The sequence below is a fragment of the Ornithodoros turicata genome, chromosome 1, assembly GCF_037126465.1.
Source record: "Ornithodoros turicata isolate Travis chromosome 1, ASM3712646v1, whole genome shotgun sequence".
NCBI lineage: Eukaryota > Metazoa > Arthropoda > Arachnida > Ixodida > Argasidae > Ornithodoros > Ornithodoros turicata.
The window spans coordinates 24851121-25139478 of record NC_088201.1 but is presented as its reverse complement, the minus strand read 5'-3'; the positions used below and the strand labels follow the sequence as shown (position 1 = coordinate 25139478).

Below are 288358 nucleotides of genomic sequence, written 5' to 3'. Positions count from 1 at the left end.
TCTACAAGATCTTGACGACTTTCAGCGACATCATAAAGGCAGGTCACAATGTGATCCTTAATTCCCTCACACTGTGGCATCCCAAGTAGTGTAATAGCTGACAAGATGGCCAAAGAAGCGCTCGACAAAACAATGTTTAGCGCCATACCCTACACAAAAGCCGACGCAAATTCCTGTCTCAAGAGGCGAACAGGGCAACGATCCAGGGACCAGTGGAAAAGCAACCTCCGACAGTCAGACAACCTTTACCCTCATTGATCCGGACTTAAAAGGCGCTATACCAAAAATTCGTGAAAGACTTCCGCAAACTGTGATCCACAGAATCCGCCCGGGGAAAACTCTACCCACGAAAAACCCTATACCAAATGAGGCTCGCGCAATCTCCGCTATGCTCAACATGCAAGACTCCAGAGGACACACCCTGTAATCGTTCAGTGCCCGGCCTACAGAGCACACAGAGAGAGACTTGTGACAGCAGTACAAAAGCTCGACTCCCGCCCATTCAGCTTTTGTAAGCTATTTGGATCTTGGCCCTGCCCACAGTCAACGCCTGAAGCGGTCGATGGCGCGGTGGTAAGGGACCAACGATGTCGAGGTGCACGCGGTCGAAGCTGTTATCAGGCAGGGCAAACCGGCCAAGGGGTGAGAATGTGTGCCAGTTGATCTTGGACCGCTGGCATGCTGAGCAGGCTGAAACTCAGGCACGAATATTCGTGTTCATTTTCGGCAAAAACGTGCACTGACGAGTCTTTGGGTGATACGGACTCCAGAATGAAACAGATTGTGAAGAAGAATTCAGCAAAGAACGGCAATTGCCTAATCTCAGGTGGAGAATAATGATATCTTGGGGACGCGAAGGCGTATGTGAGCGGCTTGTGATTGGTGAGGGTGGTGAATTCATGGCCTTCAAGAAAGTGTTGGAAATGCTTTACAACGAAGTATGACACCAGAAGTTCCCTGCCGGACGTGCTATACCTTGTCTCAGCGGGCTTGAGGGCTTTAGAAAAGAAAGCGAGTGGGCGCCAGCCTTCACGGAGCTCTTCGTGAAGAACTGCGCCAACAGTAGTGCCATATGAGTCTACCATGAGGGTATAGCTTGTGTGCCAGGGCTTGGGTGGGCGAGAAAAGTGATCGAAGCGAGTAGAGACTTAATGGAGGTGAAAGCTTGGAATGCATCGCTCGTCCAGATGAGTGCTGCAGACGATGCTTTGCTCTGATGCAAGAGAGCTTCAAGGGGACGTAAGGTACAGTGTGGAAGGAAACGGCGGTAAAAGTTGACCAGGCCCAGGAAACGGCGTAGTTGGCGCAGAGTTTGCGGCTGCGGAATGTTGACGATGGCATCGGCTTTCTGCTCGACCGGGGCAATGCCTTCAGGGGTGACGATGTGGCCGAGGAATTCCAAAGAGGAAACTCCCAATTCGCATTTTGCGACATTCACGACGACGTCGTGTTCAGCCAGGCGAGCAAAATGGAGCTGAGGATGTTCGAGTGCTCGGCGTGGCTGGAGCTCGCTACTAGAATGTCGTCTATGTACGCAAAGACAAAAATTCAGTGGCGATTTAGCGGTAAATGCGAGAGAAATGCATTAGCATTAAACACCTTTTCCGGTCCATACTTGACTTCCGGGAATCCACTTCAGATCTAACCTGACTTTCGGTTGTCAACCTCCGGTCAATACTTGACTTCCGATTCGACACTTTCAATTACTATATATAAGTCAATTTAATTAACCCTTAATTTGCATCAATTACTGTTACTTATTATTACGTCTACTTGCTTTGATTACATCTAATTACCTCTGGTAACCTGCGGTTACCTTGGGTAATCTTTAATTTCATTTAATCGTTTTCTTAATTACATATACATTCATTACCTTGAAACTCAACTTTCTTGCTCTACACACGCACACACACATATATATACAGTTTTTTCCACTTTGACACTCCTAATGCTAACGCATGAAAAGAAGCCCGCGAGTGACAGTGTCGACGAAACGCGGGAACTTGTAGGCGGTGTTTCGAAGACCAAATGGCATGCGCAAGAAATCAAAAAGGTTGAACGGGGTGGTAATGGCAGTCTTCTGCACGTCACTTGGAGCAACAGGAATCTGATGATATGCCTCTATCAAATCCATCTTCGAGAACGTCGTCATGCCGTAGGGGTTGGCAGCGAAGTCTTGAAGACGAGGCAGAGGGTAAGGGTCCGGGATGGCAACAAGGTTAAGGGCGCGATAGCCGCCAGAAGGCCTCTAGTTCCCGGTCTTCTTGGGGACCATGTGTATTGTGTAGTGCCGATGTCCAACATGTGCTGCAATTCCGCATTGGCACATCTCTTGGGGGACATAAAAACGCGATTCAAGGAATGGGCGCCGCCATTAGTGGTGCCACCCCGTGGTAGTCGCAGGAACTGTGCACGTGTGGACTGCCGTTTGCAGAGTTCCTTCATTTTTCCATATGTGTTTTGGTCAATTTTCGTCTGCGTTCGTGTTCATGTCGTGCCCGTTTTTTTTTCCCGCTCGGGAACCGGTGTAGAAAAGATGTAGCGACATCGGCCACCACTATTCTCGTGAACAACTGTGCATATCACATGCTGAAGCAAGCAATCTTTTTCCTTGATCTTTCGAACGTTGATACGCTACTCAAATGTTTACCGGATGACAATGTTACGTTATCGTCAGTCATACTCATTAAAGACTGCGAACACCAGTATTCATCCCAATGGGAAAAGCGATTTTCGCAGTCCACCCCTGTTATGTCGTCGCTGAGAACGAGGCTGAAGAGCGCACGGAGATTGGTGGATGGGTGGTTCTGAAGACTCCGCCAGACGCCAAGTTAGAGACTGATCACCAAGCTCTACAAACTTTCTTGTCTATTCAGGGAACTGGATATCGCCCACTCAGAATTTCAAGATGGCAGCGCGATTATTGAACTACAACTTTACCGTGGAATACAAGAAGGGTAAGGATAACAAAATCGCAGATGCGTTGTCACGACTTCCCCTTCCCACTTCTGGATGCGCAACATCCGAGGACGACGTCGTTTGCTTAGTTACTGAATGTACTCCAAGGGGGAATTACAGCAAGAAACTGTTGCAGTCCACTGATCCAGTCATACAGGACATGATGCGTTACGCCTGCATAGAATGGCCATAAAAAAGGACACCATCAGACGCCTTGCTGCCATTTTTCAAGGTTCGCGCAGAACCTTCTGAAGTGGATGATCTTCACCTCCGTGGCGAAAGGATTGTCGTACCATCCTCGACGATTCAAGGGTAATTGCACTTGCACACGAGGCAGACGCTGGAATTGTACGCTAGCCTTCAATGGACGACAGCGTCGAAAGTGCAATGCGGCGTATGCCAGACAGCGGACACTTATCGTCGGCTCCACTTATTCCGGTACCGCTTCCAAACGCACCTTGGGGAAAAGTGGGAATGGACATAGTAGGACCCTACGAGGAGGCCCACGATTGTCGGTTCATGGTTACTTTGATCGGCTATATACTACAGCCGGTGGCCGGAAGTATGCTTTTCAGGGACTGTAGCGACAAAAAACTGTCGTAGTATTTTTGCGACAAGTCTTCAGTCGGGAAGGTTATCCCGTTGAAATCGTCACAGACAACGGTCCTCAATTCAACTCACACGAATTCGAAGATTTTATACAGGAACAGGGAATACGACACACCCGCTCATCGGTTTATCACCCACAAGCGAACGGGATGGTGGAAAGATTTAATCAGGTGTTTCGTTCAAGAGGCAGATTCAAGGCAATTTCGTTCAAGATTCAATCAGGCAAGAGTTTCGTTCAAGTAGCAAACCTGGAGCACCGCCCCCTCAAGGAAGCCGTCATGGAATACTTAGGCGTCTACCGCGCTACACCTCATGCTTCAACGGGTCTCGCCCAAGCTTACCTACTTCGTGGACGAAACATCAGGACGAAGTTGGATATAATCGGTTTCCCTTCAGCAAAGCTTTTTTCGGGATCCAGCTTCCGACATCAAACGACTGAGGGAGAAAATAGAAAAATAAGAAAAAGTTAAGCCGTATGTTGAACACAAAAGAGGCGCGAGGATGAACGACTTTCTACCCGGGGATTATGTCTGTATAAAGCTCCCTCAACACCGAATGAAAGGTCAGCCTTAAGTATTTCGCGCCAAAGAAAATAATTGAGAAGAAACGACATAGCTCACTCCTTCTGGATGACAACAGAAGTCTGGAATTTCAGCAGACTGTCTAAAGTCCCCAAGGAAATCGTACCCAAGTTACTTCAACGAGCGGACTCGGGAACCGATGCAACACCCATCGCTTTATACTAGGAGCCACAGCAAAACTATGGGCGGGACACTGCAACGCTTTTACCCTTTGGTCTGCGCACTGGAGGCCAGAGCTGCGAACCAGCCACTAGCATGGATCGCGAAACACATCGGCGACAAAAACACGGTCAGTCCCGCTCCCGAAGTTCGAAGTACTCGAAAGGACAATTCCGGAGCACCTCAAGAATTAAGTTTCGCGATTTTTTTTTTTTAGTCTTACATGTTAGTTTGCGTGCTCTACTATGATATTTTTGTTTCGTTGGCATACCGTCGACATTTCGGGAATGTGGTGTCGCCACTGGACATTGACGATGATGGTCGTACGACCATTGCTATCAATAAGGATTCTAAAACGGCATGTGGTCGGAGCAGGATATAACAGGCTGGTAGAGCGGCGATGTATGTGCGTGTTTCTTTTCTCTCTCTCTTTTTTCGTTTTCTTTCTTTTTCTTCGTTTTCTTTTTATGAAAGGAATAGTAAGTCGGTCTATGCCTGACTAACCTTTTCTCGTTTTTTTTTCAATAAACATATCCCCACCCCCCACCCACATCTTCTGGATTGCAATCCAGAAGATGTGGGTTTGAGTCCTACAGCTGGCTAACCTTTTCAGTGACTTTCATCTTTCATCGCTAATTTCTTAGGCAAATTGAGGCTTTGTATGTATTTGTCCCTTGTATGTTGTTCCAGCCTGAGAACATCAGTTCATTCATGTTCAACAGTTGCCGCCTGCGTCGTTCCCGTCGAATGAATGTGTGCATGAGTGAGCAAAAATGTAAGAGTGAAAGGAGGATGAGAAAGAGAGAGTGGCTGGTTTGTCCCTTCAGATGACGCACCCTTGGAAGTCACTGAGAAGGTGTGTTAGCTTAGCTCAATTGGTAGAGCCCTGGACCGGCAATCCAGAAGATGTGGGTTCGAGTCCTACAGCTGGCTAACCTTTTCAGTGACTTTCATCGTTAATTTCTTAGGCAAATTGAGGCTTTGTATGTATTTGTCCCTTGTATGTTGTTCCAGCCTCAGAACATCAGTTCATTCATGTTCAACAGTTGCCGCCTGCGTCGTTCCCGTCGAATGAATGTGTGTATGAGTGAGCAAAAATGTAAGAGTGAAAGGAGGAGGATGAGAGAGAGAGAGTGGCTGGTTTGTCCCTTCAGATGACGCACCCTTGGAAGTCGCTGAGAAGGTGTGTTAGCTTAGCTCAATTGGTAGAGCCCCAGAAGATGTGGGTTCGAGTCCTACAGCTGGCTAACCTTTTCAGTGACTTTCATCTTTCATCGTTAATTTCTTAGGCAAATTGAGGTTTTGTTTGTATTTGTCCCTTGTATGTTGTTCCATCCTCAGAACATCAGTTCTTTCATATTCTCGGCATGTTGGGGAAGGTCGGAGAGGTTCAATCCTGCAGCCGTCGCGAGGACCATCTGTACGGTAGGTGAAGTCTTTGCAGAGATAGCTCTCGAAGCAAGGCTTCATCGAACGTGGTAGCTCGATCTGTTAGCCAGGAGGGCTTGCATGGCACGCAGTATATAACCGGGAAGGGCAGCGATCGCCAAGCTCCTCTGGTGTCAATAGCTGTTGAAGCCGCTTGCGCTTCGACAGCATAGTGATTTGCAGGATAGCGATCTTCAAGCCGTCGTATAGGGCTCGTTCGCAGGAGGGCTCGAAATGACATCGGCGACGTCCATGACGATCTCAGGCTGTACGGAAGCAACGATATGCCGGAGCCGAGCTGAGCCGAGCCATATGCCGAGCTGGGAGCTGATGCCCGCAAGAAGGAACTGGGCTTCGACTTGTGGAAACAAACCAGATGGTGGGGTTTCTGAGCCAGAACGAAGGTAGCCGAACGGCGACGAGGCTTAGTGCATGCTGACCAATGTGTGGGACAGGCGGGTTGAGGGGCCCGCAAGAGGGATCCATGCAGAACAGAAGGGTGGGTCACCCTTTCAAGCAGGCATGGTCAGCAGGCAGGTCAGGCATTTTCAAGCTGGCGGCTCGGCTACGTGTGACCAGCTCTCGTGGCAGCGCAGCGAACGCTGAGGCGGCGCCGCTTTTTGAAACGCATGTGTGAACTCCGGACTAAATCTCGTGTCTTCAGAATCCTACCAAAGTTATGTTACTGAAACCTCCTTGTTTCACTTTACATTCCTGCAAAATATTTTGGCTCTGCGTGGCGCGAAAGCTAGAGAAAATTAATTTTTATTTTTGAGAATTGTGACGTCACGCTGTGCTCCGACGGGGCGCCCGGCTCTCATCTGCCAACGTTGTTGCCCTTCGCGTCTTCCGGGGGGGGGCTCACTGTTTGCACTCCGTTAGCGGAGCTCTACGTGACATGCCATCCGACCGCTCCGACCTCGGAGGAGCAAAAAGGAGAAAAAAGACATCTCTCCCACTTTTCCCTCTTTCGATGAGCCTCACATGACTTCTCCACCGCGTGACCCTCCCCAGACGCCGGCGTCTTGCTAGGAGACGAGTGCCCTCTCCATCATTATAATTTGAGGGCTTATGATTACGTCGCTTGCTCGTTGTGTCATCGAAACGTGTGGAGGCTCAGCAGATCTTCAAAAATTGACAGAAATGCACAGCGTTCGTAAAGAGGATTGAAATTTCGCCTATAGAGTCCTTGAGGCACCTTTTCATGGATTAAATAAAATAAACGCTGTTTTCTGAGTCCGGAGTGGCCTAGTTCCCACTTGTGGAAAAGCTGCCGCACAGGCGCCCGCGACGGCGTGAAGGGCGTCCTAGACCTCGCCGCTACAGAGCCCGCTAGGGAGTATCTCTCTCCCGCCGGCGCGGACGGCGGGTAACCAATGAGGATACAGGCCCAGCGTTGCGGCGGCGCTGTGTGGGCACGGTATATATAGCCTGCAGCCATAGCCGATGTTGGATGACGTCCCGCCAATTCGCGTTTCATAACGGGAACGTGGGTCGGCTGAAGAACGGGAACCATTACAGTAGCCAATGTTTTAGTGCTGTAGCCAAGTTGGGATAACAGACTACAGAGGGCGTCACGGTGCAGAAGGTGCAACGAGGAGTAAAGCGGTAGCAATCGTTGAACTGCTAAGAAAATGCGGGGATAATTTTAAATGGCGCTTAATAGTTTGCAGATATGGATCAAATGTTGGAGCAAGACTGCTATGAGAGAGGAACGCGCTAGGAAAATGCTAGAGAGGAGAACGCGCTGTGGGAATTGGCGTGAAGATGTAAGATCCACGATTTAGTGGATAACTTTTTTACTCAAGCCGATCTTGTTTTTTCTTCTTCGCTGTGTACACGGGTTTAACATATGCATGGTAACGGGGGTGGGGGGATATGTTTATTTAAAAAAAAAAATCACAGGACGGTTACGACTCGTGTAACGCGAAATTCAGGGGCACAGCGTCAGCTGTGCGTGTGGTGAAATGAGGCCGGATGAAAGTGTGTAGACAAATTTATTTAAGCGTGATGAGTATTGATTTGTGGTCGCTGAAATGGTTGGCGAAGTGAGTGGTGTCCTGAATGAGGGCGGCTGTTCTCGAACACCAAGTCTATGCATGAGCCATGTCTAGTTGTGGGTTGGCGGATGTCGGTGCGCAGCGGAAGGTCGAGTTGTTCGGACATATCACTTAGGAAAGTGGTGTTCTTAGCCAGTGAAATATCCACGTTGAAGTTTCCGACGACGAAAAGCTTGTGCGTGCGGTAAGGAGCGAGTACATACACGATAAAGTCGCCGATGCGTTCCGGCGCGGCGCGAGGCTCGCCGGTGAAGGGTAAGGAGGAACACCGCACCGGTTTACGACCGCTATCGGTGGTGTCGCCGTATTTATCGCACTTTCCTTCGATTGTAAACTGGCGGGATTCTCCTCCTTACTCCCAGCGCTGAGCGCACATGCGATAAGAGTTTTGTGCGGACATGCGAATGCTGACGACGCCGACGCGATCCCTGGAAAGTCTCCACTATTCGCTGCGAGATCGACCTACAGGGAACGATACCGTTATCTTTCTAGGGTGAGTAACACGCCGGCCGATGTACGGATGTGCTGGTTCTTTCCCGTAATTCTTGTGTCTAGCCTATTCGCCGGAAGATCACTTGTGCCGCGATGGTACGATACTGTTCGGTTCCCCAGTGCTCCACCCACTGCACTGAACGCGGAATAAACGTGGCAAAAGCAGACGACGCGAGGAAGCTATCCACACTACGCTAGTTCATCGTTTCTCCGCAACGCGCCGACACCGTTCAATCTCGGAGCGAATACAGCTGACGCTGTAAAAGAACCGGAAAGGTACAGCCAGGCAAAGAGCCGGCTAAACGTCAACACTACTACATCAATGACGATGGAATGAGGTGTCTCACTGCAGCAATTGCGATACCATACCGTGCATGTGGGTTAATATATGAGTGGGATGGCGATGAAAAAGATGACATACACACACACAAACACATGACAGAACACATAGTAAATGAAAGACTATACACAGAAGGGGGCGTCGAACTGTCGATGTTAGCGGTTCATGCTGTTGGTTGCATGTGATGTAGTGCGATGAGGTTAAAGGAGATCCAGCAGGCCGGTAGACGTCAATAAGTTATGAAATAAGAGCAGGCATTGACGGTGCTGCGCAGGGTTAGAGCACGGGCCCAAGATAGCGGCAACGTTGAACGGCCTGCTGTGGATGCGAGTCAGTTGGGACTGAAACAATAGATTTGCCACCACGCCGCAGTTGGAACAGCTAGTTGAGGCGTACCCTAATCGGTGTCTGAATTGTGAAGTGAAAGCCACATTCAGGTGAAGCCTGTGCAGAAGGGAGGAGAAACAGCGGAACAGACGGCCTGGCGTGAGAACGACAAAGTTGCATCCACGATGTACAACGCGAACCTATGTCAGTAATGTCCCAAGAGACTGTTAGTAACGGCATATGAGTGCTGAAATACGTTATAATTCGTGCACTTCGGCGTTTTCAGTCCTCTTGCAAACAGAATCGGTACGTTTCAACGTGTCAGTTTCACAATCAAACTCAAGTCGATTGTCGTGCCGTTGCCGATGGTGGGCACCTCGAATGAATGATGCACAAATCAGACTAATTCTTTTTTGCTGCGTATTTCGAGACCCATTGATTTTAAAGATCTGAGGCATTCATATGACACTCGTGGGGTTGACGACAGGTCTAACTGGATTTACTGCAACGGGTAGACAACGGCCACAAACATGGGAAGACCGAGAACGACAGTTTGTTCATGTCGGAAGGCCTATGCAACGACGAAGCAAGACAGCGCTTTCCTGCCTTATTAGCCTCGCTTGCAAGATGTAATATAACGTAGCATTCAAATACCCGCAGCTGCCTCGTGATAACCTCACCTAGCAAACTCACCTAGCTTAACTATAGGCACTCCTCGTCTCGCAGTCACATGATCTGAAATTGTACGGGGTGCCGGAAGGCAGCCATCAGCAGGTTCTCAAGCGACCCTCCGCACGCCGAGCTGTATACGGGAGAAGGGGAGGAGTCACGTTGAATAGCCTGCCATAAATGCTTCTGCGCCCATGCAGAGCCGTATATTAAAAGGGAGTTCAGACATTGGGAGGAGTCACAAGAAGAAGCTCGACCTGTCAATCACAGTTTTGCTTCTTTGATTGGTTTGCTTTTTACCAAGGGGGTCGCCATGACACCTTACTGCCACAAAAAATGGCGACGAAAACAAACACAGTGAAGTGGGGATTTCGTGACAAAAAATGTTCACAGACAACTCTGATTTTACGCTGCAAATGTACATCTTCATATACGTCTCTCGGAAATCAGTTTCAACTGATGATCACCCACCGATATTTAACCGAAAATAATGCATTTTGTCGCTGGTGTTAGTGCTAGTGAACACGGGTATCGCGGTGATCACAACTAAATCATAACAAAAAACGGCACTGTGCTGTACAATCTTATATTTAATTACTGTATTTCATGAATATAAGCATTCTTGACTTTTATATTCCAACAATTCATGTAGATTTGTTTAAAACTCATAGCGACGACAGAATGTGTCCCAGCACGTGAAGCGGCACAACGACGACAACGACGGAAACAAACGACAATTCCCAACGTGCCCCACGTACCTTTGGTGGCGCTCATCAAATTTGCACAAAAAATCCACTAGTTTTTGCAGATTGAGAGAGGTAACCATTTCAATCCCATCCAATCCACATGCCACCCAAAATGGCCCTGGCCATGTTGGATAGGGGGACAAATAGTGAGGATAGGTTGATTGGTAGCGCCCCATATTTCAAGACTCCATTGGTCAGAAAGCTGAAAAAGTGGGTGGAGCTTCAGGTATAGGCATGACCCATTAATGGCCAGACTCCCTTTTAATATACGGTTCTGTGCCCATGGTTCCCGTAGCGTCATCTATCGTCCGAGCAGAGGCAACATTAACTGAAGAGATGGGGTGGTCCACTATGCCCACAGGGAAGCCAGGTCCAAGCTAGAGTACCTTGGATGGCTGGCCTTCTTGCCAAAACATAACTACGCTGTCAGATTGTACCGATTCATTAGATACAAAAAAAACTGAAGACAAATTGGATCATGCAAATAACGGCGCTGGATTCCAAATTTAGCAAAGACACGATACGACACAAAGCCAAGACAAAAATAGAGTGAAAAAAAAACGTGAAAAACGAAGTCGCCAAAGTAGACTTGGAAATGTGGCACCAACATGGAGCAGCGGCCAAGCTTGCGCACGTACAGATCGCTCAAAGAAAAACCCTCCCCAGTCCAGCTCTACAGAGGTGATGAAGGCAGCTCCCTATTGTTTCAAGCAAGAACGGGCTCCCTCTTAACCCAGAAGAGGAAGCAGGATCTCTTTGAGGAAAACGATGTTAAGTGTACCGTTTGCGGCAACCACATTGAGGACATTGAACATGTCGTACAGTGCACGAAACCACCGGGAGGAACCAGACAGTGCGACGTAGCCCAGGCCCTCTGCTTCATCTGAAATACCGTGAGCTCAAGTTAACCCCACACGCAAGACTTGCGAACAGGTTACGCAAACCAAAACCCGACGGATGCATCTGCGGAGCACCGCGCCAACCGCTCGGAGTTTGAAACATCGGGAGCGGAAACCACCAAACGCCGCCTGGTGGAATGGAAACGCCGCAAACAAGAAATGAGAGTGACGCTGCGAACTTAGAACTTTTCATTTTCATTTTGGTCCCAGCAGCTCGCGAACCCCCTATTGGAGGCGGGCGTAGTCCACCCTGTCACAAAAGGGATAGGACAAGTCTGCTACTACTACTATTTGGCGCAGATCACAGGAGTTTCTGAGGGGGTAGCCCAATAATGCTAACGCATTAAAATTATGACCAGCAATGAAATAATCAGACCTCGTACTACAAACGAACAGGACGACATAGTCCTTGACTGTGGCAGGTGCAAATGCAGATTAGCGTTCGCTCTGTGTGCTGCTCTAGATATGACAAGGATATGTACATATTCGGAACCATCGAAGGTTCTTGCCGTGCATGACGGAGCTAGAATATGCTACGAGTTCGCACAACTCGTCGAAACATACATAATTGCATTCACACTTACAACGCCATTACTTCGACGAATGACGTGGTCTTGATGAGCAGTTTATAAAGTCAAGGAGTCCACTATTAACTAGCAAAGTTTATGGAAAACTACTAAGTGAACAATAATCAGGAAGAGGAACAATAAATATTCTTGCTAGCTGCCTCTAACATTATTTCAGTGACCTCACTCGGAGAAAAGTCGCAGGGAGAGCTGAAAGTATGCGAAGTAAACGAAGCATGTCTAAGCATACTAGAAATGCATCCCACAAGACGCTCCCAAATGCCCAAAAACGCAAAGCTTGCGTCGCATCTATTAGACCTTAGAGCGCTCTGGCACTTCCCGTGACAACAGATAACGTTGCAGCGGGTGCATTCCCACTTTTAGTGAAGTTCAATATCCACGAAGCTATTTACTTAATGAGAAACGGTGAAGCCACCGGTGGTGTGCTGACGGCGTGTGACATCACTTTGCGTTATCGATTAGCTTGGTAAACCGTACAAGCAAGCTCCATTGTCACGTGCATATAGGTTGAGTGGCTTAATGAGAGAGAGCGTTTCTCTAGCAGGGCCGTCCTGCAGAGCATATACTATTCTGGAAGTGACGCATGAGCGAAGAGTGAACGCGTACGATACAAGCACGTGATGTGCCGGTGTTGCGTCATAGATAGGTCTATGTCTTCTAGAACTGCATCTAGGTTACAGCGATTTGAAATTTTGCTCTCAGCTCACTGTAGTGTGACTGATTTCTGGGGAGTTTGTGTCCACTCTCTCTTTTTTCATTCTTTTATTCATGTCCTCTTCCAATTACTGGAGGAGCCGGCCCGTTTTTCATGCGCGCCACTCTCCATTTTATCTGTGCTTCCACCAAACCAGCCAAGCAGCTACGCTACTGGTTAGAAAGCGCACAGAACGTTTTTAACATATCCGTTTATCGTGCTGCCGTCATGCAAATATTGATGAAGTGGCCGTGGAAGATTACAGCGAAGTGTTCGTTTACGACAGTTTATGCTTTTTCCGCTCACCGGTTCCACAGAGGCAGATTGCTTTGTTCTACGATCACTCTGAAATACTCTCTGCAAAGTGTTGACATGCATCGTTGCCGAATTTGTGTGCGGAAAGCAATCTGTAAGGGTACATGTTTGACTTTTCATTATGCCTAATGCCTCGAATAAACCTTCAGGTGTTCGCAAATATAGCGTATTAGTTACGTAACGAGTTAAGTTCCTTCACAATAAGAATAGCCTTATCGAAATTAGTCTTTGTCGTAGACCTCCAGTCCAAAACGCAGTAAGTCAATTGGCATTAAAACAAGGTGACATATAAATGTGTTGCTTGATTCTTTTAAAGAAAGACATCGTGCAATGATGCTCCTTCATGATTCCAACATAGAACATGAAATGATTAATATGAATGTTCCAAATCATGTCAGAAAAATAAACACCTAATACCTTAAATGAACGTAGAATTTCAACTGAACTATTATCTAACCTAGGACACATATGAGCCTCGTCGCTTTTATTTTTGGAGCGAAATATAACTGCCTCGGTGTTATTGTAGTTGATATGTAATCCATTCGCATGACTCCAAATAGTCTAAGCCCAGAGGGGGGGGGGGGGTTCCTTTAACCCCTATTGGATTCCTCATGCATTTTTAAAATTATAACTCGCCGTGAGAAATTGTTCAGTTTGCGTGGAGTACGTCTTAGCTGGTAGATTTCGATGATTTCTAGTGCTTAATGAAGCTAGATTTTCGGTGTGGGCCTTATAAACTTTTCTACAGAGCCCCACGTGCGATGAGGTATGGAACCGCAACTGTCGCGGTGAAACACCTCATCCCATTCTCATTCACGTAGTTGTTTCTACGGCACTCGGAAGATTAAAAAAAAAAACAATATTTAGTCTACTGTACCTCCAGCAACTTTTTTTGGTCGGAGGGGGAAGGGGGGGGGGGTTGATATATGTTTAGTATAAAAAAAGGGGGGGGAAGGTTAGCCTGCTTTTGGTCAGCTATGATTATATAGCCCAAACGACTCGACAATATTTCAGATTCAAGCTACGTGTAAGGTGTAACACAGTCAATTTATCTTGAAGCAGCAAAAAGGATTTGAACAATGGCTACACAGGAGGACGGCTTTACTGTACAGCTCATAGAAGAGCACAACATGACATGATTTTTACACACTCACTTGCACTTCGCCCACGGGTCCCTAGATAAACCCTGTCCTTAGCAAGCCGGCATTAGCCTGGCTGACATTTCCATTTTTTTTCTTTTCATTCTATCAAACATCTCTCTCGTCATCTCCTCTTCACCTCCCCCACATGGCTCCTGTCCTCGGCCGGGTTTGAACCCGCGATCTTCAGCTCCAGCAAGTCCATCTACCGTGCTGTCACATCCCTTTTAAGCTGATAATCCGCTTAAGGGACATCCTCAGACCGACTACGAAATCAAAAGATAACTCGTGGCTTTGGTAATGAAACGGGAGTGAATGAAAACAGCCTTTCGAAAGCGACACTCAAAAGCCCTTCAAAATAGTTTTGATAAGATGGTTCCGTTTAGTGCAGATGATAGTAGAACTGGGCAGTAACAAAACAGTTTCAATTACTGACAAATTTCACTCCAGCAGGTCCGCATGTTGAAAATTGTTGACATGAGCCTTTCGCATTACATATATATTGTAACTGACGGCAATTTCGGCGCGCGTAGCGCCAGTGCGCTTTATGGGGCGAAACAAACTCCGGAGTTTGCTTGGTTACCCTGTATGAATACGGGTGCACATACGAGTATGCTGCTACGTGGTAACCACTTGTGGAACTACAGTATTTTTCAGGGTATACAGCGCGCCGTTATTGTAAAATGTATCCCGAAGAGGCAGTGCTCGTTATCTAATGGTATACACGTAATACAGCGAAGTTTCTCTGCTTTGGCGTCTTGCTTTGATCCACCCGCGTGTCACGGGCGTAAATTGTTCAATTATATAGGCTGCACGTGCGGCGAAAATTGTTTGGGAAAAATGTATGATAGACGAGGAGTAGAATACGACGAGCGGACAAAGGCGACGGGTATGGGCGGGGGGGGGGGGGGGGGGTGTAGAGTTCCCGTGCGCTAATGGCGTCGGTATTTTTCTTGTGGCGCGCTGTACATCCATGCGTGTTATACATAGGACACTTCAAATTCCTAAAATTTTCGGGGCGCACGCTATACAACGGAAAATATGGTATTACACACACAGGAAAGGCAAAGTGAAACTAAAATGTAACGTCTTATTATTATTTCTTGGGATGGGCCAACCGAATCCCCGAACACGCGAATCCTAGACCGGAATTCGAGATTGGGAATCTGAATCCCAGTGTCGAAAACTGCGAACCGAATTTTTCGAATCCACCAAATACGTTCGTTTCTTTAGTTTTAAAATTGCTGCCTCCAGAGTACGCCGAAAGCGAATTGGCCTAAAACGTTTCTGATCACAGCCCCATCGACAGTGATGTCAGAAGGACTCTTCAGCACATCGTAGCTGATAAAAATGCAGTAGGCTACACCCTGATCGGGTGAGAATGCTGGTGTTTTTGAACAAGAATCTGCATTAATTTAAAACTTTGAGCTGTGTTTCCTTGTTTGTTTGTTTACATTGCTCTGGGCTGAAAGAGTTGAGGCAGGAACTCTTACATTGCAAGTTTAAAAGTAACATGGTTTTGCTTTTGGGTGTTGCTTAGTTTTATGGAAATAATTCAGACTCGAGAGTTTATGTATTTCCTGTAGCCGATGAACACCATGTTAAATAAATTACATTTAAGAAGTACGAGCATATGGGTATGTTTTCTCCTGAAAGTGAACTATTATTTAATTTGTTTTGCATTTAACAAATATATTAAATCCAGCTTCAAAGCACTTTTCAGTAGAAGTGTTTTTCCCCTGGCCTTTTATAAACTCATTTTTAAGAAAGAATCCGAAAGATTCATGGATTCGGTCAGCTTTCGCTGGATAGGATTTGACGGTATCTCACACAGCAGGCATGGATATCTCAGCTGAAAAAACAGCAGACTCGCTACACTCCTTGGCCCCGTGCAGCGAGCTAGCCAGTGGAGTGTCACAAAAGCGGTACTCCGCTTTCTGCGTGATACGGGCCTCCTGGGCTCCCGTGAACCGGGTTTCTTTTTCATTTTTTTCTTCTTTTTTATTTATTTATTTATGTTTTTTTATGTTTCATTTCTTTTTTTTTTGTTTGTGTAGGGAATAGCAAGCCGGCGTGCTGCATGGCTGACCTTTCCCCTTTTATCTTTCCTTTTCTTTTTTTTTCTGCCAATAAATTCCCCCCCTCCTTGTCTTACCGATTTTAATCGATGATGATTAACCAACCAGCTCGCATTTTAACGTTCTTTCACATACTTTGGGAACTTTGCCACGCGAGATAGTATACAACAGCGCTCTTCTGCACATACTGCGGTATGTGTACTCCACACTTTGCCAGAGCAGAGCGTCGCAGGTATTATGTATATCGCTAGGCACTCTAAATAATTCCTGGATGCTACACTTATAACTATAACTCATAACAATGATACCTGCTATTTCATTCATGCTGACGCCATTGCATTACAAATGTAGCGCAAAGGGTATCCACGTTCAGGGCCCGTTTTACGATTCTCATTCGCTTAGCTTTCCATATGGTTTCCTTGCCTTCTTAAATAAACCAGGTAATCGTAGACAGTCTAAGCAACTGAGCTAAAAAATATTCCACTGGTAAAGGCACGACATCTAGCCTGTGGCGCTTGCGGGGACAAGGCGGGGCAATAAAATGTGTCACGCACATTCACTCATCCACCGTGCTGCTTCATCCATCGCCGTAAGTCATCCGCAGAGTTGCATCCACAGTCCAACCCGTGATTGCAGTCACCGATTATTGCAGTCATCCACATCCAACCCGTGCCACGTCATTTAATGCCAATTAATTACTGGAAGGAGCACCAAGTGTCGACGCGAGTTTTTTTCTTTCAATATTTTTTCGCTGAAGGTCCCAACACGTAAAACAGAAGTTCAGAAGGCGTCCGAAGTAAAACTTAAAAGTTAGGATTTTTATTTTAATTAATGAGCGCATGCTAATGAGCAAGGTGAAGGTCAGTTCCTGCCCCATGTGTTAATGTTGCTTACCGGAAAAAAGAAAAAAAATTGTGCGATAGCGTAAGCCGTCGCTGAATTATTCAGGCGGGGGATTTATGTGAATCACCGGGTATAAAATGTTAAATAAAAGAGGCCCTGTTATAAGTCTCCTTGCGGCACACCAGAACGTAGCATCGAAGGACAAGATAAATGATCTTCAATTATTACGGACTGATATCGTTTCGGGAGGTACGCTGCTAAAACTGGAAGACATGCACCGCGGAAACCATTGTGATAGAGCTTATACGCAAAAGTATGTAATGGAGCAAGAAATAGAAAGCCTTCGAAAAATGCACGTATAAAGAAAGTGTGGGCGGTTTGCTTTCTAAATTGCGAATACGTGTGTCTGCTCAACAAGCGCAGCTTCAATTGATTTCTCTTTGCAATACCGAGTAAGAAAATTATGTTTAGACAGACAATCATTTAAGCGGGTCTCTGTGATCTTTTCTAGGCCACTGGAAAACACGGGCAATACCGATATCGGTGTGTAATTTATTCGTTTGTCCTCCTTTGAAAATTACCGACTAGTTGCCAACCTGTGAACGTTTCATTTCTTGCGCAAACTTTCCTTGCAATAGCGACATATTGAAAATCAATTACACGCACAGGACAAGGATATCAAGGCGGATTTAATTGGCCTTATGTTCATATCATTGATATCCCTACACTTCTAATTTGGTAGACCTACAAATGCATCGAATCTATATTGGGGGGGCGTGTCGTATACACAGAAAAAAGACGGTCGGCATTAAGAAGATCCGTTGCGCGTGACATTCAATTTTTGTTTAGTCGGAGACAACAACAATAAATGATAGAAAAGTGATAGTGACATGGGGTGTTTCCCCGTGGTAGCCACAGGACCATACCCCACTTCAAAAAGGTTAGTATGAGAGGATGAATTAATGGTGAGCGCCAATCGACGAGAGGTCGAAGTTCTGCTTAGAGCTTTTCGACGAGGCCACTAGCTTGCATGAAAGCAAAAAAGGGAGCGTAGTCGGAGATCGTGATATGGCAGCAATGCTAAAGCAATGTTAAACCTGAGTGCTCAGCGACCTCTTCAGATTGCATTGCAGGAGAAATGAAGAAAATGTATAACGTGAAGGAGTTGTTCTCTCCGACTCCATCTAGAGGCACTTACGGCAGTCAAGTCAGCTTTCTTTTCATTTTTTTTTTTCAAATAAATCTCCATATGAGCCTTCAGTCGGTAACTTGTTGGCTTGCTGAGTTCAAGATCCCGGGTTCAATCTCAGCCGAGGCCGGTAGCAATGTGGGGGAGGTAAAACATGGCTTCCAGCACCATGTGTCGGAGGTTTCCTGCGCACGTCAAAAGAACCCCAGGAGGTTGAAATTACCCGAAGTCCTACCATGCGGCACGTACAGAATGTCGCCACACAAATGCAGCCGGACTCGCCTTACGTGTAAATCTACTCCCAATTATTATTATTGGTCGACCGACCCCGCTGGTTAGAACGTATCGTTGTTTACGCCTTGCGTTAGTTGGCTCTGGTTATTTTTGCGGTTCCCAGAACGTGTTTTTAACCCAGATGAAGGCGAAATTTGCTGGTCAGAACTTCATAAGATATCAGGACGAGAAGCCAAATTCAACTAAGTAGTGACTATACCCATTTCCACCAACCCAATCCTCCTTTCAAATCATAAAGAAAAAGAAAGAAAGAAAAAGACTGGGAGTGCATGAGCATCGGAACGACGATATGATAGCGTAAGCACTCTTGCACTGCTGCATATACTGTAATATATAGCGCACACAGTAATGGTGCGTCCTTAAATTTCTACAAGAGGCGTGCACTCTATTACATAAAGAGGCATTGTAAAGGCGACATGGTCGATCTCGGCAGTGTGAGAACCGCTGTGAACCACGTATCTTCATCACAGCTGACGTGATGAACGTGTTCTTCAACAGCTGATTTTTGAATCGCTACGTATGGTAAGTAAGCTTGCTGACGGCTACGAGATGACGGCCTACTTAGTTACGTATATTGCTTACGTACACAAAGACAGATGAAGCTAGCACACCAAACAAAGCTGAATTATTCTTGGCAATATGTCTGCAAACACGCGATGTGCAAAGCCGTGAGAGAGATGGACCGAAAATTTTGCTCACGCTCGCTTACTGCTTGCTTGGGTATTTCCGGGTCAGCGGCTAAATGATGGACTGCGTACCGCTGATGCCATTTTTCCTGTCGATCCTCCAGCTCACGCTAACAAACTCGCATGTTTGCCAGTGCAGCATTGTTTGTGGCCTAAATATAACAGCTTTGGTTTTGCTAAGTTCCTTACTTATAAGAGGTATCTGAGTTAGTTATCAATCCCTCGCCAGTAAAGACCATTGAATCTCAGCCAGAATAGCCATGTAATGAAGAGTATACTTGAACTACCTTCCCAATTACTGTGAGACTCACAGAAATATAACAGTGTTATAACAGTGTTATAACATAGTATACACGCATGGATGAGGTTCAATTGTGCAAAACTTGGCATCTGCGCTTATGCTGCGTTTTCCATGTTGAGTGTATGACATGAAAGAGAAAGATTACGTGGCATCGACAGTCACTTTTTCGGAACATGACTGACTTCGGGATGACCGTCATCACATTGTTAATACAACAGCTTCGGTCTCTTTTTCATAGAGTGCTCCGACGTAACTCGCTATTATCGCCATATGTGCCATCATGAACGTGATGAAGATGAAATGCAAAACAGTTTCGAATGTGCGAATGAAATCCGAACGTAATTGGAAATAGTAAAAAGTAGAGATGGGGAGATGGGACGAATCCAGAATTTCCCGAATCCGAATCCGGATCCGAATTCATGGAAGGTTCTGCGAATCCTCGAAGCTTACGAATCTCGAATCTTTCGAATCCTTTCTTTAAAAAAAAGTTTAAAGACCCAGGGGCAAAAAACACTTCTACCGAAAAGTGTTTTCAAGCAGAATTTGACATATATGTTTAATGAAAAAAAAAAAAAAGAAAAAAAGAAATATCCATAACTTAAAAACCCGAGACTAGGGGACAAAAAAACGACAACACAGACAAGGTCCTTGAGACCTTCTCTGTGTTGTTTTTTTGTCCCCTAGTCTCTGGTTTTCAAGTTATGGATCTATACCACCAGCTCGCTTGCTACCTCGCTATCCTCTCGTTAAAATAAATAGTTCACTTTCGGAAGAAAACGTACCCATATACTTCTTAAATGTAATTTGTGTAACATGTTATTCATCGACTACAGGAATTACACAAACTCTCGTGTATGAGTACTTCCCATAGAACTAAGAAACAATCAAAACCAGAACGATGTTACTCTGAAACTTGTAATGTCGGAGCTTTATGCTGTAGTTCTGGCGCGTCCCATGTCAGGCTAAACATGGCGTTCTGCGGACTCCCGATCGAGGCTCCAGTTTTAAAAAGAAACAAACTAACTTTTTTTTGGTGGATTTGAAAGATTCGATTCGCCATTTTGGGCACTGGGATTCGGATTCGCGAATCTCGAATCCCTGCCTAGGATTCTAGGATTCGGTTGGCCCATCCCTAGTAAAAAGGTCACAATTATCTTGTATCGTTCACTGATTGGTTGAGTTACGAAAAAGTATCGAGTTACAATTGCCTAATTACGAGTATTCAAATTCATGTATCGAGTAACTTCGACTCCAGCTTGTGTTGTAAGAGCTACGAAATATGTGCACGATATATCGTGTCGTTGCGGGAATTGTTTTCAAGTTCGAGGCACCGGGGAACTTTCCGAATGTGACGCAGACGTATCACGATAACGCGACGTAGTTTGCCGAGGAGCACTTGGTTTCTCGTCTCGCGTGCATTATCTCTAGTTTATCGTCGGTCGCTACCAGTGCGTATTGCATGACCTTCCGCGAGTGTTTCCACTGCCGATGTCCCAAACGTCAGTCTGCAGGACCGACCGGTCGACATCGGAATTGGCAAAGTGTTTCTAAGATTGTTGTATTTAAGTTCGTTGGCAGCAGAGGAAAATGGTGAGGCTCGTTCTTCGCGTACCAACATCGGTGGGCAACTTTGCGAACGAATTTTTGTCATGCGCAGCGCAATTCGGGCAAACTTTTAAGGGCAACATTAGAACGGATTACTACATTTCCTCAATAAATACTCACAAAATAAATACTTTTACGCAATGAATCATCAATTACGATACCAAATTCAGTTCGGAGAGAGCAAACTCTCCCCACTCCAGTCCCAACTGATCCGCATCAATAGTAAACCGTTCAGCCTTGCCGCAATCTTGGGCCCTTGCTGTAACCCTGCGCAGCACCGTCAATGCCGCACTTATTGCATCAGTTCTTGACGTCTACCGGTCTGCTTGAACTCCTCTAACCTCAGAGTCCTTTGCATGAGTGCGGAGATGTGATATATGGGAGTTCATCGCACTACGTCACATGTGGTCGACTGGATGAACATATCAACCCCGACCGCTGCGACGCCCCCGTATGTGCAGTATCTCATTTGCCAAGGGTTCTGTCGTGTGTGTGTGTGCTTGTGTGTATGTCTCATCTTTTCATCACTATTCCACTCATATTAACCCACATGCGCTGAGGTATACGGCATCGCAATTATTGCGGTGAAACATCTCATCCCATCGCCATTCATGTATAGTTGTCAATGTTGTTGTTGCGGTCAGCACACATGTTTGCTAATTTTTATATTTTTGTGTACTCCTTCAGAGAACCTCATCTGACTGAGTACGGTTGACGTCACACTGACAACGAGGGTTGTGATTGATTGGTATAAAGAAGAAAAATATAGAGATGTTTTTTTTTTTTTTTAATGGCACTAAGGGCGACTATTGGCCAAAGATATGGAGATGTTGGCCCAACTGTACATTCTTTAGGGCATACTCTACAGGGTGTGGGTGATGGGACTACTTGCCGTAACTAACCTACATTTATGCTGTTTTATCATATGGCCAGTATCGCGTCGTGCCTGTTGACAACGAATTTTCAGTAACAAATGAGAGCTCACCTTCCCTCGACATCACGGTATAGTAGTATCGCGCTTCCACGGTTTCGCGCAGTGCATGCTCATTAGCGAGTTTTAGTTACATCAGAAAGTGTTCACGATAACAGCCCCGAAAAGATGATAAGCCAATCGCCCTGTTTCTTTGAAGTGGGTGACATCACCATTGCAAAGCTTCGATTTGATCACTTCACTTATCGTTTTGAGTCCCTCCTGATGTACTCCCAAGCAGCACAATGTACTGAGAGTCGAGTGCAATGGGTGTGGACGGGTAGGTGAAAGGCCTTGAACAGACTCATCAAACTAAAGAACATTGATAACATACCGTCTACCTCCTTGCACTCGACTTTCAGTACATTGTGCTGCTTGCGCTAAACCCCCCCTACTATACCGGGCATTTCTGTAAATTGAATTTCGCAGTGATAAGACTCCGTTCTCCGAAAATTTCGTATCCGTCACCATACACTGCTTGATGAACTAAGCAGTTTTTCGAGCGACCATAAACGTCATTTCCTTGCTCTTTTAAGAACGGCGCGTGGTAAATGCGGATTGTTAAAATTCAATCTGAAGTTTTTTTAGGCGACGCTTTATAGGGTGAGTGAATTGATGCTTTATGACGCATAAGCAACTATCCATGCTTCATGGGGACCCCCCAACGTCGACGGCCGTGTAGGTCCGTACGAAACAGTTGTGGAGAGAGAGAGAGGGGCAATGGAAGAAAGAATAAGTTACAATGGCACAGACACGAGTGCGGGCCCGCTTGCACGGATGTTGAGGAGATCCCTCAGTGGTGTCCTCAGTAGTCTCGCTAGTGTTTCGGGCACGCGTTACAGTCCTTAATGCTGTTCGTGTGTAGAGCACTACCAAAGCTACTGAAGACGGCGCCGAGAAATTTCCTGAACGTTCGTACAAGCGGACCCAAGATGGTGCAAAGGGTTGCCCCATAAAGCTGCCGCATTTAACAGCGTCTGGCAGAATGCCCAAAGAGGCAGCCATTTTTTTCTAACGAATGAATATTACTCATTTGCGTGACGTTCAACGGGCTCATCTATTTAACTCCGACACCTGGAACATTTCATATCGCCCACACTTCTTTCTTCCTTTTTTTTATTTAAAGGAAGGAACTTTGTCACGCGTTTCCTGCCACCCAAAGCTTTGTTTGTCCTTCGGGATATCCTCCGCGACATTTGTCACAGGAAGTCTTCAGATATGAAAAGAGGAAAGAAATAGTGTTGATTAGCAACCGCTAGCAACAAAGCCTTCCTGAGCGGAAGTTCAATATTGAGAGAACGAACCTTCCGTTTATTTTGGTGCAAGAGTGTCCCGCTCACCATACTGTTCTCGCACAAAAAGCAGTAGTCTAAGAACAACAACAAATGTACCTGGCAGCTTGCAAGGGAAATAGGGTTCGTTAACGGTTCAAGAGCTTGAATACTTAATAAGAATAATAATAATTGAAAAGAACTTAGTAAGAATACTTAACAAGAGCTTTTTGTGTTTGAAGATCGTCACCATTCCTTGCGCCTCCTGCTTGCGCTAAAAGGAGACCACACTGCAGTTGGGACATTCCACCCTCGAGTTTCACTGAATGAATGTTTTGCATACCCACCCACGTGAAGTTTGCCTGTAAAATATGTTTTAAAATGGTCATAGTGTGAATTCTTTTCTTCGCAACGTGAAGCGACTATATGACTAGTGTGCTGATGTGCAAAATGAAAAGCAAACATTAAGGAAGCGGTGAGAGATACAGGCCTACATAGTGTGTGTCTTGGTCCAAGATCGAATGGGATGGGACATTCGGGAGTCCGCCAGGAAACTCAGCGAAAACTAGCTGACTCAGCCTCGAACTCCCAGTTTTAGCGTGAACGACAGAGCATATACTTATCCACTGAACCACGCCGCCTCCTGTATCACCTTTCGCAGTGAAATATGCCACGGAGTAGCGGCACTTACTGGCATACATTCGCTGGTAGCGTGCGGAAAAAAGAAGGAAAACAACGAGTTTAAACAATTATAAAAAAAGCCTTGACGAATTCAATATCTTCCGGGAAGATATTGAATTCGTCACCTGACGAATTCTGCCACCCCCTCAAAGATCCCCTAAATGAACCCCATAGAAAGGAAGAAGAAAAATGAAAAGATAAAAATAGAGAAACATCACCCCCTCCCTGTTACCGAACTGTCCGAACCGAACCGAACCGAACGAGAAATTGTCCTATTTGCTCTGCAGTAACGGAACTACACCACAAGTCATACATGCTATCATTATATATGTCATACCCTGTTATATCTTTGTTATACATATGTACTACCGCTGTCTTGGAGTGCTATTTAATGACCCCAGACGGGTAGAAATCCAGCGAACCGGTAAGGAAGTATGAAGGGAATTGCCTGAGGACGAGGGCCGCCGATATTTCGAACAGAGACTGTTCTTCTGGGCCCAGAAGAAAAACGGTCTCTCTTCGAAATATCGGCGGTTTTCGTCCTGAGACAATTGTCTTCATATTTAATGACCTTGCTCCACGTGTGAAACATAAGCTTTGCTAAGGGGGTAAAAAAAGTGCGCAAACGTAGAAGCCATAGAACGCATAACTGTTGATGTTATAAGATGTTGATGTTGATGTTTTCTTTCTTTCAATCAATCATCAATCGATGTTATAAGATGTTGGGAAAGACGTCCAACTGCAACGAATCCCCGGGTACGGTGGCATTGACACTGACGGTGGCAATGAGGCAGCATAAGTCGTAGCGCACTGTATTCATTTCCTCACGCCATATCCAAATATGCACCATTTACATGACGAAGCAACTAGTATGCTCAGTTGGAGACCAGCTTGGCCTTTTAGATATCCAGCGAACCGGTAAGGAAGTGTTCAGGGAAGGGCCTGAGGACGAGAGCCATCGATATTTCGTGCAGGGGCTGTCCTTCTGTCCCAGAAGAACAGTCTGTCAGAAGAACTGTCTCTGTTCGAAATATCGGTGTCTCTCGCCCTGATGTGCTTCCCTTAACAGCTGGGCCGCAGGTTATACGAGACGCACTCTTGAGCTCGACTTCAGAGCGCCTTTTGCTTTGTCGTGGTTAACTGAGACACTTTTGCATCGTGGGAAAAGGAACGATCCCAAGAGCGCAATGCGTGTTGTGTAAGCCGTGGGGATCCCACTGCACAGTTCAAGGTGTGAGGGCAGTTATGGCATTCTTAAGTGTGACATGGCGTTAAGGTACTGTTGGGTCACATAACAACAGGTTTGAACACTACAGACTCTGGTGTTGGTTCGTTAAATTATGGCCAATGAAACATGTGGGCAAACAAAAGTGAAACTGCGGACCATGACCCAGAGAGTGATGGCGATGTTATTGTTTATGACATGGATGTAATTGTAGTAGCATGTCGCCAATTTCCTGTAATATCTACAAAAGTTACATGAGGCAGATGTTCGTTGAGAGTAGTAGTAGTACACACAGCAACGAAATAACGTGTGTAAGTTTAGGGGTGTACCTCGAAATAAAGTGATCGAAATCCCCGTTGCAAAAGAAACTATACTGTAGACGTATTTTTATTTGCGGTGTATTAATTTTCGCGAATCGCGCAGATATTTGCGAAGTTACTCGGGAGTGTTTAATTTCGCGATTCCAGAGCTGTTTCCTTTCGCGGGATAAACGTCAAGCCGTGTTCGCGAGTACAGTTTTTCGCGATTTTTTAGCGGTCGCGAAATTCGCGAAAATTAGTACATCGCGAATAAAAATACGTTTACAGTACACTGTAAATAAATGTTATCTGACTGTGAAATGCACAGCATTTTCCTTCGATTTTCCTTGTTTCGAGAACGTGAATTTCGAGATCGGGGACTTCGCAACAGGGAATATCAAGATCCTCTCTAAATTTAGTTGTTATTCGCGATGGAAGAGCTGCATGCAACTGAACAGACGACATAAGACGAAGCGACGCATACATCAGATCATGCTGTCGCTTCGTCTTGTGTCCTCTGTTTAGTTGCAGCTCCTCCATCATGAACAAGTACTACCCCAAATGTCCCATTCAGGTTATAATACATTATTGGAAGTCACGATAAGTTACCTATCTTTTAAAAGTACCAGGGCACTCAACAGCAACACCCGGTGAAATGGCAAGAAATCCCTACAAAGCACACGAGAAATGTTGACCATTTTCGTAGAGCGGGAAGACGATGAGGATATATGCATCACTGAAAGCTACGTTCTGTGTCCTGTGTCATTTGTCCGTTTGTTAGTCACCTTTTTTTTTGGTCATCTTTGTCTTTAATCTATCTCCCCTTTCTTTCACCGTTTGTTAGTTTATCCTTTATTTCCTAATTCTTTTCTTTTCATTTTTTATATATTTTATTCTTCTTTCATTTATTTCCTTTCTTTGCGGAATAGCAAGCCGAGGTCCCGTTTGGCTGACCTTTCCCCCGTTTTTTTTCTCCTTTCGTCTAATAAATATATCCCCCCCATACCCTGTGTCATTGTGATGTTATTGTATGGGGCGGTCGGTCAAAGCGACCACCACTGAAGGTTGGGGCGAAGTACTAGTGTGGCACAACCACGAATTGCGACACAGAAACAATTCGTAAATGAGTTTAATGCTAGTGAGTTGTGAAAGATGTTAATGTAGATGAACCCGGGCCAAGCGGACTCCGGGCATTGCGGTGATGATCGACAGAAACCAAGATGGAAACAGCAAGACTTCACAACTCATGACAGTCATTCATGAGGTCCCTTTCTGCGAAGCAAAATCTTGTGCTTCAGGAGGGTGTGACCCGTTCTCAAGCGAGAAGATAATACCTCTTGTAGCACATTTGGAGAACGGTATGTGCTTTCTCTTTCGTTAAGCTTAACCTGGTGTAGTATTTGCTGGCGTTCATCCCACAGGAGTCCTGGTACTTAGTACTAAGGGTTGAGTGGTACATAATAGGAGTGAGCTTAAACCTTGCTGGGAATCTCCAATAGAGTGACGTCAACTGCAAAGATTGCTACGGCGGGTCAGCTTCCACGTCTGTGGTAAGTACCGACATTACAGGGCACTCGGCAATATCTAATATCCTTTGTCAAAGTCTCTCCTAGTTAAGCACAGTAATCGTCGCATAAGATGACTTTTTATTGCTCTGGGATCACACACAGCCTGTACAAACTCAGAGCTCAAAGCAACGGTGTGGGCGAGTTGGTACATACTGACACAAAAAACAGCGCAGAGACAGGACGTAAGTAGACAAACGAAGCGCTGACTAACAACTGCGGTTCATTGGGAAGGAATGAAAACAATGACATACCGGATATCGTGGGAAAGGAGGTTAATGGAAGGCATGCTCACACTATTATCACCTACTCACGTCCTGTCTCTGCGCTGTTTTTTGTGTCAAACTCAGAGCTGGCCATGTTACACATATGCGAATATTATTTTGACCCTTATCATTTAGCGCCGAAACCATTGTAGCAACTTCAGCACTAAAATTGTTCATGTTGTGGACATGGTTCTGATTAACAATTGGGTGCCCTGTAGCACCCTCTGTGAGCATAGCTCAGGATACACTCGTATTATCCTTGGGAACGACCGCGTGAAGCACTATACAAGGGTATACCAAAGACTAATATGCCGGATGAAACATGAATCTCTGTAAGGAAAAATACGGCTTGTAGTTAAGTCACATCGGTGTTTAAACGTCAGGGTGCACAGCGTTCACTCATCACCTTCGTTAAGAGAATAGCAGAGCTCTCGTCTTTTTCGACTTTCGATCTGGAGTAGTTTGTCCCGCTCACATCTCCATATTTTTTCTTCTACCATCATCATCATCACATCAGTGTTTAAATTTGTTAGTTTTGTAATCCCCCATTAATATTTACGCGTACGGATTTTCATATGGGAATAGTATACATATAGGCTTCGTTTATAGGAACTATCCACAGCTTTCCCCTTATAAGTCCATCTAGCTGTCTTTCCCAACGCTTTTTAGTTTAAGAACGTACTTGAACAGCACTTCAGAGACGTTTGGCAACATTGTTATGACATATTTTCATTAGAGTTAGGGCAAAAGACTGTTTCAGAGGGCTTTCAGCATCGTTTACATGGTTTTAGGTGCGCGAGAAGATTGCGTCGAACCATCTCCCAGCAAATGATACTTTTTTTCCCCGTCCTCGATGCGCCTGTATTGCGAAGATACCATAGACAAAATTATCTCCAACCTCACCATATGGGATTAAAAGTACCAGTCCCCGGCCGATTTAGAAATTACAGAAAGCTTCTTAAACTTTTCGGCCAGTTTCATTTTTGATCACGAGCTTCGCTGGCCGCCAACCTGCTTTTATCGTTTGGCTTCGCAAGGATTACTGCATCGCAGCGGGGGACATCTTTTGAAGAGCTTTCGTTTATACTGGGAGCTTCTGCTTTTCGACCTACGTTCAAATCCCGTCTTGCTATGGAGATAACACTGGAATGTATGCGTGCGATATGGTTTGTGCAGGTTGAGGCTTCGCTTGCTTTAGGAATTAATGGGAGACGATAGCAGTCGTCGTAGGGTTCGGTATGTAAACGTTTTGTCGAATGCAGTTGCCCAGCATGTCAAGTGGTGGCGGGAGAGGTGGTGGAATGGGGTGAGACTGGTCGGTGCATATTATGTCTTCTGCCATGTTATCATTCTTTATTACGTTCAGTATTACAGAGTAGTATTGGGGTAGCTAGTTCAACCCTTTCGTGACTCATATCCATTTTTTTTTCTACACGTGATCATCATCATCATCGTCGTCGTCGTGTAGGATTCATTTTGGAGGTCTCAGCGCACGCTATCGAACTTTACCGGAAAAATGTCGCAAGACGCCATTTTTCTTTTGCGAGATGCTAGGCGCTTGGGGGCGGAGGAATATACAGGGTGTCCCACCGAAAAAGGGCCAGGGGCTAAAGAAAAAAACGAAGTGCTCTGCACAAATGGAACCAACTGTACGTGCTTGGCAGTTGTGTGGTCTATCCAAAAATATTTTTTCATCGCCCCTTGTCAATTAATTAGCGGCAATTAATTACGCTTACCGGTTACCTCACGGTTACGGTTTTACGGTTATTACGGTTTTCCTCACTACACTTCGTGTGGTGAGGAAAACCAAGCTCTATGGCTGATGCGTAGGAGTACCACAAATGATACCCGTCGAGATCTAGTGCTTTCATTGTGCATTCTTGGCAACGAGCGAGAGGGAACAGGCGAAAAGCATGCTGGAAAGAGTGCGAGGTGTGCGTAGGTTATCGTAGGTAAACAATGGGCGCATGGAGATGACATGGTCGCCGCTGCCGAAACTTACCGCTAAAACCGCTAATTGTTCCATTTGTGTAGAGCACTCAGTTTTTTCTTTAGCCCCTGGCCCTTTTTCGGTGGGACACCCTCTATGTTTACTCCATGAAAAAGAGGAAAGGCCAGTCCCTCAGGAACATTGGTGGTGCAGCTTTCTCTTTTCAAGCTGAGCTCCTTTAAAACCACAATAACACCCGTTATCGGTGTATTCTAACACGGCTTACTTGCTTCGTAAAGGTTCAGGCAGATTGGTCACCACATTCCTCTATACTGGCTAATTTCTAAGTTTAAGGCTAATTTCACAGTTAATGACTTATTAATCTTCATGAATTACCTGTCAACTTAATGGTCTCCATGATCACAAAAAAAACAAAAAAAAAACGCATTACAACAGCAGTTATTTGCTTGTGTCAAAATGAAAACACAACGGTTTGGAGAAATCCTCTGCGGGTGATGTGATAGAAGAAGAAAAAAATGGGGATATAAGTCACGACAGTCAGACTGACTACCCCAGACCACTGAGCCGCAGTTAGTTGAAATAAATATAAAAAAACGGGAGAAAACCCAGTAGGTTGGGGGGTGGGAGAACATCCCATAACTAGTGGGAATACGTATTATAGTTTTCCGACGATCTTCGGAAATAATTCTTGCCTGCCCCATTCACATGTAATGGAGCACGCAGGAGCGTTTAGAGGTAGTGCGGACGACGGGCGATCCTCCCTCACTACGATCACTGCAAAGTGAATTGCAGCACAACGTGTGCGTAATGTCAATAATGGTTAATTCCAATGAGATAATTAGGGCAGTCAGCTAGGCGCATGAAATAAGCTCCTTTAACGGGACCCAGAAAAATTATATTGACACTTTTAATTTTTGTAACACGCTGCTTGTTTTCAGCTTTGCTGTGATACGTTCAGAAGTGTTGTGGCTTCCCACCTTGCTAGGAACTGAAATGGGCATATATTTGGCATATATTTACATCGGCATGAATGGAATAGGACGCCACACATATGCTCCAAGTTAGCGTATACATAACAACTGCGGACATATGTTCACAAGCAGCGGGGCCACAAACTTACAGGTAGTTGTATCGATACCGAATTCATGTCGATGATTGATGTGTTGCATGTTATGACATTTTTGTTGCTGTGTGCGTGATCGGTATCTATTACTCATTTGGAATTTATTTTTAGCCAAGAGTAATGCACTTAGCGAGTGCGGACGAATCTTCACCCTGTGTATAGAAGTGATCTGCATTGGGCAGTCGCCATGGTGGGCGACAGAAAGTCGCAGGTGTAAAATGCTATTCAGGGGGAGGATATAGAAAAAGATTATGTATATAGTTCATGAGAAAAAAAAAGAAAAGAAAATTAGGACTTAATACTCTGCGTTCGTGGGTTGCGGGCTGTTAGCAAACGATCCATGTGCTATACTCAAATGAGAGCAGGGGTGCCCAGTCTGTGTGATACACCCAAATGCAGCGCACCAGCGTTGAAACGATATGACACTGTTAAAAATGAGAGGCCAGTCCTGTATCCCGCAAGGAAATGTCAAGAACTTCGGTAGTCAAACGCTGCAACGATGAGTTTGCCCAAGGACCAAGTTGCACTCTCAAACTCAAAGGGCCTACTGTACTCTTGCCCATAGACAAAAACAAACAGGACTGTCGTCGTTCGTGGGCAGCACAGTGGAGGGGAACCTGCTCCTTATCCTCAAGCTTGTCACAGGTGGGACAATTCGGGGAGTGTATCCTAACCTTATAATCTGAAACGGATTATTAATAACACTCAGTCGTAGCTGATGTATAGTGAAGATGCTCGTGACCTGCTCACACCACGAGGGATGGAAAACTCCACAGCGGGGTCTATGGCTCTAAGGTAGTCATTTCCAGCTGCCACAGATCGACGATACTGAGACAACTGATCTGAAGCGTATGCCCATAGTAACAAGTTCGGACTAGCAGTATACGCGATATACAGTCATATCCGTGGGTATCTACAGCAGCAGCATCCGCTGTCTCATTTCCTGCGATACCACTGTGCCCAGAAACCCATTGGAAGATAATATCATGCCAGGTCAGCAACAAAGAGTGATGCATGTTTCTAGAAGGCTGACAATTCGGCGATCGGAACGTTCGAATGTAGTTAGGAGATAACCTCACTTGTGCCTCTGTTTATACAACAGTATACTATTTTATTCTGTAAGGCCAGGAAGACGTATAAAATTGTGAAGCAGGCGCTCTCACGCACGAGAGTACCACCGTTTATATATAGCGTGATGGCAGTGATTAATGTTTTCCCATTTCTTCTTTTTTCGTTTTGATGCCACTCGCAGGTCCACCATTCGATAACACGATACACTGGTGTTTTTCTAGAACATCTCGCCATCATGTTCCCTACACCTTAGTGTATTTTCCGAGAGTGCGGATGCTTCCCTCACTATAGAGTAGCTGAACCGTTATGGACCCGTATGAACCGGTTCGAACGGGTCCGAACCGTTATACTTTGCGCTCCAGAGCTGAACCGGAACCGAACCGAAACGTCTGGACCTGAACCTAAACCGAACCCGTATTTTTTTTCGGTTCGACACCCTGCTTCAAACTACATATAAACAATCATACCTCATGTGAAATATACACTATAACTGAAGTCCGAAGCTGCCGCTATTTCTGGAGGATCAGCACCAGCACAGCAACTGAAGTAGAGATCAAACAAGATTATGGCCATCTAACGTATGTATGGTATACTTCAGCAATTCACAACTTGCATGTGTATCGTTCACAACACACTAGGCGACGCCGTCACTCGTCGCATAAGCTTGTCTTTGTGAGTTTCTGCATTTACTCATCTCCTCGTGCATCTCAAGCGCCGCGTATCTCAGTTGGGAGTCAGCATCGTCAATTTAAGTATTATGCGACCCAGAGCGGAACAAACAAAATTTGGAAACAAGAAAGAAGAAATCTGAGCTGAGAAGAAATCTATCTATCTCTGGCTACTACTTTAAGATGGTGGCGAGGACGACTCCAAGCAGAACAACGTACAGAAAATAAGAGGGCAGGTGTGGGCTGGTAGCTGAAGCCGTGTGCGGTACTGGGAAATGAAAAGTTCCGCTGATAACATACTTTCCAACCAGCCCTATGCACCAGGGCTTTCAGTGCACTGCACAGCTTGGGTCAGGTTCGTTTCTAAATTATTCCGGTTTTGGATTAAGGTTCGGTCAGACTCCCTGAGCACATTATAGAATCGGCTATTCATGAGCCGCTACCTAAAGCAGGAGAGCATTATTCTTACTGAAAGTTAGGCAAGCTGCGAACGTGACATAATCGTTTCAACCGTATGCATATCTATCCCTTTGAAAGTCGACATCTGAGTCATAATCTTGGCAGCGTTATCTCCGTAGCTTTACGGAGGAGTCATATATTCTGTCTAAAGTGCAATATGTTTTCGCTCGCAAGCCGAAGATCGTGCTTTCTTCTTGGAAACTGTTGCTGACACCGATACGGATAGCCTTGAATTTCAAAAGCCGGAGGTAGCCCCGACAAAACGAGTAGCAAGGGTCACGTGGGAGCGACGCCAATTAGATACGCGACCGCTACTCGAGAGACATTTGGTGACTTGGTTCTTGACGCAATCAGAAGGGAAAGGAGGACGACCTGTTACGTAAACGGACGCAGCACGCTTAACGCATATGCCTTTATAAGAGCCAGAACAAGCTCGTCAACCGGAAAAGAGTGTGCTGCAGCATAGTTCGCCTTGGTAAGTGATCTGTTGTTGAGCTTCTACGTGGTGTGCCATAGGCTGAGTTTACACCATAATAATTCGGAATGTTCACATATTGATGCTACGAATTCTGTACGCAGCAAAGAGCTGGTGGAGTTCGTGAGGCGTTTGAATATGTGTAGCGTGAACGCTTGTGAATATCTAGCACAGTTGAGTTTTGATAATCTAGGGTGTGCATGCAAAATATATCTCCATACTCCATAAGATGGTGATGATGTTGCTCAGTGTTATGTACCTTAAGTTCAAAGTTCCTACAGCAAATCGATAATGAACTTACGTGTCACTGTTTTTTTATTTTTTTTTGCTCACTTTCGTTTCACTTTTTGTTTCTAATTCACTTCGTTTTTCGTTCTGTTGCACAGCGTTCGCTTTTGGTCATTGGGCAATATGACCTATATGACAAAAGCAAATGCTGTCGCCTCCACACAAGGCGCTCTTGGTCCAAAGTTAGGAGAAATGAAGACGCAGAAATTTATGACCACAGCTTTCTAGTCGGATCACCTGAAGTATATCGCTACGATTCTGTATGTGCATGAACGTGTGCAGCTGTTCTATGCAACTTGAAGGAGGTTTTACTATTGAAAGCGTGGGCGGGATCACAGATTTCCGAGCTCTCAATTTACAACTGAGCTAAATTGACCGATGTTTTCTTCGTCTTTCAGATTCAACACTCGTGACGCCATGAACAAGCTTGTAATTGCCTTTGCGGTAAGCACTTTGCTGCATCTCGATTCACACTCAGCAGGCGAAACGTCTACCAATTAGATGACTGCGGGACGATTGTGAAAGGGTTATGAAGGTTTCGAGCATGCGCATTCAGTCCGCGCGTGCAAACGGCGTGAGACAGCAGGATATTTCCATATGCATGTCACCTCTAGGGCAAGGAAAATTGCCAACAGCCTAGTTTGGCTTATTGCCTGTACGTGAGTTGAATAGTCTTAGTTCGGTACTGGAAAAAAGTTCATTAGCTTGAAAGGTCAAATACATTGACAGCTACTTGCTTCTGCACGTTCCCGGAAAGTCAAATACTTTAGTATTAGTAAGTTCAACATCAATTTTAAATGGCCTGACTTTGAAGCAATGCGATGAAGGAGTCCAACAGGAAATTTGATACTGCCGATGCGATAGTGAGGTTCGATGAGCGTTCCAGGAAAATTACATAAACCAGACGTAAACAATGTCACCTATTTGTTCCGTCAAGTTAGATTTAAGTTCGAGTTTGATTTGCAATTTTCTGGCGCAAAGATATCTGGGATCATGCTGCGCCGCACTAATTATGTTGGTTTGCATCAAGTTAGATTAATGGATCGTGTAGACATACACAGAGTCTCGAGACACCAGGTATCTGGACTACCGACTACAGACATCTGGAATACGGCATAGCAAATTATATCTTGCAATATAGCGATATGTTCCATGTGCAGCAATGTTGCAGTGCTGCAATACGTGCAAACATAGAGTTTTATGTTCTTCAGTCTTATGTTCAGCGGCGTTGCCACTGAGTGAGAATCTATGCAAACCTTGATGCGCAGTCAGTGATTATTTGCTCCGATAAATATGCTAGGGTGAACGAGAAGAAAACGTCGCCACACAATGCTACAATTAGATTTCACCGCAGCGTTCACATTCAACAGGAAAGTAGCGAAATTTCAACTTTAAATGCTTCATACGATGCACATTCTCGTAGAGCTTTACAGGCCGAATTGGGTCGTAATTTCTGCGGTGAAATAAATAGATCATGTGCGAACATTATGTCGCGAGACAACTATGATCATGAGCGACGCCACAGTGATAAACGTAGTTTGTGCAGTTGCACCAAATTGCTGGCATCCTTGGCCAGGTTCGAACCCGCAACCTGGGAACAATTAGGCAGAAACATTACAAATTGATCCACCGAGGTGTTTTCTTTTTCTTTCTTTCTTTTTTTTTTCAATAACCACAAGGTGTTTATTACACGTGTATCCACGATTCCGGAAACATATTCACGTTTCCACACTACCCACATATTTCATGTAAGAATACAATTACATTGCTTACTTATCATGCAGCAAAGAAGACCACACACAGTGCAGTTTGCAATGCATAAGCACGATACGTACCATACAAGGTCATTATGTCGGATAGGCATCAAGAAAGAAAAAAAAAAAGAAGAAGAAAGAAAAGAGTCGGCAGCTCTTTTGCCATCAATCCAAACGCCGTTTCGAATGCAGGGTGCGTCTAAGGGGTTCTTAAGAAAGTTTGAAAACAATGCAACAAAGGGATGATTTGGTTATAAAATGTTTTAGTACATGTACATTATGACTTATTATGCAAAGGTTGTCTATCAAATATCGATTGGAGCATCATTCTGACGCACACTATGAAGTTAAATATTAGCAAATGAGGAAGAAATTTCACAATGACAAACTTCACTTCAATCAGTTCGAGTGACTTTTGAGTTAATTGAGTTAATTCGATGCTACGTTGTCTTCATAATAGAAGGAAGCACCGAAACGAAAATAATGAAACGAAGAAACGAAAATAATCCTATACTATATGTTCTTTCTTTCAGGTGATCGCTCTTGCAGCCGTCTGTCATGGTAGGTATCTCGGACCGGGGTATCTCCTTCTGAAATGGTGGTGTTCAATTTGAAAGCAAGTTGGTTTTTTTTGTGAGCATCATGCCCCATTGCTGACTTCGTCCCGTCAGCTGTGCTTAATGATTTACCAATGAGCTTTCTTTTTTTTGTCTTCGGGAAGTTTACAGAAAAAGAATAACAACGGAAGTTGTTTTGGCATATCAACTACAAGGCAGTATCCTGTGACATTTCTGCATGAGTCCCTTGATTCACTTTAAATAGGAGCTGCGTCTGGAAGCCGCCAGACTGACTGTCAGCGGCGAGCTGAGCAAGAACGCAGAGTGACTGCCCTGCCCGGTCATATTGTTCCCGAATGTGATGCAAATGGAGAGTACAAAGCCAAGCAGTGCTTTGGAGCACGCAGGAAGGGAAATCCTTTCTGCTCCTGCTACACCCGCGATTACGTTCAGATCAAGGGCCCATCCACCAAAATCACCGACTGCGAATGTGTCCGCGAACGCCACGAAATCCTCCAGCAGCAGCGCCGAGCCGGCAACCGTGCCGGAAGTAAGTATGCAATCTTTCGCCAGCATCCTTTCGTTCGTCGTAGGTATGCGAAACAATGAAATCTTGTTTTATCAATCGATGCGGACATTTACACGGCATGCGCACGTCCTGCAGTGCGTTTCGACAAACAAGGAACAAACTTCATTTCGTTATCCTTTTCAACCCCCCTGCACATGCCCTCGCATGGCGCTGCAATACAATCGTTTGAGACCACAAGGAATTGCATAAAGAACTGAAGAACTGTCAACCTTCAGTACTCTCAAACACGTTAGTTGAAACTTTTGCCTGCGAATCGTTCGTTGTTTGTCCACTTATTTCACTGGATCCCTTTCCATAACTCTAATAAGCGTCGTAGATCGGCCATTTACCTCGAGCGCGTTAATCAGCAAGTGCTACATGATGGGGAATTTGTGCAGGGATACAAACTGACTTCTCTTCACTCCAGAGCTATTAGGTCAGTCTCGAATAACACTACGGATATTTGGCTTTTCGTTATCACTGTCTATCACAAACGCGTATCGCCAACACGTATCTCCCACTTCTCCCGACACAGCGTACAATCCTTGAGTAAAAGGAGAAAGAACAGCGAGTTACACCATCCACTCTGTGCCAGGACCCCATTCATACACAAAATTCAGTTCACAATTTACACTATATGTATTGTGGTACGTACAGCATGGTTTACAATGTATGACAGCAGCGAACATTTCTTTCAACAGATGTTCCCACTTGCAATGAGGAAACTGGAGAGTACGTCAGGGGATAAAGGTCTGAACTCCGTTAACACAAAGAGCCAACAGGAGATGGTCACCTATTCTTGAAATGCCTCCTGCAACCGTTCGACTTTATTTTGATTTCTATTGTCTCTTAAACACCGTTGGCGTAACGAATCATGTTCACCCTTCAAGAAGAATCGAGAGACACATTCTGTCGTATTTTGATGCACAGTCCGGTATCATAAACCTGAATAAAGTTTAATATTTTGTTTCCTGGGGGATCTTTAATGTGTGCCGATATTTAATTGAGCTGACACGTTCACAACCGATCAAACGAGACAATCTGACGCCTTCCTCCAAGGCACTCTTGAACTTGGAAACAACAAATGCTACAATGAAATAAGTTTAAAAGAACAGCTTTTACCATGCAATATATCTTGTGCATTCTGTGAAAGTAGTTCATATGGACGCATCAGCGAAGGAAACCCAATCAACATCGCAATACTCCACTTTCGACACAAATAGAGAGTTCTATACTAGGGGGCGTAGTTTTAGCGCATCCAACAAATGGGCCATACGGCAGAACGCGAGTGAGTATTTTTTTTTTTTCGGCTCAATTTCTTCAAGATCCTGTCCTGAACGTCACATCGCCGAAAACACAACGCGCGCCGTTGCTGCTTCTCTCTCTTGGCACGAGATGATGAAGCCAGGGAACGAGAAAAGGGCGCGAGATGCAGACTGGTCACTTCGGAGAGTCACGTTGGCTGTGACGTTGGCGTAGCAGTGGCAGCGGCGATTACCGCTTCCGGCTCCACATGTCAGGGTATGCGAAGAGTTGCGCAGCGCGAGTGCCGGTACGGTAGACGGTATTACGTGTGTGCGGAGGTGAATAGCAGCATTATGGGCCGTCCTATAGGAAGTGTACGTACGGAAGAATATCTTGCTGCGGACCACAATCCACAGGGCGAACCATGCACGTAGCGACAGGCGAGCTCAAATAAACAGCTCTGTCGCTGACGTTGATGTGATGTCACTGTAATTTGCATCATATCTGCCAGTTTTTGATCTCGTGTTAGCGCCGCGAAGCAACTGTGGCTATGACCGTCGTACAGACGGAGAGAGGACAGCAGGAAGGTGTGAGAGACAGGGAGAGTTCTTATGCATCCTGGGCCAACTCCAGGGGGAACTGTACCGACATCAGTCTAGAAAGTCTGCCGGAAAACTTCAGACAGCACAGCCCGTGTCAAGGTTCGAACCCACCACCTCCCAGTCTTCAACACGACCTTGGCTACCAGCAACGACCCAGTAAACCACAAACGGATGTTAGATGTACCTGAAATATCCAAACATCTAAGACAGAAGGGGGCTTCTAATCAATATCCGTTATACGTACAGTTAGTACGTTGTAAACGGTGGAGGTCTATGGCACGTTCATTGTACCCATGTTCTAGACGTCCTCTGTACATCCATTTAGCAGGTGCGATGAACGTATGATGGATTGGGCAAACTTGTGAGACGTTTACGAAACGTTGTTTCGACAATCAATTTAATAGTAATTTTTGCGTAGTGCTAGAAGCAAGCGAATCTATATTGTGAGAACATGAGAAATTGGAGAACAAGTAAAAGCAAGTTTTTCCATTGTACGCGTGCTGCTCTCTGCAAAGTATTTACGTAGCACTCTTGCACCAACACAGGAAACCTATCAGTTTGACAGCTCCACTCAGTAGGTAACCTCATCATAGACGACAGCCTGAATTACAAACACAATATTTGTCAGGAAGGAATGTCAGAAATGTTAGCGGGTAGTTCGACTCATTGCAGACGTACATAATAATTGCAGGACCTCATCCTCCTCACCGTTCGAAACGCCTTCTGCACCCACTACACTTAACAAACATCCCGCAACTATTCGTATTTTAGTATATGTTCTATCCAGTGCGCCAATAAATGCCCAAGCTGCGCCGGGTGGGGTACGGCCAAGGGTACGGCATTTGCGCTGGTCACACAAAGTAGCCGAAAAACTAGATTTGCAGTCCGGTCTATATTGTAGTACGTTAATCCGATAGGAACATCTATAGGACGTAGACTGGACGTCGCAATGCCAAACACGTCCACTGGATGTGACAAATGTCCAGCAGGTACATCCAGAGGACATGCATTTATACAGTTATGGACGAGCTTCCGACGATCCATAGTACATCCACGGAATATAATATGGACATATCTGGATATCAACTAGACATCCAAAATGTCCACTGTGTACCATCCTCTCGATGTCCATTAGATGTTTTTGGTTTACTGGGGAGCGGATGCTTTTATCCACTCGATCATAGCGCTGGGAGAGAGTTCTAGAATATGGCTTCCCCACCGCAGCCCAAAACGCAAGCACCTTGCGCTTGCAGCACCATCAAGCGGTAGCCACTTTGTACGAACTTCACTCAGTTCGAAAAATACAAGCTTTGGTCCGAAATATCGTTGTTCAATTGACTAGATGAAATTGCACAAACGAACACTAAACGAAACACTAAACGAAAAGTGTGTGTTTGTGTGTTTGTTTTGTTTACTTTCTTTCCCGTGGTTATAGCCCTATAGCAACATCTCGCGTCGCGCAAGGGCGACGCGAATCAACCTTACGGCGAGTTTAGGTACCCACGCGCTTTGTGGCCCCGAAACCCAAACCACAGCTTGGGGGCTCTGGCCGTGCGCAGTGATGACTCCCAACTTTCATTGGGGCCCCTATTCGAAAACTCTCTAATGACAATGAGCCCCCGCATGCCACGTTGTCTGCTCGTCTGGACTTGTTTGGCTGGAAGGCAACTACGACGGAACTATCTTCTTCGCTTTGTAGCATCCAGTTTTGTTTTCTTTAGAGATGAACGTGATAGTCTTATCACTAAGCGCAGTAAAAAGTGTGCAGACAGACACACCTCGAAACACCCCGCGAATAGACAGCGGTTCGCCTGAGTTAACGCGATGTTTTTAACATGTGGCACGACCCATCATTGACCGGTGCCAATATACTACTCCACTTCATTTGCTTTAATGTTCGCGCTTTATTTCGCGCGATTTCGTCACAAGAGCATGAGGACAGCGCGAAAGTTCAGAAGGAGGGCAATCTCCGCTATCGCAGACTGCGGCATTACAATAATACCCCCCATTCATCTGCGCCGAAGGGACAGAAAAAGAAGGAAAGACGTATTTTTTGTTGTCCCCGTTACGAAACAAGGGAACGCAATAACAGCTGGCCGTTACAGATAGTCTGGACTCTGGTGGGACACAGGAAAGAGCGGAGAGCGTCAGATAAAGCTCGACATTACGCGTTAGATGAACCTGCAGGTTGGCGCAGTAAGGAAGAAAAAGTAAACCGAAAACCAGTGGCAGTACTCGCCAACTCCAGATGCCACGCACTTCAGTATCGGAGAATCCGTTGGTATCAATATTACGTTGATCACTGACGCAACCAGGACGGCGTGCATCAGGCGCAACTGCATCATAACGAGATCATAGACCATAACGAATTAAAATGTAGACACAACATCTAAGATACGATGTCAAGAGCAATTCGGGTTCGGAGTTCGCAGCCACTAATGATGTTTAACTATAGGTCGTATACTTGAACTGCTCTTACCTGTAGAACTACGAGGGATCACATTCCCATGCTCTTCGGCCGTACTCACCTCAAGCTCCCTCCCTTGCTATTGCTCACACATCCAGAATTCATACAGCTTCCTCGGAAGGTCATTACGACCAACCGCTGAAAGGCTCGAAGCCCCTTTATGCACTTCCCATGAAGATATTGAAGATGAAGTGTCCCGTTTGCAGTCGTCTATCTGAAAGTCCACTTTCACGATGGAGACTGAACAATGTGTACAACCTGGCAGTCGGTACAAATTCATGTTGAATGAGAGCCTCCAAAAGGCAATGACTGAGATGAACACAGTAGCCAAATAAACACACCACCTACCCACAACCGAAAGATTCACTAGGCAGTTTTAGCAAACGGTTGGTAAAGTTATCGTGCCTATCGGAACCAATTGCAATAGTGCGTGACTCAAAATCTTATCCACTGGTTGGTTCCGGTTGATACGATTCGACGCAAACCACGCTATCAACGGTTCGTTAAACCTCTGTACTGACAAGACAAACTTATAGGCAGACAAGTGTAACATCACAGCACCATTATTAATATATTACGAGATAAACAAGGAAATTGTTCCAAGTGGAAGGGCCCAGATGCTACAGATTACAGATACAATCACATTTTAGGTAAGCAAAACGAGAAGGAATGGGGTTATCAACAACGCACGTGGGTATCTACTTTTCCCTCAGACGGCCTGTAAAGGATTGAGTTGTGTTTGCATGACCATTATGAGAATTTGTATGAGAGAAGTATGTTATATTTGCCCAAATTGTAACATCTGGCATCATCCGCCCACGTCTGGTGTTGTTGGGGGATGTTTGCCCATTTTCCTAACGAGCCTGCGACGGAGGTTGACCCGACTGGTAATGTCAGTGGGGAAAGGGAAAGGGAATGGCATCGTTGCAGGTGCAGGGGAGCTGGGGTCCTCCAGGCAACTCGATCCGTCGCGACGGCCATAAATCTGGGTTCTGGCGCCGGAGGCATGCGCTGACCGAAATTAGGTCGTGCACGGGTTGACACCTCGAAACGTTGGTCGTAAATCGCGTGGAGAGAGTGTGCAATCGGGCGGTTCTGGCCTGGACAAGTATTTAAACTGGGCCAACCATGAGCTGTAACCCTTTGAACCCAGGCCGCCCGATTGGAAGCCTTCAGCGGGGGTTGTGGCCCTATCTGTCACCCTTTTAAGCGGCCGCAGCGACGGGGAGAGGTCTGGGAGCCGGACTTCGGAACATGTAACATCGAGTCCAGTGTGTAAATCTTGTAAATATCCCTATGTACCATAGTCTCCAGTGAATAAAGCCCGTATCACCGTCATCTGAGTCGGGCTTCAATCAGTGCCTATCGAGCAGATTCCGAATCATCCCTTCATCGAACTCGGAGCGGCGGAGAAGGATTTGGACACTTCGTGCACATCATCATCGCCCATCCGTCCCCCGCCACTCGGGACGAGAAGAACGGACAACAACAACATCGAGTTCGAGTTTTTACTACACGCGAACCACCTCAGGCAATATCACGCCCGCCTGGGACACGTGGGGGTGGTGTTGCAGAGCGACGAGGATTTTGGCGTTGTTGAGCATGCACCTGCGCTTGCGGACGACGTGAGTGACGCCTTGCCTGAGGCTGCAGTCCAGCACCTGACTAGAGGCCAGGCCCGGGAAATCCGCGGCATCATTGAATCTTTTCGAACGCTTTTCGTGGCAACTCCTGGTATAGCCAAGGTGGGAGAGCATCAAATAGTTCTCAAAGAGGGGCACGCGCCGACAAAACGGCACGCCTATTGCGTGCTGGAGATGTTGCGGGGGGAAGTAGAGAAGCAAGTGAGTGGGCTACTTGAACAGGGCTTAATATATCCCACGAACAGTCCTTTTGCTCACCCCGTCGTGTGCGTAGCAAAAAAGGACGGCGCAATTCGATTATGCGTAGATTACCGTCAGTTAAACGCAGGAACCGTTGACGACGGCTTTCCCATGGCACATCAGCAGGAGCTGATATTCAGAGTAGGCCGCGCGAGATTCATAGCCCTCGTAGACCTCAAACGGGGTTATTGGCAGATACCGATGGCACCTAACAGCCAGGAAATGACAGCTTTCGTGACACATTTCGGTCAGTTTGCTTGGCGGGTTATGCCCTTTGGACTGAAAAATGCGGCGGCAACGTTTCAAAGGGTAATGAACACGCTCCTAACGTCGCACCAGGACTACGCGTGCGCGTATTTGGACGATATCGCCATATTCTCGAGCACATGGCCGGAGCACCTGGAGCACCTGAGGACGGTTCTCGGCGTTTTGCGAAGTGCGGGTTTGACGGCTAACCTGGGGAAGTGTCAAATAGCGCAAAGTAGCATTAAGTACTTGGGACACGTGGTCGGATCTGGAGTGCACGCGCCGGATCCAGACAAAATTGCGGCTATTCAACAGTTGAAGCGACCCGAGACAAACCGTCAACTTCGAAGCGTACTGGGGCTCTGCGGCTATTACAGGGCATACGTGCCGAACTACGCGGCGATAGCAGAACCACTCACAAAACTGACCGGGAAAAAGGTGCCGACTCGTGTCCCGTGGTCGGAGGAAGCGGAAAGGGCATTCCAAACTCTAAAACAGCGGTTGTGCGACGCCGTAGGGCTGGCCACGCCTTCTCCCAGCAAGCCTTAGGGTACATTTATGCTGCAGCATCGCTGCTGGCACATGGCACATCGCTGTTTGGCGATGACGAAACAAACACATGTATCTCTGTGGGCGCGTTCATGCTGCAGCATCGCTGCTTGCCAAAGATGCACGCCATGATCATCGCCACAACAATGCTGCCAAACATGTTTGAACATGCCCGGGGACTACCTGACTTCTGGCGATGACAGGTCAAACACAGAGCTTTCTGTTGGTGCATTTACCCTGCAGCCTGGCTGCTCGCTTATCCTCGCCGCTGCTTGCCGCTCTGCTCGCTGCACCTAGGAATGTAAACATGTTTGTCTTCCTGGTATCATTGATGACTGGCGTCTTGAAATCCGACCTGCGATTGGTTGTGATGAAGTCGGTTTCCTCCTTCCCACTTTTCCTCGTTTCCATCCTTCCACAGTGAACGCTGCTAGGCGACTGATATAGCGAAAGCGAGCAGCATCTTGAGCAATCTGCAGGGTAAACGCACCCTAGCGGTTATGCGAGCAGCGATGTGCTTGAAGCTGCAGCGAGCAGCGATGCTGCAGCATAAATGTACCCTTACTGGCTGTTTACGGATGCATCGGCTGTAGCAGCCGGTGCCTGCCTTTCGCAGATGGGTGACGACGGCGAGGAACGACCTGTCGCATTTGCCAGCCATCGTTTCACGGAAACACAATCGAGGTGGGCAACCATCGAAAGAGAGGCTTTTGCCGTCATCTGGAGCCTAGGGAAGTTTGACCATTGGCTCTTTGGGGCTAGGGTGCATGTGGTGTCAGACCACAACCCACTCGCATACCTAACGACGAGGACCCCGCATGGTGCGAAACTCACCAGGTGGGCTCTTGCGCTCCAACGATACAACGTTACCGTTGTTCACAGAGAGGGAGGCAAGCACGCTAATGCAGACGCACTTTCCAGGTTAGCGTAGGGTGGAAATTCACGTACACCATTTGGGCCCTGAGTTGATGCGAATGATCTCCTCAGTTGCGCCTGGTTTTCTTTGGTTTCTGTTTGTTTGTTGTTTTTATGGTTTAGTGCAATGCTATACGATACATAGTGCGATGTATGTGTTGTTAGTGCATATGTGGCTGTATGTACGGGCAATCCTTTTGCGAGCGGACTGTGACACGAAGCGCCCTGTCACATTCTTGAGATGGGAGGTGTAAAGGATTGAGTTGTGTTTGCATGACCATTATGAGAATTTGTATGAGAGAAGTATGTTATATTTGCCCAAATTGTAACATCTGGCATCATCCGCCCACGTCTGGTGTTGTTGGGGGATGTTTGCCCATTTTCCTAACGAGCCTGCGACGGAGGTTGACCCGACTGGTAATGTCAGTGGGGAAAGGGAAAGGGAATGGCATCGTTGCAGGTGCAGGGGAGCTGGGGTCCTCCAGGCAACTCGATCCGTCGCGACGGCCATAAATCTGGGTTCTGGCGCCGGAGGCATGCACTGACCGAAGTTAGGTCGTGCACGGGTTGACACCTCGAAACGTTGGTCGTAAATCGCGTGGAGAGAGTGCGCAATCGGGCGGTTCTGGCCTGGACAAGTATTTAAACTGGGCCAACCATGAGCTGTAACCCTTTGAACCCAGGCCGCCCGATTGGAAGCCTTCAGCGGGGGTTGTGGCCCTATCTGTCACCCTTTTAAGCGGCCGCAGCGACGGGGAGAGGTCTGGGAGCCGGACTTCGGAACATGTAACATCGAGTCCAGTGTGTAAATCTTGTAAATATCCCTATGTACCATAGTCTCCAGTGAATAAAGCCCGTATCACCGTCATCTGAGTCGGGCTTCAATCAGTGCCTATCGAGCAGATTCCGAATCATCCCTTCATCGAACTCGGAGCGGCGGAGAAGGATTTGGACATTTCGTGCACATCATCATCGCCCATCCGTCCCCCGCCACTCGGGACGAGAAGAACGGACAACAACAACATCGAGTTCGAGTTTTTACTCGGCCACCATCTACAATTGATGCCCTTAGGCCTGTTTCACACGAACGTTTTTGTCGTCTGTGTTTTTAACGGAGGCAAAACGAACACATTCGGACCTACGGGGCTCGATTGCACTTCGCTTCTATTTTTGAAGCAAACGGACGACAAAAACGGACGTGCGCCCTTACTCGTTCTTTAAAAACTGAAGTCTAGACAACAGATGGTTCAAAGAGGGGAAGCTTACATAATGTTTCTCATGCATACGAAATGCTTAAACATCTTCTTGATATTCATGTATTCATGTGTTGCGAAAACCGACGTCTTCTTTAATGAATGTGCACGTCCAAAACTTTACCATGCACAGAAAGGTTGCCCGAAAGAGTGGCTTCTAGTGGATAGTGTTGGCTTAGATTGGAAAATAAAAACAGGGAGAACAACTACAACAATTATAATAATAATAATTGGGGGTTTACGTCGCGAGACAACTGAGATCACAACAATTATATTCTGACGATGAAATGGGGAGGTTTTCCACTCTAGGAGTGGAACGCTACCCCATAGCTAGGGGGTCTAATATGAGTGATGACAATGATGAGTGGTGACGATGATGAGAGATGACGGTGATGATCGGAGCGGCGATGGCGATCCTGATCGTGATGGAGGGAATGTCCGAGAGCGCTGCGGGGTCACAATGAGTCCTTTAGGCCAGTCGCCTAAAAAAACCAACTACATGATGTAAGGCCGCCCTGGAGTGGGCCGCGGTGTCCCAAGGGCCGAGGACGCACGACAAGTTGAAGGGGCGGCAAGTCGTGATTGCAGTGTACACCTCTCGTTGATATAAGTGCGACAGCGGAGGAAGTATGCGCTACGTTGGCAAGTATACCACACTCGTTGCAAATAGGGCTAGCCTCACAGCCTAGCTGGTAGCGATAGAACGGAGTGAAGGCCACGTTCAGACGTAGCCTGTGGGTGAGAGACTTCAGGGGACGAGGAAGCTTTGCAGGCAGGCGGTATGGCAGCGTTGGGTCTACACTTCGCAAAGGGGACCTGGTTGGAATGTCGTGTTGCCACTGTAGGGTAGACCAGGAATCAGACAAATGCCTGAAGAGGTATCTTCTGTCTCCTCTCGAAAGTATAATGGGCATAGAAGGCCGTTATTCATGTGCAGCGGCAGCGTCGGCCTCGTGATTCCCAGTTATTCCACAATGCCCTGGAACCCACTGAAAGGGAACGGAGTGAGAGCGATCTTGTAGAGACTTCAGGGCGCACAGGATATCTATCACCACTGAGGATAGGGAACCGCGGATGCCCACGTTTTTAATGCACAGGAGAGCTGCTTTGGAGTCGGCATAAGTTACCCATTGCCGCAGTTCACAGTCTGCCGCATATGTCAAGAATAGCAGGATAGCATAAAGTTCAGCGGATGTCGATGAGGTGCGGTGAGACAGACGACATCCACGTGTCACGAACTCTGATGGAATGGCAAAGGCTGAAGATGAAGTGTCCCTGGTCGACGATCCAGTCAAGACGAAGTCAAGGGTAAGTTGCCTAAGGTTAACATCAGGATAGCACTTTTTGTTGTTGTTGAGGCCGGGTATGGAGACAGTGACAAGCGGCGATGGCAACGTCCATGGAGGAACTTTGGGTGCCGTCAGATCGACTATGAATTTGGGAATATCAGGTCTGAATGATGTTATAGAAGCATAAACCGTCGCGTTCCGTCTAGCGTAAAGCTTGCGAATCAGAGGGTGACGTTTATGATGGGCACGTAGACGCAGATAGTGGCGTGAAGTTTCCCGAGTACGGAGAACCTCAATGGGGACGTCCCTGGCCTCAGCCACTACTAGACGGGTTTCGGCGCCTCGCGGGACCCCGAGACATACCCGAAGACTACGCGCGAGCAGGGCTCGAATCCTTTGGATCAGTGTCTGAGGAAGTCCGTGCAGGACGGGAAGGATGTACATCACTGAGCCACGAACCAGGGCAATGTGCAGCATGAGGAGATCCTTCTAGTCTCGTCCCCATCTCTGCGAAGTGACGAACGACGTTGACCCAGCGTTGGACTTTCTTTTCAATAACGTCTATGTGGCGCTTCCACGACAAATTCCATGATAGAGTTACGCCGAGAAACTTGTGATGTGTGTCACCTGCTCCAGTGAGCTTCTACCAATATGCAGGCGATATCTATGCATGTATTTGCGCGTGAAGGCTAGAACTGCGCTTTTCTCGACGGATATCTCCATTCCTGCCTGGAGTAAATAGAGACGAATGGCATCTAACGTGCGCTGAAGACGCTGACGGAGTGCTGGACGGGAAGTGCCTGTAGCCCAAATACAAATGTCATCGGCATACAGGGACACGTTGACTTTCCGCTGAATGCAGGTTCTAATGCCCGCCATAACGGAATTAAAGAGGAGCGGACCTAGGACGCTTCCTTATGGTACCCCCTGAGAGATGGGGAATTGCTCTGTGTCGCCTTGTCTTGTCCGGACGAAAATACACCGTTGACTGAGGGAATCAGCGATCCAAAGCAACGTTATACGTGAGAGCGCAGCGCTGTATAAAGCATGTAAGATTGATGGATGACTGACGGTGTCATAAGCTCTCTTAACGTCAAGAAATACCGCGGCCGAGATCTTCCCTCCTCGTCGTGACTCTTCCACCGACGTGACCAAGTCGAGGACAGAATCTATCGAACTGTCGACAGGGAGAGGTTTATACGTTACCTCAGGAATTCTGCTACATGTTCACAGTGTGACATTTACGCGGCGGCCCATGTGACCAACACAGTATCTGCCATAATTCAGCGGAATACGGCACACAACTCCAATTCAGAATTCTACAAATTGGTCCCTATGGCAGACGCCATGTTTTTTCTCTCTCTCTCTTTTTTTTCGCTTTGGGACCATATTATCGGGGAGAATAATCTCTCAAGCTTCCCGGAGGCCACCTGTCGATATAATAATAGCCTACTGATGAAAGCCTACTGATAGCCTACTGCCATTAAAACGACATCGATAGAAAGGGCAATGTACGCATGTGGACAGGGATATCGAGGGAAAATTCAAACGGCGTTGAAAGCTTAGAGCTGCATTCAGGGAGCTTCTTTAAACGCATTTTACACCGTCAGCTGTATTGTGGAGACTTTCCCGAGATCGCGTTGGCGTCCTCGGCATTCGCATGTCTGCACAAAACTCTTCTCGCATGTACGCTTAGCGCTGAGAGTATGGAGGAGGATCCCACTGCGCAGACAAACCTTACGTGTAACATCATGGTACCTTTACCATTATTACGAGGAGGATCCCGCTAGTTTACAACCGCTATCGATGGAAAGTGAGATAAGCACAAAACTCTTCTCGCATGTACGCTTAGCGCTGAGAGTATGGAGGAGGATCCCACTGCGCAGACACACCTTACGTGTAACATCATGGTACCTTTACCATTATTACGAGGAGGATCCCGCTAGTTTACAACCGCTATCGATGGAAAGTGAGATAAGCACAAAACTCTTCTCGCATGTACGCTTAGCGCTGAGAGTATGGAGGAGGATCCCACTGCGCAGACAAACCTTACGTGTAACATCATGGTACCTTTACCATTATTAAGAGGAGGATCCCGCTAGTTTACAACCGCTATCGATGGAAAGTGAGATAAGCACAAAACTCTTCTCGCATGTACGCTTAGCGCTGAGAGTATGGAGGAGGATCCCACTGCGCAGACAAACCTTACGTGTAACATCATGGTACCTTTACCATTATTACGAGGAGGATCCCGCTAGTTTACAACCGCTATCGATGGAAAGTGAGATAAGCACAAAACTCTTCTCGCATGTACGCTTAGCGCTGAGAGTATGGAGGAGGATCCCACTGCGCAGACAAACCTTACGTGTAACATCATGGTACCTTTACCATTATTACGAGGAGGATCCCGCTAGTTTACAACCGCTATCGATGGAAAGTGAGATAAGCACAAAACTCTTCTCGCATGTACGCTTAGCGCTGAGAGTATGGAGGAGGATCCCACTGCGCAGACAAACCTTACGTGTAACATCATGGTACCTTTACCATTATTACGAGGACGATGAGGACGATCCCGCTAGTTTACAACCGCTATCGATGGAAAGTGAGATAAGCACAAAACTCTTATCGCATGCGCGCTCAGCGCTAAGAGTAAGGAGGAGAATCCCGCCAGTTTACAACCGCTATCGATGGAAAGTGAGATAAAAACCAAAGTACGTCAGTTTTACAGTGTCAGCTGTGCCGTGCAGCTTCGCACAGGGCTCGTGGTGGCTGTGTGCTACTTCTCGCCGCGCCGGAACGCATCCGCGACTTTATCGTGTATGTACTTGCACCTTACCGCACGCACAAGCTTCTTGTCGTCGGAGACTTCAACGTGGACGTTTCACTGGACAAGAACACCACTTTCCTAGGTGATATGTTCGAACAACTGGACCTTACGCTGTGCACCGACATCCGCCAACCCACAACTAGACATGGCTAATGGCTCATGCTAGACTTGGTGTTCCAGAACAGCCCCCTCGTTCAGGACACCACTCACTCAGCAACCACAAATCTTTACTCATCACGCTTAAATAAATTTGTGTACACACTTTCATCCGGCCTCATTTCAACACACGCACACTTGACGCTGAATTTCGGGTTACACGAGTCGTAACCGTCCTGTAATTTTTGTTTTTTCTTTCTGATTTTTTTTTTTTGGGGGGGGGACTGTTTGAAGGGGTAATGAGACATGTCAATGGAAGTGTGTCCTTTACATCCATTTTACACATACAACTGTATCGATGATGACGATATTACATATACGTTGCCTGGGTGACATGATTCCAGTCGCGTTTAGTGTAATCGATGGGCATTACTTGGATGTGACCATGTTGATGGGCTCGATCTGCAGCAGCATCCGCAGTCTCATTTCACGCTATGCCGCGGTGGGCAGAGATCCATTGAAATTGGGTGGCATGCACCACTGCAGACTGCAGTGGTGCATGCTGACTGCAGAATTATTCGTGTGAAGTGTGTCTTGTACCACTGCTGAGAGAGATTCCGTTCTTAGCGTCGACTCCAAGGCTTCTATGCCACTTCTTGGTGACATTTCCAGTGAAAATTTGTAGGCCACGAATCGACTAAGGTTCGCGCCCCTCTGATATTGTTTATTGATGTTTATGATGCTGCGAGGTGATACAGTTTAAGTTTGTGCTGGATATTTCTCGCTTTCAATACTGGCACTATATACCTGCGGCGTCTTCCATACTGCGAGTAAGATGTCGTTTCTCCAAAAATATTTTATAAGTGCCTTGAGCAGAGTGCGTGACAGCGATCCAAACAATGTTATCTCCTTGTAGAGATCCCTTCAGGTTCAGGGGCTGATCGTTTCGCGGATAGATGCATGTCAGACTCCTGTTTCGGGGAGCCGAAGCTTGTGCCCATATGCGAAGTCACGAAGCATTTATTGTGCTGGGTTCCTTAGAGCGGCTGTAAAGGATCAGCTTGAGCGCAGCGCAATGTCCATGGCCACCCTCGCTGGTCCCGTCCTTCGACCTATCCAGTGGACCGTCACCACAGCCCTGCTCCGCTTCCTGCAAGACTATGGCCTTGCGTCCACCCTCTGACCGGGCTTTCTCGCGCTATATTGCGCTCTGACCGTTTGCCCTAATCATACGAAGTTTGTCGTTGCTCTGATTGTCTGATTTGTATTGCTAGCCCGAATCAGCCTGGAACTGACCATTCCCCTTTTCTCTTCTTTTTCCTAATAAACATATCCCCTCTCCCGCCCTGTAAAGGATGCCTTCCATGACTTGGTAAATAACCTACAAAACTCTTCCCCCGCAGACACTTCTAATGTGGTTTGATGGGCTGCCAACTGCATCTGTCTTTCGACCTTTAAAAACTCTTTCTTTCTGAGGACAATTCGGCAATACAGAATACTTCTCCATTCAGCACGCCAATATCAACAAAGTCAAATAACGTTGAAACAGTATCAGTACAGCGCATAGAAAATGCACTTATAGGTATTGGTAACTCAGTGCAGCAGTTAATTATTCTAATTTGCCTAATTATAGCTAAATGACGTGCCGGCGGGAAGTGGATGCTAAGTAGGATCAGCGTAAAAGCTTATCGGATTAACGAACGAAAGTCATCCCATTTATTTTTTCCTGACAGACGACATTTAGGATCACTAACGTACTGTCATAATTAAATTTCCATTCGCCATCGAGGCGATGGGATTAGGTTAATCAATCTCATCCTCAGCGATGGACTCTTTCTCGAGACAAAATTCATACATCTTTTATTCTTGACAGTCTATATAATGAGATATTTTTACTCCTATATTTATTCGAACGAGTCTCCACACTGTAATTCGGCTAAATATAGTGGCAGACGGTTCACATATTGCACCATAATGGTTTCCGTCTCAGCTTCACATTATAGTGTAACATTCATAAAGAATCTCTGCGACGAGCTAAAAATAATATCCGAAGCCTTTCAATCCGGGCTTATTAAAAAGGGAGCTCGGCTTCTGATTTGAACCTCACGTGGATGTTTTTGCGGTACAATTTTAGCCCATCGCCCACCGGGTTCCAGATGAAAGCCATGTGGCGAAAGTTCATGTCAACGGCCGTGCATTCATAAGCCGATTTCTCATCTTCCGCGTGCAGTAAGATTTCTAGATAACCGGGGTGGCCTTGCAGAATGTTCGTGAGGCTAATGGAATACGGTCATTCAACTTTCAATTCAACTCTAGTTTTATGCGTCTTTAAGGCCATTGAAAAATTGTTACACACGAATAAATTTACAAACAAGTCCAGTAATTGGGAGTACAACTTGTCACCTTGTCAATCATATTACGTCACACGTCACAATGCAACATATCACGGTAAACTGAAGGCATCAAGATAACAAAATAACAAACCATATATGTACCGATATTGCCATTGATACATATTCAGCAGGAAAGGAAAAAAAACAAGAAAAACAAAAACTACTTTGTTTTGCATTCCATTTCTGTTTTCCTAGGTGATCTGGAGTAGCCGGCTCTCGTAATGAGTGCCTATTTCTTCTTCTTTTTTTTTTCTTTTCTTATCAACTCAACTCAAATATTCAGCAGTGCATTTATAACAACCTGATACGTGGCAGGAATATGATATCAGTACTGGCCAAGTTGAAATTATCGCGTAATACTAGTTCTGATATAGTAGTCTAGAAAAGCTTAGACTGGAGAAGCTTAAAAGACTTTCAGGGGTTGTGTCGTGCAACTAGAATGCTTTACTCTTCAGTGCCTTGAGGGCAAGCACAACCAGGAAATCTTTGTACTTGTCAACTCCGTTACGTGTCTCGCCACCCCAATCAGTTACAATAAAGGATCGTTAATGTACATTTCTCGCACTCGTAAGTTGCGAGCGAGAAATCAGAACAGGGTAGAAGACCAACAAGATCGCCTTTGAGCAAGAATAACATCTCACTCCTTCCCAGTGATGCTGTGAGGTATGTGACAGACATTTTGTTTCGGTCGTGTGAGAGTTTCTAGTTCTCGCGCAAAAATATTTCATCGGTATGTAGCGTTCTTCCTCAGGCGTGTTTGCACGCATGTCCGCAGACGACAGAATGGATGAATGGAAATGGCGGCAAAAGATAGCGCAATTTCACATTCGTTTTGTTGGCCATCGTCGTTCCATACCGATGCAGTAACCCTCAATGAATGATACAATTGGTCGCAGTCGAAATTCGGGAGTTTGACATTTACCACTTCAGAAGAGGCTTCACAAAATCTACACAAATATATAGAATCAATTACTCGCACACTTTTTTCCAGGATCTCTGGGAAATACAAAGGGTTTACTGTGCCTTGTCCTACACAGAATGGCGTTCCCTGTACGTCCTTGGAGGAACAGGCTAACGTGCTTGGCGGACACTTTGAACACGTGTCTAGCTCCTCCCGTTACAGCCAGCCTTTCCAGTCACATAAAACCGCTGCTAAAAAACGCACCATTAAACAACCTAAACAAGATACAGCACCTTACAATATACCCTTCAACGCACATGAACTTCAGAGAGCCTTACAGGCAAGAAAGAACACTGCACCTGGCCCTGACGGCATACACTATGATATGCTGGGGCATTTGACACCCCAGTCGCAACAAATTTTGCTCCACTTCTTTAATCGTGTGTGGAGAGAAGGAACTCTTCCCTTGTCCTGGAAGCTAGCCGAAGTGGTTCCGGTTCTCAAGCCAGGGAAAGACCCGTCTGCTGCTATTAGTTATCGCCCCATCGCATTAACCAGCTGCCTTGGGAAGACTTTTGAGCGCATGGTAAATGCAAGGCTCGTATATGTTTTGGAAGAGGCAGGCGTCTTTGACAAACACTAAAGTGGTTTTCGTTCTGGCCGAAGCACCCAGGACAACCTACTCAACCTCGAATCACAAATCAGAGAGGCTTTTGTTCGAGGGCAGTTCTGCGTATCCGTGTTTTTTGATCTCGAAAACGGGTACGATACCACATGGCGTTTCGGGATTCTGCAAGATCTACACACATGTGGTATCACAGGGTGCATGTACAGGTGCATTGAGAATTTCCTCAGGGCTAGAAAGTTTCGTGTCCGTCTGGGCTCAACTTTATCTGACGTCTTTGTACAAGAGAACGGGGTTCCACAGGGGTCTGTGCTGAGCGTTACGCTATTTGTGAAAATGAACACGATAGCGAGATCCATCCCACCTGGCGTCCAGTACTCCCTTTACGTAGACGATGTCCAGGTTTCCTACACAGCATCAAGTCTTTCGACAGCTGAGAGACAGGTGCAGCTCACGATCAACCGTCTGTCTAAGTGGGCTGATGAAAACGGCTTCAGGTTTTCAGCGCAAAAGACAGCGTGTGATCATAAACGCATAATCTCTCTCTCTCACACACACACTATTTTTATATGATCAGGTGGTGTGTATGATCAGGTGCTTTTGTGGCTTTATATTGGTTGTATTTGAGACCCCTCCTCGAGAATTTCGCAACCAAATTGGGCAGTTTTATTCAAAAACAGGTTCAGCTCGCATCATTTGTTCCTTCCCTTCAGAAGCCTGTTAGGTTGTCATAAGCAAAGTAAGTGAAAAAATATAGAAAAACTCTCAGTTATTACCGCTTCAGTTAATAGACAGGCAAAAATGATGATGTTTCCACAAATTCAGTCCAACGTGAGGAGGATGCAAAGCATCGCTAAAAAAAAAAAAAAAAAGAAAAAAAGAAAGAAAGAAAAAATTTGACTACATGTGTGACTATGCAAGTTCTGCGGAATACTTATGAGAAATAAGTAAACGACAGCTAAACCTGCATGACGGCAAACCACGGCGGTTGTGCGGTTGTCGTCGTCGATATACCTAGCGGTTGTCGTAATATACGGATTCTCACAGGCCTTCTTTTTTCTTTTTCTTTCCGCATTCCTTAGTCTCTCCATTTCCTTAATTATCACGGTTTGATATTAATTTGATGGGGCAAATTAATGTCTTGCATCTGTCTGCGAGGCTAAATTGCAATAATAAATACGTATTACTAGACACAGTAACCGAGGAAGTCAGTGACCGTTTCTAGCAGTTTTATTTGCGAAGCGCGTGCAATGCACAGATACTCATAAACCGGCATTAACAAAGAGTTGTGCGCATAGTGATGAATGGGCTCATTAGCGCTTTGGCGTTTCAGGGCAAAAAGTATTATGCAATTTGTTTCCATATACTGCGCAGGAGCGAGTTCGTCTCTCGCTCCCTTGTCTTTTTCCAGTACGTTTTGCTCGTACCATATAGTGCGGGCGAGAAAAAGCGAAAGTCAATGGTGCGGTGATTTTGGAACTTTCTGTGCGTGATACGTTTCACGGTACGTTAACACGAAATGGGAAAGCAAAGCAACTCAGTGCAAGCGTGGGCCTGCTATGTGCTCACTCTCGAACCGTGGCCCGAATTCTACGCCCGAGTGCTCTCGCAGTAATTCGAATAAAATTATGATTGTACGACAGAGGTCTGCATAGTAACTGCTATCTGAAACCATGATATACGAAAGGAAAGAAAGCCCCATTCGTTGATCGCGACCGCATTCTGCTTATCGCACAGTGCCGCCGTGCGCTTCGTCATTTGGTCAGTTGTTGACACCCCGACATGCTTCCGTATAAGTTCGAAATCTTACTCATACTTATCATTTTTACTTTTTATTACTCATTTTCTAATTCGTTTAAACGTGACGCTAATGCAGGAATGGTTTCAACGGTGTGCGTGCGTATTCACGCACATAGTTGAACGTACATGTAACATGATTTTTTTTTTTAATTGCGTGTTAGCGCCGCGAAGCAACTGTGACTAGAAGCGGCGTACAGGCGTGGACAGATGAAGAGAGAACAGCAGGCAGGAGTGGGGGACAGAGAGGTTAGTATGCGTCCTGGGCCGACTTCAAGGGGAGCTGCGCCGACATTCGTCTGGAAAGGCTGCCGGAAAACAAAGGGTAAACCCCAGACAGCACAGTCGGTGCGGGGATTCGAACCCGCGTCACCTCCCAGTCTCGGCATGGAAAGCGGCCACCCTAACCACTACGCCACAGAAGCTGCTTTTTTTTTTTTTTTTTCAATGACATTTTATTCCACACTGTCTTATTTCAGTGGTGTAATATGAATAGAATATGAAGCTAGTATGTTGCTGCGTGACAGATTACGCACAAAGAACTTGGGTATGCGGGCAAAGCATACCACTTAGAGGCAGCGTGCACGAAGGATGAATACTTGAAGCAGCCTTTATCCGATCTAAATATCGCCTCGAGATCGAACAGTGTCGCCACCATGCGGCTGCTCCGTGAACTGCCTTTAGTGGGGATGCGCGGCTTGAGCCGGTGCTTTCGCTGTAGTCATCGCGCTCGAAAACGTGCTTGGAAGGCCCAATTTCTGGACATTTGAGCGTTTAAAATCCTTCAAAATGATTGAAAATGACTTGGTGGAAAACCTTTTTGAACTTGTCTAGTTCTCTGCGCCAGCGTGCTTAGCAGGGAAGAAAACTACAGAACGTGCATATGTTCCAGTATGCGGATTCCACTCGGACTTTGTTATATTATATTTGTCACTGCGGTTCTGTGCGTCAAACAAAATGTACCAAGAGCTAAGGTCAATGTTGTAACAGTTTTTTTATCATAAGTATAAAACTATGTCACAGTTATTTATAGAATGGTTTCTGTGCTAGCTGTTCTAAGCTACTTCATAATGCTCAGTTGGGATATTCTGCACGCGCTAAACACAAGTTTTATCGAATGTATTAATATATGGAATATATGAATGCATGAATATATATATTTATGACACGGGTGTTTTTAAATGTGAGAATTTAAAGCTTTCATCTCATTTCATCTGACCGTATGACAGACTAGACTTTTATCTTTCACATACGTAATCATTGGAACGCACGCATTCAAGGTAAAATGCTGTCACCACCCCTGAACGTAATATGTACAGCACGAGTGTCTTTTGGGGTATGAAGCACGTGTGCAACAGCGTGGGTTGCAACAGGTGCAACAAACTTGGGTTTATGTGTAGTTATTACCTGACCGGTAGCACTCCACACAAAGTCAAGTCCACCACACAGGTGTGGCCATCTCGTAACATATTTTAGCACCATTTAGTGAACGCCCGCCCAGGAGACGAATCAAACCTCGAACCTCTCCCGTACTCTCTCGACGCAAAATTCCAAAAATTGTAGCGAAGGGCTCCAATACGTACTGGGCTATTCTGCCCTTATGTTACATTCTTGCACATTTGTACATTTAGATTCATTGTTATTGTTGATTAGTACATTTTACATTTAGATCAGTGGGTACAGGAATTTTTAGTGATTGTGTGTTTTTTTTAATCCTATTTGTCTCGACGTAAGATAAAAAGGTACAGGGAAACAGAGCAATACACAAGCGACGAATAAATATTCGGGAGAGGGCAGCCAAAGACTAAAACAAAATCACGCTTGGAAAAAAAGGAGGAAGTGTTTCACTTCAAAAGCACACAGGATATTCTCTTTTCACAACTTCGCGACTTGAGCGTTTCGCAGTGCAGCAATATTTGTCAACTTTAACACCATATCGGCGTTCTAAGGTATCCCAACTAAGTAACTGATCCCAAAGCTGCGGGTGGTACTTTGAGGACGCCAGCAACTTGGTGGCATAGTACAAGTTGCTTAGTCTTTCCACGGTACAAATTGCCGTTTTTCAGGTGACCCCTTCTTTTTTTCTTTTTTGTTGCGACGTGTTCTGCAACGAACAAAAATGAGCTCCTGAGAAAGAACGACGGCAGCAGGTAACCTGCAGGCAGGCTACAGCGCTTGCTCGCGAGGCCTGTGTTCCCGCAAACACCTTGCAGAAATCCTCCACTCTTGGAAGGAGCGAATCGGAGAATGAAGGACGGAGGAGGGTAAGTTGTGACGTAGCCTATTCCCCTGGCATGTGACTCGTGACGTAGACAGGCGCAGCGAGCTGAGAAGAAAGAAAGAAAGAAGAAACGTACGGGGATTTGCCGACGTCGCGCGCCGATTGTGCCATCCGGCCGCGGCTGCTTTCTCCGACTGATGAACACGATGGACAGTGGTGTTCTGAGGCTGGAACACAGAAGAAAGGACATCACAATACACAAGTCTCAAGCGCCTATGGTGTGCCGTGTGCTGAGAACACACGTGACTGTACTGTGGCGTCGCTTATGATAGTTGTCGCACGACGTAAAGCCACGAACTGTTACTATTATCTGTCGAATAGCTTTACAATAAATGGAGAATAAGAATATTCAGCAAGATACAACGCACAACTTTTCACTGAATGCCTTCCAATTGGACAAAATGATGGGCAGTACAGAAGGTACTCGATCTATGCGGCTGGACATATTCAGAAGGAAAGGTATACCGTATTTTCACGCGTATTAGCCGCACCGCAGATAAGCCGCAGGACTCGTTTTTGGATACATTTTGAAAATGTTTTTGCAGATAAGCCGCGGGTAATACGACGCGACTGCTTTGTGCGCTAAACCAGTGATGCACAAACAAAATCAATAGAGACTCTCAACGCTCGTCGACGGCGTCCCTGCCAGCTGCCCTGTTCCCGTACTGGTCCGCGACGTCGACGACTTTTAGTTTGAAGCCGCTGTCGTAGCTGTGCCTCCGCGATGGAGCCATGCCTGACCTATAACTGCCGTGTCCACGAATGCTGCTGCTCAGGTCAAATGAGAACTGACGCTTAGCTGACCACGTTTTATCCCGATGTCAGGTGTATTGAACCCTTCCTGCCGACAAAGCAGACCGTAGGGAAGGCCATAAACCCTGTGGTCCACATTCCTGTGTCGGCATGATGTATAACAAAGGAGGTCAGTTCTAGTGTTCTACTAAGATCCGATTGTGCCCTTGTTGCATGTTTTTTGTGAATTGATGAATTAGTGGTGTTGCAGGAGACATTAATCACTGTCACCTCTTTTGCTAAAGCTGCGTGGGGGAATGTATTCGGAAGGTCAGACCACTCGAGTGTGGACCCGCCCCTGTTCGGTATTGTTCGTGCACTAGCAGGGCGGTCCTGTTCGGAAAAAACATGAGGCACTGTCGGCCCTTTCGTGTAATCCGGGGTATGGGGAAAATACCAGGGGAAAATGGCCATCAGATAAGCCGCACCTGTGGATAAGCCGCAGAGCGTCCGCGAAAAAAAAATTTCGCGCATAAGCCGCGGCTAATACGCGTGAAAATACGGGTACATTGAAATATATATGTATGTACTACCCTCGTTCAACATGTCATCTGCATCAAAGTCAGAATTGTCTACAAAGGCATACAAGGAAAATGAACCAGAACAAATAAGTCGGTTCCCTCCCCGATGAAACTCATTACAGGAAACAAACTCATTATCATTTTTAGGAAACCCTGTCTCATGTTTAGTGATACAGGAACACAATATTTTAACTTCCTTTATATTGGCTTCAATTAACATTTCTGCTTGACGAAATACATGTATCGCTAATTTAGCCAAAATTATTTTCATTGAGCTCAGAAATCCAAGGTTATTGTGAATGGAAGAATGCCGTTAATGACTATTTAAATTACTTAAGTGACCTTCTAGTACGCTATCGACCAGTATCTCAAGAGGTTGTAGAAAGGCGCAATGAAAGAAACATAGGTTATAGTTAATCGCGGGTTGAAATACACCGTGTCGAGAGTCGCTACTCGCCGAAAGCGGTGCCGATCATAACAATGGCAGGCTGCGCTGCATACGAACAGGCTACCTGCTTCAAGAGCAGCCAAGAATGCTCAATAAACACGAGCGAACAGTATTAAACAGTATTCGGACCTTTCCCTTCTCTTTTTTTTTACTTTGCATTAAACATATTCCCCCAGTATTCGAAAATTTTTCGCTTAAGGACGGAAGAGGAACAAGAAAAAATTACAGCAGAAATCGCTGTGCAGATTGGCATTGAAATGCGACAGCATTTAAGATCTCATCGCTGGCATTCTCCGACGATGGACAGTAGAGGCCTGTGAAGACTGAAGTAGCTGACGTACTTGGCCACCACTGCTTGCCCTGCTTGTCTATGCTGCTGACGAAGACACAATCTACAGGGTGTTCCAGAAAACGTGTCATTGAATTATATCTGAATATAGTCCAATTGCCGGGAGTTGACATTGAATTGAATTGAGAATAGAGATTGAACATTGAATTATAATAAAGAAAAACAACGCCACCTAGAATCATGTGGTCAACGGCATTTGTCCTTACTAGGTTTTTGCCACCCCTGATGTGAGTGTCATGTATCGTAAGTTTAATTATATAAATATTTGCGAACTGAACTCGGAAATTTGTCATGTAAAGGTCACTTTTTTATCGCACCAATATGAAGAGCGTGCCGAATTCACTCAAATTCATGATAATTGACAGTTATATTCCCGAACTATCCAATCGGAAAAAATAGCCGAACATCATGCTTTTAGGAGCACCGGACCATACCGCGCGACGACTTTTTGAGCGCAATCGCTGTCAGTCCGAGGAAAGTAGGTCCTAAACCTAGCCCACAGAGTGATAGTAGAAAAAGTTATAGTTCCTGAAATTGGGAGAGGGAAAGCATGATCCCAGCGAAAGCCGGACGCGATAAGCCATGCCTGTGTTATCTCTTTCTGCGATGCCGGTGTGGGCTGGGTTTCCAACCTCCTTTCGTCGGACTGACAACGATTGCCTGAAAAATTCGTCGCGCGCTATCCTCTGGGAGCTCCGTAGAGCATGATGTTCGGCTATTTTTTCCCATGGGATAGCTCCTCAATGTTCCCGTCAAGTATCATTAATTTGAGTAAATTCGGCACGCTCTTCACATTGATGGGGTAAAAAAGCTATCTTTACTTGGCAAATTTCCGAGTTCAGTTCGCAAAAATTTACATATTTAAACTTATGCTACATGGCATTCACACCAGGAGGTGGCAAAAACCTAGTAAGAACAAACGCCGTTGACCGCATGATTCTAGGTCGTGTAGTTTTTTATTATAATTCAATGACACGTTTTCTGGGACACCCTGTATTACATTTCCCATACTGGTTGTTGTGGTTTATCGTCACTGACTAGTCGAAGCTTTACTTCAATTTTTCTATGAAGGTGTTGATTGCAGAGTAATTGAAGAATTTGGCTAGAAGAAACTTCTTGATGTTGCCTTTAGAGAATTCCAGCGTAGTGCATACCAGCACGATGAGGGGAGCATGGGAGCCATCCATGTATAGTCCACTTGTACACACATAGGTGGAGTAACTTCGCCGATCATTCTGGCGGTTACCGTGGTACAGGCAACATCCCAATGAAAGCGTACTGAGGGATTCTCGTGAGTTTTCTGCGGTGGGTAGTCGGCGACTACCATATTCCCACAGCAGGAGGGACTGCACACCACTCCCTCTCCTGTACCACCACCAACACATTTCTCCCCCCTTTTTTCACCCTTCCCTCTACTCCCTTGGCTAGCTGCACCGCCAGCCACGAGCTGGCTGACCGCATCTCCCTCAGACACCATTCCCATTCTCTACGTCGCATACGTCACAAACTTCGTCTGCAGGCAGCTAGGGCGTGCTGTAGATTTAGGGCCTACTTTGACCATGACTGTCTTGGTTGGTAAGATAGTTTCGTCATTTCTAGAGTAGATGGCGGCACCGGCATTGCGGTTGTCTTCTCTCTTCGTAAGGGAAACTCATCAAAAGCCTTCCAATGTCGCGGTAGGTTGGTCCAGGTATTCGAGAGGGCGAGGACGTCGCAGTTGGTCAGTCGCTATGTCGGTAGCATGTGCAGTGGGGTTCTGCATGCTATGGACTTCCATGTTTGTCGATCTCCTTGGCCCGCTGCGCCATCTTCTCGGAAATCTCGAGACTAGTAGGTAGTTTTGTTTTTGTTTTTCTCTTACGCGCGGCCTCCTTGCATTGTAGATGAAGTTGGTGCTGTTCATGGAGGAAAGAAGAAAAGGAGGCGCCCCAACGGCTCTTCGACAGAAGAGAGAAGCGTGGGGCAAATGACGTGAGGGTAGGTGATGAGCTGTAGCTCCTTTGGAGCCACGTGGGGGTCACGTTACCTGAATAGCCCAATAAGGTCGGTTTGCACACGCCACTTTGGGGGCCACTTCGGCGCGCTACCACCACACCTCTCCAAGTATTCCGAAACTATGCGTTGGGGGCTCCCATAGAGATGTATGTAACCGAAACCGGAAAGCGAGCGGTGATGTCATTGGAGTGGTCCCCAATTCCAGTTTCACTTCTCAGAGCAATAGGGCTCCGTCCTCTCTTTCCTTCCTCCATGGGGCTGTTTGTCGTTATCGTGAGACACTCTCGCCCGGTAAAGAAGGGGTGGTAACGTTGGGCAGACGAGCGATCTGCCAGCCTAGGCTGGCGGCACGGCGGTGGGGTAGAGGGCAGTGGGATGGAGGGGAAGGGGAGGACCTTTAACTTATTTGCTGGTGAGCACAATTTCCTGGAGTTGGGGTTCAGATGTGATGATGGGCTGCAGACCTCACTGCAGTCTGCGCCTTGCATCCGTCTTGCATCGACCGCTCGCTTTGAACAAACGCGCGTTGCTTTGGTCTGAAGCCTCCGTCGTACACAGACACACTTACGCTTGAACTGGATAAGTTCTTCCGCCGACAACTGCTTGCGCCGGAGTGCGTGGCGCCGGGATGCGTCCACCGTGTGAAATCTGAAAGCGCGCCTTCTGTCATGATGGTTTTATATCCGCGCTTGAACACGTATGGAAAATTCTACCTCAAAATCACAAGCCGATCTGCCTGACCAAAGCCGCTGCCCCAGAGAACACAGCGGCGTACTAACGAAAAGCAAAACTGTGTAAGTTCTTACATGCAATTCTGCCGTGCGTGAGCTCTGTACTGTCCTCTGTATGCCCGGTGCAATGCTGCTGTTGTAAATGGGCCACTCCTTCAGCTTCGTCTTGTCTCTTCTTCTTCTGTGTGCTTCGTGCTGGCACTGCCGCATTTAACCAACACCTCCTAGATAATGGCTTCGCTCCTTCGTCATTGCGAGGGAGTTTTTCCACGTTTCATGGCCACGTTTGTTATCGCCTGGGGACACTTCGGCGTTATCACAACACTAGTGATCCTGAAGCAGCAGCCAATGAGTGCAGGCCTTACGCGGCGACATACCCTGCCTCATGAAAAGGCAGTGCGTTCGCTCATAAATGTTATCGCATTTAAAAATGAATGCATCTCTAATCTACTGAGGAATTCCGATGGACACAGCATGGGTCCTAGTATACTACGTACTGCAATTTCCTCCTACCTACTACGATATGTTAATCCCCTTTTCTCCGCGAAGAACTTACATAACCCCAAGTGCTTATATTCAACATCTTACTGGTTCTGAGTCTCTGCGTGACCTCAAACTTTGCCGTCTAGGTAAAAAATGCACCCCCCCCCCCCCGTCATATTCATACCAAGTCGAACGTTGCATCCTTCGCGCTTCAATTTATGTGTATATTTATTTTGGGGTAGCTGTCAGCTCATTTGGTCCACCACGTGATTCAAGCCTCTCTTCGTTTTTTTTTTTTTTTTTGCGGTTTTTCATAAAAAAAATTTGAGGGAATCATCGAGGTGACGCTTTAAATAGTGCCGGCAAAAAAGTTTTCGTGAAGTAAAATATTTACGCTCGACGGGAATCAAAAAAGCACCTGCGTCAGCCGATAGTTTGCCAGTAAGGGGAACTTCTATTTAAAGGGCCGTTCAATACACGGTAATGAAGGAAGCGTCAGGCGCAGCTCGTTTGCATTACGCCATTTTCAGTAGCAACCAAGATGTACCTCGAATGTGGTTCGTGCGCTATATTTGAAGGCTAACCACCAATACCACAGCCATACTTTTCCCTACTACCATCATGATCATCCTCATTACAGCCAATATAACTTTTAAAGTGAGCGCACAGAAAGCAGAAAGTCGTCGCTCCGAACTTTTTTTCCGTCCGAACTCTCCTCTCCCTAAATACCACCCTTCAGTTCATATATCGTTCCTTGGAATACCTTTTTCAGGATAGTTAGTAGACCTATAGGAACACTTTTGTTAGATTTTTAAGGCACAGTTCGATATCTATGCCCTAAAACGATCGCCGTTGTAGCACGGCATGGTAATTCGGCTTGCTAATTCTCTTCAGCTCGAGAAAACATCTGTCTTTCAAAACGCCTAACACCAGCTCTTGTACGGTCGTACGCCAACCCGAGCATTACACGCGGTGGTGCCAGTTGGCGAGCAATGTACTCGTGTGCCCGAAAGGAAGTTGCCAGGAGATTGCACCGAAATAGAAGGCCCAAATTTTATTGCGCGCGCGCCTTAATAACGATGATCAGTTATAAGGATAGGGTTGGCGTTCGCTTGTGCGGGGGCGTCTCCGGTCCGTTGACGATCCATCAGAGCTCGCTGCAGGGAATGGAATCTGCGAAGGGGCCAAAATACCTCCCTACTAATCTCGACTCCCGGGAGTTGTCGCTTCTAATTGCACCCGGCCGGTAATAGATGGCCGCAATGCTCGTCTTCAGACCACTCTTTATATATTTATCGCCCAGAGATATTTTCGAGTGCCATGTTGTGCCCGCTGCGCGCAATGGGCCAAGCAGATGTACTAGGCCGTGACAGCAGTGGTGATAATGTGCCTTTTCCAGGCGCCTGCTTCGGGGATACTACCTTCATGTTGGCGCAACCTCCTGTTTATTCGAGATACCCTGCCGTTGCGTTAGAATAAGGCTATAGCCTATACATGCAATCCCAATGTGATAGCCGTGATACGGCTTTGCAAATAAATTTCTGAAGATGCTTCGCACGTAATGAGAGTGTAGATACCGTGAGAATAGCGTTTTGGTCAGTCTACAATCATGAGATACGTACAGGGTATGCATACCTTACGTTATCTTTTTTTTATTTATTTGATGAACGACCTTTCATTTTAATTCTGACATTGTTACCTCTAATTTTATCAGAGAGCACACGCGTAGCTTTAGACGGTTGCACATCGAGTGCTTGCACACTATACCGCTTGTGCGGTACCTTCACCATACAACAGTAATCCAAGGAACAGAATAGAATGAAGGTCCCAGCGGAGAGAGGTGGATGAGTATTTCCACGTTGTTTTCCGCGCTCACATGTGCGGCAAATCAATACGAAGCCCTCATAGTAATGCGTGCCTGCCTCCCCTCGGCACTTCAGCTTCAAGTATCGTGCAGCTACTCAGAAATTACAGTTCTTCGAGAGGCATCTAACAGAGGTATCCCCCCCGGCTATTTAGGTAGCGATAAGTAATCTGGAATAAACACTGTAGGTTGTCGTGATCGTAGTGTTCGGTTGTAGTGCTTAGTGGATATAGGTGTCGAAGTTAAGCAGGCCATGGGCTAAAATACCCTAAAAGAGTAATCTCCAGCCGCTCCAGGTACAGCGGAGCGTCTAAAAGCAAAATCATCGACAGTAAGCGACCACGAAAGTACGTTGGCATGCGGCAACGTATGCTCACTTTTATGCTTTTTAAGCAGTCTGTGAGCAATACCGTGTGCAAGGCACACCCGTGCCAACAGATTTTGGCAAGATGTTAAAGGCCGTTTAGAGATTTTACAAGGAAGCCATGTGGTAGAACGAGTTTCAGTTTTAGGAGTTTTAGTTTTAGGAGGTTTTTAGGACTAGATCAAAATAATTCTAAGCGCTGTAATGACTGTTACTGGGGCGGGACAGAGCGGAGACGCAAAACAAACACACAGGACGAGCGCTAGCGCCCGTCCTGTGTGTTTGTCTTGCGTCTCCACTTTGTACCGTCCCAGTAACAGTCATTACAGCGCCTCGAATTGTTTTGATCTATGGATTACCAACTCGTCCAAGGTAAGGTTTTGTTTTAGGATTAGTTTCAGAACACGTGTGCAGTCAAAAAAGTGTACAGAAAAGGGCAACAGTTAACACGCGCGGACAGCAAGGTGTTTCATTATGAAGGGAGCGATTAATGTCACCTTGCGTGCCATCGAATAGCAACATGCACCGGCGAGCTTGCCACTTATCCCACTATCCACGGTTAAACTGTAGCACAAGAGCAAAAGGGCGCGTGCAAGAGAGAGAGAAAAAAGGGGGGTATGTTTATTAAGAAGGGAAAGGTTAGCCAGACAGAGGTCGGCTTGCTACACACACACACAAAAAAAAAAAAAGAAGAAGAAGAAAAGAAAAGGAAAAGAAGGAAAGGAAAAGAACAGAACAAAAACTGAAAAATCACACACACGGTCACTCAATCACAAGGCGTTGAGAAGGTTCTAAGCGTGGAGGAAGCGGAGGAGCGCAGTGGTGACGGCCCAGTGGGTCGGCTGAAGAACGGGACCAGTAAAGTAGCCAGTGTTATAGTGCTGTAGCCAAGTTGGGATACACGACGACAGAGGACGTCACGGTGCAGAAGGTGATGCCGGTGGTGTCGGATGCAGTGGGGAATATCAGCCACCACGCCACGGCTAGTGCAGAGGGGAGTACTGGATTGACCCATTTTGAACAGATTCAGCGGTGAGCGGGCGACGTTTAGACGGAGACGGTGAAGGAGCGATTCTTCGTGACGTGTGCAGTGACACGTAATAAAGAAGTTCACTGAGGGGTTGAATGCTTGCAGGTGACTGTTGTATGAGGCAGCCTCGGCTCTGAATGCTTGTGCACGAGCAGCACACCAGCGGCAGGCAGAAACAGTAAGGGGCAGATGTACAGTGGCATGAGTCACAACTTGTGCAGCACGTCGTGCAGCCGCATCCGTGCGTGAGTTACCAGATAGGCCCACATGACCGGGAATCCATTGCAGAGAAAGAACGTGACCATTGGCACAGAGCCGATTGTATGCCTGGATGCTCATGCTGGGCAGGTCACGTATGATGACGGAACGGGAAGACAGCAAAAGAAGGAGGGACGGCCTACGGTCAGTGAGGACAACCGAGTACTTCTCAGGTGGCAGGCCAGCAGTGTATTCTAGGGCTGCGAGGATGGCATACAGTTCCGCCTCAGTAGAGGACACATGACAGGGCAACGTGTAGGGTTGTTCGTGGTCCGTATCTATGACGTAAAAGGCTGCCCCCGACGTGTCACGCATCACAGATGCATCTGTGAAGATTTGACGACAGCATGAGTAGCTAGAGTTCACATGTGCCAAGGAGAGCTGATGAGCTACTAGAGGAGGAGCTTGGTGTTTTCGAGGAAGGTCCGGGATTACAGGTTGAATGTCGGGACGCTCAAGGGCCACATAGCGGGCGCAAAAGAAGGAGTAGATGCCGTGGGCGGGAGACAATCTCTTAGGCGGGCAATCGCAGTACTGGGGGTGGAAGCAGGGCAGATTTCTGCAATCTGACGAAGGGGATGAGAAGGGTGGGTCAGACAGCGGGCGTATACGTGCAGGGTTTTTGAGTCCCGCGTAGAGTGGGAATAGGGTGTTCCCTAGCTTCTCTGAGGGCGGAGTAGGTCTCCGATGTCCGAGGGACCCCTAGGCCACAGTCCATGCAAGTTCTAACGCGACGTCTGGTGGGAAATAATCCCCAATTCGTCAAGCAACAGTGATATCTGTTCCCGACTCGCTTGTTATAGCCACTGATCTCTATTTAGAAGGCTGGATAGCGGATGGGTGAGGGTATCGCGGGAAAGGGTACGCCAACCGGTCGCCATATTGCGGTGCTCAAAAAAGCGATTACAGCCCATAGGAAGGCATGTAAGCTGTGACATGTTTTGCTGTTTGTGAGCGGTTCCCTTGCTGCTTCGCTAAAATTTTGCCACGGGTTGCTGCAGAAATCCCTCGTGACTGGGTTCCTTACGTTTTTTGTGTGAAATCCTATCACGTGCATGTTATTTCCTGTCTATTTTGTACTCGTGTGATGCTCGTGTCGTTCAAATTTTCTATTTTGAATTTCTATTACGTGATTTGCTGGTTTTGTGTGGTATTGCATTTGGTGTTTTACGTTTCCTTTGTGGTCTGTCATCGTGTGCGCGTGTTACTTCTCGTGTTTCTCCCATTTCCTTTTTGCTTGAGGGTCTGGAATGCTAGGAAGCAGTATTCTCAGAATTGAGTCGTGGCATTCAGCAGTGTTTGGCACGTTTGTTTATGAAACTACCTTAATATGCCTATGAATACTTGGCCATAAACATTATGCTTTGCACAGGAAGTTCAGATATGACTTGGTGTGACAAGAAGGGCCGAACGGCAGTACAACACTTCCAAAGGACTAGGATGAGATTAAGTATGTGAAATAAAGGCTATATGACGGTAAAAACATATCGACTAGAAAAATGCGCACTAGGAAGGTAAGTGACGGCAAAGGCAATTCAAAATGGCTAAGGGTCTTGTGGTGAAAGCTCCAACACCTAAGTATCACAATTCCAGTTGCAAAGGCAAGTTTGAAGCAGTCAACCAGGTACGTGGGCAGAGTGCATTACTGGTTGTTGAATGTGATCAACCTTGACAATTTCTTTCGCAGATGAGGCCTGGCTGCCACCTTCTCTGTATATTCCTTGGCAAGGTGGTACAGTACGGTACTGCTGTAGCACTGGGAAGCTTCTTTGATCAGACGGATCACATTGTTTTCATTTGGGCTGCATTCAAACATATGTTGTCGCAAACTTAAGCAGGAAGAATAAAGAGTAGACATTCGAGGTTGAAAAATTATTTATTGTCTCTAAGTAAGGTAAACATGCTGGAACGCACCAAAGAGACATGTGGCTGGTGTGTTTGTATGTCCCACTAATACGAGTTTGTACGTTAGGCAAAATTTTCATGCAATACTTTTTTCTTCATATGCTTTTGCCCATCTTAGTATTGTCCTATTCAATATGGAGTGGCTTTGAACTGCATATGAATGCATAATTCAGGCGTGTTTTCATATATTGGACTTGCTGCAGCTTTAAGGTTCCCTTCATGCAGTACTGATTTCAATCATCCATCGCTTGAAACAAACTCTTAACTAGGGAACATGATTCATAGAGGCTAGATTTTCATGCAAATACACACTTTCAGCCAGAGTTCGAGGTAACTTGTTACCGTAACTAAGTTCCTTATTTTGGTAACTTAACTCGCTACTTTTGCACCGTGGTAACTTTCAGAGGAGCTCGTTTCTTTTGCAGGTAACTTTGCCAAAATAACTTAAGCCAAGTTCGAAGTTACTTTTAATTCGCTTTTCACTCACGTCCACTTATTTTCTTGCTTTCTCTCCGGTTCTTCCATGGCATTTTATGTCATAAATTGCTCCATCACATCATAAACGAAAACTCAACGCAGGCAACTCAGGGTCGAACTCAACTGCTCACACGCGCTGCACCTGTGTAGTGCTATTGTGTGTCCGAAGTAACTTGGGAGTAACTCGTTCTTTTTTTAAGTAACTCCGTAACTGCGAGTTACGTTTCGGGCTGAATAACTTCGTTATTGACTTAGTTACATTTTTCAACGGTAACTTCGTAACGAGTTCCTTTTGACGGGTAACTTCTCGATCTAATCTTTCAACTCTGCATGCTTTTTGTACACTGCATAAAGTAAGATACTTTTGCCCCAGTGAATTTGTTGCGTGTTTTAAATGCATGCAAGTGAATTTCTAGAGGTGCATATTTTGAGCAAGATTAATGAATTGTTCATGCATGTGTGTTCAACCTGCTTTTAGTGCATATAATTCCGGCCTCTACATATGACGTATGCATTATTACTTTCTGGAGGTGTTCTGGGAAGTCGAACTTGTTAGGCACAGCGTCAGGCTTCAGTCGAACGGTTTGCCCCGTTCTGTGGTAGCATCTGTCTTTAAAATGTTTGCTGCAGACCAATGATGTCCTCGACGGCGTCCAGTCCTTTCGCCTGACATTCACCACACACTTTTTTAAATGTTCTGGGCGGCTGTGAGGGAACCTGCATTGAAAAATTTATGCCATAAATTACGGCAGAGATGACAAGGCTGATCCAAGCAAGCAATCGTCGATACCGTGACCAACAAACTGAGTCGTAGATACCACACCTGACAAGCGCACTTCAACGCCTGCTGCGTGCCGAGACCACACCCGTGAACTGCAGGAAGTCTGGACTATCACAACGACTCTATCCAATAACATTAGATACGAGTCACAAACTGCCGCGCACATGCTTCACCAGCAACGTTTTGTTGCCCCGCTCGTGGACTAATAAATCACATTTTTTTTGTAAAACTAAGTCACTTACTTGTGAAATGTCGTCCCCGGTGCCTTGCCAGTACGGGCAGTACACCCATAACCACAGCAGACGGGCATGACACCACAAAAATGCTACGCAAAGGCGCATGCAGAATATGCAGCTGAGTCGCGGACGGCAATGTTTTGAGCTTCGCAAGATGGCGGCCGGTGACCGTACGGTTGCACCCTCAATCCACTATCCAGCCTATTACTATAGAGATCAGTGGTTATAGCTCACCAACGCGATGCCTCTGCCCTATTATTCGGGTACACACCATTACTGGCGCTGGAGCGGTTAACAGGTGCCCTGTGTGAAGTAGCTTCCATTCGATACGTAGAACAGCATTATCGAATACGCTAATAATAATCGACCCTGCAACGTCGATAGATTCGTCATATATTTAGCTACATTCCAAAATCAGAGCTTCACCGCATAACGCCGCTCTGCGCGAACCATTCCTTCGAATGATACAGTTATCGCTTCTGATTTCAGGACAGAGAGGGCCGTACACCCTTTTCTGGCAATAGCATATACATAAACTGCCATAGGTGGTGGCGGTGGTGAAAGCGGTGAAATTGCCATAAAAAGGCGTACGCCCCCATTTTCAACGAATAACAAAAATGAACGACAGCATTCTCGCGGTTGGCTCTTAGCATAGCTATGCGGTGAAGTTCTATTTTTAGAGCGTTACAGCCAGAGCTTGGCACTTGTGGCTCCTGCTCACTCATGCTCACTCACACCTTGCTGAGCTCTCCGTTTGCTCACACATGCTCACTTACTTCCGTTCACTGGGGGAGGGGCGTAACGTTGGTAGACGAGCGGTCTGCCTGCCTAGGCTGGCGGTATGTTGCTCGTTGCTCCCGCTCAGCTCTCCGTTTTCTCACTCATGCTCACTCACCTCCCATTCATCTCTCCCTTTGCTCGCTCATGTTGAGCAAAGTTCGCAGTATGAGTAGCATGCTCATGAATGTGACTTTTGTCAAGTATGCCATGTTCCTCCGTGTTGCCGCTGCAGGCGCTTTCACCATGAGACTGCCCTTTGCCCATATTCTTCTTCTGCCATTATAACTGTCCAGAATATCGAGAATGACTTAATGGGCTATTGTTACGATGATACTGGGAGAGGGATCCACTTAGTGGTGGCCGTCTGGCTGATCGGCATAACGCCCGGAATAATCCGGACTACCGCTTACGTCAGCTCTGTGTTTGCTCACTCGCATGATCACTCACTCCCTGCTCATCTCTCGTTTGCTCGAGTAAGCTTGAGTGAGCATGCTCATGAGTGAGTTTTGCCGAGGTACGGTACCAGCGCAATGAACTGGCGTTGTTGTTCGGCCACAGGAATACGCACAATACGGTTCGCACTGCAAGGGGTCCTGAACTTTATGCAATGCAAGCAATGACCAATAGAAAGGAAGAACGACAAAGCCGTATCGCCTTGTTCTGCGAGCCTCGACGTTGCCTCAACAGGCAGTTGCACGACGTGGTTGTCGCTCAGTAGGACGCTGTGAAGCTCTGCGAAAATAATATAATAATAATAATAATAAAGAGAAGTGGAGAGTTGGGGGTGCCTCGTGAGATTTTACGCCTCTCAGCACAAGAATGCATTGCTGAATGCATTAAGTTTGCGCTTTGCGAGGAAGTAGCGGAAGCAGTTGGATGTTCAGGCCAACAGCACTAACAAGTACTATATCTCTGTGTTACGCAAGGACACAGATGTACGCGACCGTACGGTTCGCTCTGACTGCACGCTGCTTTCAGGTAGCGTTTGATGCGCTGCAATACGTACCATGTGGGTCATGTGAAGGCGACGGCATCATTTGGCACAAGTGCGCACGAAAAATAAAAAAAAGGACATTGTACTTTTTTTCGTTTTCGAACAGTTTTCGGTACATTATGCTGCTTGGGAAATATACCTGTGCCCTGCTACTAGCTAGTGTGCACAGGTTGCCTACCTTCCTTTAGAACCAATTATTACTTCACGACCAGCTAGGCAGCCAAATTCTCAAAATCTACAGTCTTCCACATTACATTTATACCTTTCGCCCAAGCGTATACTTTCGGCTACCCTGCTGAAGAAGTACGAGTACATGTGCCGCTATGCACGAAGATAATAACATCCCTAGTAACGGCGTGCTAGAAAATGCGAGGTGGATTCTAAGCCCTCGCATTAGTAGCGATATTTCGGAGAACATCCGCTGTCTTCCTCACACGAGAGACGGGCCTACAGAATTCACCCTTCCCGCTCGAACAGAATTCCTTCAAACCTTTCAAACAGAATTCCACTTATGTGCTCGACTTCCTGCGCGATGTCCACACACGCACGTCGTTCCGTCGCGGAAAACTTTTCGTTCAGCAATTATACTGCCTATTTCAAAAGTATTTGGATGAGGCCACAGAGGGATGAGCCCATTATAAAACGTTCCACGACTTCCAACATGCAGTCTGACTCATGCAGCGTGCCACATTTCTTCGTTGCATTTGTTGGTCGTAGTTTCTGCTTATTCACTATTGGATAAAACCACATTACAGCGCAAGACAGGCTTTCATGTCGACCAAGAGATACCGTATCATTTACTCCAGTATTATATAGACTAATGCAAAAAATTTATGATGAATGCAAACTGAAGATGATCACAGTGATTCAGTCAGACGAAGAACAATCGCGCTGTAGCAGCTAATTGAAGCTTTGTTAACATACTCCGCTCGTTCCTTCAGGGTTTCTCAAACAACATCCGCTACTCAATTGTATAGTCCTGGGATGTTCGACATAAGCGTGCTGCCCATCGTGCAGTCGGTCCTCTTTTCCTTTCCTCATTCTCACCAGATGTCGTTTGTGTTCACTTTCAAACGTGCTCTGCAAAATCCAGAGCTTGGTGTTTTGGGGCTTCGAAACTCACGATCACAATCACCTGATAAGGCGTGAGTTCGGGCCCTGCTACGAACTCACGTGAAGGTCGGCATGGCATATCGGTGAGATCGATCATGCCGCATATTAGTGCACTCATCAGAAAACATCACACCTGCTCTGTTTACAAGTGTCATGTTATCCGGTGAGTGCACTAATATGCGGCATGATCGAGCTCACCGACACGCCATGTCGACCTTCACATGAGCTCGTAGCAGGGCCCGAACTCACGCCTTATCAGATGATTGTGATCGTGAGTTTCTTCCTTCGTGAGGCTCCTTCCTTGCGTCGCACGTCACTAATCCTACGTTCAACGTTTTTAACATTTTGGAAACAAAACCATTTCGGATGGACGATGTTTCGGTGAGCCCATAGCGGAGTGTATTTTTTTAACGTCTCCTCATTTTGATGGGTGAGGGTATCGCGGGAAAGGGTACGCCAACCGGTCGCCATATTGCGGTGCTCAAAAAAGCGATTACAACCCATAGGAATGCATGTAAGCTGTGACATGTTTTGCTGTTTGTGAGCGGTTCGCTTGCTGCTTCGCTAAAATTTTGCCACGGGTTGCTGCAGAAATCCCTCGTGACTGGGTTCCTTACGTTTTTTGTGTGAAATCCTATCACGTGCATGTTAGTTCCTGTCTATTTTGTACTCGTGTGATGCTCGTGTCGTTCAAATTTTGTATTTTGAATATCTATTACGTGATTTGCTGGTTTTGTGTGGTATTGCATTTGGAGTGTTACGTTTCCTTTGTGGTCTGTCATCGTGTGTGCGTGTTACTTCTCGTGTTTCTCCCATTTCCTTTTTGCTTGAGGGTCTGGAATGCTAGGAAGCAGTATTCTCAGAATTGAGTCGTGGCATTCAGCAGTGTTTGGCACGTTTGTTTATGAAACTACCTTAATATGCCTATGAATACTTGGCCATAAACATTATGCTTTGCACAGGAAGTTCAGATATGACTTGGTGTGACAAGAAGGGCCGAACGGCAGTACAACACTTCCAAAGGACTAGGATGAGATTAAGTATGTGATATAAAGGCTATATGACGGTAAAAACATATCGACTAGAAAAATGCGCACTAGGAAGGTAAGTGACGGCAAAGACAATTCAAAATGACTAGGGGGGGGGGGGGGGGAATATGTTTATTGAGAAAAAAAAAAAACAAGGAAAGGTTAGTCAGGCAAAGGCCGACTTGCTATTCCTTTCGTAAAGAGGAACGGAAAAGGAAGGGGGACGAAAAGATAGGAAGAAAACGAAAAAAGGAAAGAAGGCGGCATGAAAGAAAACGAAAAAAAACGAAAGAAAGAAAGCGAAAAAAAGGGAGAAAACGAAATAGAGGAAAGAAAACGAAAAAATAGAGAGAGAACGAAAAAAAAGAAAGAAAAGAAAAAGAAAGAAACGAAAAGAAAAGGGAAAGAAACGAAAAAGAGGAAAGAAAACGAAAAAAGGAAAAAAGGAAAGAAGCGAAAAAGAAGAAGAAACGAAAAAAAAGAAAGAAACGAAAAGAAAAGGGAAAGAAACGAAAAAGAGGAAAGAAAACGAAAAAAGGAAAAAAAGGAAAGAAGCGAAAAAAAAGAAGAAACGAAAAAAAAGAAAGAAACGAAAAAAAAGGAAAGAAAACGGAATACACACACACATACACACAGACAGATACACAAAAGGGCCTTAGAGGCTGGTCGAGAGACCGGTTGCACGGAGAAAGCTCAAGAGGGCAGTCGTAACTGCCCCCTGGTTGTGCAGGACCGGGCCGAGCAGGGTGGCCAAAGAGACGTTAGGGTAGCCAAGTTGTCGCAAGTGGCGTTGGAGGACGAGTCTTTCTGGGAGGTACCGGTTACAGAATAGGAGGTAGTGCTCGATGTCGGCTTCCACATAGCAAGTTGTGCAATCGGGGGAGTTCGTCTGGCGCATTTTATGCAGGAGTGAGGGTGTCCGTGCAACATTCATTCGAAGGCGGTGGAGGAGTGATTCTTCAGCTCTATTGCAGCGGCAGGCAATAGTGAAGTCCTGCATGGGGTCAATGAGGCGTACGAAATGATGATATGAGGTAGAGTCCGCTCGGAACTGCCGGGTACGGACATAACGCCACCGACGAATGTGCAGGGAGCAGACAGAGATCGTTAGGGGCAGAGGGGTGGCAGGAAGAGCTCTGTTAGATGTTGCGTCTCTTGCTATTGTGTCTGCGCGGGTGTTACCCAGAAGGCCTACGTGTCCCGGGATCCATTGAAGCGTCACAGAATGGCCAGTTACCGCAAGTTGTGTCAGAGCTTGTAGTATGAGCGTGTGGAGAGTGCATATGGTGCTGGGGCGAAACGAGAGCAGCAAATCCAGTGAGGCCTTGCTGTCAGTCAGAACAACCCACTGTGCAGCCGGCAGACCGAGCAGATGCTGTAGAGCAGAGAGGATGCCGAGGAGTTCCGCTTCCATAGAAGACATTGGGTATGGGAGGACAACGGCTTGCTGAAAGTCACTATCAGGGATATAAAATGCAGCACCCGAGCTGTCTGCCGTGACTGAGCCGTCCGTGTATACCTGGCGATGATTCTGATACGTGGAGTGCAAACAATGGAGAGAGAGTTGGAGGGCTACAGGTGCGGGAGTGTCACGCTTGCGCTGAAGACCAGGGATGGTGGAGCAGATATCAGGACGCGCAAGGGTCCACATTGCTGGCGCATATGTGGGAGTGGTTGGGGAGGGAGGAAGATGATCCTTCAGGCGGGCGATGGTCTTGCCGAAAGCTGAGTCAGGGCATTCGTCGTCAATATGGCAAAGATAGTGGTGAGGGTGACTGGTTAGATAGCGAGAATATACTCGAAGTGTATCAGCATCCCGCAGAAGAGGGACAGGAGTCTCCCGTGCTTCAGCAAGCGTGCCGTAAGTCTCTGATGTTCGTGGTACTCCCAGACAAATGCGAAGGCCGCGGGCTTGGATGTTAAGGAGCTCGCGCTCCTGTGTTTGGCTGAGGGCATGCAAGATAGGGAGGCTGTAGCGTAGTGTCCCCAACACGAGGGCCTGATGGACGCGATGAAGATCAGAGCAGGACGGGCCCCAGGACGCACCAGCGATACGTCTGAGGACGTGAACTGAGGCAGTCGCCTTTGTGGTAATCATCTTCACATGGCGGGACCAAGTTAGGTCGCGATCAAGTATAACACCTAGGTATCGGCATGAAGTGGCGAAAGTCAGAGGGGAGCCGTCAAGGTAGAGCGGATACCTGCGGAAGCACTTGCGCGAGAACGCCATTGCAACAGTCTTCGCCGGCGACACTGTTAGGCCACGGGAGGCAAGATAGGTGGTAATCACATGTAGAGAGCTTTGCAGTCGGCGCTGGATCGTGTCTCGACGGATTGCAGAAGTCCAGATGCAGATGTCGTCGGCGTATATTGTGATGGATGTATGAGCAGGGATCAACGGGGTAAGGGAAGCCATGATAAGGTTAAAGAGGAGGGGGCTAAGGACACTGCCCTGCGGGACCCCACGGGTCACGCGGTGCTTGGTGGTGTCACCGCCAGCGGTGCGCACGAAGAGATAACGGCCTGATAAGAAGTCTTGTATCCATCGCAGGGGGCAGCCGCCAACTTGAGCCGCAGTAAGAGCGTCAAGGATGGCAGCATGGTAAACACTGTCGTAGGCTTTCTTTACGTCGAGGAACACAGCGGCAGTCAATAATCCCTCTGCTTTGGCTTGTTGTACCTGACTGACTAGGTTGATGACACAGTCCAGCGCTGATCGGCCCGGGCGGAATCCCGCCATCACTTCCGGGAAATACTCAGCAGTCTCAAGGAACCAGCTGAGACGTGTGAAAATCATGCGTTCAAGTGTCTTCCCTATACAGCTGGTGAGGGCAATGGGACGAAAAGAGTCAATGTGATGCGGCGATTGGCCCGGTTTGAGTACAGGAACCACCATGGCCGTCTTCCAATTTTCTGGGACTTGTCCGGTACACCAACTCTCATTGAGAAGCCGCAGGAGGTGCAAGCGGCCCGATAGGGGAAGGTGCCAAAGGGCCTTATAGGTAACCTGATCTGCGCCAGGTGAGGTGTGCTGGGGAGCGGCTGCAAGTGCAGTTTCGAGTTCAGAGAGGGTGAAGAGCGTGTCCAGGACAGGATGACTTGGCGCGTGGACTGGGACTGCAGGCGTTACTGAGCTAGGGGTGTTGGTGGTAAGTCTTGCGCAAAAATCTTCGGCAATTTGTAGTTCAGGCTGTGATGTACAAAGGGACAGGGAGCGGAACGGATTCCGCTGAGATACAGGGGAGGAGAGGCCTCGTAGTACTCCCCATATCCGAGAGAGTGGTGTACGAGGGGATAAAGAGGACGTGAACCTGCGCCAATGGTCCCGCGCAAGCTGACGCAGATGACGCCCAATAACTTTCTGAACGCGCCGGGCTTCGAGGCGGTCAGGAGCGTGACCAGTGCGTCGGGCACGGCGTTCCGCGCGACGACGAAGAGCACGAAGCCGCTCGTACTTAGCATCGACGGCAGAGAAGCACACCGGGACACGGGAGCAGTTAGTAGCAGCCTGCGCAGCACCTGCTACAGTACGAGCAAAATCCTGCTGGTTTCCCAGTGCATCGTTTGACGAAGCTGACTCCAGTGTGGCCTGATAGAGCTGCCAGTTGGTTCGCTTGACGGAACGTGATGTAGCCGACTGACGCGATCGTCGGATGCCGATAAGTACGGGCAAATGATCGCTTCCAAGGGTGTCGGCATCTACTCCCCATGTGAAAAGACGAACCACTGATGTTGACACAGCGGTAAGATCAAGACACGAGGAGAGGTATGTGGCTTGAAGAAATGTTGGGGAACCGTCGTTTAATATACTTAGAGCTCTGTCGGCGAAGAGGTCCGCAAGGCGCTGTCCTCTTGCGTCGGTGCGTGTGCTACCCCAGACGGCATTATGCGCGTTGAAATCGCCACAAAGCACAAGCGGCGACGGGAGGCTGGCAATAAGTGTGTCCAATTCAGCAATGTCGTAGGGAACACCAGGGGGCAAGTAAAGGGAGACAACCGTGAGGTCAAGGGAGCCTAGACGAACGGAGCAGGCCACGTAGTCACCAGTCCCCTGCGTGCGCACTGTCCGGCGGACTACGGGGATGTCAGACCGGACGAAAAGCGCGACACGACTTGTTCGTCCTCGGGGTTCAGAAAGGAAGGTAAGGTAATTCGAGAGCCGAAAATCTTCTGTGATACCGCATTCGGAGACGCAGAGCAAGGGGAATTTGTGTCGCCATGTGAACTGGCGAAAATCAGGCGTCTTCGACTGGAGACTTCGAGCATTCCATTGAAAGATAGTCGTGTGGCGATAAGGGGCTGTTGGAGGAAGTGGCGGGTGATTAGCCATTCACAGGTGGAGAGGGAAGATGACGCAGAAGAGGCTCAAGTGCTAGTACTGCTTGAACAGCCGGTAGATCTCCCGAAGCAGGTATTTGTTGGACAATGGCGCGCAGTGCAGTGAACATCATAGCGATTATTGCGCCAAAGGAGGGATCCTCTTTCTCAGGTCGAGCTCGGCACGCCTTAGGTGATCGCGGGAGGCTGTCTTGAGGCGCCGGTTTTCCAGCTGGCTCTTGAGTCTTGACAGCAGAAGCAAAGGTCTTTAACGGTCTCGGGGGACGGTGCGTCGGCTGCTCGGCGCTACACGGAAGCCGTGGGAAGTGGGCTTCTCCAGGGGGAGGACGCCGCGAAGGCAAGGTTGCTGCACTCAGGACACGTCGTCGGTTCGCAGCGACTGCGGCCTTGGCGACTCTACAAGCACGGTAAGTCGCGGTATGCTGTCCACCACAGTTGGCGCACTTCGGCTCTCGTCGGGCCAGACATTGTTTGAAATCATGCGGTCCCGAACACACTTTACATCGCTGGGAGCCTCGGCAATTCCTGGCATAATGTCCGTATTTCTGGCAGTTAAAGCACTGAACCGGGGGGTCAATATACTCCGAGACTGGATAGTAAGCGAAGCCAAGTTGTAGCTTGGCAGGGAGCACGCGGCCAGGCTCAAAAGTGAGAAGAACACTTGACTTAACGATAACGTTGGCCGAGCCGTCGCTCTCGCGGGAATAGGCCACCTCTCTCTTCACCTCAATAACGCCGCTGGCGCGGAAGAAACCAAGGAGCTGTGCATCGCTGTACTGGCGTGGAACACCAACTATTCTACCCGTGGTGCGAAGGTATGACTGAGGAATGTACGGGAGAACGTCGACTCCAGCAAGTGACCGGAGGGCCACGAGACGGCGCGCAGATTCGTCAGATGACACATGCACAATGAGGGTACCCTGTTTATTGATGCGGTGACGGAGCACCGTCTCTTGTGTTGCCGACAGGATGTCGCGCGCGACGGGGTTAGGGTCCACATCCCAGAAAGAGGCAAGAGGGTTCTCGCAGCGAAAAACGACCGGGATGCCGTCGGCACGGCTCTTCTTATACCGTACTATTTGAAACCCATCCTGAGGCACTTTGCAGTCATCCACTGGACTTGGGTCAGAAGACTGAGCCTCCATACGCTGGTGAATGTCGTCCAGCTCGTGGAATGCCGCGCTCATGGAGCCGAGGTCAGTAAGAAGCTCGGTTCGTGAAGTACTCGGTGAGACAGACACAGCATCTTCGCTTGTCTTCCTTCCCACTGGCGACCGACTTCTCGCCGGCCTGGGTCGTTGCGGATCCTCGTCTCCGGCAGGATGACCAATGGTCCGGCGGTTTCCTCCGCCCCCCTCCATTGGTACGGGGGAGACGGCGAAATGCTCCGCCAATATCCGAAAACTGAGAAGCCGAAAGAAAGGCAAAAAGGAATTTCGTGAGGAGCAGCAGAGAACACGTCAGATCAGTTCAACGTCGTCGTCGTCTAGGGGTCTTGTGGTGAAAGCTCCAACACCTAAGTATCATAATTCCAGTTGCAAAGGCAAGTTTGAAGTAGTCAACCAGGTACGTGGGCAGAGTGCATTACTGGTTGTTGAATATGATCAACCTTGACAATTTCTTTCGCAGATGAGGCCTGGCTGTCACCTTCTCTGTATATTCCTTGGCAAGGTGGTACAGTCCGATACTGCTGTAGCACTGGGAAGCTTCTTTGATCAGACGGATCACATTGTTTTCATTTGGGCTGCATTCAAACATATGTTGTCGCAAACTTAAGCAGGAAGAATAAAGAGTAGACATTCGAGGTTGAAAAAGTATTTATTGTGTCTAAGTAAGGTAAAAATGTTGGAACGCACCAAAGAGACATGTGGCTGGTGTGTTTGCTGTCCTGAGGCAACTCCCTTCCTACATCTCTACCGGTTCGCTGGATTTCTACCCATCTACTAATACGAGTTTGTACGTTAGGCAAAATTTTCATGCAATACTTTTTTCTTCGTATGCTTTTGCTCATCTTAGTATTGTCCTATTCAATATGGAGTGGCTTTGAACTGCATATGAATGCATAATTCAGGCGTGTTTTCATATATTAGACTTGCTGCAGCTTTAAGGTTCCCTTCATGCAGTACTGATTTCAATCATTAACCATCGCTTGAAACTCTTAGCTAGGGAACATGATTCATAGAGGCTAGATTTTCATGCAAATACACACTTTCAGCCAGAGTTCGAGGTAACTTGTTACCGTAACTAAGTTCCTTATTTTGGTAACTTCACTCGCTACTTTTGCACCGTGGTAACTTTCAGAGGAGCTCGTTTCTTTTGCAGGTAACTTTGCCAAAGTACCCGGCTACCCTTTTCTTTTTATTTATTTATTATTATTTCTTATTCCTGGAATAGCAAGCCGACGTCCCGTTTGGCTGACCTTTCCCCGTTTTTTTTTTTCCTTTTTGTCTAATAAATATATCCCCCCCCCCCCCGGCTACCCTTTCACCTCACCAGATGTCGTTTGTGTTCACTTTCAAACGTGCTCTGCAAAATCCAGAGCTTGGTGTTTTGGGGCTTCGAAACTCACGATCACAATCACCTGATAAGGCGTGAGTTCGGGCCCTGCTACGAACTCACGTGAAGGTCGGCATGGCATATCGGTGAGATCGATCATGCCGCATATTAGTGCACTCATCAGAAAACATCACACCTGCTCTGTTTACAAGTGTCATGTTATCCGGTGAGTGCACTAATATGCGGCATGATCGAGCTCACCGACACGCCATGTCGACCTTCACATGAGCTCGTAGCAGGGCCCGAACTCACGCCTTATCAGATGATTGTGATCGTGAGTTTCTTCCTTCGTGAGGCTCCTTCCTTGCGTCGCACGTCACTAATCCTACGTTCAACGTTTTTAACATTTTGGAAACAAAACCATTTCGGATGGACGATGTTTCGGTGAGCCCATAGCGGAGTGTATTTTTTTAACGTCTCCTCATTTTTATGTAACCATTAATTCATTCATTGTGTTTTGTTTCAAAAGTATAATAGCAAAGCATGGTTACCACACTACCTCGCTCTGTTTCTTTTTCCCGTTACCCTTCGTTCCCAGGGCATGCAGGCTCACGCAGTACTTTCAAAAGTTCTGAATACATTTCTGCCTCTAGATGACGTCCAGCCTTTTTTAAAAGGCTTCGGCTGACGTCACACCGTGGCGTGAACATTTGCACCCAACACCTCAGAAAGTATCCATAATCCCGAAACCGTAGCTCCTCCAACACCGGAGACATTCTATCTTTCTAAGCGGCCACGGGAAAGCCAGCATCGGCAATCTGTCTTCCGTTTCGCCCTAATTCGATCCCACATGGCAAAATAGGGCCCGCCAGAAATTTATCTCGTTCCACATACGGCTACGTACAGTGACAGGTTCATATTGTAAAGACGAGATTTTTGGGGTTGACGTCACCCCACTCCTTGTTTCTCAAACAACACCCGACAGGGGGATTCCGTTATGACCGTGTTACGTGTTATGTATAGTACATGTTATTCCACTATGTTGCACCTTGCCCCTAGCTTGAATCTGAAATACTAGCGAGTCTTCTTTGCTAACCATAGCTAACAAAAAATCGTTAAGAAGGTAGATGGCTCGACGTAGACGAAATATTGTTGGGTGTGTTTGTTGGATGATATAATTTTCTAGCGCTCAAAATGATATTAGAATTCTCGTTTGAGGTGACGTCACATTGGAAAACATATTGCCGCACCAGAGCCACAGTAGGAGGGCATGCCGTGACTTGTTGGGGTATGCGTGCAATTACGAGAAGAAATGGTAAAAACACACGCTGCTGCCTCATTCGGCCCGCAGTAAGCCGCCTGTGACGCATCCCCATGTTTTCCCATCTCACATGGCTCCAAGGCGCTCAAAGGCTGCGCGTGACGTCATGTGGATGAGCCTCATCCTGAAACTCTTATAGGGCGTTTTCACATGACGTCAAATGAACGCGTTTGGCCGTCATGGCGGTGGTCACTTTTTGGGCGCAGCTGCCGAGATTATCTAGCATTTGCGCGAAAACGAAGCCTTGAATGGCATTTTGAAATCCGGTCGCGTCCGTACCCTTCTTTTATCCCGAAGACACTTCGTCATTGTCGTTCTCACATTTTCTATGAAAACTATGGTTGTCGCATTGAAAAATAGCGCAGTTTGTCATCCTTCAATGCCGCTAGCATGAAAAGTGACCACCAGTGGGAGGAGCTCACGAGCATGCCACATCACTGCCACGTCACAATGTGAAGTGGGTGAAAACTCCCTATAGCGCCACGAAGAATTGTTCAATTTGCGTGAATTACGTCTTGGCTGGTACACTTCAATGATTTCCAGTGCTTAATGAGGCTACCCGTGCAGCACACTATCCAGGTCCATTATTGTCGGGACACTGGACCTACCGGTCCTATATAGGGCCACGTTTACCATTATTCTTCCAATAATCGTTGCTGCATGGGAATGTTGGTCCAAGGTTGCCATCAATATTCGCTGGTCACTGGAAATATGGTCGTCATATAGCCATGAAACAAGCGATATTGGCTGAATATGGGCAATGGTCTACATATTGCCGTCGACCAAATAATATTGAATGCAACTACATATAGCCGTAGAACAAATATCCCAGGCAGCACACAATATTGGGCCCATATTGGCTGAACGCTGGCGATACGTGTCCAGTATGGGACCCGTTTTGCATTACTTTCTCTATACTGGCTCACAATATGGGCCTATATGGCCAAGTTTGAGCCAATATGGGGAACATGTCGGCAATATGGGCAACATATTGCCCATGTGCACCCTATATTGGCTGAGAATGCGGAAAATGGAACGGACCCGTATTGGGTACTTGTACCAAATGCAAAGCAGCACGGCAAGATTGGACGTTGAAGCGTGTGAAATGCCCTACTCAATACGTCGTTACATCCAACAATTTCCCGCAGACGATACACATTGTTCGAAATAGTCAACGTCTGACAATCCCACTGTAACATGCAGTGTAACATGCACTGTAACTTTCATTGCAAGGCATAATTGCAACACATGAGCGAAACACTTTCATGACGGTGAGGGACATACGCCTCAGCATCTCGCACTGCATCTGCAGTAACGTCAAGACACCTATAGCGTTTCAGAACGGATATCCCTTTCTGCCAGACATTGCGTTTTTTACTTGACCTGCAGCTTCCATTGTCATTAGAGAGTATAACCAGCGACATTTTCGCTCGAATGAAACGACCGATCCGGGTTGAGTTACAATTCATGTTACAGTGGAATTGCCAGATGTTGACTGCTTCGAACAATGTGTATCATCTGCGGGAATTTCTTGGTGGTAACGACGTATGGAGTAGGGCGTTTCACACGCTTCAACGTCCAATCTTGCCGTGCTTCTTGGCATTTGGTACAAGTACCCAATACGGATTCGGCCAATTTTGCGCATTTTCAGCCAATGTGGGATGCACATAGGCAATATATTGCCGACATTTTCTCCATACTGGCTCAAACTTGGCCATATGGGCCCATATTGCCAAGTTTGAGCCAATATGGGGAAAGTCATGGCAAAACGGGTCCCATATTGGACCCGTATCTCCAATGATCAGCCAATATGGGCCCAATATTGTGTGCTGCCTGGGATATTATTTGTTCTACGGCTATATGTAGGTCATATTGCCCAGTTGCATCTAATATTAATTGGTGGACGGCAATATGTAGATCATATTTCCAACTTTCATCCAATGTTATTTGGTTGACGGCTATATGTACACCATATTGCCCAGTTGCATCCATTGTTATTTGGTCGACGGCTATATGTACACCATATTGCCCAGTTGCATCCAGTATTATTTGGTCGACGGATATATGTAAACAATATTAGCAGTTTTCAGCCAATATTCGTCGCTCGACGGCTATACGTTGACCATATTGCCCGGTTGCATCCAATATTATTTGGTCGACGGCTATACAGGGTGTCTTTTTTTTTCGATACAGATTTTTCAGTAAAAACTATAAGGGCTATAGACATCCTCTTTGCACTTCTATCATCTCTGGGCCGGCGGACGTTTTTGGCCATCTGTTGCTCAACCGTCGAATGACTAATTACCTAAAAATCGTTCATTAACTTTTTAATTATAAAAGGTACGAAGTTGTCCCAATGAGAACATCTGTTGCCTTCGGTCACCTAGCCGTTTTCAGAAGAAAAATCCGTTCGATAGATGGTCCGCAAACAATTCGTGAAGGAACACCTTTTTTTTTTCTTTATTTTGTTCATTGCGCATCTTCGGAGACGCGTCTTTCCTTCACCCCCCAATATGAGAGGATGAAAGAGCACACTATCGCCTCTTGCGTCCTGGAAAAAGATTAAAAGAAAACAGAAAATGCAATCCAAGATAAGGGCAGTTCCGATAGCCTCACCCGATACATTTGTTTTTGTTTTGTTTCCACAAGTTAAAGCTCATCTTCGACACATGAGGCAGCACTGTGCTCCTTCACCCTCTCACATTTGGGGTGAAGGAAAGACGCGTCTCCGAAGATGCGCACTGAACAAAATAAAGAAAAAAATGGTGTTCCTTCGCGAATTTTTTGCGGACGATCTATAAAACGGATTTTTGCTATGAAAACGGCTACGATATCAGGTGACCGAAGGGAACAGGCGTTCTCATTGGAAAAACTTCGTAGCTTTTATAATTAAAAAGTTAGAAAATCAATTAGCGCTAATTAATTAATAAGGGGTGATGAAAAATATATTTTTGGATACACCACACAACTGCCAAACACGTACAGTTGGTTCCATTTGTGTCCAGCACTCCGTTTTTTCTTTAGCCCCTGGTCCTTTTTCGGTGGGACACCCTGTATATATTTGATTGGGGTTGGCAATGTATCCTGGGACATAGGGATCTGTGTCTCATCCTGTCGGATATCATATGTAGAAAACCTGCGATGTGTAGAAGCTGCGGATGCTTTGGCTGTAAGGACACACCTGAAAAGGAACAATATCCTTGTATACTTCACGGGGTCGGACACCCAGAGAATGCTTCGTAACATACGTCACGATGCCTGCAGACGTACATGGTTGCTTGACGCGGAGTCCCGCTGGCTAGCCAGAGTCGACCCAAATTTCGGCTTCTGTCTTCCGAGTTGCACGCCGCGTGCCATTGAATCATTGGTGCACCGCCTTCGACTAGACGTCCCTGTCAGCCGCGCCCTATTGTTCAAGATCGGAAAGGTAAACTCGCCGAACTGTCTCACGTGTGAAAATGTGGAGAACACTGAACACACATTAATTAGCTGCTCCAGATACAGTGTTCAACGTAATGACCTTAGAGCCACCTTGGAAAAATTAGACCACCGTCCTCTATACTTAGTGAAGCTCCTCGGAGAATGGTCGAGGGATCTTAGACATCGTGCGACAGCTTCTTTAATGACATTTCTTGTGGACATTGCAGCGCCTCTAACTTTTTAGGCTTAGTGATTTTTATTTTCAACTGTTTTGGCGTAGCCGGCTCCTGTGTTCTGTAGGAGCCACCATCTCCATATTTTTGTTTCCTAACTCCAACTCTAAGAAGAACGGACGGCACAGAAGGGACTCAAAACCAACAACAACCAGCTGGTTTGAGTCCCTCTGCGTCGTCCGCCTTTCTTTGCCTAAACTCAGGCATTTTTCTAGCATCCCTTTAAGCCCCGGTACCTTACCCCATTGCGCGCTGAAATTCCATTTGCGTAAAGTCAAAATTCACACGTTTTCGCCTTTCATCCTTTCATTTTACGCGAGTAAACCTCACGACCCGCAAGAATATATAAAACGTCAAATAGAATTGGGTAGCATCGACAGCTAGATTACGTCGAGAAGCGTCCGGGAATGTTAATGAGGACTGCAGATCGATCGTATTGGCCGCTTTTCTTGTTTCGCGCCACAGTTTTCTCTTCCTGTCGCGATGGTTGCACTCCATATCCACGGGGAAGTGAAACAGGAAAAACGTGGGACCGTCAGGAGCAAAATTGAATTACGTCCCTCTTCAGACACCTTGCGTTTTGGGGATATTGAAGAGAGAACCATGTGGGCATGATCTTGTTTTTGTTTCGTCGTCCTGATTTGTCGCGGTGGCTGCTGGAACCTAATATTCGACTTTGTGCAAGAGCGCTGCAGCATTAGAAATGTTTGCGATTTTGCAATCCTATCGGCAGCAGGCTGACAGGAGCCTGTGGAAATACGGTTCCTCGAGGCCTCGACGCAGCCATTCGAACAACAAACAACTTTATTGTGGGATGATGAATGGAGAGTTTCATCTCCAGGAGTGATACTCTACCCCATTGCTGGTGGTGATGTGGGGAATGAAGTAATGAGCCCCTTCACAATAAGGATCGAAGTACTATGGTGTCCAAAAACAGCTTTGAGGGCAGAGCGTTGGTGGGGTGGTTGTGGCAAGGGTCGAAGCAATTTCGTGAGAGAGAGGGGCGAGAGTCCAGCTCGTTAAGGGATCCGGAGAGTACGGTTCGGGAAGGTTGGTAGTGTGGGCAATGGGGAAGAATGTGCTCTAAGTCTTCTACAGCACCGCTGTGACAGCATTGGAGAGTCAACATGTCTCAAGCGGTAACGCCACTGCGCTGTAAAAGCCACGTCGAGGCGCATTCGATGAACTAATGCGGCATCTTGACGAGAGGTATGTCGAGGCATGCGGAAAGCTAGCGCTGGATCAACTCTGCTCAGCATAGCTGGGGTGAAAATGTCAGCGGTCTATTGCTCCATTGGGAAGCCAGGGGAGTCACGAGGCGTCGAAGTACGGAACGACGATCTCCTCTCAGCATACCTGGGTAAATTACTTCTAAAATGTAATTAAATTACATTACGCATTACTCCAGTTAGAATTTAGCTAAATTACATTACTCATTACTGCAATTGAAATGTAATGAAATTACATTACAATTATTACGAAAAAGTAATGAGATTACTTAGTCATTACCGCGAGCTTAATCACACTCTTCTATTTGTCTCTTCTACATCTCAGGGTGCCATGTATGATGTATCGTTCCACACTGTAGAGACGAAGATGACACAATGTATCACGGCAACAAGGAGACTGTCCGGAGGATGGAGCCCGCAAACGATGATTATCCAATGCCACAAACCGTTAAACTGAACACTCGATTCTTGTGTAAAAAGTAATGGGTAATGTCATTAAAATTACTGCCCAAATGTAATTACCTATTACATTACAAATTACATAATGTCAAAGTAATGCATTCCATTACAAATTACCAGAAAAAGCAATTCATTACTGTAATTTCATTACAGTAATGACATTACTACCCAGGTATCCCTCTCAGCAGCGCGATACGCGTCCGTCTCCGAGACGAGAGAGCTGCTTCTGCGGCGCTGTCGGTCTGTTTATTCCTTTCGACACCGCAATGTGCTGGAACCCACTGGAGGACCAGCCTGTGCCCTGCTTCGTAGACAAGGTTGTAAGCCATTAACACATCGATCACCAACGGTGCGGATGAGCCTCGGATGCCAGAATTTTCAATTGCTTGCAGCGCAGATGTAGGGTCAGTGAACATGACCCATTCCCGCGAGGTAAAATCAACGATGTGCCGCAGAAAGAAAAGTATGGCATAGAGTTCCGCAGTTGTGGATGAGGTTTGATGCGTCCTTCCACTACACCTTCGGATGGGATGACGAATGCCGAGGCGGACTTGCCATTTCGGGATGCGCCATCTGTGTATGCTGCGGCAGAGGTAGAAAACTTCGCGTCTACCAGAGCATAAAAATGGGCCAGAAGGACTTGAGGGGGAACCTGATCTCTTCGTTCCAGGAGGTCCGGAAGCAGCCATTTGAAGGTTATATAGGTCGAAACGAAAAGAGCATCGCATTATCATTCACTTTTGATAACCTAAATCATGTTACAGCACATGCACTGGGGTGGGGTCTCCCGGCCTAAGCGGGGAAACGCCCCATGACATCATCATTCATCATTTAATTGTCATTTTAAGATCTTATCTCTGAGACTGATATCAGAGTCTTCTATGTAACGTTTATGAGCCATATAACAAGTGTCATCAACAAACTAGCATAAATACCTTACAAACAACCTGTAAACAAACGCCTGGACACCGGGCTGGGTGCGGACAGTGATTTGTGAAGAAGCACCTTCCATTTTTCCGATGTAAATAATGATTTAGGCCACGGAGGTTGATTGATTCATTGATCGATTAATAAAAACATATGGAGATGTGCAGGCTACTCCAGAACACAAACTACTCCAGACAGGTTACTCCAGAACACGTGGATAAACAAACTGGCAGATACGATGCAAGTTACAGTCGCATCAAATCAACGACAGCGACAGAGCTGCTGATTTGAGCTCGCCTGTCGCTACGTGCATGGTTCGCCCTGTCGATTGTGGTCTGCAGCAAGATCATCTTCCGTACGTACAATCCCTATAGGACGGCCCATAATGCCGCTATTCACCTCCGCATACACACGCAATACCGTCTCTGCTGCTGCTCTTTCGTAAGAATTGCTTTATTGAACGAGAGACAACACAATTGTAGGGTCAGTAAAGCACGTTGGGAAGTACCCTGGCCGACAGTTCGCAGTGTTCCGCGCGTGCGGCCGCGCCACGTCGGTACGGAACCACAGCTTATCGCAAACGCCACAAACATGTCCGAACTCGTTATTCAGAATTCTCTCCGCAAAATCCGCGTTGGCCAGTGCAAACTCCGACGGACGCGCACTCGTTTCAAGTACACACCTCTGGGACCGTTTACGTCTCTTGGCCTCGATTTCGTGTCGGATGTTCTCGGCTTCGCCTCGTCGCAACCGCTTTGCGTTCCCCCACTGTTGGGTCATGTTGTCTTCGGTTATGTTCGTGTATTGGACTAGAGCAACTCGAGAGCCGAGAGAGTCGATTCTTGCTGGGCGAAAATTCCGTGGTACGGCTCTCGTGACGTCATCGCCCTGGCAGTGACTCACGTTCTAAAATTCGAGGAATCAACACTAGATGTGCTCGGGAGTCGCTTCCCAGCGACTCTCTTCTCGATGCGAGTCGCTGGAGTCGAGGACGTACGATGACTCTCATACGTCACGACTCCGACTCGCGGCTCGCGCGAGTTGAATAAACGAACACAACCTTCGTGCAGCCAGCGCACGTTGCGCTGCTTGTTCGCTCGAGTTACCCACGTCGAAAGGAGAGCCGCTGCGAGTCGACTCTCGAGGACTTCTAGTGTTGAATCCCCGAATTTTAGAACGGGAGTCACTGTCACGTGGACGACGTCACGACAGCAGCGCCGCTGCATTTTCGCCCCCAAGAGTCGACTCTCTCGACCTTGACTTGCTCGAGTCCAATAAACGAACACAAACCTGCATTTGGCGCAGTCTTGAATGACGTGTGCAGCGTCGTCTACGACGTCACATCCGCTACAGTTCGGCGAACCTTTCAAAGTTAAAACAGGAGACGGCCGCTGTAGGGAACGTAGAGCGTCGAGCGAGTGAAGTTATACAGTTGGCCGTTGGCTTTCGCGATTTTTCGTGCTCCGGTTTGACAGTTGCGTGCATGGCATAATTTCGGAATTTCGGATAGGTGTGATGGCAAGGGCAGGCCTAAGCGGCGTGTGCAATGCTGTTTTCTATAGCCCTTATTTCTTGGAACCAACGGTCCTTTTATATGGTCCTTTTCACGCTGTTTGCCTCCACATCTTCGGCAACATTTCCGTCGCAGTGTTTCTTAGGAACCAGGGTACTCAAATACTTCTTTTTTTTTCGCATCCCTTGTCAAACAGACGTACAGTTCCTTCATTCGTAAAGAAAGTCCCTTCATTGTGGCCCACCAGTCTACGGACAGGGTCCGTCGTCACCCGCAGACGAAATTCCTTGCCATTCCAAAGAAGCGCATTTTGCGAGGTAATTAGCGGAAGGCTCGCTTTAAAGAGGGCGTGTAAAGCGGCGCACAAAGGCAACGCCACTAGTGGTGAGGACTAATTCATTCTGCGCGAGTGCCGTGAAATGTATCACACATTCAGGGGCAGTTCGGTTGTTCCAGCGGGCTCTTTAATCAGAGCTTTCACACGAGTATTCCCCAGCGATATTACTTCCCCTCTCATCCATCTTTCCCTCCCCCCACGTTAATGACTGCTGCTAGACACGCCGACTACATGAGACGCATCACTGCAGCTTCTGCCGACCCCCAGATAACGCTGCGAACGCCGTCCTAAGGATTTGGTCGTGTTATGCTTCGCCGACGAGAGAGAGGCCTCGAATTTGCTGCCGTCTAAGATTTATTATGCAGTTCCAGATTTGAATTCCCTTCCCATTTATCTTTCTGTCCGCACATTTATTTATACCGCAAATTTCTAGCTACAGGCACGGCAGAAAGTCGCCGTCTTTCTTCCACATGCTAACAAGTGTTCTGAATAATCAATCATCAGGTATGACCGCACCTTTAAGCCTCTCGACGTTTTGCTCGCTAGCAGAAACGTTTATGCTGCTCTCGCGCTCCAACCGGCCGGCCGCGCTTTTCTCCTGCTTCAAGTAAAAGTCAATATGCCGCACGTTACACCAAAAAAGCAAATTAAGAGGTACTGCTGGAGTTATTCAGGCAAGGAAATTTACGATGTGTGTTGCTGCACAAACATGTTACTTGCGGTGCTTGCGGTGCTGGGGATACAGGCAAAGTACCGAGCTCGCATTATTTATACCGCACTGCACAGAGTGAACAAACGTTTACTTTGCTGTTAAACTGAGACTGTTGCCCAGTATGAAGAACCGCTAGTACACTGCGCAATTAGTGTAGGCTTCGATCTTTTGATCACTATACACTGTAAAGTTCTCTCTCGATAGCGGTATAGAAATTGACCATTCGTCAATGAAGACTGGAGCGTCATCGAAGACGATGCAACCGATGAAATAAAGAAAAAAACACCCAAAAGAAGAACCGAGGGTCATTGGAGAACGAAGTATAACAGTCTGGAACATATCGGTGGTCGTGAGGAACTTCGTAAAAATTTCAATAACTCGATATATGGTGTTGCACAGGCTTCTGACAAGGCCTATAACTGCAGCCAGGTTGAATGGCATGTTGTTGATTCAATTTCACCCAGCACGAGTTATCCGGGGGGGGGGGGGTAACGTTGGGTAGACGAGCGGTCTACCTGCCTAGGCTGGCTGCACGTTGCTCCAGGGGAGAGAAACGGGGGAGGCGAGCACCGCTAAATTATTTGCTGGTAAGCAGCATATGTTCCTATAGCCGTCCTTGTGGACGTAACGTTATTTTTCTTTTTTAATTTAAATTCTAGTTATTTTTTCTCTCTCTTCTTATTAGTGTTCTTAGTTATAAGTCAATACATTAGTGAACTACCTTTCTCTCTTTTCACATTTATTTCTCTTAACTCGCTCTCTTCTCCTCTCTCTGTTCTTTCCTTTTCTTTCACTCTTTATCACTCTTCCGCCGGTTATCCTTGTAATACCGTTGAGTGGCACAGGAACATGGCTCATCTCCTCCAATACTCCGTCAGCCGTCCTTTTGAAAAAGTTCAGAAGAGCTCTTTGGACGAGCTTTCGACGATGGAGGTTGCCACGAGGACAGACAATCTCGTCGAGTTGGGGTTCAGGTATGAGCGAGGTATCCGCTTCTCCGTTTCGTAGAGCTCTCATTCTACAAGGATGTGCTTAATGTTCGTCGTGCACGACGCAGCAATTGGAGTATAATTGCATGATAGGCAAGCCTGAGCGATGGGCAAGACACGTAAACAAACACAAACACGAAGGCTCAAATTTTTTTAGCCATCGTGTTTGTGTTTGTTTACGTGTCTTGCCCATCGCTCAGGCTTGCCTATCATGGAATTTATCCACCAGCTAGCCTGCATTTACGCCATTCTGTCTTGGAGTATAATTGCATTACAGTGCCCGAAACTGTATCTCAATTCAGAAGTGAAGGAAGGTTAGACTGAGGCAAATTCTGTGCAGGAGGAAGGTAATAGTATAAACTTTACCTTCCTCCTGCACACTGGGTTCGTGCGTGGTAAACGGTCTGGAACAGAAAATGACAAATTTAGATCCACCGAATACATGAGAGGCCTGTTTATGATGTCCAGACACCATTGCTGCAGAACCGCAGTGGCTGGATTATCACAGACAGAAGTGACATTCTGCCGCCCCTCGACAGGACAAATAGCACGGCCGTCCGGGACTTGTGGCTTCTTGATTCCCGCTTATATCACAATGAACCGGAGCCCACTGCATGGATATACGGTGTAATTCGTAGCTCATACTCTGCACTTGATGAAGGATGTCTGTTACAACTACCCAGGAATCTCCATGTCTGTTATGCATTGTAAAGCAGCCCATGAATCCGTGTCCATCACCCAGTACCGCGGTGTACCATGTGGTATTTTTGGTAGAAACAGAAGGATGACATATAGCTTTGCCGAAGTTCAGGCAGGGCATATGAGGTATGCATTGATGAGAGGGCATAGACGTAGAGGCAGACATCCAAATGCATCGCGAAATTGAAGCCCAAGTTACATCAGTCCACAGTACATGCGTGGTGGCTTCCAGTGTCATCGCTTTCCTTTTCCGTCCCTGGTCCTTCCCTGGTCCATTTCCGTCCTTTCATTTTCTGATCTTGAGACCAAAAGTAACCAAGTGACAGCATCAGTTCGTAAACAGCTGACAGCGAACATGGTGCATCCGTGCGTCCCTGCATTTGTCATGCATAGCAGATATTCTGAAGAAAGTGCAGTCTTCACAAATAGATCCACTACTCCGGAATGCTCATCGGCCGCTTTTGTTAGCCCGACAGATTCATGTCCTATTGATACCGTCAGTTTCGTCGCACATCATCAACGTCGGCAGTGCCCTATATGCCATCTTGTCGTTTCTGCCGAGTGCTTCGCAAGGTTATCTGGCCGCTGGGTAATGCACGGACTGAAAGGCGACCCGTGCAAGGCATTGCAAACATGAGCATTCGTGGCTCGCAGCCCCAGTCGTTACAGATATTCTGCGTCAAGTTCGGCGTCTGAACAATGAAGGCCACCGCTACAGTGGGCCTCGGGTCACCGTTGTTTAAGCTAGAATGCAGAGGTTGACTGAATGGAAGCAGCTACCTATTAGTGCCGGCAGCCGTACCCATGATACTAAAACGAAAAGTGACAGGAGAACATTTTTGCCTGCGAGGTTCCTCTGCAGCAATGGTACCGGGACACCACGGACAGATCTCATATATGTTCCGTCGATCCAACTTTGTCATTTTCTGTTCCACAGCGTCTGCCACACTACCTCCCTCCCTTTTGCACAGTCACCGCCAGAAATAACCTCTGTTTCACCATTATGAACTTCCACTGAACATTATGTACCTATCGTATAGTAAGTTGTTGCATTTTGGTGAGCAGAACTGGCACACATCAATGACTACGTGGACACGGCAATCCGACGGCAATGGAGGATGAAGATACCAGCACAACGCCGGACCCTTTGACCGATCTTTGTTACTTTCTATTCCAGACCGATTGCCACAATACTTTGCGTCCACTTCGCCTTAACGTAGCCTTCACTCCGCAATTCAAACACAGACTCGGATATATCAACGCAGGTTTACATTCCATCTACGGTGTCGAATATTGAACTCGTCCTTATAGACTCTGATCTATACAAGTTGGAAAGACAAATATTTCGGGCTCAGTCAGGGCCGGTGCTAAGGGTGTGCGGGGCCTGAAGCAAAGGCACATCGCGGGGCCTGTTTCACACCACCAGTAATGAAAAGATAAGAAATGATAAGACTTTCGCAGTGGGAGATTTTAGCAGTACGGGAAATGGCAGCAGGAGAGAAGGGTGCGAAGTCCTCGGTATAGCTGGCAGGGTTGGCGGATTTTTTTTTAAAGTGGGACTTTTTTTCTCATCACATGACGGAATGGCACATAACACATTCAAGGCTTCTCTCATTTCTATTTTAGTCGAAGATCGCGCGTGTGATTAAGTGCATACTTGATATTAAAAAAATAAAAAATAAAATAAAAGTAATCCATGGTTGAGGGCTTCGTGCGCGGGGCCTAAGGCGGTCGCCTTACTCGCCCCTCCCCCCCTTCCTATCGCCGGCCCTGGGCTCAGTTGACCACCATTAACAGGAAGCCGTTCAGCCTTGCTACGCTTCTAGGTCCTTGTCATAATTCTATGGAACACCGTCAGGGTATACGATTATTTATAAGTTCTCGACAACCACCGGCTTGTGCCAGACGCTTTAGTCAACCAGCTTTGTGGATGTGGTGCACCCATTCATTCTCATATGATACAACATTCAGCATTATAGTGGGATGGGAAATACTCATGTCGCCATCATCCTGTTATGACATCCTCCGTGCACTTATTATTGGGTCCAGCTTGCCAATTAAGGCAGTGCAACGGATCACCAATGTCCTCTGCAAGAGGAAGCTGTTTATTATCATCTCTGATAGGGGACCTGTCACAATTGATTGGTGCCGCAGTCAAGTGTACTCAGGAAGAAGATGTCAATACCTATCTAATGCCGATGATACCTGTCTACGGATTGCCGGTAACTCCCGCCCTGCCATTCAACAAAGCCTTCAATATACTTTCAGTTTTCTCCATCCAGTATTGCTTAAACTATGGTCGGTCTGGACATCTCTTGTGAGGAGACAGTGGATCCATCGTTTACGCAATAGAATATGTGGTGGAACAGCGACTCAAAATCCTTGCTGGACGCTGGTACCCCCATGGGTCACTCGTGCAAAGTTTATCTGTGAGGCTTTGTATCCCGCTTCGGCTTCAGTGTCTCTTGGTGTTCGTGTGTGCTTGGGTGCGCTCTGACCGGAAGGGACACGCACTGGTTATTGAAGAAAATAGAGGGGCCCCGCTGGATGCACTCGATCCAATAAGACGTGCCAGCACTACTTCCCTTTGTTAGTTCATCATCGTTATTTCTCTAGTTACGAAAACTGACCTCCATGCAGAGGTGGGGAGTAACGCGTTACAAAGTAGTGCGTTACCGGTAATGCGTTACATTCGAGTAGCGAAATATTGTAACGCGTTACATTTGGGAGAAAAGTAATGAGTAACGTAACGTCATTACATTTTTACTAACTAACGCGTAACGGCGTTATGCGTTACTACGTATTCGGGAACATTGCTGCACTCTCACAACTTGAAAGATTGAGCTGAGGACCGCGCCTACAGAATCCGGAAAAATCCCAGAATTTCTCTATTCGTCATGACAAGAAGGTCACATCGGCACCCACGAAGAACGCAAAAGTAGGATTATTGGCCTACACTTGTTGAGATGCCACCTTTGTTCACCACCTTTATTATTCTCTCCCATGGTATTTTTTGGACGAATGGGGCGAAAGCGACAGAAAAATAGCCTCTACCCCTTGAACAAGTGACAAAGTCCCAAGGGTTGTTTGAAGTTGTACCGTGTGAGATAAAAGGGCACGTCACGGCAAAGGACGTCCTCTTGGGCAAAGTTCAGAAATGAATATTTCGAACACCAACTACTTCTGCGTTGTAATAAATCCTTCCTGTAAGTTGCGTTCATGTGGCCGTTGTTTGTGCTTAACATTGCTTGTATTGATTTGAGAAATGCCCTTATTTGACTCAACCAAAATGTGGTACATGTTATAAGGATTCCTGGTGAATTAATGCACAAGTAATGGCATTACTTGTCAGAAGTAAAGGCACTATACTAACGCGTTACCTACGACCGCAACAGTAACGAGTAACGTAACGTGTTACCTTTTGAACAAGTAGTGAGTAACAGTAGTGCACTACAAAATAAAAGTAACTTCCCCACCTCTGTCTCCATGCTACGTGGACTGCGCATGCACCGCTTTCTTTAGAGTACAGGAGTGAAGCCGTTTTCTACTTATGGGGGTTTTATCCCATTGGTCGACAACAGAGCGACGTCACATCGTGGTGTACATGTAGTCTGATCTGCTTTCGCGGCTGGTGGACCTAGCTATACACTTCTAAAACAGAGCTCCATCGCATAGCACGCTCCTAGCCAACCATCACCACCCGCCCTCCCGCAGCCACACAGCTACCCGTTTTCACCAAATCAAGGGAGAGGACGTTGTCATTCGGAATGATGGTTTGCTAGGAGCGTGCTATGCGGTGAAGCTGTGTTTTTAGAGCGTAGGACAGGGCCTTGACATTGCAATTTTCAATGGCAACACCCTCGACGATGAATGGGGCTGTATTTCTCAATTTGGTGTTCCCTTCTAGTCATCTTCTGCAAATGACCTGTTCTCTGTTTTCATTTTTCCGATTCATTGTCGATCTAGTGTCGCGCTTCCGCCACTGTCACGCTTCGTACCGAGTGAGCAGACGTTAACTACTCCACTGGGAGCGCACGCGCGCGTACTTTCGTCGAGAGGGTTCGCGTCGCGCAAACCCAGCAATGCGAAGTCTACGTAACGTAGAGGTTAGTGGTTGCAAACTGCATCATGCCTTGCTTGTGTAGCCCATGAGATCAGAGGACGTTCTTAACGCTTAAAATACCCATCTCTCTGTTCTGCAAGTGTAAGACTGCATCGCACCAGGGAGCATCACAGAATGTGAAACATGAGCGGATTTGACTGAAATAGGTTCACCGCCATTTTTTTCTCATACCAGCCAACCAACCAGGATTATCGGAGAACTTCCAAGTGCAGTCCCTGTTTTTTAGTCGTCTGTATCGCGACACAGTAGTACTGTCCATTTCGTTCGATCCAGGAATCAACGCATCCAGTTTCGATGCTAGCGCGATGTTCGACTTGAAGGCACATACTGTAGACTCATACTGTAACTTATCCCCAACATTGCGATCATAACCGTTACGCTACCACAAATGAGCAATGACGTGCAGCTACGTGCTATAGGATCTGCCCTGTGCGATTGACACATATGCTTTGCACTATAAGAAAAATGGGCGTGAAAAGGTGGTAATTTCTATAGTTACCACCTAGGTCAACATCAGAGGTGGGGAGTAATGCATTACAAAGTAATGCATTACCGGTAGTGCATTACTTTTGAGTAATGAGTAATGGCAATGAATTACGTTTTGCCAGCAAGTAATGAGTAATGGTAATGCATTACATTTCGACTGAGTAATGCAGGGTGGCATTACTCATTACTTTTGTCGAATGTTCATTGCGCCACGTGAAGATTGGGAACATCCAGGTTTTCTTCAACCCCCCTTTAACAATCAGCACAAGGCAACAAGGAAAGAGAAAGGCGCAGCCTTGGGAATTCTGCAAGAGTTAAATGGTCGGCGGTGTGTGTCACAAGTGTCTACATGATGATATCACCGATTTTCTCTTGTGCGCATTTGGAGTAAAGGAAAACCAATGAAATAGAAACATAGCCTCTATGAGGGTAATACGTAACAATTGCCGTAGGGATTCACTGTTTTGGTATGGTACCATGTTAGCTTCTCTTGTGCTGTCAGATGTAGTTTTTCTGCCAGGACAGAACTGTATAGCTGGGCCTCATACGCCGGCTCCATAATGCTAGAAAAGGCATAATCTGCAATAAATCTTATCTATAGCTTTTGCCTATCAGACTCGCTTCTGCGGGGATTTAGTGGCACCGATTTGGGGACACTCGGGTGGCTACTGCCTATAGCAAAAAAAGCAAGAAAAAAACTTATGCATAGCACCTTTGAAGCTTATGCCCTAAAACGTAAATGTAATGCCAGAGTAATGCCATTACTTCGTTCAAGTAATGACATTACTCATGCATTACTAATATCCAAAAAGTAATGAGTAATGTAATGCATTAGTTTTTTATACAAGTAATGAGTAATGGTAATTCATTACAAAATAAAAGTAATTTCCCCACCTCTGGTCAACATAGCGTCTGATAATGGGTGTAAAAGGGTGGTAAAAACAATTATCATATATCCAAATTGTGACAAAAAGGCGTACGCTCCCTTCGCTCACCGAATCAGAAGCGGTAACCCTACCATTCGTAGGTAACAGGTAGAACCTTTTAGGCACAACATATGCGACAACTTACCTCCTAAAAGGTGTAACTGCTCCACCCCTTTTTTCTAAGAGTGTGTACCCTAAGGACAAACGATAACGTATGTAGAAGCTTGTTGCTTGTCGCTGTGTATTTGCATCAGCCGCACGCCATTCAGGCTTGTTTTCGTCTCTCTCCGTTAATGGAATAGAAGTAGAAAGAAAAAAAAAATGGAAACGTAGGTCGGACTGGTGTGTCTACCTCTCTCTCCGCTCTCCTCAAGCTCAAGGATATGTTGCCTTCTTGAGCTTCTCGTTCGAAGCACTATGGTTCTTATCCCTTTCCGGCGGGATATTTTTCTTGCACAGCAAACAACCGCACGCAAATTGTGTGCCAAAACGCGCATACAGATGCAAAGCGTATTATATGCATTTTCCAGCGATATTTTGGTTTCTATGTATGTGAATACGACTAGGGTCTAAATTTAGAGCACAAGGACTTCGTGGCGTTGAATGCAAGCATTGCAAGCACCATATTGTCGAGCCATCCGTGTTTTGAACTCGAGGATCTACAAGTTTGGGATTAACCCCTGGAATTCTGTGTTGCAAGTGACATGAACAACAAAATATGTCCATTACAAAAACTTCAAATATAATTGAGTATCTTTTTAACAGTTTGTTATTTCTAACTGTTTTATAGCACTTTTTGCATTTTTTGCATTTGTAATTTCACTAAAATAAGCATTGCAGTATATTATATTGTATGGTTCGATCCTAGTGCAACGAAGAACTTGCGCTCCAAATCACGTGGCCCTCTGACGTGAAATGAGCGCTGTGCTCCCTGCGTACGCGGTCACCGCAGTTTCGGCTCATTTGCATATAATAATTCGGGGATGGATATTTTAACGCAGGTGCGTGTTTCAGGATTTTTTAAAATGTGGAACGGCTTTCAACAAGGATAGTCTCTCATTCTGCTATCTCCCTTTTGCCCGAAATCTCCTAATTAAAGAGTTAATTAATGCATTTTAGGAAATTAGTCATCTTGTAGTTGCATTATTTCTTCGAGAGGATATCCGCATGGCCGTATAACTCAACTGCAAAAACGACATTTATGCTGTTCTCGTACCTTTTCTTCTTATAAAAAAATCTAAAGGATACAAATAAACACCCTGTATGTTCTTTTTCCTGTGGCCAATGTACCGTAGACCTTCACGGTTGCCTAGGTCAAGACATTATTGTCGACCAAGGAGAATGTGCATTGAGCAGCTAAATTTTTCTTGGTTGGTTGGTGGTTGGTAAAATAACAAGGGGAGGTTGAATTCGCGCGAGCGAATTCTGCTACCCCAAAAAAGAAAGAAACGGTACGATTGCACCACAGAAGGTGCGAGCGCACCGCAAAAGTTCACCGGGGCGAGCGTCTCGACCGCGACCAAGCAGGACCGAGCGCGCCGTTCACGTCAAGGATCATAGTAATGTCCACGCATCGTCTAGTATAGGTTTCTAGTCCAGATTTCACAATGAAATTGACAAGAGCATTGAAGGCCGCGTCCCTGTGCTTAGCGTCCCATACGCCTAAGACTTTCTCTATCATGAAGTCCCTGCTGTCGAGATGGCCAAGGGTCTGCCTCCAGATGCCTCTCTGTGCAGCATGTTTTGGACAATGCATGATGATATGTTCAGTGTTTTCCACTGTCCCGCACAGTAGACAGCTGGGCGAGTCCACCTTGCCCACTCTATGAAGAAACTGGCGACCATAGGGCACATTCAGGCGTAGACGATGCAGGAGAGTGTCTATGTGTCTGGGCGTTTTTGAAGGTATGGTAAAATTCAGCTCCGGGTCTAGCGTGCGCAGCAGTGACGGACCACTGTCGGCTTGGTGCCATTTTGTCCGGCGGATGTCATCAGTCATAGATTTTAGGAGAGATTTCATGTCCTGCTTAGAAAACGTGACAAGATGTTCTGTCGATGACAGGTGTGCGATGTTCGCAAATTTTTCTTCTTCTGGTTGCACACGGCAACATTTCTTGTGAAAGCCTGGCTCCATGAACGTGACATTTTTGTACCGTGGCATACGAACTGCGTTTGGTGCAATCTCGGAACATGATCACTATTTCATCTCACGTCAGGATACCGTGTTCTATTGGGAGGTCCAACGAGCCTTCAAAAACTATTCAATTTTTGTGTATACGGTCTTTATCGGTGCCTTCTACTGTACAAATGCTCCTGGACATGTTCATGTTAGTAGGTATGCATTGCATGTGGATGTCGCGCGTCAAGTTTCAACAGGGTGAAGTGCGCCATTGTTCCTGGGACATTCTTCGTGAAGATGTGGAAAGACTTCGCTGCGTCAATGTACATCGTAAAATGAACAATGAAGTATTGTTGCCAATATCTGATGCCATTGCCATTCAGCGCTGTAGCTGTTAGGCGTATACGTAGGATATGTTACGATGTTTGCGCCCTAAATGTATTACAGACAAAAGAAAGCTAGTGTGACGTAATAGTTAGCGCATGTGACCTGTAATCAAGAGGTGCAGGTTCGACTCCTGCCGCTGTCTGGCTTTCTCAACGACTGCAATATTTCAATCTTTCATTCCAACCAGCATTGTGAGTTTTATTTGCCGTTTTACAGTCGCGCAATTTTCTATTGCCCTTGCCGACAGGCTAACTAGTAGACCTGCGGCAATTAACTTTTTTGGTGGTGGTGAATTGTTGGGATAGTAGGAAGCTCAGTAAGTTTTAGTTCCGAGAGGCAGTCAAAATTGTCCAATTAATGCTTTGTTTATACATTTTTTGTTAGCGCCGCGAAGCAACTGTGGCTATGAGCGGCGTGTAGATGTGGACAGATGGAGAGAGGACAGCATGGTTAGTTGGGTCCTAGGCACACTTCAGGGGGAACTGTGCCGACATTAGTCTGGAAAGTCTTCGGAAAACCCAGGTAAAATCTCAGACAGCACAGCCGGTGGTAGGATTCGAACCCACCACCTCCCAGTCTTCAGCACGACCTTTGGCTATACCACCAGCGAGCGGGGCGCCTTAACTCGCTCGGCCATGCCGCTGGTGTTTTGTTGATACAGGTTGTTGGATGCCACCTGAACAGGTGTTCCGATATACCATCGAACTTACTTAATTTTAGAAGCCTACATCGCAAAATCTGAGCAGAGTGTCTGCCTCCACAGAGCACAAAACTCCCAAACGACGCAAACAGACGACTGGTCGGCGGCTCAACTCTATAGCAAGGCATGACTGGTGCACATGCGAACGCGCGGTTTCTCTGGGCAGTAGAGTGCAAATCATGCAGTAGAATAGCCAAGCGACTGCGGGGTTTGCATAAGCATCGTCTGCACCATCTGGCTGTTTCTTCGCCCTGTTTCTCGCCGAGAGTCTTTCCCCTGTTTGTTGGGCACCTGTAGTTGTGAATTCCTGTTTTGTGGCAAAATGAAATCAAGAGAAACATTTGTCTATGGTGTAATGACTGGGCACTCAACATTCACAAACATGTGATATGATTTATTGGTGCTGATAAAATTGTTCATTGAATATACGTATTACATGGATGTGTGTACATGAGAGCCGCTGCTCCACATATTTTTTACATATATAACTGCCACGTACACCGAAACGAGGTTCATAAATTATGAGACCGACGTTATGTTGACTAGCTGCTCACTGATATCATGACAGGATCAGCCCGGGAGCGCACTTGTTCGTGGTAGTGAACCAGGCTTGCAGACACAAAAGATTTCTAGACAAAACCCGATCACCAACCCATGTCATAGGCTTTAATGGCTTGCGCTTACCTGAGCAAGTATATCTTCCCGCGAACAACATTACGGGAACGATTGCAAAATATTGCAAATGTTAGCTAGTGAAGCACACCGCACGCTATATTTGGAACTTCCCTTCGTAAGCCCGTCTTCCTATTAAATTATACATTCATAACTGTCCTCACAACGTGTCACGTGCATTGGGCTCATCAAATCACGGGACATTCAGCTCGCCTGCATCTGTGCGCTGTATTTTCTTTTTCTAATTATATTGCACCTAAGCAATTCTTGTCAATAGATAACCACACTGTAAACAACTACTCAGAAACACAGTGACTACAGAAAATGCGAAATGTTCGTCGTGGCCAACTGTACACAGGCTGATAGACTGACAGAACAACGAGAAATGGGAAGCCCGTTACATCAAAACGTACTGCCGACTCTGCTCGACAGTCCGTCGCACATACAACAGAATAAATACAACACTTCCAATATAGCTTTCCTTTCATTGGTTACACTTCGATGGAACCAAAGTCAAGGCTTTGGTGTAGCAATACTATAATGACAGCGACAAAAGGAGCACTATTCTCTGCACCTTAACAGAACCAAATAAATGAGAGCCATATTGACCCCTTAACACCTGTATTGTATACACATACATACAATATTCGCTTATTATTCGCGCATGTATGTGCATAGTCTACAAACAAGTTACGGCATGTTATGAGTGCCAGTCAAGGAGTGCTGGTTCGCAATTGACTGCAACTGTATCAGCCGCAACAGTGCATCTCTCTTGTAGAGCCTTATGAAAATAGGATGTGACCTTCTCCTTCCTGCGTACATGCTGACCTAACTCAGGACAACAGCATCGCTGTTCTGTGTCTACAGGGTTCCTCAGTTATGTCAGCAGTGTATTTTTAATAAAGAAAAGACTCACGTTATACATTTGAGCAGATATACCACCCTTACACCATGTGCACCTTTCTTTTTCTGCTCATTTTGAAGTTTCACTGCTGCAGCTGCCCTGAATTTTTTCCCGTCTGATCGCTGTATTCGTCATGTCTTGATATGATTTCAACTGATCATTTGAAGAGAAGCATTTGCTATTGCGTTAGCTCACAGCCGATCAGGTTGTTACCAAAGTCGTTTATGCGTACACGACGGATGTTAAAGAAGCTGTGTACCGCGTATAGAGCAGCAAAATAAAATAGCAAAGCACTAGGTGGGAATATTTCCTTCGAATAATGTATTCTACATTCAGTTTGACTCGCGTACTGAGATTTACAAATATGTCGTTTATTTGAACATTATTCGCCTTGCTCAAATATTTTTATTATGTTTTTTTTTTAATTTTTCCTCGTATGCTTATACACTCGCCTATGCGGGGCTTTGTGTTAAAGATGTTTACTATTTCACTCGTGAACAGCCCATACTCGTTTTTTTTTTTTTTGCTTCTTTTTGAATTGCATGTGCGGAATACATTGCGAGAACATTCCCTCAACTCGACAGTCGCTTGCACCATTCCGATGCCAGAGAAGCACATGATAATGCACATTTTTGTCGCTTTAGCAATTACCACCGGCAGTGCACTATGATTTTGCGTTTCCTAGAATAACATCGCGAGAATAACGCAAATATATAGCAATCATTTTCTGTTCATAAAGGTTTATTCATGAGTTGCTAATTGCTAAGTCGCATGGGGGTAATTAGCACACGATATAGCTTGTGTCTGGCATCGGATTAAGTATACGCTCTCGCACCTTGCACAGTACCTGCGTTCGCGAAGTGACAGCGACAAAAAAGGCGAAGGATATTTGAGCTGGCAAGAAGTTGCCCACTCCTCTGTCGCGCGCGTTTTCGAGGTGTTATCGCAAAATTTTTACCTCGGATCCGCTGTCGCCTTGCGTCAAGGGCATGTTGTCTTTGCGGTGGGCGTATCTTGTCGTATCTCAAAACGTGTATCTGGGTGGCACACTTGTCACGCGCATGTGTTTGACAAGAACTATTCGCTCCGAGATCGAACGGTGTCGGCGTGCTGCGGAGAACAGAGAACTATCGCAGTGTGGACGCGTCGTCTGCTTTTACACGTTTATTCCGCGTTCAGTGCCGTAGGGATAACCGAATAGTATCGTACCATCGCGGCACAAGTGATCTTCCGGCCAATATACACAAGAATTAAGAAAAAAGAACCATCAAATCCGAACATCGGCCCACGTGTTATCCACACTAGAATGGTGACAGTGTCGCCCCCTATAGGTCGATCTCGTAGCGAATACGCCGCAATGCAGTTGAAGGTTTTGTACCGCCAATTTGCAATAGAAAGCTAACTTGGGACGAGCACAGAAATTTCATACTGAATTCATAAAACAATCCATGCTTGCACGTGTTATGCTCACCTACCTTATTGGCACACCTTTATCAAACACTGGTTCAATGGTTAGCTCAATATCAAGTGCAGATACAGCGACAGCCCAGAGACACGATTGCAAGAGAAAATATTTTGATAACGCTCAGCTCATCCATTCAGATATGAACATAGCTGAATAATATGCAATTTATAATTGAATTTCATAGCCAGTGTTTTCGCTTCCGTGGCGTCACCATCAACTACTTCCTGTCTTTGTTCTGCGAAGTATGGGAGCCACCGATTCTGGATCACATGCACGTGCTGATTACATTTCACAAATCTCAAAACAGTCTTTCGTCATCTTTATCTTGGCTGCTCAACCCTGCGGCTGCTGCAAAGGTATACTCCTGCACATGCAACATCACCGTAGAACCGAGATGGGATATGCACATGTTCAAGCATATGGTTCGCTCTCCTGTTTATCCACAAAAACATTCTGTCTAATGCAAGTTTGCATAGAGTATCTACACCTTAAACTCACAATCGAACACAACACTAATTTCCGATCAAGTCCAAGGCCCCATAGCGTCCTTTTAGAATAGAGAATTTAACTTGCGTGCTTTCTCAACACAACTGAACATAGTTCGAAATCTTAAATTAGTTAAATTAGTTTCTGTAGGAGGAGCACTCTTCTCTTCGAACTCCAGGGCCCAGATCTCGAACTTGTCGTTATTCCCATAACGCGCGTTAAGTGCATCACTTCTCCCGAGTTTCGTCACGAGCTCTTGCGCGAGCCTACCAAAAGGGCTTTGGAGCGCGCGATCTTTAGATATAACGATAACGCTTGCTATGTCAGCGTTCAAGATCGGTGCCCAGGTACACTACTCGGACATGGCTAATGTTACCACTACGAAGTTACGAATTTCTCAAACAAGATTACGCATGCTTTTCCGAGGAGATGAGTCAGTACTACGACACCCTGATAATTTCCAGCGTGCGTTACGCAAGCGATGGTCACGAGAAGGAATATATATTAAAGAGCGCGCGGAAGACATCAGGTCCTGAGTGTGGTCAATAACGTAAATTCTTGTGACGTTTCGTTGCCGTACACGAATTCAAACCCATTTTCTGGGCAAAGTGCACAGTAAGCCCACATTGCCGTTCTTACAATCCAGCACATTCATTCATCTAACCACCTCACAGCAAAATTACGGTAAGATACAATGACAAGCAGAGAAACGAGGAGAAAATCTTGGGCAATAGGCACGACAACAATCACATGAAGTTTTTGCATCAATGTGGGATATCCCATACAATGCGACAACTTGCGTTTCAATTAACGAGGTGCGTTTGAAATCTGGCGCGCAAAAACGGCAGACAGAAATTTTCTACTCGAATCGTCATTAACCTAAGCCTCGACGCCCCAGGCAATACGAGCGCATCAGCCTGATAATCTTGTCGATGTGCTTGCTATGCGAACCACATTTGCTGTATGGTGTACCACAACAATGCATAAAAGGTCGTTGTAAAAAAAAAAAAAAAAAAAAAACTACTTCCCGAAAGAGAGAGAGAAAAAGAAAAGAGAGAAAACAAAAACATGTAGTTAACGGTGGGTTAGACCTGAGCTTCACCACAAAGGTAGCGAGCTTGTCTGTATTTACCTAGTCCACCACGTACACCTCTCGCGCTTTCCTGAACCTAGTCAATAACAACAATAACAACAACCGAAAAGAAAGAAAAGCCATGTCCATATGCCAGATTCTCGCAAAAAATCATAAAGGTCCACAATGACTGCACAGTTAGGTGATATAAAGTGCTTCAGTTTTTGCAGTCGTCTCTTAGGCCGTGTTGTACATTAAAGTGACAGATATGTCAACACTTTTGACTTAAAACTGCTTTCACTTAGATCAGCTTTCACAACCATTATTCTCCAAACAATATATAGCGTAGATTCTCGTTCACGGTTTTATAATCCTCCTTTTTTTTTCTGTTTATTGACATTTTGTACGACTGTATTAACACTACATAACTTCAATTGGTCGAGTGCAATCATATATTAACGACGATAATAAAAAAAAAACAAGCCGAACATGAATAAGAAACGATATGACGTATGCAAATGAGTAGTAATGTGGAAATTATATGTGCATTACATCAAGTCATAAGGCATACTATGCCATGCTTCATGGACCACCATACAAGAACAATGATGAGAAAGAAAAAAGAAAAAAAAATCGGCTGTGAGTGCACTCAAGACAAGTTGGGTTTAGTGAAGGTACAGTAACACCGATATATGTATTTTAGCTAGCAGTCTACATCAAGCAATGAAATTATGTAGCACCGTGCGAGGGAAGAAGGCAGGGCGCGTGCGTAAAATTCTGCTATAAAATGGCATCGCTTACGGCGACTCAAACGTATCTGCAGCGTGGTCATGGAATACTGGATGTACAGGAAGACATTAGAAGAATAGTATGCGGACACAGACGCCCAATAGAGGATGACTCTACCTTCGTGCTGGCGTGTGCATACTGTTTGAGCTTCGTTTATTATTCCAGCTGAAGCGCAATATGACGCCCGTACATAGTGGCGTTGTTTCGGTACCGTACACAGAATGCAACGTAACTGCGACGCGCTAAGGGCTGAGAAACGCGTCATTGAAGGCCACGAAAAAGAGTTTAAGAAAAATAACGTCGATGTTTGCCAACACCGTCTGTGACGACGTAAGTTCATGATGAAAGCGTTGTCATGCTCTGCCATATAAGCGCATCTGGCAGTCCACACGGTTTAGACACAATCACTCAGGAAACAGCTACCATCACAGCGCTAAATACCTCGACGTAAAAAATAGTCGTTTCATGAACGAACGAACACCATCGCCCGTCACTTATAGCTCGACACGCATAAATACACACTTGTGGAACACATGGTTGCTAACATAAAATGCAGCTGCGGTTAAGCTTCACGACAGTATACGTCGAATTAAAGTCAGTAAACATCGAACATAAGCGGCGAATTAAAATAATAAACACGTAAAACAGTGCGCTCGACACTGTTAGCAATGCCGTGACCTCAGTCTCAGAGACGCGGGTAAGCTACAACATCAGCAATGTTTGGGAGTGTCCGTGACACAGAAAGCGAGAGCACGACAGAGGAGCATCACAGCACAGAGGCACTCTCGCAGACGACATGTTCCACCATGACATGTGCAATCACAGTTTTGAAATATATTTTGCTGTGCCCAAAGTAAGTGCTTGGCAACGTACATATCAACCATAAAAACCGAGTTAGTGACCACAAAGTAATCCCTCAGCTGATATGACTTATGTTGCTGTCAACAAACCGTCTGTATTTACGACTGACCCACAACGATAGCTATTTGGAGGTCAGCCGTGTCCACACCTTTTTCGACGGTGTCATGGGCGACGATGCCGGGGCGGACATCCTTGGTGATCTTGTCGCCATCCTAGAAAATGGCGGAAAAGCAAAATAACGTTTACTTTGTCTATACGCTGTTGTTGTGTCACGTGCAATGCTGCATTGAGGTACAGTTCGAGACAGAGTTAACTATAGCCTGAGATCCGGCTTTTGTGCAGCCCATGCCAGCTTACTCTCCAAACGAGGACTTCACCGCATAAGACGGCGGTGAAGTTCTGTTTCTAGACTGTTCAGTTTAATGGTACGTAGCCACAACAATCTCCATTGACGTTAATTATCACAGAGAGGCGTACCCCTAATACTTTCCTCAAATCGGGATACCCGTATCGTTCTGTACATTCTGTGACGTTGAGGGTGTTACCTGGTGGAGCTCACACTGCTAAAACAAAACGTCGCCATGTAACATTGCACGGAGCCAACCAGGATGATATCGTTCTCTCTCTGACTTGTTGAAAAACAGAAGTGTACGCCCTTTTTGGACAATTAATTCAAAATGCGAAGTGTCCAAAACAGGCGTGCGCTTCCCATTTTCAATAATTCATGAAAGAGAAAGGTATCATCCGGAATGTTTTTCACTAGAAGCGTGCTATGTGGTGAAGTTCTATTTTAGCAGTGTAGGGTGATGGTGCTACAGGAAAACCACGCGATCGCACGTTTTATGGCGCACTGCACACGTCGATCCGGAGCGGACTCGCGTGTTTCCCTGCACGTTTCAGACCAACTCGCTCCATCATGGAGCGCTCTATCATGGAGCGCTCTATCTTGCTACGCCGGGAACTTCGGCCGGAACTCCAACTGTGGTCAGTTCCGTTTCTTTCGACAGCGAGCGTTTGGCCGACTCGCTGAATTTGCTAGAAGCACGAAACGACTACCGCGGGGCTCTTGACCGGGGCGCGATTCGGTTTTCGCTAGTGGATTCAGATCCGGTCCTTCAATGTCCGATTCTGTTGCTCTGTAGCGGATTCAGGCGCTCGCTCCAGATCGGCCTGTGTAATTCGCCATTAAACCTTACCCGCAGCTCCACGACCACAATTACATATATCTGGCTCGAACTTTGATATACAGCGTAGCTACCTATAAAAGTTTACCCATGCTGGCGCGCTGTACTCACCAATTACTCAATGCAGGTGGAAAATTCCTCTGTCCGCGTAGAACACTAACTGGTATGTTTCAGCTTGGTAAATTTCAAACCGATTCAACATCGCAACCCAAAGTTACAACCAAAACCCTCCAAATATCTATGAGAAAACAATCAAGATGGAAGCCATGTGGGTAAACTTTTATGGGTAGCTACCCTGTACTATGTTCGGAATGTGCATGAAGATATTATTTTTCGTCTCGTGCACCGCTCTGCCTATGTGTCTCACGGGTTGTCTTATTACATAATCTCATGACAAAGCCCACATTCCAAAAACGGAAGTTCACCGCATACCCCGCTCAAGGCCAACCCACATTCGGAACGATAGCGCTCTGTCTCCTGATTTGCCGAGGATGAGGAAGGTTGTTGTTTCACGCCGTTTTTGTAACACTTGGCAACAATGTAAAGTGTCACAGAAAAGGCCTACGCCTCCTGTTTGAATCAATCAAACGACAAAACAATATCATTCTGAGTGCTGGCTGGCTATGGGCGTGTTATGCAGGGACGTTCTACTTTCAGAGTGCACTGCAGACTGACAGCAATAGCGCGTGGCATATTTAAAACGGCCCTCTGCCAACGCCACCTAGGTACAGAAGACTCGCTTAATGTCTTCTCTCACTCCTATAAGCCACGTGGACATGTGAAGTCGGGATGTCATCTGCTTGAGGCAGTCGCCGCCATTTCAAACACAGGCTTTCTGGTGCTACCAGTGGCTGCCCACGCGGCTCATGGCGGCTCACCTCCGCAGCTAGGGATGCCGAAAGCACGTTTGTGATTGGCGGGCTCTTCATGACTTATCTAGGTGACATTGGCTGTGCGCAGTCCCCCTTCATAACGCATTTCAATATATTAGTGTGTGCCGCTCTCCCCTTCTTGTCAGCTTGTGCTTTGTGGTGTTACGCACAGTCAATTAACCTCCATTTACCACTCTTAAAACGGAACTTCACCGCATAACACGTTCCTATAGCCAACCATCATCCCGAATAACATCGTTGCCGCCTCTTGTTAAACGGCCTTTTTTGTGACGCTTATGCAGTTCAGGTAATTGTCATGTGGTGAAGTTCTGTTTTAAGAGTGAAGGTCGAGCCAATGGGAAAGCAAAAGCTGGCGACGTGAGCCCCTTCAAAGAGATACCTTTAACCGACCGTGCGCATATTTGTATTTTACCTCGTCATTAGAATCCGGCACTGATGATACTCCTTCGTCCGAGTTATTCTCCACACATTCGGCAACGAGTGTGGCCCAGTCATCAATGTGAGAGTCGGATGCAACACTCGCTTCTTCTTCGCACGTGCCATCATTGTTTAGGGATTCGGCTTGGTCATCCGTCTGGACACTCTTTGGCTCGTGGTCTTCCTGTAAGACAATAAAGGACACCCGTTAAGCACCGAAACATTGTGCACAGTGAAGTGAACCGTATATTCATTGATTCCTAGATTTGCACTCTTAAAAATGAACTTCACCGCATAGCACGCTCCGAGCCAACCATCATCTCAAATGATATCGTTATCTGCCCTGATTTGTTGAAAACGGGAGGCGTACGCCTTTTCTGTGACAATTATGAACAGCATAAGTGTCACAAAAAAGGCGTACGCCTCCCGTTTCCATCAAATCAGAGCAGATAACGATATCATTTGAGATGATGGTTGGCTAGGAGCGTGCTATGCGGTGAAGTTCATTTTTAAGAGTGTGGAATGTACAGTCTTATTTGCACGCTCACTATATCATCGTCTTGATTAAAAGAACGAAAACCGAGAGGCACGGGACACGTAGACAAACACGAATAAGTTCTCAAAAACTGCATCATCATGCACCAGTTAGCCTGTGCCCTCTCCCTTTTGGTTATCATCGTCTTGTTTTCCAGTTCCATTCGCATTCACACGTCTGTTCTCTCAATGTATTTAGTAAATACGCCTCTTTGAGACAGGTTTGTACGTACTCCCTCGAGCACCCTTCCGCCTACTGAACCACTTGCATTTGGTCTCTGTATACCTCTATAAACGAAAGTGAAAATTCAGCGATTGAAACGCCCTTTTAACGCTAGTCTAGCATACTAATTCTGAGCGCAATGTCTTCACACTACACGTCTTTTGCGGTCATGTCCCCGTTAAAAATTCATTCATAGAGATGCACTTTCAGATGGACTAGAGTCTAGACTGTCCACTACAGTGAACTCTCGTTATTATGACCATGGTCGGTCCCGAAAATTTTGGTCAAAATGCGGAAATGTCATATTAACGGGTAGGGATTTGCCGAGGTTCCACTGCATTGTTTCCCAGGAGTATGGTCGTAAAGCGCGTATGTCATATTAGCGAGGGTTCACTGTATAGACTATCACCTTGCTGAATGACGAGTCTGCTATCGTGGTAAAATGAAAATGGGACGGCCACCAATGGGTTGGCAAAGAAAGCAGGTATAGTCTGCTGCTGCCTCATCACGCATGGCGCGATAAGGGATGAATCCGGTACAAGCGCGCTGCCGGCGAGCGAACCGTAAATTCGAGTGCCTCTCATGAGCAGCAAGGCAGCGCTACCCAAAAGGCACGTCCTAGAATTCAACCGTTACCTCCAAATGCGCTGTTCAACAGGTTAAAAACTGTTGGAACGCACTCTTAAAACAGATGGTGAAAGGGCTCGCCGTTGTCGGCCTTACAGAGGTGGGCAACATCACGACTGACGCCCTAGGGGAATGTGCGTCCTGGGCCGACTTCTAAGGGAACTGTGCCGACATATGTCTGAAAGCGTCTGAGGAAAACCCAGGAAAAACCCCAGACAGCACAGCGGGCACAGAACTTAAAACAGAACTTCACCACGTCACACACTAGAGGCCAACCACTGCACAGAACCGATACAGTTATATCACCCATGATTTGTGGAAAGCGCGGGGCGTACACCCTTTTGTGACACTTAACACAACTGCATAGACGTCATAAAAAGGAGTACGCCTCCCGGTTTCAGCAAATCAAGGGACGGGAACGATGCCATTCGGGATGGTGGACGGCTAGGAGTGTGTTATGCGGTGAAATTCTGTCTTGACTTTCGGCCGCCATCATTGTAACATCTCCACCCCATCTCATATCATATCATATGATCTCATCCTGGCTACAGTCACGACGCTGCCCACACGTGAGGCCAACAGCGGCACGCCTGGGTCTCGCCACATCCACCAGCACCTGTATATTAACAATGCGATCACTTTCACGAGGGCCGGTGTCTCTTTTCTGCCTCAGAGTGTGTGTGTGGGGGGGGGGGGGGGGGAGCAATGACCGAGTCTTCACCCTTTTTCTTCGGCCTCTGTAGCGAATTTTTACTGCTTTACCCACTTATAACAGCGGCAAAATTACGTTGTGTACAGTTGTCTCTGCACAAAGCCCCAGAAAACGGAGGTTTCCCTGGACAAATGCGACCTTAATTGTACTATTACCAAGGCACATCAATGTATCATCATTAGAGGCAGAGCTTCTGCAGAGACCGCCCACTTGGATGCAAGAGTATAACATGTTACAGCGCCTTAGATTTCTTTGTTATGGACGATCTCTGATCACAATCTCTTTTTATTGTTGCTGAATTTCTATTTCCGTAAATAAACGCAGCAGGGGAAGCAGAGGAGGAGACTCACAGAACCGGGCGATGTCTCTAGGCTGTGATGGTAGACTGAAATTCCATGCGCTCCTTCAACGTGACAGACCAGCTCCCACCAGCTTCCGCATCTCGTGAGGCACTGGGCACAGACAGGCGATGGCATATCTGCGCAAGTATAAACCAGCGGATGACAGCACGAAGACTTTAAATAAGTTTGTTCAGAGCTGTAGGGTGGACACAACCTTTTACGATTCTCTGTGCATGATCTTGGGATAATTGTGAATAGTGGACTTCTGAACAGCGAACGTGCGCATAGTGAATAGCGAACTTGCTAGTAGAGCTCATGCGAAGTATTTTTTGGAGGGGGGGGGGGGATTTGTTAGGAATAGCGGAACAAGTCGGGAGACGAGTTCAATTTCTCCTCTTTTTTTTTCTTTACAAACAAACAAACAAAATACGATCGTTCAGTCATATAACTGATTTTGGTACTACGAAGCTACGACAGCTTTTTATAGCCGTTAATTTAATTTAGCTGTTAACAATTAATTTTCAAGTTTGTTCTGTCCTAATCATATTTCTACGTAACAGCCGTTACAGTAACCAACAGTGTTGTATCTCGGAATAATTGAAGAATTCGCGAAGCGTCAAACGAGCTGTATTGCTGTACAGAATATCGCATTATAAGCAGACGATGTACGTAAAGGCTTCGAAATCCGCTGTCTCCAATTCCAAATTATGTTTGTTTTGTGTGCTGCACCCTTATTAAGGCCACCAGAGTTGTCCATAGGTAGCGTCACAAAAAAAAAAAAAAAAAGAGTTGCAAAAGATACGCGACTCCAAGTAACTTTTCACATTATACCTTCGACATGTTGGATGAAACCTTTGATAAAGTCTTGTGCCACCCAGTCCTAATTTGAGACTTTAGAGGAAGGCTTTCTTCGCAATTTCTTTCAGCGTTCCCTTTTGCATGTGTTCTCTACTTGCGGTACCAATCCGCTACGACGAAATTTCGCTTGAGCTGACCTCATCTTGAACCTACCCAGGACATCAGACTCTGGATTGACCTCTAAGGTATAAAAAAAGACAAGCAGAAACAAAGCTCTACTGACCCACAGAGTTCTCCAGCGGAAGCATGCCATTGACTTGACAACGACACGTGAAACGAAGCCGGCATCGGTGACGCTTGTGTTCAAGTAGCTTCTGTAACCCCGGGAACACCTCACGGCAGTTGCCGCAGATGAGGATATCTGGATCGGCATACGTCTGCAGCTTCTTTTTGATGACACCTTTGTTGCTGCCGCCGGCACGATAGCTCACCAATTCTGTCCGCGCACGTTTCACTGGGGAGCCCAACTGGCGTGGAGTGGCGAAACTGCACAGCCATTTCTGCTTGTACTATATGCTCTTAAAACAGGACTTCACCTCATAGCACGCTCCTGGCCAACCATCATTCCGAATGCCATCGGTCTCTCCTTCGTTTTGTTGAAAACACGAAGGCCAATCATTTTTTGTGACACTCACGCAGTTCAGTTAATTGGCACAAAAAGGGTACGCCCCCGATTTCCACAAATCGGGACTGATAACGTTATCATTCTGTGTAATGGAAGGCCAATCATTGCACAGAATGATACCTTTATCGCTCCTGATTTGTGGAAATCGGGAGCGTACGCCTTTTTGTGACAATTAACGTAAATGTAAAAAAAAAAAAAAAAGCACTTGCCTCCCGTTTTCAACAAGTTAGGCGAGGAGAACGGTGCCATTCGGGATGACGGTTGGCTGGGAGTGTATTATGAGGTGAAGTCCTGTTTTAAGAGCGTACACTCTACAACGTTAAAACAAAAATACATAGTCATTCAAACACCAGTGTCGTAATGATGTTGATGCACTTACGGACGACTGCGAATTGAAGCGCCCGGATAACTGCTGAGAGAGTGATTGTAATACCAGGAAGAGTGGGCTGTACATGGGGACCAAAAGAAGTTGGGATATCAAGCAAATTGTAACAGTGTATAACGAAGCTATAAACAGGGCCTGGAAAGCAAGCCTTAGTCATTAAGTGTGTACACCTCCCCAACCTTCGCCCCGAGGAAGATTCCGATAGAATGCCGTTTCATCGGGTTCCTGGGGAAAGAGGGACACGCGTAAGGATATGGCTGCAGCATATATTTTCAAACCGAACTACCATAAGGCAGTAAGCTTGACAGCGTATTCTGTGCCGTGCATAATGGCACAAAATAGGCTCCGCCTCCCGTTTTCAACAAATCAGGGGCGAGAACGTTGTCATACGGGATGATGGTTGGCTAGGAGCGTTCTATGTGGTGAAGTTCATTTTTAAGCGTGTACCCACGTCATCCGTACACTCTTAGAAATGAGCTTCACCACATAGCACGCTCTTATAGCCAACCATCATCCAGAGTGACATCGTTCTTCTTCGAGATTTTCTGAAAACGGGGGGGGGGGGCGTACGCAATTTTTGTGGCATTGTGCAGTTCATAATTGCCACAAAAATGGCGCACGCCCCCAGTTTTCGTCAAATCAAGGGAGAGAACGTTGGCATTCGGGATGATGGTTGGCTAGGAGCGTGCTATGGGGTGTAGCTCTGTTTTTAGAGCATACTCTAAAACAGAGCTTCACCGCATAGCACGCTCCTAGCCAACCATCAGCCGGAGTGACATCGGGAGGCGTACGCCAAAAACGCCGAAAACGGGAGGCGTACGCCATTTTTGTGGCAATTATGCAGAAATGTTAGTTGTCACAAAAAGGCTTACGCCCCGCGCTTTCCACAAATCAAGAGTGATAGGGGTATCGCTCTGTACAATGGTTGGCCTTCAGCGTCTATGTGGTGAAGCTTTAAGCGTGTGCGATACTTCGTCGATGAGCAGCACAACCAGCATATTGAAGCGCTTTGAAATATAGGACGAAACATTGCTGTGTCACGCCACTTTGCGACGTCAAAACGATGTGCACCCTTGAATTCATGCTCTCCCTGTGCTTTTTCTTGCACGCTCTTCAAACAGAACTTCCCCACATAACACGCTGAATACCAACCATTGCACAGAATGATATGGTTATCACCCATGGTTTGTAGGAAGCAAGGGGCGTACTCCTTTTTGTGACAATGAACGTAACTGAATAAGTGTCACAAAAAAGCGTACGCCTTCAGTTTTCAATAAATCAGGGGAGAGAACGACGTAATTCGAGATGATGGTTAGCTACACCCTAAAAACTGAACTTCACCGCATAACATGCTCTGCGCTAACCATTGCTACGAATGATAAAGTTATCGCTCCTGATTCGAAGAGAGGGAGGCGTACGCCTTTTTGTGTCAAATATCATATATCCAAATTTTGTTTGTTGTGTTTGTGAAGTTGTGTTTTTACGGTACACGGGATACGGAACATCATGCACCATCATCGCCCGCTTCTTCACATGAAAAACCTCCCTCGAGGCATACAGGCCACGCTCCATAGGCTACGCACTGGATCTGCCTTCACCAACTCTAAACTATTCAAGATCGGCTCTAGGTGGTGACGCCCGTCTGTGGCATCTGTCAACAACCTCAAACAATCGAGCACATCCTGCGAGAATGCTGAGAACCATTCTGCGCGCGAAGCCCATCTCCCTCAATCCAGCTCTGGCACGCTGGCACACATACTCGTACTCTACCCCGGTGGTTCTTATGCCGAACGTTCCGCTAAAGCAAAAAACCTTGTTCTCTTTCTGCAGGAGGCGGGTCTTGCCCAACGACCTCTCTAGCCCTTTGCACCCCCCGACGGACTCACGCACCCACTACGCATCTCCACCCTTCATCCACCATTCGTTCTTTTTTTTTTTTTTTTTTCGTGCTATGGTCGTGACGCTGCCCACTTCTGTGTGGCCAACAACGGCGAGCCGATTCTGTCATTACCCCCCCCCCCCTCTTTTTCTTTTTTTAGAGTGTAGAGTGTAGGAGCGTGTTATGCGTTGAAGTTCTGCTTTAAAAGTGTACGCAGTCATGTCATGCGAAACCGTGATGACGTTGGCACTTGTCTATGAAAACCTACCCGGCGAAATACGGTACACTATAAGAGGATGTGAGCTTGGCCGCATGACCCAACTGCAAACACGGCATCTGTGCTGCCCTCATAGCTTTTTAATAAAATAAATATGTAAAGAATATATAAAAAAAAACACCCTGTATATTTCCTCTATACGTGTAGACGTGTAGGAACGTGATATTGCCATTCGAGAAGTATGCACGATATAGTCCGCAAGTGCGAAAAGTCAAAATCGAAAGCGGCGGAGCTGATACTGGAATACCAAACCCATACTGTATCTTCGCTAGAAACATGCACCCACGAAAACCTAACAGTGCGGCAATCGCTGCAACCGTTTCAGCAAACTCTGCTTCGTTCGTTTCCCGTGCCTGTTCTGGAAACTCGTCTTCGAAATCATCATCCCCATAAGCCTGGCGTTGATGTGATCTCGGGCGTATTGCTCTTGATACTTGTTTCGAGCGCCTGTATCCTTCTGCGTTGAGAGCAGTCACCTGCGCCGATCGTTGGGATCTGAAAATTCTCTTGGATCGAACGCTCGTGAGCAGGATGAAAGGAAGACCGCGGCAGGCGGGTGCAGGCGAGGAAGTCGGCCTTATAACCGTTCACCGTGTCGGAAATAGAAATGTAAGAACACAGGAATGTTAAAAGAGTAACACGCCGGAGCTCGCAGGTATTTTTCGGACGGGTACTAATCAGTCATCATGCGTGCCGGAAAGTTATTTTAACACTTGTACCAACGCCAAGGCTCAAGGGAACCAGGTGAAGTCCCCGGAGTTCGAGCTACTGACACGCATAGAAAATCATAACGCGTATACATAGCGGCTAAACAGCGCATCAGTGTGTCTGTGAGCGGCGAGTTTCGTGGAAAGCGGCAAATTATTCGGGACACATTTAGGATTTTCCAGGACGTGATCTATCGAAGACGAGATTTGGGCAGGTGTTTCATTCTTCTTGTTTTTGTTTTTCTTTGTCAGCACGACGTTTTGTCCAGGGATTCTGCGTCACTGAGAGTGAGAGCTGCAAATCAATCTTCAGGGAGCCAGTACCACACGGTGTAAAATCACACACAGTAAATACATTGCGCCGAGCCGATACAGGGTCGACGCGATAGAGTGTCGCATCGACCAAGTGCGACGTCAGCATATTGAATGATAAAATATCGCTTCCTTAAACTCTACCGTGCATCTTCGTCATAGACCAAACTGAGCACAAGTAAAAAAGGAACGACGAAAATGACCCGTGTCCGTTCGGACGTGCAGCAGCGACCTTTGTCGCCGTCTATACGGGCTCGATCAGTATATATTAGCACGTAACGCATATCGTGCGGTCATGTGGGCAATGCACACCGTTCTTCCGTGAACTCATTCAAGCAAAAACAAAATACATCCATATGTCTATACGTTTATGCGATCCCAGTGCATGTGAGGCGAGTGCGGTCAAACCTTTCCGCTTGATTCCTGCCGAAAAGTTATATACTCTCGAAGATAATATATGTAACTACTAGATGACTAATTGCCTAAAATTACCTAATTAGCTGTTTAATTAGGGGCTTTCGGGCAAAAGTGAGATACAGAATGGGTGAAAATCCTCGTTGAACGCCAATCTATTATTTAAAATTCATGAAACGAGCACGTAAGTTGAACTATCCATCGTCGAATACTGCCACGCAAATGAGTCGAAACGAGAACTACGTGCCTCAAGAGCGCATGACATACATCGTCGTCGGCTTATCTGGGCCGCAAAGCGGCGGTGGTGGTAGTGCTGAAAAATCTCGCCGTTGTAGGTGGGCAACGCCACAACTAACGCTCTGGGGGAATATGCGTCCTGGGCCGTCTTCTAAGGGAACTGTGCCAACATATGCCTGAGAGCCTCTGACATATGTCGGCACAGTTCCCTTAGAAGTCGGCCCAGGACCCACATCCCCCCACCCCACCCCACCCCACCCTACCACCACCACCACCAACAGAACGACAGAGCCGCAAAGCGGATGTTCTGGCCGTCAGATCAGCATCTATTTCGATCATCTCCATCGCTACAAAGCAGGTGGCCTTCTGACGTGGAATGAGCGCAGTCCTCCCTTAGCTTCTGAGGCGCGCGGTTTCGGTGTCGGCTCGTTGGCATAGCAAAATTCGGCGATGTATATTTCAACCTACGCGCTCGTTTCAGGATTTAATAAAGAATAGAAATGCTTTCAACGAGGACTGTCTCCGATTGTGCCATCTCACTTTTGCCCGAAAGCCCCTAATTAAACAGTTAATTAATAAAATTTACGTAATTAGTCGTTCATTAGTTACATACACTCGGAGAATGTCAGCCACGTCGTATAACCCATCTGAAACAAAAAAACAAAAAACAATAAAACGGTATATATGTTGTTCTCGTAGCTTTCTTATAAAGATATGTAAATAATAATAATAAGAAGAAGAAGAAGAAATAAAAGAACAAACGCCCTGTATATTCTCGGCATTTTTAGTATGTGCCGTGGTGGAGGGTTGTCCAAATGAGAATTTACGAAGATTTGGACCCGTAAAATTCACCTGCGGCTACGTGATGCCGCGAGGAACGAGCACCAACAACATAAAGCTAATGCGCGATGTATTGAGTATGGCATACACATTTTCGAAGTTCTATGTGACAGCATTTCGGAAGTTCCCATCGTACAATCCATATTGTGCAAAACTGCATAAGAAAATACTAGAACATAAAGACACCAAAATATGAACTCGGGCTTCCAGGCTTAAAGGGGCCGTAAACAGGCCACCAAACATTTCTGAAATAATGGTACCCCATGAACGAACGCAGATCATAATACCCACATATACATTTCGTTCGGCTCGTGCCAGCTCATTGACCCATATAACTGCTTTCAGAGATGAGTAACCAGCGAGCCTTCCTCCACCACGCATACGTCACATGGCTACGTAGCGTTTTGCCGTCCAATCGGGGGGCCGAGCTGCGCACATGACGTTTCAAATTACCAGCCAATAAACATACTTCGTTATCAGCTGTGAGTCGGAGCGCTCAGTTTGTTTGTGTGAAACGACGTTTTGCGCTCCGTGGTTCCGAAATTCAACGTCATGACATCTTCAACATCTCCGGCTTGCGCAAACGTCAACAGTTGGGCTGCTATCACATGACGCGATTCGAACCCGGGTTCCTCCCAGCCACGACGTGACATGACCAGCACGCTATCCACTCTACCACGCGAGCTGGTGACGCGATGCCGCGTGGCTCAAACCAAAGTACGGCAGCCCAGTTGTCGGAACCATTCGAAGATGACGAAGATGTTCCATCGCGCACCTACCTAAGATGCCGGAACTATACCGGAACTGTAGTCCCGGATATTCATTCGCGCTCGTGGTGTGCTGCGTGCTACTGCCTAGAAAACGTAGTGCGCGTATGATACCTAAATTAAACGCATTTCTATTTCAGTTTAAGGCTGTAACTGTTTAGATTTTGAATGGAAGAGGATTCACGTTCATCTAGTCCAATTCCGCATTTGAAAAAAAAAAATCATACGTGGAACACTCGATCGTAATTGGTGAGGAAAGCGCTGCATCAAAATGGGACGTAAAATTACAGCGCGGGGCGGAGCTAAATTGCGAAAGAGTGCAGCGAATATTTCATCCGTATGCAAGCGCCTTTTGTTTTTGAGCGTTAGTAATTGCAAGGAGTTTTCTGCCTAAGTTTCAATAATATAACACAAAAGAAATGTGCACATTTTGTACATGTTTACTGCCCCTTTAATCATGTTTGACTATAGCAAACGCTGACCTCTTAAAGCACGTGGTGATAGTGGTGGTGATGGTGGTGGTGATGGAACTGCTTGCCGTATACATGTCATTCTCAGGTAAACATAAACAAGCCCCCATCACAACCTCCGGTGCCACGAAGATTTCCGGTCGTTCCGCGACTAAAGACGCTCGGAACCAGCCACTATGCAGAATGACATCTTCCACTTTCCTGGTTTGTTGAAAATGGGAGGCGTACGCCTCTTTGTGGCAATTTGAATTGCCGTAAAAAGGGGGATACGGGCTTCTCTCTTCTCAAATAAGAAGCGATAGCCGTGTGAATCGGCATAGTGGTTGGCGCAGAGCGTTTTTGCTGCGAAACCGGATGTCGTTTTGGCAACAAACCGGAAGTGGTGCAGAAAGGCATATAGTCGGCCACGCCACAAAACGGCCTACGCCCCCCCCCCCCTCTCTCTCTCTCTTCCAATCAGAAGCGATAATCCTATCATTCGTGGCAATGGTTGTCCAGCAGCGTGTTATGTGGTGAAGTTCTGTCTTAAGATTGTGCAACACAAAAAACAAACAAGGAAGGGGTCTGGTCCAAACAACAGTCAAACCAATGAGATACGCGAGAAACGTGCGCCCACACGAACACCTATACACTCTTAAAAAATGAACTTCACCGCATAGCACGCTCCTCATAGCCAAGCATCATCTCGAATGATACCGCTATCTGCCCTGATTTGTTGAAAACGGGAGGCGCACGCCTTTTTTGTGACACTTATGCTGTTCATAATTGTCACAAAAAAGGCGTACGCCTCCCGATTTCAACAAATCAGGACAGATAACGATATCATTTAAGATTATGGTTGGCTAGGAGCGTGCTATGCGGTGAAGTTCATTTCTAAGAGTGTAGCTGTCTTCTGAGCTGCCCTCCCCAGGCATTATAGGCATTATTAGCGTCTGCAGGATGCCCACGAATCGCACGAAGCTCGAATTACACTAAGATGATACTTTGGTCCGCATCTCTCTCTCTCTCTCTGATCCTCTGGGCCTTGCCTCTGGTTACACTTTTCGCGACATCCGTAGGGCGTGTAACGCATGCCGTGGAACAAAAGCCGCGGATGATACACGCGCAGTCCTTCTTTTTGTGCGCGTTTAATTCTTCCAAGGCGAAAAAAATCGATATTTTTAAAACGCTACCGAGAGTTCACTATACCGCCGCTCTCTGAAGATAGTATTATGAATGGCAAGCTTTTGTAGTCTAACCTCCGCCCGCGCAGGCAGAGTTTTCCCGCCTTGAAATACGGGGTTCCAATAGTGAATATCGCAGAGAGGATACTGCGTGCGTCTGTTCTTCGCTAGCGTTATATCATTTACCCTAGAAGACAAGCAAAAGGAAATGGGAAGAAAAGGACAGGGGTTTTAGTTGGAAGTTAGAAGGGATGCTTTCGGTTTGAAAGTATAACAACGTTTCTTTATGTCATATGCGCGCTGTTTTAAAGAGCACCTTCGTTTTTCTTGTGTGCTGCCAATAGGATACAAGACTCTGCGAGACATCGTAGGGCGCGAAAGTGCACTGAGTAGCGAGCCATAGGGTTATGCTTATAAAATAATGACAATACAGGTCATGAATCCTCGTCGCCATGTTTAATACTTTATTTATCAATGACGCTGCCACCTCAAGGCGTCATCTATGCTTCTTGAGTTCACGTATTGAAGCGTCACAACGGCACGCCTTCAACGTAACGCTGGCGTGAGTTTAGAGTTACTGTAAAGGATGGCGCGAGATGAAATGCTGAAATATGCATGCACTGCCACTGCGCCGCTATTATATATAAAAAGAACGAAAAGAAATGAAGAAAATGAATGACACTACTTCAATTTTCCAACCTATGGTCCTGTATCGAGAAACAGGTGCCATTAAAGACTTGCAAAGAAAAACCTTCGGTGAGAATCTGACAGACCATCCTTCATTTAAGATGGAGTGATTACGCTTTCGTGGTGGCGTGCCCATCGCCGGAAACAATGGGATTCGTTTTGCAGCAATGTTGCTGAACTGAAACGAAATTCTGGGTATACACTGATTTAACGAATTCTACAGGAACGCAGAACATCAGAAGCGGAAGCTGAATTGAAACAGGTGCGCAAATACGTGACGATTTGACACTGCTTTCGGAGATGCGAAGATGCTATCGAACATCGGGTACGCGAGTTGAAACCATCTGCCCTAAATTCAATTATCGCAAAATCTACGCAGGAGCATTTCGTGCAGACTTCTGCCTATACGAACATGTACTAGCGGTGATTTTTTTTTTTTTTCACTTGTCACACTGTTGCAAATAAAAGAGGACTTAAAGGGGTAAAAATGTGCATTCACTCTCATTCAGCGCATACCAAAACAAACCAAATCAAATCAACTTTATTTAATTTTTACACGCATAGAAGTATACGAACTGTGTAGTCCCATAGCCAATGATAGTAATATGTGCGCAAGTAAATGTGCATTGCAACATGCCTAGCTTCAACCCTCTGATTTCCCGAGAGCGCAGAAGAGGTCTTTAAAAAAGTGTTTTGCGAGCATTGCAGTTACGCCTGCGTAAAATCATTGCACATACCTTCGTGCAGTTATGACGTCAGTTACGAAGGAGCTTGATGCGCAAAGCAGCTAACGTATTTTACCCAGTGCCGCTTCAGCTGTTGCTCTGTGACCACTGAAGCTGCAGACGAGGTGCTGACAGCTTATATGCGTGAGGCAAAATGGCGCTGTCGGCGTGGTCGACTCGAAGGTGTCAAGTGAAGTGATGATTGCCTGACATGCGATGTACGCGCACGCGGGATCGCAAGGATAATGCAGTGCGAGGTCAGCAGTGACGAAGACTGGCGTGCATGATCCGGTTAGCGGTATGGCCAGGAAGCAACAAGTTATAACTTAACCCTTAAAGGGGCACCAAAGTACAAAAATTTCACCTCACGGAATGAAAGATGTCATTGTCTTGACGAAAATACAAAAAAAAAAAAAAAAAAGAACGCGCCCTTAACAGCGAGCTCTGGAGTAGTCAGTCCTGGGTAGCTTGGGACTAACATCTCCATTTTTAATGCGTTAGCATTAGAACCCCCATGTCAGAAAAAGTTGACCGTCGACGAGTGTCTGTCTGAGGCCTCGACATTGGATTGGATTGGATTGAACTGGTAATTGGAATCCTAGGGGAAACAATTCTAAAACTCCCGAACCGTACCTCTAGGTTTAAGGTTGCAGATACGCTACACTGTTAAAACAGAACTTCACCACATAGCACGCTCATAGCCAACCATCATTCGGAATGATATCATTCTGTGTATTGATTTGTTGAAAACAGGGGGGAGGCGCCTATCTGGGACAGATTATCTCGTCCCAGATAGGCGCCTCCCCCCTGTTTTGAACAAATCAGGACACAAAATGATATTATTCGGAATGATGGTTGGCTAGGAGCGTGCTATGTGGTGAAGTTCTGTTTTAACAGTGTACGATGTTAGCTAATGCTAACGCATATCTACCGCAAAAATTTCATTGATTGTCCTCATATTTTTTTTCTTTACCAATCAATCAATCTATCAATACAAAGAAAGAAAGACAAAGGACTCATCCGTTGCGTCGTTGGTGATTTATGCGAGAACGCTATAAAGGTAACGGCACCTTTAATCCATGCGAGGCGAAATTTTTGCACTTTAGTGGCTCTTTAATAACCCGTATACCTATACTGTAGTTATTGATCCGACTGGTAAACAGAAAATTCAACATACTACTGCTAAAGCAAGTCATTCTCGCGGTAGGCTTTCAAATAAGCCATTCACCTGTCGCCGTCTTTCGCGAGGAAGGAACGAAGGTATACCCTAAATTGGCTGCGCTTCACATCGAATCAGAGCGTTGAGTCTAATCTACATCGTGAATTCGCCTCTAATTGAGCGGAATGATGTTTGCTTGAGAGGTATGCGAAGTCGCCGTTGCGACGTCCCATTTGTCGCTGGCAGTGCGTCCTCTGTGGCAACACTTGGCGTCAGACGCCCTTAATGACACACAGCCGAGCGGAACGAGGACGCTACATTTAAATGTAAATACTTCCTTCGTACAAGGTCGATTTGAAACATATTCTATTTAATAAGATAAAACAAACTTTATGCGAATGCATACCGTGATAGGAGGATAGTATTTCGCTTATCAGCGTTGTTCCTGTTACTAAAATAATAACGTGACACCGATACTCGTTACTGAAGTAACGAAATACGGTTACCGTTACTCATAAAAAGTAGGGTGTTTTAGGAGAGCGTAGAAGTTTTACGATAACGTCTGCGAAAGCATGAAAGCCAATCGCCTGATTGCTTTGGAGTGGCTGACATCACGTTGCTGATATCTGAGAGACTGACAGCGATACGGAGTCGAAATCCGGGGGCGCTTACGATTTCCTAAAACTCCCTCGTAACGCGATACTAAGGCGCTACTTTTCCTGAAATTAGAAATATTATTTTTATTTGCACTGTAACGATGGCTTTGTTTTCATGACCTTATTAGTATTGTATTCGAAGGCTCTTGCTACAGCAGGTCATGTAACCTTGTTCAATGAGGCGTGTGCAAAAACGTCACGTTTCGTCACGTGACATGGGAAACATACTCCCGCACCGGAGTCACAGTAGGAGGGCATGACTGAGTTGTTGCGGTATGCGTGCAATTACGAGAGGAAATTGTAATAACACACGCTGCTGCCTCACTGCCAGTTCGGCCCGTAGTATGACACCTGTGACGCATCTCCATTTTTCCCATGTCACGTGGCTGCACGTGACGTCATGAGCACGAGCCTCATTGAAGCAGGTCATGGTCTTTTCATTGTGTATGCATATATGGTAGTGTAGTGAAGGTGGGGAGAAGTATATGTGGTATGTGTGTGTCGTATGACCAAGGAGAAACCATCCTGGTATGCGCTAGACAGTTTGTCTCTGCGCAGGGGAGAGGGGAAAGATTGGGGGAAGGGTGTAATGGCAGGATCGGCTCGCGGTTGTTGGCCACAGAAGTGGGCGTCGTCACGACTATAGCAAAAAAAAAAAAAAAGAAGGACGGACGGATGGAGGATAGAGGATGAAGGGTGGAGAGTTAAAAGGTGGGGAAAGATTGGAGTAACCACGTGACGAAGTGTCTGTCCAATCACAAGGCAGAAATAGGAAGGTACTTGTAGACCAGCATGGGACCACAGAAGAAACCACGTGCTCATCCTAGCCTTGAGTTGTTTACTGCTACCTTCTGGTTTGGGAGAGGGAGCAATGAGGTCGCTCCACGGACAATAGGAGAGAGGGGGAAACAGGGGAGCTGCGCAGGTGGCTGACCTATTTCCATAGTGTATTAAAAATGTGGACTCAGTGTGCGAGTCAGTGGGACGAGGCAGCTTAGCTACAGAATGCAGAGTGTACAGTCAAAGCCTTGATCCCGATTTGCTGTCAACAGGACCCTGACGGAATTCATAAGAGTGTCGCATTGTCTTCAGTCAAAGCTGAATGGTCATTCTCTTCAGGGTCCAAGCAAGCAATGGGACATTTTTTGAGGTATTATCGCAGTTATGGAACACGTGGGAGTATGTACAGCCCTTTTGTATTGCGGTTCCAGCGACACAGTTCATAAATGAAAATGTGGGTAGGAATTTTGGCTAAAGTAATACGTAACAATATTGTAAAATTACATTAATGCTGCCGGAGGTTCTAGTCTACGATATTTCTCAACTGTAAGACTGAATAATTTCCCTGTCTTGTTTTTCTTTTCTTTTAGGTTTTTTTTTTTTTCATTTTCTGCACACTTAAAAACGAACTTCACCGCAAAGCACGCTCCTAGCCAGCCATTATCTCGAATGATATCGTTATCTCCCCTGATTTGTTGAAAACGGGAGGCGTACACCTTTTTTGTAACACTTATGCTGTTCATAATTGTTATTATTGTTAAATTATTATTATTCATTTCTAAGAGTGTGTAACATGTTAGTGACCGGGTTCCAAAAAATACCTTCATATCCTATCTTCTACCTCACATGCGAGTTTCAAAAGCCTTCAATTTTCTTGTTCATGTATAGGCGCTTATGTATGGTCATTGTGCACTCACTGTTTTTATGCTCTATTTTGATCTATTAAAGCACTGATTCTTCGACCTGCACGGAGCTAACCAAATGTTTACGCGCAATTCAACACGTTGAGGACACAACACAAACATCTGAGAAGGTATACATGGCGATGGCGGGAGCGCAAAAGCACACACGGAGGCTAAAATAGAACTGCCTCTCTTTTGGTCCCAGCTTTTTAGTTATGAAGGAGCTAATTTGGAGCCCAAGGCAGCTAACCTATTTTACACTTTATGCTATTTTAACAGGTGGGGAGTGCGTTCTTCCTGTGTGCGTTAACTTATCTTTGTACGTATCTGCTCTTAACAAGCGCGCAAATCAAGTTAGAAAGATGCGAAAAACCATTAGTCACGGTTTTTGCTCTGATGTCAACCGAGTGGAGGTCGGAAACAGTTTCGACACAGGGGTTGTTTACTCCGCTACAACTCGTCTATGAGTTTTGTTCGAGAAGAACTGCAGCGGGTTGTCCCATCTTCAAGACTGGAACTGATAGTTTGTAACAGTAGAGGTCGATAAATTTTCACAATTAAAGTCACGTTGGAAACCATACCATCGTAGTAGCATTGGTGTCTACATTAAACTTTTCGGATGCGGAGGTATTGTTGCGTAGCAGTGCATGATTTTTAAAGGACAAAGCTCTGACATAGTAAAAAAAAATCAGAAATGAATAACTACACAAGCATGCAATGCCCTTACAATGTGAAGGTACGGCGAAAGGATTGCTTTCGGATAGGTTTTAATAATTCCTTGCCGTCTAGACATTTTCGAAAGGGCGGCGGCGACGTGTCCTCCTGGCGGATGATATTCTCATGGGAACAAGTCAGCGGGTACATGGTCACATGTGGTTCGAAATGACTCCACCGAGTGTGCAGACTCAAGAGAGCGTAGGCGGCAAATGAAAGACGAATTTACAGAGGTCTTCTAGACATCCATGACCAAATCTGCGTATATGCAGAATGCATTCTACAGTACTGTACATTCGATTCCGTTGCGGAAGACGAAGCCAATGTGCATGAAAATAAATTGGCCTACCTTCTGCACGCTCGTCGTATCTTTTCATTTCGTGCTTCGGATGGCGAGATACTCCTGCGTTTCGTAGGAGTTACCGACACTGGAACGTTTCGGCGTTCCTTTAGCGCTCTCTGATGTAGACAATAGGCTCCTGATGACTGAATAAGTGATCTGCTGTACACAGGCTTAGTCATCGGCTTCTTCATTTAGTCGCTGCAAGGCTGCTCGCTTACCTTCGTCCAACATTATCGTCTGAGAACCGGGCACGCACATAGTGTTTGGTAGATTCTCCTGCGTACATTACGCCAATGCAGCGAAAGCACGCTTCACAGGAGACGGCCACGGACGGAAGGACGGAGCACGCTTTCTCTGGCTTTAGTCCCTACAGCACAACGTTACTGGAACAGGGCGGATTAAAGATTACAGATCAGTCGAAATCGAAAAGTGACACCTGAAATAAATGAAGGACGAAGCACGAATATGACGATCTAATCATAAGCCTTCGTGCATGAGACTGCGCTTCACAAGAAGGCCGACAATGTGGAGCGAGCTCTCATTGGTCTTCTCAAATGACATGTCCAATCATCGCGGAATATCATTTGAAGAGACCTGTTGCAGGCCTCTCCGGATTGTCCTGCTTCTTCAGAGGGAGAGGGAAAACGTACATTGCGGTTCCTTTCGCTCATAAAACACGGACGACGCAACAGAGGAATCTCGTTCCTTTTGTGTTGGCGTATAGGTAACGGAATCTTGGATTCCGCAAGGAGAAATTTTTGCGCTTTAGTGCCCCTTTGATTGCGTCAAGATTGCGTACGTCCAGCTCTCTCCTCAGAGCAAGTTATCGATAACGATATTATTCGGTGCAATCCTTGGCGCTGCATGTTGTGCTGTGGAGATCTTTTTTTTTTTTTTCGTGTGTGTGTGTGTGTGTGCGTGCGCGCGTGTTTATATCTAGAATGCCACTCTGCATTTATTATTGTTTATTTTATTTGTTTATTTCACAATACTCGGGACCTATACAGGTCCTTGCAGAACAATAACATGAGGTTTAAGATGGGGTAATTGTTCCACAGCTCTTACAAATTTCTTTACACACTCCAAAGACACAACTGAGTTGGGCAGTCCTGTTCCACTCATCTGTAGTGCGCGGTACCAACGAATACTTGAAGGAATCGACGGAACAATTGTTTTAGAGTAGAAAAAAAAATTCAACAATCGATTAATCCTGCGTCTTTCGGATAGGCTTTGCAGATTAGCAGAGTTCCTCATATCACTTATAGATTGTTACCTACCATATCGCGAGAAAATGAATCTTAGCGCACAGTTCTGAACCCTGCGCAGCACCGTCAATGCCTGCACTTATTTCATCAGTTCTTGACGTCTACCGGTCTGCTTGAACTCCCCTAACCTCAGAGACTTTTGCATGAGTGCGGAGATGTGATCTATAGGACTTCATCGCACTACATCACATGTGGTCGACTGGATGAACTACACTCTTAAAAATGAACTTCACCGCACAGCACACTCCTAGCGAACCAACATCTCGAATGATATCGTTATCCGCTTTGATTGTTGAAAACGGAAGGCGTACGCCCTTTTTGTGACACTTATGCTGTTCATAATTGTACGATAATAATTGACAGTTCGGACGCCCCCGCATATGTAGTATCTCACTTGCTATGTGTTCCGTCATGTGTGTGTGCGTGTATCATCTTTTTCATCGCCATCCCACTCATATATTAACGCATGTGCCCTGAGGTATGGTATCGTAATTGTTGCGGTGAATAACCTCATCCAATTGACATTCATGCAGTTGCTGTTGCTTTTGAACCTTTTTAGTCGATGTATGTGATCTTTTGTATGCATGTATGCATTGAAAATGGTCTTCCAGCGAACGCTTTTTCTGATTAAAGCAGAACGCTGGTACACGGAGCATCTAGCTAAAAAAAAAAAAAAAAAAGCAGCAGCGATTGCCAACGATTTTGCCGAGCGCACGTAGCTGTTTTTCTCTTTTTCGTCTGTGCTTTGTGGTCTGCAAGACAGCCGTGAGTTCACACTCTTGTTCCGCACTATAAAGGGTCATCTAACGAGTTGGGCGTCCTGCAGTTAGAAGCTAAAAAGAAAAGACAACGCCAAGCAAGCCAGGTTCTGAAAACTACCGCGCCAGTTGCCTGAAACCAAGAAAGTGAAGCTCGCAAGAAATGCCGTCCGTGCACCACATTTGACCCTTAATCATCCACTGCGAGACTGTTCTCTCGGCTACCTAATGTCTCGTGAACAACAAAGCGCCGTGCTAGAGTGCACACCTGAACGAGTAGCAGAAAGAACGTAAAATGTCACGGAAAGGTCTTTCAGCGCGCTTATGGAGGACATACCAGCTAACAAAGCATAAACGCATAGCGCGAGCTCATAACCTCTATGAACAGAAAAAGAACAGGACCATACAGAAAACAAAAATTTTCATGATGGAACAGCGCGTGCGGGCACTGAGTTACGCCGTAATTGTTCTCCGTGTTGCCGTAAAATTCTCCTTGTGCAACATGTGTGAGTAGCTTCCGCAAAGCGTTCCAGTTTACAATAATCTGCTGCACTTCTATGAGTTTACATTTAGTAGCAGACACACTATGGTCAAGCGCAGCATGAAGTGCATGCGCTGACAAATGATGAAGTTCTTAAGACAGTATGCGTGCACCGAAATCGAAGAACCCTCTGCAACTAATGTAACCGTTCTCCCCTTCCCCTCCCTCCCTTTTCTCTCCCCCCCGCCTCTGCAATACGAAAGCAGTGATGGAGAACACGTTCTATTACGCTTTCCTTGACGGAAGAGTGAGACAGTTGAACAGCTTTTCTCGAAATGCGAAACAGACCCGAAGTTCGCAAGTACTTTTTTTTTTTTCGTTCCGTGTTAACGCCGCGAAGCAACTGTGACTATGAGCGGACCAGCGGCATGGCCGAGCGGTTTAAGGCGTCCCGCTCGTCCGTGGTAGCCAAGGTCGTGCTGAAGACTGGGAGGTGGTGGGTTCGAATCCTACCGCCGGCTGTGCTGTCTGAGGTCTGCCCTGGGTTTTCCGAAGGCTCTCTAGACGAATGTCGGCACAGTTCCCCCTGAAGTCGGCCCAGGACGCATACTAACCGCCGTGTCACCCACTCCTTCCTGCTGTCCTCTCTCCATCTGTCCACGTCTGTACGCCGCTCATAGCGACAGTTGCTTCGCGGCGCTAACACAGAATCAAACAAATACACTATGAGCGGAGCTACAGACGTGGACAGATGGGGAAGAGACAGCAGGAAGGAGTGGGGGACGGGGGTTAGCATGCGTCCTGGGCCGACTTCAGGGGGAGCTGTGCTGACATTAGTCTGGAAAGTCTGCCGCAAAACCCAGGGGAAACCCCGGACAGCGCAGCTGCGGTGTGGGAATTCGAATGCTAGAATACGCGTAATGCTTCTCATTTTCTTTTGAAGGGAAAAAAGCATAAATATATGGTGCCATACAATCTCCATCACAAACTTCCTACATTGGCCCCTTGTGGTGAATCTCTCGCTATATCGAATTCGAAAAGGAGACACATTGATCATCCCCTCCATCCACCTTCACACTCTATTTCGGGCTCAGACGGAAGTGATAGCAATAATAATTTAGCCTGAAGTGTCGCAAAATTAAATTACTTCGAATTTTATGGTCGTGATCGGAAGAAGGGAGACCTTTTGTACATAGGGTAATTGAATGAGGCACATTTGAATTCCTTTTGAGCTGACAAGTCGCGGCCTGCGTTCTGTGGGAAGGCCGCTGGAATGCCACTGCAATTTACGAGGCTCACAGAGTGCTGTAACGTTCCCACTGTGCGCATATGCAACGCATTCAGGCAGAGGTACTCGAGAAATGTCAGCTGTGAGTTCGCTCGTAAATTAGACGAGTTCGCCGTTTAATGAGCCACATGTGTGGATCGCTGTAAGCAGGAAAAAAAAGATACATGCGAAAAATGCGTCGCACCTGAACGTTATCTGGCTGGCACACCAGCAAGAACTATTTGTGAATACCGGTTGATTCACTGCTACTAAGGTCAAGCTCGTTCGATATAAACCTCGTGATTTCTCTGCAGCACTATCCTCGTTCTGCGATACAAAAAAAATAAATGATTACGCTTCAATTATTTTAGCTCCTGTTGTATCTATACTGAGTGCATTGTTGACTTTGTCACTTAGGCTCTTGGAGGATCTATGTGTTGTGCTTGTCCCCAGATGGAGCTCGCCACGGCTCGTTCGCTTACCTGAAAATATGTGACTGACATAGTTACAGAAACGCAGTCCACACTCTTTGGAGCAACGAAATAATTTCGAGTAACACGTGTTGTGCACGAAAATGCGCCCAATCTAACAAAAAGACTTTTACCGGCCTGCTTGATCTTCTTTAACCTCATCGCGCTACATCACATGTGATCAACTGCAGGAACTGTTAACACAGACAGTTACGACGCCCCCTTATACATATAGTCTCTCATTTGCTATATGTTCTGGCATGTGTACGTGCGCGTGTGTACGTCATCTTTTTCATCGCCATCCCACTCATGTAAACCCATCGTGCACTGAGGTCTGGTATCGCAATTGGTGCGGTGAAACACCTCATCCGATCGTCATTCATGTAGTTGTCGTTGTTGACTTCAAAGCGAAAGGTTGCCCAACAAAATGACGCAAAGCCGATATGGTTTGAGAAACTAAAAGATTACTATACGCTATCGAAGGGCGTTCAAATACGCACAATAACTTTTCTGAATGTCCAGGAAAGCAGGAGCACAATGCAAACACACACTGAAGCGGGCGATACGACACTCAGTTAGCCACCGCGTCCCTTTTTTTTTTTTTTTTCAATAAACATATCCCCCCCCCCCCACCGCGTCGTTTTTTCTGCTGCAAATGTGTGTGCCTCGCATCAGTCGATTGCCCCCTCTATCCTCACTGCAGAATGACATTCGCCTTCTTATAGGCGACGATGATGAGAGCGAGAGATCAAAAGGACGCCGGGCGTACTCATTACAACGAATGCTAACGATTAAATGCTTCTATTTTCATAGCAACCTATTTCTTTAGTTGCATGCATCGATTGCAAAAACATTTCTGTGCAGTTAACGCAGTTCGTGGTGTACAGATGTGTCATATTTTTTAAGGGTTTACGCAGGGCCGGTGCTAGGGGTGTGCGGGGCCTGAGGCAAAGGCACATCGTGGGGCCTGTTTCACACGATTAAGTGCATACTTGATATTTAAAAAAAAGTAATCGCGGGGCCCATGCAATCGCGGGGCTTAAGGCGGTCGCCTTACTCACCCCCCCCCCCCCCCTATCGCCGGCCCTGGTTTTACGCTTCCATTTTACATCAGTCTAGCAGGGAGCACGACTTGTTGCTGGTAGTAAGCCCGTGGTCAAGAAACCCATTAGTTTTTATATTTGGTAGTAGGAGTGTCGCTTACTCGAATAACTTTCAACCGTTTTGTAATGCCGGTGTAAAGATATCGTGGCGTGTTTTGGTGCGCAATTTCATCTTTATTTTCATTTCATAATTTCAAAATGGAACAAAATCTGAATCAGCTAATTTTGTAGCAAAAATTACTTTAACTTTCTACGCCCCTAGTTCTCACAGACACAGAACTCACTGAAATTTCTCTGAAGTTTCAATTATAGCCGGGTGTTTTCTTGCCTTTCGCGATGTCCATGTGCGATACAGCACGAACCCCTCTAACGAAATAAACGACAGCACTCTTCCGCATAGAGGAAGCGCGAGAAAGCCACTTTCGAAGTAGCGGTACTTTGCTGCATGCACTGGAAACACAACAACGGGCAAAGTGTTAAATCAAGCCGCCGAGCCGCAGGAAGAAATATAAAAAGAATGCTATCACGATGAAGAGTGGCACCGATAAAAAGAGAAGGCAGAGAAAGGTATGCAGCGTTCAAATAAGAATGCACTGCCGAGAAGGTGAATTCCAGCCAGCTATTCATAAGTGGAATTCGGGCGCAGAGAATTTAGTAAATGCCCGTGACGCCAGCATGCCCCATCTGAACGAGCCGCTTCATCCTGCCCTCTGACATGCCATCATCATCATCATCAGCGCCAGACAAAGAACCCTCCTCTCAATTAAAAGATGGAACAAAGAGCTCGGCCTCAGTTCTATTTATGAAGGCCAAGCGCGCAATCTTCGCGCGTGTCTTAAAGGGTAGCTGGGCTAGTTGGACTCAGACAGGGACAGAAGATTGATTTTCTGAGACGCGAATGTCTACTCAACGCGTTCGAGGAAGGCAATGAAAATAGGCCCTGCGTGTACTGTGCTTCCCGAAGGGAAAGGTCCATGCGACTCGTGCTAGGAATTTGTATTACAAACATTATCTGACCAACATGCACAAGTCGTTAGATTAAGTCGTAAGCAGCTTCTTAATCAAATTGCGTAAGCCTACATCACAGGTTAACGGATCGCATACCGACGTTCTCTGAACCAATTTATTCTAAAACCTGTCGAAGCGACGCGAAACAAACGAACAAGTCAACCAACACGCTACATCTTTTTGCAATTTATTCTGACTGATATTAATTGTTGGGGACTACACAGTACAGCGTGCCTCAGTTCTACTAAGCCGCACTGAGTTGTCTCGGATACGAAAATAGCTTCAATAACCAATGATTCGGGACTTTCCAGTAGCGGGTTGCATGGATATACATGTCTAGATGGACGCAATGTTTCTACGTCATGAATATTTTGTGTATAGAAGTACAAACGTGAAGTGTGTGGAGGCGAGGACGCTTTCAACGAGACTTGTCTCAGCGTACTGCGACGAGCACGAGGCAAAAGAAGGTTCCGTAAGATGCCGTGTCGTTGGATAAACGTAGGGACTCTGTACATTTGCTTTACTGAAGACAGGAAGGTGGTACAAAGTCACAAGCTCGCGTGGCTCAGTAGTTAGCGTGCTGGCCATGTCACGTCGAGACCGGGTGGTACCCGGGTTCGAATCCCGGTGTCGGCTGTGCTGTCTGGGGTTTTTCCTGGGTTTTCCTCAGACGCTTTCAGACATATGTCGGCGCAGTTCCCTTAGAAGTCGGCCCAGGACGTCAGTCGTGACGTTGCCCAACTCTGTGTGGCCGACAACGGCGCGTTCTTTCACCATCACCACCAGGATGGTACAAAGCGAATGCTTCATGACAACACCTTGATTATATATAGGCCCTGTTGGGATAACAGGTGGTCTTGAAGCCCTTACAACAATTTGGACAGCGGTTGTAAAAGCCGAATTGTTTACCGGGCTGTTCGTTTGCTTTATTATGGCGTGTGTGTTGTCATCAAGTTATTCGATGAGGTGTGTTTGTCATTATTAGGTGTGTGTATTATTGTCATCAAGTAGGGAACCTATCTATGGAGGTACGACGCTTTACACGCACTTTAACTTTTACCTACATACTGGAAAAGCTCCACCCGAAGGGGAATTGCTGTGCGTACCCTCCAGACCATGCGAACAATCCAGAACTCACTCCAGGGTTCCATGCAGGTTCTGAGGTTCTGCTCACGTCCCAGGTGCGCATGAAGAAAAGCACGAATGGCTTGATGGCACCCTGCGCTTTCGGAGTCTGGGGCACCGAACGCTAAGCAGCACAGGTTAATCCACACTTCGAATTTAATTTTCGTAACCAGCAAATCGAACTGCTTTTGTTCATTCCATGCGACAGGTAGATGTATAAAAACCTCACAGTGGTCCAGTCAATGGAGGGCAGGTCATACAGCTCCTGTGCCTCCAAAGGTGTAGTGGGGTGTGGCATCGCAAAAAGACGTGCTCCGCGGATTCGGAAGTCCCACATGTATTATGTATTGTGATCAAGTAGGGAACATACCTATGGATGTAGGTCGCTTGCATTATGAGGTTACAGGAGAGGTTAGCCTGGGAAAGCGGCGCTACCCCAGCAAATGAGTAAGTGAAGTGTTCGTAGTCCGGCTCGCCATATGGAAGATATACTGTCCACGATAATGGCTGTATAAGCTAGTTGGTAGATAGTTCTGACTTGCAAGGTGCCTAGCACACAGACGAAACGCGTACGAGACACACAGCACGCTCCTATTATCAACTGATGTGGTGTGATGTGGTGAGCAGTGCTCGGAGTTATAGCTTGTGTCCAGTGGCCAGCACTATGTTCCGAGGGATGCCAGTCCTCGGAATTGCTATTAGTGCAAGCTATGAGGCACGTGGCCTGAGGGCAATTCACCACGGACCATTATGTGAAGGACTATTAGTAGAATTACTGTCACACGGCAAATTGAATAACGTTCACACTGAATGACATTTGTTCCATGTCACACGGTAAAACGAAATGACAACACATCGAATGGCACTCGCCCAGCGAATGAGTTCGAGGAACTCATTACAGTTCACAGCACTGCTGTAGCGCAAGCACACACAGCACCAGGCCAAAAATAGCCTTCCGCCATCATTCTGAGGTGATGTGTTTCAATTAGCTCTCAAAACACGCCGAAGCATGACAGGATTGGATCGGCTACTGCCATAGCTCGGCATTTTGGGTCGCGAAACTCAGGATCACAATAATCTGATAAGGCATGAGCTCAGCCACGTGCTACGAACTCACGTGGAGGTCGACATGGCGTATCGCTGAGCTCGATCATGTCGCATATTAGCGCACTCACCAGATAACATCACACCTGCGACCAGTGACAACACCTTCTAGATAACGGAGAAGGCTCCTGCACTCTTTCAAGAACGTCACGCATTTGGTCCGGCTGCCATACATTTTCAATGAGTCGACTTTTCTCTTCTTGGCTCTTTCGGTGACGTCACATCTATCTATCGCCAAGAGCCACAGCACGGCCAGACGCGTGACGTAAATTGAAAGACTACAGATGCCTTGTGTTATCTAGAAGGTGTTGCCCTTGTTGCCAGAGATCGGCAAAATAACGCATGCTCTGGTCGCAACTGTGATGTTATCCAGTGAGTGAGCTAATATGCGGCATGATCGAGCACAGCGATACGCCATGTCGACCTTCACGTACGTTCGTAGCCTGCGGCAGAGCTCACGCCTTATCAGATGATTGTGATCGTGAGTTCCGTGGCCCAAAATGCCAAGCTATGGTTACTGCTAGCAGTGCACCGGCAGTAGCTTGCGTTAATTAATTAATGGTTTAAGGAAGATGGTGCAAGATTGCAGTGCGTGTTCCAAGCCTCTTGCTGAAGGTGCTCTATGCCGCATTATCATCAGCAAAATAAAAAAATTGAGCCCTCATTTACACTTAATAATACGAGGGACGTTCAAGTCAAACAGGAACTTTTCATTTTTCGCAAAAGTAAAATGAACTTACAGGCGAGAAATTAGTTTCATTTTTCAACGTAATCTCCAGCTGCACGAATCCCCTTGTCCCAGCGTTTCACGAGGGCTTGAATGCCAGCCGCGTAGAAATCCTTACCGGCGCGTAGCAGCCATGATCGGACTGCATTCTTGACCTCATCGTCGCAGCTGAAGTGGCGGCCCCCAAGGAACGCCTTCAGTGGCCGGAAGAGATGGAAATCGCTGGGGGCGAGGTCTGGACTGTAAGGGGGATGTGGCAGCAACTCCCAGCCAAGTTCCTGTAAGGTGCGTGTCGTGATATGCGCTGTATGCGGGCTTGCATTGTCCTGTAGGAGGAGGACTCCTTTGGTGATGAGGCCCGGCCGATTTTGCTTCAGCGCCTTATGCACATCCCTGAGAACCTGGCAGTAATATGCACTATTGATCGCACTATATGCACTACGTATTGATATCGAGACATGCTATCCGTCGGTCCTTGAGGATCAGGCGCTCCACAAGTTGGATGTTCTCAGGAACTCTGACACTGGGCTCTGAGCCGCCCCGGGCGGGGTCGTCCTGCACTGATGTACGGCCGTCTCGGAACCGTTTGCACCACTCAAACGCTTTGCTGCGCCTAAGTGTATCGTGGCCATACTGAGCCTGAAGTCTTCTGTGAATTTCAGATTACTTTACGCCTTCATTCACGAAAAACATCATGATAATTCGCTGTTCGATGTGCGCGCTCACCTCGTTGTCGGCAATCTTGTCCAGCACGTGCCTTCTGTTTTGCACAAACTTTGGACCACCACGTGATGAATGCGGAGGCCTGTCGCGTGTGAAAATGATGAAAAAGAAGTAGCGCAAGCCATTTGTACACTCAGGAGACAGAAAGTCCCGGTTTGACTTGAACGCCCCTCGTACATAAAGGATATACGCGTTGGAGCTACGTATTATTCGTTCGTTCACGTCCTAGCGTGAAAAATGTAATCAGCTCTGAAATGTGTACTGTTATGAGATAATGCGTAAAGGATAACTCCTTTGTTCTGTGCCGTACGCGAATGCCCTGACGGCTGGAATGGAACTCAACCGATGCCTCTTGCATGGTTCGCATTCCTATTCATTCGTTCTGAGTAAAACTGAACCCGCAATCCAAAGAAACGTCAGATTAGGATATTATAATGTTTCTGTGGGGACGCTACACTGAGCTGCACAAATTGGAAACAGCGTTGTATTTTTTTTTTTTTTATCATTTCAACAATCAGTGCGAGCATTCCCAACGTTGCATTTTCCACGAGAACTATTTACAATTAATGATGCACATGCGCCACCATCGCACGTACGTACTGCTGCCATCGAAAACACTCATGGAACAACTGCAGCAGAGATGTGCGCGTCTGTGAGATTTAATTATATCACGCTACTTCAACTGGGGGCGCGGAAAGGCAAAGCACCTAGGCTAACCGGCTTATCTATTTGCGACACGCAATTATAAGATAGCGACGAGAGTCCCGTCCAATTTTAATCAGCCAACGGGGCGTCAAATGAACATCAGTGCGAACAGCCATGAGGCCGGCTTACTTTTTACTCATTTGCTCTGCTTTGCATGCCACGTAAAAAGACTTTCGCCCTCCCGCACCGTATTCCTTCACTCGCAAAGATTCGAATTTAATTCACTCTCTCGTATTTTAATTAACGCGAAGACGTGGGAAAACGCGTTGGAAAACAGCTCACAAAATTGCAACAGCAGAGGAGGTTCGATGCACAAGAAAGAGAGAAGGAGGGAGAAAAAAAAAGCGCTGGTCTTGAGCGAAGTGCAATTAGTGGATTCCTCGCCAGGGTAATCTATGCAAAAAAAAAAAAAAAGCAAAAGGAAGAAGAAAGAGGAAATAGAAAAGACGGTGTAAAAAAAAAAGAAACTCACAAACAGACGCTGATGAGCCCACCTTTTTCGTGTTTCACGCGTACCTTTTTTTTATTTGTCTTCCTGCTCGTGCACCAACTGATCCATTAATGGTCTCTCATTTAACATATTTGACCTCATTCATTGATTCAGGGTGATTCGAGCGATCACCCATGAAATTTTTTTTGTCAGTGCTGGTTACATTTTAAAGTCGCTCTTCTAGAGGACTGATCTCTCTGCTGTGAAATGATACAGTACACTTCGTGTACCGCGTTTCAGTACTTACAGAGTACTGTATACAGAGTATATATATATATATCATATGTTTGTAAGTCAAACGTCGCCATGCCAGTACTGGACAGCTGTTTCGGCCTTCTTGGGCCTCATCAGCAGTACGCAGGCAGGCAACGTTTGAGCGGATGGCGTCAGAAGGTCACGTGGCACGTGATGCCTCCCGTCAGGGTGTCGGGGAGGCAGGGTGCACGTGGCATCACGTGCCACGTGACCTTCTGACGCCATCCGCTCAAACGTTGCCTGCCTGCGTACTGCTGATGAGGACCAAGAAGGCCGAAACAGCTGTCCTGTACTGGCATGGCGACGTTCGACTTACAAACATATGCTATACATGCAACCAAAGAGCTCCTGCTAATTTTTTCCCTTTAGATATATCATATATATATATATATATGTATATATATAGCATATGTAGTTTGAATTTCAAACACGTCTAGCATCATTTACCTATTTTTTTAATGGCTTTTCCCCCCTCTTTATAGCATATATATATATATGCAGAGTACGATATACAGGAAAAGACGAAGGTGTTGGGACTTTGGGCACCGAACACGAGGGATGCTGCCTTGGCGGCACTTGTGAAATTTGTTCAAAGCTGTGGGATGGATACAACCTTCTGGGATTCTCTGTGTATGATCTTGGGATAATTGTGAATAGTGGATAATTGTGGACTTCTAGTGAACATGTGAATAGTGAATGGCGAACTTGTGAGTAGAGCACCTGAGAAGTAGTTTTGGGGGGAGGGGGGCGGGGGGAGAATTTATGCTAGAAGTAGCAGAACAAGTCCGGAGACGAGTTCAAATTCTTCTCGTTTTTTTACAAACAAACAAACAGGCAAGCAAACACACGAACGTTCGTATATTGTGCTCCCTAATCTTTCCGTCGTACAGGCCTGGCCGCTTCTACCGAATTTTACCGAAGGCAAGGAGGGTCCGAGGTCCTTCACTGCGCCGTCGAGCGACCTCCGGCTCGGCAGGTACCATCGTCGAAGCTGGGACTGCTGGCACAATAGGAGGCCAACGCCCTCATCCTACGCCTTCAGTTCTGGTGGATCAAACGAGGAGCGTTTCACCGTGCAGTTGGCTTTCAGAACCTCCTACGATGCGCCCACGAGACGAAAACGATGAGCTAGAAACTGAAGAGGATCTCCAGCTCGAAGACAAGAACCCAGATTCTGATTCGGTCTGAGTTTATTGGGCGTTGAGCACGACACTGACAACGGACATTCTCTCATTTCCGCCTGGATAACCATTACCGTCGGAGGTACGATAGGGTTTCGCTAGTTGTCTGGTGCGCGATGATGATGATGATGATGATGATGATGATGATGATGATGATGATTGGCGATTTTATGGCGCACAAGTAACTAAGGCTATACTGCGCCAAAACAGTGGTGAAAATTGTGACTCGTTAAAATTGACTGGTGGGCGAATACGTACCACTCCCTACTCAATGATGTTGAGGTTAACATCTCGGACACGAGAAAACTGATGCAGCTGGCTAACTTTTTCAGTGACTTTCGTCTTTCATCTCGGACACATTGCTCGGCACTGCAGAAAAGGTAGCGGTGCAAGATACAATTATAAGGTGTGCACTGCAACACGCGAGTTGAAGCGTATACGAAATGCTGTATCCCGAGTATACTTTAACCTACGGAGCACGGCGGGAAGCAAAAGTGCCAGCTGCAGTGACCGACGAGTGACTATTGGAGATTGCAAGATAGCATCACCCAATCCAGATTACGTAACCCAGGTAGCAGAAAAGGTTGCCGAAACGTTGCCTTGACGTACACTATGTGTTTGAAACGTTTCGTACAAAGAAACAACGATACCTGCAAAGTTTCCCATAACTAGCGTTATACCCTAGTCAGACGGCAAACCTAAGTCCGTTAGCGGAAAGGCCGTTACTTCACCTGTAGTCCAACAATCATTTCGAATGACATCGTTATCTCCCCTGATTTGTTGAAAATGGGAGGCATACACCTCTTTTGTTACAATTATGCAGTTCATAATTGCCACAAAAAAGGCGTACGCCTCCTGTTTTCAACAAATCAGGGCAGAGAACGATGCCATTCGATATGGTGATTGGACTACAGGTGAAGTAACGGACGTTCCGCTAAGGTTTGCCGTCTGACTAGGGTATGATATACGATCAACATAATATAACGCAACCTACACTCTAAAAACAGAACTTCACCGCATAGCACGCTGTGCACCAACCATTGCCGGGAATGATAGGGTTATCGCTTTTGATTCGAGGAGAGACGGAGGCGTACGCCTTTTTGTGGAATTACCATATAGCCAAATTGCCACAAAAAGGCGTACGCCCCTCTCTCTCCTCGAATCAGAAGCGATAACCCTATCATTCGTGGCAATGGTTGGCCCTGGACCGGCAATCCAGAAGATGTGGGTTCGAGACCTATACCTAGCTAACCTTTTCAGTGACTTTCATCTTTTTTCACTATTTTTGTCTTGGTAGTCATTCGGTCTTCTCTTATCACGGCGTGGTGTAATAGACATGTCCTTCAACCTTCAGACCTTCAACCACGCCCTCGGTAACCTTCTCTGCGACACCCGATATGAGGTACTCTCGTATCGGATCGTCATAGTTCTTCATTAATTCGGGTGATTTCATAAGTCGTTTAGTGACTTGCGAGAGACGCTTCTCGGCGCTTCGTTTGTTGTCACCAATTGACACTTCTGTCTTCCATGGCAGCGCAACGACGTACCTACCATGTTCAAATACAATGGATTTTTCGAACCCTTCCACTACCGGGTTACATTCTCGGTCCTCTGCCTCGTTCGCGCGAATGCCGACACTGTCCAGACTCCATATGCGTTCCATCATTTCATTTAATTCCCTCTTCGGAAGTTGACTCACTTGTAACACCGTAGCGCTGTTGCAGTTAGCCGTTCTCACAGTATTCATGGCGTAACAAGGTCCTTGCAACGTCTATCCGAATGTTGTTTCAATGGCCTGTACTCCTTGGTGTAATTTTTGGTCACGAAATCCCAATAATAATCTGCTCCAACCAGAATTTCTATTGGTAGACTGCCAGCAGAGTCGGATGAATCAGCGAGAAGTAGACCGCACTCCCGCATGTGATCCTTTATGTCCTGTGTGGGAATTTCCAGAATTTGGGTGCATATTTTTTCCATCACGAGAGCCCGAACGGTTTGGCAGCCGCATGTAGGTTGTGGTCTGATATGTAGTTCAACAAGATCAAGCATCTGCGGTCGTCGTGGAGCATGTCCGAAAGCTCCGACCGAGACGTCCTCCGTGCGAATGCGTTTGCAGCCAACTGCGTCAGACAGGGCTTTTGTAATAAAGAGGCGCTGACTACCACCGTCGAAAATGATGCGGGTGTAGCGCTCGGTCCTGGCGCCCCCAGACTAAGCAGTCGCCGTCTGAAGTAGTATGGTGCTCGGATGATCTGGATTGGCTACTGTTGCTTTGAGAGTAACTGGACTTGAAGTGTCGGAGACTTTGTCTTTGATTTGAGGTTTGTATGTGGGATCGCACATAGTCGATGCGTGTCGCCGGGAACACGTACTGCACCTTGGATGGCTCCTACATTGCTTCGCCGAGTGATTTGGTTTTGTGCATCGGAAGCACCGGCGCTGAACTGCGAGTAGCTTCTTTTCTTCGAGAGATTTTGAACTTGTACAGTCTGAGGTGGCATGTCTTGGATCACTCCAAAATATGCAGTTATCTCGTTTCCCCGATTGTGTTGTAATTTGTAGCGTTGTGACTGGTGGACCATTAGGTAGTCTTGTGAACGGATGACTCGTCGTTTTTACCTCTTCTTTCCTGAAGCCAGTCTCAAGGAAGCGTACATCCATTTCCTCCCTATATTTTACTTCGTTGCCAATGAACTTTAACAGTAGCTGTAAAGCGTCTCGATGGAAAGACGTGCCACTTGTGTCCAATCGTGCGACTAAACTGCAATGCCATGTCCGGAGGAAGAGCTCTGAGTAAAATAGGATACAACATGGAACAATACGAATCCATAGTGACATGTAAGCACTCTACACTCTAAATATTTTCACACCTTTAAAGGTGTAAAATTGGTGTATTCTCATGTATTACACCTATTTTACACCCTAGAACCTTGGCTTGAAAATTTTCGAGGGTGTAACTATGGTGAATTACACCCTTTTATGAGACATTGTCAGGAGGGCGTGATGAGGGTGCAACAGAGGGTGTATTTGGAGGTGGGACAGGCTCCATTACACAGGCTAAATGTATTCCTGTTCCTGTGCAGTGTTGGAGTGCTTGTGGTACTCAGAACTTAAGCTTGTGATACAAGTTGTGATATAAAGACCAAATGCACAGTTACTCAACATTTGGTACACTGTCATCTAACCCCTCAAGGTTAGATGACTGGAAAATATAAAATTACTACTATGTGATAAAGCTGTATTAAGTGATACGTTTGAATACCTTCATGCCTACGTAATGTAGGATATGTATGCTGCATGGCATAATGTCAACCTAATAAAAGCATAACTATTCAGTTCCTGTGATTGTGTCATATATGTATGATGCCACCATATACCCACATCAATCACCTATAACATTTGTGTGCTGTGCAACATATGTCTGCAATGTCCTATTTTTGACTTCACAGAGGGTACAGCTGAGTAGTATACCTGGGAAGTATTACAAGTTCAGTGTGAGAAAAGTATATTCTTGGCGTTTTAAAGAATATTTTGCATGGCTGTGATCGAAGAGTGATGCCAAGATAGCCACAATGACACTCCAAAGTATGCGCCTTTTGTAAAAACTAGAAACAGTATACTTTCGCAATGAAGCTGTAATTTCAACTTTCCTTTCTTTTTTTCTTAATAAACATATTCCCCCCTGTGGTAATTTCCAGCTGCCTCTTCTATGGTTTGCAGGTTACCCCCCCCCCCCATTACACCCTTCCACACAATTACACCCTTGATATCTTGAGGGTGTTCCGTTACACCTTAAAAGGTGCGCGCCATGCACATGTTCTTTTACACCCTTTAAGGTGTAAAATTATTTAGAGTGTAGTCCTCTGATGTGGGTTTGTACAGAGTCGTATAATTTTCGTAGCAGATATACATGTCGGCTTGATCGTACAGGTTGTATGTCGCCGAGACTTTTCAGATGTTCTTGAATGATAAGATTTTCGTTTCCAAAGCGCTCACGCAAAATAGCAATTGCATTGTCGTATGTGCCAGAAGTCAACTGACGACATCTTACGGCATTCGCTGCCTCCCTTTGCAGGGCTGCTATAAGGTAGCTCACCTTATCGCTCGAAGACAAATTTGCTTTGTTGTGTATGGCATATTCGAACTGACTCCAAAACAATTGCCATAGCTGCCTTCTTCCGTCAAATTTCATCAAGTTTAATTTAGGAAGGCGAACTGCATTGTGCCGCGCTCTCGCTGGAGCCTGTTGCGGAAGCGTGACATCGTCGTTATCGGTATTAGTGACAGGTACATTGTCGTTATTCGTTCTTATGACTGCCGACGAAACACTTCCCTTTGCCAATAGGAACTCTTTTGCCTTGAATGTGGCAGTACCAATGCGATTTTGATACGTAGCATTGTTGACGTAGCATGTTGACATAACATTCAACACTTCCGGATCTTCGGGAACGAATAGACCGAGTTCCCCCACAAAGCCCTTCGAGACCATTTTTATGCTCTGGTGGAAGAGAAATTTTCCACTTCTGCAGTATGCAGTATACACGGATGGAGAGGATCCATGGGGGGAAGACCCAAAAAAATTAGGTTATGCTTTGGTGTCCCCCCCCCCTCTCCCTCGCCAGTTACAAGCTTCGACAAAGAACCTCCCCCCCTAAGTGAGGGTTTGGATATGCCCCCAGATGGCGCGTCGAGACATGGCAAGTCTGCATCGGCCTTTGTAATACCATCCGAGGGAGTAGTGCAAGGAGGACACCTTTCGCATCCAACCTCATTAACAGCTCCAGAACTCTCTGCCATTCTATTCTTTCTGCACCACATAGTTTATTGTAGCCCGCGAGATTGGACTGCGTTTCCCCGACTCAAAATCTACACTTCAAGCTATGTGAGAACAGGGGCATCGAGGCTCGTCCGCACCACTAGTGACGGGCGTGTTAATGGCTTACCAGCATGTGTACAAAGCAGGACACAGGTCAATTGTCCAGTGGGTTCCAGCCTATTGTAGTGTCGTGGGGAATGAATAGGTTGACAGCGCTGCAGAAGCAGACCTCTCATCTAGAAGACGGACGAGCATTGCCCTGCTGAGAGGAGACCGCCGTCCCATATTTCGACGTCTAGTGGCACATCTGGCTTCCCTCCAATGGACAACTAACATTCTCCCCCATCTATGCTTGCAAGAGTTGATCCAAAGCTCGCTTTCCGGGTGCAACGAAACACTTCTCGTCAAAGACGCTGCATTAATTCATCGGGTGCGACTCAATGTGGCTTTCACAGCTCAGTGGCGTTACCGCTTGCGACAAGCTGACTCTCCAAGATGCCGTCACTGCGGTAATCTGGAAGATCTAGAGCGCATCATTCTCTGTTGTCCGCAGTACCAACCTTCCTGAACCACACATTCAGTGTCTCTAGATCAGGTGGACTCTCGCCCTCTCACTATGTGATTTGGTCCATGGCCAAATCCAGCCCACCAACGCTCTGCCTTAAAAGCACTTCTAATTTTTTTTGACACCGTAGGACTTGTGTCCTCACTCCGAGGCGACTCATTATTCCATTTCATCACATTACCCTATTGAAAAAAAAAAACGTCAGACACTTCTGATGGACCATCAAGATATTTTGATGGTACATCAGAATGGCTTGATGGTCCATCAACCAATCTGATGGACACATCAAAGCATCCTGATGTCCCATCAAGATGTTTTGATGGACAGACCTGAACATTTTGTACGCCATCAGGAGGCTTGATGTACCAACACAGCATTCTGACAGATCATCAGACCATTTTGTACTCCGTGAGGCTGTCTTGGTGGACTGTCAGTATAGGATCTGACAGACCATCAAGACCAGTCACCAGGTTCATTCAGCTTGATGGTCTGATTGGTCCCAAATTACGGTCTCTGATGTATACCATCAGAAACTTGTCTGATGTTTTTTTCGATAGGGTACCGCCAGCAATGGGGTAGAGTATCGTCCCTGGCGATGAAACTTCCTAATCATCCTCGTTAAAATAAAGTTGTTTTTGAGGCGACGAGGTGTCCTTCTCTCGCAAAGTCACTAGCCGCAGTAGAACCACTTTGTGCGCGAGAAAGGACATACCATGCGCCCTCCCGTGCACGTCCACACATGAAAATTCTGAATACGTCACTTGCCGTGTGAGCTTGAACATTTGTATTATCGTAAGTGGCGCGTGGTAATAGCGCCACACGCAAGTGTCACTGTGGAGCGAGTCAATGATTTACTGACTGGCATTCTTTCGCCTGTTATGTCTGTGGAAATGTGAACGCCCATCGTAATACGGGCAGCCATTACACCGATACTCATGGCAGAATAGTTGAAGGTGCAATGGAGAGGACCGCGTTTCCACAGTAATAGATGTTAGCATCCGTTTCATCGGTATTGCCAGACATATGAAATGAAGCACACATGCTGATTCATTGAACAGCGATCACACGCCTGTGCTTATTACGCACCGTTCATTAAGATCCTAGACAAGACGGCGTCATGTGTGGATAACATATTGGAATGAATACGTGTTCCCATCCACCCCGGAAAATACCAGAGCGGCTGTATGGTACAGGCTGCATCGAAGGCCGCTACAGCTTCTGACATACAGGGTGTCCCAGAAAACGTGTCATTAAATTATAATAAAAAACTGCACCTCCTAGAGCCATGCGGTCAACGGCATTTGTTCTTACTGGGTTTTTGCCACTTCCTCATGTGAATGTCGTGTAACGTAAGTTCAATTATGTAAATTTTTGCGAGTTTAACTCGGAAATTTGCCAAGTAAAGGTGACTTTTTTACCCGACCAATATCAAGAGAGTGTCTAATTTACACAAATTAATGATAATTGACAGGGATATTCAGGAGCTATCCCGGCGGAAAAATAGCCGAACATCATGCTCTACGGAACTCCCACAGGATAGTGCACGATGAATTTTTCAGCGCAATCTGTGTCAGTCCGACGAAAGGAGGTTGGAAACCCAGCCCACTCCGGCATCGCAGAAAGAGATAACACAGGCATGGCTTATCGCGTCCGACTTTCGCTGGGATAATGCTTTCCCTTTCCCAATTTTAGAAACTGCTACTTTTTCTACTATCACTCTGTGGGCTGGCTTTGGAACCTCCTTTCGTCGGACTGTGAGCGATTGTGCTCAAAAGTCATCGCGCGATATGGTCCGGTGCTCCGAAAACCATGATGTTCGGCTGTTTTTTTCGATGGGATAGCTCATGAATATCACTGTCAATTATCATGAATTTGAGTGAATTCGGCACGCTCTCGGGGTAAAAAAAGTGACCTTCACTTGGCAAATTTCCGAGTTCAGTTCGCAAATATTTACATAATTAAACTTACGATACATTCACATCAGGAGGTGGCAAAATCCTAATAAGAGTAAATGCCGTTAACCGCATGATTCTAGGTGGCGTAGCTTTTTTTATTATAATTCAATGACACGTTTTCTGGGACACCCTGGATGTACACATGCGTAGACACGTAGTACGAAAGGCTACCGGCAGGGCCGAAAGGAGATTCCTCCAACCTGGAACCTATGACGACTATCATGATGCATGCCGGCTGCAGAGAATCATTCCGCGTCACATTGCCTTGGCAACAGTGTAGCGTATACATTCTGCTCTACGCTCACGCTACTTACATCTACGGCGCGTGTATGGCAGATGATCTGGACCCGCGGAACAACTAACACGACATTCATGGGTCTGGTTATGTATCGAAATACAGAGCCGAAACAAAGTCCGTCGGAGACGAATTTCGCAGACTGTTCGCCGTGCCATCTGCATTATCAATGACAATGACATTGCGGATCATGCATCTATGAAAGAAGTCACATGATAGTACATTCCACACTATCCATGGGACTTCCCTTAGATGTGCTGAGGACGCAAGAAACAGTACACCCGTCTATGCAGACGGCATTACAAATATCCACTTGCACGAAAGGTAGTCGATCAAAGATTCTCGAAAGCGATCCTCCACATTAATGAGCAATGCCAAAAATCACAACTGCCGGTAAGTTACTTGCGTGCCCTGTCGGACACGTCAGCGGACACGTCAGCGTGCATGGATGTCTGTGCCTGCTGTGTACCACCAAAATACATTTCTATCAGCTTCAGTGTTGAAACAATACTGCCTGTTTATGATGGAAAGTCACCTGAATAGGACGTCAATTTTAATGAGGGATCGACAACAGTCTGAATTTGTGGTACGACGTACGCCACAGCTGAAAAGGAATGGCACGCAGCTGTCCTACAGAACATAATCGAAAACAGTCATACAGATGACAGTGCAGCCACAGTGGCCACAAGTCAGATGTAAGCGAATTTGGTGAACTACTGAGAGTCTCGATGGCCGGTCTGCAAGCTATAACATCGTTTTTGGGAGTTGAATACATGGCGCCAAGAGTATGGGACATTCTCAAAGAATATAAGAAATCAACAGACCATGACGTACTTATTCAGTGGATTCCTGGGCATAGGTATACCGGAGAATGAAGTTGCGGATGCGATTGCGGATATAATGCACCTATCTGCAAACATCTAGTGACATATGCTAAATTCGATTCTAAGAACCTATTGAAGTCGCTGATAGAGGGCATATGACAAGGCAGCGGCAACGCCATATCGAATCGTGGGACAAAGAAGAACGTTTCATACCACACAAAGAAAAGATTGTTATAGAGACATTTTCGTGACACTCAAGGAAGGAAATCTGAACAGTTAGTTGTCCCTGCCTCTCTCACCCACACTGCACAAGGTTGATTCTTGAACGTAGCAGACTGGTGTGGTGGGGTATGCTTCCTAAGTAGTTGAGAGTAAAGCAGAAATCCTATTTTGTTTGTCTGTGTCTGTGCTGTTGCTGCTTGACAATGGTGATCTAGAACGGTTTCAGTGTTCCTTCCGGCATACCGCGACCTGTACAGATATTCTTGCACCGGTCCGCGCACCCCAAAGGCGCAAACTGAAATTTGTCCTCGACTGCCTGGACACGAATTTAGGCCCGTGTGCGAGGCGCGTGTTATTGTGTTCCTCGTTCTGCTTTCCATATTTTACTTTTCGTCATCGGGGGTTCGTTGCACTTGCCGAAATTCGGGGTGTCGCACGTATGAGGGGGGAGGGGCAGTGCCAACGCCACCTAGATACAGAAGGCTGCCTCCTCTCCCTCCTTCGCTACGTGGACATAGAAAGTCAGAATTCGTCTGCTACTGCTGCGATTCCCCGTTCTGCCAATTCAAGAAATCGCAAATGATGGCCCCTAACTTTGAACCTGGAGACTTAAAATCTTTAGACAAAATGTGCAACACGCTTTTGAGGAAGATACGGGTCCGTTTTGCGCTTTATTTTAAAGTTTTCCCCGTTTAGTACGCGGGGACGTTCAATCACTAGTCGCAGACGACGGCGGTTAGTCTCCATGGCTACGACTGCTGAAAGCATGTTTGTGATTGGCTACGGCCATTGAAAACACGATCCTGACTGGCTGACTCTTAGTTGTTACGTCACGTCGACGAGTGAGCAGGCTTTCTTTATCTAGGTGGTGTTGGCAGTGCTAGAGGGGCTTCGTTATCTTTTTCTTTTTTAGAGGTTGTTGGAGAGGGGTTTAGTTTGGGAATAGCAGAATTCGTCGAGTGACGCGTTCAATTTCTCCTTTCTTCCCCTTTCTGTTCACTATTCAAGCAATCAAGTCGTCCTTCGACTTAGAAATTTCTTTTTATTTATTCGCTGTTAGCGCCACAAAGCAACTGTGGCTATGAGCGGCGTACAGACATGGACAGATGGAGAGAGGACAACAGGGAGTGGGGGGCAAGGGGGGGGCGGTATGCATCCTGAGTCGACTTCAGAGGGAACTGTGCCGATATTCGTGTGGAAGGTCTGCAGGAAGACCTCAGAGAGCACAGCCGGTGCCGAGATTCGAACCCGTGTCACCTCTCAGTCTCGGTGTGGAAGGCCTTCATCCTGACCACTACGCCACGCGAGCTGGTCCGACTTAAAAATAAATAAATAAATAAAAGAGAGATATCAGGACATATGGTCCCGTACAAGCGGCAGAGCACTTACGTGTGGACCATATGTCCAATGAAGAAAACCCGTCCCACGTTGGCAAGCTGTCAGCCACTTTTAGGCCCATTTTCATTTCAAATGTTACTCGTTGTACACCTATCTGGAATTTTTTTTCTACGGCATATATATATTATTCATTTGTACAAAGCATTTGCATGCTGCAAAGGTGCATCTATCATTTTACTCACTCCAGGAAAGATGCGCAAGACGAAGGGGGGGATGAATTATGATTTATTAAAGAAAACAAAACAGGTCAGCCAGATAGAGGTCGGCTTGCTATTGCAAAGAAAAAAAAAAGAAAAAACAAAGACGGGTCTTGCCATAGTGCCAGTCACAAAGCGCAAGCACGTCTCCGCAATGAAGCAAACTGTACTCAGACCGATTTACAAATTCGGTGCAAAATCGCAGGATATCTTTCTATACCATGAGCACACACACCATGTAGTCACATTCCTCAGAAATAAGAAGGTGAAATAAGTATATACGCCGCTACACAGTGGGCAGACGTAGGCTACCTTTAACCTACGTAGGAAACGACCGTGCGCTACGTCAGGCAGCACACGCTCGTTTCCTTTCACATTTTGACATGGCCGTCGTTTTATATCCCAGTAAACAGCTTGTCGAGCTTGCATAACGAAACGCGCCCTATCACAGGAAACATTCCTACGCGATCGCCTGCAACGCACAAAAGGATGGTCCACGAAGTAACTGATGAGTTTCGGGTCGAAGAAAAAACAACCAGGCGGGGATCAAAGAAAGCGTGAACGAGGAAGACATTTTCATGCTTTCGCTGCGTTACTCCGTCGAGGGCTTACCGAAAGACTCCATCTGAAGCTCAATGCGGTATCGAAGATGACCCCGCTTTCCAACCTAGATGGGCGAGAAATGGCCTGCGGATTAAGACCATAATACGCGCTTTGACTCCAGATTTATATCCCGTCGTGAATGCAGCTATTTCATTTATCGGTAGCGTCTTTGGCATTGCCGCTGACGCACGCAGGTGCTGATAGGAGAACTTATTGCATGCAGCAACCGGCTGTTGCCGCACGCTTATTCGCCACCTTGTGGCCATCAGCTAGAAGACAGCAAACGTTGATGAGAAATAAAACTCGCATACGAGGTGGTTCTCCTCAATTGGTGTCAGAAGTGTGAAACTTAGCTATATTGTATAGAAACAAACGCTTACTTTAACTTCGCTGCATGACACGCGTACAGAGCACAGATATTCATAGGAAAGAAAACGGGATGACAGAAGTGACGCCCTTCGGTCGATACACGTCCGTTTGAAGACTTGCCGGAAATCTGTCGTGTTTCTACGTGTGTCGCTGACTAGGAAAAATTCGGGTGAATATATATTGCGCATTGTTCCTACTGTGCAAAGTATTTTTGGTGGCAACCGTGTAAACGTTGCACGCAACATGTCGTTTTCTCACACGAGGAATCTCTGTGTGATTCGCTGAAGTTATGTACTGTCTACGCCCTCCTGAGACAAAATCCCGCCCCAGACCTTGCGATACAGGCTAGGAATCAAGAGGGGTAGCCGGCCTTTTTGGTAACCGATACCCTGTGCAGGAGGGGACGAACAAGGCGATGACACAGCACGAGCACCACAAAGCACGAGCATCTTAGTGCTCGCGTTCTGTCGTTTGCAGCATGTACCTCATTATTACCAGCTTTTACCTTACCTGAGTATTACCACTCCCTCAGCAGCTACCCGTTATTTGCATCATCTACATCATTGTAACGAAATAAATCAACGTTATTGTAACACGTATCCTCGCCTGCTCTGGTGGCAGGTTTCTCGCCGCTATAACTATCTTCTTTTTTTTTTCTTTTTTGCTTTCTTCTTCTTCTTTTTTTTTTTATACGACTTGGTATCACTGAGTAGATCGTGCATGTTTAAAGAACAGCCGAGGTGACGTGCACACACAAAGCACAGCATTTAACTCGAGACACAGAAATCGATACGAAGAGAGAAACTTACGGGTCTGCAGCAAAGTTCTGCCTTTTTCTGTTTACCTGGTGAGGCTTCGGCTCAGAAACCATGTTAACGTCTGCAACACACAAAACATGAGAAGCGCAAAAATAAGCGCATCCAAAAAAAGTGCACAAGTGCGAAAGACAAAAGTGGGTGAAAAATGAAAAACATAATCCGTGCGCCGTACAAAATATCGTCCTCACGTGAGAGAGCTGAAAAGATACAAGAGAAGAAACAACAGGAACAGGTAAGCTTCTTCGTCAAACTCACCGGCATAATAATGTCTCACAAATAATGAAACGTTCTTAAGAGAATGGCGATTAATAATTCCTCGCCTTTCAGTGGACAAAAGGCTGCACGCTTGGACACACGACACCCAAAGTGGCGCTGCAATCTTTTGAAAGACCACTTTGTGTTTCAGCGAAAGAACGCATAAGGGCCCTTTCAAATTCCAAGTAGGTACTCCTTTTTTCAGGCACATAGATTAGCTTGGAGGATGGCGTAAAGAGACGCACAATACGCATGAAAATCTTCATAGTAAAGCTCCCAAGGCACCTGCGCGCCATTCTCTCTCGTTCTGAGCAGTAGTGGAACGAGATTAAATAGAAGAAATGAGGATTATCCGTAATCAAACGGGTGAGACCTGGAGGGTCCGTTCTGTGCCTTTGTTAATACATACGGTGCTCTGTTGCACACTATTTTATCAAGAATGAAGGTTTGGATTAACTGCAGAACCACGTATGGGGCTTTGCGTTACATTTTGAACGCGGAGGTGAATGAACTGGAGTACGTTATACGACGTGTTTTGCAAAAGTCGGGTCCTGAAAAAAAAAGTACCAGCTGGCATGGTAGGAAAGAATGGTATCGTGCCCGCCGATGGTGCTTCTTCTCCGGGCTAAGCTCGGGACCGAGTTCTACAGGGACCAATTTTTCCCACACCCGCAATATTCATATCCTGTCGCAGCACAGTTTTCTTTTTCTTTTTTTTTCTTTTTACGGAATGTAGAAGTTTTTTTTGTTTTGTTTTTTACGGAATAAGGAATGTGCTTGCTAACGCAATAGAACTGGAAGTGATCTCGTCGCACAGCCAAACAATAACTTACTTACTAACAGCAGTTAATCAGTGATTAGCTGCAACGCATGCATCGGGAAAATTAACTCTGTCCAGGACACGCGTATAGCCTCAAAACGAGAAAGGAAAAAAAAAAATGCAATGACAGTTCTGGCTTTTCTCTGCTGATGTGACAACCTCCGGCCTCAACCCCGTCATTTGTACTGCTTATTAAGCATTCCTGAGAAGGCACTAAACAGTGTACGCGTCTCTTTTGCGTTTCGCGCAAACAAGCTCTGCTCTCCATCACGCCCTGTTAATCCTCGGGTATCTCTGCGCAATAACGTCCCCGATGTACGGCATTTCAGTATTTGGACCTATCTTCCACAATAAAAAATTGTACTTATCGCCTGCACATGCAACAAATCGCCATGAATTTTATAGCGAGTCCGATAAGCCAAAAGCCTTCTTGAGTGCAGTTAAAAAAAAAAGAGACGTAGTTTATTGCCTAGCTCGCTTTTACGTATCTTCTCCAGCAGGTCCACGTACTCGTTTTCTGTAGCCGATAAAAACCTAACGTTCGCTTCACCGCCGTCAATTTGTGTCAAACGTTATCTCGGTTGCGAAGGAGGTCCCATAAAACTTCGTACACATACTGAAATCGCACAGTATTGCCGTGTAGTTTAGCACGGCCTTCAACACAGCACTATGATTAATAGTAATTTTCCACTTCGTCATCTTTACAGAATTACCGTGCTCAGTATCAAGCTCTGTGCTCTGACAAATCGAATTACACGAGGACGGTGCGTTGCGAGGTAACTGTGATCATAAGCTATGGTGGTCAATCCGTTTGTCAACTTTGCCCACATGCGGCCTAACGTGCGCTGAACTTTCAGGACGGTGAAGACGAATGTAAACGTCTTGTACTGAAGAAACAAACTGCTGGTGTCCTCGGTTCGGATCGAACCTCCTACCACGGTACCACGGGCGGTAGTGCTTACTGTATACCCCCTTCAAATTCTGAAATCATATCTCATGTGGTATTCAAAATATACCTTGTAGAAGGCGTGCACACATGCCCTACTGGAAAGTAGGTAACAAGTAAGTAACAATACCATACCTGTGTGAATTCGAATATAGGAAAAGAAAAATCAATGCATCAGTCAGGTAGGACGATACCACGGCTCCGAACTCATTTGGGCTATCGGTATCATTAGTGACAGCAGTGAACGCGAATGTGAGAAAGGAGTGCGCAACTCAACGCGAGAGTTTATTTGTTAATCGTCATCTAGAGGTTGTTTATGAGATTTGGTTGTCACACGGGTACGTCTTATATCACTTCACTAAACCTGTACGAAGCTTCGAAAAATGAATTAGCAGAACACGGTTTCGGTACACGAACCTCCGGGTACGGGCCCTGCACGCTTCCACTGCGCCACTATGTTGATGTCTGTCTCTCTCCCATTCTTTCTTTCTTTATTTTTTTTTTTTCAAAAATATTTTGATGCGGCACTTTGGTGGTTGACGATGTCCCCGAAAACATCCGAAGTATTGTACATACATCCGCTCATTCAATGTCTATACACCTAATGGAGAAAACAGTACACTCGCTACAGACAAGAAAAACGTATTCTACTTAGGGGAAGGCTTGGCGAAATGAGATACTTAGTGAAACGAAAATTGTAACCGCCCAAATGAAGGAAAGACTATACATTGTTTACTTCAGTGCACGAATTCATCCCTCGGTTACATGGTGACCATTGCACGGCAGCCAGAAGAATCCCACACAGCATGTAGCACGTTTACTACTGGTATACCAAACGCCCCATTTAGCCTACCCGTGTCGGGGCATAACGGAACGGTTATGTTATATAAGAGGAGGAAAGAAACATGTGGAGTCGTCGGTCCCAAAGGAATCAGGACTCTCTACTCCGGTACTTGTAGTATGGGAAAGTCTACAATGAACAACAAAATACCATAAACTAGAGGAACGTCAACTAACACAGTCGTCCTCACAGTAGTCTTTTTTCTTTGCGAATACCAAGCCGACGTCCCGTTTGGCTGACCTTTCCCCATTTTTTCCTTTGGTCTAATAAATATATCCTCCCCCCCTCCCCCAAGATGTAGAAAGCCAGACTACGGGAAAAACAAACGAAGAGGTCAGGAGCTCTATAAAGGGAATGATGAAGATACAAACTGACGGACACGCAGCCTGGGCGACAACGGCATGTGGCAGAATATGGGGATTTTAAGGTGCACATAGAGATTCATTAAATTTACAAGTATACTGGTTCCATTATACGTTTTGATAAGCTCAACTGACCGCGTCCTGTGAATAGTACTACACCGTTGCGCAGACAAAAAAAAAGCTCAGGTAATACATCACACGGCCTCAGTTCAAACCAGAAAAGGCTGAATAATGGTAGCCGTAAAAAAAAAATAATAATAAAGAAGTCAGACACCGGCGGGAACCGAAACACGCACCTCTCGACTGCCCGTCGAGTGCGTTAACCACTAAGCTACGCTGACACGTCCCATAGAGGACTTGAGGCCTCATTCCTTAGGGCCTGGGGGTCTCGTTCAACGAACGGGACACGTACTCACTCTCATCACATTCTTTCCTACATGTTTTCTCATACACACACAGATACATGCAACAGAGAGCGAAGCAACGGCATCCGGTCAACATGATGGTGGAAAGACACTGTTCTGAGCCGGAAAGGGCACATACAGACGAACGCAACACAAACCTCAAGGTGCATAAGAGCAGGAAAGACAGAAATATGGTAGTCGTCGTCTGCGCGTGTTCTAGCCTTAGAACAGTTACTTTCCATCATCATAACATACAAAGTCGTCGTTGTTGCGAGCCCGATATGGATTCGAGTAGGGCTCCCGATATGGCATGCGCTTTTCAAAACGAACGCTCTGAAGGCAGGCGAAAGAACAATGCGTATTTTTGCAATGCCTGTTCGCTTACCAAAAAATAATAAATTTTAAAAACATCAGGAGCTGTTTCAATACTGGTTGCGTCCTCTTAGTAATAAAACAATTCGCATGAAAATCCATCCGTCGGCTCCATAAAAAAAAAAGAAAAAGAAAGAGAAAAAAGGAAAAGAAAAGAGAGGGAGAAAAAAAAATGGAAATATTGCTTATGGAGAACAAGGACGGGGAGATGGTATGAGGAGCGGCATTCTAGCTTGCGAGTTGGAATGTGCACGAGTCTCGAAATAGAAGGACCTCGAACTCGCGCTAACACGCATGATGTTCAATAATCGACTATATACTTTATTGGAAAATTTTGGCTACTTTTGTGTAGGCACGAGCGACGGCAACCGTCAGACAGCATTCTTTCCGCTCAATTTCGAAGGAAGAGTTCCCACTTACGTGCAGGGTTGACTGTTATGGAAATAATTTTGTTTGCGAAACATCGGCGTTTATGTGCTAGCTCGCACATAAATTCGGTGAAATGAACTGCACCCAAAAAGTGTTTCGAAACGCGAAGAAAAATTCTAAATAGGAAACGGAACCTAGGACACGTAAATTGTAGAGGCTAAACGAACGCTTTTTTTTTTTGTTTCCGTGTTAGCGCCGTGAAACAGGGGGGTTAGTTTGCGTCCTGGGCCGACTTCAGGGGGAACAGTGCCGACATTCGTGTGGAAAGTCTTCAGAAAACCCAGGGAAAACATCAGACAGCACAGCCAGTGGTAGGATCACCAGCTCCCAGTCTTCAACACGACCATGGCTACCACAAACGAGCGGGACGCCTTAACCCGCTCGGCCATGCCGCTGGTAAAACGAACGCTTAAAGACAAAGATAACATTTCGTCAAATGCCGTCTTTCTGAACCTCGGAAGAGTAAGCCATGTGGAATTGGAAAGCAAAGCCCACTAGACAAGAATAAAAGTGGGAAGCTTGGCAGATTAAAGTAGATATTTGAAGGGTATGTCGAGGTAATCAATGTACGTGAAGTGCAAAGTTCAACAGAAAGGTGTGGGACGAGAGCAAAAAGCTTCATTGCACTGAGAATGTTTTGTCGGAAATTGTGTGTTCAAGAGCTACGTACTTCGATAATGCAACATTTACAATCTGCACTGGCCTGTACGGTCAATGAACGTCCCGTGGAAAACTTGTTTGAGGCTGGCCACTTGATGCTGAGAAACAGAGCGAGAGCCCACGCATGTAAATTAGGGCACTGGAAACTTTCTCTCCTGAATATTGTGTTGCAATAACAGCTGGCTGGTTCATAAAAATGGTTCCCCTATGGTACTAAAATCTTACGTACGCGTGAAACTTTGCAAGAAGACAACATAAAACAATGCCATTATGCTAATCACGTAACATTTCCTTGAGACTGAGGGGAAAAAAGACACGCAAGACAGAACATGAAGTACACAAGAAGAACCTTGTCCTCTTGTTCTGTCTCGTGTCTCGCTTTTCCTTCAGCCCATAAAAATATTGACCTTCTTCGAATCTACACCTGCTTGCTTGCATTCTACTCTTTGTTCAACGCCATTTTATCAGGCAGAAAGAGAATGCTATGCCAGCATGTTGGCCATTTCTGTCACGGTAATGTGCCGGTTGGCGCCAATAATACCCCAACAGGCGCAACTGTCTCCGGCGTGATGACTCGCTGCGCCCGTCTTGGACGGGGAGCGTCCGGATGACTACTCGCACCGTTCTTGTACTCATTATACCCCTGTCACACGGCAAATTGAACGTCATTCCCAACGGACGACATTCGCACTGAATGACATTCGTTTCGTGTCACACGGTGAAACCAAATGGCAATACATGCGAATGATCTTCGCACAGCGAATGAGTTCGAGGAACTCATTCACTTTTCCCTCTCGCACCGACTGCGCACCCTCGCAGTAGAGAGGTAGCTAAAAACGACAACGATAAACCGTCCGAAGAAATGAAAGACGAATGAAAAGTTGTACTCCAGTACACGAATTTGATAACTTTTGACACGAAGGAAGGAAGGAAGGCTTGTTTTTCGGAGAACTACCCTCGTTCCCAGTCGCCATGTTGCCAAGTGCGGTACAGATAGGCTTCTTACTTGTCTTCGCTTGTGATACTTAGCCAGGGAGAAACTGATGTTCTGAGGCTGGAACAACATAGAAGGGACAGACACAAACAAAGCCTCAAAGCCAATTTGAGGCTTTGTTTGTATCTGTCCCTTCTATGTTGTTCCAGCCTCAGAACATCAGTTTCTCTCTTGTTCAACAGGTGCTGCTTGCGTCGATTTCCGTCGTATGAATGTGTGTATGAGTGAGCAAAAAATATAAGATTGAAAGGAGGGTGAGTGAGAGTGAGTGGCTGGTTTGTCGTCCCTTCAGATGACGCACCCCGAAAGTCGCTGGAGAGGCGTGTTAGCGTAGCTCAATTGGTAGAGCCCTGGACCGGTAATCCAGAAGATGTGGGTTCGATCCCTACAGCTGGCTAACCTTTTCAGTGACTTTCATCCTTCATACTTAGCCAACTAAGTGCCGTTGAAAACGCAACGATTCTATGAAATGATCTAATGTTTCGCTAGTTTTGAGAAAATGAAATAAAAATATAACTAATGTACCTGCATAATGCTACATATGTTCGGCCCTGGTGTCTTAATTATCGACAGTTACACCATTTGCGAGTGACATTCTGTTTCTTGGTGTAACTCGATACAAGACAAACGAATGACATTCGGTGCGACTCTCATTCGCTGGGAATGCCATTGCCGTGTGACAGGGGTATTAGTCTACTCGTACACTTGAAATGAAGAATGAATGAAAGAAGGAAGTCACTGAAAATGTTAGCCAGCTGTAGGACTCGAACCCACATCTTCTGGATTGCCGGTCCAGGGCTCTACCAACTGAGTTAAGCTAACACACCTCCCCGGACGACTTCCAAGAGTGCGTCATTTGAAGGGACAAACCACATCCACTCACTCACTCATCCGCTTTCACTCTTACATGTTTTCTCACTCACACACACATTCACACGACGGGGCGACGCAAGCGGCATCTGTTGAACACGATGGAAATTGATGTTCTGAGGCTGGAACACAGAAGAAAGGACAACAACATGCAAGCCTCAATTACCTGAGCACAATGAATTGATTGTTGAATGTTCACATGAATTCATTGTTCTTAGGCACTTGAGGCTTGTGTGCTGTCCTTTCTTCCGTGTTCCAGCCTCAGAACATCAATTTCCATCGCGCACACTTGCCTTCCTTTGAGACCTTAGTGAGAATATAACATGGTGAGAATTGTCCGTACTATGCAGCATAATGGGGTGCCGTTCTTGTTAACATTTGGATTATTTTAAAAAGTTATACGTACTTTCATACCCATTAAACATAACTCACACCAGAGAGCTTAAACTGCTTCCTGATTACAGTTTGCAATAAGTGTAGCGTTACGCAACCCATGAAGACGATGCCTCCGCGCGACAAACTTTTGCGTTCAGAAATTCTCAAATAATGGAGCATCCGAAAACAATTTTAATAAGTGACGAGCTATCGTGTAGAGATTTTTTTTTTTTTTGATTCCATGTTAGCGCCGCGAAGCAACTCTGACTATGAGCGGCGCACAGATGTGGACAGATGGAGTGAGTACAGCAGGAAGTCATGGGAGACAGGCGGGCTTTCGTGCAGAGTCTACACTGAATCACCGATGAAGTAGCTACAGACTCTGCACGAAAGCTCGTCGCTCATTCAAATTGTCTTCATATGCTTCATTTGTAGCTTTTCTCGTTTGAGTACGTTCTGCAGCTGGACTGAACTATTTTCTTCTTCGGATTTGCTTTAGAAATTTTCCGTAACGGCGAGCAACTGTCCTGTCTGTATGTATACACTGGTAAAATGTTAGCAACATGTGGCACACATACGGAGCACTGTAAAAATCGCAAAGAAGTGAGAATACGTTATATCCTGCGGAAGTAGTCCTTGCTTGGAGCTGCTCATTGGCCATGGTTGAAACTAATCTGATTGACATTTTGTGAGACTTTCTGGTCCCTCCTTTGTGACAAGTGTTCCCACTAGTCCGGTATGTTTGTCTCCCGGCTCCCATCTACTGGGTTTTCTCCTTGTTTTTATTTATTTGGACTAACTGCGGCTAAGTGGTCTGGGGCAGCCAGTCTGATTTTGTCGCGACTTAAATCCCCATTTTTTTTCTTTTTCTATCACATCACATCATATCACTTAACCGCATAGGGGAGATGGGAGAGGAGTAACATTGGATAACCGCATGCAGCACATCAAAATATGCCATGGCCTTTTCATCAGAAGAATCGAAGACTTGCTCCGTTCCCGTCGTCTGCTACACCGTACCGGTGGTGGTGGTGGTGGTGGTAAGCCGGCTTGCCGTTGTTGGCCTCACGGATGTGGGCTGCGTCACGACTGTAGCCAGGATGAGATGAGATAATGTGATAACAGATGAAGGAATGAAGACGGCCGATCTACACCGTACCACCATCTTGTTTTGCTACCTGCTGACCACTGACGGTTCTACACACCCTGCTGACCACTGACGGTGGTGGTGGTGAAAGGGCTTGCCGTTGTCGGCCTCACGTATGTGGGCAACGTCACGACTGACGCCCTGGTCAGTCGCCCCGTCAGACGCCCCGTCACGACTGTAGCCAGGATGAGATGAGATAATGTGATAACAGATGAAGGAATGAAGACGGCCGATCTACACCGTACCACCATCTTGTTTTGCTACCTGCTGACCACTGACGGTTCTACACACCCTGCTGACCACTGACGGTGGTGGTGGTGAAAGGGCTTGCCGTTGTCGGCCTCACGTATGTGGGCAACGTCACGACTGACGCCCTGGGGGAATGTGCGTCCTGGGCCGACTTCTAAGGGAACTGTGCCGACATATGTCTGAAAGCGTCTGAGGAAAACCCAGGAAAAACCCCAGACAGCACAGCCGGCACCGGGATTCGAACCCGGGTACCTCCCAGTCTCGACGTGACATGGCTAGCACGCTAACCACTGAGCCACGGGAGCTGGTCTCTACACACACTGGTGCTGCTGATGGTGCTGCTGATGGCGCTGCCCTTGCAGTGGCTGTTGGCGCTACTTTAGTACACGCAGCATAAACAACAACCAACCAGAAGCAGAGTTTCGACCGTCGTACAACTGCGCACATTTGATGCATGCAAGACTTCAAAATCTCGCAACCTGTTCTTTGGGCGTTATTCTGAATTTGGTGGACGATACCACAACGAAGTAACGGAATACCGCTACTCACTACTCCACAAAAAAGTAGCGCAATACTAGCGTCGCTACAAATTTGAAAAAGTAACGCCACCGCTACCAAATAAAAGTAACGTAAATACTATACCGCTAGTTTTCCGCTACCGTACAGGCAACCCCTTACCATAGGCACCTCGTTTGCGAATGTGTTTAAAGATGGTGCAATATTTATGTTCCGTCACATTGCCAGCATGCAGCATAAAATATACCACTACTTACAACCCAGATATATTATTTTACATTAATATTGATCTTGAGATGATGCGCACTGACACATAATTTAATGCACATAGCGGATATGTGCAGTTAATTTTTCCCGTCAGAATGTGTCGCATGCCTGTTTTTCTGCAAAGACATTATTTTGTTCATATATATCCTCGAATCCCAAGCTCAACTTTTCCACCTGCTTACTCTCGACAGATTGAGCACTTTCACCTGAGGTCAAATGGCGCAACTGCCATGGAAGCGACCACTCATCAAGTCATCAACAAGTGGCTACCACAGGTGGTAAAAAGATCAAACGAATGGCATAGTATTTGCTCTCGGCAGGGCCAACGCCTCGAAGAAGAATAGACAGCCTTCCGGGTGTTGTAGGCATGCTGCACTAAAGCGTGGGTCTACCAGTAATTATGGGTTACTGCTCTTGCCTACCCCCTGCTTCTATTCTTCCAGCCACACCACGGCTTCTTTTCCAAATCGTTTGAATATACGAAAAATTGCGTTTAATACGCTTTTTTCCGGGAGTATGAGTTCCTCAGTAAGATGTGACCCACGTGAGATTACCTCCGTAATGAAGCATTTAGAGGGAACAAATACCATGTAACTTTTCCTTAAACATGCCAAACGCTGTAAACAAATCGCCTGTGTGGCGCCAGCAAGCAAGTGGGCAAAGAGCATTATAAAGCATGTTGGCACACACTGACTTCCGAATAATATTATTATTTCTCCGTTTTGTGTGGCTCAAATACCTACAGTGTAACTTTAACTTTAATGTGAGAAAATAACTAAATCACGTTCGGCAACCTGTATGAGCTAAAGGCAATTCTATCTTGCCAGGCACCTGCGCGGCACAAGTGCAGTCATTATATATACACCGTTTTCCAGCCAGCCTGACACGCAGGGCTTTTGCACTCAGCACAAGCCAGAGAGGAGGAAAAGCGATAACAAGGGGGAAGCACACGGCCCGTATGCACTGCTTTCCTTCTCTTTGGCTTGGGCGGTAAACAGATTTCAACGTGCTCCCCGTGCCGAGAAAACAGCGTAGAGAGATATCCCGTTTCGTTTCCGAAATTCCGATCTATTTTCGTATTCCTGTTCCAAAACACATGACGGCTTGTTAATCTGCTGCAAGCAATAAAGGTGCATAACAAAGTTTTAAATGTGCTATCAACACGCTCACGCTAGTTTTTCGAACTGATTGTATGACGGAAACTAGCTTCGTAGCCTATATACCTGTTTGTGTTTCGCAAATATGAGCTAAAGAAGTTTAAAAAATGCACAGGGTAACAAAAATTATATTCCTAAATATTCGATTGTGCTTAGCACGCTTCGCCGTTACCTCGCTTGTTTTTCTGTGTGGTCCACGTACTTCATACTATGAAAAGTAGCGATAGCGGAGAAAGAGTCCACCACTACCCATATTTGTAGCGGAAATACTTTTTCCGTTACTAATTTAAAATGTAGCGCGATCGGTATTCCGCTACATAAAACGGTAGCGAATACAGTACAACACTGGAGAAGTTAACGAAGTACAATCTTCCCCCAGCTGAATAATTCAGAAACGGCTCATGCGATCGAAGAACTTCCTTTTTGGTAAACATCCTTGAGGCATCGGTCAAGAGCTGAGCAGTACGCGAGCGGTTCATTTGCATACGCTCATTAATTAAACAAAAATCCAAACTTTTAAATATTTATCCGAATGCTTTCGGAACATCTGCCCTACCGGCCGAAAGCTTCAGCGAAATATATTCCACAAAAAAAAAAAAAAACGCATCGACACTTGGCCGCTCACTGCTCAGTTCTTGGCCGATGTCTCAAGCATAAATTGAGAAGTTACCAGTCAAAAAGAACTCGTTACAAGTTAAGTTACCGTGTGAAAAATGTAACTAAGTTAGTGACGAAGTTCTTCAGCCTGAAATGTAACTCGTAGTTACTGAGTTAGTTAAAAAAAAAGAACGAGTTACTTCCAAGCTACTTCGGACACAAAATAGCATTACGCAGCTGCAGCGCGCGTGAGCAGTTCAGTTAGACCTTGAGTTACCTGCGGAGGAGTGCAACTTGACGCTTATAGATCGTTTTCGTTTATGTCCAACAATAGACATCTCCCTGTTTGTAAACAAATGACGTCATAGTGTTCGACAGCGCCACAAATTTGGTAGAATTGAACTACGCTCCAAGCTAGAGGTGAACATGGTCGCGCCTGAAAGCCACGGTCTTGAGGGGATTACGATATGGTCCCTTAAAGGGACGCGACCCTCGGTCCTGCTTTTCTTTCAATGGGAGGCACCGAACAAGTGCCCGTTCGTGGAACCCAGCCCTCTCCTTCCGATTTGTTTCGGTTTCAGTGTGTCTACCAATGTCATGATGACGTTTCTCTGGTAGAGGTCTATTCGAACGCTTTGCATCTTACTCCCTGTAGGCGCAGTTCAGCTTCATTTCAATGGCAGCGGTTCTTACTTCCTGAATAAAATACTGTCATTGATTGAATATCACGTTTTATGGCAAAAAATGCCATGAAGGAACCGGAGAGAAAGCAAGAAATATGTGGACGTGAGTGAAAACGAGTTATAAGTAACTTGGAACTTAACTTAAGTTACGTTGGCAAAGTTACCTGAAAAAGGAACGAGTTCCTCTGAAAGTTACCACGACGCAAAAGTACCGAGTTAAGTTTCAAGTTACCAAAAAAAGGAACTTAGTTACAGTAACGGGTTACCTCGAACTCTGGTCTCAAGGATGTTTGCTAAAAAAAGGAAATTATTCGATAACGTCAGCGGTTTCTAGATTTTTCAGCTGGGGGATTTTCGTGAAACACCCCGTAGAACATGCGGCGTTCGATATGAGGCTGGTGGAAGGCGACGACGACTTCTCGAACTCCTGGGAGACAGGTGGCAAGAGCAGTTGTCTTGTGCAGCTGATTTAGCCCACGGGAGAATGACGAACGCGGCGAGCGCTGCTCAGGTGTTAGAGCACCACCCATCGCTCGCTGTACTCGCGAGCTGTGGTTTTGACACAGCACGCAGAAAAAGGGTGAAGAACGGCGACATCTGGCCATAATTAGCCAGACAAGATTCAGCAGCAATGATCGAGATGGTTCTACGAGCGCATATTTTTAGGCTATTTTTCCCTAGCTCAGCCATCAGGTAATGCAGCAGAACAGTTTGGTAAACACGTCGTTAATGATAACTATTTTAGGTGGTAGCGGCGTTTCCTCCAGGGAGTGGGGGTGGGGGTTATTAATATCGCTCTAGGAACTGTGTCATGAACAGGTGACACAACAGTTATGCCAGTGCATGCAGATGGAACGGCGGCTAAGAAGCGAGTGGCTCCCTCCCCGCTAATTACCTTCTTCTGCTGTACGGAATCATGTCCCTGAAGAAACTCGCTTTTGTAAATGAGGCAGCTGGCCGTGAGCTATCCCGATTCATGCGCTCTGTCAAGTGTAACGAGAAAGCGTAGCAGAAAGTGCCAATTACTTTGCATGCCCATCGATGTTAATAACAAAAAGCTACCTCTGCATTATGGTACTGACATTCCCAACTGCTGACCATGTCTAGGGTTTTGGACGGGTCACAATCTCAGCTTCAGTTTGAGCCTAAGCGGTGATGCACATAGTCATACAGTTTGCTAAAATGAGCATAATAATTTAAAAAACAGGAAAAGACAAAATGTGAACACAGATATTATAGTAAAATCACATCTGAAAGGTTGAAATATATCAATGTACGACAAACTGTCACTGTAGAAGGCGTGGTAGCGATATCGGTGCCATGTCACCGAACGAAGGATAAAATAACTGATCGTATCTGTTCACTCTGGCCAGCACGTATCGATATTCTTTATGAACTATACAATACGCACATCGTTCAGCTTCACAAAATTTATCGCTTACACAAGGCCCGGAGGCCGTGGTAAGCTTCCTTCCCTTGCTCCTGACTCGTTCAAATTACAGTCTTTGCTGGAACATTTTCCTCCGCGGGTAGTTACCAGAGGTTGACACTAAAATGGCCCATCATCTTAACAGCTCCTATTATCCTGCGTAACAACATGATGCTTCCTTCGCCACAGAGCTGACAGATTGTGCAGGCAGCGCAAAACACGGAAACTCAACCTCACTAAATAATTTGCGACTGTTGGGCAACGAAAAAGAAAAGCTGTAATATGGAAAGACGCTCTACGGGTGACGTGATATAGGGTCATACTCAATCCCAACCTTATTTGCAAGGCGCGTCGTTCTGTGTTTTCTGCATCTCAGTGTGGAAACCTTCCGATAATTAGGGCTTTCCTCGTTTTCTGGCAGTTGTGTTTACCCTGTTACGTATTTTGAGGGTGAGAAGGCGCCTCCTGAGAAACATCGAATGCAATACGTAAATGAAGCAAACTCCTATTGTCGCATTTGTCCCACCACCGCCTTCGTCATCTTTCTTCATCTTTCTTTCATATGTAAATACTTTGTATTGTTGACTGGTTAGATGAGTCACAGAATTAGTGAGCCCATCTACCGGAATGACTACTTACCGGAATGAATGTACATAATACTGACTGTAGATATAACCTGTACATATTGTAATTATTGCCAGTGCCTGACACCAAGTTGACGCCTAGTTTTTAGGTTGTGTTGTGTGTTGTTGTTGTGTGTAAATATTTTTTTAAACGGATGTACACAATATTGTCTCTAGTTGTAACAACAACAACAACAACAACAACAACTACATGAATGACGATGGGATGAGGTGATTCACCGCAACAATTGTAGTTGTAACTCCATGCTGTATGGTAGTGTTTTGGGTGTGTTGTATGTTGTTACTGTCAATAAAGTTTTTTATGACAACTCCTATTTTATAGTTTGGAACGCCAGTAAGGCAGCCACGACGACGAGATGGAGCGCGTACTGTTCCGTGACGAGCGCGTCCAGAATGATCACGTGACGCCGAGCGTACATGCACCATGAAAGGATTCTGAGAAGTAACAAACACAACACAAACACAAGAAAAAGAAACCACCATACTTTTTAAAAATGTAGGTCACATCGAGGACAATACTCGTTTGAAGGGTGTTCGCACCAAAACATTTCTCGAATTAGAATTGTATGTATTGTACACTCAAAATGATGCATGCTTCACACGCCAATGTATCACACACGAACAGAGGTGGCGAGTAATGCGTTACAAAGTAGTGCGTTACCGGTAATGCGTTACATTCGAGTAGTGAAATATGGTAACGCATTATATTTCGGAGAAAAGTAATGAGTAACGTAACGTCATTACATTTTTACTAACTAACGCGTAACGGCGTTATGCGTTCCTGCGTATTCGGGAACATTGCTTCACTATCTAAACTGGAAAGCTTCAGCTGAGGACCGTGCTTGCGGAATCCGGGAAAATCCCGGAATTTTTCTATATTTCTTTAGCAATGACAAGAAGGTCACATCGGCACCCACGAAGAACGCAAAAGAGTGATTATTGACCAACACTTGTTGTGATGTCACCTATGCGTTCACCACTTTCATTTTTCTCTCCCTCAGGTATTTTTTGGACGAATGGTGAGAAAGCGACAGAAAAATATTCCAATTGTTCCAATTGAACAAGTGGCAAAGTACCAACGGATTGGCGGTTTGGATTGTAACGCGTTACATACTACCGCAGTAGTCACGAATAACGTAACGCGTTACATTTTGAAAAAGTAGTGAGTAACGGTAGTGCACTACAAAATAAAAGTAACTTCCCCACCTCTGCACACGAACCGGCATCTGAAACCATTACTCCATTTCCTTTTACATGTATTTCGCACTAACCCAAGAGCCACACATCCAGATTCACACTAACGCATGCAGACCGAGCATTGAGACAGTGTTTTTCCACTGATCTGAGCTAGACTTTTAAGTCAACGAGGGGCGCGGTGGTGGCTACTTCCAGTAGCTTTCGCAACTTAGCACGTAACTAATGACGTGATTCAATCCGTCTTATTTGATGAGAAACGCTGCTGCGATTTGAAACAACATCGAGGCCTATAATTACCGGCTACGCCTCGAATAGATCATTACGCGGAGTCCGAAGTTTAATGACCGTAAAGACGGGTGGTGCATTTGAGAGTAGTTTAGATTAAATATGCGCGACATTGCTGTGGCCGATATGACGAGCGAGGGATGTATGGGATGTGGTCATTCTATCTTGCAGATACGTAGATTCCTTGATTCGGCGGCGGGTTTTTCTTTTCTATTTTGACTCTTTTTGTTTTTTGTTTTTTTTTGGGGGGGGGAGGGGGGAGGGGGGGGGTAGCCGTCGTAGTCGTCGTGTGACGAATTCAATCTTTCCCTATTATTTTTTTCGTCACCATCAACATCAGCATCGGCAGCTCGTACTAGACGCTCGTTATTCGCAGCCTTATGAAGCGGTAACTGCATACGGCTCTTTCTCGATGCTGTCTCTCTCGATGCTGTCTCTCGATGCTCTCTGTGCTGTCTGGGGTTTTTCCTGGGTTTTCCTCAGAAGCTCTCAGACATATGTCGGCACAGTTCCCTTAGAAGTCGGCCCAGGACGCACATTCCCCCAGGGCGTCAGTCGTGACGTTGCCCACATACGTGAGGCCGACAACGGCAAGCCCTTTCACCGTCACCACCACCACCACTCTTTCTCGATGGAAAACCAGTGCGCACCGCACTCGTGACATCATTCTGAGGGGAAATCGCACAGCATACCGGCAAACAACGATTCCTCGACGGTAATTCGCGGTCCGGAGCGCCTAGCGATGTTCTTTGCAACGACCTTCGACAAGAGGAACATACGGACGAGACGGATTGGTAAGATTTCGCACGTAGAATGTGGAACGTATTACGGCATGTAATTTGTCAACAGAACTAACACGATAGACATGATGTAACAGCGGCACGCACGGATTCCTTACTCTAGAGTGGGTTTTTCCAGTGACTCTACCTTACTCATATTGCTGCTTCCACTGGCTGTCGACGCGCAGCTGTGCCCGCAACCACTTCCAGCCAGGAACTCGTTTGGTCAAGCCGGATGCGTCACTTCCGTTGTTCATCGCACCGCGGACCTCGCCGAAAGTCGAGTGGGTGTGCCCTCTGTACATACTTTCGTGATATCCTGGCGATCATGGTTTGTATCTGGTTCTGCAAGTGGCCGGAGGCGCCGCCCATCAATGGCTTCTTTCACTAGCAGAGGAAACAAACTTGCACCACAGCAACGAAAGTTGCATACCCAAGAAACACACGCGTATAAAATACGGTTTCGAAAAGAAAAAAAAAAGTTCATTTTTTACAGAATAGATATATCCAAATAATTAAGGTGTAACAGTAATTGGGAGTTCAATTTACTCAAGTAATGCATCTGTTCCATTTAGTTGCTAATGCCCAACATCGACTTTGTGCGTGCATTCGAAGTCACAAGCGGTCAAACGAAGTAATAAAGCTGATACAGGGTCGCAAAGCTAGTTGTAGTATGTAATGATCCTTGCAGCTCCGCTGCTTTATTCCAAATCTCACTTCTACCTCTTCCTCTACCTTGTCCCCATCGTCTTCCTTCTTCTCCCTCGGTAGCCCCCTACATGGGCCCGGGATCCACAGGTTCATCCCTCCTGGGATGGTATTTGAAGATGTTACTGATGGTCGCCAGTTCAAAGCGGCCGGTGTCGTCTGTATACTCAACTGTTTTCAGAATGCCCTGTTTCCTGGATATCTGTAAAACCTCAAACGGGCCCAGAAGTGTTGTGTGCGCTCCCGGAAGGCCTTTGCGAACGAGCACAAGGTCTCCGACTTGAATGTCGGGGATTTCGGGGATGGGGCGTGTGCAGACCATTCGCGTGGCTTCATCAAAAGCTTGTGTCCTCCTTACACCTTCTGACTTTTTTTCGGAGTTACGCAAAATCAAGATGGACAACCTCAAACGGTATAAGTGTATACGAAGTTGGGGTAGTTGGTATCTTGACATACTCTTGAATGCAGCAAGAAGCACACATGGAAGAACGAAGTTGACACCACGGCTGCTTACTCTCAACTGACAGAAAATTTATTTCGAGACGGACAAGGAAAATAAAGCATTTACGATAAATAAGCAGCCGTGGTGTCAACTTCGTTCTTCCTTGTGTGTTTCTTGCTGCATTCAACAGTATCTCAAACGGTATCTCCGAATGTTCGGGTAGGACCATCAAATCGGTTCTCTGCCGGAACTTCACTTTGCATCTTTGGCAAACGTCGCATGATTGTATGTGGTCTTTCACATCCTGCTTCATTTTTGCACAACTTCCGATACGTGCGAGACACACCGTCGTGGCCTCCAGAGTCCGGACTGTCGTGATACATTCGTAGTATTTTCTTGCGCATTGTGTGGGATACCACGTAGGGACCATTTTGGAGCTGGATGTTTTCCGTACCTCCCCACATCAGTGTGTCGTCGAACGTAGCTGCAGCAAGAGCGTCCAAGGCTAAGCGTGACAGAGCATCCGCATCAGTGAGGGCTTTGCAAGGCTTGTACTGTATTACCATTTCCAGGTGCTGAAGCTCGGAAGCCCATCTTGACAGCCTGCCGTTCAGTTCACTGGACGTCAAGATACCTACAATTGGTTGATGGTAAGTACAAAGCTTAAACAGTCGGCCGTCAAGGTAGGTGCAGAAGTATCTTGTAGCTTTCAGTACAGCCAGTAGTTCTTTCTCCGTTGTGCAGTAGTTCATTTCAGCTTGGTCAAACGTGTAAGACCGTTAGCTGCTGTTGAGCGTGCTTTGATACATCACGCTGATATAGGACCGCGCCAGTCCCATATTGCGATGCATCTGTATGGAGCTCGAACGGACGGCTGAAATCGGGAATTGCTAGTACTGGGTTGGAAGATATGGTGTGTAGTAGGTCAAGGTATGCCTCTTCACATTCGGTTGTCCAGACGAATGGCACGCTTCTTTTTGTAGTAGAGTTGTGAGGCATTTTGTCCTCTTAGCATAGTCACGGACACAAGCTCGAAAGTGCCCAGCAAGACCAAGAAAAACCCTCAAGGAATGGGCGTCATTTGGCTTCGGCATGTTTCGGATCTTCTTGACTGAGTCTTCTTTGGTTGTCTTCGTCTTTCCGTCAAATACGCGGCCAAGGAAGACTACTTGACCTCTGAAGAAGACGCTCTTTTTCAAGTTGATCTTCAGGTTTGCCCTACTTTAGGCGTCTAGAATTTGCTTCAGGAAGAATGTTCTTCGGGATTCCTCGAATAGATGAGTATGTCATCGATGTATACATGTGCAAATTTTCCGATAAAGGGCGCTAAAACTGCGGTCATCATCTTCTGGAACCAAGCGGACGAGTTTTTCCATCCGAATGGCAATCGGTTGTACTCGAAGAGATTGAAAGGTGTGACAAATGATGTGTACTTCTTGGTTTCCTCGGTTAAAGGCACTTGCCAGAACCCTTTGCATAAATCTATGGTAGAAAATGTTGTGCTGCCACCTGTATCATTTATGATGTCGTCTATATTCGGCATAGGAAACAGGAAGATATCGGTTTGCTTATTAATGAAGCGGAAATCCGTGCAGAGCCTGAAGGTCCCGTCTGCCTTGGGTGCTATTGTGATAGGAGATGCGAACGTCGATGTTGAAGGGCGTATGATACCCGCGTCCAGCATTTCTTGCAGTGCCTTCCTCAGCCATTCTTTCTTCTCACGAGTCATGTTGTAGGGCTTCCTTCTGACGACCGTATTATCAGAGAGAACAAAGGGTACCTGGATTGCACAAGTGGGCGAGGGATATCCGGACACGGAAATAAGGTTCGGGTAGCATTTTGCGACGTCATCCTGGTTGCGTATGTCAACCTGTCGCACATGGTGCTTCGACGCCCCTTCCGATTGCGGTATCTCTGCCCCTACAGACACTGTGTCGCCTCCCCCCCCCCCCCCCAATGTATATTCATTCTCAGTTCCTTCATGTCTGAACGAGAAAGGAGGAGGTCGTAGGGCACATCGGTAATTACCAACGCGTGTGTGGTGACCTGATTCACAAAACGAAGGGTGATCGAAGACTAGTTTTTATACACCGTGCTGGTACCGTCGAAGGCTACTATGCGCACTGGTCTTCCTGGAGTGATCGATTCAGGTGGTATAAGACGTCTGTTCACAAACGTGACTGACGATCCGCTATCCACAAGCGCGTGAACTTCAGTACCATTCACGAACATCGGCACGTATAGGAGTTTGGTATTACAAAGGTATACGGTTTCACTTGGCATCTGAGAGTGGAAACTAACACCCTCGTTTATTCGTTTTTTTTTTTTTTTTCATCCGTAACAACGTGAATGTTGTCTGAAGCGTCGTCTGCTGCGGCCGCGGTCATAAATTTCCAGGTGGTGCCTTGGCTGTTTGACCCTTCCTGTCGAAATTGAAGTGGTCGCTGTCTCCTGGTATTGATCCCGTCAAAAGGGGATGTCACACCTGCTGGACAAGCTGTCTTTGCCTTTTCTATTCACAGATCCCTGAAACATCGCAGAAGGTCTTCAGATCCTTTTGGTCCTCTTATCTGGACCATCTGTCGGAGCTCATTTGGCAGGCCGTGAATCGTTAGTGCCACCACTGACGCCTCCGGAAGTTCGGGTTCATAGAGCTGCAGCAACCGAAGCTTCTCGAAGTAGTACTGTGTCAGCGACTCTCCATCGTATCTGAAGCTGATGGCATCATCCCATCTGTCAACCAAATTTGACGCGAAGGACGACAAAAAGCTGTCTTTCCACACCCATGTGTCTGTGCGCTTTTGTAACACGCGATATTCGTACCACTTTAGGGCGGTTGAAGACAGAGATTGTACTAGATTATCGATTTTATCCTCGTCCAAGGTCCAGCCGTTCTCCTCACAAGCATGTTCGTACGTCGCGATCCAACGTGAAGCACTCATCCAGTGACCGTCGAAAGTGGTAGGACGCTTGTCACCCTGGTGGCCGTCATCCCGCGACAGAGATGTGACCAAGTGGAGCAGAACCTGCTGTTGTTGTGCCATCTGGGCTTGTTGGTTCTGAATAATCTGGAGGATTCTGACACCGTCGACCTCACCGGAGGGGCCTGTTACAATCGTGCTTGGCGAGCCTCGACTATTGAGAGGCTGACGAACCAGATGCTCGAAGTCGGTCATCCTCATGTTGACGTTAATGGTCCCCTTTGATAGGAGAGTGGCGAGATCGGGCTTTGTCCTTTCCATAATGTGTTGAAGTAGAGCAGGCACACTCGGGTGGTGGGAGAGGTCAAATGTCTCTTCATCCACAGAGCACTTGGTGAACGTCGGGCTCTCTAATGTCCCTTGGAGTTCAAATTGCACCCACATTCCTGAATGATCCTGTCGACTGCGCCAATGTAATGATCCTTGCAGCTCCGCTGCTTCATTCCAAATCTCACTTCTACCTCTTCCTCTACCCTGTCCCCATCGTCTTCCTCCTTCTCCCTCGGTAGCCCCCTACATAGTACTGAATCGGCACTTACTTTGAGGCTTCGTATTTAAGTAAACACTCGAGAATATGAGTACTTTGGTTAGCCCTTTCACACCAAGCCCGCACGATGATGCCGAATTCGAAATCACAGCAGATTTTGTTTGCATGTGCGCGTGTGTGTCTACCCAGTAAATGACAGCGAGTTACTGGCATTTCTTGCAAGTCGTTGTCAATGACCCGTACAGCCTAGCTCCCAAGCGGAAACACGGCCACTATCGGAACCAAGTTACAGCTTCCATGTCACGTCACCATTCGAGCTTCGTGCTTCAGTCAGTGGTTCGTGCTTGGTGGCCGTGGTCGGTGGATCGCATTCATCATTAAGTACGCGTTACAATAGACATTCTTTGCCTGCTGCACTCCGATTACACCATCTCAACGAAGAGGAAAATAAGAAGTGATCTCGTAAACACAGTACCGGTACGCTCGGGAAAACCACACGCTAAGAAAAGTACTGTTACGAATCCAGATGAGCTGTACCAGCATCCAGGTCTCCGTCACCTGTGGAAGTTTGTCATCAACCGACCCCTCAACCATGCTTTGATCACCTGAACTGCCATCTCTACCATCATCTTTCACCATCGTCTACAATTGGCACTCGGGCAGCGCCCAGCCTGCTGGTCGGCATCAGCCCCATCTCATCGCCATTTCTTTGTGTGTCTGTGTCTGTCTGCCTGTCTGTGTCTGTCTGTCTGTGCGTGTGCGTGCGTTATGAATATTTTTTGCTGAATAACGCTAGTCGATGTCTAGACGTTATCTTATTTCAGCAAAGGTTTACCCCGAATTATGGAGCCCTGCACCATCCGCGGATGGAAGCGGATATCCGCGGATATCCGCAAGATACTTGCGGATTCGGATGAAAATTTAGCACTTTCTGCGGTGTGCGGATCGGATGCGGATGGTGCAAGGTCGGATGCGGTTCGGATGCGGATACGAAGGCAGCGGTTCGGTAGCGGATCGGATGCGGATATACCGCGTGCTGTCATTTTTTCACCAGCAATTTATTTGTATTGCTCGCCGACAGCCGACAGCGAGCGCATGCTCGGGTTCACCTTTAACCATGCACGGCGGCAAGACGGGAGAGGAGGCATTCTGGCGTCTCGAACCGCGCGAGCACCGACGAGGTAGCGTTCCACGCGTTCCAGAAGTCTCTCCATATCGCGTTTGTTGAAAGGTTTACCTTTGCTTGTCGTCATGACTGAGTCCTTCCGTGACAGCATGGAGGCATCCGAAATTATACCAACATGCTTCCGGCGGCCTTTACGCGTCTTTCGAAACGTGCGGATTTTGCGGATCGGATGCGGATGGTGCTTTTTGCTCAGCGGATCGGATGCGGATGTAAACTGTTGTGTATGGTGCGGATGCGGTTCAGATGCGGATAACGTGCGCGCGGATGCGGGTCGGATGCGGATGCCAAAAATCTCATCCGCGCAGGGCTCTACCCCGAAACTCTCATGTCGACTATATGCTACAGGGCAATGAGGACTTATTAAACAAGGCTTATTAAAACGGATGCCGCACCTTGCATCGCAAGCAGTTAAATGGCTCGACAACGATCCTCATAGAAAACCAATGGAACCACTGTAGAAACTCGATCTCCGTCTACAACCCCTGTTCTCCCCACATACGGACAAAACATGGTGAGACTCAATTTGTAGTGCCCTTGAGAAAGCTGAGTGAACATGCGGCGGCGATGGCAGTAGCGCAACTTGTCGAGCACTCCCAAACGGTTTATTAGCCGAGTTGGCTTCATTACACCAGAGCAGAATCGTCTGGGAATGTCAGACTTGAGTGTACTGTCACCCTATGCACGAATCATTGACGAATTATCTCCAAGAGGTATACATCGGCGGAGACTCTGGAGTAGGTTGTGCCTGGGAGTGATTATCGCCGCTGCGAGTTTACGAGATATTTGACCTTCAATTTGCCCCGTCACGGCGTTCACTCTATTACTGTGTCACCAAAAGTTCGCTGCAGTTCTGTCAACGAGGAGATTCAGTTACCGCGGATAGATGGCACTATATTCAGGAGCTCTTAAGAAGCAAATTACTTGTAAGGCTAGATCTCGAGCATTGATTTTTGCGGGTAGCGTCCGTAAAAGAGAGAGATCACGCAAATGGACCGAACTAAATTTCAGTCTGTGACAAATATGGCGACAGGAACCAAAAGTCACTATTGCTTTGTGATACATGGACGAACTTCTCATTTCTGCGAAAGAGTGTGAAGGTACGCTGATAAGACTCATCAATTTTCTGAACGTACTGTGAGGTGAATGTCTAGACCCTCAGTCTGCCCATGTCTGCTTTTGCGCAACATGTAGTGGATACCTGTGAATTGTGGTATCTGAACGAGGCGTTTTACCAGAACAATGATAAACCGAAAGTAGCAAGGCACATTCCCCATCCCATGATGTGAGGTGATTCCTCGGATTGAAAAGTTTTCTTCGTCACTTTGTTGTCGATGATGACATATATACATAGAAGAGGGAATTACGACGACGACACCACGACGACATCACTTGTCCCGTTCTGAGTATAATTGCACCATACTTTACAATCCAACTTCTAAAGCGAAGTCGTATTCAACAAACTGGACAGGGATAGATGATAAGTTTCCAAAAGTGTAATTACAGTAAGTAACAGAGAGAGAGAGAGAGAAAAGGCTAATAAACGTAGAGAGGAACGTTAATTAGTGAAGAGTTGAGGAGCAATCAGGGGACATTTAACATTGCTCGAAATCCTGTCTCATTCGTCAAGCTGTCCATCAGGAGTCAACATGCAAAATATTTTCGCTCTGCAGAGTGTTATCACCGCGCAATCAAATTTACAAAAAGAGTCCGATAAATCAGTCACGGACGGCCGGGGACACGATCTCCGCGTGACGTAGTGAACTCCCCGTGCTTTTTCTCTTTGTCTCTTTTCTCTCAGCTCACGCGCCGCTTTTACCTGCTTGAGCTGTGCCGCTCTACGTCACGAGTCACGTGCCCGGGGACCATTTACGTCACGACGTTCCCTCTTTCTCCGATACGCACTTTTCACGAGTAGAGGATGTTTTAAAGGTGCGCGCTCTGTAGGTCACCTGCACTCGTTGTTGTTTCCCAGGAGCTCATTTTATTCATTGGAGAACACGCCGCAGCGAAAGAAAAGAAAAATGAGGGCCACATCAGTGCTCCTTTTAAGCTGAAGAACGAAGTGTTGCGCCAGCTAGACAGACCGAAAAAGATCTGTTCTCGTGATGATGAAGTCTAAAAGAAAGCCCCTTTGCGTAAGGTTGCACCGTATGGCACTTTCTGTACCATACTTTCTGGCAGACCACTTTCTGTGTCGACCGAAGGGTAAAGAAGATTATGCAGACGCACTAGTTTACGCAGATGAGACGTTACGTGCCTTAGCATATTCGACGGCGCTTCGAATGCCCTTTTTGCAAGACCTCATGTGATAAACAGCAGGGATCTTTGCACCCTATCCAGTCGTGACCATTTGAATTCACGCATGCTGATTATGCAGTAAGAAAGTCATCAAGAATTTGTGGGCAATATAGTAGACAGTTTGACGAGTGTGTGAAAAACACTCCTCGTGGATCATTGAGAGAGAACACGATCATACGTGACGTTCTGTCGCGAGACAACTATACCATGAGTTAAGCTATACGGTGGTCAGTCTGTGGATTATTTGGCCGACCTGAGGGTTCTTCAACGTGCCTTGTAAGCTTAGCACACGGCACGTCGTGGTTAACGTCCCACGCGGAGGAAGACGTGCTTAAGCAACTTGTACCCTGCCAACAAGTTTCTGGCGTCATCGGCCACGTTCGAACCCGCAACCTTGGGGTTGTCTGGCAAACACATTGCAAACTGATCATCCGAGGAGAGAGAACAAGAGCGATGAACAAAAGTGATACAGGACCCGTTTTGACAGGATACATTGCCAGGGGGACCTACCCAGAGATCGACGTAGTATTATCATCTGTAGTGACAGCTGTGTATCCTAGTTACACACCTTGAATAGGGCGGACAGAAGGAAGTCGTCCGCGCCACTAAGCAACCACCTCACATGAAACGGTGTCGACAACGCTGAGATCACGAGGCGACCCTGTGCTAGATGTTGATCGATACTCCGACTTGACTGCTTTACTAAAAGAGGACGTTTAATACGTCAGAATGGCCAAATCTGGCAACAGTGTAAGCAAGCACGTTAACCCGAGATGCTCAAATGCAAGAAGCGAGCCGCGGCAGTCGACCGTTGGGAGTGCCCCAAGGGAGATCTGCGTAATGTCTATGTAATCTGCTGTAACTTTTTAACGTAGATGTTAAACTAGAGTTTCACTGCAGCAATTTGAGCTTGTTGGTACATGAACATCGTGTTACAAGCGCAGCTAAACAGGGACAAAGGGGAGACGGACAACACTACGCTAACTTCCAACAGCTTTACATATAAAGCTGTTCGAAGTTAGCGCAGTGTTGCCTGTCTCCCCTTTGACCTTGTTACCCTGTTAAGTTGCGCTTGTAACACGATAGAGTTTCAAATTGGCTTACGTAAGTTACCAGAACTTAACCTTAATCATACTGTGACTGAAGAAGCTTCGGCTCTCTGAAGGGTGCAGTCACCATAACCCCTAGGCAACGTTGAGAAGGATCAAGAACAGATAGAAAGAATGAAATATGGATGAGCTGTTATATGGCTGTATTATGCAAGAGCCACAAAGGATAAAGGGAAAGGAGATTTGGGCACATCGTCGGCGAAACGAACCACAGTATATGCTGTACATTGTTTAACACTGTTGGGTGTAAGTGTCTTGTCCTATGGACCACTCCTTTTCTGTGTAGGATTCACACCACACAGAAGGTAGCTTCTGAAACAGGCTTCTACATGCCGTATTCTACAAAAAACACCGTGTGAAATGGCATATTCTACACAAAACACTATTTCAGGGAGTGTTAACTGATGGGTTTTTCTCATAACATCTTTTCTAGCTCTGTTATTACGTCATTCAGTTGTGTCTCGGGAACAAAAAAAAATTTGCTCATATTCGCAAAAAGCGCCCCTTTTACGCTCTGAAAAGTGTAAAAACACATTGTGAAGTGTAAAAAAAATGCTGCGTATTCACGAATTACTCACGGTACTTTGGAGAAACACGTTGTCGGTGTAGATCTTTAGAGTAATCTTTATCAGTACGGCTACTTCGCCATTTGTAGACAAAAATATGTTTCTGGTGTAAAACTTCGCCTCTGATTCCTAAAGACGTAAGTCATATTTTAGTGGGTTTTACTCTTTAGCCTTTTAAGTACTTCAGCAACGGAATCTTTGCGCACCGGAAAACCTTTTAGCCATTCATGAGCGACACAGAAGAGGATGTGCTCAATGTCCTCTATAGTGTGACACAGGTGGAAAGGTTCCTTATTCTATGCATTCCGTGAGTGAGTGGTGTATCGATATGTGGAATCGATTCAAGATGCACTGATCTGCTCACGCCACGAGGGATGAAAAAAATCCATGGTAGGGTCAATAGTTATCAGGTAGTCATGTAGGACAGCAACAGACTACGGATGCTTAAACAATTCACCCGCAGCAAATCGCCGTAGGAAATGTTGACTGAACACTAGCTGTATACCAGGTGCACAAAGTAAGATGTGTCTTCTTGTGTTGCTTCAAACTCAAAGAAATTATGCGTTTTTCAGGTACAGCTGTGACACACTGTACCTCTGTGTCCGGGAGCCCACTGAATGATGACATCATGTCCAACCAGCAGCACACGATGATAAATGCTTCTAGAAATGTGAAGAAGCTCATAATTTGGCAGTCGCCGAACAAGTCCAGCCTTCAAGTGCAGCCCTCGAGTGCAGCCCTCGAGTGCAGCCCTCGAGTGCAAATCACCTCTTACCTCACCTCACCTCACCTCAAGTGCAAATTCACCTCTGCAGTAGGCGACGCGCCATAGGTATTCCTGTGTTTTGACAATGCCTCAAAAGGAGTAATGGTTGTCGCAACGCATGTAATCCATAAAATTACAAAAATCACTCCTTTTTGGGTATGGACATAGGATCGTGGACAAAAGGGTGCTTGCGTTTGACTCCTTTCCCCCTCTAGAAATGGTCAAGTAGTTTCATTGACAAAAGCAGCATATGTACCGGAATAACACTCAGTGACTTCAACGGCGGTAGAAAGAAAACGTAAATTGATGCACGAGATTTCTTTGGTGGTATAAGTGGCTGTCCTCTCCTTCATCACATCCGACCGGAGAGCTTTTACTTGTCTTCCTCTTAGTCTTTATTATTCAACGTATCAAGCTAAAGATAAACGCCCCTCGAGGTGTGGGAGACCTCGTTGCTTTTCGTATATGGCCTATCAAAACGAGATTCCGCAAGGAGAAGGGGCAGTTGCCCCTGGCAACAGGCTAGGTTGTGGGCGCGTAGGTGGGCAATACTACCTCTGGTTCCTTCGGTACCACGTGGTGGCTATTTAATTCACTCGATTTTCTTTTTTGACCACCATGCCCTTTGCCCTCCGTGTCCGCGCGTAGCGGTCTAATTTATTCCATACTAATCAAGGTTCACACAAGCTTAAACCGTTTTCTTTGTGAAAGAAGAAAGTGCAATTGAAGAACTTCGTTAGCACGCATGGTTGGTTGCGCTGTGCCCAAAAGGTCAACTTCAGACCTCCCCGAAGGGAAGCTATTGCATTAAGTAAATACATATGCTGCATTCTGCGTTACTGAACGAAACACTGCATAAGGAAAAGAGCTAAGATAGTTGCATGATTACTATTAGTACCCTGCGTTTGCTATCAGGACGAGGACAGGAAGAGGAAGTGACATGTAAAGATATACAGCACCAAAAGGTAAGTTAGTTATCATGCAACTCGCTGGCCCTTTCATGTGCCTTTCATGCCTGCCCTTTCATGTCGGGCTTTCTTCCATGCGGGAGACATGGTATTTCAGAAATTGTGCGTGCACCACGACGTAAACATATAGAAGCAGACGACGCTGTAGTATGTGTAGAGCACAAGACACATAAGACTCCCATGGCCAGATCAGCGTTGCTAATATCTGCGCTGTACACTTTCTTCATCTTTTATGCAAATGAAGTGCAGACGTCGGCAAGGGGCGATAAGCAGCGGTGTTTTTGTTTGGCGCATCACCATGTGGTCATATTTGTAGATAAGATAGTACTAGATAGGATACGCGCCAGCGGAAAGTGGGGAAATGAGATTGTACACGTTTCTTACTTCACGGCACCTACCGGGTCCTCCCGAACTTTGAGGGAAAAAAATGCGAATTTTCACTATAACTGCTCCGAAAACCTGATAAGCCAATCGCCTTATGCCATTGAAGTGGCTGACATCGTGTTGATGACATTTGATAGGACAGCTGCTTTTATCATACCTTTTCCGTGGAACGCTTCCGATCTGCTAAAATTCACCAGTACATTCTGAGTTCAAAATTAAGAATTGCAGCTGTTTATCTGCATGAACTGTCCCCCTACGTAAATTTCTGGAAAAATCCATAACTTAAAAACCCGAGACTGGGTGAGAAAAAACGACAACAGAGACAAGGTCTCAGGTTTGAGACCTTGTCCGTGTTGTCGTTTTTTTCTCCCCCAGTCTCGGGTTTTTAAGTTATGGATCTATGCCACCAGCTCACTTGCTATCTCTCTATCCTCTCGTTCTGGAAAAATATCGTATACCGCTGACCGAACCTATTAGATAATTTGTCGCGGAATAACTCATTCAGGGGTTCGCGGATACCGCAATGTCGGTATAATCTACTCCTAGTAGACCGTCGTGTGCGCTGATGAAGACCAGGACAACCATCATATATGCACGCGCAGAGTAGCAAGAGGCAAGCGAGCTAGTGGTTACATGAAGCAGGCAACGTTGCTTTGCGTTTGAGGAAATACAAGGGACGAAGGACGCGACAAAGGAACCTCCGCGCCCACTTCGTCGCGTCTTTTGTGCCCTGTTCGTTTTCCTCGAACTGAAGGGAGTGTTCCCCGCATCATATATGCATTGCGACGAAACAGCAGTTAATAAAGACAGTATAATTTGGGCATTCGGATCAGAGTTAAGGTGACATGTCGTTGTCGCCATGGGCTTTCATGCACTTCAGCCACAGTTGAGAACAGGAACATTTGAAGTCGGCTGTGGCTGGCAAAAGACCCAAATGCAATGCTTCAGCTGACGTGCCGGAAGCTGACAACTTGGCAGCCCTTCTGTATGGCGCCATCATCACCTGCAGTCTTTTTCCTTCGCAAGTACCTTCACAATTACTGATCTAAGATCCCCCCGTACGACAACCATTCATGACAGGAAGTCACTACCCGATTGCGATTTACTTTTCTAACATCTTAAACGGGTTTCATACGCTTCTATCCTGTCATCACACTGTTAGTGCCACTTCTATAGCACAACACGGTTCCAGAATGGTCAACTTTAAGGGAAAGTACGTGCATGTCAGTAAACACATCATGTCACTGCTACCGTCTCTAACAGTTATACCAGTAGTGTAGCCAGAAAAATATTTCGGGAGGAACTTTACATGAGGTAGAGGATATATCCTCTTTTTCGCTCTCCCAAATACACTACCAAAGGTACGATTTGTGGGGGTTTTGAAACCAGGAAACACCCCCCTCTGGCTACGCCACTTGACCTATACCACGTGTTCTTTGAGATAGAACCATGTCCATGATGTTCTCATGTTGTGCTGTCCCTGTGTCTCTCCCTTTGAGAATCACCGACTCTACGAACACGCGCCGTCACTGAATATGTCGATGTTACCAGCTTTTATGTTTAGAAGGCATGCACAGAAGCTGCCTTGTCACCATTAAGAAAACGCACGACAACATTTTAAAACAAACTATCTTTGTGACACTGTTGTGACGCAAAGGCGTGGGATGTCCATCTCTATAGAAGAAAATAATCTAGTACCGCGATGACGACGGCAAACGCTGATCAAATGAAGTCGACCTCCATCAATGTAGAAAAACGAGAAACAGAAGCCTCGCTATCTTAGGAGCCGCTCCGTGATGTATTAAACTTCCTCTCGTACGTGACAGAGCGAACATTCTTAGCGCGCAACGTGTCGGGGAGAACTATGTTTCCGTTCTCGTATTTTCCCACCTATTGCATCTTCTCCGTTATATCATGCCGTTTCTTTTCTTTTTCCTTCATCATTAAAATAAAGTGGTGGTGTCGCTTTTTCGCAGAGAGTCCACTTGGGATTCGTTCCATCGCTGTCTCTTCAGTATCCACTTGCCGTACATTCATAGCCATTGGAGAACACAAGGGTTGTGTGGGCTGAAAACATACGTACACTGAGCGCATCGATCAGCCTATTGGATATTTTCATAGAAATTCTAGCTGTATATTCCATAGCAGACAATGCAGAAAGCGAGAGGTAAGATTCACTCGCAGCGGGACAAGACAGTCTTTAAAGGGCCTTTTGCGAAGAGCGGGGCAGAAAGCGACGACCACTTTAGGGCCACTTTGGAAGCCGTCAGAAAAGGCAGATGCTTCAGAGAGAGATACTCGAACCCATCACGTTCGGTGCGGACAGCTAGTGCGACGACGCTCGGAAAACTGGCTGAGGAAAGAGTCATACAAACCCCGGTTGTCATGGGAACGCAAACGCCAATGCTACTCTTGTTGCCTTCCTGACGTCGGTTTTATTTACGTCTGTACTTCTTCTGGCTCCCTCGTTTTCATCTTGTCTTTACTCGAGGCAGGAAGCGCGTGAAAAATGGGATCGACTGTGAAGTACCCGGTTAACCTCCCGAGACCTCGCTCTGCATTTGCGGTGATCAGTCCCAATAACTTGCTGTTATTCGTAAGGTAGAACAGGTAACGATAGCACCATTGCGACAAAACAAAAATCATACAGCCTGCACGTTTCTTTATTCCTTTTTTAGGTTTGCAAACGTGCGAAAAGTTATAACACCGTGACATGCGCAAGTAACAAATGCATGTTAGTGAGAACGGACACATTATTAAAAGACGAAAAGTAAAATAAAATAAAGTAAGAGCGCACTCTGAGCGTTTTTCGTAATTCCTTAATTTCCTTTTCCTTTTCTTTCTTTTTGTCGGAGTGAAACTTGCCGCATTGGCTGAACAGGCAGGCCTCACTTCTGTCTTTTCTTTTGTTTATTATTATTGAACGTCACCCCCCCCCCCCCCTCATAAACCGGAAAATTCAAGAAGAAACGTCATGTCTGGGCTTCACCGTTAGAACTTTCTAGCTTCTAAGTTCCTTTGCAGTCGCGCCGCAACACTTGTAGTAGCAAAACGATGCAGATGCCAAAAAGATTTACTACGAGGTGATGCAAGGGCAGCACAAGAAAGAGAACACACACTGGACTTCTCGCTTTCAACTAACAGGCGTGTTCACAAGACTACACGTTAAATACACAGATAAAACCAGGTGCTCAGTATGTGCGGTCTTGCACATGGCTGTTTGTTGAGAATGAGTGGAAGTGTGTTGCTTTCCTTCGTACGCGTTCTTTTGCTGCCGCTACATCCCCTTCAACATATGTACGAACTACCCCCAGCCTTTGATTGTGGCTTACTGCTTAGGGGCTCTAGGTTACAAAATGACAATGTCATAAAGTGAGATTTCATTAATCAATTTATTGTCATTTAGTGGGTGTTTTCTGGGCTGTTACGAGAGTGCGTAAAACAAATGGCGGGACAACAGCACACACGCACGCAGCACAGCACAGTAGTTTTTTATGCAACGTCTCATGCCACGCCTTCGTCAGCAGGGTAGAGAGTCACAAGAGGTTACAAGCTTACTGGCGTTAACTCCCCTTTGGAAGGGTCATTTATGTTTATTAATAATGCTTATAATAATAATAATAATAATAATAATAATAATAATAATAATAATAATAATAATAATAATAATAATAAATCATGTTTGATTGACCGCACAGACCTTCCCGGAGATTCAGTCGTCACGCAAGAGCCTGCGTTGTTATCTAGTCTGCCATTATAAATGGTGGAAAAGAACTCATCTTATTCCTCAATTGATATTTCTTTGCTACGTACTGCGCCACAAGCCGACGTTTTGATGACGGTCTTCTCGGAAACGCTTCTGTGATGTGTTAACGCCAGTGTTTCCGAAAGTGTAGGTCGCGACCCCCAGGGGGTCGTGACAGATTCAGCGGGGGGTCGCGAATCGGCTCAGAAACTATAAAAAAGAGATGTCCATAGACCATGCTCTGCCCACTATTCTGTGTCCCAAAAAAGCTCGTGGTAGTGAACCACGATGTCTACAAAGCAAGCTCACTATAGTGAATAGGAACAGTCATCTCTGCTGCCACTCGTGTATTTTTCTGTCTGCGGTGGTATCTAGCCCGCCTTACTACCTGTGACGATATCAGCTGTAAAATTAAATTTCAGCGTCGGTCTTGTGTATTACTAGTAGGGATGTGCCAGCCGAATCCACGAATCCTAGGCAGGGATTCGAGATTCGGAACCCGAATCCCAGTGCCAAAAACGGTGAATCGAATCTTTCGAATCGACCGACCACGTTTGCTCGTTTCTTTTTCAAATTGGTGCCTCCGGAGTCCGCCGAAAGCCTCATTGACCGACGGGTGTTTTCTTGCTTCTTTGTTTACATTGCTCTGGACCGAAAGAGTTCAGGCAGGAACTGCTTCATTACAAGTTTAAAAGTAATATGGTTGTGGTTTTGATTGTTGCTTTAGCTTTATGGAAATAATTCAGACTCGAGAATATATGTATTTCTTGTAGTCGACAAACAATATGTTAAATAAATTAAGAACTATACGGGTATACTTTCTAACGAAACTGAACTATCATTAAATTCTTTTTATTAAACAAATGTATCATATTCTGCTTCAAAACACTCTCCAGTAGAATTTTTTTGTCCTTTGCTTTTTGAACTCTTTTTAAAGAAAGGATTCAAAAGATTCGAGATAAGAGTCGTGGATTCGCAGAACCTTCCATGGATTCGGATTCGGATTCGCAAAATTCTGGACTCGTCCCATCTCTAATTACTAGTCATGCGCTGAAATCGAAAAGCTTGTGGCATCGCGAAATCCGGGGGGGGGGGGGGGGGGGGGGGGGGGTCGCGATATCTTGTAGTTCTGATGGGTCGCAGGGTTGCAAAGTTTGGGAAGCACTGTATTTATTTAGGTCACTCTTTTGTTCTGGATTTGTTCCAGGTGTAACACTGCCGCCCCTTTAATTCGCCCGTATTGACTCTCCGTCCTGGAAAGCCGTATGCACGAGCTAGTATGTGAACCTAATGTTAACTGTATGTTCATCGTACGTACCGGCACTTGAGAAGCTCTGCTTGGGCATCGATCAGCAAAATCTTCCGTTCTGTGCGGTCAACATGTGGTTTTAACTCATATTGGCTATCCTTTTCCTTAGACATTTTTGCAAGATGCCACTGGCGTGGTTATCCGCAGAGTGTGCGCGGCTTCTAACATGACGATTTTAGAGAACCTGACATTTTAGGTGTTGGTGGGGCAGACCATGGGATGACGTCCGTTTGATGCGGTTTATTTCGGGCCCATTTCACAGTTATTTCTGCGTTCGAAGCTGACTCGGCCAGGAATCTTAGGGGTCGGGCCAGGTTCGTTTTTTCGAAGCACGTCAAATTCATAAAATTAGGCGTCTGCATCAGGGTTCTATTTTAGAGAGATGAGGCCTGCTTTTTTAACGAGAATTCGTGTCTCTCCTGAACGTTTTGAGGACTTTGATATTTTCGGAGCATCATGCTAAGCACGCGAGAAGCAGATGTTCGAGCCAAAGCGAGAGTGACCTTCCCCGGATATGCAAGCAGGGATACATGGCACTCGAATGCATTACGTTTCTACGGCACATTTTCACGCAACGAAGCATCTTTATCAACTTTATGAAAAAAATACAGAAACGACGGGGAAAAAATTGTTCGAACCTGTGAAAATCGTCAAACGCTGGACTTTATAGGTATACTCGTCGTATCGCAAACATTTCCTACAATGTTAAGATTTACACCACCCCAGAAATTTTAAAATTGCCGAAAGAAGTGGAAGGAACCGCTGCCTAATCACGCAATACTTCAGTGCAAGATATGAGAAGCGGGCGTACGCTCGACTGCGGGGTTTCTCTGTAGAGTTGCATCGCGGACATTGAAGTTATCGGGTTCAAAAATTCCTCACGCTTTGGAGCCGTAACCTCACGCGCAGAATATTTCGAGGGCAATCAAATTACGCAGTTGAGTTCACGGTACGGCATGATCCACAAAAAAGCTGATCTTCGATCGCCTATATGCTGCGTTGTTCCCTCCTATGCTCCCTTCTGCGTTGTCTCGTATATTACCCTTGTTTACAAACATCCCCTTACTGTGGTGGAAGACCCCTCTAGAAAGAAAACGTAAACAGCGCTGACGGAAACGGAGTCTTGAAGGTGTTCGAACATCGAAGCCATCTTCGTAGCGTTTATACGACCTGACAGCCAGTGGGCACGCAACGCCTGTAATAGAAGTGCACTTAAAGTGACTGCGAAAAGAAGACAGTTATCATTAAGGACAGTTTCAGGGTCCTGTGCTCTTTTGGAAATTCAATGATCCGAGGGATTCTTCCGTGCTAGCACAATGCCCTCCTCGCGTCATATACAGACTCCACCGGTTCGTTGCTGCCTGCATGCACTGAGGTAATAGAATTCAAAGAGCTGGTGCATATTTTAGCCGTGTAAGAAAACTGAAAAGTTACATGGCATGAATCTGCACGCTTAGACTTTTGTACACGTTTGAAACGATACTCCGACTAACAGAGTTCAAACAGGAAGCATGAAAGGGGTATACCGTGCTCTTCGTAAAGTAAACAAATTGAACATAGGCCTAGGTGACCAGGTGACATGTTCTTTATTGACACAATACAGTGGCCCAACAAAACAAAGGTAAATACCACTTAACACACTAGAGTCACTGTCGATTCATAAAACACACGGATCGTCTCGCATCTGCTCAAATACAGTACTTTTTGTACTCGTATAGGCGTCGATGCATCCAGTGTTTCTTTTGTGATGTTTAGCCAGTATATTGTGTCGACAAAGAAGGCTAAGTAATCAATCGACGTCATGTGTATTACGCATAAAATCGGCTCAGTGTGCGGGCTGTAGTTTAGATGTACACGCTTAAAAATTATAGTGGTGGTGGTGGTGGTGGTGGTGGTGGTGGTGGTGGTGGTGGTGAAAGGACTCGCCGTTGTCGGCCTCACAGAAGTGGGCAACGTCACGACTGGCGACCTGGGGATTGTGCGCCCTGGGCCGACTTCTAAGGGAACTGTGCCGACATATGTCTGAAAGAGTCTCAGATAACCCCAGGAAAAACGCCAGACAGCACAGCCGGTACCGGGATTCGAACGCGGGCACCTCCCAGTCTCGACGCTTAAAAATGAACTTCACCACGTAGCACGCTCCCAACCATCATCCGGCATCGTTCTTTCCCCTGATTTGCTGAAAACGGGGGCGTACGCCATTTTCGTGACATTATGCAGTTGCCACAAAAATGACGTACGCCCCCCGTTTTCATCAAATCAAGGAAGAGAACGTCGTCCTTCGGTGTGATGGTTGGCGAGGAGCATGCTATGTGGTGAAGCTCTGTTGTTGTTTTTTTTTTTTTTTTTGCTATAGTCGTGACGACGCCCACTTCTGTGTGGCCAACAACGGCGAGCCGATCCTGCCATAACCCCCCCCCCCCCCTCTGTTTTTAGAGCCTGCACACACAAACAAAAAGAAATTCTAAAATATTCGGGACAAAATAAACGGTTAAAATGAAGTAGAAACTGTTTTGTGTTTTTAGTTACGTGTTATCCGAGTTTGCGTTCAACTAAAACATGGAGAACCACGGCGGTTTCGTGTTGCCGTCCAATTGCGATGAATTTACACAACCTTACGTAACCTGATACGTAACATGTGTGCGTGCCTTCTGTGCAATCGCTAAGTATACTGTAATGCTTCTGCTATGGACCGAATAAAGTGCTTGGCTAAATGGAGATGAAATGATGTACTTTTTTTTCTCTCTTATGCAGCAGGCGCAGTTTTCTTAGGCACCGGGCACAACTAAAGAAAGATTCGAGTCTTTGACACTGTTTACCAATTTATTTATGGTATACCCAGAGGGCTTATAGGGAGGTTTAGACTTCTTTGGAGCGCATTCTCGGATATAATCACTCACATATTAGCAGGAAATAAAACACTCGAACACCTTCACCGTCAGCGTGTGTCATGCCATACAGCTCGGACTATAAAATCCACCGTAACGCCCCCGTCGATTGCTCGATTGTGCTCGGCTTTCTTAACTGTTCCTCAGCTCGTAAAACAGACAGACTCTTTACGAGCGAGCGCTATCACCTTCTCGCACAGTTGGCCGGAAAGGTGTCCGCTTCGTTTAGCGTCATTAAAGACAATGATAGAATGCGGCATGATGCACACGAGCCATCAAGTCCGGAAGTGACCGCCAGGAGACGCCCTCGATAGTGTCAGAGTAAGAACGCGCGATTGCCCTCCAACAGGACCAGCAGTTTGATTTGCCCCAGGCTCAATTACACGGTGACTGGGCAAGCACAATGCGGTACCTCCCACTGTTAGGGGGCCGAAAAGAAAGCGTTCGTCACGCCATCGATTGAGTGGCCGCCAGAGTAATCATACGAGACAGAAGCATGCTCTCTCCTCGGCTTCGCATTCCTAGAGTATTGCTATGAAAGCGATTTTTTTTCTTCCTGGGGACCTTTTATTCGTCCCGCAGTTCTTCGATGACACGTTCCACATGGCATACTCACAGAGACACTGCTCACTACATTGTCGCATCGATGAGCACGGCTTTCTTTGTCTTGTGTCAGAAAAGTTACTCTTCTCGATACTGTGTTCTTCTAGATGGAATTGAATGCGTGCGCAAAAAAAGCCAGGAACAGAGAAAGAAGAAATATCAATTGTACCATTAACCGTGCATGCGCAATCATATCCCCGTACTCCCTCGAATATGTGTGTTAGCTAGCGGTGGCGGTAACTTGTTAAGATAAAGGACTGCTTGCTTGGCTTCCTGAGATGGTGGTTTTCTACATATGATATCAGACAGGATGAGACACAGATCCCTATGTCCCAGGATACATTGCGAACCCAAATCAAATATATACAGGGTGTCCCACCGAAAAATGACCAGGGGCTAAAGAAAAAAACGGAGTGCTGGACACAAATGGAACCAACGGTAAGTGTTTGGCAGTTGTGTGGTCTCTCCAAAAAAATTTTTTTTCATCGCCCCTTGTTAATTAATTAGCGGTAATTAACTTTCAATAATTAACGTTTTAATTATAAAAGCTACGAAGTTGTTCCAATGAGAACATCTGATCTTTTCGGTCGCCTGATACCAAAGCCGTTTTCAGAACAAAAATCCGTTTGATAGATCGTCCGCAAAAAAATCGTGAAGGAACATTTTTTTCTTTATTTTGTTCATTGCGCATCTTCGAAGACGCGTTTTTCCTTCATCCCCAGTGTGAGAGAGTGAAAGAGAACAGTGCCACCTCATGCGTCGTTGATGAGTTTTAACTTGCGGAAACAAAACAAAAACAAATCTATCGGGTGACTCTATCGCAACTGCCCTTATCTTGGGTTGCACTTTCTGTTTTCTTTTAATCTTTTTCCAGGACGCAAGAGGCGATAGTGTTCACTTTCATCGTCTCGTTCTGGGAGTGAAGGAAATACGCGTCTCTTGAGATGCGCAACGAACAAAATAAAGAAAAAAATGGTGTTTCTTCACGATTTTTTTGCGAACGATCTATCGAACGGATTTTTGTTCTGAAAACGGCTTTAGTATCAGGCGACCGAAGAGATCCGATGTTCTCATTGGAACAATTTCGTAGCTTTTATAATTAAAAAGTTAGAAAATTAATTACCGCTAATTAATTAACAAGGAAGATGAAAAAATATTTTTGGATATACCAAAAAAAGTGTGTGTGTGTGTGTGTGTGTGTGTACGTTTTATGGTTTCTTTCTATATGCTTTTCACAACGCCTAGCGACGTTGCATAATGCCAGCATTGCAGAAGCACGGTGTTAGAGTAGAGAAGGGAGCCAGAGAGAGAGACGTGGGGATTTTCAGGGTTTTACTGCAACAAGATTAAACGAAGAGTGATCCTTAGCACGGGGATTCCATGCACGATAATAAGGCGCGAGACCCCTCCATCGTCGCCCTTAATACCTCCCCCCCCCCCCCCATTCATGATACGTAGTGGCTGTACTTCAAGACGATGCAGAAGCTGGATAGGTCGTTTGATGAACGCGCTGGAAGACGTCTTAAGTGTACACGAACGAACTAGACCGTCGCGACCTGTGCGTACTTGCTCCACTCGTGCGCGCTTCCAAAACATCCTTTGCAGTTGATGATCTGCAAGCACAACAAGCTCGTTACCTTGAAGGTTAATAGTCGTTACAGAGCGCGTAAGGTTTGCCGAACGTAGTTGCAGCAGGCAATCGCGGGACCACTGCCTCCAATACAGGTTAAGAAGCTTCTCTCTTGTTTACAGTATATGTGTCGGTGTGTTACCAGGATGAAGTGGCGATTTAAAAGCGATAAAACCCCAGTGCAGGGGACACAAAGCGACAACACAGACGAAGCACTGTCCACCAAACCACCAATGTACCACCAAACAGCCCGGTTTTTATCGCTTTTGAAGTGGCGACACTCGCTTCTGTATGGGCGGCTAAGCTGTAAGGCGCTTCCCAAGATGCAGGTGAGACGAGGACAAGGCTTGAGAATCGTTGTGGTCCTCTGACAGCTGCGTAAGCGGTCTTGAGTTTACAATGGCCTCAATCTCTGTCAGTACAGTCCAACTGCTGGAAATCAAGCTCACTACGACGTAACGTCCTTCTTAGAGATTCCTTCACTGAGCGAACCATTAGCTCCCAAAATCCTCCCACCACGCAGCACGTTCGACGATGAACTCCCATGAAATTCGACGTTGGGCTGCATACTCCTGCGCAGCTTGGAACTGCGAGGACATCATGGCAGGAAACTCCTTTGCCGCCTTCTTAAAAGTCAGGAAATTGGCAGAGTAAACCTTGGTTCGAAGACCCCAGTAAAGGTGGTTCTTTTCTTCCTCTGTATGTAATCCCCGTGGCTTGCCAGTTGTCGGTGATGGTGACGGTTGAGTAAAAGTACTCGACAGCAGACGATCTTCAACACTTGGTAACAGGTTTATTTACAGCAATGGGTTTTAAGTGGACAAGATTTACATCATATGGCAAAGTCACTCCGAGCCTCCGAGCAAGTCCGTTTGCTACGGAGTCCGCAGGCCAAGTTCCTCTAATTTCCCAAACTCCCCCGCTCTCTGGATTGTTTTTCATCCCCCATATGTTCTCCTTTCGCGCTATTCAAACGAAACACTCAGCAAAAATATAACAAGACAACACCCCTCGCACAACCGTTAGCTCGACTGACCCAACGTCTTCGAACTCAAAATTCATTACCTCTTGTCGTCAGCTACGGACATGTGCTAGGCGCGGCTCACAGAAACCCGATCCTGCGTGTCTTGGAGCCAGAATCTGGTGACTGCTTTCAGACCGCGTGTGTGGGAGGAACGACGGTAAAACCTCACGGTGGCCAGTCGCTTTTGCGAAGTGCGGGAAGACGTAAACACAAAAATAATGGGCTATTCGATCGCACAGGAAGTTTCCCCTTTACAACCCCGACGCATAGGATGCATAGGAAGGTTGCTCACGACTGATCGGTGACCAACTCTAGGTGTACGGCTCTGGTCACGGTGCATGTATATAATGCAACATATGATTTTAGGTGTCCTTCGTTTGTGCTGTAGTACAGGGGTCCGGCAAAGTCCACCCCCAGAGCCTCGAAAGGAAGTTGTTGAATAACCCTATCCTTTGGCAAAGGTGCTTCTTGCTCGACGCACGGGCGAGTCTTCAAACGCCGACAGACGAGACAGTGATGTAAGGCGTATTTAACGGACTGCTGACCCTTGCTTATCCAGTCATCCTCTCGGAGCTGATGAAGCGTCTCCTGTACATCAGCATGCGACATCCTCAGGTGCTCTCGAAGGATTATGAGACGTGAGAACCATGCTTGAGATGCTGGATGGCAGCAATATGGGATGGTTGGAGGAAGGTAATTGCTGTGAGTACTGAGGCCGCCCTTGAAGACGCAATATGTCGTCGCTGTCTTTAAAATGGCGAAATGTCTTGAGGTGCGGTGATTCGGCTGGTAAGGATCTTGCCTGCGCTACTCTGAACTAGAACTTCTCCGCTTCCACAAGTTCTTCCACCCCGAGGGTACCGGATCGATGAGCTGCAACACGCTTCGAGTTGAGGACGTAGCGAAAAACCTATGCCGTAACTCTGATAATACGATCGATTGAATTATATTGCTCCACTGCAAGCAAGGGCTCTGGTGTCGTCACTAGCGCTGATTGGGATTCGGGGCACCGCATCTCTTCTAGAGACGAAACCTCTGGCACGAACGTAGGGGGCCATGCTTCCGGGTTACTCAACCACTTGGTCCCTGCCACCAAAGCTTGCAGTCGCGTAACTGTTGTACCTTGACTCCTCTCGTTAAAAGGTCAGCAGGACTGTCCTGACCGGGGCAATGTCGCCATGACTGTGGACAAGTAAGCTCGCGGATTTCTTGCACTCGGTTGACACTTCCACCTTGTCAAGGGTCCTTTAATCCAATGCAGAGTTATCTAAGAGTCAGTCCAATAAAGACAATCGATCTGTACTTGCAGGGCTGCACATACAAAACGACATAGGCGTGCAGCAAGGACAGCAGCCATGAGCTCAAGACGAGGGAAGGTCTTGCGTTTGAGCGGAGCGACTCTGCTCGTACTAAGGAGGAACCGTGTGCTAGAGTAGACATCTCTTGCAGGGACATCCACGTAAACTACAGCCCCGTACGCCTTCGGGCTGGCATCTGCAAAAATGTGCATTCGCTTCGAGAGTTCGTCGTTGTTGCTACTGATCAGTCTAAGAATGGACAACTGAGGGAGCTCAGGCAATCCGTTGCGCCACTCCTTCCAAGTCAACTCAGTGTCAGTCGGTAAAGGATCCTCCCAATCAAAACCAGCCTCCCAAACCCTTTGTAGTAGTATTTTCCGATAATGGTGAACGGGCCAAGTTGTCCAAACGGATCACAGATCTTTGAGACCGACTGCAGCACATACCTCTTGTTATTCTTCTGCGATGGGATGTCGGAAACAGACACCGGTAGGCATCGAAACTTAACAGCCTGAAGGTCCCACAGCAATCCGAGTACCTTCTTCGTAAGATTCTCTCCTGATTAGACTGTCGAATTCCCGTCCTTTATCATCCGTTGCATCAGGTTGTTGTCATTGGCCACTTCTTTACTTTCATGCCAGCTGATTCGAATATGCTCAGTGTCTGCTCGTACAACGTTACGGCATCAGATGGAGCATCCATTCTGACTACTAGGTCGTCTACATAGAAGCAACTAGCCAGGAGTGCCGCAGTTTGTGGATAATCCTTCTCAGCAGATCACAAATGTTGTTGAAACGTGGCCGAAAGAAGAAAGGCATTCGAGTCATACGCCACGTTTCCATGGGTGGCAGGGGCTGACCTGCTACCGGTGTAGAACGGTGTACCAAAGGAACCTTAGAGCATCAGTGTCTTGAGAATGGAGCATAATCTGTAAAAACGCCTTCTCGATGTCTGCCGTCATAGCAATACAATGCATCCTAAATCTTAGAAGTAAAGACACAATGTCCGAATCCAGGTTCGTACCGGCATGTAGTACGTCATTCAGAGACAGAAATCCAGGCGCACTAGAAGAAGCGTCATAGACGATTTCGACCTTTGATGTCCCCCTTTTCCGCCTGATTACTGCATGACGAGGCATGTAGTACGGTGTAACCTTCAATGGCCCCTCAGGGTCTACGCGTTCTGCGTGTCGGTTTTCTAGGTACCGTCGTATAACCTGATCATACTCATTCATGATACTTTGACAACGTGCGTGTTGCGTTTCTCAAGCGTAACTCGGTGGCCTTCTTGTTATTTCCAAGTCTGTGCAGAAGCTCATCCTTCCAGGGCAGGCGAACCGTATATCGGCCATCGGCCAACTCAACCGCGTCTTCCAAGTACTGCAGGACGGGACTATCCTTGCTTACACTGGTGGAGTTAACGATTCCAAGGTGTTCCAAGCCCCAAAAGGACCGCAATGTACTTAAAATCTCGTCATGGTTGCAGTCCGATACTTGGGCATACAATACGCTAGCTTGCTGCATAGAATGAGCTTCTGTAGGTTCTTGAAGGGTCCAACCGAAGACAGACTCCAAGGCAATGAGGTTCCCGTGTACCTTGACTTGTTTCCCCATAACCACTGAGGCATAGAAATCAGCTCCCAAAAGAACACATACGAGGGGTGTTCAAGTCAAACCGGGACTTTCTGTCTCCTGAGTGTACAAATGGCTCGCGCTACTTCTTTTTCGTCATTTTCACACGCGACAGGCTTCCGCGTTCACCACGTGGTGATCGGAAGTTTGTGCAAAACAGAAGACACGTGCTGGACAAGATGGCCGACAACGAGGTTTGCGCGCACTTCGAACAGCGAATTGTCATGACGTTTCTCGTCAATGAAGGCGTGAAGTCATCTGAAATTCACAGAAGACTTCGGGCTCAGTATGGCCACGATACACTTAGCCGCAGCAAAGCGTTTGAGTGGTGCAAACGGTTCCGAGACGGCCGTACATCCGCGCAGCACGATCCCGGCCGGAGCGGCTCAGAGCCCAGTGTCAGTGTTCCTGAGAACATCCAACATGTGGAGCGCCTGATCCTCAAGGACCGACGGACAACATCTCTCGAACTGGCTCGAAAGACGGACCTTTCTGTGGGAACGTTGAACACTATTATTCATGAACACCTCCAGTTTCGGAAAGTTAGTGCCCGTTGGGTCCCGAGGCAGCTCTCCGTGTTTGACCGGCAGAGAAGACTGGAAATCTCGCAAGAGCTAATGTACTGTTTCAACACTGAAGGACAGCAGTTCCTTGATCGGGTCATCACGTGCGATGAAACGTGGGTGCACCATTTCACTCCTGAGTCTAAACGCGCATCAAAATGGTGGAAGCATCTGGGCTCGCCAGATACCAAGAATTTCCGAAGCACGCCGTCTGCGGGTCAGGTCATGGCCACGGTTTTCTGGGACAAGGCTGGTGTTGTTCATGTTGATTTTCTGCCCAGTGGCACCACCATCAATAGTGCATATTACTGCCAGGTTCTCAGGGATGTGCATAAGGCGCTGAAGCAAACGCGGCCGGGCCTCATCACCAAAGGAGTCCTCCGCCTATAGGACAATGCACGCCCGCATACTGCACATCTCACGACACGCACCTTACAGGAACTTGGCTTACATACATCACCATTTGTTGGGTGATTTCAAGCAGAGTCAGGCAGAGTGGTCCGGTCGATATCTCAGATTTTTTTCGTTCTAATATACAGGGTGTCCCAGCTAAATGCGAACATATTTCTTTAAAATATATGTATCACTTTTTCCGAGATGAAATAAATTGCAATATAGCATTTGCTGAAGCCTTATGGCAATGTCCTAAGGCAATGTCTTCATTAACTTTAAATAATTAACTTTTTAATTATAAAAGCTACGAAGTTGTCCCAAGGAGAATATCTGTTCCTTTCGGTCACCTGATATCGTAGTCGTTTTCAGAACAAAAATCCGTTCGGTAGATCGTCCGCAAAAAATTCGTGAAGGAACACCATTTTTTCCTTTATTTTGTTCATTGCGCATCTTCGGAGACGCGTCTTTACTTCACCCCCAATGTGAGAGGGCGAAGGAGCACAGTGACGCCTCATGCGTCGAAGATGAGCTTTAACATGCGGAAACAAAACAAAAACAAATGTATCGGGTGATTCTATCGGAACTGCCCTTATCTTGGGTTGCATTTTCTGTTTTCTTTTAATCTTTTTCCAGGACGCAAGAGGCGATAGTGTGCTCTTTCACCCTCTCACAGGAAAGTCGCGTCTCCGAAGATGCGCAATGAACAAAATAACGAAAAAAAATGGTGTTCCTTCACGAATTTTTTGCGGACGATCTATCGAACAGATTTTTGTTCTGAAAACGGCTCCGGTATCAGGTGACCGAAGGGACCAGTTGTTCTCATTGGGACAACTTCGTAGCTTTTATAATTAAAAAGTTAATTATTGAAAGTTAGTTGAGACATTGTCTTGGGAGTTTGCTAATGCCCTCCTAAGGAGTGCCCTTCAGCATATGCTATATTGCAATTGATTTCATCTCCGAAAAAGTGATGTTTATATTTTTGTAAAATATGTTCGCATTTAGCTGGGACATCCTGTATATTGAAGACTGGTGTTTAGGAAGTACATTGGCGGAGGAAATAGCTGAAAATATCTGAGTCTTGATGTACCTTAAATAATCTTCAAGACTGACCATTTCGAGCACCGCGCTCCCTCGCAATTTTCAGGCCTCGCATCTTCGTAACCATTAAGGTCATGCAGTTAATCTTTTTCACGTTTACTGTCTACGTGCTGATGTACTGTTTGCTCTATCTTTGAGGTCCTCGGTTTTGCAGCTGTTCAGATAAAAAATCGCAAAGTAGCCTCATTTGCAAAAAAAAAAAAAAATCGCACTTTTTCGGGGCGTAACTTTTTCTTTGATTGCGTGTTAGCGCCGCGAAGCAACTGCGGCTATGAGCGGCGTGCAGATGTGGACAGACGGAGAGAGGACAGCAGGAAGGAGTGGGGGACATGGGGATTAGTATGCGTCCTGGGCCGACTTCAGGGGGAACTGTGCCGACATTCGTCTGGAAAGTCTTCGGAAGACCCAGGGAAAACCTCAGACAGCACAACCGGCGGTAGGATTCGAACCCACCACCTCCCAGTCTTCAGCACGACCTTGGTTACCACCAACGAGCGGACGCCTTAGCCAACTCGACCATGCCGCTGGTGGGCGCGTAACTGCCTAAATTTTTTTCACTACACTATGCGAGCCTGTTATGAACAACATGTGGGAGGTTTATGAACCACGTCACGAGTGGGCGAATAGGGAAAATACACAACCAAAGTTGCGCATTTTTACCTTACCACCCCTCACTAAACGCTCGTTAGGAAGTATGCCCGACATTTTCCAACAATCTCATTTATATGAATGGAAAGAGCGTTTAAAGACGAACAGAACGGTGTCACCCATGTTAACCTTCTGGTATTTGCAGAAAAGCAGTTACGCGCCGAAAAAGCGCGATTTTTTTGCATATGAGGCGACTTCGCGATTTTTTATCTGGACACGTGCAGAACCTAGAACCTCAAAGATAGAGAAAACAGTACTGCAGCACATAGGCAATAAGTGTGGAGAAAATTAACTGCATGGCTTTAATGGTAACGAAGATACAAGGCCTGAAAACTGCGAGGAAGCGCAGTGCTCGAAATTGTGAGTCTTGAAGATTATTTGTTTTAAAAAGCAACTATGAAACATTTTCAGCTATTTACTCAGCCAATGTACTTCCTAGCACTAAGCTTCAATATAGTGGAACGAAAAAAAATCTGAGAGGTCGGCGAAACCACCCTGCCAGACTGTGCTCGAAATCATCCTGGAGTAGAGGAAGGAGCCAGAGAGAGAAGTCGATTTTCAGGGTTTTACTGCATCAAGATTAGACGAAGAATGATCCTTAGCACGGAGATTCCGGGCACGATAATAAGGCGCGAGACCCCTCCATTGTCGTATGTACACGGTATGTACACGATATTCGCCACTCAGCTAAACCATAGAAGTTACTGCACGACGGGTTGTACTTCTCGGAGGTACTATAGGTATCTAAGTTATCTTGTACTGACTTATTGATAACACAGGCGCTATCTAGCCATCGAGGCAGAAGCTAGAGTAGATGCTATCTAGAGTCTCGATGGCGCGCGTCAGCTGTGTCAGAAGAAATCTCATTACCTAATGATTACCTAATACTAGTGACATGACATGCCCACATGTGACTTCCCAGCAAGGAAAGAAAATGCTTTGCCAAATGACACATTTTTAATGGCAAAGTAAGGTAGTCATATGAACGTAAATGATCCTTCTCGCATATGAATACAGATGGTACACAGAGAAAATGAATAGACGAAAGGAAGCACGACCACCTCCATAAGCAACAGTTTCCTTTACTTGCCGAGGGGCTCATATGACACCTTTACGAGATACACATTCTCTTTCACATCCCGTTCCTAACAGAGAACGACAATGCAATTTCCAACGTCGCCGGAAATCAGGTCAAACACACGGCGCGAATATCAACTCGAGCAATGAAGTGAGCGAAGCCGCTGAGTCCTCGCATTATGCGGAACGGAAACATAGCCCCTAAGAATAATACCTCGCCTGGCAATATGGATGCGGTTGCAATGAAATATAGGGGGAACGAGCCTACGTGAATTGCTCATAAGACGCTAGGGAAGATCACTTTATGTGGCATCCAACACGTGTTCTGCCATTATGCAGAACCGCGAGCGCCCATCCAGAGATACCACGCACTTCAAAATAATTCAGGAATGCCGAAAGGTAGTAATATTGCTCCAATACACACTTTTTTTTATCTCTCTCTTTTTTGTGGATCTATTTCTCCACCCACAAACGCGTTTTAGAGTAGCCAGTTCTGACTGGGTCGGGACTAACATCTCCACATTATTCTTTCTTTTCCAATTACAATTCCAACACACTGTAAGCGATGGAAAAAAGAGAAGAGACTTCCAGAGCAAGGCATTGAGGTTGTGATGAAAGATGGAAGTCACTGAAAAGGTTAGCCAGCTGTAGGACTCGAACCCACATCTTCTGGATTACCGGTAATCCAGAAGATGTGGGTTCGAGTCCTACACCTGGCTAACCTTTTCAGTGACTTCCATATTTCATCATTAATTTCTTAGGCATTTTGAGGCTTTGTACGTTTTGTCCTTTCTATGTGTTCCCAGCCTCAGAACATCAATTTCTCATATTGAGGTTGTGCTTGCATTGTTGCGACACGTCGGGCCACGAGGTGTCATTCCTATGAAAACTTTCCATCTTTTTTTTTGCGGGGGAGAAGGGGGAGGTGCAGGAAAAGGGAAAGGGGCTCATTCTTTCCACTGACTTGTCCGACCTTGCCAGCCGAAAACAAAGCAGTCGTAGCTTAATTCCCAGAGACTATGTGCAGTTCTAGACTATGGAACGAACTGTAAAAAATGACATCAGTTTTTCCGTGTTTGTTTAAAGCAGCGGGATTCCGACAGACCGGAATACAATATGGATACAATACCTTCGAAATACAATATGTAATAAACTTCTGTTGCTAATCTCGGACCCTTGCCTGTTTACTTCCATAACGCTACCACTCGGACCCCAAATCGCACAGCATACGTCAAAGGCTTCAAATAGGGAGTATTACATAACCGAATGTAACTTTGCAATGTTGCAATTGTTCACTGGCCGTTATTGTCTTGTTGCTATTGCTTGCTTGCTTGCTATTGCTATTGTCTTGCCTTCCCTTTTTTCTTACTTTGAATTAAACATATCCCCCCCCCCCATACGCTTACGCAAATGTGACGACACACGCCATATCTAGAGTCACTAAATAAGCTACGCTAGCTATTTAGCGTAGCTATTTAGTGACTCTAGCCATATCTAAGCACATGAAATCTTGAAAGCCTCTAACCTGTCGATAGACAATGAACTGCATCTCGCAATACTCCCCAGCCCTTTTACAAGATTCAAGGGCATAAAACGCAGCAGCGCTGACGTGGGCATGTGGAAGAACATAAAAGGCGGACTAACTAATTTACGCGCAATATGCTGGAAACGGAGGAGCTCCTACTAAAATATTCCGGGAATTATTTGCGTTAATATTAAGCGTCACTAAGCTGATCAGCTTTGCCTGCTTACCTGGAAAGAGCGAGCGTTAAAATTGCTCAAAAGAACAAAACAGAGAAAAGTTAACGGGATACACGTCAGCGGCGTTCACGTAAAGTCTCTATTGTGGAATCTGGTACAGGCAACTGAAATAGAAAGCGCCTTGCTGTTTCTTACAGGTGTATGGTATTTGTATCCTTTAATAGTTGACGTGTCATTGAGAAATCTGAGTCTTTCTAGAACCAGATATGATACTTTGCCCGTTCTCATTCGTGTTCACGAAGCGCGACGTTAACCTGAGTTACTGTCAACGCCAACCTGTTATAGTTGCATTTTTGGATAGTGATTCACCGCTCAGCATATGGGACGCGTGCTCTAAAGCGTGCTTTGCCAGCCTGGCATTACTACCTTGAGGAGAAGCCAACTATACGAGGGCAATTCCGGCAAATTTTATGTGCTTGTCCATTTAATGCAAGAAACCTTCGTGCATTTCGCGAGAGTGTGGCTGACAAAAACTGCGTGTCGTTGATCCAAACAATAACGGGTTGTTTCAGGATTTTTGTTGTTCTGTAGGTTCATTCGGGCAAAGCGAGCTTGCCCTTGAATCAATTGCTAGTAGTACTGCGCAAGCATTTATGATCACTATTTAGAAATCGGGCACAGCGTTCTCATCCTCTATAAATGTCTCCAAAAGAGAAGCGACCCTTAGAAATGAGACCATTAGGATTAAAAAGAAAAAAAAAAAAAACAATCGAAGAAATAAAGAATAGGGCACACAAACGGTGCTTGAGCTTCGGAGCAATGATGATGATATTTCTTTTTTATTGGACCGAGTCGACTCAGAAACACGATCTTGTAAAAAAACAAAACAAGATCGAACAGCGAAATACATGGCTATATTCGAACCGTTTAAAACAATGATTGTACGCTTTTCAGATCAATATCAAACCCCACGCGTATTTAAATGGCCACATAATATTGCCTGCTGCTTCGTACCACTTGCAACACGATATAATCATGAAGTCGTTGCGGTGAAATGTTCTGGAAATTGTCGACAGGATGAAAACTGGAGGCTTGGAGTTGGGGGCTTCTGGTTGGGCATTAACAAACGCATTATTATTGGTTCGCAAACGACCATTGTGCAAGGCTAAACATACATTCGAATCGTCTTTCGTAACAACCAGAAAATAAAAACTCATGCGCAAAAAAGAGAGGAAACCAAGCTCAGCGATAACATCAAAGCAACCGCTAATGGCGCACTCTGAACTGTACGCACCATTAAATTTAAACGGCAACTCAAATTCCCGACATGAAACCTCTACACCAACAAATAGAAACAGTGAATGCAAGTTGGCATTCTACTGCAAGGAAACTTTAAGTGTTCCTCCAAGTTTGCGTTCTATACAATTCCGAGTGCAAGCGTAGCGGAGGGGTTGTAATGAATATGTATGTGACGTTGCAACTTATATTCTGCTCTTGGAACACGTTATCTTCTTCAATTGAGGGGCCTCCTGTAGGGAATACGAACACGGTAAAACTATTTTAAACGTGTAAAACACGGTAAAGTATTTTACACAGACTGTGCAGGATGTACTTATTGATATGCAAGCAACTCTTTCGCATCACACGAGCATCACAAGGACAGTGAAAACCTTGTTTAGGACCCGAGGTATGAAAACTAAGCATTTTAACGGGTGCGAACGTTTTTTTTCTTTTTTTTTTTTTTTTTCAAAATGAACGATGCATTTTGGTTTATTCACTTGTGGATTATTGGATTATGTAACATCAAGTAAGAACTAATATAACAGCAGGAGCTAGACTTATCGAGATTTTTTTCCTTCACAGTTCAATCTCCTTTACGACTGATCATCGATCAGATAGCTATTGTTTTCTTTTGTTTACCAATACCAATTGCGTACGGCGTCACGTCTTTTGTTTCACCAACGAAACTTAATATAGCATCTCCCGGTATATTACGAGGATACACGCTCAAACGCACCTTTGGGAAAACAGCCCAGCCACTTTCTATACGACAGCAGCAAAATTTGTGTTTCGACCACGAGAGCATACTCCCTCGACGAAGCATATTTTAAGGTCCGTGATTTGCAAGAAGCGGCTCGCATAGTGGAACTGAGGACAGCGCGTCCCCGGGGGAATTGTTACCAATCGGGCGTGGTACGGGCGCGCGCAATTTGTGTTTAATGTAGCGTTTAGCGGCAGGCTCAAGCAGGGATAATGGCGTGACACGATTTTTTATGTGATTGTACGTGTGGTGCCATCATCGCTTTCACATCATACCACGGCTGTTCGCGTTATTCAATTACAGCCAAACGCCCCTCGTTTCGTACTGATAAAACGGTGCGTTAAGTACATGCCGGAGTACATATCCACATTGCCACAAAAAGGCGTAGGATCCCCATTTTCGACAAATCAGGAAAGAGAACAATACGTATATCGTTATGAATGAACACTTTAAAAAGAGAGCTTCACCACATATCACCATGGTTCTGCTTTAGAGGGCATATATCGGCTCTGCGTAATTGGTCCTCACCAACTCGCAAAGTACTGGTTGAGTCTTGCTGCTTTACGTCGCGAGATAATTCTATGACCATGAGCGACGCCACAGTGGTCGGTCTGTGGATTAATTTTGCCCACCCGAGCGTTCCTTAATGTGCACCGAAATGTCACCACACGGTACACTATATTTTAAGGTCCGACGCGGACGAAGGCATGTCTTAAGCAACTCTTTGTACCCGGACACCAAGTTGCTGGCGTCCTCGACGGTGTTTGATCCATCAACTTTGGGAAGCGTAGGCGGACACGCTATACCAACTGAGCCACCGAGGCCAACTTGCTCAATTGAGAAAGTCCGTTTTTAATGTAGTACAAACTACAAAGACAATTTAGTATGTTTCACTTAACTTTAGGAATGGACCAACCCTCGAATCCTCGAATCCTAAGCAAGGATTTGAGATTCAGAAATAGGAAATCCCAGTGCCCAAAACGGCGAATCGGATCTTTCGAATCCACCAACCACGTTTGTTTGTTTGTTTTTAAAATTGGCGCGAAAGCCTGATTGGCCGGCGGGCCCTGGGGAGCGCCAAAAGCTTACATTATACGTTGCAAGTTACATTACTCTTGCCGAGACTGGGAGGCACCCGGGTTCGAATCCCGGTGCCGGCTGTACTATCTGGGGTTCTTCCTGGGTTCCCTTAGAAGTCGGCACAGGGCGCACATTCCCCCAGGACGTCAGTCGTGACGTTGCCCACCTCTGTGAGGCCGATAACGGTGAGCCCTTTCATCAGCACCACCCACTACCACCACATTAGTCTTACATTACAAGTTTAAATGTAACATGGTTTTACTTTTGATTGTGTCTTAGTTTTGGAAATAATTCAGACTCGAGAGTTTATGTATGTCCTGTAGTCGATGAACAACATGTTAAATAAATTGTAAGAAGTACATGGGTATGTTTTCTCATGAAAGTTAACTATTATTTAATTTGTTTTTTGTTAAACAAAGATATCAAATTCTGCTTCAAAACACTTTTCAGTAGAAGTATTTTTCCCCATGGCTTGTCAAACTCTTTTTTTTTTAAAGGATTCGAAAGACACGAGATTTGTAAGATTCGTGGATTCTCGGAACCTTCCTTGGATTCGGATTCGAAAAATTCTGGATTCGTCCCATCTCTACTAAATTTGCATTCGTGCATCAACTGATAGTTACCAGAGATTCCCATTGATTGCGACAACGGGGCGTTCTATTCTGACTAAGCGACGGCGCTTATTATGACACTATTCGGAATCGAAACATCCCACAATACAACGAGGAATTTTAAAAGGCCTTTACACCGTAAACATAAATGTTAGAGAAGACGACATCACGGCATCGCAGCCCTCGTGGCCTCGTTTGAGCGAGCCTCATTCTCATTCCACCAAACTGTATATAGTTCCGTCTACACTGGTATTCTTGTCTTCTTGCTGTACAACCATATTTTGCGAAATACCGCCTGCCACGAAATCTGTACATTACCATGAGGTCAGACATTTGGTGCAATTCTCGTGGCTAGACGTTACTTCGCAATCCTGCCGTGATACCGTCACCCAGCGGCCGGTCTGTGGTCCGACGTAGCGTCGCCTATAGAACATAACGAGGCACTGGCTGCCGTTTGCTGCGTTTTCTGCCGGGCGGCGAGATACTACGGCAAATTCTAAAAATCTATAGTGTACGACTTCTTGTATCAATTAACAAATTGATACAAAACGGTGTACGCTTCCTATTTTTAATAAACCGGGAGAGGAAACGATATCATTCTGAATGACGATAGCTTCTGGGCATGTTATGCGGTCAACTTCTGTTTTCACAGTGCAGCTTATAGTCCGGAGTGAGTGTGTTTGTGTGCTTGATCAGCGCATGCACGTATATAGTCGCATACTATGCAGGCAAGCGCACTATCAATTTCAAGCAGTCTGGATAAAAGCGGATAACGTGTAACGTATCACGGTCTATCCCCCGCCGCAGTGACCTTCGTTTTCGACGCCGGAGCACCAAGCTTCGTTTCGTTGATAACACTTGCTATAAGCTCAACCTAATCACGTCCAGAAGAAAAACCTGTCGACTTTGCGAACCACTCGTTTAGGCGATTACTAATCTCGTTTGCTCTGCTAAAAAATCCCGTCGAAGCGCTAACGATATATACGTGGAGAGGTGGATATTTCTGCACTCGCATCTTCATGCCAGCTAAGCAAGTTTGAAACGAATCGCTGATTGGAGCTTCGTGTTGGCGTATATTTCAATACGCGTATATTGACGTATATTGAATTGTAAAACAGTCATGCCTCACGGCGTGGTTTCTGCGCATTAGCCTCTTTGCTCTACGTTGCATACATATGATATGACAGTGTAAGTACGCTAAAAATTCGTTCTTTTTCGGTCTTATGAAAGCACAATAATTTCACATAATGCTCCTATCTTGCCCACAGCATGCGCAGATGCAGTAAAGCCGTCGCCACACTTAACCGTAACGCGCGATCGCGTGGCCCACAGAGACGCCAGCGCTGCCACGCGTTGAAGCTGTGTTCGAGACATTGGGTCCCTGCGCCTATAGTGTCTCGTACCCAGCGTCAACGCTTGGCGGCGGCGCTGGCGCCTCTGCGGGCCACGCGATCGCGCGTTACTGTTAAGTGTGGCGACGGCTTTACAACCACAGTGTTGTGCCTCTACAGAATCTAAGTAAGGGAATACCACTACCCACTACTTCACTCAAAAGTAGCGCAATACTAGCGCCGCTACAAATTCGAAAACGTAACGAGATGTCGCACGGCTGCCAAATGAAAGTAACGTAAATATGTATCTGCTATCTTTCCGTTAGCTACCCTCGCTGTACAGGCTTATCGTTGTCCAATGTATCTTACAATGACGGACTATTTAAATTCTTCCAATTGGTCAACATGCAGCATAAATCCACAATGAAGTTACAGCCGCACGACAACACTGTTTACTTGCGCCGAAAAATACAATTAAAATAAGCAACTGAAATTTATATCATCAACGCGCATACAGTAGCTTTGCAGCTACTTGTACAACTGAGAACCAGCCCCGTTGTTCATATTACTCACTATCGCAAACTGCTATGCGTTTCGCAAAACGTTGAAAAGTACACGGATGCACGCAAGAAAACTGCACAGTTTCTGAGATACTACAAGAGAATTGCATAATTTGTCATTATACTCAGTGAGGGTTAACTTATGAGAGTATAGTTGAAATCGAGAAGGATCGCCAGACGTGTCTGCATGTATCTCAAGAAAGTGAAACAAATATGAAGAAAACACTGTTTCGTCGGTGTCTCGCTTTTCCCCCTCTGTGTTCCAATTTATTGAAAGTAGCGGCAGCAGAGAGAGAGTACGGCACTGCCCGAATTTGTAGTGGGAAAGGGAATACCTTTTCCTCTACCAATTTAAAATGTAGCGGAATCCCTACTCCGCTACAGAAAAAAAGTAGCAAATACTGCAGCGGCTCTACTAGTCGTCGTTAGATACAACACTGAGTACAACTTACGTTCCACTCAAAACAACCGACATTCTTTAGCACAGTGACGACACCGCTGCTGCTAAATCAGTTGAGGAAAAATCTAGTGACCCGGCGACAGTACGTCAAGAATGACATCTCAGGTCAGGAGCCGATATGGTCGAACAGAGTTTCTTCTTCTTGAGGGCGTGAAATAAGGTTTATTGAATAGTGTATTGAAGCAATTAAATAGAGACGCGTCAATCTTCATTTCTTCCGCTTCTTCGAATGTAAATGTGTTCTCTGTTAGAATTTGGCAAACGCGGAGCAAACATCAGCATGACGAGAATACAGCAGCTTATGAACGACCTTCCACGATCGCGTTCACAAAAGTACCTACTTGTAAGTCACACTCCCCGGAAATGTCAGAGGAATGCTTATAGTATGAATGAGAGCCTATGGCTTCTATTATCATGGCAAGCACTTTCATTCAATTGAATTCAGTCTTCTAATTTCCGCGCTCTCGATACCCACGATATCTGTAAACGTACGCAGGTGGGTGTGCCAATAGACAACGCGTAAATTAAGGACATTCTTATGAAGTAGTTGGTGCCGGAAGTGGTCTATGAACTGTGTAAAAGTCGCATTTGCACGAAATCTGGACGATTCGAATTAGTTCAGAATGATTACACTGTTCTATGATGTACGCAATCTTGTGTGTGCATAGTATCGCATAAATGAATGCGACCCATCAAATGGATTTTGCTGTCTGTAGCCTTTTCAATATGTTTGAACGGAAATAATTAGTTGTTGAAGGCCAGGACTAATGAGAAGATGCGCGGTAACGCGTGTCCCGAGGCCCACTCTATAGGATGGCAAACACGCACGCTATTCAAATGAAACAGCATCGACGAAAGGACGTCTGTATTACGTTCGTTACAATTGAGTTCCTTTTCGGAGAAATAGGTTCTGAGCGACGATGTGAAAGAAACATGTCTAAGGACGTATGGTAGATGTAATTGATTTAGTAAGCCTAGTTGAGTGAGGTGAGGAACGCGCTGCGGCCGTGCTTTCACTTAGAAATCGATTGCAAGCTGGGAACTATTAACGTACATGTTTCCCTGATCAGTTGCACTGCGTTCGCCCAAGAAAGACATGGTGCAACTCTAGGCACTTTTTATCAGATTATTTCAATAATTATGACGTAATGAATAGCGAGAACTATTAGCACGGACCGTACTATTAGGCTTGGGTTACATTTACCTGACGCGTCGACTCAGTAGTCAATTATTAACGTCACTATAGGGCAGACTTGTACGTAACGCGTTACAAGTAATTGCGTTACTTGTAGTCAATTACTTTGAGTAATTTTTGGCGTAATCCGATTTCATTTTGAGTAATCAATTACCGAGTAATCAATTACTTTTGAAGTAGAGTCTGACTCGTAATACCAATGTTCTGTGTCTTTGTTGGGCTATTTAACTGTAGTAAGCGGAAGTCATCGTCATAGCGTTCTGGAATTCTGTGGCCCCTCTTCCCAATCTCCTTATTCCTCCTTCCCCAGTGTGCTGTGTCCGGTTACAGTAGATCATGCTCCGGAATTTTAGTGAGTCATGTGCAAATTCCTAGTGACATACTAATTTTCAGTCCCTCTTGTTTTCTATTTTTGAGGCCTTAAAGGGATAACGTCTTGACAGGGAATAAATATAGTAGTCGTATACAGCCGGCTGCTCAGTTAGGCTGGGTTAGTTGTTAGTTGTGATTGTTCTGACTACGTCGGCAAATGAATAACGAACGATCAAAAAAGATAGACATGGAAGGCTACTTCAGCTTCACCATGCCTGTGGTCGAAGTCATTGGGAATGTAAAGGGAATTCTAAAGGGAAGGTAATTCTTGTGTCGCGGTGCCCAGAGGCGGTATGCCTATCTTGTCCTAGCAACGCTTCCTAGTCAGTACTCACCAAGTACCCGACCATACGGAAAGTGTTTTTTAGGTACAACACAGCACTTCTATCAAGTGCTGCTGTAGAGTGGGTCTTCAGCGTACCGCTGATATCCTAATAAGAAAGTACGGCAAAATGAAAGACAAAATTTCGAGCAGTGACTGTGTTAGTGTGTAATCGCAACATTATGCGGCTCATTTGCTAAGACATGCAAAATATTATTGCTTACTTCTCACGCGCGCAGAAATCCGCAGAAATGGGAAACAGAAAAAATCAGAATTCAACAGAGCTTGCACATTACATAATGTCATAATCGAAATTATGTGATCATATCGCACTGCACGTGGTTTGCTATACGCGCACTTAGTTGATTGTTGCGCAATGCACATACTATCTGACAAATCGACTATGAAAATAAAGGTTTAGCCTTTAATTAAGTCAAATGCCAGAAAACACTCTATTCGTTGTAGTGCTCCCGGCAACGAGTTGCAACAAGACACAGTCACGTTGGCCCGTTGCCATCGAAAACGTCCCCCAATAATTTTATCTTCCTCTTCTCTTTCCCCCGGTGCTGTTCACTTACGCAATCGTGTTCCAAACTGTGCATATTCGCGCATCAAAGATTCAAACTTGCTTCTTTGATGCATTAATATAACAACAATCCTTACTTTTTTCTGTTTACGTCAAGAACGCCAGTTTTTTTCTTTGCGTGTGCAAAAGTGCACCACTGTTCCTTTTGGGCAAGAAAAAAAAAACACCCTTCCCCAATTGGAACAAGCGAAGCTTTCGAGCAGCTGGCTGAACAAATAACAACAATATCTGACCCCACACGCCGCAACTGGTCCCCCATGTACGCATATAATTTCTGAACTACATATTTGGCAATAACAATTTTTGCAAAAATATAAACTTTCGCTATATGTACCTAGTATCTGTCCTGCGATGGTCCGCCCATCTTCTCCGAGTACGGCGTTGCGTGCATCGTACGTGTCTGTGTACTGGACGAAGGCGTAGCCCTTGTGCATGGATATGCCGATGATCCTGCCGTAGCGCTTGAAGAGTCGCTCGACATCTTCTTTGGAAATGACGTGCGTGTTGAGGTTGCCCACAAAGATGCGCGAGTTGACGGCCGCCGGGTCCGTACTGTTCGTTTGGTTGCCCACACGTGTCATTCCGCTACCCACGCAGGAACAGTCCTGCGCAAACAAGAAAGCAGATGAATATCTAGTCCCATAGAAAAATTCTAAATTCAACTTGCATTTATGCTTCTGGTTCAATGCCAAGTATCGCGTCCATGCGAAGGATGTGTCGAAGGCATAGCTCGGCATTTCGGGTCGCGAAACTCACGATCACAATCATCTGATAAGGCATGAGCTCAGCCACGTGCTACGAACTCACGTGAAGGTCGACATGGCGTATCGCTAGCTCGATCATGCCGTATATTAGCGCAGATAACATCACACCTGTGACCAGAGATCGGCAAAATAACACATGCTCTGGTCGTAAGTGTGATGTTGTCCAGCGCGTGCGCTAATATGCGGCACGATCGAGCTCAGCGATACGCCATGTCGACCTTCCCGTGAGTTCGTAGCCTGCGGCTGAGCTCATGCCCTACCAGATGATTGTGATCGTGAATTCCGTGGCCCAAAATGCCGAGCTATCGAAGGTTTCATAAGGACGAGAACTCTGGAAAGCTAACCCGCAACAAAACATCTGGTATTCTATGTATATACAGAGTGTCCCAGAAAACGTGTCATTGAATTATAATAAAAAAACTACACCACCTAGAATCATGCGGTTAATGGCATTTGTTCTTATTAGGATTCTGCAACCTCCTGATGCGAATGTCATGTATCGTAAGTTTAATTATGTAAATATTTGCGTACTGAACTCGGAAATTTGCCAAGTGAATGTCACTTTTTTACCCCACCAATATGAAGAGCGTGCCGAATTCACTCAAATTCATGATAATTGACAGTGATATTCATGAGCTATCCCATCGAAAAAAATACTTAATAAATTAAATAAATGACTTTTTGAGCGCAATCGCTCACAGTTCGAAGAAAGGAGGTTCCAAAGCCAGCCTACAGAGTGATAGTAGAAAAAGTAGCAGTTCCTAAAATTGGGAGAGGGAAAGCATTATCCCCGCGAAAGTCGGACGCGATAAGCCATGCCTGTGATATCTCTTTCTGCGATGCCGGGGTGGACTGGGTTTCCAACCTCCTTTCGTCGGACTGAGAAAGATTGCCCTGAAAAATTCATCGTGCGCAATCCTGTGGGAGCTCCGTAGAGCATGATGTTCGGCTATTTTTTTTCGATGGGATAGCTCCTGAATATTTGTTAATTTTGTTAATTCCGTGTTAGCGCCGCGAAGCAACTGTGGCTATGAGCGGCGTATAGACGTGGACAGATGAAGAGAGGACAGCAGGAAGGAGTGGGGGGCAGGGGTTAGCTCCTGAATATCCCTGTCAATTATCATTCATTTGAGTAAATTAGACACGCTCTTCACATTGGTGGGGTAAAAAAGTGACCTTTACTAGGCAAATTTCCGACTTAAGGTCGCAAAAATTTACATACTTAAACTTATGTTACACGACATTCACATCAGGAGGTGGCAAAAACCCAGTAAGAACAAATGCCGTTGACTGCATGACTCTAGGAGGTGTAGTTTTTTTATTATAATTCAATGACACGTTTTCTGGGACACCCTGTATACTCTTAAAACAGATGGTGGTAGCGGTGGTGAAAGGACTCGCCGTTGCCGGCCTCACATAGGTGGGCAACGTCATGACTGACGTCTTGGGGGAATGTGTGTCCTGGGCCGACTTCTTAGGGAACTGTGTCGGCATATGTCGGCAAGCAGAACTTCACCACATTACACCCCAAAGGCCAATCATTGAACACAATGACGCAGTTATCACTTCCGATCCATGAAAAGAGCCTTTTGTGAAAAACAAAAGTCTTTTTGTGACAATTAACATAATTAGTTACAGACACAAAGGCGTACGCATATCGCTTTTAACAAATCAGGAAGAGAACAATGTTACAAAGAAGGGTGGTTTGCTAGGAGAGCGTTATAGGGTGAAGTTCTGTTTCCCCGCCGCCACCACCACCCTCTGTTTTAAAAACGTATGGGCATCCTCAACCACGTTTTTGTGTCGTTCTTCCCATCATGCCTTATGTTCAAGCTCGCAAACTGCTGCGCAGTAGCACGTTCTAATGACCGCCGTATTCTAGTCGATATGTAAGATGGCCTAGTAATGTAGCGAGGGCATTAAAAGCAACGAACTTCGTGACGGTGCCAGCGACCCAAGGTAGCTCTTGGCACGAGTCGCAAAGGTACGCCAAGGCTGATAGCATTCATGCAGATAAATTGGGAGCTAACCTGTGCCTACCGCCGCTCGCCGTACGGTAACACCGCTAGCTCGAAGGTCGGTCCTCCTCGCCGCTGCTAAAGCGGGTGCGCCGCGCGAACAACGCACGATGTTGTAGGCCGATCAACACAGCTCGGGTGCTTTGGGACCATTCGCCCAAGTGGGGTCCCCGTGCACCAACAACCTCCTGCCCCCAAACGAGGCAAACGTTCCGCATAGACGGCTGAATAAACATACAAAGGTTGGCCAACTTAACGTTCTACGATCGCCGGTTTTATTGCCGGGTCCCAGGCAAATAGCAGAGACTCCTGACGAAGATTAAAGGTTCCGCAGGAGCTGTTGAGTGGAATGGGCTTTTCTTGCAACCGCAAGTGGGGGGCGCATCTCGTAGACCGTGAACACACTTACAGCCACATTGGCTGACCTGTGGGGGAATACTTGCCGCTCTCCTTGTAACGCCTCAGCTGCGTGAAGGAGTGCTGAGTACGGGCGTTCTAGACAACTGCAGGCCTGAGGTGTTCACGCTAACATCGTTAAAATGGCCTTCGAATGCAGGCGAGAGAATGAAGATTCTATTTTTGTTGAGCGCTCGTGAATTGAGCCGTGGGACGAATAGTGCACCATTAAATTCAACCATCAATTATTGGGAATAAAACTGAAAAAAAAATGGCGGCGGGCTTGTGAACGTTTATGCTGCACAGAAACTTGAGGGGAACGAAACGGGAACAGGGAACAGGAGCTTGATGAGAACGAAAAGGACGACACGACACGAAGGCATAAAACCAGTAAATGACTAATTTTATTTGGGTAAGAAACCCCTACGTAAAGTCGCTATGCTTGCCAATTCTTGCCTGTTGTCCCGTTTCGTCCACGTGTTCGTGAACCTTCCATTTTTCTGTAACCTGTCTGTAGCCTAGATCACTACGATCACATAATCCCCTCCACACTCTAACAAAGCAGCCATTCACTCCGGCCGTAAAAGCCCGTACGGAACCTTTCTTCCCTCCGGGCTGTTGACCCACAATTCGCATGAACCTTTAAACACGTCACACCTAACCCTTTAAATACCATGCCAATGATGAGGACGGTGCCCAGAAGAAGAACAGTCTCTGTTCGAAATATCGGCGGCTTCTGTCCTGAGGCAACTCCCTTCCTACGTAAAGTCAGACGGATAACGGAGCAGAAGGATGAAGTCCCGTAGCACCGCCGCGACGCTCCGACGCAACACGTCCGTCTCTCTCGTGGGGGCGCCACGTAACTTTATCCGTATAACTGCCACCTAGGAGTTTCTGGCCCAAATAAAATTGGCCATTTCTCATTTGTTGGGTTTAAGCCACCGTGTCGTATCGTCCTTTTCGTTCCCCTCAACCTTAAGGTTCCTATGCAGCATGAATTATTAGGGAGCACCATTGGGCCCAGATATGCACACGCGCAACGTGCATAAGGTGTGGTCGAAAGATGAATGCAGCGTTTTATGTGATCTCTGACTTAAGAAGCTGTGCAGGACAAAGAGATGACGAAATGGGCTTAATTCGCTCGCTGTTGGCTGCCCACAATACTCAGTGAAATGTTACCTTCGAGTCAACGAATCTGTCGCCGCTTCTGTGCTACTTGTAAATTAGACGCGCAGGAGCGTATGTTTGCAAGGTTAGGATACTGCATCGTTTATTGTAAAAGATGGCATAGTGTGCATGCACTGTGCATAACTGTGAGCATAACACCTGCACATTATATTCACTCTACTTATTGCCTGTTCTCGATTAACAGGAAGTTCTAACAGAAACGACATTTCTGTATACTTAATCATGGCAGAGCAAAAATACACTTGTAGACAAAAGGAGTCGAAGTAACTTGGTGCACAAAAAAGTAATACCGGCATTCAACGAATGCTCACGTCAAGGAGACAGTGGAGAATATACCATAAAAGGGCTCAGCTATCTCCAAGCAGGGCAGGTGCATTCGAAATGGCAGTGTTCACACACACACACACAAAAGGAGGAGGAACACAGAAGAAAAAATAAAAAGGAACATTTTCTCTTTCCAGCTCCTCGTAGAGCCGAAACACTCCCAAACAGATTCCAAAGTCGATTTGGCCGCATACCGAATTCAATTCGTGCGCTTCTCAATCACACCCCAGAGTAAAGGATGAAAGGTATCTCGAACATACCACGGAGCCGCTTGTCAAAACGAGCGCTGACGCTCAACTCCAAATAAACAGCCCTCGTACAGAGAAGGAGAAGAAAATATAAATGACTGTTGTAACGCTCCGTTGACGCTTTCTCAAATATAAGGCTCCTAGCATAGCTTTCGCTGCCAAAAGGTCAGAACGCTACTGTTCTGACGAACAAAGATTCTGCGCCCAGATCAAATGCGAAACGTATAATTATGGTTCCGGGTTTTCGGACTTATCCGAAAACAAAAATCGAATAACATATACTGATAAAATGTAATGCGATTCGGATTTATCCGAAAAACTCCGCCTTTGTGGTTTCCGTACAGCCAAGATATCGCAAGAAAAGCCATGCCTTGGCGACTGATTGACGATGTTCGTTTCCTTTGTGTCGACGTTACCTCACATCGTGAGATACCAGCCGCTGCAACAAGGAAGGTTGGCTCTCTTAAACCAAATCCGCTGTGCAACAGCAACGCCACCTAGATACAGAAGGCCTGCTTATTGCCTCCTCTCCCTCCTTCGCTACGTGGACATATTTAGTCAGAATTCGTCAGCTACTGCGATTCGCCGTTCCGCGAATTCAAGAACCCGCAAATGATTGCAGCTTACTTGGAACCTACAGGCCTGAATATTTAGACAAAAAGTGCAACACGCTTTCCAGAAAATCAGTTTTGAGAAAGATTGGGACAGTTTTGCACTTTATTTCCAAGTTTTCCTATTTAGTACGCGGGGACGTTCAATCACCACTCGCAGACGACGGAGGTTCGTCTCCATGGCCACGACCGGTGAAAGCACGTTCGTGATTGGCTGCCGCCGTCGAAAACACGATCCTGATTGGCTGACTGTTAGTTGTTGCGTCACGTCGACGAGTAAGCAGGTTCTCTCTATTTAGGTGGCGTTGGCAACAGTCTCCTAACAAATCGCGAAGCATCCGTGTAATGCAGGTGAGCTCCATCCTTGCCTGGCGGCACACGGACGTTGGAGTCGTTGAATAGTGTACCTTATTTAGTGACTCTACTCGACATGAAGTCATTTTCAGGTCGTTTCTGCCATTTCCAAGGTCTACTCGGAAAAGGTCGAGTGCCTAGGGTTTTCCCTTTCCCTTCTTCCGTTAATCATGCTTCCCTTCCTCCTCCTAGAAGTGGTTAAGCGAGCGCAGGTGACACAACAAATTGTCTTCTTGAAAGGGCAGCTGGTTGTTGCAACGCAGACAGTATGATGGGACGGAAGCGAAAGCTGCCTTGCGATTCTCTGTCAAGGAATATCAGGATTTCGAGATGATTCCGTTCTCAGGTGGTTATGATACAGATGTTGTCTGCAAACAACAGTCTGCCGCATAACAATATAAGCATTTTTGCGAGCCAGCTTCTCATTCTTTGTGTGAGTAGGTATATCGCTTCACAGCCGTCGCTTTTTCTCCGAACTACGGATATTAACTCGGTTGTCAAAAATAAACGACGAAAAACTTGAAATTCGGGGAAAATAATAAACTCCGAAAAACGCCCTTGAATATGCCAAGAAATGAACTCCGAAAACCAGGAATCCTAGGTATAATATGGTAATGCGAAGGCGAGGTACGTTACTCAGACGTATACTTGGTGTTATAACGACCCAAAGAAATGAAAGGTCATGAGATAGGAAGAAAAGAAAGACGACGACTATTGCTTTACAGTGTTATAACATTCGACTTCGACGAAGTTCTCGAATGGCGTAACAGGTGAGTAGATAGTTAAGGAGTGGATCAAAGTCAAAATGGGCGAGGAAGTAGAAGGACTAGTAGAGCATGGACTCTGCTCCCCTCGAGAAACCATCTACTGCTCGTTGGTGTCGCGATGTACGGCGCATCGGCTATAATGCCCCCTACGCGGAAGTGAAGTCCGGATATTCGTGAATCTTTTCGCGGTACACGGGATCATTCACAAGAGCAAGCTCGCGGTTTTCAGTTTTTGCGTAGTGACACTTGGTCGAGCTGCTTGGATGTGACGTTCTTCCTTCGGAAACAGCGTCGTGTATGCACTATAGGTAACAAATTCAGAAACAATGGGCAGTGATTATATCCCAATGCTCATCTCATTCTCAAGATTTTCCCAACCAACACACCCACGACCCGTAACATACACAACACAGGATCCGAGCCACAGACTGCTTGTAGAACTTACGGAGGAGCCTACGGTCCTCCTGGAGTACGCCGCAACAAGAGTCAGAAACGCATTTGGCAACAGCAGTGCTATAAAGAAAACGTGAGGAAGCTGTCTTAGCATTGAACGTACATCAACAATAAGGTTGATATTGACTTGGAATGCCTCGAGACACTAAGAGGATGTCGAACGTGGATACCGACGAGCAGAAGTCATCTAGCCAACCGAGAGATTTATAAATTTCGAAAAATCATATGCCAGCATCTGCATCAACAGGCACGCAACAGGTACGCAACAGGTGAAGGTCGTTATGTACTTCACAATTACCTTATATCCCGACATCTCCGATACAGAGGATACCAGCCATATCCAGTAAAAACACTTTTGAGTTCCATCGATGTGTACCAGAAGCGATTTTTGAGAACGACTTCTGCGAAGTTTTACTAAACATGTCTACAGCTTCTTCGACCGCAAAAAAAGAAAAATAAAAGAAAGAAAGAGAAAACGCCAGAGGCCTGCCGCAGTAGCTCTTGGGAGTTGGGACAATAGGTTTCCTTTCCCATTCCATAACGTCTGTAGGGGCCGTATTCGCGTCATATCGAGCTGCTCCGCCTAACCACACTATGAGTACTAGTCAGTGTGCAACAAGTGGTTACTTCGATAGTAACAGGCGGTCATGAATCTGGAAAAAGACGTGACTGGAAAACAATCCGGCGAGTCACGAAATTCGAACCACGGCAAGAACGCTGCTGCCAACGGCCACTACAGTCACCCCTTAGGAAGGAGCCGAACTGGCTCCGAAACGTCGGGTATCCCCGTCCTGTACCTTGGTTGGAGACTTTCGTTACTATCATGAATCTATATCGTACAAAGAAGAGTGCTGTGGTGAACCTAATACATATATCTTATCCTTGTATCCTTGTATCTGCGACAGCAACCTGTTATACGAGATCTAAAAGGGTATCACGCGATAGGGCTCAAGGCTCAGAGCAAGGGCTCAGGCATCGCTCAATCGCTTCACTTGTACGAGCCATCCAGGTGCACAGGGTGCTCAAGTAATTTAAATACGCGGCGCGTCAACTACCAATGCGTGGTAACTACACGTTCAACTAGACTAGAGAAACAGTTCGGGCAAACGTTTCTTGCCAGATTTTTTTTTTCTCACTCTCGTTATCACACACCATCCTACCACTTGAGGTACTACCCCACAGCAGATCATGAACTGAATACAAATACACTTTTATGTCAGGGCTCTGTTTTTTTTTTTTTTTTTGCCTTTTCTGTGGTTTCCTCCTTCTATCTCCTTGAGTTTGAGTGTCTGCCATGCATGCAAACAACATTGCGAAACACATTGAAATGCGGCCCATACACTCTTCCCATGAAAAAGAAAGTTCTAACGTTTTCGCGTTGCGCTACCCTGTCGGCTGTGACGCCGTAAGGACGAACAGCATTTTTCGGACACGGACAGAGTGTCAGTGTTGGTTCGTCAGACAAATGTACTGGGTTACATCGACCTCAAGGTAATGTATCCTTATCGTGGAACTTGTGAAACCTAGTTTAGATGAGGAGTTTCTGAAGCAAAAGCCTCAGGTCGGTGGTGGTGGCGCGCCACCACCACCGCTTTAAGACCGCACCAGACGCTTTAAGACAAATGTCTGCACAGTCCCCTGTGAAGTCGGCCTCAGATCGGGAGCCGATATTTCGAACAGAGACGGTTCCCCTACTGGTCACCGTCCGGAGTCTCTGTTCGAAATAGCGACGGCTTCCAAGGTGAGGCTTCTGCTTCAACCTACGTTCACTGGATGGCTGGATTTTCCAATTCTCTGCGCTAATCATCGTTTGATTACGAGGTTGTTTAAGTGTGTTTCATTAGCAATTAAGATTCCGAGGCGGCAGTACTAGAGTCGCGCCCTGGTCGGTGCGCCCTGACATATATAGTTGTAAACTGAAACAATGCCGCCACGTTGTCGTGCGGCACTGGGGCCAAAAAAAAAAAAAAAGGCGAGGATTCGCGTGCGCGCAAATGTGGTGATAGTAGTAGTGTAAAGCAGGTAGCGCGTTTTAGCGTACTATAACAAAGAAATGGTCCGCTTACTGCTGCTTATGCTATGCTTATGCTTACTGCCGCTTAATGCTATACTTCGTACTAGTTTAGAAGTTAATTATGGTATATTTCTACACTGCGTTATAATGACAGCCAAAGCAATTTGGTCTGACACTATCATGCCATAATGAAACATTTTGGAGGACTCTGCTTCTTCTGTTATGAGATAACGATGGTCATGATGACGAATTCGAATTTTATGATGCGTGAAAGACCATTATGTGCCAAACAACGGTGAACAACGAACAAACAATGAAAAAGCTAAAAGTTGACGTAAAATCAGTAAAAGCTGTTGTAACATTAGAAATCCTTCAGAGAGCAGATATGTAGAACAGTAACGGCGGTGAAACAGGACCGATGTGGATATCGAAACGAGGGGGGGGGGGGGGGGGGCATGAGCAACAAATTTTGGTGGTGATAGTGTTGCATGCCGACCGCGTGTTTAGTTTTTCTACGTATCCCAACTTAAAGATGATATATATACGTTAGAAACGGATGGAACATAAACACACGCGCAGCTGAGACTCCTTTTCCGGGTTCGATATGCAGCTTGACGGCACCTGCATATTCGAAGGGATTATTTGTTCCATCTTCTCGTGTTTATTCTCAAAAAGTGCTTCAATTGAATCCGCCACCAAGATGTCGCAGCCTGTTCCGGCATCTATTTCGAATATTTTGAAAAGGCCTTATTTCTTCGTTTTTCTGACAGAAAAGAAGAGGGGAAATTTTCGTGCTGCTAAGCCCACTTGCCGCATAATATCCCTGAAGAAAGGGTGAGAAGCGAACCACTGGCGCTAAAAAAGCGAAGATTCCTCGTTCCACTTATCAAGCTGTGCAGAGCGACGCACTTTTGAAAAGACAGTTTGTATTTATCAGCGCAACTAACTATAATTCGGTGTGATCTAAACGGAAGACGCACTTCGTCATAAGATCGCTAAGCTCGCGTAACAGGTGAAGCGCTTGAGGAAAGATCCCACCATATTTGGATCTCTTCCAGCAAGTAAAAATTCACCATTTCAAGAAGTCCACTGACCTATATGACATTTAAGTTCCAACTAATCGCGTTTGACGAAATATGCAATTAACCGTTTTATAATTGCTGGCGAAACGCTCTACCAGTTCTACTTAGGTACGGGCGGCAACGGCGAACATTGTATTTGTGTCTTTATTCTCATTGATTGTGCCAGTAAATGACGTTTGCGCCTGGATATGGAAGCGCAATCTTCCCACATTGTTTGCTGCAGAAAAAACACCGGCAGTGTTTATAAACGCTTGTCCTCACTTATGCGCCCGCATTTCATAGGACATCTTGCGCCTGCCCGTTCCTAAAGCAAGGAGATACAGTGCGCGCTCCTGCTTGTAATGTACCCTAGCAGCTCGATCACTACAACCACTGTTATGCAACCTCCTGTCAGTGACAGCTCGTCTTGCATTAAGCATTTGCTTTACTGGAGTACGGTCACGATATCCGACCGGCGAAACATATAACCACCGAGGAAGCAGGACTCCTCGGCATCCTGTCGGCTCTGCAGGACTTGCTCGGCCTGCCGGCTGCACAGTGTTTTTTTCTAACTGACAGCGAGGTTTCACTGGATCTGCTGCTCTCTTTTCGCCCCAGCGCAATAAGCATTCTCCACGCGCTCATACTTCAAGTTCTCACACAACTCGCGGCCACTTGCCATTCTGTGACGATTCAGTGGATCCCGGACAACGTAGACCCCCTTGGTAACACCCGCGCAGACGCAATGGCGGGTCTCGCAACATCTACCAGAGCTCTCCCTGCTACCCCTCTACCCCTAACGACCTCTGCCTGTTCCCTGCGCATTCGCCGTTGGCGTCCGTACCCGGCAGTTCCGAGCGGATTCTACCTCATATGATCATTTCTTACGCCTCATTGACCCCCTGCAGGATTGCCTGTCGTTGCAAAATTGCTGAAGAGTCACTCCTCCGTCGTCTTCGAATGAATGTTGCACAGACACCCTCACTCATGTACGCAGAGACGAACACTTCCAATTGCACTACTTGATGGAAGCCGACATTGAGCACCTATTATCCTGCAACCGGTATCTCTCTCAACGATTCGTCCTTCAACGCCACTTGCGACAACTTGGTTACCCCAACGTCTCTTTGGCCACTCTGCTCGACCCAGTCCTGTAGAACCAGGGGGCGGTTACGACTACCCCCTTTAGCTTTCTTCATGCCTCCAGCCTCTCGACCAGACTCTAAGGCCCCCTTTTGTGTGTGTGTGTGTGTGTGGTTTCTTTCTTCTTTCTTTTTTTAAGGAATAGCAAGTCGGCCTACACCTGACTAACCTTTCCTTCCTTTCTTTTTTCAATAAACATACCCCCCCCCCCAATCCGTTCCAACTGTTCTCAACTTCAGAACGCTATATGAGTAGGGTTCCTACTACTTCCAACTATTTTCCACGAATTTGAAGTTTTTCGTTGTTTATTTTTTACAACTGAGATACTACCCTAAATTCGGTGTACAAGTGTCGGCGGCTGTCAAACGGCATGCTCACAAAACGAATGAGGAGCTGCCCTGTAAAAACGTTTACTGTTATGCGACAGAAACAACGACATCTGTGTGACAATCATTTGGCGACGAGAACAACTCTAAATCCTGACATTCCTTGACATAGTCGCAGGCAGCTTTCGCTTGCGTTTTATTTTACATAGGTCCATACACTCTAAGAAAGAAAAAAAAAGAGCCCTTTAGCCCTTTTGGTGACTAAATGCATTGCCACAAAAATTAGTCCCTTTCGGGAGTAAATGCACGGAAGTAAATGAATGTCACAGAGTGGGGACTGGATTTCACGCTCTGTTCTAAGAGTCCAGGTACAAAATTAATGAGAATGAATGAAAACACTTTGAACTAAACCGTCAACCGTGATATGTCGAGTGACATAAAATCTTGCGACACGCATATACCGCACAATTTCGCAAGAAAGAACGTCTAATTATTTTTCCCCTGTGTGGGTGGAAAATTGCTAAGTTAGTTAAGTTATATAGTCTTATTCCGTCAAATTCACGAAGAGCACATACGAGGGTAGTTCCATAAGTTTCCAGCCCGAGGTAGAAAATGCGCGCAAATTTGAAAATGCGATTAAGGACACGTGGCACCATCTGTTGGAGGACCGGAGCACCACCCTCAACCCTCTTCGTGTTTTTGTCGGTTGGAGAGCGTCATTTCAAACAGCCAGGGTGCACTCTTCAGTTAAAATGGAAAAAATCGACTACCGCGCTGTGATAAAATTCTTGACAAAAGAGGGACTTTCGCCTAGGGAAATTAAAGCGCGACTGGACAACGTGTACAGGGAAGCCTCTCCGTCGTACACAACGGTAAAAGACTGGGCTAAGCAGTTTCGACTGGGGCGAGAGTCCATTGAAGATGATCCACGCGATGGTCGTCCAGTGGAAGTGGTGACACAAGAAAATTTTTCTCTTGTCCAGGAGGAAGTGCTGAGCGACAGGCATCTGAAGGTCAAGGAAATCTCAGAAAGGGTGGGGCTTTCCAAAACAACCGTTTTTCGCATCATCGGCGAGGGCCTTCACATGAAAAAGGTCAGTGCGATATGGGTACCACGACTTCTCTCGTCAGTTCAAAAGCAACAGCGCGTCGTCTGTGCCAAAGAGTTTTTGGAGCTCTGTCAAGAGAACGAAGAAGAAATATTGAAGTCAATTGTCACAGGGGATGAGACTATGGTGGTCTACTATGATCCCTTTTCGAAAAAGGAGTCGATGGAATGGCGCAAACCAGGACAAGCACCCCCAAGAAAAGCCAAGGTCACACAATCCACAAAGAAGATCATAGCAACAATATTTTGGGATTGTCACGGGATCCTCCTCATCGACTTCAAAGAGAGGAACACCACAGTGAATGCGACTTATTATGCTTCACTCCCGCACCGACTGCAAGACGCCATCAAGGAAAAGAGGCGCGGCAGGTTGTGTCGAGGTGTCCGGTTGCTCCAGGACAATGTCCCTGTCCACACGGCTTCTGTTGCCAAGGCTGCACTGAAGGAGTGCGGCTTCGAAGAAATCCACCACCCACCCTACAGTCCAGACTTGGCACTGAGTGACTATTTCCTGTTCTCAAACTTGAAGAGGGATCTCAGAGGCCGGAGATTTCAAAACGATAGTGAGGTGCAAGAGGCAGTTTCCCAGCATTTTGCGGACAAAACTTCGGACTATTTTTTCAAGGGTATAAGAATGCTGGTTGAAAGGTGTCAAAAGTGCATCGAAGTTAAGGGTGACTATGTCGAAAAGTGATACACTTGTTTCGTCTCTATGACTATTAAAAGTTGGTCGGGCCGGAAACTTATGGAACCACCCTCGTATCTACGTAGGCTGTTGCATTCAGAAGACCATTTACGAAGTTCAGTGATTATTTGCAGTCCTGGGGAGTAAATGTCGGGGTTTGTGGACTAAAATGGGGAGTAATTACAGTCTAGGGGACTAAAAGCTGCAATTAGTCCCCATTTTACTCCTTTTTTTTTCTTAGAGTGTAGGCGCCGACTGCGTGGGGGCCTGCGCCCCCACGGAGCTTTCCCAGGTGGGGGGCCAGGCCTCCTTCAAGAAGTCTACCCAGGTGACACTCAAGATGAACGTTTCGGGGATATCCTATAAGAATCGCATGTTACGTGCAAATGAACATGCAGATCCTGTAAAAATCTGCCTCACAACGTCACAACACGGAATCCCCAGCACCCTGACCGACCTCTGTGTATGAAAGGGGGGTGCCCTCTCCGGCAGGTTGAAAACTATCCACCTATATGTTACGGCTGTTCTTCAACAACTAGCTGCCATTTCAAAGAGACGATGCGTGCGTCATCTGCGCTTCCTTGTCCATTTTGTGGGAACCATGGTGCAAAGAGGCAGGAAAAGGAAAGCCCTAGGCGCTAAACGACTTACAAGCAGACTTGAGGAAGGACCGAAATGAGCTCAAAATGCTCTCATGTTGAGTACCGTTACTAAACGGGGCATGCTATTCAGTGACGCCGATGTCCAAGTGCCTCTATAGGCAAAGATGAGGTTCACACAGTGGACGAGGGTCGAAAGAACAACAACTACATGCATGACGATGGGATGAGGTGATTCACCGCAACAATTGCGGTACCATGCCTCAGCGCATGTGGGTTAATATGTGAGTGGGATGACGATGAAAAAGATTAGGCATACACAGTAGCGCACACACATGACAGACGCAAATGAGATATCACACACGCGGGTGCGTCGTAACTGATGGGGATAGTAGTTCATCCGGTCGGCCAACGGAGATGTAATGCTGTGAAGATCACATCTCTGCATTCATGGCAAAAGCTCTGAGGTCAGAGGAGTTCAAGCAGGCTAGTAGACGTCAGGAACAGATACACTCTTAAAAATGAACTTCACCACATAGCACGCTCCTAGCCAACCATCATCCCGGGTGATATCGTTCCCTTCCTTGGTTTGTTGAAAACGGGAGGCGTACGCCTTTTTGTGACACTTATGCAGAAATGTTAATTGTCACAAAAAGGCGTACGCCTCCCGTTTTCCACAAATCATGTGAGAGAACGATGTCACTCGGGATGATGGTTGGCTTGGGGCGTGCTATGTGGTGAAGTTCATTTTCAAGAGTGTAGAATGAGTGCAGGCATTGACGGTGCTGCACAGGGTTAGAACAAGGGCCCAAGATTGCGGCAAGGCTGAACGGCTTGCTGTTGATACGGGTCAGTTGGGACTGGAGCATTGCTCTCTCCGAAGTGTAGCCGACGAGGGCAGTCGATGAGTCACCTTCCCATGTCGCGTGATTTCGTAACCCGCGGTGCGAGGCTATCTCTACACAAAAGGAAACGAACCCCGTCAACCAGTCATCACGACTTAGTTTTTCTTGCTGAGAGGTCGAGTCCAAAATCCAAATTTTTCAGATAAATCCGAATTGATTTAAATTTTACCGTCGTATGTTTTTCGTTTTCTTCTTGTTCTTCATTTGTTCTTTTTAGTTTCTTTTTTCTTTTTGACAACTCAGAAAACCCAGACCTATGAGTGAGGTACTGTATTAGTTTAATGGCCTTGCTGTGCGAATTTGTCCTCATCGTAACTGATTTGCGCTGCATTTCAGACGAACCAACCTCTCGTGCCAGTACTGTACACAACCATGGCCCGATTTTCGATCCTGAACTGAGCGTCTAATTAGCTTAGAGAATTAGCAGTCCTGAACCGGGCGACGTCGAGGAGATCCTTAAACCTTGGCCACAGTGCAGGGTGGTGCCGACGGAACCGAAGCTTCTGCGTAGCGGTACTGGCATCCATTCCGTTCACGTCTCGTCAGAGACTCATTAATATTGCAGGGTATGAAGAGAGAAGATGGCTTCATAGCACAGCAAGAACAAGACTGTTCTGAATACAATACTAGGATACAACAGCATAGATAATAGCAACGAAAAATTACGGAAGCATTAAACTAGTTCGCGAGCTCTTCTTGCGGCATTATCATACATATTTCATACGTAAGTTTCTCTTTAAAAAATGAAAACGGGTACAGACAAATTTTAGAAAGGTTTTTCCCTGGGTATGTTCGTCAATATGTATCGTGCTTTTAAGCTAGTCTTATCCAAGACTCGCCACAGAAGCATCACGCTTTGCTTGACTTTCTTGGGGCGCTCTCTCAGGCTTTGTCTCGGTAGGTATAGCCTGCTGCCGGCTTCAAATCAATGACAGAAAACAAGTTTTCAGACGCTGAGTTTCAATCACGCATAATGCGATGCAGCCTAGGTAGTAGCTTTGATATTTCCAAATACTGTAGACACATAACGACATACGCGGCTCAGCACGCGTTTTGTCGTGCTTGTAACTTTTACGCAAAGTTCCGCGCAGACTGTTAACATGATAGCCAACAGTTCGCGTACAGTTTTCTTCTTCGATCGTTCGTTCTCATTCGACAGAATTACAGCGTCGGTTATGTAATAATGATGTAAAATTGAGGTAAGGATGTAAGTGAGATAAAATTGATGTCATAGTATGATGAAGTTCTGGGGCATCAGTTGCATTATATTAATTTTGTTTTGTGTGACCAAACGCGCGACCTCCCTGTCACCCGTTTGGGAACATAAAATATACATATGACTGATCACTCGGCATACTAAAAGCTCACTCGTTCATCTCTCTTTGCAGTGTGAATCGTTCATCAGCGACACTTTCTGCAGTGCAAATGCATTCGAGGCGAAATAAAATTGCATAACTCTTTGCGCAATACACGCCAATGTTGCGCCGTCGGTGTTCCACTCGTTGCTGCCGTTTCTCTAACGTTCCTACATCACGTAAAAAATGCCAAAAAGCGCGTACTCGCAGGAAGACGCAAGCCCAGTCAATATAGAGCACCGTATATGATCAGTTATCGCAAACCCCAGCAAGAAACAGCGGTGCATGTTTGACCCCGCAGAATCTGAGCAGCTCAGATACAGTCGGGAGAAAATTATGCTTTACACAATTTATTTCGTTACCCATCTCGTCCGGTCCCTGAGGGAAATTTCCGAGGGAGGAAAGTTTTGCGCGAGGAGATTTTGTCTTTACAGTCGTGCTTTACGGACTGATTGTCCGTGTACAAATGATGGACTGGGAAAGAGGCTGCAAGAGCACAAAGCCCACAGGAGCAATATCCGCTAAAGTTGGCGAACGAGGGCGCTCGTAAAATTCCGCCCTAAGACGCCCTTTCCTCCGCTTTTACCATCGGGAGGGTTCTCTCGCCAGAGAAGGAGTGTAGAGCAAAATTATCACTTCTTTTCCACGTGCAGAGAAGTGGACGAAACAACGACTGCGGAACCCCGGGAAATAAAACGCGCTCATGCCTAGAATCTCGATTGGCTCGCTTTGGAGCTGACTAGAGGGCGCTTCGACGTAAACCTCGCGCAAAAGTAAATAACCGCTGTGGCCCAAGTGGCACATCTGCGATTGTGCAGCACTTCTAGAGATGCAAAGACATTCGGCTATTTTCAAGGTGCGCTGTGGGAGGTTTACACCTGCGCTGACGCTGAAGGAAGTGCAGCTATACCTCTCTCAGCGCGGCTGGTCCATAACACCGCAGTCTTACTTACTGCGCACTGAAGCCTCTTTTTGTGTGTGTGCGTGTGGGCGCGCGCGCGCACTCCCTAGTGCACTCCTTTTAAAATTGATGGTCCTTCCATGTTTACGTGAGGCAGGCCAGCGGTCAAATGATGGAATGCTCTTCCTCTCCTCATGTGAAAGGGTTTTTTCTTTTTTTCTTTTTTCTTTGTGTCTGGCTGCGACCGTATTTCACAACTTTGATACTGCCAGACATTCCGTCGTCTGGCAATACGGACTGTGTAGAGAATGCGATACTTCTGAATCGGTAGGCTTATGATAATTGCCAGTTTCACAGAATGGTACTTACCGTGATAGGGAAGCTGGAATTTACGGGGCACACCGAGGTACTTACTATCATAGTTTACGATTGGTTTTTCCTTCAATGATAATTCAATGATAATTCGTGGCTTTACGTCGCGAGACAACCATCATCGTATGCGACAGATTCGCAAGTACGTAGTTGTATAGTGAAGTAGTGTACGTATAGTTGCTCAAAACGACAACCAAAAACATTCGAATTGTAGGAGAACTTGAGACTATAACACGTCGTGATAGATATTTGCGTTCAGTTCCGGTACTTTGTGCATCACCTGAGTGTAGGCATCATTAACCGGCAAAGAGTAAGTAAATGCACAACAGTTTTAGTTGTCCGTCTCCTAACTTATTACATTATAGATTAGATATAAAAGAATAATGTGGAGACTTGAGTCCCGACATAGCCAATTCTTATACAAAGCTTAATTTAGCGTCATCCCGCTGTATGGGATTGCCAGCCAATACTCTCTGGAAATGTAGCTTTAACTTATTAGAGTATGACACTAGAGTGAACACCATATTGTGTTGGTTCTGCACTCATATCAGTACATCAATGATTGCATACAAGTTTTTGTTGTTATTGTTCTTTCACCAGCTGGTTGTACGATGGCTGTGCGGGTTACACGACTTCACCAACAAACAGAGGTTGTTTCCAAACGTTCACATGCTCTTTCACTTCCTTCGGTTTAAATATTTTACCTGCTATCATAGCTAACCATGGTTAAGCCGCCTACTTATCCTTCTGCGTACTTCCCACTAAATATATCACGCCACTATTGTGGTACCGGTCTACATTGTGCAGGGACGTACCGCACTGCCGCAATATTTATGCGCTATCGCATTTTTAGCACCGGAGAAAGTGTTAATATTAATTGGAACCGCGCATTGTTTTACTTATTATTAACTACTAAACGCCCTGCGTGCGTCCATCTACCAACGTGGGAGGTATTAATCAATCTTACATTCACCAATCGGTCTAGCGTGTCGTAGCTCTGTCAAACTGGGCGAAAGTTGGAGATGTATATTAGCTTGAATGTAGGTGCCGTGCATGCCATGCGGAATCTGTGATGTAAAGGGATGGAAACCCTGTCACAATTTTAAATGGCAATCAAGATGGCACATATATCAACCGTTCAACAAGTTTGACGTCCGGTGTTCTTCACATTAACATTCGCAACATGAGAAAATAACTTTGGTTTGTTAATTAATTCCTCAACAACTCTGGAACATTATGAAGTAATCTTTGAAGCATTTTCTAAAGTATATGGCTTATCATAAGCTAACAGCATCGCTTGCTGGGATATATTCTCTTCTCCCAGAGTGCGCTTCTCGAAAATGTCTAGAAGTGGAGGCGTCGTGCATTTTGTATCCGGTAACAGTCAGGAATTCCTGTAGTCGTGGTTAGAGTAGAATCTACGTATGTTCCTTGATGTTGTGGGCATTGGTTTTCCATTGGTGTGGGCATTGGTTTGGATTGGCTATCTCTCTCTTAGCTGCAGCTTGACCCGTTTTCTTTTTTGAACAAGTACTGGCATCGCCTGAATATCGCAGCATTGTAACGCCGTCCGTGCTCGTGCCAATGAGCGGCATTACGATGCTGCGATCTTCAGGCGATGCCAGCAACGCGCTGTGTTTACTGGCCCTAAAAAAAAGGGTGTACAGTAACTCCTTTTTGGGGAGTACACCCTTGCCACATATATCACTCCCTTTGGAGTGTACAATTACTCTCCAGTAGGGAGTTAAAGGGTCTCCTTACTCCCTGAAGGGAGTGGGGAGACTCCTTTTTGAGAGTAATCGCTTATAAAAATGATTGTTGTTTTTCTATTAGCATCATATGTATTATCTATGCATTCTTTTGCCGTCTTATTGATATTTACTTTTTATTGTCAATTATCAATACAAACTCTCAAGACTATGTGTCGACTTTTTATGCGTGTTATGTCTATTGTGTGTCGTGCATAGGCTGCCTATAGGCTACATATTAGTTTCTTATTTATCTACTGTCTATTGGGTGTTGTGCATGGGCTGTTAAAGGCAACGTATTGCTTTCTTATTTATGTTCTTTCTATTGTGTGCTGTACATGGGCTGCTTATAGGCTACATATTGGTTTCTTATTCATGTCGTGTCTATTGTGTGTTGTGCATAAGCTGCCTATAAGCCAGAAATTAGCTTCTCATTTTTGTCTATTGCGTATTGTGCATAGGCTGCCTACAGGCTACATATTGGTTTCTTGTTTATGGTATTTCTATTGTGTTTTGTACATGGGCTGCTTATAGGCTACATATTGGTTTATTCTTCATGTCGTGTCTATTGTGTGTTGTGCATACGCTGCCTATAGGCTACAAATTGGTTTCTCATTTGTGTTCTGTCTGTTGCGTGTTGTGCACAGGCTACATACAGACTACATATTGGATTCTTATTTATGTTCTGTCTGTCATGTGTTGTGCATAGGCAGCCTATAGGCAGCATATTGCTTTACTCATGCGTTGACTGTCGTGTGTTGTGCACAGGATGTCGGTTGACAACATATATTAAACGCACAGTTCCCAACGTTATTTAATAACAGTGAAGGATTAAAGAGGTGCTAATAATAGCTGTCGATATTTATACTTCACCACATTATTTGAAACAAATATTTGACACGGGCACATGCTACTATATTACATATATAGATGCGCTCCATACTCTAAAGCAATGAAAAAGAACGCATGTGTGCGTGCGTGTGTGTGTGTGCGCGTGCGTGCGTGCGTGTGTGTGTGTGTGTGTGTGTGTTCGTGTTCACAAATGATGACGTTTCAGATTTTTTATGGCGCGCTGTGTTCACAAATGATCAGGTGACAAGTAAAATGTATATAAAACTAGGTACTGAAATGTGGTTTTACAGAAAAAAGAGAATACATGGCACATAATATCTGCTAGCGATTTACGCGCCGATACGATTGAACAACTACTAGTACGCAGTGCAATCCGACATTATATCATAAGCAGCGACAGTACAAGTTTGGGCGTTCGGCCGTAATGTTTTGCATTTGCTATCAAATATTTTCTGCTCTACCACTGATATCTTGTGCTTGGAGATTCACTTTCTTATAAAAAAAGTGTGTTGCATATAAAATGTCTATTGACCTTCGCCAATAGCTGTTACGAATCAATTCGATAAAGTGTTTATAGGCGCTGTATGAACTTCCTGTAGCAACCACGTTGGGAATTGGCCACTGATTTCTTATTGAGCCCTTATCGTGGAAAATATATAACCAAATCGTTGTAGAACCTCTAGGTACCATCAACCCACAGCTTTCGTACAATGAACAAGAAGTTACCCTGTTGTTACAACCATTACCCTGTATGAACTTCTTGTAGAAAGTCTGTTGGGAATTGGCTACTGATTTTTTATTGAGCTTGTATTGCGACAGGGTCTATAAATTTTATATTGAGCCTGCGATGCAAAGTGATTACTGTGTCCCGATTGAACCTGTATGCCAAGCAGCTCAATCAATATGAAGGCGACAGAGTACGTACACTGCAGGAAAAAAAGTTTGCGGAGCACACTCGGCGCATTCCTTCCTCAGAGTGACACGCTTGCAGCGAGCGGTATACCGTGGACTTGCAAACACGTGACTGGATTATCTAGGCACATGTCTGTAAGTCAGTACGGTTCCATTCGCGTGTTTGCTTCCGTGGCATAATGGTTAAGATGGTCGCTTCCCACACCGAGCGTGAGAGCTGACGCGAGTTTGAATCCCCGCACCGACAGCCTTTCTATATGAATATCTGCGCAGTTCTCCCTGAAGTCGGACCAGGACTCACACTAAGCCCCCTGTCCCCCTCTCCTCTGGCGACGTCCGTTAGGCGTTAACGGCCACTGTTCCTTCGCGGGGATAACACGGAATAGAAACCCTCAGACTTTTTCAATACGAACTCAGTAGAAATACAGTAACAGTTTTGCGATACAGGCTCAGTAGGAACTTTATAGCCTATTACAATACAGGTTCAATAGGGACACAATAATCGTTTTGCAACGCAGGCTCAATATGAAATTCACAGGCCCTGTCGCAATAAAAGCTCAATAAGAAGTCAGTGGCAAATTCCTACCAGACCTTCTACTGGATGCTCATACGGGGCCTGTGAACTTATTGATACTAGGAAGGCTTCGTGTTGATGGCTTATATAGGTTATACAACCATTTGTTTATAGATTTACCACGATAAGGGCTCAATAAGAAATCAGTGGCCAATTCCCAAAAGTCCCTCTACAGGAAGACCATACAGTGCTTATAATCCCTTTATCGAATTCCTTCGTACGCCTATTGACAACTGTCAATAGACATTTTATATAGTAGCCATACATTTTTTCACAAGGGATTGTACTCTCCAAAAGGGAGTGATAAATGTGGTAAGGAAAATGAGTTAAAGGACACCCTTTTTTTAAGAGTGTATTTTAATGCATGGGGAGCGCGTGGTCCATCTTTTGAAGCCAAGCACATGAGCTCCGCCAGTACGCGCTCGCAGCACACCACGCGACCACGCGGATTTGAGTTGAACTATTACAACAATTCAATATGTGGCATGTCTGACCATGCTAATGTCAAACGATTTTTGACATGCAAGTTGTTAGCTGTTTTTATTCGTTCGAACAGAATTTCTGTTGGCTTCTCCTTCTTCGAATAACTGGATGGTTTCTGGATGTGTTAGCAAAACCGTGGGGTACTAAGTGTGTCTCCATTGTTGGTGATTTTAACGTATATCTTTTAAACGATCCCTGCAATGACTATACCGTGCTTCGATAGCGACACGGCCTACATACTGAGGTAAACACAACCACAGGAGTTACGCCCCAAACCGTGACTTTGATCTACGTCATATCTCAATTAAGAATGACTGTACTGGTCAGTGAGTTGAGAGGCGAGCCTGTCACTTATCACAATCATGTACGTTGCAGTAAGGTTTGGAGATAAAATGTCGTGGGAAAAAGTTAACACAGTACGTTGCGGCCATGCTCTGAGAAATCGTTGAAACGGACTGCTTATCATCAACTCCAGGTCCATCTGGAGCCCTCTGACTGCTTTTCAATTTACGATGACGATGTAAGCACAGAATTTCATAATTTTATCAACACTGTGCAATACTTGATTGTTATGGTGAAACATGCCATGTCATCGCCATAATCTATTTGTTGTTGTCATTGGTTGCTATGGTATACAGGAAGTACGTTACGACACCCTCATAATTCCTTCTCTATTTCCCTATACAAGCATTTTCTTTTTTATTATTTCGTGTTAGCGCCGCGAAGCAACTGTGGCTATGGCGGCATACAGACGTGGGCAGATGGAGAGAGGACAGCAGGAAAATGTGGTGGACGGAGGGGGGGGGGACAAGCATTTTCGTGTCCCTGTAACAAACTTAACAACTACAGAGATGCTAACTACTATGTAAATCCTGTGGATTACTGTGCTCCTTGATATTTACTAGCGAGATTAAAAGTCCCTGTCTTGGATGCAGCAGAGGTTGTCTCTACATGTAAATCCAGTAAAACTGCCTTGCAGGGGGAGCAAGGGATGGCAACTACAGCGGTATCTCGTGCTGACCAGAAAACACAAAAGCTATACGGACGATAATTAACACTGAATAAAGGACAAACAAACAAACGAACAAGATATTTCCTGAGGCTATTGGCTCCACTGACGAGCTTTGTGGTTGCTGATTACGTGTGCTTCTCATGTACTGGGTTAACGCTTGCAGAATGATTTAATAATGCTTCTTAACCAAATTCCGAGACATATTTGACTCAACGCATAGGTAATTCTTACTTTGTATGGGCTTTTGCTATTTTAGGCATAGTAAAGGTTGATCACACGAAAAACCCGAGACAGGGAAGAGTGTGATCAATATGTACCAGTTCTCCCTTGCCCTTGCCCTGTTGCCGATAGTTAAGTATCTACGGAATCTGAAATCTGACACAGCTGCTGGTTATGGCGGTATCTCTGTATGTATTTTTGAGGACTCGCGATGGTACACCTTACTCATCATCGTCAAAATAAACTATTGTAGTTGTTGTTCATGAGTGCATTTGGGCTTTTTCTAATCCCTCGTGTGTGTGCCTTTAATCATACCAGCGCTGTGGGATTTTTTACCGTCACTGGCTAAATGCGAGTCGAAGACTTCTTTCATAAAGACCGCGAATCAGCTGTTCTGGGGTTTCTTAATGTCCGTATTGAATCCTCCCACGACAATCATGGGCATGTTGTGTTCCTCCTAGTTTTCTACGTCCTAAGTTTTCTACGAAGGTGTTGCTTGCAGAGTAATTGAAGTGTTTGGCTAGAATTAACCTCTTGATCTTTAGGAGCCTTTAGATGATCCCGGTGTAATGTATACCAGCACGATGAGGGCGAGACATCCTTGTAGTCCACTTCTACGACGCATATCTGGGGCAACTTCACCAATACCCTCGGTGTTACAGTGGTACAGAGAGCGTGCCGATAAAAGCTACTGAGGATTCCTCTTGTGTTTCCTGTGGTGGGTAGTTCTCCGCACTACCCGAGTCCCAGAGCAAGAGTGACTGCACACCCATCCCTCTGCTGTAACCATCATCACCTTTCCTTTCTCTATTTCACCCTTCCCTCTTCTCCTCCCCTGGGTACATCGAGCCGCCAACCCCGAGCAGGCTCACCACACCTTCCCCAACGTCACCCATGTTAAGCCAGGCTAGCTAGGCTGAAGCATGTTCTGGCTTGTCTACTTTGCAAGTGACTCCAGTATCTTGACCGCTAAGATAGTTTCGTCATTTCTCGAGTAGATGGCGTCACCCGCACTTCGGCTGTCATGTCTCTTGGCATCAGAAACTAGTGATGGGCGATAGCCATCCAAACACTATCGATAGTACTATCGATGGTTGACACGACCACTCATTTGACTATCGATAGTTTCAGCTATCCATAGTAAGCTCGACACAGTCCAAAACCGCTTGCTGCAAAAATGTAGAAGTTACAGGTCCAAGTTGTATTATCAATCTAAATAAAAACCTTATTTAGATACGCAGTACTGAAATTTTTGGAACAGTTTTGGACCGTTAGCATGAAAACGAAAAAAAAAAAACTGATTATATAAAACAGAGGAGCAGCTTAATTCCGAAAAACGGACAGGAACCTCTATTTTGCTTAAACCAACCAAGCACGAAAAAAGATTTCGTTGATTCTTGTGCGCTAATGCGTGTGATTAAACATTATGCAGAGCAGCCGCATACGCTGTCGAACTATCTAGTTTATATTAGTGTCGTAGTAATACGGGTTTGTGACAATTAAGGACACATTTATTTATTTATTTATTAATACCCTCAGGGCAAAGCACTACAGAGGGGAGTGGTTTTATAAATGATCCGTAATGATTCTATGGAATGTTTCCGAGTTGGTACAAAATAGTGAAGATGGAAGGTGATTCCAGTCAGTGCTTGTTCTCGGTACAAACGAGTATGAAAAAGCGCTAGTACTGCAGTGAGGTATCCCTGCTTTGTGCTGTTGGTCAATGCGGGATTAAAAGTAATGCGGAGCGGCGAGGAGGTCATCCTTTAAAGTGGGATTGTGGAAGTATATGCTATGGAAGAGAGAAAGACGGCTAATTATACGACGTAAAGATAATTGTAATATAAAATAACATATGTTCTGTTTCACTAATTTATCCTCAGAAATGTCCATTTATAGCCGCGCGTGCAGATGTAAAATATGCCCATAACTCATGAATTTCATATTTTATTTCCAATGATCATATTGCCTTTCCTTCTTTCTTTCTTTTTTCTTTCTTTCTTACCCGAATTACAGCCGAAAGGCAACTATCAACACTTTGGTCGCGCGGTAGCTATCAATACAAAGCGCGATCGTTGAACTGCCTGCGAAAAACGACAATTCAGAAGGTTCTCTCTCCGATGGAAATATGTTCAACTTTTCAATTGCGAGTGATTATAAATTATTGATAGCTTGCAGGAGTGAAACGCGAATTCAGAAAATTTGGTTTTCGAAAGAAAAATGCTAAGATTTTAGGCTAATTCGGGTTGAATAAACTGTTGCTAGTTTGCAGGAGCGAAACGCCAATTCAGAAGGGTGTGCTGAATTGCCTTGGTTCAAGCGAGGTGAAGCTCAGTGAATCTTCCAAATACCAGTAGGTTATTCCGCAATTTTATCATCCATAATAGAGATTTTCTGCCACCAAACTGGCTACGCACATTTGCACCGCCTATATGTCACGATACTATCGATAGTCCAAAAAACTCTCACCGATACTGTCGAAATTCCGGTTCACTCGATAGTTGTACAATCGATAGTATCGAATGATTCAATAGTATCGCCCATCACTATGAGAAACGTATCACAAGCCTTCGATATGTCGCGGTAGGTTGGTTCAGGTCTCTCAGAGGGCGAGGACGTCGGTAGCATGTGCATTGAGGCTCTGCACGTGTCGTTCTCCCTGACCCGCTGCACTATACTTTCGGAAATCTCGAGAGTAGTAAGCCCTTTTGGTTGTCTAGCGCGCGTCCCGTTTCCATTAAGTTGGTCCTTTTCGTCGTTTTCGCGAGTGCTCCCATGCTTAGCCCTCTTTGCTCTGAAGTCGCCTGGTCGCAGGCGCCTCGACGCACTTAAACGGGAGAAGTTCCACCGCCGACAGCTGCTTGCAACAGTCTTGTGCCATTTCGTTCACGATATTTGAACCGGTGGTGAGAGAGAAACTGCTTTGCCGGAGTCGGCCACGTTCAGGCGGGCAACGTCACGACTATGGCACGGGGGGAGACCGTGCGTTCTGGGCCGACTTCACAGGAGACTGTGCCGACATTTGTCTCAAAGCGTCATCGAAGTTGCATACAAGGTTCGCATGCGTAGCAAAGCAAGACATCGGAAAGTGAAGGCCGAGAAGCATTCATAGCTCGTACCGTGGACAGTGAATGCAGAACTGTGATGCTTTATTCATAAGCGCGGACCCCATAACAAGCGACAAGCGACGCGCTGCAGAATTTGTCGCTGTCGCGTATGGTCATGGCGCGACTTCCCGGTCCATTTGAGCAGCGACATTTCGTCGCCGAGAAACGATGTTTTTGGAGAAGCAATGCTTATTTTATTCGAGCTAAGTTGTAAATTGCCATAAATATACCAAAAATAGTATTTCATTGGTCAAAACGAGGAGAACTTGTAATGAAGGTGCTATGTAATATTCGCCGTAACGCAGTGGCGCTGCGGTTGAAGTTCCCAACGCCCCGCCCACTTCTTCGTCTGCTACTTTTGTTGGTTGCCCTCTCCAACCTTTCCCTTGCCCACGCGTTCAGTTTTTGTTTCACGCCGCCAAATCTAGCTGGTTTTGTCAAACAACAGGCAACGAACTTGGCGACATGCTACAAATATCTACTGGGAGTAGATGCAGAAATATTGAGCCGCGACAAAGCTTTTTTGACGCTCGCGTGGCGGCGGTGACGTCGATTTTGTCGCTTCACGCGTGTATCTGCCGCGTGTCGCTTATTATGGGATTCGGGCTTTAGAAATGTGAGTGGAATCATTTGTCGCTATCATTGCAAAATACTGCTTCCGCTTTCGCAGTCTTGTAAATATATCGACATAGACTACCACTTTTGATTACACAAAGTTGTCCCTTTTCTTATACGACATCGACAGGAAGCCGCCATCCCGCGGTACCGCCAGCCGGGCTTCAACACGTATACGTACGCAGACTTGGGCCGTGTTTTAACGCGCTAATGGCCAGTGTACGCCTTTTGAAGCAGAATTTTTTTACATCAGATGAAAGGTCAGATGAACATCGGGCTATGTCCTGGCAAAATATAAATGAAATCAAAAGGGGCCTTTTCGAGAAACGGACGCGCAAAATCCTTGTTTTTTCGAAATATGCCTAAACATTTGCCTGTCTGAGAAGATACCTGTAGGAGGTATACGAGTGAACTGAGTGAACTGTTACCAAATATGCTAATGAGGGACATCTACAGCCAGAGAAATCACACGTCGAAGTTGGAACGAAACTGCGCGAGACAGCATGGTCGCCATCTTTTGTAGCACATAGTGTTGCACCCGCGCGCCAAAATTTACGTTCGGACTGCTGGCCTGTAGGAATACTAAAGCATTAAAAAAAATCACTACAATATATTTTAAAACTCAGGAAATATACGCGTGCAAACACGGCAAAGCTGAAACACTCGAATTCAGGGCTGGATTCAGTGGTGGGCAGTATCGCAGATACATGTATCTTCGATACAATCTTTCGATACATTTTGTGTATCGGTATTAGGTATCGCGTGCTAAAAATGAGAGTATCGGAGTATCGGTATCGAAAATACATTTTTAGTGTATCGTGTATTTTAACGATGCTCGATACTAAAAAAAGACGCAAATATTGAGGCTGTTGTGAGACTTAGGGTCGGCGGCGCTCGCTCAGGCGGTAGTACAAGCCAGACCGCAGCGGCGTAGACATGTCGACATGTCGACATTCGTTCGAAGCTTACGTCCGCGCGCGCGCTCCATCGTCAAGGTCGCCCGGAGAGGAGACCCTGGTCCCTGCCCTGGGACGCGCTCGTGGGCGCGCGCGGCTTCTAGTTGGTTCCAGAAGAATCTCTTCCGTCTCTTTCTACGGCGGGCGCGCCGAAAACGCCTTACACAGGACCAACCTCACGGCTTCTGGAACTGCGCTGCCCGATGTCCCCCTCCTCAGTGCGCAAGAGCCCGTCCACTTGACTTGGAAGTGTGGATTCCGCGTCTCCCATGCGGAAAGAATAACCGCCGGCTTAGCTTGAGCACTGTAACCCGTTCTACAGCTCACAATTCACAACGGCCAACTAAGAAAATCAAGTCAGAGGCAAAGTCAGAGGCTACCGGGTAAGTACTGCAGTACCAAACGATAAAAGCAGCTGAAAGAAAGTTTCAGGTTTATTCGTATGTATAGTCAAGTGCTCACAGACCGGTATATCTTAAAGTAGCACAGAAGTCATTTTTAACACCCAGTTTTCTTCCTATAAAACTGTTAGGTAGGCCAATAGGATGCACCATGCGAAGTAATTTACACCACAGAGTCATAATTATCGCAGAAATTGAATTTAAAATACGCCGCAAAAGCGACCGTGCGCAACGGTGTCGAAGAGCAGTACCAGCCTGAGATCTGCCTGGAACCTCGCGCTGACGCTTTAAGGAGAGCGCTCGCTGATTGGCCAAGAGAAATGTTGTCTGCTACTCCGCTGTCGTCTGCTACTCGGCTGTTCGGGGATCTGATAAAGCGATTCCACGTCAAGAGATCCAACGGGTCAAGAGATCCATCGAGTCAAGAGATCCATCGGTGGATCTCTTGACTCGGTGGATCTCTTGACCCGTTGGATCTCTTGACCTGGTTGGATCTCTTGACTCGTCTGAGGGTTCGCCAGGCCTGGATCTTTTGACCCCTTTGTGTTACGTCGTTAACTCTAACATCGCAAAGCAGAAATTACTCGTATCGAAATACGAGGGACTCGTTTTACGTGCGGTATAAATAGAATACAAATGCAGGTGGCAAATCAATATCTCATTTTTATCTCTCTCTCTCTACTTACTTTGTAACACACAGCGCAGTCAAAGAAAAGCCGACAGTTCTCTTGTGTCATTTGTGTCATGTCATTTGTGTTAAAAACAGGTGGTTGCATTGTAAGATCAACCTGTTTGTAACACAGGATTTATAGGAGTGCTGTCATTTCTTTTCTTTTTTTTTTTGACAGCGTTTCGTGTTAGAGATTATTTCTACAGTTAGCGTGGGCTATGTACACTTACGTTGGATGGGCCGGCTGCTGTTTCAAACACGTTGATTATTCAAACACTTCTCGTATCACAGCAGGCTCGTAGTCGAAGAGCCAAGTCGCTGTTGTGGAGAGACTTTCTACATTGCGGAACCGTCTGATCGTGGACTCTCTCACGGCACGAAAGATAGCTTCATATGCCCGAACATCTGTTTTTTTTTTGTGTGTGTGTGTTTTTTTTTCTGTATCAAGTTTTCCCTTATTTTTTCCCGCCGTCCAAAAAGAACAAAGACAAAGCACTTTGCGGCTGGGCCCATTATTATCGGTAACAAACTTCAGTTCTAGCATAACGTGGGGACGGCTGGGAGGTCAATGAACGTGACAGGTCAATGTTGATTGGAAAGCAGGGTCAGACAGTATTTTCCCGCACGGTCAGTAAAAGAACAGAATAACGTGATAAGGGTTGGGGGCCAATGAAAAGAACGCGACAAGGATAAGTTTTAAGCCCTGCGGCCTACGATTCTTTGTAAGTTGAGCTCAATATTCTTGGTAACAAGCATCCGTTCTGGCATAGTGTGTTACGGCGCTAGGGGCTATGGACATAAACATGCAAAGGCAAAAAAGTGGACTCGCCGCCGTAACCTACAGCACAACTTCAGGATTTTCTCGCTTACTTTTTTTTTTTTTTTGCGTGTGCGTGTGTGGTAACAAGAGAGAAAACACCGAAAAGTCTTCACTGTTACCGGGCATACTACTTCCACGGTCCTTTGATACCGTGCTACTTCCTAGCTTAATTGTACAGCGCAATCGTTCTGCATTGAACATGGTAAGGGATAGACTTTCTTTTTTGTCGGGAATCCTGATCCCTATCGCTTTGACTGGTTGGATCTCTTGACTCGCCTGTCACGTGACCGGTTGGATCTCCTGTCTCGATGGATCTCTTGACTCGTTGGATCTCTTGACCCGTTGGATCTCTTGACCGGGTTGGAACTCTTGACGCTTTGGATCTTTTGACTCGCCTGTCACGTGACCGGTTGGATCTCTTGACTCGATGGATCTCTTGACTCGTTGGATCTCTTGACCGGAAGCGTGATAAAGCCTTTCTCCTTGCTCGGTAATGCTTCGGCCGCTCCTTTTATCTCCAATTCTCCAGGAAAACTGGCAAAACAGGTTTACGGCGGCAAAGGACAAGGCGCTGGCCCCCACTAACCGGCAAACCAGAACGAGCCTCCTTATGCCGTCATCGGTGACGTGCCATCATACCTCGTTATAGCTGGAGTGGCGAGTTAAGGGTGAAGGCGCGGAGCTATGTTTATGTGAGCTTTTTTTCTGGGAAACAAATTGCACACATCAAAACCTTTCGCGCTATTCGGTATAATGACACACACACTTTCATCAGATGTCTTAATCTGAAATTTTTTTGGATGGCCCTCTGTACTCCTTTAAAGAATTGTTTTTTGCTAGGCTGCTTATTGATGCGATCGTTTCAACGTACCCATGGCTTCAGTCTAAAGTTCTAACAAGACTAGCTGCTTAGACAGTGCAGCTTCGTTAAATCCGTGCGGTCGGATACGTTCAAGCCCTGTCAGAAAAAGTGCGCTATAAAAATACACTAAAGGCTCTAGAAATAACGAATAAATGTTTTTACTTCCCTAATCATATTACCAGCTTTATTATATTGTTATTTCAGTTATGTAAATTTCGCGAATCATAACACCAGCTTTATTATATTGTGATTTCAGTAATATAAACTTCGCTAATCATAACACCAGCTGTATTATATTCGGGATTTCAGTTATGTATCGAAGTATCGACGATACAGTACCGAGCATCTGTATCGAAAATCAATTTCGGTTCTGTATCTTGTATCGGTATCGGAAATACAATTTTTGAGGATATCGAGTATCGGCATTGAAGATACTTTTTTGAAGTATCTTGCCCAGCCCTGTGGATTTTCTCGATTTTCTTTTCTTTTTTATTTTTGCACGAAAATTACACTTACATTACATTGCATCACCAGGGTCGATCTGTTCTTAACAGAAACATAAGGATGGCGTTCAAAACAATTCAAATGCAGGTACTACCGTGATGGTAACCTTTTCGTCTCGAGTTTCAATGTCCCCTGCGGTTTCCATGACATGCCGAACGGACCTCCTTGTTATAAAAGGGGCAGCGTTTCCTTGAGCTTTCCTTTGTATTTTGTTTCTTGGAGTCTTTGAGTCGTCAAGAATACGTGCGTCTTGTGTTGTCCACTTCGTTCCGAACGAAGTGAACAAACAACACACGGGGTGTGTTATTTGTGTATTCCTCAGGCTCAAGGAAATGTTGCCCCCTTTCCAAAGTACAACCAACTCGTTTGCGACTTCCAATTTGCTCTTCGATGCCCCATATGAGATATGCGCTGTCTCTACGACAGCAATGAAGTTCACTTCTGAGTGCATGCTTTATCTCATAGCTTTGTAGAGCAGTGCGGTAGGCGTACCCATCATGAGAAGTCAGCCATCCATGCTTTATCTTAATCTAAAGACAGCTTCCGACGCACAGATATCCGTATGCGTCTCGGTTGCAAGGCAAAGAAGTGGAGCACGAACGACACTTCAGCACAGATGTTACACAGCCCACCTGACCACCTACCGAATGAAAAGATTGGAGGCTATACCATTCGCACTGGACAAATCCATATGATCCGCAGTAAATGTCGCTCAGGCTTGGGAGTCGTTCTTCATTTGCAGCAAAGTTCAGTTTTGTATACTTTCTTGAGCTAGGCTGTGTCCATTTTGCGTTTGATAGTCTTACTGCGAAGATGAAACCACCCCTTACACATTGTCGCTTCCTGTCGACCCACGCCTCTTGGCTGTCAACAAATCTTTGTTCTTCCGGAGCTGATTTTGAGCTGAGGTTTTACACGGCTCGCACGATCGAGTTTTCCCTAGTGAACCACACAAGGGAAATATGCTGTATAAGTGTTTAGTTGGCGATAGTAGCACAAATGGTTCTTCTTCTTCTTCTTTTACTGCTCTTCTGACAATGAGCGATAGTTCACCCGCCCTTCTCAGGCTACCTCGTAAATGGTAAGCTGACGTAAGCACTGCGTGAGAAGTTACTACCAGTCTACAAACCAAGCATCTATACCATAAAACAAGGGGCCGTATTATTACTATATGGTGCGCAGCCGGAAGTCGAACCCCCGTAGATAACCTGATCACGCTCGGGTCCCTCATAGCCGAGCTCTATTTATCGTGGTCTCCAGGCGATATCCTGTGTTGCGATCGAATTACGGCCTGAATTCGTGGCCTTGCCGGCGATCACTCGGGAACCACCAGTGGAACCCATGTAACGTTTCCTCTCTTAGGCTGTTCGAGAACAGAGATTATTCCGATTACATCACACTCCTCTTCGATGTATCTATTTTTCCAGAACGTGGCTATCGTTGATTCAATTACGTCGTGCCGATCGTGCCTTTCGTATTGGTGGCACATCAACAGAAGTGACCAGTGAATGCGGCACACGATGTGGTCTCCCGTTTGTTTATGTATGTGACGTACGGCTTCGCAAGCTCTATATGTGGAAAGAGCAACGTGCCGCCAGTCTAGGCCAAACGTTGGCCCAAGGGTCAACCCCAACAGATACGCTTTGTAATACTATGACTGTAGTATGACAACGATTCCTTGATCCCCCAGAAGGGAAAGGACCTTGTGTATCTTTGTTGCTGCTGCCTATCGGATGAAAATGTGGTGATGCCGAAGGTGATGTTACTTACCGAGCACATGAACATCGCGTATCGCCCAATATTCGATGCTTGCTCGACAAAAAGTGATTAACCGGTCATTCTTATACGGGGTTCGCAATTTTATGCCTCTGCAACTTTTCGCTAGCACTAAGAGTATGAAACGAAAAGCGTTTGAAGCGGTTTTAGCTCACACATGCTCTCGCAATATTTTCCAGACTTAAAATGATCGCTACCAAAATCGTAGCGTCCGCACGTCCGTCTTTTGACTGTTACTCAACGATCGCTGTCGTCCGCTGCGCGCAACACAGGCATACGCGAACGAAACTTTCACGCACGTTCGACGTAGCACGTACATGCTTGCACACATCCGAAGAAGCCACACGCACTCCAGTTGCGCTATACCATTATGAGCGAGAGCACACACAAAGAATCATATTATAACAGCAGCTCACGAAAAAACGAGCCCGAAAGCGACGAAAAACATTCTCGCCCCGTTAACGACTGATCTCTTACCAGATTTGACTCTTGCTTAGGGTATTAAACAGCCTTTCTCCGCCCGAAATCCCGCGCTCGCAGACGAGACCCGCAAGGTAGCACGTTTCAGTATTCAGCGTAATGGCAATCCCTCCGAGCATGAAACGTTCTACGAGCCGGGCATACGCGAACTCGCCATTTCTTGCTAATAGGCGCCTCTTCGCGGCCGTTTTATTTCACTCGGCTTTCTTCTTGTGCTGTCGCCGAGAGGTACATTTCGCCGCCTTTCTTGCGTCTCTCCTACGGGTTAACTGTCGGTACGTGCGGGTATTTATCTGCTCCGTACCAGCGCGGGAATTCTACGCTGAGAAGCGAGTGCCGACGTTATCCCATTATATGAGAAACACGCAGCCTATTAATACAGCTTCTTGGTATGATGAGAGGGATGAAACATGGATGAGAAACTGACGGCCTGCTCTTTTTCAAGCCACAAGACACGTTCATTCATTCCCCTGCTGCATTGTAACACGATGTGCAGCTTGTGACTCTCGTCGCCGTGAAAGAAACTTCGACACGACACTTTGTAAAGTGTATTTCTAAGTTCGTAGCTATAAGATTAAACTTACGAAATGACCCTAATAAAGACAGCCGACTATATACAGGAATACTTGGAACAATGGGAAAATAACGACGGGTTTATAGAATGGGTAAAGTAATCCGTAAGCATGACTCGCGGTATAACTCTCACAACATGTTGTATAGACGATGAAAGATGGAAGAGAACATCAGTTCTCCCATGTTGTATAGACGCCGTGTTAACATGAGATAGGGCGTGCACGCGCATGAAATATGTGCCACCGTGTTGTTACACTCCACGCCCAAAAATCAGTGAATCTGCTGGTGTAGTGTAACGGAAGCATCCCTGACCGGAAATCAGGAAAGGGGGGGGGGGGGAGTCCTGGCATCAGCACCTTTTTCTTTTTTTCCACGTTATTAGTGACGGGTTGGTTTCGCGCGAGTCTCAATCGAAGTTGATCGTGCTAAAATTATTTTTGAGTGAGCATATACAATTGACTACGCAAAACGAGAAGTTGTGGACATTAGTTCCAAGCACTGCAATGTCAATAAGTGCACACAGTATAAAAATAAGTGCGATTTAAACCACTAGAGAGCAGATGTGGAATGATTGACTTCTGGAAATTCGAAAAGCCAATGTGCACCTACATGGGAAGAGGCGAAAAACAAAAGCGTGGTCAAAAAGCGTCGAGAGGTGTTTCCTTTTATTGTTTTCGTGAAGCGGTCAACCGCGAAGGCTCTCATGGCCAACGGTTGATTGGTCGAGCGCAAGGAGCATTCCCCGGATCGCGCTTTTACCTTCTACCGCGCTCAACGAGTCTTTTCTATAGCTTTACACGGAATCACGGCAGTATACTGAGCCATATATGGGAAAGCGAATAGGTTGCCCATTCATCTACACCACTTGCAGCGGCGGTGAATTGTCCTGCCCTTCATCATCTATGTATGTTTGTGTACAGCACTTGGAAAAATAAACTGCAGCTTACTAATTAATAACATCAATGCACATCATATTATCTAGTACGTACCGGAGAACGATCAAAAGGGAAAATTATGATTAGGAGCCTACCGGGTGCACTGGATATGAACTTCGAGTTGTGTCCGACAGATTATTACGTGTGGATGATGCTGTACGTATAAACCCAGACTGTTTTGAGAATTACTAGAACTTAATTAACAGCGTTCGTTTCGAACTTGTAGTTGTCATGCTTCACAAAATGAAAAAAAAATAAAAAAATAAACGGAGCTGCTAATGGTGATGCCACGTCAAAGAGATTGCTCGCAACAAAGTTCAGTTACAAGGAGTAACCTTTTATTTGTAATACAGGGTGTATGCTATAAAAGGTCAGTGACATTTTCGCGCGTGACACTATATCTATTTGAGAGACGGACTTGTGCTGCCATACAGTGAATCACTTATGCCAGAGAAACCTACGAAAAAATTGTGGTTACCATTCACTGCGTAATAAAATAAACACGGCCACGGAAACTTTCGTCTTCATGTGTTTCCTATGCGCAATACCGATGGATGGAGGTGAAAGTTTGCATGGTCATATTTATTTTGTTACACAGTGCTAGGTAACCACAATCGTTCCGTAGGTTCCTCTAGCATAAATTATTCACTTTGAGGCAGAGGAAGTCTTTTCGTGATAGAGGTATAGCATCAAAGAGGTATCACTTCTTGCACGAAAATGTGACTGACCTTTTATAGCATACACCCTGTACTTTGCATGGTAATTTTTAGCATCATGAGAACCTATAGAACAAGCAGCCATTTTTGTTCGGTCTATCGCTTCAAGCATCGCTAACCTTTCGCCGGTAATGAGCCGTAGCGCGATCGCTTCCTCTCAAACTTGCTGCGGTACTCGTGTCGTAATGCGTGTGCGCGGGTCGGCTCACATTACTTTGCTGCGACTGCAACATCTGCCATGCAGGTACGAATTTATCTACCCAAGCCACGGCAAGCAGCACCATCACCACCGCCACCACCGATCTAGCCAAGCTCACCTCATCAAATACAGAAATCACCGGTATTTAAGCCGCGTCTCACGCGTACGTAATAATCGATAATCCGGGGCTTTACGTCGCGAGACGACTCTGATCATGAGCGACTCACGCGTACGTACATATTACTGAAAGTACATACAGCGTATTCTTTATTTTTATCCTAGCACTTACGGAGTTGAAGCACGGCAAACCACATCACCGAACGGCGCATTCCTTTCCTCCACGGCCGACGAGAAAGCGCTGATCTGCCACATGTGAATCTTGTTTTCCTTGCGCGCATCACCATTACTCATTCCCGATACACCACTGTGTGGGCGCAACATGGCGAATATGCCTACTTTCTGTTGTGCACCAATTTATCTTTGTATCAACTTGGAATGCCCCTCTGAGAATACCATCCCACTGCATTGCAGGACGGAACATTCCAAGGCGAGTTGGAATGCGAGCCTCCTCTATCACGCATACCCGCCTTTCTCTGTAACATGCACGCACAGACAGCGGTGGGCCTCTACCGCGGGAAACTTCGCGCATTCCACAACTTATCGGAGTCTGGATTAATACCGTTCATATCAGGAGGAAAAGGCTACAAACCACCTCGACGCATTCAGGGTGATGTGCTCCGGACATGGACGACGTTCCGTCGTTGAGTTCAGCGACGTGTGTATGTATCTGCGGTAAGATACGAGGGTTTGAGTATGGGTGTACAGTTATTTGATTTCCTAGTTTAAAGAAAGGTATATATATATGAGAGACCTTGCTCATCAGAACTCTTATTATTATTATTACTTTTTTATTCCATTTAGCGCCGCGAAGCAACTGTGGCTATATAAGCGGCGTGCAGACGTGGGCAGATGGAGAGAGGACAGCAGGAAGGAGTGGAGGACAGGGAGGTTAGTATGCGTCCTGGGCCGACTTCAGGGGGAACTGTACCGACATTCATCTGGAAAGTCTTCGGTAAACCCAGGGAAAACCTCAGCGAGCATAGTCGCCGCATGACTTGTTCCACGTTCAGACGCAGGTGAATTTTTTAATGTAGTAGCGGAGACTGACACGAGCCGGGCCAGGCCGAGGCCCGCCGACCAGGTCCGGGTTCGGGCCTTCCATGCCTGTTCAGCGCCGGGCCTGGGCCGGGACGGGCCTAGATTATTCCATGCATTTTTTCCCTGATGATCCTTTTCTTGCCCAATAATCTTTAAACAGCCAATAAAGGTCGTTGTGTTTTTGTCTGTGTATACTTGGACGGTGCCCCTGGATAGTCCGGAGTGATTGTTTCTGCAGATCCTAGCGGGCGGGCGGGCCTGGTCATTCTCTGACAGATTCGAACCGGGCCCGGTCTCATTTCAAAATGTCCGGGCCGAAAAATAGCGGTCCGTGTCAATCTCCATGTAGTAGTGCCTGATGCAAATGAAATATAGAAGGAATGCCAGCTGTCATTATTTAAGGGAAGTATGGGTACTCTAGTTGTGCCTTTATGTTTCACAAGAACAAACACTATGTGATGACGATGGCATGGTGCGTTTTACAGCTGCGCTGCGGTACCTTATTCCATTGCATGTGAGACTCTAGGTGAGTGATATGAGAATGAAGTGGAGATGTGTTGAGTACACTCTTAAAAAATGAACTTCGCCGCATAGCACGCTCCTAGCCAACCGTCATCTGGAATGATATCGTTATCTGCCCTGATTTGTTGAAAACGGGAGGCGCACGCCTTTTTTTGTGACACTTATGCTGTTCATAATTGTCACAAAAAAGGCGTACGCCTCCCGATTTCAACAAATCAGGGCAGGTAACGATATCATTTAAGATTATGTTTTCGTCACCACCACCACCTCATTTCTAAGAGTGTAGAAGAAGCACTGAAAGGAACAACGTTTGTAGTGTGAAAACACCGCATCGTAAGTATAGAAATGGCAAAATAACGAAACACATTATGTGGGTCTAAAGCATCTGGAGCAAATCGTTGGTCGTCAGGAACCCCATAAATATTTGAAGACCCCGACGGTGTTGCAGAGTGTTCTGAAAGGGATCTATAATTGCAGCCAGGTTGAACGGCTTCCTGCTGATACTGTTCAACTGAGTTCCTGCAATTCCTCCGTTTCATTATTGTTGTTTTATTATTTTTTACTACTGTTACCATTCCCATTCAAACCAAACTATATTTCCTTTTCCTTATGAGGCGCTGATACTGTGGTCCATGGCTATCTCTTACGATGCTGATGCGCGTACTGAAATGAATGTACTAACAAAGTCATGCGCCTAGGTTGTCAATGGCGTCCAGTTACTTAGCCGGACCATGGTTCATAGTTCCTGATTCGAAATTGTCTGAAACGAACTTTAAAATCTAAAATTAGCGACATTTCGGTAAGTTTGGCGTCATGACCGGTATGCTCAAAATTAGTGACAGAATTTAGTGAACGATGTACTTTGGTGCATCCGAATTTATTAAATTTATTCTGAATACAAATCAAAGTTTAATACGCTCTGCAAGTAACCGAGCGTTCTGCGCATATCTCCTCTCCCGGTTACTCCACTCGGGAAGCCCCATTGGCTAAGGCGGCGCCCTCCCTCTTCCCCCTCACTACCTCCTCTCATGCGCAGAGACGCACTTGCACAGCGTATACGGGAATAAGATGGGGGGCATCTTATTGCATAGAGAGGCGCGTTCTGAGAGATACACAAAGGCTTGAAGCTTCGATAATTTCCAATATATTGGGCTGGTACCCCAAACAAGTACCATAATAAGTAGTGTGCCCACAGCTCCACACATGTGTTTGGACGGCACTGCCTCATGGTATTTGCAAGGGACGTGATCACTTCGCCTTGTGTTCTGCTGACTTTATTACCTGAGTGTTGGCATCCTCGTGAACCTGCGCGTGCATACTGCCCCCCCCCCCCCGTCGTGGTTCTTGGACAGGTTGTTGTTCGAATGGGGTAAGATAAAGGCTAATCTATTGTAACGTTCCTTCTCGAAGGAACCCAATAGTCCAAAACTGTGTTTTCTTCTTTCTTCCTCGTGACCCCACCCTCTCGTCCTCCTCGTTGGCAGCTTACATCTATGAACACCACCATCGCAGAAGAGAGCAGGAAGAAACAGCTTGACAGAGTAGCGCATGAGCCTAAGTGTGGGCGACACGAGGCAAGCGCCATGCATGCAGCGTCAATCATGTCAAGCCAATTAGCCCAGTTCATCTCTTTGTTGGAGGAAATGGCTGAATACCTTGCCCTGAGATTGGCTGTGGTGTTTCGTGGTGAATGAGGTGTACAACCACAACGCCGCCTAGATAAAGAAAGTGTCATCACTTAAACAAGGCGACGCAGTTGGTATGAGTCCTGCCGTAGCTATGGAGACTAGCCGCCACCAGCCGCATGGTCAGCCACTAGAAGTCACAGAAAGCCTCCGCCTCTGTTGGAAATAAGTCTTCGGCGATTTGCCGAAGCAGACGACGTCACGACCTCTGTGAGGCCGCCCACCACCACCCACAGGGCGAAGGAGTGAGAGGAGAGATTAAGCAGGTTTTTTGTGCCTAGGGGACGTTAACTGCCATTACCTGTACGTTACCACAGTGGCCAGCCAGTGGACTGATATTGCCTAGGGATGGGCCAACCGAATCATCGAATCTTAGGCAGGGGTTCGAGATTCGGGAATCCGAATCCGAATCCCAGTGCCCAAAACGGCGAATCGAATCTTTCGAATCCACCAACCACGTTTATTTTGTTTCTTTTTAAAATTGACGAAATCAATGCCTACTTGTCAGAACCGCTGCTTCCGCCCTCTGCGGACATCTTCAAATACTGGAAGGACAACCAAAGTGCCCCGATGAGGAAACTGTCGAAAAAGTTCCTGATCACAGCCCCATCGACAGTAATGTCAGAAAGACTCTTCAGCACATCGGGTGTCATAGCCGATAAAAAACGCAGTAGGCTAGACCCTGAGCGGGTGAGAATGTTCGATTTTTTAAAACAAAAATGGGCATTAATTTAAAAATTTCTGTTGTGTTTTCTTGTTTGTTTGTTTACGTTGCTCTGGAGTGATCAAGCAGGAACTGTTACATTACAAGTTTAAAAGTAACATGGTTTTGTTTTTGATTGTTCCTTAGTTTTATGGACAGAATTCAAACTCGAGAGTATGTATTTCCTGTAGTCGATGAACAACGTTAAATAAGGAAGAAATATATGAGTACGTTTCCCTGAAAGTGAACTATTATTTAATTTCTTTTTCATTAAACAAAGATATCAAATTCTGCTTGGAATCAATTTAGTGCATTTCGAATAGGGCATGATGGTCTCTTCACACTTGCATTCAGTTAACTCTAGTTGAGCCACATGAGCCGCAAAACCGGAATGAAGTCGCACATGGATTCACATTTCTGCTGTTTCGGTTAGCGCCCCTAGCGGTATCTGCACACAACACTCCGGAGATCGCCATGTTGACATCGGTACAGCCGCGAAGAGGACGATACCCGAGACAAGGCAAGACAACTCCTGTCAATCGGTATAGCCCTTTCGAAATGCACGACGAGCAAAGTTTGCGTGACTATTATTTTGTTCCGCACAGTTTGGTCACCATTATTTTTTGTTGGTTTTGATCGCATCAATACATCGTCAATGGTGTGTTACGTGCTCGTATGTGGGTGTAGGTACTTTATCTGAACACACCCTCATCCGCCTGGATCCGCCTCTTAGAGGGCATACCATGTATTCTCAAGCAGCCACTCATCGATGATCTAGTCTTCGGTATCACTGCTATGGTTCTCACTATGGTGTTTCTATACTTATACTTTCTGGTACAGGTTCAAGAGAGGAGCAATTTTATATAAATTGCGTTATACTCATTTTCAAAGCATAGTGCACAAAAAGGAAACGGGAAGAGAGAGAGAGAGAAAAAAAGGACGCGTTTAATGTCAGTTAATATTTGCTCAGCTAAAGGGCTGTGGGTTTCTTTCTTCCTTTATGCACCGAGTGCAGCCCCACCGCTTTCGAATATCGGGCACACTTTTATGTTTTTCGCATACCTCAAATGCTATTATAAAATTTCCAGCATATTTTCCTTATCTGTATAGTCACCCATTCCTGTCTTTTTTTTCTTTCACTACTAAGTGTACGTCGATTCCTCTTCGAAGGATGCACAGAAGGTAAGTGTAACTAATTTTCCCCAGATGTAGCAGGTTTAACAACTATCGAGCCAGGCAAAGAAGGAAAAGGTAATCGAACGTAGCGACTCTTATACTTAAGCTTGAGTGTGTGAGCTTCGTAATTAGTATATATTTATTATAATTTTGTACGTATTTATTTGTAGCTGTTTACCAGTCGATGTTGTTGTTATAAACTGAATATCAAGATACGTTATATTATGTTATACGTTGTAGCTTGGTCTCATTGACAAAGTCTTTGGAATACATTCTCGGTCGGGCACCTCCCATACGTGTTGTTGCTGCTGACGAGGTGCTGTTTATAACTGAACAGCAAGACTGATACTCAATTTTTATATATATACTCATCTTATCGATACTCATACTTATCAAAATTTGTCAGTGTCACGAAGTTGCATACAAATCAGTAGCATCTCTCAATCAGGGATCGGAACCGGTATTTTTTTCGGTTCGGTTCGGGTTCGGGTTCACGCATATTGGTTCGGTTCGGGTTTAGCTCCGCTGAACCGAAATTATCAGCTTGAACCGGTTCAGGTATATCGGTTCGGTTCGGGTTCGGCTCAGGGAGAACCCCCCCACCCCCGCACATACACAGAAAAAAAAAAAGCTGTCAGCCGTCGGGGCATTTATAGGGATTGGAACAGTTACTTTTTTCGGCCTCGGTTTAACCGGTCCACGGGCAGTAATTTTGCTACATGCAAGCAAGCTTACGCTCACCGTACACGATTGTAAGAGAAAGGTGTGAGATAACCGTTCAGGTGAGCAAAAAAAAGGTCGGTCAGTAGTAAAATTAATTCACCTCCGAACCGATTCCCGAACCGGTAACCGTATCAATTTTTTCGGTTCAGTTCCGGTTCGGCTCAGGACAAGCAAAAAAATCGTTCGGGTTCGGTTCGGTTCGGGTTCGTCAGAAAATAACGGTTTTTTCCGGTTTTCGGTTCGGGTTCAGTTTCGGTTCCGATCCCTGCTCTCAATAAGAAGCCATCTGCACCGTGGAAGGAACAACGGGCGCGCCGGAGGCATGAGTCTCCAGAGAGACCCCTGGGGCCCTGACATTGGAAGTGTGTGATGCGGTAGGACTCCCGCGTGTGCGCTGGCACACGTGTTTCCAGAAAGGGATGATGACATCACTCACAGGCGATGACATCACTCAAGGCGATGGGAGCTATACATTTCCCCTAACGTGCCCATTAACAATATGTATGCGTTCCTGGCTGAAACTTCCACCAATGAACGACCATCCGCATACTACAGTGACCATAAGACACGCCCTTACGGTCCTTTAGCACCCTGCTGCCGGCCAACATCCTGAAGTATATCAAGCACAACACCCTGGTGCTGACCAAGAAGGTCTTGCTCTGGACCGCATTCAACAGAGCGAACCCTGCGCGTAGCGACAGAGGAGCTCGAATAAACATCTTTGTCGCTGTCGTTGATGTGGTGTAACTTGCAACATATCTGGCAGCCCCCCCCCCTTTTTTTTTATGACATTAGACGCTATGATGTCGATACGTCCCACACCCTAAATAAAATAAAATATAGGTTATGCTACTTTTAAAAAATTAAACCTATTTAACCATGTTGAAAATGCCTGTAATATTCGGAAATATAATGTTATCAAGTGGGTCTTCATGTGGAGAGCAGTTCTAATGTACGAATTTGAATAACATGCGCAGTTAACGTATTTGTAAACCGGTGCCGAGTCCAAAAGAAGCAATATGGCGGCACCTGAACTTCTTTTGCCGTTGTCGATGAAAATTTCTAACATCCTGGGACTTCTTACGTCAAAAGTTGCTTGAGAAAGCTCAAATTTATCAAATCGCATTGTGTTGTACAGTAGAAAGTCGTTTTATGCAGACTAAAATTGTTTCTCCACGCTAACAATGGGAGCGAGAGTATATATATAGACATTTCATGGGCGAATGAGTTGTGGCGAACTCAGTAAACAGAAAATGGCATTAACGCAAGTGTCATTAAAACTGTCCGTGTGGCACTGCACGATTGACATTACAACTTAGCTCACTAATCACTTAATGTTATGTTTCGTGCTGGTGTGGCAGGGGTATACGACGGCGCCTAAAGAACTGTCGCGGGGTGGACGAACGTTTGGAAGTGGGGTTGCGTTTCTGAGTGGGCATTTTCGGTTAGAAATGGGAACAGTACATTACGCATAACAAGTAGCTACCTCGACGTTATAAAATGCGCGCATGTCACAGAGCATTATCACGACAAAGTACCTACGACAGATAAAAACAGCACAAGCGTCAATGCATGCAAACCACGGAGGAACACGTTGTTGTAAACTGTATACTTCGCTACAATTGCAAAGCTTGCTCATAATGTCACATAAATTTCCCCATAACAAGTTAGCTCTACCGGAAATTAAAACTGCGAGCTTCCAGTAATATATGCAGGGCGGTGATGCTTGCTTTCAGGAGTTCCCAGCGTGATCGAAAGAGGGCTGTGCTACCTTGTCCTGGCAGATGAGAACAAAGTTGTAATTAATAAATTAATTTTTTAAATGTTACACGCTGTTTAAGATTTTTCCCGATGTCTAATGATATGCGCGGCCGCAGACATACCTAGGGAGTAGAGCACAGCTCGTCGTTTTTAACAAGAAAACATCCGCACCAATCCCGGTTAGCTCCAGGCGCGTGCCCTAAGCATCTATCCTGATGTCTCTTCTTTTCATAATATTCGTGAATGACTTTACTCAAGAGAATTCGTCTAAAGTTAAGAAGTTCACTGATGACTGCATATTTTATAGGCAAATTCCATCAGCCGTTGACCAAAAGAATTAAATTTCGATGTTAAAAGAATGTCGGTAGTGTATATTAATTATATTCTGAACAGAATTACAGAGTGGTGGCGTAGCTAGCAGATGAGTTTCAATTATTAAAATTTAAAAAAAATTCTTTTATGGTCGTCACACACGAGAATACCCCGCCCGCTTCTGTTCCCATACACTTCAGACGGTATATCGATCCAAACAAGAACAGAGCAACCTCCTATACTGCTGAAGTAAAGGCGTACCGCCGATTACACTCTCTGCAGCATGCTCTTAGGCTAGCTTCAGCTTCCAATAAACTAACGCCACATTTAACTTTTATTCGTTATTGACTATGCCTCCATTATTTGGTTCCCAGAAACGAAGACACTTCACCATACTATGTAGCAAATATACAGACGCTCATATTCTCCTTATTGCGTCTCCAGGCCAGGTTGCACTCTCTTGCTATTCTAGTAAAGATCCAGAGACTTTAAGCACTGTGACAAATCATATCAGGAGAAATTGAAATCTTCCTCGAGAAATATATATATATATATACATTTTTTTACCGGTAGAAGCACGCAACAATCACGATCGACATAATAAGCCTTATTACTGCAACCTAAACAACTTCAGAAATTCGTTGTTTTTTTTGTACGCTCTGCTTTATGAGATATTCAACTGCAATTTTCTGTCATGATTTCTGCGAAACCAAAATTCGCGGTCACCCCCCCCCCCCCCCCTTTCCCGCCGGCGCGCTCCGCCACTATGCTCAGCCGCTATGCGGGAAGCGGCCTTACAGGATGTGAATTCAATGGGAGACAGCGTTTATGCCAATTAACAGCAAAACAGAATAAAAATTTTAAGATGTCATCGCCTAGTACAGAAGAATGCCATAGAAAGAACCCCTGAAGACATGAAAGGCACTAGCAGAGTATAAACCTAGTGCACCCTGGCCAAATGAATTGTAATGCATTGCGCCTATTGGGATTCCGTCGATTTTTGCGCAGGGCCCATGTTTAGACTACGATTTTTCGACAAAGACAGTCAAATTCTGGAAATTTCATCGCCTATTATTAGTCAGTACGTCCTCCAGGCCACTTACCAACCACGGCAAGATATGTGAGTGTTAATCCTGATGCACCCAGGACCTTCAAAGTTGCGACTCAGACAGGGTTCCCCTCTTAGGCGCTCGACGGACTAAGTCCCAGTATTATCGTAATACGCATGCGCTGAGACTGTACGGCCCGTCTGAAGGAGTTCGAAAGGCGGACGGTCATTTTTTTCCGGAACTCCAAAGGGCTGACAGAATGGACAACTTATTTGCGTTGAGTGAGTAATATACAAATGATACCGTTTTGTATTTTATATCGCTGTTATATTAAACTGTACAGCTTGATAAAATTGTCAATTTCGAGCGCCGTTTTCGAAGCGATTTTGTCAAACGCGATCTCTCAGGGTGCAACAGGGGAACAAGGTACGGGGTTCAAACTCCGTGATGTTACTTTTACATATACATATTACAAAATCAGCTCAGGACATCTTTAAAATTATCGTTATATCAAATTATATTAAGCCCCGAAGTTGATGAAATTAGTCATTTGGCCATTTCGAGTGCCGTTTTGGAGGCTTTTTTGTCAAACGCGACCTCTCAGGGTGCAACAGGGGAACAAGGTAGGGGTCCAAACCCCGTGATCTTTATTTTCAGCTATACATATTACAAAATCAGCTTAGGACATCTTTAATATTATTGTTATATCAAATGATATTAAGCCCCAAATTTGATGAAATTGGCCATTTGGAGTGCCGTTTTGGGGGCGATTTTGCGACCTCTCAGGGTGCAAAAGGGGAAAATGGTACAGGGCTCAAACTCCGAAATTTGGATTTCACGTATGCATCCGAAATCTGGATTTCACGTATGCACGTATGCGGAGTTTTGATATTACAGTATTTTTATATCAGATCATATTAAGCCCCAAACTTGATCTTATCTTTTTTTTTTTTTGCCTTCGCGAGTGTCGTTTTAGAAGCAGTTTCCTCAGATGCGACTTCTCCATGTACAGGGGAAACAGGTACGTCCTGGCACTGCGATTAAAGAGGCTTCGCACGTTTTAAAGGGCTCGATCTGCTGCCGAACGTTGCGGTAGCTTCTGTTACAATCCCAGTACAAGCCGTTCATAGTATCTTTTTCGCCCTATGATACAAGTCATTTGAGTCATTGTAAAGGGCCCTGCTGCCGTCTTTTCCAAATTTTACGGTAGTCTCCGATACAATCACAGGAGAGGGGGATGACATAAGCCGTCGCGTCTTTGTATGTGTGTAATATGTCTTTGCCTCCATGATTAAATGGGTTTCTGCCCGTTTTAAAGGGCTCTGCTGCAGCCTTTTATGGAATTTGCGATCGCGTCCGTTATAATTCCAGTAGAAGGGTAGTGGTATAAGCCGTTTCGAATACGTATATGACTTTGGAACTATGATCCAAGGGGTATCGACCGTTTTAAAGGGCTCTGTTGCCGCATTTTCCGTATTTTGCAGTAGCCTCTGTTACAAACCCAGTAGAAGGGCACAGCACAGGCCATTGATGACATGTCTTAGCCAGCATGATGCAAGGGGTATGCTGCATCCTTCCCCGATGTTTGCAGTCACCTGTGTTATGATATCCGTAGAATGGCATAGTATAGGTTGTTGATAAGTCTTTGGCAGCATGACACAAGGGGTTTTGCTCATTTAAGAGGGCTCTGCTGCCACGTTTTCCGAATTTGGCGATCGCCTGTGTTATAACCCCAGCAGAATAGCATTGCACAAGCCACTGATGACTTTCTTTCTTTCGCTTCATGATACAGGGAGTGTCGCCCGTTTTAAAAGGCCTTGCTGCCGCCGTATCCGAATTTGGCGGCCCCCTTTTGCGCAATCCCAGTAGGAAGGCATAACATAAGCCGTCATGAATATGCCTTTGGTATCATGCAAAGTGTTTCACCCGTTTTAAAGGGCTCTGCTGGCGCCTTTTCCAAACTTTCCGGTCACCACTGTTAAAATCGCAGTACAAGGGCCTATAGTATAAGTCGTTGATAATAGCCTCGCTATGCAGAATACATCAGTGACTCTTTGTGGTGTATTCCTTGGATGCCGCTGCCGTAATCGGGGTTGCAGAAAGGTTGCTTTTTTTTTTTTCCCCTTTCGCAAAGAAGTTGGCAAGTGATGCAATGTTTCAGAAGAAGACTGTGGGTCATTTCTTGCAAGTAGACGTGTAAGCGAATCATGGACTTCACTACGCGTGCTGCACTTCGAAAAAAATTTCTTGATTACCATGAACAGTGAAATTCAAAATGATCCGTAAAGGATATGTGTTGTCATGTATGATGTCTTTTCCTCAGACTTTAGCAAAAGTGCTCGTAGGTGTCTGTTGCCGTGTAAGTGTTCGGACTGCCGGCGATTTGCCGTGCAAGTTCACTTTTGTGCCTCGTATCTTGCAAGTTTTTTCCTTGACATATCGTCGCGGCTCTCTCATGCTGAATTCAAACGTCAGGTATCAGCTTTTAGTCCGTTGCGCAACTCGTATCAGCAGCGACGTGCAACGACAATTTTTCTTTGTCATTGTTGTTCGGCTGGCACTATCATCAATGCGCATAGAAGACAAGATGCGGGACCCGACGTGATAAGATGTCTGCGTGATTTCGAGTGAACCCAAGCAGCACAATGTACTGAAAGTCGAGTGCAATAGGGGTGGACGGTATGTGTCTTATCGATGTTGTGGTTTCACGAATCTGTTCAGGGCCTGTCACCTACACGCACACCCCTTTGCACTCGACTTTCAGTGCATTTTGCTGCTTGGGAAGCGAACCATAGGGGGTATATGTTTATGGATACATATCTATGGGTATATGCATTGGTAGCCACGAGGCAATCTCAGGTATTTCAGGGGGGGGGGGGGGCTGGAAAAATTCAGGGGGAGTGTACACCTAGGGGGTAATGAAACTCCTGGAAATGACCGCAATTATAGCAAAGTGCCTTAGCGTAAAAAATATAGGAAAGGAATAGCTGAGCCGTATAGTTATTAGGCATTCGCATATACAATTCATCAGTGAAAAGCTTAATTTGACACACCAACAGAAACAAATGAGCTGCCTTTCCAAATGAGACACTGAAAACTTGAAAGGCGTTTCAAGTTCTTCGTACATAGTTCTTCACGGACGATTATCCCAACGCTCAGGAGCACTGAAATTGTCGGATTACACAATGTATTGTGGATTTGGCTTACATTTGCAACGTAAAAAAGAAAAAATAAGGGAAAGAGAAATGACTAAAAATTTTCACAAATGACCCTCGTACATAACTGCTCAATTTCTTTTTTCCTTTTTTCTCTGCGCCTCTATGTGCTCCGTATAGTTTATCGTGCACGATATCCGGAGGGGCTGCTGCTATGCTGCAAGCCCATAAACTTAGTGTAATAATTAAAAGGATGCCATTCTGTGGACTTGTCTTCACTATTACTTCTTAATTAGCATATTACTTACAGTGTAGTTTATCAAAATGCACGTTCAGACCAGGTCGCTATAACTACTTGTTGAGGTTCATGAGTCATAAGAACTGCTCGAATGTGTATGTACCTCCTAACATCGTCAGGAGCAGCACTGCATCGAGCAAGAGTAAAAACAAGGCATGAAATCCTGGTTTCTTTCCGAATTCCTCATTATTGGGGGGGGGGGGGGGGGGTCAGCTTTATTCTATTTAGTAGTCAAGAGCCCTCGGGGCACAGAATAGCTGACTGCAAGCAATCCACATGCGGCCCGCGTGTGTGAGGCCCCTGGTTACCCTGATCTAAGCATTGCTTCACCATCATCGAGAAATAAATAATGTACTCGAGGGCGCGTGGCACTTGTTTATCGTTATCTCCACATCTACTCAAGAAGAACTTTATTTTTGACGTTGGGTGTCGAATCGCCACCGGCGGTATTCTTCCCTGTTTCAGTCTCTACTACCCTATACTCAGTCCGATGCCAGTCTTCATACCATGGATCCATACAAATGGTTATTGGAAATCTACAATAAACATAGGAGATCAAGTTGTTGTAGGCTGGAATTGAAGGAAGAGGTCGCACAATCAAACCGCGTTATTGTTGTTTCGCTTGAACCTTATCTAAACTCGCTGATTGCTATGCAATTTAGTTTCGGAGCTCCATTTTCCACGCATAACTATACTACTGAATACAACAGGCATGTGTCTACGTCTGTACGCCACTCATAGCAACAGTTACTTCGTGGCGCTAACACGCAATAATAATTTAAAAAAAAAAACTGAAGACAACAAGCTTCGTACGATGCATCCGATTCACTCTACATTTGTAGCTGTAAGGGACGAATGTCGCCTCAGTAGAAATACTTTCACCCGCTGGATCACGTCACGGAAATGTTTCCTTTCCATGCGGGGGGCGGCAGACGTGCATTGTCATTCAGGGATGCGATAACACACCATCGAACGCGTTTCAAAATGGACTGCCACAAAAAAGCTCATTTTCATGTTCTTTTGGTTCTGTCGCTGATTTTCCTTTCCCACACTTCAGCCAATCAAATTTTCCTACCTCCGGAAGGCAAAATCTGACATGGGGCTTTAAGTTAGAAACTGCAACATCTGTTGTAATTGTCTGTTCTTGTGTTGTTGTAAATTGCCCTGTGACCTATTCACCTGCGACTATACCCACAAGTATGGGTAAACAGGATTGTAATTACACTAAAATAAAATTCACTCAGTGTTCTCTACTTCTTCACCGCCCGTGTGTCGGCGACCTTCTGTTTGAGTTTGAGTTTGATTCCTAGCCACTGCAGGGATTTCGGAATATACACGCCTTCGACTCTGAATGTATTTTGTCCTGCGCCAAAATTTCTATCCAACGAAGTCGCGTTTGATCAAATCATTGCCAAGATAGCACTCGCAGACGCCAAATTGTCCACATCTTCCATTTCATTTCGTAATAACTATTGATATAAACGTGATATCGAAGATGTAATCATTTAATTACGTTGTCTGTATATCCGTGCTTAATAGCTATGAGTCCGGGGCCCATACCTGTTTTCCTTGCTACAGCCTGCGAAGTAGCGCTTGGTCAAATCGTTCATTTTCAAGCGACCAAAGAACAAACAGGAGACAAGGTCACACACAAGTCGCTCTGTTGTTGTTCCGTGCTTGTTCTTTGGTCGGTGGTGGATTTATACCAACAAGCCCAATCTATATACTTCAGACAGTTTGTCAAATCGTCGCCCAAGTGGCACTCACTGGCGCCAAATTGTCAATTTCCTCTATTTTGGCTCGTAGTAACTCTTGATACCAACTTGATATTGACGGTATCATCATGTAATTAGAGAGTTTTAGGAAACCGTTGATAACGTGGCTTGCGTCGAACCGTATCTACCGGAACCAATCAGTGGACAAGATTCTGAGACACACACGACTGTGATTGGCTCCGATAGGCACGATAACCTTACGAACGGTGTGCTAAAACTTCCTATTACGTAGTCTGTATATCGCCTGCGGACCGTAGCTGTTGCCTTTGTTGCACCCTAGGAACTCGCATTTAGTCAATTTGTCGTCCAGAAGGCTATCACAGGCGGCAATCTGCCAATTTCATCCGGCAGTCCCGATATCTGGAAAGTCTCATGCTCGTTTTCAGTTATAAATCACGTTTTATTCTTTATCTTACGCGAAAGTTTCCGGGCGTGTTATCGGTTTTGTTATCAGGTCGGGGCGCGAGAAGGGTATTGTTCACCTCACATATGTCCTCCTCTCCCTGCACAAATCTGTTCCTCTTTACGTACTGACGCACCACCCTGTAAACTTAGCTTCCTTGCGTAGTCCTCTGCTATCAGGTCAAGCCGGGTTTCAGAGGGGGTGTCCCGGAATGCTGCACTTGGTAAATTAAATGAATATTTCTCTTGACGAATATCACAATATAGTGGTGTATTTATATTATTTCCTAATTCTGTCAATGAAATTTGTGTCCACTGATGCATGCGGATAATGGTCCCTCATTTTCTTATCTCGTCGTTATGTTCCATGCTTTATGTTTAGTATTTTCTATTTATATAACGCCTGCAAACGACAAAGTAAGAAAGACAAATTCTCGCAGTCGGCTCCTCAGCAATTTATTATAAGGGAACCGATTCCTTAAAGCAATGGTGCGGAGTATCACGAAAAAGAGTAATTTATAAAAATGACTATCAGAGTTAACATCTAAACTAATACTCTGTTACACTATTTCGAATTAATTGCGATGAGAAATGCACAAGCTACTATGTACATATGATTGCATGACTGTGGCTATGTACATATGATGGGGGTTCTATATACATTTGCCGGATATTGTTATGCATAGTGAGTCACATTTAAGGTATCATCATCACAGCCCAGCGTAGAGAAAAGTGATTCCAAGTATGGATAAAACACACTAAGAAAGGAGAGCAGACATTCTATCCTCTTATGAAACATTTTCGAATGAACGGCATTTGCGATATGATACCTCACAAAATAAGTGAAATTATTTTCTTCTTCTTTTCTTTTTACATTTTCTTCATTGCTTTTTCGTGGACCTAAGTACTGGTGTGTTTCGGCTAATAAGCAAAGCGCGAATTGTGCTTTGTTTCCATACCATGTTTGAACGTAGGGACTGCGCGTTACATGAGGGAGGTTAAAACTTACTGGTCCCATACGCAAGTTCATGTCACCTAGCTTCGTCTAAAGCAGGCGCAAAATTTTACAACCTTGTGAACATTTGTTTACGTCTAGAAGCCTCTCAAACCACGTGTGCTGGGCTCTATACAGAGAAAAGCGAACATCCGGCTGTCATTAAGCACTTGGTGCGAAAAGGAATGACAGCCGCGGAAATGAAATCCGACATGGATAGCACCTTAGGAATGTCCCGGATCGCTTTTTACCGTAAAAAGCTGACAGCTCTCTTCAAGCGAGTCAGGAAGGGTTTGGAAGACGACACACGCAGTTCATGACCGTCAAGAGCTGTTCAATGGAAAACCACCGAGAAAATCCGGAGCGTGGAGTCGCAAAGCCGGTGATTGAAGAAGGTGCGTCAAATAACTCCGATGACGGACATTTCGACAGAACGGGTTCATACCTTCTTCGCTCAAGAGCTCGGGCTCAGGGAAAAAATCTGTGCAGGGTGGATGCCGCGTTTGCCGACACCGAAACAGAAGTACGTCGGCGCGAAGATTGCGAAGCAGTGCTTAGATAATTGGACACGAAGGACTGCCGATGTTCTGAGGAAATTCGTGGCCACAGACAGTCTTCGCGTGGGTAGACGATTACCAATAGAAGACAAAACAAAGGTCGCTCTCTTTCTCTGTGTGTGGCTCTCTGTTGTGATAATGATGGTGGACTGTCTCTCAAAAGCTTAGAACGCAACCGGAGCATACCCGCAAAACTCTTGGGACAGTTGCAGGAATGGTCACGAAGAAGGTTGCGTTGCACCATGACATTTCGTCGATCACGGTGCCGAAATTGCAGAAGCTTCGGCTCCAAGTGGTGCCGCGCCCGGTCATTCCTCTGCTATGGTACCTACTGTCTTTTCCCGACGTTTTCCTCTTACTGAAGCTGAAATCATTTCTTGTGGGTAATAATTTTCCAGAAGAAATTCATGATTTCATTGCCGCGACGTTAGCGTTTTATTTAACATCCTCGAAAACGATGGCATCCAAGATGCTTAAGTTGCATCTTTGGATAAAGTGCGCACTAGTCTTGATAGGGATCATATCGAAAAATAAAGATTATATTTAAAATCCTCCCTGATAAAATTAAAGTGTCCTGTGTCACGCTGAGATAATTCCAAACAGCTTTCTTATGTACAGAACCTGACAGATAGCGTGACTGGCCAACCATATTGTCACGCACCACTGGTTGGAGTACTGTAGATATCTGTGAATCCTGGACGCGAGGACGTCGACTTGCGGAAAAGCAGCCTTCTTTTTAAATCTTCTAAACGAGCCAGCGAAGAAACAATCAAAATGACACGTGGCCGTTCCTTGCCCCCTTACATCCAATCGCGACATATGTCACACTTAATGAAACATTCGAGTAAACAGTGAACTTGCGCTTCTTCTCCTCATTTCCGAAGAAGCGCAAGCTGTCTGCCGTTGATGGTGACGCTGACAGCATTGGGAAGCTGTGAAGCGAGCGCGTAAAAAGAGCAGGCTGTCGATCGAAAATGAAAAGCACCTTCTTACACTCACTCTGCGAGAAACGTCCTGCGAAAGGTGGCTGGCGGCCTCTATGCGCTTGCAGCGAAAGTTCCCCAAGGAAGACAGCGTGCGGTGGGATCCCGCAGAGCAGCGCGCTACAGTCTGGACGTAGTCTGGACGAGAATCCCACCCCGAATATCCGACAAGTCCACGAGGTGAGGGCGCGATTTCACTTTTCGCCGCGAGCAACGGACTGACGCCAAGGAAACACCCAGCGCAACTGCATTTCTCATTTCTCGCCCGTGTTTATCGCGCCCCGAGCCCCACGCACTCCGCGGGAAGCAGCCAATGAGATTGCGGCGCGGCCAAGAGCGAAAGAGAAAAAAAGCAAAAAACGAAGTTCTCGCATCGAACAATTGGGGCCCCGAGCTTTGGGCCCCCGAGAGCGCACGCGCGCTGTCGACGCTCGCGCCCCCTGAACCCCACCACCCCCGCGACGCGGAGCCCGCAGGTTTTCAGATCCATCACTTCCGCGACTTGTCGCCTCGAACGGAAGACGACCACGGACCGATGACTTCGCTACTCCATCAATGTGCTGACTGTTATCAACCGCTCCTAACTTGCCGTTCAAGTGGGAAAGCACGCTACAATGCACACTTCTTCCATTTGGCATCCTGAAAGTTTGAAAACTGCAAGCAGGAGAATGCTTTTTTTTTTTAAATTCATTGAATATACGTCGAACGTCCTTGAAGACAGGGAACTGACTTTTAGCGACGTATAGGAGTACTTAGTTTCTTGAGGCAAAATGTATGTTGTGAGAATTTAGCAATGCCTATTTCGGAAGAATGAAAATTTCAATCTCGCTTGATGCCGATCACACGCCGAACCCAACAAACGCTGTAGCGGACCGTCGACTACGGTACAATCAAAGGAACGTTGTTTATGAAACACCAGTTCAGGAAATCACACCGACTGAGCTACAGCATCGTTGCGAGGGCGGTTATTGCTATGTAAACAAGTCAGCGGATACATGGGAACATACACCTGGTAAAAGAGACGGGAACTGTCCCACAGTGAACATAGACTGCAAAGAGAGGGGAAAAGCTAGCAGAAGTTATTTCGTAATCTTGATGGTGGTGATGTGCTAAAGAAAATAATGAGGTGAAATCCGATGAAATCTGCGTATTCTAGAATGCGTTCAGCCATACTGCACAAGCGATTCGAGCGCGAAAGACAAAGTCAATGTGCATGAAATTAAATCGGCTTAGTTTTTGCACACTTGTTGTTACTTTTCACGGCGTGCTTCGAATGCTGAAATGCTCTTGCGTTTGCTAGGAGTTACCATCACTGGCACTCGTTTGGTGCGGTGCGACTTGTACCTCGTGGGTGTTTAAACGACCATTGCAGACAACAGATTGGTGATGGCTGCAGTGATCTACTGTACACAGGCGCAGGTACCGGCCTCTTCATTTAGCCACTGGAGCCTCGCTTGCCTTTTTTTATTTATTTCGAACTGCAATGTATTACTGCCTTCCCGAAGTGTGTGTCTACAAACAAACCCGGCCGAAGGAGCCGCTTCCGTACTATCGCCCTCCATTAGAACAGCGCAACAACATCACGTCTGCTCGCTAAGAGAGTTGGGAAGAGACATATTACGTGGGGTCTTCTCCTGTGTACACTCTGTCCCTGCAGTGAAAGCACGCTTCACAGGAGACCGGATACACGCTTTGTTTGAGACACCCATTATTCGTCGAATGCATTCTGCATTAAGAGATTACTGCTCTTCCCTAGCCGCTCCACAGAGGACGACTTTCTTTTATACAGTTGTAGCAAGCAACATGAATTATATAGGATATCGATAGTAGATATGACGGTTCGCGCAGACTGTGATTTCCGGAAACATGTAGAATTTTAGACGGATTTGTATCCAAGTGGCACACTGCATCCACAATATTAAACGAAACATTCTTCTGTTGAGTTCTACTGGTAGCTGTCGGAAGCGAAAAAAATGTTTACCGGTACAACGACACATATGCTGCATGCCAACGGTTCACTGCCAGTGTGCCGCGCTGGCATTCAAGATTCAGTGGTCGCTTTCTCCGTTCACCGATATCCAAAGGTCACGGTGTGGACTTCCTCCCATTTAGATACTATATGCAACAAAAATGAGCAAAAAGGATTCCCGAGGAGGAGCTTCGTGTGCCTTAGATTTCCCGTTGAACACATGCTGACATCAGCAAGGTGCAGACGCCCCTGCCAACAATCAGGTTCACCGAAAGCAGCCATCTCGTCATGCTGCCCTTGCGAACCTATTGTCAAAGACAGGTCTTCCGTCCGAACCGTTAGTTAATCCTCCAATTTAATCCCACCATGTTCCTCTCGCCATCTTTTCCCAATGCAACAGAACGGAGGTTAGCTTTTATCGTGGTCAATACTCGCGTATCATATTAGTCTCTTAAGTTATGTATATGTGTGTATATACAGGGTGTTTTTTATAATTTACAGAATTTTATAAAAAGATATGAGAGCAGCATAGGCGTCGTTTTTGCACGGCCAGGTGGACATCCTGTTGAAGAAAGTATGCAACTACAATAGGACTAATTGCCTGAAATTCATTAATCAACTCTTTAATTAGACATTGTATTACTTTTCCAGTGTTAATCCATTTCCTGTCTTTTTTCTTTTTTTACTGTTCTGTAATCATTTTCATTTCTGTTATGCGTTCTCCATGTAATGCCGCAAGGCCCTTGGAGCACCACAATAAATAAATAAATAAATTAGGGGATTTCGGGCAAAAGCGAGATAGCAGAATGAAAAACTATCCCTGCTGAAAACCATTCCATGTTTTAAAACATCCTGAAACACGCACGTGCGTTAAGATATCAATCCCCGAATTTTGATATGCAAATGAGCCGAAAGTGAAAAAGCGCGCCCTAAGAGCGCATCACCTTCGCCGACGGAGGCTTATCTGGGCCGGAAGCGGATTATCTGGCACGCAGGTTGGCACCTACTCCAATCATCTCCATCGCTCCAAATCACGTGGCCCTCTGATGTGAAATGAGAGCTGTACTCCCTGCCTTACCGGTCGCCGCGGTTTCGGTTTTGGCACATTTGCATATCAAAATTCTGGGATGGATATCTTAACGCGCGTGCGTGTTTCAGGATTTTTTAAACGTGCAATGGTTCTCAACTGGGACAGTCTTTCCTGCTGCTATCTCGTTTTTGCCCGAAATCCCCGGACTAAAGATTTAATTAATGAATTTTAGGTAATTAGCCCTATTGTAGGCGCATACTTTCTTCGAGAGGATGTCCGCATGGCCGTAGAACTCAACTGCAAAAACGACATCTATGCTGCTCTCATAGCTTTTTTTTAAATAAAAATTCTGTAAATGATAATTTAAAAAAAAAAACACCCTGTATATTAACCATCTCGTGGGAAACGGCAGAGCGGAAGACATCGAACGGCTGAAAGGCTTCTCTCATCGGAAGACAACTATTTCTTAATGAGAGTGCCGAACCATAGGAACTCCTTGACGAAACATGTGTGCCTATCGCAGAAACTCTAACAGCACGGTAGAAGTCCTCTTATTTCTTTTATTGTTGTTCCGTGGTAGCGTCTTGGAGCGGCTGTGGCTGTGAGGGGCGTACAGGCCAGGACAGAGGACGCAACGAAGTAGTGGGAAACAAGGGCAAGCATGCGTCCCTTGCCGACTTATGCGAGATCCATCTGGAAAAATCTGCCGGATACCCCAGGGAAAACCTCAGACAGCACAGCCGGTGGTAGGATTCGAACCCACCACCTCCCAATCTACAGCGTGACTTTGAGGCTACTACCAACGAACTGGTGCTTTTACCCACTCAACCATGCCGCTGGTGGTACAAGTCGGGAACCAAGGCGCAAGCGTGGTATGACACTCTCAACTCGGCGCCTTGAAAAGAAGAAGAAGAAGACAAAAAAAAGAGAAAGAAAAGAAACACCAAACTATTAACATGGTTACCAGATCGAAAAAGAAAATACCGTACTTCCAGAGTACTTATCCTTAAAGAGTTAAGTTACGCACCTGGTCACAGTGTGACTTTTACGCTTCCGGGAAGAAGAGATGTCGCAAACAAAAGAGTTGAATGCACTGGTATCTTTTTCTTTGAGTGAAGACGGTCTTCGGGAGTCCCGAGGACTATGTTTTTCGTGTCGCCGATGGCTTGACTTTTGTAGATTAGCATTTCGTATGAACTACAGTTTTATAACGCGTGGCGCCATATCTAGCCTGATGGCTTACCAAGTGAAGAGCTGCCGCAATGTGCGTCACAGAAAGCTTAGCCGCGAGGGACGGCTGTCGAACTGGGTCGCATACCATGTCGTCATCGGACTGGCCCAGTTACATCGCATGAAGAGTGAAAGAGCGCCGTGTAATGCTATACGATCATTGTTAACGTTTTCGAAGAACTGTCGAGAACTCCTCAAAGACTCAAGAAAACGTAGATAAATTATTTCTGTTCACAGGATGTCACTTGACAGTATCTTGAACAACTGGATACATTGTATCTGTGAGAACCAGGTACAATTCCGCCGCCGCCGCCGCCGCCAGGGGGGGGGGGGGGGAGATTTCAGTTCTTTTGGAGACCGCATTAATTGCTACAGCTGTTTTTCCCTGCAGGAGCTAAATGCACGGACACTGTATGCGAATTTTAGTGACTATTTGCAGTACTGAGGTGGGGATTTCGAAGTCTGGGGACTAGAATGGGAATAATTACGATTTAGATGACTAGCAGCTGTAATTGTTCTACAATTTGCTCCTTTTCTTCCTTTTTTTCTCAGAGAAAGATAGTGATCAGCAAGACCGCATTACCACCCTGGAGGACTGCTGCGCTGGTACGTATTGCTTGCGACACGGTTGTCTGGAAACGCCTGTCGGTAGTTCTGCAGGGATTGCAGCCCATATTTCCTTTGTTGCCCTCGGAAATGTTGTTCCAATATTGTATTTAAAGACCGTACGCTGCACGTGTTTATTACTCTTGTAATAAACCCTCAAATAAATGATCTTGCAACACCTGGAGATTTGAGATGGGATAAACCACAGTGTGCTGATTTCAAACAAGCGTGTCCCAAGCAGTACATCCGAATGCTTTGACACACTATCACTCTGTGGAGCAGCATTTTCTCAGAGGTATATTTTACGGACATAAACAGGTCTCTTCAGTCTGTCGATTTTGGCCGAGTAATCGGTATAAACGGGAGCAATGAGGAAGCGAAGTACATAAGATGGGTGCGTTTTTCACGGCTGTCGCTCACTCCGCTAGATATGCGCGTAGCGTGCACTCCTTTTACGCTTTCAGCGCAATATGCAAGAGGACGCACAGTTTCAGGGCTTCCAAGAGCTACGTTTGTGTCTAGAAATAAACAGAGTCGGAACCATGGTAGCACGCGCGCTCTTGGTGAGACGGTTAGAAATCATATTTTTAGCCTCTTGCCAACCATGGCTCACGCATGCATAAATGATTCACTTTCGGAATACGTGATTTCAAAGTATGTATCCACGAGGCATGCAAAGTAAGGAGCGAACGTTGCGGTATCATGAACTCGCTAAAGAAACAACGATTTGTGGTAAACTGTCAGTATTCCAACAGGGCGGTGAAACAGACACGACGACACGAAGTCACTCGCGTGAAACATTTACCTTACACCGCTCGCGGTGGACGATTCAGGGTGTCGGTAGCACCGTTGCTACCTTGCGATATCCAGCGTGTTCCGCACGCACCATGGAATTCCCTGCTTTAGAAGTTGGACTGGGTAATGAAGAATTCACCATTGACATGATGTGTAGGCATATTTCTCAAACTGCAACCTTCGCTGAAATTGACCTTATTTCGCCTTCTGAAATTAAAAATAACATTCCTGCAACTTTCTAACTCCCAGTGGAGTGACTTCTTCCTTCAATGAGGACCCGAAAAAAAACTTGAAAAATAATAGTAGTATAACCGTAAACGCAAGAGGAAGCCTAGCCGCTGGTGACTGTGATATGCTGCCAGCCAGGATTGCTGCGGTACCGAAGAGCTTGCGATACGTTTTCTTTATTAGCTGTAGAAATTCCTAGGGTCACTGGTTTGTGGACAGCAGACATGGATGATGAATGGGGAGAAGTAGCCGCCACGACCACTTTTTTACTGCGTGACCGAAGGGCCAATGCATTGGCGAATGTTCCTGTGCACATCAGAGGACACAAAATTCTTCGTCCCTTTTTCCTTCGAAGTAGACCTGCGTTCCGCGGGATTTGGTGTATCTAAGCAAAACTGGAAAGGTCCACCCCACTACCGTTGCACTCCATTACAACAGCGCTGCAACATTACGTCTGCTCCCAAGACAGTCGAAAAGAGACATATTGCTTGGTTGTTTCTCCTGCGTACATTACGCCGGTGCAGTGAGAGCACGCTTATCAGGAGACTGCCACTGACAGACGGATGGATTCGACCAGACACACGCTTGGTCTAACTTCACTCTCTCTTTGTGGAATGCGTCTTGCATTTCAAAAAAAAAAAAAAAAAAAAAAAGCGCTAAAGTTAAATTATACTTACGAGCAATGGGTGAACATTTCGGTACTTGAGAAAACGTTTTCTATTTGTGATTTTATTCTATTTGATTTGTGATAAATGGCTGATGGATCTGAATCCGGTTAAGTGTGTTCAAATGACAATTACACACAAACGCTGCCCCCTTTCTTACTCCTATTCGCTAAATAATGTGCCACTCCGTGTTGTCGATACTTACAAGTATCTCGGAGTTATAATATCTTCAGACCTGCGTTGGAATAACCATGTGGTTTACATCACGAGAAGAGCAAGTAAGCGTCTTGGTACCTTAGACGCTTCATGCGACACAGTACCCGTACGACAAAATTAGCAGCGTACCAATCACTCGTCCGCCCTATCCTTGAGTATGCTGACGTGGTCTGGGACCCTTACACAGTGTCCAATATTACGAAGTTGGAACGCGTGCAAAGGCTCGCCCTTCGCTTTATCTGTGGCTCATACGATATGCGATCATCTGTTACTGCTCTATACAAACAGGTTAGTATTGAGCCGTTGGCACACCGTCGGAAATTTCATAGACTGAAGATGTTTTTTTTTTTTTTCAGATTTTAGCTGGCGAATTGAAAATTGATTATCGAAATTTGTTTTCGCTGAGTTCCACTCAACAGAGCAGAATTCGCCATTGCCGGCATGTAGACACTTTTCGACCGACGGTGAATTGTTATCAGTATTCTTTCGTTCACCGCACCGCTACTGAATGGAATGCTCTTCCAAACAGTGTTGTATGTGCCCAGTCGTCGCAGTCTTTTTGTGATAGATTAGATGCTACATATACGACTTAGTGAAATGTTGTTGTACGTTGTATGCTGTTGTATGTACATTCATGCCTTGGCCGACCTCAGTTGGCTGGCATTATAGTTAAATAAATAAATTATGGCGTATGTTCGTCCTTCGTCACGGCGTGATCTGCTCGTGAGTTGAAAAACCAGAAAAAAGAAACGAAAATGGAACTTCCAGTGTGTGAGACGTCAACTGTGCGTTTTGCACGCGCACTACGTTCGTATTTCTAATGCGAAAACTTTGTGCAATGATTAAATATTCTGACAGAGTAAAAAAAAAAAAAGAAAGAGAACGGGGGGGGGGGGGCTAATTATAACCCTGACTTAGGTATCAATATAATATTTTATCTACTTTTTCCACATATGTTACACAAGTTTAGCGCACACATACGAGGGAAAATTCCAAATGGGCTGTCTCCAAACTAATGGCGTCTCTCCCACACTATATGTAGAAGGAAACACTGCGCCGTAGGAAAGGACTGTTGCACTGAGCCCCCTTTCGTGTCTCATTGGACACTTGCGCTTTCTCGTAGCCTTTTCAAACGACCGCTTTAAAATGGCGAACGAAAAGGCGAAAACAACCCTGATTTAAAAAAAAAGAAAGAACCCAACCCGGACCCTATATGCAGAGTTGAAAAGAGGTGTTTTCCGGGAATGCAGATAATATGAGTAGAAAAAGGGCTGTGGTGTTCTCATTTGGGACATCGCCATCCCCTAACGCGGAGTTTTATTCTTCTCTCGGTCCGAAAAAAATAAAACAAAATGAAATAAAAATGTCCCGACATCTCGCAAAACGATTCGCGGTACCTCTACAACTTGAAAAAATACTCAATGTCTGTACAAACAGAGGGAAAATCCTACAAGTTGGCAACTCTCAATCGTTGTTATCAGGACCAGCGAAACCTTTCTTTAGGCAACCACTTTGCATTCTCATTTCTCCTTCCCTTTTTGCTCTTGGGATGCAATATTCCCCGAGCAACGAAGACCAGCGTAGCTAATTTCCGCAGGCGGCGCATATTGAATTCACTTTACTTTGCATGGACTTTTCGGTCATCGAATTCCTTCGCAGGTCATGCGAAAACCGAAATAGTTATGTTTCAAATTGGTGTGCGAACCCTCTGGAGCAATGCACTACGTGGAATACGGGCTTTCTCTGCAAATTCTTTCAATTCAATTCGCAACCCAAGATTGTAACGTAGGCATGTGACGTGGGCTTGTGACGTAGGCTTGTGGCGTAGGCTTGTGACGTATCGCTCCAATTATGCCGCAAAAATGTAAAATATTGTTATTTGCATCGATGTAAACCTGAATTGCGCGGTTCACAGCCAAGAGGGTAGGCGGTGGTGATGATGACGTAGGCGGCTTGCCGTTGTTGGTCACACAGCTGTAGGCATCGTCACGACTATAACTGGTATATGAGGTGATAGGCCGTTGCGGTATGATGGTGATGCCCAAGGGAGTAATAGGCGCGCAGAAAATCGGCACCGCGAATACTGAAACTCATTCGGCTATGATATCACGGCGGCCATCTCCGCCAGTTGGCGGTTGCGGGAGAGGTCATGACACGTGCTTGCGAGGACCAATACAAATGGCCGAGGCTGTCGCTTTTCTGACGTCAGAGCTCGACGCGGAAGTGCGTTCAAGTGCCTGTACCTCTGCCGCGCGCTGTCTGCGTACCAAGCGCATGCACGCGCGCGTGCGTCACACCGCTTTCAAGGTGTCTACCAAATTGCAGCCTTCAAATTCCCTGATTTTTCCAGGTTGTCACTGACTATATTTCAAGCGAATTTCCTCTCCAAAACAAAAAGAAACTTGGTGTCTGCTCCCATATGTTTTATACAGATCATTCATAAACCAGATAATCTATTGAATAATCTAATAATACGGATCAATTACTGCTTACGGATTTGTTTTTTCCTTACAAGCGAACAAACGGATCAATTACTGAATTCAAACAGACAAAATACAAACATGTTTCTCCTTAGTGTTTATGAGATTTTTTTTTTTCTGCAGCAGGGAGACCTCATACTGTACCTCATTTATGACTCTTTCTCTCTTTTTCCCTTCTCTCCCCCCTTTTTGTTGTTGTTGTTTTGCTAAAGGTTAATTTAGCTTGTCGTATTGGTTACTCGCAGCAACGTTGCTGTAGCTTGGCCGCTCAACCGCACTGATGGGTAGTCGCGATTCGCTGCGTACCGTCATGGCACTTCTCTGCGATTCTCCTTAACTTCAGCGGCTTTTCTGTAACTTCCCCGACAATCCCCTGACAGTTCACGGTTTTCCAGGTTGGCAGACACCCTGGCTTTACCTTACTTCGCTATTTGTAGAATAAATTATACTTACAAATAGATATCTAATCAAGCTTCAACTGTTGTAACCAACTTTCTCTTCTTCATAACTGTGTGGTGTCTGGAGCTATTTGGTTCTTTTAGTTGGCACCTGCAGCTCCATTTCTTGAACGTGGCAGGTGTGACACTCTGTGACAAGTGTCACAGGTTGCTTTCGAGTCTGGGTCCTATGCTTTGGGGCTGCCTGTTAATACCGGTCTGTGATGCCGCTGTCTTTGAGGAAACTGAAGAAAGCTTTCTCTGCTTTCCTTTGTTGCCGTGGGCAGGACAAACAGCTCCTAGATGAAAGAAGGCCTCAGCGCTCTGAGGTGACGTCATCACAACGTCAGGAGCAACACGCTGCTCGTGCACCGTGCACGAGATCGATGCGCGAGCATTGCCAACACCGGGAACCGGAAAAAATGTTCCCGGAAAAAATGTCCCCGGAAGAAATGTCCCCAGAAAAAATGTTCCCGGAAGAAATGTCCCCTGGAGAAAATGTCCCCGGAAACAATGTCCCCTGAGAAACATGCACTTTTGGTACGCGTGGAATTTTTGCGCAATCCCCGGTTGCGATATTGCCGGCCTTGAAGTCCTCGGATTCAAAATAAATACGAAAATATCTAACCACTTATTAAGTGTTGATACTTTGAAAGCTTGGGCCACTTTCACTTATGATTTCGCGTAGAGAATACACTGCAATCAATTGTCACGTTTGTTGATACAACGTGCATACTTGGCTGGGATATTCTTATTTTGTTTCTTTCTTCTTGTACTAAAAAGTATATCCTGCATGACGTCACACTGACTCGTGTGCAATCAGAACGCCGGGATTTTGCGACTGTAGATTTTAGGCAGGCAGGCAGACCTCTCGGGTCCCTCCCAACGACACTCCTCCTCCTCCTCATCCTCCTACCAGAGACCAACTACGCCATACGGTAGATTTTAGGCCTGATGACACAGCTATCCTTTCAGGTTTGAGGGAATTAAAAGCGAGACGTACATTTTTCTGTACCAGCTCGCGTGGAGTAGCGGTTAGGATGATCGCCTTCACGCCGAGACTGGGATGCGGCGCGGGTTCGAGTCCCCGTACGGCTGTGCTGTCTGAGGTTTTTCCTGGGTTTTCCATCGGACTTTCCTGACGAATGTCGGCAAACCTAGCCCTGAAGTCGGTCCTGGACGCATACTAACCCCCTGCTGTCCACGCCTGTACACCGCGTACAGCAAGAGTTGCTTCGCGGCGCTAACACGGAAAAACATTTTCTCTGCTAATTCGCACAAATGTGAAGTGTCGCAGAAAGGCGTACGCCGCCCAGTTTCAACAAATCAGGAGAGAAGAAGTCATTCGGAATGGCTAGGAGCATGTCAAGTTCTTTTTTAAAAGTGCGCGGAACGACGTGCTGGGTGATGTGTAAAAAGGGAAATAAAATGCGGGGGGAAAGCAACAAAATTCACAGGCAAAAATGTATTTCAATATGCCTAGCGGTGTCATGCGTTGGGTCTCGGGAGCCCCATGACTGTACAGGCCCCTTTATTGCAAGACACAACGAAGTAAATTCACCAAAACTGACCCTGGTCACCCGCAGCGACTCCCTAGGCAAAGAAATGCTATGTGTGAATAGTAATTTTAAAACGGAATTCAATACGAATAAATTAAGCGACTCGTCGAATAACCGTAATTGGATACATATACAGCATATATTGGAATATAAACATGTACGGTATGCCGTATGCGTAAGTATAGCGCTCGCTCTGTTCTATGCCCTCCATGAGCCGGCCTTACGTGTGCAACTTCGGGACTATTCAAATATATTCGGTTTAGAAGAAACGTCAATTCGATTTGGAATTCGAACATTGAATTCCATATTTGATTAGGAAATGGAATATGATATACGATTACTCGCTTCGGTGCTCAAAAATCCAAATATTCATACCGTCCTAGTAAAAAGTCGACGTCCGAAGTCAACCAGGCCACGCGTACCAAAAGTGAATTTTCCTCAGGGGACATTTCTTCCGGGGACATTTCTTCCAGGGGACATTTTTTCCGGGAACAATTTTTCCGGGGGCATTTCTTCCGGGGACATTTCTTCCTGGACCCGCCAACACCACCTAGATAGAGAAATCCTGCTTACTCGTCGACGTGACGTAACAGCTAAGAGTCAGCCAATCAGGATCGTATTCTCAACGGCGGTAGCCAATCACGAGCGTGCTTTCAGCGGTCGTGGCCATTGTTACGACCAGGCTGCCACGCCATGTTTGTCACCCTCCCGTCGTTGGTCAGCCATGTTCCTGTCAGCGAGCTTCCCCATTCACCCAAAAGGGGAAAGAGATCAAGGTCGTCTCCCTGGAACTCGTCGCGGCTGGTGACCTCCTTCTCACGGACGGAGACTACTTAAGCGGCCCTTTTGACCCTCTTTGGAGCTTTTCACTTCCACTTGTCACGATGTAAATATATTCCGTTCTTGTCAACTCACTTTTGCCTCGTCTGAGTTCTGCCTGGGTGCTGGGCCCCTCGACCAAGCTACCGACTGTCGCAAGACCTAACACCATGAAGACGAACCACCGGACCAACCACGATAACCATTTCACGGACGACGACATCGTTAGGAGGCAACGTATGTCGATGATGCTACCGGGCGCATGATAAGTGCACCGCTGACCGATCTTCGCCTTCATCCTCAAGTTGTGCCATCAAAGTTCCCAGGTTGCCCAGGGTACACACAACATGTCAGAAGAGAAGACCAGGCTGTAAGCGGATGCTGCGGATCTAAGGCTGCTGCAATCCAAAGAAGTATTGGAGAGTCCATTGAGACGTTTCGAAATGAAGCAGCAGCAGCAGACAAACTTAAGTCCCTCAAAGACCTTTCTGGACGTGTGGGAAGTCGGCTGTCTGCTTTCTGGCATGCTATCGACTGCGGTGAACGCCTCCTTTTACTGCACATTGTTGAAGACGAAGCACTATGTGGGAAATACTCAGGTTATAGTGAAAGCTGACCTCACTGTAACTCTGCACTTTGTCGCAACGGCGGTCACAAGACTGGGAACCAGTTTATATGTTCCAAACGTTGCAAAGAGCAAGATAGACGTCGTGGACTTCTTAGAAAACGTTGGGGCATGGAACCACAAGATGAACTCGGACTCTGCAGCTGCAGATGAAGACATCTGCGACACGGTTAGTTCTTTGCTCAGCAAGTTGTGTGCCACGTCAATGGACAGGACACATCACAGCCTGTTCAGTTTCTCATGAAACCGGTCAAGCTCCTCTCAAGGACAAAAGAACGCAGGCGTTACTCCGTTGAATTCCATGGTGTTTTCCTGCATCCTTTTTACAATATCTCATCATGCCTACAAATACATCCGCAGCTATGGCAACATCGTCCTTCCGCACCCAATAACTGCCAGGTCAATCTGCTCATCGTTTGGAATGAGTCCTCAGACGGAACATCAAAGTGCGACGTTTCTCAGCTATACATGGCGAAGAGAATCAGTGAACTGGATGGCCGTCAGCGGTTTCTGACTCTAATGGTGGACGAAATTCACATCAAGGCTTATTTTGAATGCAAATGTAGAAACATTACTGGTGCGGCACTTAACTCCACTGACGTAGTCAGCAGCGCATTTGTTTTCATGATGCAAAGCCTCCCATGCAAATTCAAGGAAGTTCCTCACATAGTACCTGTTCAGCAGATGCTGGATACTTGCACAAGTTGCTGAAAGACGTCATTTGCGGGCTGGAGGAGATTGGGTACAAGGTAACCTGCATACTCACTGCATAATCACATGCAACACTATTCAGTGAACAGAAAGGCCATGGCTCACTTCATGTCCTCTCCAACTCATGCGATTGTGTATCCACACCCGTCTGACCCTTCAAGGCCACTGTGTTTTTGAGATCGATCTAGTCCACATACTAAAATGTATGCGAAATAAATTGGCTGAACCAAAGGAATGAGCAATTGTGCATTTACTTTCCAGAGTTCGAGGTAGACGGAACACAATTTTGCCGACTGCTCTCTGCATCTTTTGCTACCGTTACAGATGCTTATAGTTTAGAAATTGTTCAGCTGTTACGATACGGTTACAGTCTGTCAAGAAAATGGTTGTGCCCGTCCAACATTGAAAGACAGAACATGAACCTTGCTATGTAGATTTTCAATGAACCTCTTCCTCAGACACTGCGTGCTCTCGGAATGAAAGACAGTTTGAGGCTCTTTGAAGGAACTGCGAGTTTCATTGAAATCGTAGTGATGTGATGGAAAGTCGTGAATGTGAAGACTCCGTACAAAAGGAAAGGATTACAAGACCCATTTCAAGAACCAGTGTTTCCATCTGCAGACGATACTAAGGTGGATTATTTTCTTTACAAGTTCTTGTACTGGTTGGATCACTGGAAGAGCAATGGCCTTGACAGTGGTGTGTTAACCAAAGAGACTCATGGTGGTCTATACCAAACAACTCATGCATTGACAGAGATCACCAGATATTGTTTAGTAAGCTCCGGCTCTCCTTTGTTCTTCTGGGTAAGATCCAGACTGACAGCTTGGAGGAGCACATCGGAAAATACAGGCAACTGGCCGGCTGCCAGTAGCATGTGTCTGTAAGACAGGTTTACGAAGCAGAAAATAAGTTACGGCTGCAGAACACACTGCCCATTGTCACTGCAGATTGCCAAGCAGAGTGTGCGAAACTCGAGCAATCGGAAGGTCTACAAACACGGAGGAGCTGGCCTCGCCCCATCTGCAATGTTGTTGTAGCTGCATATGCTTTATCAAGGATACGAGACATCATTCCACTCCTTGTTTATGTAGCCGGTTCGACTTTGAAGTATCTGAACTGTGACAACTGTTAGAGATGCCATGATAGAGGACAAGACTATTACAGTTCCGCCCACTGGGCAGCATTATGACGTCATAAAGGAACTCGACAGAGGTGGTCTTGTTTACCCGTCAATGTTCGCTGTAAAAGCAGTAACACATAACTATGTCGTCGTCGTCGAGCAGTTGTCTAAACAGCCAGATTTCTTAAACGTAACAAAACAGTGACAACTCATAGTATTGGAGATCACAGTGGAGCTACTAGCCAATGACGATTCTTCCGACTTTGATGTATGTCAAGTTGGGCACACCATGAGTTCGTGCTGAAGCACATTTTGTGGTGCAATACAAACATTTTGCTTAAAGACATTTGCTGCAAGACGAACGACACAATTGACGCCTACGATGAATCAAAGAAGAGGATAGCTGCAACACTTACAATTAAGCGAATTTCATGATAATATCAAAATGTGTAAAACAATGTTCATAACAATAGATGCCATTGCAACGTTATCTAATATTGCTATCGAAATGGTTTGGGTATCTCATTTCAGTGCAAATATCACTGTTTTGATAGGCGTGTGTTATCGCCCTCCTGACTCATTGCCTTCGTTTACGAAAGGAAAGTTAGGTAGCAAGCAAGCTGGTGGTGACGATCCATGACTTGAAAACCCGAGACGAGGTAGGGACGAAAACAGACATACATTGAGACCGTGTTTGTGTATGTCTGTTTTCGTCCCTACCTCGCCTCGGGTTTTCAAGTCATGGGCCTTCGTTTGTTACTTCATTACATGATGCACTGTGCGAATTAACTACAAAATTCTTGTCAGCTGTCATGTATCTCATGAGATATTTCAATCTGTGGAACACTTTACCAGTTTCGAATCCACGTAACAGGTTATATGATGATTTCCTGAGTGTTGTCGCCACATTTAATCTTTGCCAATGATAGTTATCGAGGCAACATGAAGTTGTTCGTCCTGCTCCAGCATTTTTGATCTACTCATCACCACACACCCAGACAATGTTCACTCTCTTCAGGTTTTACCTGGTGTAAGTGACCATGCCATTATAATCTCTACGACTAATACCGCAGTCACACGGGCTGATTTAGGGTGATTTTCGTGAAGTGCACTTAACCAAGCGAATGTCACTTTCACTACGTGCTTGTTACACGGCTTAAGCAAGTGTCACTGAAGAGATGATGTCAATTACAATATACGAGAGTAAACGGCGGCAAAATTTTTAGGTGTGCGCCACAATACCTTCGTCAGAATGTTTTTTTCTTGATTTAGAAACACCTCCTGCAAATGTTCTTCCAACATTAAACAAATTGGGCTCAAACATGTGACACAACAAAAATGGCCGTTGCCGGATCGCCGAGTTCGACAGGCTGTTAACAAGAGTAATTACATGTTTTTGGCACAATGTCACACTGTACTAAAATAAAATAAACATGCTGTTGAAAATACTTGTTTAAAAATATTGTGGTGTCGGGACCCCTCGCTTTTGCTCAATATTTATACCTGTACCACAAAGCCTGCCGTCGAGTCTACACACTCAGTCAGCCGAAGAGAAGTGAAGTGAGTTTGGGGAACTCACTAAATCGTTAGTGCACTTTCTGCCGAGTGTCACAAAATGATGCCGTGTGACAGCACACGAATGACACAAAGTACAAGTGTCACGCGCTGAAAGTGACACTAAATTAGTCCGTCTGACAGAGGTATAACTTCCAAAGACCCAAGCAACATACCTTTACCAAAACTATCGCTTGCTACAACAGAGTAAATTTCGATGCTGTCAACGCTGCCTCGTCAGTTTTTCGGAAGGTTTTCTTTCGGGATTCTCGTCGAGATGTCTGAATGAAAACTGGGTTCTTTTTAAAAAACCGGTAAGCCGCCTAATAGAACTTTACATACGTCGTGTACTTCCTTCTCAGTATGTAGTTGTACGACCTGGTTCAACAGAGATCTTAGGCGCCTCAGGAATAAAAAGAAGAGCAAGTAGGACCACCTGCGCGGAACACTGGTCAAGTTACTATACACCGCTACACACGAATACAAACGTTCCATGCTATCAACTAAAGCTGCATTCCTTAATACAACATTGCCTACCCTGGTGCATACTAACCCAAAGCTTTTTTATAATATGCTATAAACAAACCGAGCTATTTATCTTTTAGTTGACGGCATCACTATATCGCCTGATCACTGCTCATCTGTTCTCAACGAAGCATTTTCTAAAGCATTCACGACATTACCTAATCTTACTTTTGCTTCTCATCCCGCTATCCAGACAAGTGTCATACGCTTTCCAATGGATGCTATTGTCCTTGATCCCATCGGAATATTCGCTCTCATTGATAACCTCAAAATTTCCTCGAGCTGCGGGGTGGAAAAGATTACATCAAAGTTCTTGAAATGTACGTAAGATATAATCGGTGTGTCGTTGTATAGCTCTCGTCAACCTTGATAACAACACTGGGAAAAATATGGTCTCGTTTCCGAGCGCGATTATAGCAACCCGTGGGGCCATAAGGAAATCTTAACTGAACAAGATTATTGTGTTAGTTTAACGCAAGGATTTTGTTCACTTAATATTCCGCCAGTTTCCCCAGGGTGGCTCCTATCGTGCTCAGAAATGACAGTATTTTTTTCCAGTGTTATTATTAAGGTTGACGGGACCCACAGAATTTTTCGGCAAACTTTGCCAAACGACTGGAGGACAGCGATAGTTCCACTGCATAAAACCGGTAGCAAACAGAATCTAGGTAACTACAGACCAGGGATGGGCATAAATACATTTTTTGAGTATTTAAATATAAATACAAAATACTTTGTTGAAAGGGGTATTTAAATACTCTTCATAAATACTTTTGAACATGAGTATTTAAATACAAAATATAAATACAGTATTTAAATACCGTAACTACCACCATAAATACTGTGAGGAAAATGTCCTCTGGAATTACAGAAATAACGATGGTCATAACAACAAATCAGCAACGAACAATAACGTTTATTTGTTAGACTATCATGGCGATTTTAATATTAGAAGTTTCTCCAAGACTGCATCTCTTAGGCATCTTCTGTTCGGCCGTACAATCAGATTCGTAAAGGCGAACAGCATCTCCACAGGTGCCGATGAACAAATGCTTGAATTAAATTTGACAAAGATGATTCGTACAACAAGGTAGTCGGGTAGTCGCGACCGTTGTCCGCAACAACAGTGAAGAACTTGCCATCTAAAATGGTTTGTCGCATGCGCATGCTGACGCAAACACGGCATAACTGCGCCCCAAACTCGCCCTTCTTCCCGAAAGGTCAAATGCAAGGCGACTTTAAGATATGAAGCAGTATATACTGTATTTAGGAGTATTTATAAAGTATTTACAAGAATAAATACCCGAAAAGTGTTATGTAAATATAATTATAAATACATTTTTCGAGTCTGTATTTAACTACAAAATATAAATACATGTATTTATATTTTAAATAGTATTTTAATTACTATGTATTTAAATACTGCCCATCCCTGCTACAGACCCATTTCACGAACATCCGTGCCTTGTAAACTTCCTGAGCACATAATCTACTCTGACCTCGTTAACTTCCTCGAATCTAATTCGTTCTTTTCCAATGAGCAGCACGGGTTTCGTCGAGGACTCTCTTGTGATAGTCAGCTCGTGTGCTTTACGCGTGACTTATTCTGATCTGTCCACGGGGGATCCCATGTCGACGCCATACTCATTGACTTTCGTCAAGCCTTCGACAAGGTATCTCACCACCTTCTCCTTCATAAACTGTCCGTACTAAGAACTGATCCAACCGTACAAGCAGGGATCGCAGATTTTCTTACCGGCAGAACACAGTGCGTCTTCGCTAACAATTCCGAATCATAGTTTATACCCGTCTCTTCTGGAGTGCGCCAGGCATCAGTCATATTAATGACCTTCCGCTATCTTTAACCTCTAACACAAGACTATTTGCAGATGACTGCGTTATTTACAGAGAAATTAACAGTTTATCTGATTGTTCTGACTTACAGAACGATCTAAGTGCCTTGCTAACTTGGTGTGAGACATGGCGTATGTCCTTGAACATCAACAAATGTAAGCACATGCCCGTAACAACCAACCAACAGCTACTTCCTTGGCAACGTTAAACTGGACACAGTTTCAACATACACATATTTAGGTGTGCATATAACTAGTAACTTAACATGGGATGTCCATATTAACCATATACTTACAAAATCTAATCAAATGCTGGGCTTTATTAAACGCAACTACTATAGGGCACCATCTGAACTAAAACGTCAGCTTTACATTACTCTAGTCCGTCCTGAGATGGAATATGCGTCGTCAATCTGCGACCCGCACCATGAACACCTCATCAGCAGCTTAGAGGCCCTGCAAAACCGTGCCGTTCGTTTCATTTTCTGTGACCATTCTCGCCATATTAGTGTTACTTTCCTTAAACAAAGAGCTTCACTTTCGCTTCTTTGCGAACATAGGAGAATTTCTCGTTTGCAATTATTTCACACTGCAATTTTGCAGTTTTATTATAATAACATTCCTCCTAGGTATGCACTTTTTTCCCCTCCTTATTACTACATATCTAGCTACCTGGACCACTCCGAGAAGGCACTAGTTCCTTTTTGCCGCACCAACTATTGCAGCAGCTCCTTTGTCACGAAAACCGCACACGACTGGAACCATCTTCCTGCTGCTCTTGTTGCCGCCCGGGATGCAAGAAAATTCGGCATTATACTTGCTGACGACTTCAACGTACACTTCAACACTTACCAACGTATGACTGTATTTATCTATGTATTATTCTTGTTACCACTCCCTTTTGTAATTCCTTGAATTGAAGGTAATTAAAGAAAGAAAGAAATATATTAATGCTGTTCTTCAGTAGGTATAACAAGAGCTGATCTTTGAATGATTGTAGATATTGATTGCACATAATATGTGGTGGGGAGTCCATGTGTGAATGTCACCAAGTCTTCCGGTGTCTTGATGTTTAACAAATTTTCCTACAATAACAAGAGCTAATTGCTCCACAAGTTACTACACATTTGCAGGAGAAGACTACAGTGCTTTTAGTTATTCATATGTACCTTGATCCAAGCTCGTGCTTATGACATCTGTGTGCACACGAATATGAATATGACAGTGTTCGTTACGCTACCTCTTATCAACAGTATTTGTAATAAAAAGATATACGCCCGTTGTTCTCAAATTCTTTCCCAGACTGCATATCGTCAGATACAGAGCTGAAATATTAACGCACGCGCCAATAAAATCATAATCTATGAGCCTATAAAATCGCCGTACGAGTCACCGCTGGTCTATGTGGCAGAAGCCATCTTTCGTCTAGGCGTTTGCAGGGCCAAGGGCGGAGTAGTTTACAACAGCAGAATGGGTGGGAGTCGAGCTTTTGTACTGCAGTCACAAGTCTTTCTCTATGTGCTTTGTAGGCCGAGCACTGAATGATTGCATGGAGTGTTCCGGAGTCATGCATGTTGAGCATAGCGGAGATTGTGTAAGCCTCATTTGGTTGAGGGTTCTTCGTGAGTATAGTTTTCCCAGGCGGATTCTGTGGATCACAGCTTGCAGAGGTCTTTCACGGATGTTTGGTATGGCGCCTTTTAAGTCCGGATCAATGAAGGAAAGGTAGTCGGAAGGTCGGAGGTTGCTTTTCCACTGGTCCCTGGATCGTTGCGCTGTTCGCCTCTTGAGACAGGATTTTGCGTCGGCTCTTGTGTATGGGTATGGCGCAAAGCGTTGTTTTGCTGAGCGCTTCATTGGCCATTTTGTCTGCTGTTTCGTTACCTGGGATGCTGCCGTGAGAGGGAATCCACTGAAGTGTCACATTGTGACCTGCCTGTATGTTGTTGCTGAATGTCGTCAAGATCTTGTAGACGAGATAACTGTTGCTGCTCCCTCGATTGATTGAGTGAATCGAGGATTGTGAATCACTACAGATCGACTATTCTTTCGGTGGGGATTTCTTGATGTAGCACAGAGCCTTGAATAAGCCATGTAATTCGGCTGTGGTCGACGAGGTACCGTAAGAGTGTCTGTACCCTTTCTTGATGTCTTCTGTGACAAAGGCACTTGCCGATTTTCCCTCAGTACTTGAGTAATCAGTATATATGATTGTCCTTGATGCTACATTTTCTTCAAGATGTGCCAAGGCCAAGGTTCATAGCACTGTGGGGTCTGAGTCTTTTTCTGGATTCTTCGGATTGTTGTGTGCACCTCAGGTTGTTGAAGAAGCCGAAGAGGTCGATCTTGCCTGAGAGCGTGCGCCCTTTTCTTGGGGAGGCTCCTTTTGAGTTGTTGGTCTTTGCAGCGGTGCTTCTGTACGTACTTTCTACTGTAGTGATGATTTCATGATCAGAGTGTTGCGTCATGAGATCGGATGCCTTTCTAGTTCTTGGCTTCTAAGTGCAGCAGCTAGAGGCTCTTGCGCTTCTGCAAACAAGAGAGACATTCTATAGTTTAGAGTGGTATTCCCAGGCAGATTCTTAGGCTTTTCTTCTATGATTCTGTCCAGTGTGATTTGCTGATCCTGGGAGGCGTTGTGTATGTGCCGTATGCTGTGGGCCAGTGTTTGTGGTATCAGTGCTTGGTGCACAGTCTGAATCGTTTTCCCATTTCCCCGCTTCACGCCAGCCATTATCTTCACGGTGTTGCTGTGTGACTTTGCTTTCTGTTGGCCAAGACTGGCCCATTCCACCGCAGGTTATGGACCGTGATTTCACACTAATCGAGCTAAAGACAGCGCTGAAGCTTGTGAACGACGGCTCGTCCCAGGGACACGCTAAAATCACCTATGCTGCACTGCGAAACCTTAACGGGCGGTCACTCCAAGCTCTCCTTCACGTGTATAATACGTCCTGGCAAGAGGGATCTCTACGACCTACATGGAAGGAGGCAGTGGTTGTTCCCATCTTGAAACCAGACAAGCCCCCAAATGCCATATCCTCCTTTCACCCTGTGAGCCTGACAAGCTGTATGGGAAAACTGATGGAGAGAATGTTTCGCATCGCCTCGACTGGTGGCTCGAAAAGCAATGTGTGTTCCCCCACGAAATGGCTGGATTTCGTCACCACCGAAGCTCCATGGTTCCAGTTCTCGACCTAGTCGCTACAGTTCAACAGGCTCGTGCTCATCGGAGGCTCGTCGTCTCGGTTTTCCTGGACATCAATCGGTAATTCCCCGCAAAGTGTCATTTTCCGTGTGTGCAGATGACGTCGCCCTTTAGACAGTAGGAAAATCATGCCCAGCCATTGTACTCCGCTTGCAGCTGACTTTAAATAATGTCTATACGTACCTCACGCAACTTGGGATGGACCTTTCGCCCGAAAAGTGCGTCGAGCTCCCTTTCACACGCAAGGCTATGACAAATTTCCCTCTTTGAGTTGGAGCCAAGAAGCTTGAGCCTGTACGTCCCTTACGGCCCATGGCTTCCTTGGCGTAGTACTCAACTCGGACCTGTGCTGGGCTCGCCACATTAAGCACCTTGAAACCGAAGTGCAGCGATGGCTCCCTGCAATTCAACATATTTCTGGCACAATTCTGGGGCTGTGATCAGCGCTCCCTGCTCGCGGCGTTGGTGAGGGTAACCGTGCTTTACAGCCTTCCCATCCTGCACAGGAGCTCAACATCACCATTAAATACACTTCGGACCCTGTTTGCTCGAAGCCTTCGTCGCTGCCTTGGAATTCCAAGAATGGCTGAAACACGACAAGTCCTGGCTGAAGCTAGTAAACTCCCGGTTGAGGTTCTACGTGAACGTGAAACTGCTCGGCACTTCCTACGTTTGCGTGCTCATATTGCCCATCACCCGCTCCTCAGGAAAATTCGATACCGCCCTGAAAGCGACTTCTATCGAGTAGCGCAGAGGACACGCCAGAGTCTCACAGGCTTCGTAGCTAAGAACGGCACATCGCCGGAAGCCCCCTGGTCTCTGCCGGTACCACCGGCCTTCGTAAGCCTTCCGAACCTTCTGGAAAGAAGAGATCACGTTCCCCCCCCCCCCTTCAAGTCGAGCCCATTTTATGCTCTGGTAGATGAGAAGTTTTCTACGTCTACAGCAGCATACGCAGATGGCGCATCCAGAAACGGCAAGTCCGCCTCGGCCTTCGTCATCCCAACCGAAGGAGTAGTGAAAGGACGACGACGACTTTTGCATCAAACGTCATCAATCGCTGCGGAACCCTATGCCATCCTTTTGTTTCTGCAGCACATCGTTGATTTTACACCGCAGGAATGGGCAGTCTTTAATGATTCAAAATCTGCACTACAAACTATTGAAAATTCCGGCATACTAGGCCCATCCGCATCCCTAGTCACGGATCTGTTAATGGCTTACCACCCTATGTACGAAGCAGGCCACAGGCTGGTTCTCCAGTGGGTTCCAGCCCATTGTGGTGTCGTGGGGAACGAGCAGGCCGACAGCGCCGCAGAGGCAGCTCTCTTGTATCGGAAGCGGACCAGTATGGCACTGCTGAGAGGAGACAGTCGTTCCATTCTGCGACGCCTCGTAACACCTCTTCCCGCCAATGGACAACCGACATTCTCCCCCCATCTATGCTGAGCAGAGTTGATCCAACGCTCGCGTTTCGCATGCCACGAAACACCTCTCATCAAGATGCTGCGTTTAATTCATTGGATGCGACTCGATGTCGCTTTTACAGTTCAGTGGCCTTACCGCTTGAGACATGCTTCCTCTCCCAGATGCTGTCACTGCGGTGCTCTAGAGGATCTGGAGCACATTCTTCTTCATTGCCCACACTACCAACCTTCCCGAACCTCACTCTCCGGGTCTCTCATTCAGCTGGACTCTCGCCCCTTCTCCCTATCAAAACTGCTTGGTCCCTGGCCGAATCCAGCCCACCAACGCTCTGCGCTCAAAGCTCTTTTGACCTTTCTGGACACAATAAGATGTCGATACTTATTATGAAGGGGCTCATTATCTCATTCCCCACATCTCCACCAGCAATGAGGTAGAGTATCGCCTCTGGCGATGAAACTCCCCATTCAACATCATAACATAGTTGTTTTCTGTTGCATGCCTTGACTATATTGAACAGTGTAGGGCCTCAGCACGTTATCTTGAGGTACTCCTGGGTTAATTGGCACTGGCTTGGTGTTCCCGTCGGCTGTGATCATCACAATTGTCACTGACTGTCAGTCAGGCAATCCATGATCCAATCGAAAGCGCAACCAACTATGTTGGCATACAAAAGACCTTGGCACACGTGGAGGTGACTTACTGCGTGGAAAAGACCGCTATCAGCATATACGACAAGGCCATGCTGACGTGGCGTGACGTGGCGTGGCGTGACGTGACGTCAGAGACAAAGTCAATTACAGAATCCGTCGAGCAACGTGCCTTGCGGAAGCCAGCCATTTGCATTGGGAGATAATTCTGTTTGTCGAGCCACCACTGCACTCTCTTGAGGATCATCCGCTCCATCACCTTTGCCTATGCAACTGATTAGGCTAATTGGGCGGTACGTGTAGATGCCTGTTGAGGACTTGTTCGGTTTAAGGACAGGGAGAACATGGGCTGTTTTCCACTCTTTGGGGAAGTTTCCGGAGTGCCACAGACTGTTGAAAAGGGCTAGTAACTTATCCGTAGCTGTCGGTCCCATGTTGTCCAGCTGTTTTTATGTATCATCTTGTCAGGTCCTGGAGCTATTTTGTTGCAGGCTGCATTGCGGATAGCTTGTTGCAATTCGGATAATATGAAATCTGCATTTTTTTTGCCACCCTCTTTCATGGTACGGAGTGGAGCCGACTGCAAGGGTAGTGTTTTGAGATCAACTTTTGATGATTGACCACAGCCTGGAGGGTTGAGCTGAAGATTCCAATCCAATATAGAACACGTGTATGCCCAGTTTTTCGCTGCTGACGCTTTCAGACGTCTTCGGATTTTTTTTTCATAGCATTTGCCTCTTTCCAGTGGTTACCGCTTGTAGCGACACTCTGCCCTTCGTCGCAGCGCTCTGAGTCGTATTCAGCGTCCTTCCTAATCCATCTGCAAAAGCAACTGGGGATGAGCAATGCTGTAGCGTTTCAGAGTTCAGACGTTCCCTCCAGTTCTAGAGGGTGACTGTCATCTTGAGCTTTGTTAGCGTTGCAGTTTCGTCAGTCACGTAGATCGGAAAGTGAACACTACCCTTCGTGTCGCTGTCCATCACATAAGCTGGTGCATTATTTCTTGGGTACACAGCGTAACGTCAATGCGGCTGCTGTACAGTGGACCACGATGAAATGTCGGAGAACCAGTACTGAGAACAACAAAAGTCCAAATTCATAAAAAGGCTTTCCAGCTTGCGGCCTCTGCTGTCTGCCGTTCTGCTGCCCCATAGGGTGAGTGTGCATTAAAGGGATACTTCGGAACGATCGGTGAAAAAATTGCTGCACATCGTAGCTGGTGCATGACGTCTACACTCTACAGTATTCCTGCCATCAACTTTATTTCTCGTGTGACGAATTATGCCTCAAATAAGCGAGCAATCAAACCGAAACAGGATTGTGGAGAGGAGTCTCAAAAACTTTCCCTTCCGAAGACCAACGCGTTACGTCACCCTGCATGAAGCGGACAAGTAGTATATACCACGCCGGTCGTAGCCGCTGCGTTACGTTCCCGGAACAAAACAATGAACGAAGATTGTGGATCAGATCACTCAGACACAGATGGAAAGAAACAACGGTCATCTGCTTTTCTGAGAGTAAAAAAAACAGCGCAGGAATAGTATGACTAATGCACGGTGACGTCGGTCGAGTAGAGAAACGAAGAAGTACTTCCATCGACGTTCGGCGGGAGCCAGACTTCTTCAAATTTCGAGAGTAGCTTTTATGATTCCACCCTTGTTTTCAAGTGAGATATTTCACAACTGTGTTCAGTTCGTGTAAATGATTGTGGGAATACCGCAAGCTTGAAATCCATTTGGTTCCGAAGCTTCCCCTGTAATGTCGGCACAGACGATTGCAGGTGGTGTTAGTGGGTGTTAGTGAGCTGAGTAGGGGCCCTGAATTGGTTAATCCCTCTACCCATAAGGCTGCAAGTCCAACCCTCGGGATATTAACGCGACCTAGGACAACACCAGCTCCGGTGGCGCAGCGGTAACGCGTGCGCTTGGAGACTGGGAGGTCCGCGGTTCGAATCCGCGGGCCGGCTGTGCCGTCTGGGGTTTTTCCTGGGTTTCCCTCAGATGTGTAATAGGCGTATGCCGGCACAGTTCCCCTGAAGTCGGCCCATGGACGCAGCTATCCTCCCCCCGAGCGGATTCCGCTCGGTCTTCCACTTCACCCTCTCCTCCTCTCCACCACCTTTCCCTTCCCGAGAAACATGCCGCCTAATCAGGCAGGCAGACCACTCGGGTTCCTCCCAACGACACTCCTCCTCCTCCACCTAGGACAACAGTTCCTTGTCTGGTTCACTTACGACAGGGACAATGACTCCTAGGCCAAGCAGGTAAAAGCGTCCGCTCGTTGGTGGTAGCCAAGGTCGTGCTGAAGACTGGGAGGTGGTGGGTTCGAATCCTACCACCGGCTGTGCTGTATGTCTCTGGGTTTTCCGGCAGACTCTCAGTCGCTTGCACCTGCCACGTGACCTGACGCGGGCGTTAGGTCGAGTTGCACATTTTTACCACCCGAATTCACCATAACACAGTGTACACCGCTGATAACGCGGCTTCCGCAGTACCGTGTCTACCGCATCCAATCAAGGGATAAGATTGAGGCATGCACGCTGCCATTGGTTTCGGTATAGGCATGATAACTTTGGGGTGACGTTACAGACGATTTACGAACTATAGTACAGGCGTGAGCGTTACCGGGAATTCGATGTCGTGACCTTCCACATTCACTTTGATTTTACGCGTCATTAACTTTCATCGAACCACACTATAGTGGCTTTGACCTGTCGTTCTGTTTCAAATTCAGACTGGGCAGTCTCAGTGGCAGTGACGTTTTTTTGAGATTTAAAACACCTGGCGTTCAAAAGAACTGTTTCTGGGATTCGTGATAAGAACCATAACGAGAGCAATGCCCTACCGTCTGTGTCCGCTTCAAAAAGTCCTAAGGAGAGTTGCGCAGATGAACATTCTCTATACCTAGCTGAGCCAGTCCGACGTTGAAGCACATTCCACAGATGCATAGCCACTTCGAACTTGCAACTTCCTTCGTGTTCAAGCACATCAAGTGTTATAACAAACAAACAAAAAACAAAAACAAACAGAAAAACTAGCATTATCACTTTTAAAGCGCGACACAGCTGAACTGTTTGTTGCGTGGTTTTCTCGAGCGAATGATCCTCAGCCTTGGTCTTGTATTTTT

The 288358-nt window shown here is 46.0% G+C and overlaps 2 protein-coding genes and 1 long non-coding RNA gene across 4 annotated transcripts; 2 read left to right on the top strand and 1 right to left on the bottom strand.

The window, feature by feature from the left end:
- Window positions 1-32901: 32901 nt before the first annotated feature.
- LOC135377691 (U20-hexatoxin-Hi1a-like) lies at window positions 32902-37164 on the top strand. The gene is made up of 5 exons (XM_064610288.1): window positions 32902-33023; window positions 33710-33755; window positions 35599-35626; window positions 35888-36172; window positions 36892-37164. The coding sequence occupies exons 2-5, from the start codon at window positions 33729-33731 to the stop codon at window positions 36936-36938; spliced, it is 387 nt and encodes a 128-aa protein (XP_064466358.1). The 5' UTR covers window positions 32902-33023; window positions 33710-33728; the 3' UTR covers window positions 36939-37164.
- Window positions 37165-101501: 64337 nt separating this feature from the next.
- LOC135377682 (uncharacterized) lies at window positions 101502-261809 on the bottom strand. Of its 2 annotated transcripts, XM_064610276.1 has the most exons (8): window positions 261541-261809; window positions 244981-245058; window positions 208600-208870; window positions 151918-151987; window positions 113384-113646; window positions 112312-112439; window positions 109861-110049; window positions 101502-107583 (listed from the first exon to the last, which is right to left on the bottom strand). In XM_064610276.1, the coding sequence occupies exons 2-8, from the start codon at window positions 245014-245016 to the stop codon at window positions 107470-107472; spliced, it is 1071 nt and encodes a 356-aa protein (XP_064466346.1). In that variant the 5' UTR covers window positions 245017-245058; window positions 261541-261809; the 3' UTR covers window positions 101502-107469. The 2 variants fall into 2 exon arrangements, with proteins under 2 accessions (XP_064466346.1, XP_064466347.1); XM_064610277.1 differs by lacking the exon at window positions 244981-245058 and having other exon boundaries at window positions 261541-261807.
- Window positions 214904-245239, top strand: LOC135377683 (uncharacterized). Its single transcript, XR_010418178.1, has 3 exons — window positions 214904-214938; window positions 244803-245063; window positions 245193-245239. It is a non-coding gene; the product is annotated as an uncharacterized LOC135377683 (long non-coding RNA).
- Window positions 261810-288358: the final 26549 nt, after the last annotated feature.

Bases quoted from the DNA above. Each gene is read 5' to 3' on its own strand.
- LOC135377691 (XM_064610288.1), top strand. From the start codon at position 33,729: ATGAACAAGCTTGTAATTGCCTTTGCG. The intron at 35,627-35,887 runs GTAGGTATCTCG...CACTTTAAATAG, and splicing joins TCTTGCAGCCGTCTGTCATG to GAGCTGCGTCTGGAAGCCGC. The intron at 36,173-36,891 runs GTAAGTATGCAA...TTCTTTCAACAG, and splicing joins AGCCGGCAACCGTGCCGGAA to ATGTTCCCACTTGCAATGAG.
- LOC135377682 (XM_064610276.1), bottom strand. From the start codon at position 245,016: ATGTCCGGAGCACATCACCCTGAATGCGTCGAGGTG. The intron at 113,647-151,917 runs GTAAGTTTCTCT...ATGGCTGTGCAG, and splicing joins CAGAACTTTGCTGCAGACCC to TTTCGCCACTCCACGCCAGT. The intron at 110,050-112,311 runs GTGAGTCTCCTC...ATTGTCTTACAG, and splicing joins TAGAGACATCGCCCGGTTCT to GAAGACCACGAGCCAAAGAG.